Here is a 288,358-nt window from a genome sequence, read left to right on the forward strand (position 1 = left end):
CTGACTGCAACCAATCATAGGCGCCGGTGGGCGGGGAAAGCACAGAATAACTAATTGACTAATGAAGCGGAAGCCATTTTCTAAAGAGGAAAAGACACCGCAGATTTGTGACAGACGTGGAGCAAGACGCCCGTGATCGGTGAGTAGGAAAGAGAGAGGGATTGTGCTGGGGACGCAGGACGCATGCTGAGAGCTCGAACTGTCGAGCTTTTAGCAAAAAGCTTGAGTTTGAGTTCGATCTCGAGCACCCCCCAAAATCACTCGAACATGAAATTGGCGAACCTCAAACCTCGAACATCGCTCAACTCTAATGGTAAGGTCTAAAAAATTAATTTTATCTTTATCATAAAGTGGTAAATTTCAATCCTCATTCATTATTTTCTATGAATTCAAGTAAGATATCGACATTATTATCTCTGTTATCGAATATAAGGAAGAGGTCATCAATCTACTTTTTATAGATAACAATATTTTTGAAGAAAATTGAGCTGTATATATATATATATATATATATATATATATTAACTCAAAAATCCCCATAAATAAATTAGCATAACTTGGTGCGACCTTAGACCCCATGGCTGTCCCAAGCTGCTGGTGGTACATTTTGTTCAAGAACATAAAGAAATGATTATTAAGAATAAAAGTAATACCTTCAATGATGAAGTTTTTTTGTTCAGGGGGAAGTCTTGTGTCATAATTCACAAACTCTGATTGTGAGCCTACTCCATACACCCATCTTTGACTTGCATCATACATGTATGGTGCAGGTGATGTGGTGAAGGGGTTATAGGTCTAAGAGAGTGAACTAGGGTTAGTGTGAAGCAGGGCTGCCAACTTGACTTTTTATTTTTTTCCGGACAGCTCATAAAATGTCATGGACAGACAATATTTTTACAGACACAATGGAAAACCATAATAAATTATTAGGAATATAAGTAATAGATATCTACAGCCCATAATTCTAATATAAAGACTTTAGCTGCATTCACTGCTATAATGCCGGCATCCATGAAGGGACATTGAGATACTCACCACTGTGGCCGGATTGTGCCATTCCCTACATTTTGCACAGCCATCTATGAGCTCTCCTGTTGCCTCAGGTGTCCCCCCCGTAAGCACGCTTAGGGCATAAGTTCGCATTATTACTCGGAAGTGCCTCTCAGCCTATGGCTCAGAAGCACAAGGTGCTTATGGCATCCTCCCTCTAGGGGAGGTGCCTGAGCAATGTGGTTAGTTAATTTGGTTCTTGTATGCTTGCTAGCTAGTTGTCAGGTCCCATGTATCCTGTGACCATTACCTATTCCCACTACCCGCTCCTGTTTCCCAGCACCTGCCGTACCCTTCTTATCTGCCTGTCCAAAGTCCAGTCTGCAAAGTCAGGCCACTGCCCTGGGAGTGGCACCTGGCATCTACTGGCAGACAAGCACATCCTCAGAATCATAAGCTTCAGCAAATACCCAGTAGGTGCTTAATTAAGCCCCTCGCACATCAGGGTAAACCCAGGTCCCCCTGTGGTCCAGTGGGTCCACTTCTGCTCACCACAACCTTGGCAAATGTTATAACTATTAACCGAAAATTGATAATTACAGTCAAAATAATCTGTTTGAGTTTCTTCAGTTTAAAAAAAATCACGGACTCCTTAAATTTTGTTTTACTGAGTAAAAAAGTCACCTATTTTTATGGACTATCCAAGATTTTCTGTACGATTGGCAACCCAGATGTGAAGCACTTACTATTTTCAGAGGAACATCCCTTTAATCCCTTTTAGAGTAAAATAATTGCTCCTTTGTGGGGCAAACCACAGTCAGTGGTACAAGCCCTGCCTCTGGAATTGTTGGACACTGTCCATGACTTTTGACTCTTATTTTGTTGAACAGGGCTGTTTATTAAATGTATCACCCTTCTATGGTTGATTGTTTTATTTTCTTTTATTGGATGACAATACTTTTTAGTGAAGTTAATTAAAAGTGATCTTTCAAGATTACTGACACCTATTCACATCCTTTACATAGTTCCTCTAATTTTTTTTCTGTGCATTCTTTGCTTAAAGCTTTTCAAATTTTCATTATATTGTACTTTTTGGATTTCTGCCATGTTGTTAATCTATAGCGGTCCCTTTCCTTTTTCCACCCTATCCCACCCATAATGTTTCTTGCACCAGATGGTCTTTTGTAAAAGTTACTGCCAGGGAAACATAAGAAGAAAACACAAAAATGTGTTTGCTGAGAAATATTTCTAAATAATACTTTTTCCTTAAGTTTTCTTAATTTAAATTAACTAGACATAAGTATGTCACTGCTTTATTAATCTGATATGGAAAGGAGGGTTGTTTCTTCATCTTAAGATACATTGTGCATCATAGAGCACCGCAAGTAGAAATGAGTAGATCGATTTCGGGAGGATCGAGTTTGGATCAATGGGTATGGAGTCCCTCACAGCCCCCCACTATGTATGATTGCCCCCACAGCATCCCACCCAATATTCTGACCTTCACTGCAGCCAACCCAGTATTATCGCCTTATAGCCCCACTCTCAGGATGATTGCTTCCATAGTCCTCCAGTCAGTATGGGGCCCATCCACCAACCCCCACTCGGTACTGACATTTCTGCACAGCATTCTATTCAACGGTATATGAAGTTACAACTGAAATTGTAATGATGAATTGGGAAGGTCCTGGTGCAATGCGGCATTTGTCCCCCAACCCGAGGCCCCAGTGAAGCCGCAGGGTTTCCACCATGGGCAGTATGCACCTGCTTAGAAGGAGCGGGTGCTGTTTGACTTTTGGAAACCTGAAAAAGTTTGCAGGGGTAATTTGCTGGACTATAGGGTCCCAGAACAGCAGAAAATAACTGACCATATTATCCAAATTACACCTCTTGATTTTATTTATGGGTGCAGGTTCCATAAGTGTTTTCTGGAAAACTGCATGTAGGGGATGTTGCAGAGTAAAGATTGCAAACATGTGACCTAAGTGCCCATTATATTGTGCCCAACTTATGCTCCTGGAGACATGCACCCCATAAATTGTTTAGTGGATTTCTTCCTACTGCGCAATGTGCGCTCAAAAGGCAGGGGGGTCATTTGGATTTGGGAGCACAGATTACACTGCACTTTTATTGGGGGGATACTAATTGCTTTAAACTAATTGTAAAATGAAACCCCTATTTTTCCATTAATAGATGATGGACCTGAATGAGCGTTTTATTATTAACCTTTTGGTGTATATAATATTTTTGGTCACTTTTAATGCTAGTTTCACATTTATGCTGTGCTTTACTGGGAGCACTTATGTCATTGTTTCCATTTAAATCCCCCAAAAATGTGATTAAGACCCGATAGAACCATTCTCTATAATAAGACAGATGGAGTGACTATGGACTCTGGCATCCGTTCTGGTGGTACCCATCTTTTTAGGTACATGCATAAAATTGTAGATGACAACACTTTTGTACATTAAAGTCTAAAAAGATAGATGAACTTATTTTTCTGATTTTTCGGATGCAGAATAAGCAAAAAAATATCAGTTCATGAACCTTTTTAATTCATTTTATATTGCTCACCATGCAGAAAAAAGTAATGACAACCTTTTGCTCTTTGGGTCTATATCAGGGGTCTCAAACTCAGCTGGGTGTATGGGCCACAAATAGAAAAAAAGGAATTTGCACTTTCTTGGTTTAAAAAAAAAAAAAATATATATATATATATATATATATATATATATATATATATATATATATATATATAGTAACTGACAGAAGTTCTGTTAATCCATGTTATGGAAATAAAAGCTTATATCCTGACTTTAAATTTATCCATTGGTTTCATAAATTACTCTTTGTGAAAGCTGAAACCCTCCAAAATTTTGTTTAAGCTATGAAAATAAAGTTGCTGCAAAGCTGAAATATTGATCATTTAATGAACACAGAAAGGGCAGATTTTGCCGAGACAAAAGTTTTGTCGCCTTGTCATATAATGCACCCGATCCTAGTTTACATCCTCACCTGTGCTCACTAAATGAACGGTTAATTAGTGGGTGTGTATAAAAAGAAACCCAACACCCCAGATCTTCACTTGAACTGCAACTTGACCTCTGATAACATGCCAAAAATCCACCCTGCGACCAAAGCCTTGATTATCAAGGGGCTGAAGACCAGATCCACTGCAGAGGTGGCTGGCACCTTTAATGTGTCTCAGTGTCAAGTACAAAGAAATAAAAAAAAGATTTGAAGAGACTGGAGATGTTTTTGACAAGCCCAGGTCCAGCAAAACCCGCAAGACAACTGCTCAAGAGGAACATTTGTTGGTTAGAAAATCCAAAGCCAGTCCCTTTTCCACTGCAGCAGAGCTCCAAAAGGCCTGGTCACCTCAAGTCCCTGTGTCAACTAGAACAGTTTGTAGGATTCCATCTCGAAACGGCCTCCATGATTGAATCAGTGCCCAGAAGCCAGCACTAAACATAAGGCAAAAAAACCATGTGGCATTTGCCAAGTCCCACAGCCTGCTAAACAGATGGATGCTGGAAAATTGGCAGAAGGTAGATTTCGCTGATGAATCTTCAGTTGAATTACACCACAGCCACCGCAAATATTGAAGGAGACCTACTGGAGCACGTATGGACCCAGAAAACAGTTACGTTTGGTGGTGGAAAGATCATGGTCTGGGGTTACATTCAGTATGGGGGTGTGCGAAACATTTGCAAGGGGGAAGGCAATATCAATAGCCTAAAATATCAAGAAGAATTAGTTACCTCTTACATTCCCAATCATAAAAGGGGTCAAGTTCTGCAGCAGGATGGTGCTCCATCTCATACATCCATCTCTACAACAAAGTTCCCCCTGGCAAAGAAGATCAAGGTAATCAAGGACTGGCCAGCCCAGTCACCAGACATGAACATCATTGAGCATGTTTGGGGTAGAATGAAAGAGAAAGCTTGGAAGACAAAGCCAAAGAATCTAGATGAAATCTGGAAGGCATGTAAGACTACATTCTTTACTATTCCTGATGATTTCATCAATAAATTGTATGAATCATTTTTGAATTACATGGATGCAGTCCTTCAAGCTCATGGAAGTCACACAAAATATTAAATATGGCTCTAATAACACCACAACTTCATTCACCAATGTTATGCAACATATCTTTGTATTAGAAGGTAATTATTTGTTTGAATTTCACATTACTTTCTGTGGATGACAAAACTTTTGTCTTGCCAAAATCTGACCTTTCTGTGTTCATTAAATGATCAATATTTCAGCTTTGCAGCAACTTTATTTTCATAACCTAAACCAAATTTGAGAGGGTTTCAGCTTTCAAAAGAGTAAAGCAGGCTTTACACGCTACGATATATCTAACGAGATGTCGGCGGGGTCACGTCGTAATTGACGCACATCCAACATAGTTAGTGATATCGTAGTGTGTGACAGCTATGAATGAGCAGAAATACTTACCTTCTCGTTCATCGTTGATACGTCGCTCATTTTCAAAAAATCTAACGTCCTGTTGTTCATTGTTCCCGAGGCAGCACACATCACTCCGTGTGACACCCCGGGAACGATGAACACAGCTTACCTGCGTCCCGCCGGCAATGCTGAAGAAAGGAGGTGGGCGGGATATTTACGTCCCGCTCATCTCCGCCCCTCCGCTTCTATTGGCCGGCCGCGGTGTGACGTCGCTGTGACGCCGAACGTCCCTCCCCCTTCAGGAAGTGGATGTTCGCCGCCCACAGCAAGGTCGTTTGGAAGGTAACTACGTGTGACGGGGGGTTACAACATTGTGCGACACGGGCAAGAAATTGCCCGTGCCGCACAAACGATGGGGGCGGGTGCGATCGCAAATGCGGTCGCACGAGAAATCAACACATGTGAATGACCCTTAAATTGTGAAACCAATGGATGAATTAAAAGTCAGGTCATAAGCTTTTATTTACATAACATGGATAAGCGACAGAACTTCTGTTAGGGACTATATATATATACTGTATATAAATACACACATATATATATATATATATATATATATATAAAGGATATTTGGTGGTAAAAAAAATGTCATACTCTATTTATTTACTTATTTAATTATTTATTTTACATTTTTTATCTTTCTTGTAAGGCCTCCGACACACATCCGTTAAAAATGTGCGTGTTTTGTCCGTTTCCGTATATACCGGAGACACGGACAAACGTGCACCAATGTTAATCTATGTTTGTGGTCAAACTTGCGTTTTTCATCATGTCCGTGTGTCCGTGTCCGTGATCCGTATGTGTTTCCGTTTTTCACGGCAGCATGTCTGTTTCCTGCACGGAACACGCACACACGGACACCATGAAAGGCAATGGTTTGGTGCGCACAAGTACGTGACATGGATGCATCTCTGTATGCTCTGTGTACGTTTTGTGCTTTTTTGTAGTGATGTTGGCTATTCTTTCTTTTTCTGTCTATGTCGGTCAATCTCCCTCAGTTCGTCGGTCTGTCTCTCTATGTCAGTCGGTCTCTCTCTCTCTGTCTTGTCTGTCCCTCTCTCTGTCTGTCGGTCAGTCTCCTCCCTCTCTCATACTTACCGATCCCGGATCACTGGCGCGGCGCTGCACAGCGTTCATACTTCTCCGGCGACTTTTACTATTTTGAAAAAGCCGGCCGCTCATTAATCAATCTCGTATTCCCTGCTTTCCCCGCCCACCGGCGCCTATGATTGGTTGCAGTGAGAAACGCCCCCACTCTGAGTGACAGCTGTCTCGCTGCAACCAATCACAGCCGCCGGTGGGCGGGTCTATACTGTGCAGTAAAATAAATAAATAATTTAAAAAAACGACGTGCGCCCCCCCCTCCCCATTTTGATACCAGCCAGGGTAAAGTCACATGGCTGAAGGCTGGTATTCTCAGGATGGGGAGCTCCACATTATGGGGAGCCCCCCAGCCTAACAATATCAGCCAGCAGCTGCCCAGAAATGCCGCATCCATTAGATGAGACGGTTCTGGGATTCTACCCGGCTCTTCCCGAATTGCCCTGGTGCGTTGGCAATCGGGGTAATAAGGAGTTAATGGCAGCCCATAGCTGCCAATAAGTACTAGATTAATCATGGCAGGCATCTCCCCGAGATACCTTCCATGATTAATCTGTAAGTTACAGTAAATAAACACACACACAACGAAAATTCCTTTATTTGAAATAATAAACGCTAAAAAAAACCCTCGTTCACCAATATATCATGCCCCAAATACTCATCCATGTCAGGCGTAATCCACGGAGGTTCTGCGTCGCTTCCAGCTCTGCTACATGAAGGTGACATGAGCGGCAGAAGAACACCGCCGCTCCTGACAGCTCCACGCAGCAACTGAGGTGAGCCACACGATCAGCTGTGCTGTCACTCAGGTTACTCGCGACCACCGCTGGGTCCTCCAACTGTGACAGCAAGTCGCCCGAGTGACAGCGATGAAGTCACAGGTGAGTTGCAGTCACGGGTGGAGGATCCAGCTAGCCGTGGGTAACCTGAGTGACGGCAGCGCTAATCGCGCTGCTCACTTCTGTCACTCAGGGGATTAGCGGTCACCGTTGAGTCCTTCACGGGTGACCGCTAATCAGGACGCGACACAGACAGAGCCGTGGGATGACAATGAAGTCGGGTGAAGTTCCCCCTAGTTCATTCTCAGCGCGCAACTCTGTCTGCTGTCTACGGGTAATCAAACACAACATTTTACATTAAACACGGAACATTTCACACGGAAAAAACATTCACACGTCAGTTACAAATCACACGGGCATTACACACGCACACACGGCTAGCATATGCCAGTCATACAAAGGCCACACGGACCATAAAAACGGACAAAAAAAGGATCACGGACCTGAAAAATGACCCGTATTACACGTGCATGGTTTTAACGGATGTGTGTCGGAGGCCTCAGTAATAGTTTTACAATTAGTTGCACCATATAGTAATTTTGGCCAACATCTTTTAGTAATGTCCCCCATTCTGTTCCCCTTCTTGAAGTAATGTAATCATCCTGGTGTTTTGCCAAGTATTTAAAGGGGTCAGATATGGCTTTAAAGAAGGCGATTTATTTTATTATAATGATTTATTATAAACGATCACAGAAAATAGAAAATAGTGTGATATTGCATACACTTTTGCACAATATAAATCACAAAGGTAAAGTACTTACATTGCACACTACATAGAAAAATCTTCACCAGGAGTAACACATCATCTGTCCGGGAACATCAGCTGTGGGAAACAAAACAGTGAAGACAGATAAACTCCTGGGAAACACACTGTGGTATCACGGGCATCCCCTCCACAGGTAAACAGGCTTCTGACTTCACTGTAATCTTCACCAGTTTACAATTAGGTCCAGAAATATTTGGACAGTGACACAATTTTCGCGAGTTGGGCTCTGCATGCCACCACATTGGATTTGAAATGAAACCTCTACAACAGAATTCAAGTGCAGATTGTAACGTTTAATTTGAAGGTTTGAACAAAAATATCTGATAGAAATTGTAGGAATTGTACACATTTCTTTACAAACACTCCACATTTTAGGAGGTCAAAAGTAATTGGACAAATAAACCAAACCCAAACAAAATATTTTTATTTTCAATATTTTGTTGCGAATCCTTTGGAGGCTGCCATCACTGCCTTAAGTCTGGAACCCATGGACATCACCAAACGCTGGGTTTCCTCCTTCTTAATGCTTTGCCAGGCCTTTACAGCCGCAGCCTTCAGGTCTTGCTTGTTTGTGGGTCTTTCCGTCTTAAGTCTGGATTTGAGCAAGTGAAATGCATGCTCAATTGGGTTAAGATCTGGTGATTGACTTGGCCATTGCAGAATGTTCCACTTTTTAGCACTCATGAACTCCTGGGTAGCTTTGGCTGTATGCTTGGGGTCATTGTCCATCTGTACTATGAAGCGCCGTCCGATCAACTTTGCGGCATTTGGCTGAATCTGGGCTGAAAGTATATCCCGGTACACTTCAGAATTCATCCGGCTACTCTTGTCTGCTGTTATGTCATCAATAAACACAAGTGACCCAGTGCCATTGAAAGCCATGTATGCCCATGCCATCACGTTGCCTCCACCATGTTTTACAGAGGATGTGGTGTGCCTTGGATCATGTGCCGTTCCCTTTCTTCTCCAAACTTTTTTCTTCCCATCATTCTGGTACAGGTTGATCTTGGTCTCATCTGTCCATAGAATACTTTTCCAGAACTGAGCTGGCTTCATGAGGTGTTTTTCAGCAAATTTAACTCTGGCCTGTCTATTTTTGGAATTGATGAATGGTTTGCATCTAGATGTGAACCCTATGTATTTACTTTCATGGAGTCTTCTCTTTACTGTTGACTTAGAGACAGATACACCTACTTCACTGAGAGTGTTCTGGACTTCAGTTGATGTTGTGAATGGGTTCTTCTTCACCAAAGAAAGTATGCGGCGATCATCCACCACTGTTGTCATCCGTGGACGCCCAGGCCTTTTTGAGTTCCCAAGCTCACCAGTCAATTCCTTTTTTCTCAGAATGTACCCGACTATTGATTTTGCTACTTCAAGCATGTCTGCTATCTCTCTGATGGATTTTTTCTTTTTTTTCAGCCTCAGGATGTTCTGCTTCACCTCAATTGAGAGTTCCTTAGACCGCATGTTGTCTGGTCACAGCAACAGCTTCCAAATGCAGAACCACACACCTGTAATCAACCCCAGACCTTTTAACTACTTCATTGATTACAGGTTAATGAGGGAGACGCCTTCAGAGTTAATTACAGCCCTTAGAGTCCCTTGTCCAATTACTTTTGGTCCCTTGAAAAAGAGGAGGCTATGCATTACAGAGCTATGATTCCTAAACCCTTTCTCCGATTTGGATGTGAAAACTCTCATATTGCAGCTGGGAGTGTGCACTTTCAGCCCATATTATATATATAATTGTATTTCTGAACATGTTTTTGTAAACAGCTAAAATAACAAAACTTGTGTCACTGTCCAAATATTTCTGGCCCTGACTGTATATCTCACTTGAAAACAAATGCTTGCATAACCAGTTGTTACACAAACTCTAACAGATTCAATTTCTCCAATAAAGTATCCCTCTTCTGAGTGGCCAACTCTTCAGACAGCAATCTACACTTGACAAATATGTCACCGGATGAGACATGCCAAAGGCTCCTGGTTTCAGATGTTTTACCATACTACAGTATAAACACGTAGATTCTCACTAAACATTGATAAGAGAACTATGTGGTACTAGGTGATACTATAAAAATGTACTTTGCCACTAAACATTGATACTAGAACTATAACTCCAGGTGTCTGGGAAAATTACAGAAAAACAAGCTAATATAAACTAAACTGCTACAGTCTGATATCTTAAAGGGTTTCTTAAAGACAGACTACCATTATGGATTCCTGATGGCCACTAACATCTTAGCACTACACCTGGTCCCCATTCTGTAGTAATGTACCTACCCTTGTCCCCATCCTGTAGTAATGTGTTCATGCTGTAGTTATTCTTGTCCCCTTTTACAAATGTGCCCCATCCTTGTCCCCATCCTATAGTAACGGGACCCAGCTTTGTCCCCTTTAATTAATGTGCCCCATCCTTGTCCCATCCCGTAGTAATGTGCCCATCCTGAAGTAATGTGCCCCAGCCTTGTCTCTTTACCTAATTTGCTCAATCCTTGTGCCAATCCAGCAGTAATGTGCCTATCCTATAGTAATTTCCCCCCTCCTTGAGCCCATCCTCCAGTAATGTGCCCCATCCTGTGGTAATGTGCCTATCATTATCCCCATTTAGAAATGTGCCCCATCCTTGTCCCCATCCTGTAGTAATATGCCCCAGCCTTGTCCCCTTTAACTACTAAGCCCCATCTTTGTCCCCATCCTGTAGTAATGTGCCCATCTTGTAGTAATGTGCCTCCTCCTGTAGTAATGTGCCCAACCTTGTCCCCTTTTACTAATGTGCTCTATCTTTGTCCCTATTTTGTAGTAATGTGCCCCAGCCTTGTCCCCTTTCACTAATGTGCCCTTATCCTTGTCCCCATCCTGTAGTAAGGTGCACATCCTGTAGTAATTTGCCCCCTCCTTGACCCCAACCTTGCCCCTTTACTAATGTGCCCATGCAGGTCCTCTTTTTGTAGTAATGTCCCCTTTACCTATCCTCTTTTTCTAGCAATGTGTCATCCTGGTCCCCTGTTGTGGCATTCCACACACACACACACACACACACACACACACACACACACACACACTGGCAATCTGCCATCCTGGTCACCTGTTGTGCCATTCTTCACACACACAAGAACACATCTATGGAACTAAAAGAATGTACCGCACATCTATGGAACTAAAAGAGAATATACCACACATCTATGGAACTAAAAGAGAATGCATACACACACAAACACACAAGCAATGTCCCATCCTGGTCCTCTATTGTGCCATTCTACACACACAGACACACACACACATATATTCTTCTCACCTGTCATCCGTTCCCTCAGCGTCCTCTTCCCTGCTTCCTGCGGCCCGCAGACATGTGCCCCCTTGATGATCGCACCCGCTGTCATTGCTTCATCTAAAAGTCAGATCCACGTTTTGCTGCCACGCAGAGTCAAGCTCTCTCTGCACTATTCCAATGGCAGCCGCTGACCAATCATATGCAAACAGGTGACGTCATACATATCAGCTGCTTGCCTCTGATTAGCCAGCAGCTGCCAATGGAATGGTGCAGAGGAAGCTTGACTCTGCGAAGTGCCGGTAAAATGTTCAACTGAAATAAAGCAGTGACAGCTGTGGCCCCTGCACCGACCATGATAGTCAAGGGGGGCATGTGCCTACGGGCCGCATGAAGCAGCCTGAAGGGCCGCATGTGGCCCACGGGCCACGTGTTTGAAATTCTGCCTTAGACGATAATTCACAAGACTTTAGTTTAAGCTAGTGTATAATGGGTGTATCCATAAGCAAGGATGATTGACCTTAGGGAGATCAACATCCAGCACCACGGAGACACCATCACGTGTTTCTCAACGAAGTGATTCTAGAACAAGGCCCCCTGGGAAAATATGCAAAACCTGTTCTAGAATCACTGCGTTGAGAAACACGTGATGGTGTCTCCATGGTGCTGGATGTTGATCTCCCTAAGGTCATTGCTCCCACTAGCCAGTTTCCTACTCCACACTGATGAGGGGCAAATACCCCGAAACAGCTGTCTGTGGATGGATACCATGTTTTGGCATAGGCGGTTTCCTTGACTGGAGACTGCCCTTCCCGTGGTTGTTCCTTCCCAGTGAAAGACCTGGCTAGTTTCCTGCCAGCGTTGAGACATGTGATGGTGTTTCCGCGGCAGTCCTGTTTTGCTTTTTTTTTATAATGGGTGTATAATGAAAGGCACACTGACCATATAAAAGTGACAATTCAAATTAGTAATTTGTTACACATTTTATGTGTCCGTTTTGGGCAAGGTGCTGCATTTGTTATTGGAGTTCAAAAATGGTATGAATAGATTTTTACAGAATGATACATAGGATAGGAGATCACACCGTTTGTAGTATCTAATCAGCATGTACCTTGGGAAGGACTGATTATGGATTTGCAATGTGCTCGAGCAGTAAAGAGCCCCAAGGATCTTAGTAGGTTAACAGGGCCAAAAGTGGATATACAGTCAGGGCCAGAAATATTTGGACAGTGACACAAGTTTTGTTATTTTAGCTGTTTACAAAAACATGTTCAGAAATACAATTATATATATAATATGGGCTGAAAGTGCACACTCCCAGCTGCAATATGAGAGTTTTCACATCCAAATCGGAGAAAGGGTTTAGGAATCATAGCTCTGTAATGCATAGCCTCCTCTTTTTCAAGGGACCAAAAGTATTTGGACAAGGGACTCTAAGGGCTGCAATTAACTCTGAAGGCGTCTCCCTCGTTAACCTGTAATCAATGAAGTAGTTAAAAGGTCTGCGGTTGATTACAGGTGTGTGGTTTTGCATTTGGAAGCTGTTGCTGTGACCAGACAACATGCGGTCTAAGAAACTCTCAATTGAGGTGAAGCAGAACATCCTGAGGCTGAAAAAAAAGAAAAAATCCATCAGAGAGATAGCAGACATGCTTGGAGTAGCAAAATCAACAGTCGGGTACATTCTGAGAAAAAAGGAATTGACTGGTGAGCTTGGGAACTCAAAAAGGCCTGGGCGTCCATGGATGACAACAGTGGTGGATGATCGCCGCATACTTTCTTTGGTGAAGAAGAACCCGTTCACAACATCAACTGAAGTCCAGAACACTCTCAGTGAAGTAGGTGTATCTGTCTCTAAGTCAACAGTAAAGAGAAGACTCCATGAAAGTAAATACAAAGGGTTCACATCTAGATGCAAACCATTCATCAATTCCAAAAATAGACAGGCCAGAGTTAAATTTGCTGAAAAACACCTCATGAAGCCAGCTCAGTTCTGGAAAAGTATTCTATGGACAGTTGAGCCCAAGATCAACCTGTACCAGAATGATGGGAAGAAAAAAGTTTGGAGAAGAAAGGGAACGGCACATGATCCAAGGCACACCACATCCTCTGTAAAACATGGTGGAGGCAACATGATGGCATGGGCATGCATGGCTTTCAATGGCACTGGGTCACTTGTGTTTATTGATGACATAACAGCAGACAAGAGTAGCCGGATGAATTCTGAAGTGTACCGGGATATACTTTCAGCCCAGATTCAGCCAAATGCCGCAAAGTTGATCGGACGGCACTTCATAGTACAGATGGACTATGACCCCAAGCATACAGCCAAAGCTACCCAGGAGTTCATGAGTGCAAAAAAGTGGAACATTCTGCAATGGCCAAGTCAATCACCAGATCTTAACCCAATCGAGCATGCATTTCACTTGCTCAAATCCAGACTTAAGATGGAAAGACCCACAAACAAGCAAGACCTGAAGGCTGCGGCTGTAAAGGCCTGGCAAAGCATTAAGAAGGAGGAAACCCAGCGTTTGGTGATGTCCATGGGTTCCAGACTTAAGGCAGTGATTGCCTCCAAAGGATTCTTAACAAAATATTGAAAATAAAAATATTTTGTTTGGGTTTGGTTTATTTGTCCAATTACTTTTGACCTCCTAAAATGTGGAGTGTTTGTAAAGAAATGTGTACAATTCCTACAATTTCTATCAGATATTTTTGTTCAAACCTTCAAATTAAACGTTACAATTTGCACTTGATTTCTGTTGTAGAGGTTTCATTTCAAATCCAATGTGGTGGCATGCAGAGCCCAACTCGCGAAAATTGTGTCACTGTCCAAATATTTCTGGACCTAACTGTAGCTTGAGTGTTCCCTCAACTGATGTATTGAGTAGAAAATAGGAAGATAAGCGGGGAAAAAACATTTCTGGTGTCACCATTATCTATTTACTCTCGATTAATATTTTAAAGCTCCCTGGATCCCAAGGAGCCTCAGATCACATTTGAGACATGTTTTATTTCTAGGAAATTAATTTTTCTAAATGTGAATTAAATATGAAAAAATATGCATTTGTTATCATCCTGTTAAACATGGAACATCTACAACTTAAAATGGAAAGTATGAGAAACAATATTTCACAACTAGAGACACAGCTCATAACAATGCTTCCAGTTCAAGATTGGAATAATTATGAGGAAACAATAGAGAAAATAGTTTGGCAAAACTGAACAAACAAAATGTGCCAAATGGTTTAGAGAATTACAGAATTTTAGCAAGGTACACGTTTTTACTGGCAATTTTAAGTCTACTCTTCACAGGATCATGCAAAGCAATGAATACAATTTACACATGCTCCACAAAGAACCAAATGATCCAAGTTTGGTTTTGCTTCAATTAATGCAGACTACAGATGATTTGATATCAGACCAGTATGGTTGGACTTTTCTAGAAAAAGGCCCTACAGCAAAAAGAGAAGAGGAAGCCACAAATATCAGCACACTTGAAGCATGCCAGACACATATGCCTCGCCAGCAGGAAATTACAGTTGGGACTTGTGAAACTATAGATGATAAGAATCTGGTGGTATATAACTTGTCTATTTCCCTTACAGATATTCAGCTTAAATTACTGTCGAGACATCTCTAATTTTGTCATATTGAGTGGTTCCACCTTGAATTGGATCTCCATAATTTTTTTCGAGGATTAAGGTTGAAATTATTTTTTTCAGAACAAATGATGTGTAATTCTTATTTGAGTACTTTGGAATGTGAGATGTCTGAGGTCACTGGGGTGGCAAAAAAAATGATTTCTAAATTCTTTAGAGTATTCATTTTGTTCAGCTTGAATAATTGGAGTTAGATTATATTAGTATAATTAGATAGATCAAAAACTAGAAATAATATATCAACTGAGAAAAAAATGCATTAACTATTGGGCTTACAAAGGCTGAGACTTGGTAGTGATAAATACAGGTAAATATATGAGTGAATTTATACTCAGTTGTTAAATCATGTGCTTTAGCAATTGAGAAATGACAACTAAAAGTGACGATTAAAGAAGCAAAGACCAAGGGCATTATTTATGTGAAATTCTCCGATTTTCTCCTTTTTACCTCTTCAATTATTCCAATTCTGAATATTTTTTGGAGTTGATGTCAGGTGAGTAATGTCAGCTGGCATCAAACCCAGGGGTTAGTAATGGGGAGGCATCTATCAGAGACATCCATTACTAACCCAATAATCCAAATAAAAGCAAAGACACACATAAAAAAAGTTTATTTGAATAAAGACTCCCCACACTATCCTTCTTTCACCAATTTATTTTCAAAAATGTTCCCACAAAGTTCCATTGTTGTTCACATTCCCTTAATGCAGCCCCCTTCGATTGTGAATAGCAGTAAAGTAGTACAACTATTCACAAGCACCAGGTAGTGATGAGAACCAGAGTCTGATGGGACCCAGTGCAAAGTTTGAGCCTGGACCCCCACTACCACCACCCAGGTTGCACCAACATCAAAGGAAATGATGTTTCTTAACATAAAGTTAAGAGTCCAGGTGAATTTTTAGCACATGCAGTTTAGCTCCACATGGACTGAATGAAGAACCCCTCTTTATGGCCTTTTAAAAGCAATAATAGCTCATTGAGCTCACACACATCATCTTTTATAATTTTTCATGAGGATTAATCCCTCCACCCTGACTCTCGTTCAAATGATTTTTATTAGGTTTTGCAGTTAACAAATCTTGAAATCATGTGTTAGAAAATTTAAGGACATATAGATAGTAATAACAAGGTTAAGAAAATTCACTTATTTTGATCCCCCAGTTTGTTAGTGTTGATACATCAAGAAGTATATTTTGTTGGTCAAATCAAATGCTTATGAATTAACTTTTTGCACAACATAACTAAACAACAAATAAAATTAACAACTTCCTGACATGGATTCCGTAGACAGTCCAGCAAATTTGCGAGATCAAAAACATATAATTCTAGTGAGTTTTAGATCAGGGAGATATCAAAGACAAGAGCTTCAAGCCTGGAATTATTAGTGAACTTGTATTTCTCGAATATAGTTAGTGTTTCCTTAACGTCAGTTGGGCTATATAGTTTGTCGGTGATTGGGCTCTATCCATGGGTCCCATTTGGTGAGGTACTTGGTTTGAGTATTATTTTTTATGGCATAATAGTACTCTAAAGTTTTATGTAAAGTTAGTTTCTCCTTAGCTTCTTGAATATTAGGAGTAGAGATGAGCGAACCTCTAGAGGCTCGAGTTCGACTCGGTTCGTCGAATGGAGGCCGCGTTCGAGTTCGGTTCGGTGAGCCGTTCGACGAACCTCTCGAACCCCATTGAAACCAATGGGAGGCAAACACAAACACACACACACAAAAACTCATTATAAATGTACACATACAGTTAATAAACCTTGCCATAACACTTACCTGTCCCCGCGATGCGTCCTGCACTCTGTCTCCCGCCACTTTTCCTTCTGATAATCGCTGCGTCCTTATGGTAACCAGCACCAGCATAGGACCTATCGTGACGTCAAAATAGCCATGTGACCAGTCAGGTGTCTATTATCTCATTGGCTACAGACTGGTCACATGGCTTTGACGTCATGCTAGGACCTGTCAGTGCATCTCTCCAGTACGCGGTGATCGTTTGTGTATCTCCGTGTATCAGCGACATGCTCTGGCACACGGTCGATTTCCTGTTCTGCTTCCCCATTCCGTTATTCACCGGCTGCCACAGCCGGTCAATAACAGAGATCACCGTTGCTATAGCAACGCGCCTGTCAGCGGTGATGTCACCGCTCACATGCAGCAGCTTCTGGTCACTCACGGAGTGAAAAGACTGCACGGGAACAGCAGCGTCTTCCTCCTATGCAGCGCTGCTGATGTAGCAGAGCTGCATGGGTTGAAGGAGAAAGAAGACAGAAGAGCAGGATCGTGGAGGGCTGACAGGGAGTAATAAACATGGAGTCTCTAAGTGTGTCTGTGTATTTATTTCTATTAAAGTATTTTTTCTCTCTGTGGTGTCTTTTTTTTAACCTTTTATTGGAGATTCTTAATGGCTGGGTCAAACTTGCCTGACATTAAGAACCTCTGACTTAATGCTAGCTAGTAAAACAAAGCTAATATTAACTCATAATTACCCAGCAAGCCACCCGGCTCCAGGGCTGTTGGAAGAGTTGAATACAGAGCCAGATGATGGCGCTTCTATGAAAGCGACATTTTCTGGGGCGGCTGCGGACTGCAAATCGCAGCAGAGGGACCCAGAAAGCTCGGGCTAACCTGTTCTACAGATTCCAATCCCTAGCTGCCTAGTTGTACCTGGCTGGACACAAAAATGGGGCGAAGCCCATGTCGTTTTTTTTTTTTTAATTATTTCATGAAATTCATGAAATAATTAAAAAAAAAACAGGCTTCCCTATATTTTTTGTTCCCAGCCAGGTACAAATAGGCAGCTGGGGATTGGGGGCAGCCATATCTGCCTGCTGTACCTGGCTCAAATACAAAAATATGGCGAAGCTCATGTCATTTTTCTGGTGGGCAAAAAACTGCATACAGTCCTGAATGGAGTATACTGAGCCTTGAAGTTCTGCAGCTGCTGTCTGCTCTCCTGCATACACTAATGAATGGAGCATGCTGAGCCTTGTCGTTCTACAGCTGCTGTCTGTTCTCCTCCATACAGACAGACAGCAGCTGCAGAACTACAAGGCTCAGAATACTCCATCCAGAACTGTATGCAGGAGTTTTTTGCCCCCCAAAAAAATGATGTGGGCTTCGCCATGTTTAGGTATGCTAGCCAGGTACAGCAGGCAGCTACGGGCTGCCCCTAACACCCAGCTGCCTATTTGTACCCGAGTGGGAACCAAAAATATAGGGATGCCCTTTTTTTATTAATTATTTCATGAATTTCATGAAATAATAAAAAAACAAATAACGTGGGCTTCGCCATATTTTGGTATTCTAGCCAGGTACAGCAGGCACATACGGGCTGCCCCCAACCCCCAGCTGCCTATTTGTACCCGGCTGGGAACCAAAAATATAGGGAAGCCCGTTTTTTTTAATTATTTCACTTATTACATGAAATAATTAAAAAACAAATGACGTGGGCTTCGCCATATTTTTGTATGCTAGCCAGGTACAGCAGGCACCTACGGGCTGCCCCCAAACCCCACCTGCCTATTTGAACCCGGCTGGGAACCAAAAATATAGGGAAGCCCGTTTTTTTTTAATTATTTCACTTATTACATGAAATAATTAAAAAACAAATGACGTGGGCTTCACCATATTTTTGTGTCCAGCCAGGTACAACTAGGCAGCTGGGGATTGGAATCCACAGCACAGGTAGGCCTCAGCTTTCTGGGCCCCTCTGCTGCGAATTGCAGTCCGCAGCCGCCCCAGAAAAGGCCGCTTTCATAGAAGCGCCATCTTCTGACGCTGTATCCAACTCCTCCAGCTGCCCTGGTGACGGGTGGCTCGCTGGGTAATAATGGGGTTGGGGCTAGCTGTGTAGTATCAACTGGCCCTAAGCCCGAAATTCATGGTGTCACGCCAATATTGGACATGGCCACCATGAATTTCTAGTACCGATAAAAAAAAACACAACACACAGAAAAATATTTTTATTATAAATAAAACATAACACAGTTAGTGACTCCATCTTTATTGAAATAAAGAACCCCCCTCCGCAGTAATCCTGGGTCAAGGGTTCCGCGCCGTCCAATCCGGATCCAATATCATCTGATCGGTTTGCTGGGAGGCAAAGCAATCAGATGATGTGTCAGGTTCAAGGGCCTGAATCACATGACACAGCAGCTGATTGTATAAACGGTTTTCATACAATCAGCTGATCCATTAGTGCAAAAAAAAAAAAACTACACACTTCAGTGCAGACTCCTGTCCGACGGCATCAGCTAATAGTTTAGCCAGCCGGGCGGTAAAAGGCCGGCCTCACTGCTCGACTAATAGTGTCAGCTGATTCCGTCAGGTGACCGCATCAGCTGATCATTGCCAGGTCTGAGAAAGAGAGTGAGAAAGAAGAGAGAGAGAAAGAGAGAAAGAAGAGAGAGAGAGAAAGAGAGAAAGAAAAGAGAGAGAAAGAGAGAAAGAAGAGAGAGAGAAAGAGAGAAAGAAGAGAGAGAGAGAGAAAGAGAGAAAGAGAGAGAGAGAAAGAAGAGAGAGGGAAAGAAGAGAGAGAAAGGAGAGAAAGAAAGTAGAGAGAGAAAGGAGAGAAATAAAGGAGAGAGAGAAAGGAGAGAAAGAAAGAAGAGAGAGAGAAAGAGGGAGAGAGAGAAAGAAGAGAGAGAAAGAGAGAGAGAAAGAAAGGAGAGAGAGAAATGAGAGAGAGAAAGGAGAGAGAAAGGAGAGAAAGAAAAGAGAGATAGAAAGGGGAGAGAGAGAAAGGAGAGAAAGAAAGGAGAGATAGAGAAAGGAGAGAAAGAAAGGAGAGAAAGAAAGGAGAGAGAGAAAGGAGATAAAGGAGAGAGAGAGAAAGGAGAGAGAGAAAGGAGAGAGCGAGAGAAAGGAGAGAGAGAAAGAAAGGAGAGAGAGAAAGGAGAGAGAGGGAGAATGAAAGAGAGAAAGAGAGAGAGAAAGAAAGGAGAGAGAGAAAGGAGGGAGAGCAAGGAGGGAGAGAGAGAGAGAGAGAAAGAAATGAGAGAGAGAGAAAGGAGAGAAAGAAAGGAGAGAGAGAAAGGAGAGAGAGAAAGGCGAGAGAGAAAGGAGAGAGAAAGGAGAGACACAGAGAAAGGAGAGAGAGAGAGCTCACAGCTGATGTCCAGCTCCTCCCCTCAGTGGATAATTAAATTATAATTATAAATATATTATAAATATAATTTAGAAATGTTTTAAAAAAAAAATCTTTACCGGGACTAGAACTCGTGACCTAATGCTTTTTATGCGAGCGCTCTATCCACTCAGCCACTGCTTCTAATGATAAAGATAGGCAGATTTGGTAATCTTGACTTCTGCATTGCTGAAGTTTCTGCTGAACACGCGATTCACTTGATTGCTACGTGGAGCTGATCAGAGCACTCGTGTTCTGTAGCAGAGCTGACAGTGTCATGTGGATTACGTCAGACCTGGAGGGGTATTTGAGGATTATAAAGGGGTGAAACAGGGTTTTTTTTGTCTTTTATTCCAAATAAAGGATTTTTCGCGGTGTGTTTTTCTTCACTTTCACTTTCATCATGAAAGGTGTCTCGGGGAGACGCCTGGCATGATTAAACTCATTATTACCCCAATTGCCACCGCACCAGGGCAATTCGGGATGAGCTGGGTAGAGTTCCGGGACTGTCGCATCTAATGGATGCGGCTATTCTGGGCGGCTGCTGGGTGATATTGTTAGGGTGGTGGGCTCCCCATACCGTGGCGCTCCCCATCCTGACAATACCAGCCTCCAGCCGTGCGGCTTTATCCTGGCTGATATCAAATATGGGGGGAACCACATTTTATTTTATTTTTTATTTATTTATTTTACTGCACAACATAGGCCCCCCGCTGGTGGCTGTGATTGGTTGCAGTGAGACAGCTGTCACTCAGCTTGGGACATATCTGATTGCAACCAATCATAGACGCCGGTGGGCGGGGAAAGCACGGAATAACTAATTGACTAATGAAGCAGCAGACATTTTCTAAAGAGGAAAAGACACCGCAGATTTGTGACAGATGTTGAGCGAGACGCCCGTGATCGGTGAGTAGGAAAGGGAGAGTGATTGTGTTCTGGACGCAGGACGCATGCAGACAGCAACACGTGCACATAGCCTTACTGTGAAAAGCCACGTTTATGGTGATCAAACCGTTCTCGAACGTAACTCGAACTGTCGAGCTTTTAGCAAAAAGCTTGAGTTCGAGTACGATCTCGAGCACCCCCCAAAATCACTCGAACATGAAATTGGCGAACCTTGAACCTCGCTCATCTCTAATTAGGAGCTTTCTCACTTTTCTATTTGGATGCAATGAAATTAGTGGACCCTAGTAGAATTTGTATTACTATGGGCCTAAAGTGTTTAGGTATCGTTTCAATGTTTAAGAGAAGAAGAACTAATTCTGGAGTTAGAGTTTCAGCTAGCTGTGTAATGGACCTTATAAGTGATTGAATGTCTTTCCAGAATTGCTTAATTTTTGGACACGACCAAAACATGTGAGTTATGTTGCCTGAATTTCCACAGTTTCTCCAGCATTTGTTTGAGGTATCTGGGTTAATTAAATGCAATTTATGGGGTGTGTAATACCAGCGGGTTATTATCGTATACAGTAATTGGTTTCTATAACAGCAATGCAAGGTATATTTTTGTAGACTGTAGCCAATGACTTTTGAAATCTTTCTTCAAATTGATTTTCTGGGATTTTTAACTCAATTTTCCATTTTTCCAAGCGTTTTAAGATATGGAGATTTCTGTCTTCATTATAAATTTGGTAGATATATTTGGTTTTCCAAGTGTTTTGATTATTTGGATTCTTTAAGAGAGCTGTGATGTTACTTGGAAGGTGGATGGTGGTGCTAGGTTTCATGAATATTTTTTCTATTATCTTCCAAGTTTTCTTATTTGACTTTTAGTTTGAATTCTTTTCCTAAATCTTGGTAGGGTTTCAGCTTATCGTTATCGAGTATGTCTGAGATTAACCATATTCCCTTGGATTTCCAGTGGTTGAGCTTTAATCTTGGTGAGAATGCAGAAAGCGTTTCGATCTTCATCCAACCTATTGATTCGGTGCCGTGAATTTTTCCAGATTGGGCTCCGAATTTCCTCCATGTTATTATTGAGTTCCTGGTGATGACCAGGTTCCACCCTGACTCTCCTCCCCCACCTTTTCCACTTTTTTGTCATTGTATTAATTCATATTTTTTTATTCATTTTTTTCACAGGGTAGAGATTGGAATCTGCACAGTTATCTTTACCTTCAACATGGGATAGCACTAGGGGTTCTCTTTTTAATTTTTTTCATTACGGTTTTTATGTCATACTGCTGGCACAAACCACTTATTCTGCATTGTCATAGGCAGACTGTATTGCTTGGTATAAAACAGTATACTGTAGGTTTAATTTTATAATACCATCACGTCTTTCTTGGATTTGAATTGGCACTTTTCACATGGATGCCAGGTTTCTCACAACAGCATCATTATCTGTTATTGTTCATGTGATCAATATCCTCATTACGCAAAAGGGGTTGTACACTACTTGGACAAACTCTTCTCATCCCCATGTGCAACCCCATAAAAATAAAAATAGCCTATACTCACCTCCGGTTCTGGCATGGTTCCAGCAATGTCGAAGCTCGTGTTCCAGGGGTCCACATGACATTTTTATTACATGCGTGCCACAAAACCAATCACAACTGATTTCCTTCTCTCCGCATTGATATGATTAAGTAATTAACAGGAAGTGAGTGGCAGCCACAGAGCTTAAATGTCTGAAGGCGGGGAGAAGGAAACTGGCACTGATTGGTCTAGGGACTTACATGTCATAACAATCTCACATGGGCAATGGTAATGCACATTCCAATGTCACTGAAACCATGCCGACAACGGAGGTGAGTATAAACTTTGTTATTTTTATGGGGGTGCACACGGAGAATGAAAAGGGACAACTCCTTTAAATTATATGAAATATTTGTATTTAATGCTTGCCCCCATATTAATATATTATCTAACTGTGCTACATCACATACACAGTTGTGTTTATTTCTCCATTTTATTCTTGCATGTTTCAGCAGATAAACACTATCTACATTTAAATTTTCATGCATCTTTAGGTAGGTGTATATTTTAATTATAAATATAACATCTTTTGTCTTTATTTCAGGCTCATATCGGTTTTAGAGCAGCATATATACAGTATTTGTTTTTCTTATGCCATTTCACATTAAACAGCAAAGATATGGATGGGGATCATGGTTGTGTGTGCTGACATAAACGTTTAAATTGTGCTGATGCGGACGTGCACCTTTTGTGTATAAAATGCATATTGGGTGTTTGCCCTGAGATTGTAAATGAGTGACTATAATGAAGGGTTAATTTCTTCAATCATATTGGTGCATGCAAGGAAAAATCCTTATTATAACAGTGTTACAGACATGCTCATCAGGTGTCCATCTTGGGATTGAAGCTCACATACACCTTACTTAAGATTAAAGCGGGCTTTACACGCTACAACAAATCTAATGATGTGTCGGCAGGGTCACGTCGTAAGTGATGCACATCCGGTATCGTTAGTGTTGTTGTAGCGTGTGACAGCTAAGTGCGATTGCGATTGAACGTAAAACCGTTCATCGCATACACGTCGTTCATTTCCTTAAAATTGCACGTCGGGTTGTGCAATGTATATGACGTACCACACGTCGCAGTGTGTGACACCCCGGGAACGATGAACAGATCTTACCTGCGTCCCTCGGCTCCCGCCGGCAATGCGGAAGGAAGCAGGTGGACGGGATGTTTACGTCCCGCTCATCTCCGCCCCTCCGCTTCTATTGGCTGGCTGCCACGTGATGTTGCTGTGACGCCGAACGTCCCTCCCACTCCAGGAAGTGGATGTTCGCCGCCCACATCGAGGTCATATGGAAGGGTAAGTACGTGTGACAGCAATTAATCATTTGTGTGACACGGTCAACAAATTGAACGTGTTGCACATACGATGGGGGCGTGTCACATCGCATACGATATCGTATGCAGAATTGAAAGGTGTAAAGCAGGCTTTACATACAATCTTTGCAAGATGCCACCTTAAGGCCACTTTACACACAGCTACATCGCTAGCGATGTCGCTGGTGAAAGCAGCCGCCCCCGTCGGTTGTGTGTCACGGACAAATTGCTGCCCGTGGTGCACAACATCGTTAACACCCGTCACACATACTTACCTTCCTAGTGACGTCGCTGTGGCCGGCGAACCGCCTCCTTTCTAAGGGGGCGGTTCGTGCAGCATCACAGCGGCATCACTAAGCGACCGCCCAATAGAAGCGGAGGGGCGGAGATGAGCGGGCGTAACATTACGCCCACCTTCTTCCTTCCTCATTGACGGCAGCCGCAGGTATGATGTTGTTCCTCGTTCCTGTGGTGTCACACATAGCAATGTGTGCTGTTGTAGGAACGATGAACAACCTGCGTCCAAAAGCAGAAACGATATTTGAGATTAGAACGACGTGTCAACAATCAACGATATGGTGAGTATTGTTAATCGTTAACGGTCGTTCCTGCGTTTCACACGCAACGACGTCGCTAATGAGGCCGGATGTGCGTCACGAATTCCATGACCCCAACGACATCTCGTTAGCGATGTCGATGTGTATAAAGTGGCCTTTAGAATGTTTGATTTAACCTCTTCTTTTGTCTGTGGTACACATGTGCGCACTATTTTTTTTCATTCAAGTTTCTTGTCCCTTGAGTCTTGACACCTTAGACATGTATGAGCACGCCGACTGCCGTGATTCAGCCTCCCACAGTTGGTAACAATTGATCTATTTTATATGTATATAAATATTGCATTACATGAGCCACTTGCACTGCATTTCTGCCCCTGATGAAGCCACATTTCTAGTAGCGATACATGTGGGGTATCGCTTTTTCTTCCTCTATCGATGCACTCTTTACGATCTAAGTTGCCTTAGCAGGTCTCGTTTCATGAACAGACTCATGTAGACCATTTAATTAGTTTTGCTGGATGTATGTGTATTTTTTTTACTTATGATGTATATTTATATTGTTTTTTCATATGCACTATTAGGATATTATTGGTTTGGTTAGTATGCCATTTGGGGTTAACTGATTTTTGTCATATATTCCCTTCATATAATATTTATTATTAATTTGCATATTTTCCTTTATGTCTATCAGGGTTAGGTGATTTTTATTCACACTCACCTTATGGGACACATATTGTCCATCCATACATTGTATTAATTTACTGTATGTACTTACTTATTGAATAATTGTAATTGGTATTTTCATATTATCAATGCACATAGTTTGTCTTTATTGCTATTGTTTGCATATCCAGCACCAACCACTTTATTTAAAGGGAACCTGTCCCCTATAAGCTGAGGCCACCACCAGTAGGCGCTTATATACAGCATTCTAGAATGCTATATACGAGAAGAGCCAAGACCGATCTGTATAACATACACATCTTTTATTATACGCACTTGTTTGGCAGGCGGGTCCAATGGCCATTGCTGGTCTCAGTCCGGCTCCTCCTATCTTCAGTCCATCGCTGTCCTTCTTAGCTCCATGTGGATAACGCGTCCTATGTCATCCACACTGAGGTCTCCATTGTGCTCCTTGTGCATGTACACTTTGCTCTACCATGCTGTGGGCAGATCAAAGTATTGCAGTGCACGTGCACAGGTGTTCTCTGACCTTTCCCCATGCCTGAGCATTACAGTACTTTGCTCCGCTCTCAGTAGGGCTGAAAGAAGTGCACGTGTGCAGGAGGGGGCAATGGTGGACTCTGTGTGAATGACATAGGTCACGTCATCAATGCGGAACTGGGAAGGAGGACGGAGATGGAAGGTTCAAAGGAGGTGCCAGATCGAGACCAGCAATGCCCATCAGACCCGATTGCCACCGCAGTTGAGTATAATAAAAGCTGTTTTTGTACGTTATATACAGCAGCCTGGGCACTTATATACAGTATTCTAGAACGCTATATATAAGGATTCACTGGTGGTGGCCACAGTTTATAATGTGTAAATCTGTGACAGGTTCTCTTTAAGCATTTTTACCAATTATTTTTTATTGGTTAACCGAGTGATTGCTTGATAGGACAGAATTAAATGCCATTATAGTTCTTTTATTATCAATAGCCATTTGGCTTTTTAAGTGTTTGTAATACTGTCTTTGTTTCCATGTACAATAAACATTTTTAGCTGATCCTTTTTGCATACTTTTTTTTCTTTATTTTCATGAAGTTTCTTTGGTATGTTGCTGGATGACCCCTTTTGTATAGGGTGGTGCTTGAGCACTTATATTCAGTATTCTAGAATGCTTTATTTAAGAGCTTACTGGTGGCAGCTCATAGGGGATAAATCTAGTGACAGGTTCCATTTAAAGCACGACTTCAGCTTATTTTTTTTACACCGCTGGAGTGGTGCTTTAAATCTAAGTCCCCTGCTCTTGCCCTTATACTTACCTATGATGTTTTCACCTTTTTTCAGTGTGGCTCCAGTCCCACAGCACCCTCTTGTGATCATAACTTGTGACTGGCCGTAAGTTAGAAGTTATGTCACAAGAGCTCAATGCAACTCTATGAAAGCAGAACAAGACCAGAATGAGACTCTCATAGACTTGTATTGTGTTGTGACCACTGGTCTGCTCCATCAAACACTGGAGCAGCCAGCAGGTCACAAACTGACAGAGATCGATAGGAATGACTGATGAAGACACCAAAGGGTGAGTATATAAGCAGGGGCAAGAGACTTAGATTTAGGGTTCACTCACACATGAGTATAAATTGGTCCAATTTTAATCCAGAAAAGTTGGTTGAGTGAAATCCGTTTGATAGTCCATTTCTTGCACTATGTGACTGCGTGATTTTTTTTTTTCTCGCCTAGCATCCATATGACATCTGTATGCCATCTGTATGAATTGCGTTGTTTTTCTCAAGTGCTATTATTCTACAGTCATTTATAGGACCGTTTACAGTATTCTATGCTACAATATAGTAATTTACCATAAAAATCAGATGCCATACGGATGGTCCATGTGGCGTATGATTTTTTTCTTGAACCCATTGACTTGCTTTGGTGAGTCTCGGCTGTTTTACACGACCATACACAGTATGCTGCGATTTTTTTTCCTCAGGCCGAATGCAGATGATTTTTTACCGCATTACAGTCGTATTTATATGCAGATGTGAGAGAGCCCTTAAAGCACCACTCCAGCGTTGAAGTTACTGGAGTGGTTCTTTAAACCAGGACTTTATTAAAAGGGTGGTTCACTACTTAGATTTTCTAGCCACATCGATATAACATTCAGAAACAAGGCTTCTCTCAAATACCTTGTGTTGGCAATAGTGCCTCTGAGCGGCGCTATTGTTGTCCGCTAATCTCCATCACGTGACCCCTGGGCTCCATGACCTCTGATGTCCGATGATGTCAGGTCAACTTCCAGTTGACCTGACATCACCGAGGTCGGCCCCAGTCTCCGTGAGTGACTGGGCTTTGGGTGGAGTTTCACCGCTTGTCACACTCCAGCATCTCGTGCGCTCCCTCCTTCACTGCAGAGCGCCACAAGCAGGAGTGATGCTAAGCTGTTATGTGCGGGGAAATGCACCGCCCAGTCACGGAGACTGGGGCCGACCTTAGTGATGTCAAGTCAACTGAGAGTTGGTGTGACATCACCGGATCTCAAAGGTCACGGAGCCCAGGGTTACACGATGAGGATGAGTGGACCGCAATAGTGCCGCTCAGAGGCACTATTGCCAACAAAACGTATTTGAGAGAAGCCTTGTTTCTGAATGCTATATTGATGTGGCTAGTAAAGCTAAGTAGTGAACCACCTTTTTAAGACATTTAGCGGAGATGAACATTTGCAATAAAAGCCACTCATGTAGTTGACAATTATTACTACCTTACATTTTTTATAAATAAATTACACTAAAGAAATATTCATATTTATGTATTTATTGCAAAACATGACAATTTTCAGTTTAGAACAAGCTATACATCACATCATCTAAATGATGGAAAGCTTCACACAGTAATTGTATTTCATACAGTGAAAGGAAGACGTGGTACAGTGGAAGGCACTTTCTTTCCATAACCTTTCCGGATAACCACACGCCACTTTTTTTTCACAAGAAATGAATATGTCGAAGCTTATCGAAACAAACATGAAATGACACATTCAAATAAATCAATAAATAAATATGTACATAGGAGGCCACGTTAGCCACAGTATATTGCGGCCAACATAGAGCAGTATAGTAATAACTGACAAAGGAATAATTATACTGTACAGAGAGAAATGAATACACTTCAGTGTGAGAGCTAAAAACAACTGACTACTGCTAATCGTGACACTAGTAACAATAACAGGCATTAATAGATTAATATTCTACTACATGGTAGTAAAAAGGAAACAAAAAAATTTACAAAAAAAACAAAATATACAAGTATGGTTGACCTTTAACTGTGATTTCACATATCTACTCCCTTTTCAAATTAAAAATCTCCATATTCTCAAGAATTATGACTATTAGGCACAAATATTTGGTTGGTGACAGAATGGATGTGGTCAGCAGTTAGATATTTCACATTATTTGTTTAGAGAAATTTTAGAAACTTTTTTGAAGAGGCATCAAAGTATTTATGCCAGTTTTATAGCGTACAATACTTTGAAAAGTCAGAAACTTTTTGCACAATGCGAAATTTTCACACCATTACTAGTCAGCTCTAAGTGGATGTAGTAGGGATGGAACGGGCATAGTAGAGTGGTGCCACCCCGGCTAACTCATGAAAAGTTACACTACTTTAGTGGCGTAATTCACACCAGTAATGTTACTCCAGTCCCCAACTGGAGTACCATTGCAGGCGAGGTGTATGGCGGCACACACCACTGAGAAGATAGGCTGATTTTTTTAAGTGGCATTGCTTCTTAATGAATTTGGTGCATCCTACTTCAAAAAACTGCTTTATTAAGGCACCACTGGAGAATTTTTTATTTTCACCACTAGTGAAAGCGGAGTGGAGCTTTAAATATTAGTCACCTGCCCCCTTTCATGTTCTCACCCTTCTGGTGTCTTCGCCGTTCCCTGATGCCTCTCAGGTCCCGTGGTGCCATCTTGTGACAGTATTGTCTGACTGTCCAGAAGTCTGAAGTGACATCACATGCTCTCAATATAACTGTATGAAAGCCAAAAAAAGTAAAAACGAGGCTCTCAGACTTGTATTGATTTGTGACCTCTGACGCGCTCCATGAGGTCACAAATCTCCAGAGCCCAATGGAGTGGTGACAAATACAGGTGAAGGCATCAGAAGGTGACTATCAGACAGGGGGCAGGGGGCTTGCAAGAAAAAGAAAAGCTGGAGTGGTGCTTTAAGAAAGGTGTGTACAACACCAGTCTTAAAGAATGGGGTTCTATGCGTTTTCCAGATTTTGTTATTAAATGTAGACTTTCAGGTAGAAATGACGTTAACATATGATTTCCTCTCCCCATCTCACATATATTGAGTCTTATTTGGTTGAGGTTTCATCAATCTTGGCTTTGTAAAATTTAGGCACACAAAAGAAACTACTTCGAAAGGAGGAGAGGTCAGCTCACCTGTCTTAGTGCACGGCCGGAAGGCTCCAAAAAGTCTAGAAAAGTATAAACATTATGACCAGCCAAAGTCATCCATAGGAAATGTTAAAATCCATTTATTAGACCCATTTTAGAATATCAAAAATATCTTCAGAACAAAGGTGTTGTCTAAGGACCATTCTTAGGTCAGAAACGTGTTGCCGCTATGTTTGTTTTTATCTACGTTATGCTCTATACCTTTGTGCTGAAGATATTTCACTTGTGCTGTTTCTACTTTTTTAAAAGAAACTAATTAGTGATCAGCCTTAGTAATTTCCAGCCAGCCAATCTGAGTAACATTTCACAAAGCGATACTCAGCTTTCAGAACCTTTTTGAGCAAAACAATAAAACAGACATCAAGGGCAAAACCTCTTTTTACAAATATGTCACCACCATTTAATATTAGAAGTTGTACAAATGCCCACTGATTTGTTTTCCCCAATCACTCCTTTAGTTGTGAAATCTTCAAGATAAGATATTAATAAACACTTAAAAGCGGACTGTGTGTCATAAAAATAAATCACTACGTAAAATACACTTTAAAAAAGTTACATTACAAACTTGGATTCGCTTTATGGAGGATCCATCATTCTAGTTTTTATTTCATAAATCAATAGTACACATTAAAATAAGCAATATACAGTTAGGTCCAGAAATATTTGGACAGTGACACAAGTTTTGTTATTTTAGCTGTTTACAAAAACATGTTCAGAAATACAATTATATATATAATATGGGCTGAAAGTGCACACTCCCAGCTGCAATATGAGAGTTTTCACATCCAAATCGGAGAAAGGGTTTAGGAATCATAGCTCTGTAATGCATAGCCTCCTCTTTTTAAAGGGACCAAAAGTAATTGGACAAGGGACTCTAAGGGCTGCAATTAACTCTGAAGGTGTCTCCCTCGTTAACCTGTAATCAATGAAGTAGTTAAAAGGTCTGGGGTTGATTCCAGGTGTGTGGTTTTGCATTTGGAAGCTGCTGCTGTGAACAGACAACATGGGGTCTAAGGAACTCTCAATTGAGGTGAAGCAGAACATCCTGAGGCTGAAAAAAAAGAAAAAATCCATCAGAGAGATAGCAGACATGCTTGGAGTAGCAAAATCAACAGTCGGGTACATTCTGAGAAAAAAGGAATTGACTGGTGAGCTTGGGAACTCAAAAAGGCCTGGGCGTCCACGGATGACAACAGTGGTGGATGATCGCCGCATACTTTCTTTGGTGAAGAAGAACCCCTTCACAACATCAACTGAAGTCCAGAACACTCTCAGTGAAGTAGGTGTATCTGTCTCTAAGTCAACAGTAAAGAGAAGACTCCATGAAAGTAAATACAAAGGGTTCACATCTAGATGCAAACCATTCATCAATTCCAAAAATAGACAGGCCAGAGTTAAATTTGCTGAAAAAAACCTCATGAAGCCAGCTCAGTTCTGGAAAAGTATTCTATGGACAGATGAGACAAAGATCAACCTGTACCAGAATGATGGGAAGAAAAAAGTTTGGAGAAGAAAGGGAACGGCACATGATCCAAGGCAGATCACATCCTCTGTAAAACATCGTGGAGGCAACGTGATGGCATGGGCATGCATGGTTTTCAATGGCACTGGGTCACTTGTGTTTATTGATGACATAACAGCAGACAAGAGTAGCCGGATGAATTCTGAAGTGTACCGGGATATACTTTCAGCCCAGATTCAGCCAAATGCCGCAAAGTTGATCGGACGGCGCTTCATAGTACAGATGGACAATGACCCCAAGCATACAGCCAAAGCTACCCAGGAGTTCATGAGTGCAAAAAAGTGGAACATTCTGCAATGGCCAAGTCAATCACCAGATCTTAACCCAATTGAGCATGCATTTCACTTGCTCAAATCCAGACTTAAGACGGAAAGACCCACAAACAAGCAAGACCTGAAGGCTGCGGCTGTAATGGCCTGGCAAAGCATTAAGAAGGAGGAAACCCAGCGTTTGGTGATGTCCATGGGTTCCAGACTTAAGGCAGTGATTGCCTCCAAAGGATTCGCAACAAAATATTGAAAATAAAAATATTTTGTTTGGGTTTGGTTTATTTGTCCAATTACTTTTGACCTCCTAAAATGTGGAGTGTTTGTAAAGAAATGTGTACAATTCCTACAATTTCTATCACATATTTTTGTTCAAACCTTCAAATTAAACGTTACAATCTGCACTTGAATTCTGTTGTAGAGGTTTCATTTCAAATCTAATGTGGTGGCATGCAGAGCCCAACTCGCGAAAATTGTGTCACTGTCCAAATATTTCTGGACCTAACTGTATCTTATCAGACAAAACTTGCATCTTTCTCCTTTCAGATGAATCTAAAATTACACTCTCATTTCATGGGTAAAATCTGAATCCAGTGTAAACAAATGATCCCGTCACTGAGATAGGAGATGTCAGATGGTGCTTCTAAAATTCTATGAAAAGAGGAGGGGGAAGGGAGATGTAAAGGCGGGGGGGGGGGGGGGGCGCTCGTCTCCTCTGCAGGAGAATGCAGGAGACCGCAGCTGTCAGTACCCACGATCAGGGTTCAGTGCGCTGCGGTCTCTCGCTTGTGTTCTCCCTACAGAGGACAGAGGCAATTCCACAGCAAACAATTGACATGCTGTGGCCTGGAAAGCCGCTCCGCAGGTCAGTGTTTGCTGTGGAAAAAACAAGCACAGTGAGCACGGGATTTCTAGAAATACCATCCACTGTGCTTGTACTGTACACCGCAGTGGTTTGGACGCAGCTGAAGTATGCTGCGTCCAAACCGCTGCAAATACTGATCAAGGGCACGCACCCTTACTGTTTTCCATAGAACTTTATGAGCACCAATTGTCATTTGCTATCTTGGTCTTAGGAAAATATAAAATTTGTCTTCACTAAAAACAGATATTTTACCTGGGGATTGAGAATTTTGAGAATGAATGATTAGGCCAAAAGAAGAAAGAAGCAGATTTCTCTGATAAGATGTATTACAAAGTTTCTTATTTTATTTTTGATTTACGGGAAAAAAAATAAAATGATGCTTAAAGGGAACCTGTCGCCAGGTTTTTTCCCTTATGAGCTGCGGCCCCCACCAGTGAACCCTTATATACAGTATTCTGGAATAATGTATATAAGAGCCCAGGCCACTCTGCATAACGTAAAAAATACTTTCATTATACTCACCTAAGGGGTGGTCCGATCTGATGGGTGTCGCTGGTTGTTCGTATTCCTCCATCTTTCCAGGCCAGTGTGGATGATGCATCCTATGTCATCCACATAGGCCAGTATCGCGGTTCTGCACGGGCACACTTTAATCTGTAGAGCATATGTGAGGACAGTCTTTGACCTTTCCTCGCATTTGCGCATTACAGTACTTTGCTCTGCCCTCTGCGCAGGACCGCAATACTGGCCTGTATGGATGGCGTAGGATGCAATATCCACACTGGGCTGGGAAGAAGGCCGGTCATTGCAACAGAGAGGAGGCGCCGGACCCACCACGAGCAGCGACAACCAATGTACCGGACTGCCCCTTAGGTGAGTATAATAAAGGTGTTTTTTTACTTTATACAGAGCGGACTGGGCTGTTAAATACATTATTCTATTCTGGAATATTGTGGAATATTGTATATTAGGGCTTACTGGTGGTGGCCGCAGCTCATAAGGAAAAACATGGTAACAGGTTCCCTTTAAGAATGCAGTAACATCAAAAATCTTCCTTTAAAGGATTACCCAGATTGTCACTTATCCCGCTTCAGAATCTGTGGCTTGTCTTACAGTTCTCCTGCTGTATCCATTACAGGGGAAAAGCAGAATAATATACTGGCATTAAAAGGAATGACCAAGCATGTAATAGATGGACAGGTCCGATCCACAGGAAGCTGTTCTTAGTTACTAATGTTCTAATCTGGCGAATATAGTAGGGGGGCAAACATGTCATCATTTGTTGGATATTTGCTGTGTCTTAATAAAGTATATTAGATTGGAATCTCTTCATGTGCAAGAAAATGCATGCTTATTTAGTTATCTTATAACTGTATTTATGAACACCATACAACACAACATAATCTTAATTTCAAATAAAATTAGTGCCACAGTGATCTGAATGTCCTGAAGTCAATGTTTATGCCATTACTTAAAAGCTTCACAAAATTTGTAATAGAAATTGTATAATTAAAGGTTTAAAATTGTATTTAAATGTATAATCTCACATTCTAAAAGAAAAAAACAATGGGATTACCAAAGAAATCTGCCCTATTTTTTTCAAAATTACAGCTCCAGCTTTAAATATGATAGCTAAAGGGTTATTCCTATCTCGAAGATCCTAACACAATATGTAGTAGGTGTAATAATATTAATAATAATAATAATAATAATATCAGCAAATACCTCCAATTAGAAATGTAGAATAGTTCTCCTGATATAGCCATGTCTCTTACCTCATGTTCAGGGCATTTCAGGACCTTAGGTATCCATGGTTATGTCCACTCATATAGTGACAGTTAGTTAATTACAGTCATAACAATGGATACCTAAGCTGCAATGCCCTGTACATGAGGTAAGAGACATAGCTATATCAAGAGAACTATACTACATTTCTAATTAGAGGTATTTGTTTATATTATTACACTTACTACATACTGGGATAGGGTCTTGGAGATGGGAATAACCCTTTAAAACTGGATACAAAGAGAGAAAACATACTACATGTTTTCTTTGGCATCATGTATCTACCAAAGTGCATAAGAAACATAAAAACTGCATAACCACCTAGCTCTTCACAGTTAGATAACAAAGAAATATATAAATAAATAAAAAGAGAAGAAAATACTTGAGAATTTCTTGAGAAATTCCTGCCGATGAAGAGCATATGATCTGCATAAAGGTGAAACAAGTCAAACACATAGGATGCACTTTTCAATAATAGTATGAAAGCTACTTCATATATATGTCATTTCATTAGTGTTCAAAAGCATCGTTTGTAATAGTAGAATCTGACTTTAACTGTTATTGTTCTTTTATTCCACTATTTGGATACAGTTATGCTGTGCTCCAATTCTATAGTCTTGTGACATGTCAAAAACAAATGAACAATTTCCATTCCGTGCTAAAGGAAAAAAAAAAAGCAAATTATTACTGTTTCCAAAAAAATATTTTTTTTCTTTGCTAAATATTAAAATTTGAAAAGTGGACATATAGGTATGAAGTGTTTCCGAACAGACAATAGTGAGAGCTGGCTGCTTTGGCAGGAGGTTGATTGAACCACAATGAGGCAGGTTGACTGGTAAAAAACAATGGGATAGATACTTATACTCATCAATACTCTGCTGAAAAATCCCGTTACGCCTTGAAGACGACACATTTTGGCTCAGGATCTTTTTGTTAAGGACTAAGGTGTGAATATTTAAGATAATCATCACCTGTGTCCTTTGCATGTCCAGTTTCTTCACATCAGCTGAACCAACATGAACTGTTGTATTTTATCCCTTAGGATCAGAATTTGGTGCTTTGACTGATCAAGTCTGACAAGGCGATGTTCTGTAGAAGTTCTGAGCAGGGCAATAGCCCTTGACTTTGTCAATAACATGAAGAATTGGGATAATTGAAGTCTGTTCACCATTCACTTGTCTGAATTGTCCCAAGACCTGTCTATGTTTTTTGTGCTTTCTTCATTTTTGGACTAGAAGGATGATTGCAAAATACAAAAAGTTACAGGTTCTTGAAACCAGTGTAGAGTAAATAAAAAAATGGAGAAAATTCGCAATATTCATTTCATGTTTTCATAGGTGTGAATTTTGTTAAGGTGTACATCACATAAATTCCCTTTGAGTGTTCAGTTTTTTGTTACAGCAGATGGACCAAAGAGAACTGCTGTATTTTATCTCGAGGATCAGAACTTGGTGCTGTGGCTGAACGAGTCTGACATGATGATGTTTTTGTAGAAGTTGTCTGAGTGAGGATGACAATAGCCTTTGACTTTGTCAATAACATGATGAATTGATGTCTGCTCACCGTCCACTGGTGTAAACTTGACTGATGGTCTCTCCCCAAAAATGTAACCTGCAAAGCAAACAATAGTCATCAGTAACAGAGATTTAAAGTATTTGTCCACTACTATGACAACCCCTTGTGATTCCACACGTTTCCCCCAGGTAAAATAATAATGACTATACTCACTTCCTATACTGGTACCCTTCCAGAAGTGTCCGGGTTCACAGTGCCAGGGCTCACATTGGGTTGTGACGTCACTCGAGCCCTGCATCTAATCAGCACCGGCTTCCGGCTTCCTTCTCCACACCTTTGGACCAAACGAGTTAATCAATAGGAAGTCAGAATAGCAGATGCACTCACTTCCTGTTGTTTGTTTGGTCTGAAGGTGGAGAGAAAGATGCTGGCGCTGATTGGATGTGGGGCTTGCTTGATGTCACAACTCCATTGAGCCCTGGCACTGCAATCCAGGCCACCTCTAGATGGGCCCCAGTACTGGAGGTGAGTATAATATTTATTATTTACCCTGGGGGAAACATCTGGAATCAAAAGGGGTTGTCCTAATGGTGGACAACCCCTTTAAGATTAAGAAGTTTTTTTTTCAGAAATGACTGAAAAAAAGAAATACATGAGATTTTTATCTCATATTCAGAGTTGTAGGCCTACAGAACATAATGTTAATTTCCATGGTGCATAATATTGGCTACATTAACGGTGGAAATTTTAATTCTCATGGCTGGCTGCTAAAAACTATATATTTTGCTTAAAAATGGTTACATGAATAGTTACTGCTGTGTTTGGTAAACTACGTACATCTATACTGTACTCATTTTGTACATTCTATTAAATAATCAATGTGAGCATAGACAATTCTTTAGAAAAAGAGTTTATAACTGTCGCCCAGGATATCATGAACCTCCTAACTAGTTTAATATGAGGGTAACATATTATAAGTTCAGGTCCAGATATTTGCTTGAGCATAAAACTGAAAGAATATATAGTGTTATTTGTCTGATAACAACAATGGAAATATGCCATACTTCAGGTTATGAATGTAACGTAAATGTCGGGGAAAGAAGAGGTACTTTGTATTGGAGGCTCTCATAAAAACCAATGATAAGCATCAGCATGAAGCTTTTTTAATAAAGGTATGATTGAAAAACTGCAGAATATGTTTTATGACATGTAACCTAGTAATCCTACAGATACGCTGTATATATGGAAGTCACAATAATATATTTGCAGTATATAAAAGGTAATATGTGTGTTTGTCATCAATGCAGATAAAAATGAGTATAAACATAGCTAACATAAGACAATCAATAAGCAGAAGGTTGATCAATCAATATGCAAATGTTTACATAATCATGTCATAAGCAATTATTATAGAATACATCTTTTATTCATCGATATTGCATTAGGTTAGACGTTCAAGCAGGTGACCATGCTGCTGTAATTGAAAGGAGAGAGAAGTATCCAGAAAATATTCCCAAGAGCCATCGCAGACCCCAACCACAGTTTGTAGGAAAAAGCAGATTCCACAAGCCTCTTTAATTCAAAAGTGGAGAAAATGAAGAGATATTGTTCCAGAAGAAAGTAACTTCCCTGCACCCTTCTACCCTTGAAGATTTGTGCTCCCCGTATTCACAGTAGCACTATGAATGGCTGTATGGAAGGGCTGGAGACGTCATAGTACATCCGTGAAAATGATTTGTAATAATCTTGTGTGCCAGCATTAAAAGATTGAGTTTTGGACCACATTAGCTATTGGGGCGAGATGATGCGTTTCGAGGTATTCAATTCAGATGCTCTTATCTGTTCATTTGCAGGTCACTGCGAAGCTTGATTTCTCAGCGATGTCACACCGGATTACTAACAACCACCATATAATGTACTATGGATATACTGGTATAGGGAAAAGAGGAATAATCAATCAATGATCTCTCCTCTTTTCTCCATTGTTAGCGTTAATAGCAACTACTGTTGTCTTTGGTAGATGGCTAGGTCAGGGTTCGAAGTGATATCTTCTTAAATATCTGCATGTATTAGGACTTCAAATATCAAGTCTATGTAATAAATGCTTGATACTACATTTTTACATTTATGGATCCAATATATTATTTGACAAATGATTTCTCAAAAATAGAAAATATGCTAATTCTTTTGGGTCTAAAATCTTAGTTTTGTGTATTTTGTGTATTTTTAAGAACATGGTTTGGATTGATTGAGCCTTTACCATTTTTTATACTTTTACATAATTATTTTTACTACCTTTTAAAAAATGTTTTTGTGCTTTTATTTTATGAGGCAGGCTGATTATTTCACTAATCTTTGTTATCGTTTAGGCAAATTAACTAAATTCACTCGTATAGTATAAAAGAACTAGAGGTGTGATTACTGAACATATGAGAGTCAAGGGTCAGCTCAGTATGGGTATTCAGGGGCGGATACAGACATCAGGGCTCCTGTGCAAAAACAGTTATGGATTTTTTGCGTATCATACTGCCTTTTATGTGTCTGTGATAGAGGTAACTTGCTGCTTTGGCAGTGAAAGTGGCCACCCCTACGTCCTGGGCACCAATAGTATGACCTCTCCTGGGTATTTTTATATTTGCCACATCTGAGAGACAACAGTGTTTTATGCATAAAGTAGGTATTCTGATATCTCAGACAGACCTCATTATGTGTGATATGATCTCAGAAACAATTCAGTATAGAGCAGATATGTCAAACGCTGGCCTGTGGGCTTGTTTTATTTGGCCTGCGATGCTAGGCACTTATTATTCTGTATGGAGGCCTATGTGGGCAACATTGTTCTGTATGAAGGACTATATAGTGACCAATATTCCATATGGAGGACTATGTGGCACTCATTATTCTGTATGGAGGACTATGTGGGCAACATTATTCTGTATGAAGGACTATAGACTATATAGTGACCAATATTCCATATGGAGGACTATGTGGCACCCATTATTCTGTATGGTGGACAATGTAGGGAACATTATTCTGTATGAAGGACTATACAGTGACCAATATTCTATATGGAGGATTATGTGAAGCCCCTTATTCTGTTTGGAGGGCAATGTGGGGCCTATTATTCTGTATGGAGAACTATGTAGTGACCGATATTATATATCAAGGACTATGTGGGTCCCATTATTCTGAAAATAACTACATGGGGCCACTTATTCTGTATGGAGGACTATGTAGTGACCAATATTCTATATGCAGGACTATGTGGGGCCCATTATTCTGTATGGAGGACTATGTGGGGCCCATTATTCTGTATGCAGGACTATGTAGTGACCGATATTCTGTAGTGAGGATTATTTGTGCCCATTAGTCTGAAAAGAGGACTATGTGGGGCCACTTATTCTGTATGGAGGACTATGTAGTGACCAATAGTCTATATGGAGGACTATGTGGGGCCCATTATTCTGAATGGAGGACTATGTGTGGAACATTATTTTGCATGAAGGGCTATGTGGGGAACATTATTCTGTATGGAGGACTATGTGGGGCCACTTATTCTGTATAGAGAGCTATGTAGTGCTCAATATTCTATATGGAAGACTATGTGGGGCCCATTATTCTGTATGGAGTACTATATTTTGCCCATGACTAAGTTGGCCCATGACTTTGTCCAAGTTTGTAGCTTTGGCCCTTTGTGTATTTGAGTTTGACATTCCTGTTATAGAGTATGCTTGCTGATACTTCTGAGACACCCTGTAAGAACATGCTGATTTATACTGAGATTTTAGAAAACATGGACAAGCTGTTTGTATGGGCTTTACGGTACTTAGCTCATTCACTGAGAATATTCATGCAGAATATTCACTGTGATTTTAGCTCAGAGAGCAACATGAGATCTTTATTAAGTCCAAGCCAATTCTTTCACGGCCTTTTCAACACGATTTAAAAATTGCTAGTTTACGGTAAATTGTTTTATTGCAAATTGGAATGGAGATAAGTATAATTCTCTGTGCATAAGTTTTCCTGAGTTTGTTTATGAACTAAGGCAGTGATAATTAAAATCATATTTTAAAAAGAAAAGCTGTTACAATGTAAAATGCATCAGCAACTTTCATGGCTGCAGTTGATACATGCACTTAATAAGAATGCTTTAATAGCAAAAGAGAAAATTTGAATATTATTTTTACCGATAATTAAGCCATAAAGTAAAGAAAAAGCCACAATAAAATTTAGGAAGTTCAGAGATGAGCATCAATGTCCTAAGATGAAGCAATGGAATGATGAGCAATTCTGATTAGAGAATGGTCCTTTCCATTGTATGACTACATGCAAGAGAACCCAACCAAGCTCTTGATAGATCATGCACCCAACCAACCTTACAGGAGCATTTACCTGGATGATTCCACCTCTGGTAAAGGGATGCTCTTAGAAGCCATTATCTATGCCATAAACATGGAATGTACCGGTCAATTTAGTAAGTAACAGACACGTTAGTGAAAACCACAAGTTGTAACACAAAACATAAAATGTACAAAGTGAAAACCCTACTGAAGTCCTGTACACGTAGCAATTTTATGTGATACGAATAGCTGTAGTTTTGACAAATTTAATAATGTAAAGCTTTATCAAGTATTATAATCTATTACTTAAAATTAAAGGGAACCAGTCAGGTCCAATATGCACCCAGAACCATGGGCAGTGCTGGGTGCATATTGCTAATCCCTGCCTAACTGTTCCAGCCCCTAGTAACAAACATAAAGAGATCTTTAGAAAAAGTATTTCTAAGGATCCTTTATGATATGCTAATCAGGCCAGCGACTAGTCACAAGACTGTTAGTTCCTGCGCTCATTACGCCCTCTTAGCATATTATCATGCCCACAGGGGTGTGCTAACATGCTATTCAATGCCCATAGCCCAGCGTCATCATTGGCAGTGATGCACATACCTCTGTCTGTTGCACTGCCTCAGATGCTGAGCACTTCCGGTCATGTGCACTAAATGTCTCTAAAGCCGGGATGCGTACAATTGGCTTCACAGTGCACATGACTGGAAGTGCGGGGCATTCTGATCCATGTGTACTGACCCTAAGCTCAGCATGTGAGAAGGTGCAACGGACACAGGTACGCCCCTGTGGGCATGATAATATGCTAAGAGGGCAGAATGAGCGCAGGAACTAACATTATTGTGACTAGTCCCTGCGCTCATTAGCATATCATCAAGGATATTTAGAAATACTTTTTCTAAAGATCTCATTATCTATGCTAGTGTATACAGGGATGGTTAGGCAGGAATTAGCAATATGCACTCAGAACTGCTCGTGGTTCTGGGTACATATTGCACCTGACAGGTTCACTTTAAACTTACAAAATTAAGGTTGTTTTTCTCTAGATTACGGCTACATGCGCCCGCTGCATTTTTTGTCATGTTTTTGTCGCAGTTTTTGGGGCAGTTTTGTTGGCAGAACTTTCTTACATTTGACTTCCCAGCAAAGTCAGAAGTCAGATTTGCAATGTGCACCTTGCAGTTTATTTGTCAACGTTTTTTTTGTCAACAGTTTGTGACAAAAAAGATACAGCATGTTCATTCTTCTAGCGTTTTTGTCAACATTTGTCACAAAAACGCACCAAAAATGCACCAAAAACGCACCAACATTACAAGCATTTTTTTTACATTTCCAGGCTCTCTCTGGCAAGGTGCAGTTTTGGTTGCAGCTTGTGTGCAGAAAAAACTGCAGCGTGCACATGTAGCCTAAGGTTAACAGGGATATTCTTAATAAAGTAATTAAAAAAAATGGGCCAACAGGAGAAATGACAAAAAATAGTAAAAAAGGCAGAACTTTCCTGTTAAATTCCCTATTCCAGTTTTCCATATTGTTTCAGCAGTCATGACATCCCTGACTTCAGCAATCACATCACTGAGGAAAGGGATTGGCTGCAGTGGTCACATGTTAATGGTATTTCCAAGCTATAGCTGAGCAACCAAAAAAAGCTGCTGGAGAGTACTGGAATGATGACACTGGTAAATCATGTTCTTTTTTTCATATTATTTTATTCTACCACATTGTCAATTTATTCCCAACAATTCCTTTAATTGAATGGGACTGTAAACCAGACTCATCCTGTTAATGCAGGTTTATATTTTGTAGTGCTATACGGTATTTCTAATCTTTGTCAAGCTTGTTCATGGAAGACTATAAATCAAACCTTAAGGATTATTGGCATTATGTTATGCAGGTTATATGATAATACTGTTATACCTCTATAGGGTCTTAAGGGTACTTTACACGCTGCGACATCACTAGCGATCTCATTAGCGATGTCAAATTCTAGAGCGCAAGTGCGATCTTTCAAGATCGCACATAGGTCATTTTACGCATGTGCGATCTCGAACGATCGCACTTGCGATCTAGAATTTCATATCGCTAATAAGATCGCTAGCGATGTCGCAGCGTGTAAAGTACCCTTTAGTTTTCAAAGTTATAGATTTAGCTGAATAAAGTGCTATCTGCTCTACCCAAATGTCCTATATCTAAAGGTAAATTGGTGGTAACAGCAGTTGGATGCTCAGATGGGCATGACTTGAGCATCAGAGTATAATGGAAGTCAATGGGGGGTGCAAGCATTTTTCTGGAAGATTTCCATTGACTTCCATTATACTCGAATGGCACCCATCTGAGCATCCAACTGCTCCATACGAGTACCAAGCACTCAAGCATGGTAGTGCCCGCTCATGACCAGTACTGGATCATTAACATTAAAAGTAGAGGTTGTTTTTTTTGGAATTGCATGCATAATTAAAGACATTAATATTTGTCATTTACATATTTAACACAGATGTATGTTAACTATATCATATAATCATCATTAGTTAATCAGAAGATAGGAATAAAAAACATTCATTACGTGCTCATATCACATATAGTAACACAGAGGTCGATATGGCATTTATATATTGTCTGTAGCATTATTATGCAATAACACCCTATGTAGATAAAGGTTGTAATCCCTTACTGCCCGATGGTGTGCTTTTATGTCATAGTCTGGAGGCTATACAGGCTTCATGAGAGGGTAATGTATCACAGAAATCACCAGTGGGTGTCAGCTGTATGTAACAGTCATCCTCTCACTGTAATGTAAATTGTTTAACCCAGTAGATGCCGCATCCAATAGCAGCGATGGCATCCAAGTGGTTACCAAGAGAAAAGGGCTCCCTCTGTCACTCCTTCTGTGACTGATATCACCATTCATCAATCCGTGCCACCTTGGGGCCTAGCAAAGGTGTCTATGTGAGTCATCTGTATTTGACTATTAGTCTGCTCTTAAAACAGGACATAATGAACAGTTTCTTGCTAATGGATTACTGATAGCCAATAATACACTGCAATACAGGTATTTTACAGTATATTATCTAAGCAATCATAAAAATAAAAATTAAATAGTTATGTTTTTCCTGTTTTTTAATAACTAAAGTACTGTAAAACTTTTTTTTTCCAGTAAAAATCTTAATGATATCGAAAAAAATACATAGATATTCTGTAGTGCTACATTAATAATAATGTGTAGAATAAACTTCAAATATTATTTATATCATGGTGAAAACGCCAAATTACCTAGCTAAAAAAAAGCTAGACAACCTAGACAATGAGATATGTGTACTTCTAAATACAAAAAAATAAATAACTTTTCTTGTAAAAAAAAAATAAAGCCTTAGTAAAGCTACGTTGATGGAAAGGTGAAAAAGAATATGGTTCCCAGAATGTGCCAGTGTAAAAAAAAATAAAAATATGATAATAAACTATAATTGTGCAAAGTAGTGAAATATTAAAATCAGTAAAATATGTTACTGATACCTTAATATAAATAGAAATAAAAATAATGCCGTTTTTCCTAAGGTTAAAGTAACATACCCAATGGATTTAGGCTTCATAGACCTATCTCACACTGGTGCCATGTTTGACTTGTGGTCTTTTCAGCAGACTGGGATTTTTTTTAAGCATTCATTACCTTGCTTCATATAAATGTGAATGAAACAGCAAAAAAAAAAAAAATGAAACCCACCTGTGCTACTGTTCCTTTTATTAAAGAATGTATTCGAACTAGACTTTGATTTCGATGTCCAATATGTAGAATTTGAGCCAATAGAACTAGAAGAAAGAGACTTCCCCAGATTATCAGAGCTGACCTTCTTTGTGTTATTTGTGGCTGTTTTACTCCAATCTGAAAAGTAAAATGGAGTCTTACTGTTACTCTGCAACATTAACTATTGGGTGGATAATAACAGTGGCCACATTCTGTCTAATATGTATAATGCTTATGCTTAAAGGGAATCTGTCAGCTGGTTTTTGCCATGTAATCTGAAGACAGCATGCTGTAAGGGTTAACACGGAGATTTCAGCAACGCCTCTCTTATCAAGGTCTGTTGTATTGTTTAGTTGCAATGATTGTTTTAGCACCAGGACCTTTTCATTGATGGACTACATTGCCTCATGCCCTCCTCTGATTAGCAACTCGCTGTCTATGTACAATTTCTATAGAGAGCCTAGTGTGGGCGGGGGCAGCTTACTCAGCTCTGTTGCATTGCTGAATCTAAAAACTCTGTGACAGAACAGCTGCACCCAGCAAACTAAAGGGCGCTTTACATGCAGCACCTGCCCCCGTCGGTTGTCACTGCCCGTGGCGCACAACATCGTTAGTCCCCATCACATGTACTTACCTTCCTAGCGACGTTGCTGTGGCCGGCGAACTGCCGGGAGGCAGGGGGAGGTTTGTTCGGCATCACAGCGGCGTCACTAACTGGCCACCCAATAGAAGTGGAGGGGTGGAGATGAGCAGCCGGAATATCCCGCCCATCTCCTTCCTTCCTCATTGCCGGCGGCCGCAGGTATGATGTTGTTCCTCGTTCCTGCAGTGTCACACATAGCGATGTGTGCTGCCGCAGGAACGACGAACAACCTGCATCCTGCAACAGCAACGATATTTGGGATTAGAACGGTTAACGGTCGTTCCTGTGTTTCACACGCAACGACGTTGCTAACGAGGCCGAATGTGTGTCACGAATTCCGTGACCCCAACGGCATCTCGTTAGCGATGTCGTTGCGTGTAAAGCCCCCTTAAGTGATACATTGTTGGATTCAGGGTCTCTTTGTCTACATTATGCTGCTCTTAGATGCGGAATTAAAAACCTGCTGAAAGATTCCCTTTAAACACCCATCATAGTTTTAACATCAACCAGTCTGATTTTACCTGAATTATCTGGCAGGCGAAGTTTCCCACAGCACAGATGCCGCCTCCATTGTTTTTGTACATTTTCTTTTAACGCACAGTGGAAGACAAAAATGAATAAACCTATGGAGAACAAATAGATTTTTGAGAAGGAATTTACCAGCATAGTAACTCTAAAAACAGACAAATTGTTTAGTTCAGATTTATTACCTTGCAGTTTTGAGTCAGATGAATGCAAACTAAAGTTTAGAGCAGTGTTTCTCAACTCCAGTCCTCAAGACCCACCAACAGATCATGTTTTCAGGTTTTCCTCAATGTTAGACAGGGAATAATTCCATCACCTGTGCAACATTAAGGAAATCCTGAAAACCTGATTGAAGAAAACCAGAAAACATGATCTGTTGGTGGGTCTTGAGGACTGGAGTTGAGAAACACTGGTTTAGAGGGAAGGGTTTTTTTTTTATTGCAGGAAAAAAAATATTTTTTGTACTTTAGATTTTACTAAACATTTGGCATTTAGATACAATTTTTGGATGAATGACCTATTTCCTAATTCTAATACACATAAGAATTAATGTTCATAGATAAAAACGAAATCCAAAGAGAATACAAAGCATACAAACACACATGACAACGCGCGGCCATTTCGTATACTTTACCTTGCAAAGAGTTGAATATGGTGAAGAGGTACATGAATGCTAGGGTGACATTTCCCCAAGCAAAAAAAGCAAAACCCCATGTCATCCCCAGAAGGAAGGTCAGGCTGACAACACTGCGCATGTTCCGTAAAACCTCTTCTTTAATGCTGCGATTAGTCCTTTTCCCATTTCTTCCACAGATCTGTACCATCACCACGATAAACATGGCTATATTCATCAGAAACATGACGCCAAAATAGGCAGCGCAGGTCACATAAAACACCGTGTTGCTTTTTATCCAACAGCTGAAAGAAAACAATTTGAAAGTTGATATTTACTTGTGATCCATCACACAGAACCATGTTATCTACCTGACGATTAAGGGCGCTCTCACACATCCGGCTTTTCAACGGTTTGCCGGTTCCGGTGCACGCCAGTACAGTGTACACAGTACAGTGGCAGCGCGAGAAGCTACGGTCACATGCTGTCATATGACCGGAGCATGTGACCCGGAAGTTACAGCGCTGCCACTGTACTGTATATATTGTACTGGCGTGCACCGGAACCGGCAAACCGTCGAAAAGCCGGATGTGTGAGAGCGCCCTAATCCATGTGTGGTCAAGAGTGACAACAATACCAACATAAAACGACCATGGCACTTACAATATGAATGGAGAAGATAAATCAGTGAATTTATCTACAAAAAATAGTGTTATTGTAATATACTTACAATGCATCACCATTTCCATCAGTATCTTGTCCATATATACTTTTCCCATAGGCACTGTCTTTATATGTACTTGCTAGAACAATTGCAACTACTACGGCAGGAATACCTATAATATAATGTATGAAATTGACGCTTAGAAATAGGGAAACTGAATCCTAGCTGATCAAATAGGAAAGGGTTCTTTAATGTTAGAAGAGTCAAAGTATGGAATCCAACACACACCCTCATCAAGACCATCATCATCATTGCCGGTCTTGATGAATTGGAGACTAAATTAAAGGAGATCGACTTATAAACAGAAAAAGGTATGTTGAAGGGGTTGTCCGGGCTAAAGTGATTCTATGTGACTGCAGACTTATAAATCCTTCCAGCACATACATTGTGCACTGCGAGGATTTGCTGGTTTCTGACCCGGGAATAGCGGTCATGTGACAAATTGTGTGCTATGCATGATCCCAGCCAAAACCCGATTAGCGGGTGCGGCCTCACTCCATATAAATATATGGAGAAACACCACGTCCACTGAACGGCCACGCCCCAAAGTCAGACACACACACACACACCATACACTTTTATTGAGTGTGGCTGCGCCCACTAATTGGGTTCTGGCTGGGAACATCAATATCCCACAATTGCCGTCACTTGACTGCCGTTACTGGCTCAGAAACCGTCACATAGAGTAATTTCAGACTTATTTTAGGCTGGCCAACTCCTTTATTGCAAAGAATCTTCATACCTATGGCAATAATATGACTATTTTCTACTAAGGGAAGTATAATCTTATTGAGAAATTCACAGAATAGAAAATGGACATTTTCATTTGCATTCATTGTTATAAAAATTGAAAATTAATTTGAAGATTTTAAATTTTATTTTTCAGATAATAAGCTATGTTTTAATGCAAATGTTAGACTTTTTTTCATAGAAAAAATAGAAATTTCATTTTAATAAATGAGAAAATTTCAGATGTTTGATAAAGAGGAAAGTCTTTTCAAATAAACTAATAACAGGTATCACTGCCGGACACACAGTGCCTGTAATATGAAATTATGAGGCCTAGTGTGTTATCATTTATCTGCCACTACCAGGTAGATATCCCAATGTCCCATATACATGTCAAAAAAAATTTCCATTCGTTGAATTCTAAAATTTCAGTTATAACATTTGACACTTAATTACGGTGTCAATATCAATATACTGATACAATGTGTACTAGATTGACTTACCCCAACCAATAATGCAGAATTTTAATATGTATCTTCGGATGTAGGTATTGAACACTTTTACAAGTGCTATGTACATGTGCACTGCCTCCAATCCCATCCAAGTGAATGAAGCTAAAAGGAAAAAATGAAGCAATGCCGCCACAGCTATGCACAGCTCATTAATATCAAAGGAAGCCAACCAGCCATCCAGGAGGAAGAAAAGGTTCAGGAACAGCAGGGCAGTGCTCAAGTTCATCAAGATTTTCGAGGGGTAGTCACGTCTGATTTTTCTGGTAAAAGAAAAAAATAAAAATTGTTATATTTTACAAAGATGGGTATGGGATTTAGACATGGGGCTGTGAGCAAAAGAAATCAATGCAAAGTATAAAGGGCAGTGGCTGGTAAAGGGCCAAAACTAGACTACGCCAGTCAGAGAGGCTAGGACTCCACTTTCGGTCATTCATGAGTCACATTAAAATTGCATCAAATTTGTGCTACAAAAGATGGCTGATCATTGCTGCAATTTGACAGTAACATTCCTCGTAGGTCATCAATGAGGTAGAACGTGTGATGCCACAAAAATATTACCATGATAACCAGCATCAGAATGTGGTTCTAGGGGACCACCATTAACACTAATTCTTGGAGTCCACTCTACAACTACATGCAAATGGTACCGGACCCTGTTTTTAAAATTTCTAACCAATACATTCTCCATACATTTGAAGGGAAATGTGGCTGCGTTTGTGATAAGCAGCATCTCCACTAAAGTATGATCTATGGAGGCTGCGGTGGTCGTGGGCTGGAGGATCCCAGACACTTTTTTTTTTCCTGGGAGCCCACTCAGTAGCCAGATTACAGGCTATTGTCTAAGACTAGGTGTCCTTGTAGTATTATGGGCCGGTAATACATGTTCACTCTGTGGTCTACCTGTATATAGTGCACCAAGTGTATTATGCCAAGCACCACTCATGAGGGGGTGTAGGGTTAAGGTCCTACTCTGAAAAGGGCTACCCATGGATTCCCCCTGTGGGCCAATCCAAGCCTGCAACCAAATGTTGCCATGAATGAATATCTAGCCTAAAACAGTGTATAAATATTTGTATAACTAACTAATGAGAAACACATTGTATAAAATGTTAGTGTTGTTTCACACATACAGTACATTATTGCAATTTCAGCATACAGAACTACACCCTCACCATTGTTTCTTCTACTTACCTTATCTTACTTAGTACAAGTACAAGACACCCCCATACTTTGCACTGACGAGGGGCAAGCACCCCGAAACACCGTGTCTGCAAATTGGGATTCTGATCTGGCTTATATATCCTGAGTCATATTGCAAAGGATTGTCGAAAATCCACTTGTGACTTTTAGGATCGCTACTTCCAATAGGTGGCGCTGTGCTAGAGTTTGTCTCCTTTACTGGAGAGACAATTTGAATATTTCCCAGAGGGGCATTGCAGCTATAAGTCCCCTTACCTGGCAGCCAGACTGGCTTGCAAAGTCTCCTTAAGGAGAATAGTGTTCCCCCGTGGAATTTTAGGGGCATTGCAGCTATAAGTCCCCTTACCTGGCAGCCAGACTGGCTTGCAAAGTCTCCTTAAGGAGAATAGTGTTCCCCCGTGGTCCCCACATAGCTTTCTCATGAGCCAGATCAGACACCCCCATACTTTGCACTGACGAGGGGCAAGCACCCCGAAACACCGTGTCTGCAAATTGGGATTCTGATCTGGCTTATATATCCTGAGTCATATTGCAAAGGATTGTCGAAAATCCACTTGTGACTTTTAGGATCGCTACTTCCAATAGGTGGCGCTGTGCTAGAGTTTGTCTCCTTTACTGGAGAGACAATTTTAGTACAAGTAATCACATATGAATTCACAGTGACATAAATACATTGTTTCCAAATGAGACAGCAAATACTGTACATTAAAATCTAAATTCCTGCACAGGGATGTGGTGGAGAATTTTTGTGACGTTGCACCTTTTGACAACTTTACACATCCTGCCCTTTTAGATTCAATAACGCACATATACATTAACTAAGGGTATTCTTCAGCCTTGGTTATTTTGATTGTGTCTGAAAGATTGGTGTTCGCTAATTTTACCGATGACTATTTTACCAGTGTATCTAAATCATAAACTTTTCCTTTTCCATTGGATTAATTAATTTTCAAAATAATAATAATAATAATAGTGATAATAATTTTTCACAATGTTGTGTAGATATATGCGTAAATACACTTACTCAAACGCAATGTACGTTAGAAGTGTGGCAGCTGTACATATGGCAGATATCCCACAGCCAATATATGTAATAAATGTAAGTATTTTTGTATTCTGAGGGTCTATATATTGTTGCGTTCTCTGAAGGTCCTGCAAAATATAAATATAAACTTTTATTGAAAAAAAATAAAAATAGTAATGTAAAATCATACATACATGCACATACATATGGAAAAACATACATACACATCTCTACACACACACACATATCTATATATATATATATATATATATATATATAAAACATCCCCACATACTGTACATACATACACATACATAACCACACACATATTGTACATACATACACAAAAAAACTACATATATGTATACTCACACATACAGTACATACATACACACACATAGATACATGCACATCTATCCACAACCATCTATGCATCCATACCCACACATACATACTAACTGTGGAGCAAAATATCAAAATAAATCTGTCATATTTGTGTATATTTGAGACAATTTTTTCTCCTTCATTTAAAACTTTTGTTAAATTGAAAAAGTTTCAAAGGAAAATACCCATAAATGTCTATGGGTACTGTAAAGAATCTCAAAGTAAAAATATATATTCAAAACTAAAATACAGTACATACAATTTTTTTTACATTGTAATTATATGAATAATTAATTTTCATGGTTAAATTATAAAAAAGGCTCAGTGACGCACTTACCATCAAGATACCAAAATGTGTGAGATGATTGCACAGACAGACTGTCTCATTCGCATTGGACTCATTTATCAGTACCCTGCAGCCAGATTGGCTCCAGCCACCATTGCCAGCTGTTGAAAAGTAAGAATGAATAATCAGTCGTTAAGGATTTGTTACAACTGAGAAAACAAGATTGTGAAAGTTGCATAAAGAAACAGGGATCATATCTTATGTTATTGTTACAGATTTTATTATATTTATCTTAAGAACAGCATTCTTTTTACTGAGTAGTAAAGAATAAACTGTCCATTTCCCTGGCGGATAGGCAGAGTTTCGTTGATTTAATCACTTCCTTACACCTCAGACAAGGGGTTATACATCGGAGAGTGAAATTTTAATAAAATGAATGATAGGCTACATGCTAATGGGACATGTAAGGACCCAATGAGTAAAATAAGACAAACACAGGTTGAAATAAAAAAAAAATATCATGGAATTATGTTTGTTTTTAAGACTTCTGTATTGTAATTTTACTGATTAAAGCATATACATTTTTATGCAATCATTATCAATAGCAATTAGCTATTGAATTATCATATAAAACAAAAATAGTTTATAAAATATAAAATGCTTCAGTGCTCAATGCACGAATCAAACAGGTCAGACGCTTGGACGGACTCAACTCGAGTAACGAGTATAATGAAAGTCAATGGGGAACTCAAGCGTTTTTCCAGAAGACCCCACCCCCCAGGAGGCAAGAAAATCACTGAAATGGATAGAAACAGCGCTGAAATGTAATAGCATGGGGAAGATGCCTGGACACATCTCTAATTCCCTGTTCACTGATCACTGTTGGGAAAAATGTTGTCAGAGTACTAAGCTTTTATAGACTGACCATAAAACATACGAAACCAAAGTGAAATTGAATTTTACAGCAAAAGATATTAAGAAACATTCTTTCCAGTATAATGACTTCTATATAAGACAAAATAAAAAAAGGAAAAAACACCTACTCCACTACTTAGGCTGTGTTCACATGTAGCATTTTTGCACTTTCACATTGCTTTCATGTTAAAAAAAAAAAAAGCTGGAAAAACGCTGAAAGATGTGACATACTATTTTTATCAAAAATGCAGCAGCTTTCCATTTCAGTCTCGAAAAAAAATTGTATGCATAACATTTATGACATCTCCTAGCTTTTTTGCTGATACTGTTAAAATGAGCTTTTAATTTGCATAAAACACATGAAAAAATGCATGAAATAATGCACCAAAAATGCAACATGTGAACATAGCCTTAATAGACAGGCCCTGCCTCACTGTATTTCCCCATCGGCTATGACTACAGTAGATTACATAGTAGAATTCGAAATAAAAGTACACCCGCCAGTAGTCGGCGATAAATGTCATTTTAACATTTTACTATTTTATATGGGCATGAGGTATGTGTAACGTGGTCAGACACATTCTGTTTAATTTATGAAGGAGGGACTCTGAACCTTACAATGCCTATGTAGACAATGCAAGAACTGCCAAAAATTAGACGGTAGAGAAACTCTAATACACCCTGTGCTAGACATGAAAGAGGGCCTCATACACATTCTGTTAAAATTCATAGATAGCGGAACTCCTAAAGTCTATGCACCATGTGCAAGGGCTGCCAAAAATTATAAGGAGGGACTGCAATACACAATGGAAGACACTTAGAGAAGGGCCTCCAAACAGAATTTTGTTCCCATTATTGAGGGGTGAGACTCCTAGACTAGTAAAACATATGCACTACATTCAAGGACTGACATAAATTAGAAAAAGGGACTGCAATACACCCTGGAACACACAAGGGCCTCAGAATATTTTTTTTCCCATTATTAAGATTTGGACTATATGCAAAGCAGTGGTATCACCCATAGACACTGATTGTGGACCCAGGCATTCAGCCCATCTAGTTGGGTGTTTCGATGACATATGTCTGAGCATGTCGGTGGTGGTCAGGCAGGTAGTGATCAGGCCCCTGCTGATCTTGGCATGGCACAGGTTGCAAATGAACATTTTTTTTTATCATCCACACTTTTTTGAAAAAAGTGTCAGACTGGGTAATACTTAACTCTTGGCTTGGGAACTTGCATTGTGTGGGTGCTTTGGGGAACAGTTGCCGCCTTGTTCCTCTGGCCAGCCCACTACCTCTTCCTGCCTGTTGCAGTGCTTTGGATCCCTCACCCCTCTGCGCTGCTGTCCTCGATCTACATGGCACCTTGCCAGGTTGGGTCAGTGGCTTCACCGTCCACCACCTCGTCTTCCACTTCCGCACTCTAATCCTCACCCTGAGTTGTTGACTTAACATCAATTGTTGACCACTATGTTTCATAATCATCTACCTTATGAGACACTAATTGCCGTTCCCCACCGTAATCTTCTAACCATGACTGCTGAAATATTTGGGCATCAATACACACAATGTCCTCATATCCCTTTTGAAACGTGCAGGGCGAGAGCCCTGAATCAATAAAATGGAAATCCTAGGGGTGTCCGAGTATGGGATCACTAGTCTTCTGGTACTCGCCATTGTTAGAGGAAGGAGGATCAGACTGAGGATTATGTGATCCAAACTCTCGTCTAGTGAGACTGGGCAATGTGGAAATCAGGGTGGTGCTGGTAAATATACTGTAAGCATTATCTGCCATCTAACCGACCACCTGTTCGCACTCTTCTGGTTTCAAGAGTGGTGTTATGCATGCCCCCCACTAAGTGGGACAGAAAGATAGGTTTTGTGGATGAATGTGTTTCTTGTGCTCCCACAGAAGATGCAGTTTCACTTGGCGCAAGGCCTCAGTCTTTGCGTGCACCATCGGAAGCACATTCATCCACTTTTGGTTTTAGGGTGCAGAGGCAAGGTCTGTAAGGCTATAATCCTGCTTATATGACTGAAATTCAAACCTATCCTTCATCCAGCAGCCAGTCCTACACTGAATGCAGGTAACAGCTGTATTAATAGGGAATGGAATGTAGGTAGCCCTGACAAGGTACTTTTGGTTTCAGGGTTCAGTAGCAAGGACTGTAAGGCTCTTATACCTGTTTATATGCCCCTAATCATATCTCTCCTGCAGCAGCTATCCCTACATAGTTTTGGGGTAGAGTGAGCTGGGTGTCACTTCACCGGGTTTTTAATTGACCCGATGATGCATTGTGGGTGGCCAATCACAGACATGCCAGTAGCCAACATGGCTTAAACATGGATTTAAAAGATTTATGCTACCCAAATAATTTTTACTATTTATGTGGTTGTGTTTTAAACATTAGTTTAGTTACAATGTAGCATACTATTACAATAGGCCTGAGGAAATTTTTGGCTCTTTAAGGAAATGAAAAACAGGTACAAATCACATTATTATACGGCTTACCGTTTTTGTTTATATCCCAAAACACACAGGTTGGATCTCCATGTTCCTGAAAAAAGAAGAGAGACATTTAAAGAGGTTTAAATGTGCCATGCTTTCTACCATTAAGCCCTGTCATAGTCTTTCTTCTAACAAGCAGCACATAACAGAATGTCACGGGTGTGTCACGGGTGATAGACAGTCATGTGGTTTTGGGCCATAGAAGGTCACAGCGTTTGGTTGCGCAATATGCTCCCTGACTTTCCATTGTTTTGGAAATAAAATTATGTACTTAATTGTAAAACACTGGGTAAAACTGTCTTAGAAAATGACTTGGGTGTATGGGTGGACGGCAAACTCAACTTTATTGACCAGTATCGAGCAGCTGCTGCCAAGGCTAATAAAATAATTATATGCATTAAAAGAGGCATAGCTGCCCATTAGAAGAACTTAGTTATGCCTCTATACAAGTCATTAGTGCTACCTCACTTGAGAACAACGTGAACAATTTTGGTCTTTGGTGTACAAGAAGGACATGGCTCGACTAGAACGGATGGATAGAAGAGCAACCAAGGTTATTAAAGGAATAGGTGGACTGCAATTCCAAGATAGATTAGACTTGGAGTTATTCAACTTGGAAAAATTTAGGCTTAGGGGCAATCTTATCACAATGTACAAATATATGAGGGGACAGTACAGAACTCTCTCTAATGAGCTTTATACACCTAGTCCTGCTACTGGGAAATGGGGGTATCCACTACAGTTAGAGGAAAGAAGTTTTAATCATAATCACAGACTCAGACTCTTTACTGTAAGAGCAGTGAGGCTATGGAACTCTCTACCACAGAAAATGTAGTGGTTAATTCACTAACAAAATTCAAGAAAGGCCTGGATGACTTTCTTAAAAAAAATATAATATTACCGGTTATGTGCACTAGATTCTGTAATTGGGCTTTGATCCAGGGAACATTGTCAAATGTGGAGTCAGAAAGGAATTTGTCCCGTAATATGGAGCTTAGTGTCTGCCCCATGGGGTTTTTGCATTCCTCTGTATCAACATGTTAGGCTATAGGTTGAACTTGATGGACTTAAATCTACCTTCAACTGTAATACTATGACACTAAGAAAATAAGCAAGTTTGCAATTGATTTGCTTTTTCTATCTTCTTTGATTCTTCTGCAATGAGACCTTTTATCTCACACAGTGTGCACCTTATTTCCATAGAGCTCAGCTACTAGAGCCTGCGCAATTCCTGGCTGAGAGTGCGCAATAGTAACATTCCAGGAGAGGAGCTAACTCCTAACATAGCAATCACATCTCTCCAAACCATTGACTTCAATATAGTTAGCGGTTCATCTCTCCCCCTCCCTTGCCCATTCAACTCCTAACAAGCTGTTTTGAATCTTGCAAAATCACCCCATCAGCTGCTAACAGAGCAGGTCTCCTAATCACAGCTCACTTACTAGAGTTGTGTACCTGTTCAAATATCCTTTTATCTCTATATGTAAATACACTGTAAACTGAATGTGTCACAGCAGAACTTGTGCTGAGATTTAGGAGTACTTCTTACATAGCGAGATCGCTAGCGAGATCGTTGCTGAGTCACGTTTTTTGTGATGCACCAGTGACCTCATTAGCGATCTCGCTGTGTGTGACACTGAGCAGCGATCTGGCCCCTGCTGTGAAATCGCTGCTGGTTACACACTGCTCTGGTTCATTTTTTGGACGTTGCTCTCCCTCTGTGAAGCACACATCGCTGTGTTTGACAGAGAGAGAGCAACGATCGGAATGTGCAGGGAGCAGGGAGTCGGCGTCTGGCAGCCTGCGGTAAGCTGTAACCAAGGTAAATATCGGGTAACCAAGCGAAGTGCTTTGCTTGGTTACCCAATATTTACCTTGGCTACTAGCATCCGCGGCTCTCAGGCTGCCAGTGCCGGGTCCCTGCTCCCTGCACACGTAGCCAGAGTACATATCGGGTAAATAAGCGAAACGGTTTGCTTATTAACCCGATGTGTACCCTGGCTAGGAGTGCAGGGAGCCAGCGCTAAGCGGTGTGCGCTGGTAACCAAGGTAAATATCGAGTAACCAAGCGCTTGGTTACCCGATATTTACCTTAGTTACCAAGCGCAGCATCGCTTCCACGCGTCGCTGGTGGCTGGGGGCTGGTCACTGGTCGCTGGTGAGATCTGCCTGATTGACAGCTCACCAGTGACCATGTAGCGACGCACCAGCGATCCTGACAGGTCAGATCGCTGGTGGGATCGCTGGAGTGTCGCTAAAGTGTGACAATACCCTAACAGCTATACTAACCAAAACTGACCCACAGAGAGGAGTGCCTGCCCTGCCAGGATTCAGGAAATTAAATAGACTGGAAAGCTGTGTGCTCCTCAAGAGAAAAGCCCCTTTCTACTCCTGCTGAAGGTGGACTCAATACCTCTGCAATGTGGTAATTTTTATTTGGCATATATATTTATATTTTGCAGTAAATGATTATTTCTTAGCAATCCTGTCTATGATGACTCTGCTTGTATCATGTGATAAGCTTTAGTGGGCATAGGGGTGAGTAAAAACTGCCCCACCCTAGGGTAAGACTCATTGACATTTGTCCATTATTCACTATTTAGCCATGTTCAACATGATTCAAAAAAATTCCATTGCAATGGCTGTATTGATCGGACTCTAAAGCCCGCTTTACATGCTACAATATATCTTACAATGTGTCGGCAGGGTCACGTCATAAGTGACGCACATCCGGCATCGTAAGGTACATTGTAGTGTGTGACAGGTACGTGCGATTGCGATTGAACGAAAATCCGTTCATCGCATGCATGTCGTTCATTTATCATAAATTGAACGTGCGGTTGTGCAAAGTTCCCGATGCAGCACACATCGCAGTGTGTGACACCCCGGGAACATTGAACGACAGCTTACCTCCATCCGCCGCTCCCGCTGACAATGCGGAAGGAAGGAGGTGGGCGGGATGTTTACGTCCCACTCATCTCCGCCCCTCCGCTTCTATTGGCCGGCTGCCACGTGACGTCGATGTGAAGCCGAACGTCCCTCCCACTCCAGGAAGTGGACGTTCACTGCCCACATCGAGGTCGTATGGACGGGTAAGTACGTGTGATGGGGGTTAATCGTTTGTGCGGCACATTCAACAAATTGAACGTGCCGCACATACGATGGGGGCGGTTATGATCGCATACGATATCGTATGCGAAATCGTAACATGTAAAGCAGGCTTTAATCTCCCCTATTGTCTCCGCTAAAACTACAGTGACTAATAGACTTTATGTTCCACTATATTTGTAGGTGGCTTCAGTAAAGTTAAACTGTTTTAATTTTTCGGGTCGCTAATTGTGTTTTTCTTCTTTAAGGGGAACCACTTGAGTGCCCCACACTATAGTCTGATCCTGTGGTGATGAATGCTGCATTAGATCTGCCTCCTGATTTTGGATAATAGTTGAAGCTTGGATGCAGGGGTCTTTGTTGCTTGCTTTTAAAGCTAAATTATATATCAAATACATTTTTTAAGAAGACACAAAAATTCTACTAATCTATATTGAGTTTTGTTTGTTTTTTTTCCAACAAATTCTAATTGAAAATCTCAGCAAAGGTGAACTTATTACTTACCTGAGCGGTCCTATGTTTAACTGTTATCTTGACTGGATCGGTAAGGTCACGAATAGAAATGTTTCCAATGCTACAGGCAACAACATAACTGTTCAGCTTCTGTTTCTTTTCAGCGTTCAATTTAGAATCCTGTTAATACATACAATGGGAAATGTTCTGCATTACCTTCTATTGTAATGCGTAATAGATTTGCTCTTTGCTACCTTTATATCGAAATACTATATATCAGAATATAACTGGTATTAGCGAACTGTAATGTGAGTGTGTAATAAATCTTTATTGCCAATAAAACATGGTCACAAGTATTGCTTAACCTCTTTCTGACGTAGAACTTAGTACAGTAGTATTTAAATTTAAATTCCTTGTTCTCACCCACAGAGAGGGAGGTTCAGATTAGTGTGGATGTTAGTCGGAGGTCGTTTGTGGCACCCCCTACCTCTTTGTCTATCACCCTACCCATTCTCTACGCTGCACAAACGACCTTCGGTTAACATCCACACTAATCCATCCTCCCACTCCCGACTCCAAGACTTCTCCTGAGCTGCACCAATCCTCTGGAATGCTCTACCACAAGAAACTAGGATGACCTACAACTTACACTGCTCAGACGCTGACTAAAAAGACATCTTTTTAGGGTGGCCTATCATCCTCCTTACTCAATGTCAATTCATATATATCACCTCGACTATTTCTCAGAACATAATTCTCCCCCAAACTCCACCGCACCCAAAAACATGACAAAGATTGGCTGGTAATTGACTCATGCAGCCTTTATCTATACCGTATTTCTTTGAGATGGCTGGACCGTCATGTTAACTAAGTCACCCCCACCTCATTCTATTGTAGATGGTACGCTCTTACGAGGAGGGTTCTCTTTTTTTTTTTGCTTTAATTATTATATCTTCTATAACTGTTACTTAAGATTGTTTGTATATGAACCTCTGAATTGTAAAGCACTGCGGAATATGTTGGCACTATAGAAATAAAGATAACTATTATTTTTAGTAGTGGTAGTATGTCTTACGTTGGATCCACATGTATAGTGCAGGATCAGGAACTGGGCCTGCACCATACCCTGCAAATGATGGAAGTGTTTCATAGGATCTGCCTGTAACAGCAGGGACCAGAGCATGCTCCGATCACTGCTGTCTAACCATTTAATTCAATCAGTGACATATGAATGACGTGATTTTCACTGTGCTCGTCCCACCTCCCATCTTATTGCAATCTGACCACTGTAAAAAAATAAAACAAAAATGGCAGGATTTCGGGGGAGAATTTACAGTTTCACTGGACTTTTTTTTTTTTACTGTTTTCAGTAAATTTACTCAACTCGTCCCTCCAAAAAACAAGCCCTCATACAGTTTTGTACTAAAAAAAAAATAAAAAAGTTATTTGCAAGCGCAAATGGTAACAAAAAATAAAAAATAAAAATCTTTATTTTTATATAGCGCTAACATATTCCACAGCGCTTTACACACATAAGGAACACTCTCCCCATTGGGGCTCACAATCTAAATTCCCTATCTGTATGTTTTTTGGAGTGAGGGAGGAAACCGGAGAAAACCCACGCAAACACGGGGAGAAGATACTAACTCCTTGCAGATGTTGTCCTTGGTGGGATTTGAACCCAGGACCCCAGCGCTGCAGGGCTGCACTGCTAACCACTGAGCCACCGTGCTGCCCGTGGCAGAAGGTGATAAAGGAATCACAATCGACTGCAAGAGTGAATTCATTTTTTTGCATTTGGGAAGTTCTACAAATTAAGCCAACACCAAAAGTAAAAATATCAAAACCATATAACATATGATCAGAAACATTTCCAAAGCATGGTGACCCTGAAAGGGGAATTATCAAGCCAAATGGGCACTGTATATCCTCTAAATAAAATCATTTCCAACAATAGTTACCCGAAAAGTGTCATCCCTGTGCCATGTAAATAGAAGCGCCCACACTGCACCACCCTGGATAATAAAAAACATAACGTACCCCTCAATTAAAACTAAAACACATGGAGAGCCAGCTGCGTCCCAATCCTCTGCTTCGTCTCCATTGATATTTGCCTTTATTATTGATCATAAGTGATGCAGTAAGCAGCCATGACACTTTATTATTTAAGGCTGTAATATTTCTACTCCATGTGCTGTTAACCCTTCATATAAATGAAGAACAGGTTCAGTTAAAGGGTAAAACTCTTCCCATAATGACCTGAATTTGGGTAGGGGAAGTGCAGCTATGTTCTATTTACAAATACGCACCGCGCTCCATTATTTTTCTTCAAATGGAAAACACTTGTTCTTTTATGACCTTGTGTCCTGTTTACACTATGAAAAGAATTTGTTTTTTTTTCGGAAACTTTGTTTGGAATTCCTCATTAATTAAGAGGGCACATTACAAGTGGATGTGAAATGGGTAAAACCTCGCTGCTTCCTTGACTTAATGATAATGATATCCCAAGCTGTACCTAAGCTGTTTACAATGCTCGCCGACAGCATATTATAACACTGTTAGATCATTTCCTACATGGAATTGCTCGGTCCTCTTATCTTATTGGCAATGGAATAGCGCTGAGTTGTTACACGAGGGAAACAAATATTTGTACTGCCATAATTGATGCTTGAAAGCTGATGGCTTACTGTACTTTTGTCACAACTTTGTTTTCATTGTACATTACGTACTCTATATTAGAAAACTATCACAATCTGTAATTAGAAACTACTTTCCACAAATCAATTGCAGAAGGAGTGACCAGAAACTATGCAATAATGTAGAAACAGAGACCCTGATTCCAGCAATGTGTCACTTACTAGGCTGCTTGTTGAGGCTTTGATAAAATCCCTATTTTATTAGCAGATTATCTCTAGAGGACTAGTAAACCTGCACCATGCAGTCCTCCATATTCATGAGCTCTGTATAACCCCACCCCCATCACTGCAACGTTTTGCCTATGCACATAGAAGGCTGCCAATCCGTGGTGTAGGTGGAGTTATACAGAGCTCTGCATTCAGAGAACTGGTAGATCTACATCAGATAGAACAGAGATTTTACCAAAACTGCAGCAAGCAGTCCAGTCCGTGACAGATCAGTGGAATCAGGGACTCTGTCTCCACATCATGCTGCTCTTAGGGTACCAGAAATCTAGTGACAAATTCCATTTTTTGTATATCCAATATTTTGACAATACTCGTATATTTGATGTATGCACATGCATACATCTAAAAAAACAAGCACTTTTAAGGCTGCGTGCACAAAGTGCATTTTGTTATGTGTTTTTGATGCGTTTTTTGGTAGAGTTTTGTCACAAAATTGAATGTGTATCCTTATACCAGCAAAGCGAATAAAGATTCTGAAGTATTGTGCACACGTTGCTTATTTTTTCTTCCAGATTTGCTGCAGAAAATAATCTGCAGCATGTCAATTCTTGATGAGCTTTGCCTGCAAAATGATGAGCAAAAATGCCTGCAAAAAATGCTGCAAGAACACGGCACAAATCCACAGCGTTTTTGGTTCGTTTTTCTGCCAGAAGATGCAGACTTGGTGCAGAAAATGTCTGCACAAAATGCTCAATGTGTTCACATAGTCTTAATGAGTTATCTTCATGCACTCTAGAATGCCAGAAACAAACATAGATGATGTACTTTACTTTTGCTATTGGGAGTATAAAGGCGTTTATCACAATCTCCATAGCATATGTTCACCCAACCTGATGAAAGTGACACCAAAACGCGCGTTGGGTTGGGCCTCACATACACAATTGCTTTTTGTCATGCATACAGTTTAAGGCTATTTTACTACACACTGCTATGTATAACTATGAGCAAACAACTTGTTGCTCCTAGAATGTTAACGCTTGGGATACATTCATTGGATTGTCCTTCACTTTTTCAAAGCCTGCCATCATATAGCACAACTCTCTTAGGGATATACCGTATTCTCCGGCGTATAAGACGACTGAGCATATAAGACAACCCCCAACCTTTCCAGTTAAAATATAGAGTTTGGGATGTATTGTACATACTCGAGTGTAAAAGGTACCGTCACACATAACGAGATAGCTAGCGAGATCGCAGCTGAGTCACGGTTTTCGTGACGCAGTAGCGATCCCGTTAGCGATCTTGTTATGTGTGACACCTACCAGCGATCAGGCCCCTGCTGTGAGATCTCTAGTCGCTGCAGAATGATCCAGGCCATTTTCTTCAAAGGTGATGTCCTGCTGGGCAGGACACATCGCTGTGTTTGACACTGTGTGACAGGGTCACAGTGACTGCTGAGATCGTTATACGGGTCGCTACTGCAACCTGTATTGTTCCTGCATCACTGGTAAGATCTGACTGTGTGACATCTCACCTGCGACCTCCCAGCGACTTACCAGCGATCTCTATCAGGTCGCATTGTTTTCGGGATCGCTGGTAAGTCGTTGTGTGTGACTGGTCCTTAAGCCGACCCAAGTAGTATCCCTATTGTTTAGTGATGTCCCCTGCTGTAATGTCCCCATTGTTTACTGATGTCCCCTGCAGTAATGTGCACATTGTTTAATAATGTCCCCTGCTTTATTGTCCCCGTTGTTTTGTAATGTCCCATGCAGTATTGTGCCCATTGTTTAATAATCTCCTCCAGCTGGTTCCCTTCTGTACCCTATCATGCAGTTGTTGACTCATAATAAAAGATATTCTCACCTGTCCTCCATTCCTGCAGTGTCTTTAGCTGCTTCTTGCAATACGCACACAGACCCCTCTGTGATAGCATGTATGGAGCGGCCGATGCAGGATGTCGTCATGGCTTTACTACAGTTGAATGCTTTACGGCGCTACAAAGCATTCAACTGCAGTAAAGCACGTCCAATACACAGGGCCGCCGCTACTATCAGTGCTTTACTGCAGTTGAATGCTTTGTAGCGCCGTAAAGCATTCAACTGTAGTAAAGCCATGACGACATCCTGCAGCGGCCACTCCGTTCACGCTATCACGGAGGAGTCTGTGTGTCTGCAGTCTGCAAGAAGCAGCTTGAGGCACTGCGGGCATGGAGGAGAGATGAAAATATCTTTTAGGCCTAAGCCACATGGCGAGAAAATCGGTGCGAGTGGAGTGCGATAAAACATCGCATTCCCCTCGGACCAGTTATAGCCTGTGTGTCAGCGCACATGAGCAATTATTTTCTCAGCCCTAATTGGACCGAGAAAACAATCGCAGCATGCTGCAACTGTAATGCGAGACTCTTTTCTCTCGCACCCATTCAAGTGAATGGGGTGAGAGAAAAATCGCACTGCACTCGCGGTACACCGCTGTACTGCCAGTGCAGTGTGAGAATGGCAATAGCCGACTATGGAGGAGAGAGGGAGAGAAATCCCTCCTTCCCCTCCTGAGTGCCGGCCCGCCCCTCCTCAGCACTGGCCCGCCCCTCCTCAGCGCCGGCCCACCCTCCGCAGCTGAGGTCTGCTCACATGATCGGATCTCAGATGCAGGCACACTCGTATGACACTCGGCTCCTGCTGTGCTGCCAGCGTGAGCCGAGTCTCATGTGAGCATCGCAGTAGTGCCCAGTGTGGCCCCAGCCTTACTGTGTGTAAATGATGGCACCGTGCACCACCGTATAAGACGACACCCAGAGTATAAGACGACCCCCGACTTTTGAGAAGATTTTCAGGGGTTAAAAAGTAGTCTTATACGCTGGAAAATACGGTAAATCTTATACTATAATCTTCAGTTGTCCTGCTGTGAAAATATGTCTGGTCATATGTTTATATTCACACATTGTATTATTTAAATACACTTGTATCTAATATTGATTAAGCACTATTTATTACATAGGCTGGTGCTCTTGCTGTTATCAATCATTTATCTGGCAATAACCTTCCTTTTGTGTATATTAGACCACATGTACTTTTTAGTGGAACATTATGTGTGTGTGTGTGTGTGTATATATATGTGTGTGTGTATATATAGCTATACATATGGTGTGTGTATATATGTGTGTGTGTATATGTGTGTGTTTGTGTATATATGTGTGTATATAGCTCTGTGTGTGTGTGTGTGTGTGTGTGTGTGTGTGTGTGTGTGTGTGTGCATACGCTTCTTTTAATCAATAAAGTCAATCTTTTGCATTAACCTCGTTGTCGATCTTTGCTCTTTTCAGTTACCTATGTTGACACATTGGCATTATTCCTTTTCTATACTGATGCCAAATCTGCATTTTTATTTTTTGCTGCATAAGAAGATGGCGGGTCCATTTACCAGCATTCAACACAGATTGCAGAACAGAATCCATAGTGAAATCTTTGTATTAAAAAGTATGAGCCCCCATTGTGCGGGTTTCAGGTTATGTAAGAAATAGGATGTGGAATATTATGTTAAACTTTTACAATTCATTGGATAAGCAAAGAAATGTGTAACTGTACTATTAACAAAAGCCCACCTTTAACCAGATGGAATAGGTCAAAGTGGGAAACGACTACCTGAAAAAAATAAAGTCTTATTTGTTAAGATTAACAAGTACTCACCTGAAAAAGTCCAGCTTTGCTGAAGAAGGTGAACTGGGCTCTTGAAACAGTATAGAAATCGTCTTGACTTAAGTTTGACAATAGGCTGGATGGAAGGACAACAGATGCCAATGGATTATCCTGATTTTTCTTCATGTGAACCTGATGGAGAATTACATTGACATAAACAATTTATATTGAAAATCTCCTTATATCACAATATTCTTAACAGTTTGTCTTGTGTATACAGCATTCGTAATATTATTGATACAACAGTCGCATTTTGCTATACCTCAAAATCAGACCCGTTGCTCTGAGGTCCAACGCTGAAGGACGACCCATCGTATGAGGTAGCATTTACTTTGGAAACCCCTAAACACAAGTTTCGTGACACAATGCTGACAGATGGTCCAGGGAACTGAATCTTTAAAGCCAAAGCGTCTATTGTTTTTAGCGCTCTGAAATAAACACAATAACAGAAGAAGTAAGCTCTAGGAAAATATTACATAATTACCATGCACTAACATCCCTTGATAATTCACTTCTTCTGGTAACATTACGTACTATATTAAATATTTAGAATTAAGTCTCTCCATTGTGCACATTTTATTTGGATTATCTGCTTTAAAAAAAAAAAAAGCTTGGTTAGATCGGTTACAGATTTCCGCTTTCAGCAGAATCATCAGTCCAATAGCTCATTGACAAATAAATTAAATATTAAACAGTATGGTACTTACTGAGAGGAGGACGTTGCTAGTACATTATCGGAACTGCTTAATATATTGGAAAATACAGTCACAACAGTTGAGCCCAGTTCAGCGTTAATGTCGGGAGCATCATTCACGATTTTCTTTAGTTGTTTGACAACATCATTAACTTTCTCTTGCGTTAGCTCCTGGCCGCTTGTAAGGTTTAACAATTGATTGGCCAATTCTTCAGCATTATCTGTGAAATGATACATTGCTTAGTCCACATGATTTAGGACATTAAGGGTATGTGCACATTAGGTATTTGGTTCAGGAATTTCTGCATCTCTTGCAAGTAAAAGCGCAGCAGCAAAAACATGCGTTTTTGGTGCAAATTTTCCCATTCATTAGTACGGGCGAAATCTGCAACAAAACACTGAAAGAATTGACGAACTGTAGATTTAAATGAGCACCAAATCTGGAAGGGAAAAAACTTAATGTGTGAATGAGACTTCAGGATTCTTATTCATTTTGCTGGAATCAGGAAACCCTTCAGGTTTTGTGACAAATCTGCAGTGAAAAAATGCAACAGAAATGCAAAAAAAAATGTGCACACAGCCTAAATCGACCTAAATCTTGCACATATTAACATAGTGTCACAGGTGTCATGGGTGACAGAGCCAGTCATGTGGTTTCTGGCAATAGAAGGTCCCAGGGTTTGGCTACACAAATTGCTCCCTGACTTTCTATTGTCCCTGCTGTTAGTATTCATTGTATTAGGTAGCTTTCCTGCTGGGGTTTCATCTCTTTCACTTTGGGACCCAGTGGAGCCCTCCTTCCACCCAACTGCTGATTATCAGTACTTCCCTTGTGCTTAAACACTCCCATCTTCCCTGCACTTGTGCTGGTGATATTATTCAGTTTATTCAAGCTCTGGTTGCAAGCAGGTGGCTTGCTCTCATCTGTAGTATCGTTGCTGAAACTTTTAATGAAATTCTACCTGTGTTATCTGTAGATAAGTAGTTCATGCATTTTCCCCTGTGTGTCCTCCTTGCATCTTCTTTAGTCTTTAGTGTGGTTGACAAAGAGCTCATCCCACCCGTTCCCTATTTAGGGTCCAGCACTACGGATACCTAGGGTCAGGTACCAGCTCGGCGTATAAGTGCGGATCCTATTCAGGGTGGTGAGGGACACGTTTCATCTTAGATATACTCTCAGTCATAGCTTTTATGACTTCAATAAACATGTGGTACAGGCGTATTGTTGTTCTGATGTCTTGCTGTTAGTTATAGTCTGTATGACTGAGAGTCTGTCTTGAAACGCGACAGCAACAGTAAGCCAGTACCACAAGTCAAAAAAGATGTAACTAACAGTCTGACTAGTGTGAACATGTCAGGGACAGCGGTATGCCTATACTATACTTTAATAACATTACAATAAAGGTTTATTGGATTTTTTTTTTAGCTGTTCGATGCATCAGAGAGGTGACTAACTGCAGACTGTATGCTATCAGGTGGTGATAGGAACCGAATCAGGATTAGATGTATCTTGTATGTTTTTTCTTAAAAAGAGTCTGTCAACCCATATCTCATATTAATTTTTTATGCACTACTTATACTGCCCAATTGGGACTTAGCCCCTATAAAAATCATACTTGGAGTACTGTCAATCATACTAAGGGGAGGTACAGCATGATGATTAAGGGGCAGAATGATGCACTAAAGTGGCAGGTATGATTTTTATAGACAAAAATTATGTACAAGACGAGTCTCAATAAAAAAACATACCTTTATTGATTCAGATTAAATGTCCATAGTAGCAATTATGCTCATCTCAGATGAGATGATTTTTATAGGGGCTACATTTTCTATAGACAATAAGTATTTTAAATTGAGTTTTCGAGGTAACAGGTTCCTTTTAAATCATTTTCTCTTGCATACCTCATTGTAGACCAATGAAAAAACAGCTCCAATCTTGAACAGAGGAAATGTCAGCCCCATATTACGATATTATAATCATCATAAAGTTAAAATTCCTACTGAAGTGGTTAACCTCTTGTACTCTGGATTAATTGATAAGACGCATTGATTTTTAGTAAATACATATATGACCTAGATGGTGTGTATCCAATGTAGACAATGTGCTACAGAAATACATTGGAAACCGCCATAAAGAATCACTTACAAATGTATGTAAATAATCATTTCCTCATTTATTGTTGTTACCAGAAACATTTTCTGTAGCATAATTAGGCCTCATACTTCATTATTTCATGAGAACTTTTCAGAAATAATGGAAGCATTTAGCTTCTTTTTTTTAATCAAGTCCTGATCTTAACCTAAAAAATTCCAAAAAACATACTGATCGGAAGTAAATGAGGCCTTAACACCACAATCAGTACGGTAGCTTCAGAGTTGGAATTTGCAATTCTTTCCAGATGTCGCGGAAACCAATGACTACAAATCAGCAACCTACAAAAGACCATAGGCAGCAGTGATATACCGCTAATATTGACAGACTATGTGTCTGCTTTGGGGCCCATGAGTAGGGAGGGCCCAAAACCAGAGCCCCTTCTGACATCGCACTTTCGACTGTATCGGCAATGCTGAAAGCAATGATGGAAGAAATTGGATGGAGTGAAAATGGATGAAAAATTACTTTTCATGATCTGCCAAGTTGTGAAATGTGCCCTTCTGTGACCCTGCCAAATATTCCTTATTTGTTTTTTGGGGTGGGGGTTAACTAGAACTTCTGATATGGCGTCCCCTAATTTCTATATAAGCCCCTGATTGGCAGCTGCAAAAAAAACTAAAATAATCTCAATCTCAAAGTGTATAGAGTTTAATATATACATTTCATAGTATGGTGGTAGGAGCAGGAAACAGAAGGTTTTTAACATCTAGGCAGGAAAAATGGAAGCAACATCTTAAGGCCCTGTCACACACAGAGATAAATCTGCGGCAGATCTGTGGTTGCAGTGAAATTGTGGACAATCAGTGCCAGGTTTGTGGCTGTGTACAAATGGAACAATATATCCATGATTTCACTGCAACCACAGATCTGCCAAAGATTTATCTCTGTGTGTGACGGGGCCTTTAATCCTGCTTTTAGTTTTCATTCTTATTAAAAATGCTGGGTTTCTTACCTGTGCAGTTGCTCAGATCCGGCGAACCCCAATACGAAGTATAGTTATGTTGACCCAAATAGCTATAAAGAAAAAAAAAACTTACTACAGGGTAAGAAAGTGATATAGTCCAATAGAACATTTTTAATCTGATTGTAAGGGCAGGGACACACGACCGTATTCTCCACATCCGAGAAAAACGATCCAATTGTTCTGATCAGTTTGATCAGAGGGGCATCAGTTTTTTTGGACAGGGAGAGACAAAAAAAAGAGTTCTCCATTGAAGGCCACGTTCACATGTTCAGAATTTTGTCATTATTTTACATCAGCATTAGTAAGCCAAAATCAGGAGTGGAACAGTCAGAGGAAAAGTATAATAGAAACACGGGCATCACTGCTGTATTTGATACCCACTCCTGGTTTTGGCTAACACCTACTGAGGTAAAATTCTGACCAAATACTGAATGTGTGGACAAGTCCAAATTCATTCTTTCGGTCTGTAAAGATTGGACCTAAGTGTGGTCTAATTTTTATTACGGACCCATAGACTTGAATGAGCGACTGACATCCGATTCTCAGAGGAAAATCGTACATGGAGGCAACTTACAACAAACTGATAATGTTGCTGCAGTTTTTTTTTCAGCAGTGTCTCCCTACAGCGATATATGGAAAGGGGATTCTACATGAAACAATCCACGATAAACCATAAGAATATTCTCCTTGTTTTACTTTGTACATTCAATTCCATAGAATTAAATAAAGGTGTTTCTCTAATATAATGTAATTACCAGAAATAATCAGATTTAGAATCAAATAACATCTAAACAATAATTTTCAAGCCATTCCCATACAGGGTTTTATCTAAGGAGCGTGTCTCTACTTACTGCAAGCTACCGTGTTTCCCCGAAAAAAAGCCCTATCCTGAAAATAAGCCCTAGCATAATTATACAGGATTTTTGGAATATGCTTGAAATATAAGCTCTCCAAAAATAAGCCCTAGTTAAAGTCAGGGTTTGCGTTAGGAGGAGTCAATCTTCGCAATTTCTCAGTGCCCTACTATCTTAGGGACCCCAGCAGTTGTATTTCGAAGTTTGTTTAAAGGGCTCCGTGACCTCGGGGAGACGGTGACGTCCGTCAAGTTCCTGACACCGAGGCCAGCTGGATTGTCCGTGAGTGATTGGCTGTGGGCGGAGTTTCACCGCTTGTCACAGCCCATCTGCTCCCTCCTCCCTCCTCTCTCGCTTCAAGCAGGAGACACACTGGGCTGTGACAAGCGGTGAAACACCGCCCACAGCTCAGTGAGTCAGGAAGACTGGGGCCGTCCTCAGGGATGTGACATTTCCGGAACTTGACGTGACGTCACCAGGTCCCTAAGGTCATTGAGCCCAGGGGTCACGGAGCGGGGAACAGCTGTCCGCAATAGCGCCTCTCACAGGCACTATTGCCAATATAAGGTATTTGAGAGAAACATTGTTTCTCAATATAATATCGATCTAGACAATAAAAAATATGGGTGAACCATCCTTTTAAGGACCTTTGATGACTTCACAGTCATGTGACATAATGCAATCAAAGGTCTCTTAATTGCAAGAGTCTAAAAGAACTGAACAGGAGACAGGCTAGTATGCAGGACTGGCATTAGGGGGAAGGGAGAGCAAACTGGACAGTTTCAAAGGGCCCCCATTCTGCTAAGAGCTCTAGAGTTTATATTCTGATGATAATACTAATTGTCACCAAAAGGGCTCTTAATTGCAGAAGTCTAAAACTGAAGAGGAGACAGGCTGGTATGTATGTGCAGTGTGTCTGTAGATAGATAGCTAGATAGATAGATAGATAGATAGATAGATGGATAGATGGATAGATAGAGAGACATGAGTTACACACAGGGTTTGGAGAGTTATGTTGATGTTCTCGAATGTAATACGACTATATATGAATTAATTTTAATTTTTGTTTCTTCAAGAATAAATGTGGATTGTTGTAAAAATAATAAGACATCCCCTGAAAATAAGCCCTAGCCCACCTGTTGGAGCAAATAAATAAATAAAATATATAACATAGAGAGAAGAAAAGGAAGTACAATAATATTCATATTGGCCCATATGCAGTGAGATTATATATATATATATGTATATATACCGTATATATATAATCTCACTGCACATTGGCCAATATGAATATAATTGTACTTCCTCTTCTTCTCTCTATATGCTGAGCATTAATCCAAATAATGATAGTCTTACTATAGAGATTAGATGTGAAATCAGATGAAATCTTTATGTAGAGTTATTTATTGCAACCTGATTTTCAATAAGTGAAGTACGACTTACTAGTAGCAGTTGGCACAACCTTACAGTAATGGCCCTCCTAATGAGAATGATTATACATAATCTACCTTTTAAATTGAATCTGTCAGCAGGTTTTTGCTACCCCATCAATGAGCAGCATAATGTAGGAAAAAAAGATCCTGAATCCAATAAATGTGTGGCATATAAGGCTGATTGCTGCAATTTTGATAAAATCACTATTTTATCTGCTTCAGATGTACCAGTACTCTGTACACTGAGCTCTGTGTAACCATGCCCACACCACTGATTGGCAGATTTTCATGTAGACTGTGCATAGGCAGAAAGCTGCCAATCTGTGTTAAATATGCTTGACTACCTGGCAGCAGGCCAAGTAGTCCTCTAGTGATAATCTCTTGCTGGTGAAACAGTGAATTTATCAAAACTAGAGCAAACAGCTCAGTAAGTGACACATCACTGGAATCAGGATCTCTGTCTCTACATTATGCTGCTCTCAGATTAGGTGGAAAAAAAAACCTGGTGACAGATTCCCTTTAAGATCTTTATAGCAAAATACACATTGGCCTTGTTAGAAGAGTTCACATGTCTCACCATGTCCTTGAAGCTGTGTATGCAGGATTTTTTGGACATGATAAAATTGCAGTTGTTGTTGGATTTGTACGAGGCCACAAGTATGAATTTGGCTTTTCTTGTTGTTCACAAAGATCTGACAAAAAAATAAAAAATGAGAGAGGTTTGTCAGTGGTAATGTAGAAATATTTATTTTATAAGTTGGTGAATACTATATAAAATGCGCAGTATAATTTTTACATGGGAGTCTATGGGAGCTATATCTCACTGTATGCTGTATACACTTACCAACTGCATAAACTTCAAGTGCTTTAACAGTCAGACCAGGGTGTGAGCTTTGATTAATCTTTTTTAATATATCATTTTTATCCAATACAATGTTATTACTGTTGTTATACACCAGAAGGGCCCAGAAATAGTAACTGCAAAACACAAAGGCAATTATGGACAGATTAGTAACATTGAGGATTCAAGGAATTCCTATTAATACAGAATTAACATTTGTGGTCCAAACATATTTTATTGACTGTCACTTTCACAGAATATGATTTTTCTTGAATTTTGCAGAACAAACAAAACTGAACAATTTTGAAATGTTGTCCAATCTTCCTTCACAGAGACCCTAATAAAGTGTTACACTGAACTCTACTCACTCAGTTTCCCTCTTCTTATTAGGTATCAGTTTTTATTGACCCACTCCTAGGGATTAATTTCTCTTCCCCAGACCCTTGGATGAGCATCTTTAAAGAGAATCTGTCATGTGAAATTACTCAATCAACCTGCAGATATGGGGTTAATCGTGTTCTGAAGCTGCTCGGCACCCGCAATTTGAGCATTCAGCTCCCATTCATCAGAGTGGCTTCAGTCATTGCACAGTGCATAGTGAGCGGCAGCTGTAACCACGCCTCCCGCCCTGACTGACAGTCGTCTCTATTCCTTATCTCCCTATGTCTGTGTCTTAGGCTGCTTTCACACCTCAGTTTTTTCCCATCAGGCACAATCCAGCAAAAACTTGAAAAAATGGATCCGGCGTCTGTTGCCGCCGGATCCGTTTTTTCCCCCATAGACTTCCATTAGCGCCGGATTGTGCCGGATGGCCTTGCGTTCCATCCGGCAAAATTTGCTTGTCCGGCGGCCGGATGGAACGCTGAGGAGAACATTTTTTGTCTCCGGCAAAAAACTGCATCACGCTGTACGCCGGCGTGTTTTATAATGGAAGCCTATGGATGCCGGATCCGGCGTAATGCAGCAAAAAAACTGATATGGCCGCCGGATCTGTTTTTTTGAACTGAGCATGCTCACAGATCCATCAAAAAACTGAAAGAACTGATGCAAAAAACTGATGCAACTGATACGTTTTTTCACCAGATCCGTCGCATCACTTTTTTCACTGGATCATGCCTGATGCCAAAAAACTGATGTGTGAAAGCAACCTTACAGGATCTGCTGTTTTGGCTCGGTTTCCTGTCCTGGTCAAGTTTTTTAAGACCATTGTCTACTGAACATTCACACCCAGTCCAACAGGCATTCTCCCCACAGGATGCCCAGACTACAATACAAGTCCTCTCTACTCACACTCACGACGCTAGGCAGCTTTCCACTTTCCATCCATGTTTAGCTCAAATGCTCTAGCTAGGTCACCTCTCTCACTGTCAACTACACACAGTTATGCATAGTCCAAGACCGTACTTTCAGGCCATGTCAGTGTGGCGCCCCTGAGGCTTCCGTCGCCACAGGTCATTGCACCCCATCTGCGGTGTGATGCCCTATTCTGGGAGAGGAAGAGAGTGAACTCCGGTCTCCTGGTAAATTCACACTACACCCATTGTTAGGGACACACAGGACCAGGGAAAGTGGCAGGCAACCCTCCCATGCTGCATGCTGAGAGGGGCTGTAAGACCCATCCCTGTTCCCATAGGGTGGTAGCCTAGCAACTGGGGGGGTGGGAGGAGCCATCTGAGAGTAGATAGAGAAGGGAAGGTCAAGTTTAGTCAGTTCGCTCAGGGAGTGGGAGAGTGAGGAGTGAGCATGTAGGACGAGAAGGAAGGAAAGGGTCGCAGGGCCGCGGGTAGTCCTGTAAGGTACCACGAGCAGTCCTTGTTGGGTACCGCTGCCGAGGGCCCAGAGGCGCTACGGGTAGCTGCAGGCTGCGGTGGCCCGTTCCACGGTGACATCGGTGGAGTGATTAGCTGCGACAGGGGACGGTCCCTAGAAACTGGAGGAGTGAAAAGACAGTCTCCAGACAGTAAAAACCGAGGCCCAGGGAATTGCAAGCTCCCAGGGCCAGAACCCAGAGCAGACCTTCAGAAAAGGGGTAATCAGCCGACAGGTGACCCCCCAGCCTGGAGACTGTAATGGAGGCCAAGCCAAGTCCATCTACCTAAGGCAAGGCTAGTGAAGACAGCAGAAAAAGAGACACCAAAGAGAGGGAACCGGATTTCACGCTCTGAATCATCCAGAACTGACGGAGGTCCCTGACAGTGGTCCCAGCAGTCTGAGGGTCCCTGCAACTGTGACGGAAACTGTGAGTAAAAGAACTTGAACTGCACCTCTGAAGTCGCCTCAGTTATTTCCTCTGCATAGACATTCACAAGCACCAACTGTGCCCCGGGAATTGCTCCACCTGTGGGGAGCAGTACCACCATAGCTGCCATCACATCATCCCGGTGGCCTCACACAGCAGCGGCGGCTTAGTAGCCGCATACCACAGGTGGCGTCACGAACACAAACTTTAATTCAAGCCACATATTTTACTGACACCCACCAGGGCCACGGAGCCGGGCCCAGCCACCACTGACTACCACCGGACTAGTCCGGCCCGGCACCGGGTGTCCCATAGCCCTGGGGTGGGCGAGTCAACTTTTGGCGTCACGAACAGGATTTCGTGCCCGGTCTAACCGGGTACTGTGCGCCTGAAGAACCGTGTGACAGACTGTGTACTTTACTGAGAAACCGCCGCCATTAGCGCTGCTGAGAGCGGGAAGAAGGGGGGCGTGAAAGAAGAAAGGGCGCGAAGAGAAGCCCCGCCCCCTTGTCCAAGAAAAGCGCGCGAAGCGGTGCCCGCCATAGAAAGCGGAAGAAAAAGAAATGGCGACTAGATAAGCTGGCAGGCTGGCAGAGAGAGTCTAAATGCCAGACCAGCAGATAAAGAAAATGTACCTTATCGCAGCGAAGGTGATGCAGCAGATCCGGCAAGCGACGCGCGGAGCAGCGACCGCCAGAACACCGGAGATGCTACTGAGGGGTGAGTCATTTAATGCCCCTGCCGGCGCGGGTGCCCCAACCCCCGCTGCCGTGCCCGCGGTCCCTGAAGAGACGCCCGGCACGGCGACGCCGATCCAGGCCGCAGCCACGCCAGGTGCGGCCCGCCAAGATTTTGCCGCCGGAGCGGCGCCCATCCACACCGCAGCAGCGACTCCAATACAGGCCGCCGCCATGCCAGGCGCGGCCCGCCAAGACCAGCAGACGCAGACTGTGCTGACCGCTGTCTACCTGCTGCCAGGTGGGGAGCCAGAGAAGAATCCCTACATGTAAAGAAGTAAGGAGTTGCTGAACTGTATATAGCCCCTGTCTGCCCCTTATTCTTTTCGAAGATGACACCCTTTCCTGCTGTACTGCCCCTGATGCTTTTTGAAGACGTCACCCCCATGTTATGTGCTACCGGGCCACTGAACTGGAATGTGGGCTCCGGTGGAAGTGTATGTGTTATGTCCTACCAGGCCTCTGGACTTAGTGGCTGGTATGTTGTGTATGTGTCTTATGTAACCAGGCCATTGGACTTAATGGCTGGTCGATTGTCCCATTATTGTTTGATTGAAAGAAACGAACTGCCGGGCTACTAGACTTGTAGTAGCCAAAGATGTAATTAGTTGCACCCGTTGTGCCCCCTACCAGAATTATGGGGGATTTGCCTGAACCGTGCAATGGACTGGAAGTGCACACATAGTTTCTTTATAGGAAGTTTGCAACGTTCATGATATGTGCCTCCCATAAAGGGAAGAAATGTTTTACAGTTTATGTTATTGCATACCAAAAATGTTTTGCAGTTCTCCATATGTTTTTGTTGTTTTTCAGCCCGAGGACGTGCTGGGATTTGCTGTGGGGGAGTGTGGCGCCCCTGAGGCTTCCGTCGCCACAGGTCATTGCACCCCATCTGCGGTGTGATGCCCTATTCTGGGAGAGGAAGAGAGTGAACTCCGGTCTCCTGGTAAATTCACACTACACCCATTGTTAGGGACACACAGGACCAGGGAAAGTGGCAGGCAACCCTCCCATGCTGCATGCTGAGAGGGGCTGTAAGACCCATCCCTGTTCCCATAGGGTGGTAGCCTAGCAACTGGGGGGGTGGGAGGAGCCATCTGAGAGTAGATAGAGAAGGGAAGGTCAAGTTTAGTCAGTTCGCTCAGGGAGTGGGAGAGTGAGGAGTGAGCATGTAGGACGAGAAGGAAGGAAAGGGTCGCAGGGCCGCGGGTAGTCCTGTAAGGTACCACGAGCAGTCCTTGTTGGGTACCGCTGCCGAGGGCCCAGAGGCGCTACGGGTAGCTGCAGGCTGCGGTGGCCCGTTCCACGGTGACATCGGTGGAGTGATTAGCTGCGACAGGGGACGGTCCCTAGAAACTGGAGGAGTGAAAAGACAGTCTCCAGACAGTAAAAACCGAGGCCCAGGGAATTGCAAGCTCCCAGGGCCAGAACCCAGAGCAGACCTTCAGAAAAGGGGTAATCAGCCGACAGGTGACCCCCCAGCCTGGAGGCTGTAATGGAGGCCAAGCCAAGTCCATCTACCTAAGGCAAGGCTAGTGAAGACAGCAGAAAAAGAGACACCAAAGAGAGGGAACCGGATTTCACGCTCTGAATCATCCAGAACTGACGGAGGTCCCTGACAGTGGTCCCAGCAGTCTGAGGGTCCCTGCAACTGTGACGGAAACTGTGAGTAAAAGAACTTGAACTGCACCTCTGAAGTCGCCTCAGTTATTTCCTCTGCATAGACATTCACAAGCACCAACTGTGCCCCGGGAATTGCTCCACCTGTGGGGAGCAGTACCACCATAGCTGCCATCACATCATCCCGGTGGCCTCACACAGCAGCGGCGGCTTAGTAGCCGCATACCACAGGTGGCGTCACGAACACAAACTTTAATTCAAGCCACATATTTTACTGACACCCACCAGGGCCACGGAGCCGGGCCCAGCCACCACTGACTACCACCGGACTAGTCCGGCCCGGCACCGGGTGTCCCATAGCCCTGGGGTGGGCGAGTCATCAGGTCTACCAATCATGAAATTTCCACTGCAGTCTCTAGCGGCTATAGAGATTTTTCTAACATAACCACTGGACCTAATTAGAGTCTCCAGGGGTTTAAAATGAAACAAATATATATTTCCATAATGCTAACATATTCCGCAGCATTTTATAATTGATTTGGGACATGTACAGACAATAAAGACATTATGGAGTAACACATAGTTCAACAGTTACTTGCAAGATTACAATCTATAAGGATATAAGGGGGACACAATGCGCAAAAAGTGCTCAGCCATCATTGTAATAAACAGGAGATTCCATACAAAGCCGCATGATCAGGTCATCAGCCAGTAGCTGTCTAAGTACAGTTACCAAGTGCTATTGGGTGCATGGAAGATGTGACGATAGATGCATAAGAGGGACCAGATTCTGAGGGAAAATTATAAAGGAGAAACAGGGAAATAGTTAAGTTAACCCCTTCACCCCTGGGCGATTTTTGTTCTTTTGTTTCTATTTTTATTTTTTCCTCCCTTTCTTCTAAGAGCCATAACTTTTTTATTTTTCCGTCAATATAGCCATATAGGGGCTTGTTTTTTGAAAGACAAGTTGTACTTTGAATAACACCATTCATTCTGCCCCATATACTACAGGAAAATGGGAAACATTGCTGTAAAATTGCAAAAAAGTGCAATTGTTTTGTGGGTTTTTTATTTACCGTGTTCATTATTTTGAAAATCTGACCTGGCATTATGATATCTCAGGTCAGTACGAGTTCATAGATACCAAACATGAATAGTTTTACTATACATTTTTCTAGGTGGTGAAAACAATTTCAGAAGTTCGTAAAATAAAAGAATTGTACTTTTGTTGCCATTTTCCAAGTCCCGTAGTGTTCTCATTTTTTGGGATCTGTGGCTCAGTGAGGGCTTATTTTTAGCATTTTGAGCTGGCGTTTTTAATCATTCCATTTTTGGATAGATGCGACGTTTTGATTGCCTGTTATTGTATTTTAATGAAATGTTGCGATGAAAAAAAAATGTAATTTTGGCATTTGGAATTTTTTTCTCGCTACGCCATGTACCGATCAGATTACTTGATTTTAAATGTTGACAGATCGGGCATTTCTGAACAGCAATATCAAGTATGTGTATTTAAAAAAAAATTAAAAAATGTATTGTTTTATTTTTAATGGGGCAAATGGGGGTGATTTGAACATTTAGTTTTTTTATTTCTTAATATTTTTTTATTGATTTCACTAGTCCCCCTAGGGGGACTTTATGGTTACACAATCCGATCACTTCTGCTGCAGCATTGCTCTCATCAGCAGATAGCTGACTTCCTGTGAGTGTCGATACTCTGCCAGCAGTCACAGAAAGTGAGTCATGGCAGCGACAGGAGTCTGATCCCGCACCGCTATGACAACCTAGTGGCACCCTGTGATCACTTCACTGGGTTGCTGATGGCAACGGTGAACGGCGTTATCCCACCAGAGCGTATTATGTTGCGCTGTCAAAGTTTGACAGTGTGATCTAAGGGGTTAAAAGGCAAAAGTGAATCTGTTAGCCTCACATGTCTGCTGATCAGATCAGCAGACATGTGTGGGGATTACCACGGCCTTGCCCGGAGAGCCTGCAGCAATGGGACAAACACGGCCAAGGATGTACCAGTACGTCCTTGGTCATGAAGGGGTTAAATAGATGATCTGACAAATGTGAAATGTGTTTTTAAAGCACACTTAAAAATGTGAAGGCTAGGTATTCGTCAGATCGTCTAGGGAAGAGCATTCCAGAAAACTGGCACAGCATGAGAGAAGTATTGACAATGGAGGGGATTTTGGATTATGGAGGATGTTAGTGTTAGATCAATTACAGAATGGAGAGCACGGGTTGAGTAGTAGACAGAGAGAGATCGGGTTTGAATTTCCATCTTCCAATTTCACTCTTATACCATGGCAGTGCCTAGGCTGTTGTCATTTCACAGTCTAAAAATGTGTGAACTACACTTTCAGCCTCAGAATAAAGCTTAATTTTAAATGGATACATTAAAATATTTACATAACTGACATTATCCTAATCTGACCTGACGACAACATGATGATTTCACTTAATATTAAAAAACCATAATATTACTAAAACAGGCAATTTTAAAAAGAATTTCACTATAACTACATATACAGTAGTTAGACATGAAAATACACCTTTCCTGCTGGTAAATTTACCTTTGAGTGTTGTTGCTTTCAGGTAAATCTCTGGGAAATCTTGCAAGATTCTTCATAGAACTAAAACAAAATAAAGAATTAGCTAAGCATATTAAAGGTTTGTCAGACATTTGTGTGTGTGAAGCTGAACTCACTCCATACCAGGCGGATGCCCACTATGTTTCACAGCCTGCATCTGCCTCTAAAAGCAGCGAACAGAGCTTAGATCACTACTGTTTAACCATGTAAGTGACGTAATCAGTAGCTAAAAGCGGCATTTAAATGGTCTGCGTGCCACTGCTCTCACACACAGCACAGTGGCTCCCATGGCCCTTCATTCCAGTGATGCAGTTGCAAGGAGCTGAAAGGTCCCCGTGGCAGGTGGGAGACTGCTGAAGGCCCACATGACTATCATTTTAGTCCTCCTGTGAAATGTTGTTGGGTTAAATGCCAAAAGTAATTAAATGACAAAATTGCTGGTTTTCGGTCGCTGCAGTTCCCTTCCCCTGAAAACATGCTATAAAAAGCAACCTAAGTGTCACTATCCCAAAATGGTATCACTAAGAACCACAGATCAGGACAAAAAAAAATCTCTCACATGGCTCCATCAATGGTAAAGTATTACTTATAGGTTTCACAATATATATATATACTAGCTGTACTACCGGGCTTTCCCCGGGTTAATAACTGTTGTGAACAAAATAGAATGTATTAACAAAAATGTATTCTGCACACAAAAACCACAAAACAAATAGATAGAAATGTAATTATTAAAAGGCAAAAACTAAGCTAATAGAAGCATTTCACAACATATATTTCAACACCACAGATATTCCACACAGATTTAACTAAATTGGCCAAGTAATGTGCTCCGTCTTTCTCCTTCCAGGTCTGTCTCTTTCCAGGTCTGTCTCTTTCCCTGTCTGCCTGTCTCTGTCTGTCTCTTTCCTTGTCTGTCTCTATTTCTCTGTCTCTTTCCCCGTCTGTCTCTTTCCCGGTCTGTTTCTTTCCAGGTCTGTCTCTTTCCAGGTCTGTCTCTGTCTGTCTCTTTCCTCGTCTGTCTCTGTCTGTCTCTTTCCCCATCTGTCTCTGTCTCTTTCCCCGTCTGTCTCTGTCTCTTTCCCCGTCTGTCTCTGTCTGTCTCTTTCCCTGTCTGTCTCTGTCTCTTTCCCTATCTGTCTCTGTCTCTCTGTCTGTCTCTCTGTCTGTCTCTCTGTCTGTCTCTCTGTCTGTCTCTCTGTCTGTCTCTCTGTCTGTCTCCCCACCGACATCTTATTACCTCACATATAAGCTTCTTATACTTTGAATGTCTTTTGTTCCTATAGCAACCAATCACAGCTCCTACTAATAACCTGTAGTTCCAGGCTCCATTTACTTTAATGGAGGCATGTTTTTTGGAGAGTAACTGAAAAGCGCGGGGTTACATTTTCCTGTCAAAACATAGTCTACGATGTTCCCTGGGTCACATGAGGTGTCTGTGCAAAATTTCGTGATTGTAAATGTGACGGTGCGAATACACTTTTCGTTTCACTGTTTCCCTATTATGTAGATAGGGGCAAAATTGATTGGTAAATTGGAACCCGCGGGGTTAAAATTCGCCTCAGAACATAGCCTATGACGCTCTTGTGGTCCAGATGTGTGAGTGTGCAAAATTTTGTAGCTGTAGCTGCGACGGTGCAGATGCCAATCCCGGACATACATACACACATTCAGCTTTATCTCGTATATTAGATATATATGTGTGTGTGTGTGTATAAGTGGTGTGTGTGAATGTATGTGTGCATGTGGAAATCTTTTTGTATGTGAACATATATGTGTATATGGGTGTGGTATGCATGTGTATGTACATGTATATATGTTTCTTCTATGTGTGTATATGTATGTCTACGTGTGTGTACATGTATGTACGCATATATGTTTCTGTGTGTTTATGTATGTGTACGTGTGTGTACATGTATACATTTGTATGTGTGTGTATATGTATGTGTAAGTGTGTGTATGTATGTATATGTTTGTATTTGTGTATATGTATGTGTGTATGCACGTGTACGTATGTGTATGTGTGTGTATGCATGAGTGTGTGCATGTATGTGTGTATATGTATGTGTGCACGCATGTATGTGTGGGTGTTGGTCTTAGTTCTTTGAGTATTCCTGGCTCTGATCTGATATTGACAAAACAATACATAGGGATCAGTATAAGTTATCTTTTTTTTAATGTAAAATTATCAAAAATCAAACTAAAAATGTGCATGCATGTCAGATGAAAAAAAGAATCAAAAATAGATCATTGATATATTAACCTATGTATAATTCTCAAAACAGAAGTAATTTTTTTTTGGGGGGGGAATGAAAGGTGAATTGAGTTGACAAAAATAAGATTAATTTTTTTTTGTATAACAATTGAAATATAAATGTAGCCACGTTATCCTCAGTGAAAATTACTATGGTTTATATGTATACACAATTTATAAAGATAAATGATTACTCTATTTATGGGAATACATTTCATGGTATATTTAACAGCAACGCATTATACAATACAGCTGTTACCATTATAGCCCAAACAAATGTTGCAATTGCCCAGAGCTGATTACAAGCTGGTCTAAGTGCTCTCATATGATTCTTATTTGTATAACAAATCCTCCATTGTAACTACAATCAAAGATGTATATTATAGTGAGCACCATCAAGTATATGTTCCTTTGTTTTGACAGCTAGAGATTGTTTGTGGTCAGAGACCCACATCATTTATAAATGTAATATATAGCACTTTCCCACAAAAACTACCTTCCTACAACCCGTTATGATATTTTAATTACCTGGAAATTCTATTACATAAGCAACATGTATTTAGTGTTCCCACCTTTAATTAAACACAGATGAAGGTAAATACTTTTACCTTTAGACACCATTTAATGTCTAAATTAAATGGACCTTAGTATTATTCCAAAAATGATCTTAAAGAGGTTTTTTACCTTAAGAAAAGTGAACTCCGAATGCTTTTAAATACAGTGAGTAAAATAAGTATTGAACACAAGGATATAGAAATGACAATACCGCGGCCCCTAAGGAACTCCTAAACTGGAAAACGTGTGTCGATAACCTAAAATGCCTTTAGGGTGAGAAACAGATTGTACTAAGTGCCAGATAAAAAAAAAATATATAAACCAATTGGAATTAAGGATATAGTATTTTCAATAATGTTTTTAAAAATGTTTTTAAAATGGGGGCAGTGTTAAAACAATGTAGTTAGCAGTGTGTTACCTTCATAGATTGAAACGTATAGGAAGTCCTTAAAGCAATAACTAGCAGTGACCTTTAATCTAAGGTCAACAAGCACCCAATCCCTTTATCTCGTTCAGTCTAGCCCAGTGGAGCAGACTCCACCCAACATCAATAGTGTTTAAACTAGCTACGGACCTGGATACAGACATTCCCTGAGGAAGAAGGATTGTCCCTTTGTAACGCGTAGGACATTTGAGTCTGTCAGGCCACCGTAGCATCTCCATGACGTCACACGCCGAGGTTACCTGGAATTACCCACGCTAGTTTGAGGCAACGCTGCCGACTGGAGTGTCCTCATTCCCTGCAGCACGCACCGAGCAGATCAGATGCAGGATCCCTGATCTGCCCCGGATCCCCTATTCTAGACTTCTCTCCAGACAGCCGGGGGTTAAGCATTAAAGACTTTACATTGGCATTGTAAGTGCTCCCATAGCGGAGCCTCTGAAACACCTTCTATTTTCCCCAGCTGTGCAAAAGGTCCAGTCACACTAAGCAACTTACCAGCGATCCCAACAACGATAGGGATCGCTGGTAAGTTGCTAGGAGGTTGCTGGTGAGATGTCACACTGCGACGCTCCAGCGATCCCACCAGCAACCTGACCTGGCAGGGATCGCTGGAGCGTCGCTACACAAGTTGCTGGTGAGCTCACCAGCAACCAGTGACCAGCCCCCAGCGCCGCGTGGAAGATGCTGCGCTTGGTAACTAAGGTAAATATCGGGTAACCAACCCGATATTTACCTTGGTTACCACCGCACGGAGCTACACGTGCAGAGAGCAGGGAGCAGCGCACACTGAGCGCTGGCTCCCTGCTCTCCTAGTTACAGCACACATCGGGTTAATTACCTGATGTGTGCTGCAGCTAAATGTGCACAGAGCAGGGAGCAGCGCACAATGCTTAGCGCTGGCTCCTTGCTCTCCTAGTTACAGCACACATCGGGTTAATTAACCCGATGTGTGCTGCAGCTAAATGTGCACAGAGCAGGGAGCAGCGCACAATGCTTAGCGCTGGCTCCTTGCTCTCCTAGTTACAGCACACATCGGGTTAATTACCCGATGTGTGCTGCAGCTACATGTGCACAGAGCAGGAGCCGGCACTGACAGTGAGAGTGGAGGAGGCTGGTAACAAAGGTAAATATCGGGTAACCAAGGACAGGGCTTCTTGGTTACCCGATGTTTACATTGGTTACCAGCCTCCGCAGAAGCCGGCTCCTGCTGCCTGCACATTTAGTTGTTGCTGTCTCGCTGTCACACACAGCGATCTGTGCTTCACAGCGGGACAGCAACAACTAAAAAATGGCCCAGGACATTCAGCAACAACCAACGACCTCACAGCAGGGGCCAGGTTGTTGCTGGATGTCACACACAGCAACATCGCTAGCAACGTCACAAAAGTTGTTCGTTAGCAGCGATGTTGCTAGCGATGTTGCTTAGTGTGACGGGGCCTAAAGTTTAACTCCTTTAACCTGGTAGTGCAGGTCACTGCTAGTCATAGCTTTAAGGACTTCCTATACGTTTCAATCTATGAAGGTAACACACTGCTAACTACATTGTTTTTACAGTTCCCCATTTTATAAACATTTTTAAAAACATTATTAAAAATAGTATACCCTTAACTCCAATTGGTTTATATAATTTTTTTTTTCCTTTTAATCTGGCACTATATACAAACTGTGTCTCACCCTACAGGCATTTTGGGTTATCGGCACACGTTCTCCACTTTATGTGTTCCTTAGCACTAGAAGTCCCGAAGAGGGGTCATTTAACATTTCTACCATTGGAAGCCTATGGACCTCGAAATTCCTGGGACTTCTAGTGTTAAGGGGCACAGTATTATCCTTTCTATATCCTATTATTTCTTATCGATTGGCTGTGATACAGGGCCAATTCTTACCTGCAGCCCCTGCAGAAGTTTGAAAGGGTACTAGTGTTTGTCCCTGCCTCCACTTCTGGTTGTGACTAGCTCCAGTTTTTTGTATATATTAAGAATTGAACACAACTTTAATTTTTAAGTAAATATATTATTTCTAAATGTGTTGTTCACATAACTTTGTCACCAGATGTTGGCAACAACCCATCAAATCAACACAAGCAAACAAATCAAACCAATATATGTACATACATATAGTGATGTGTAATAATGAGAATTGACACAGGCAAAAAGTACTAAAAAATATGAAGAAAAAGATGTACAAAATGCCATGGAAAGTCATAACACCAGCTTAAATCTATCAGTAATTAGAAAGTAATCTTGCCACTTAGTGAAAAATAATATCAGCTGGTTTAACTGATAGCCTATGAAAAGATGTCTCTTTACCAAGGTGGCACACAAGAAACATCTCATGATGGGTAAAACAAGTGAGCTGTCCCAAGACCTTTGCAACCTTATTGTTGCAAAACATACTGATGGCATTGTTTACAGAAGAATTTCTAAACTACTGAAGGTTCAAGTGATGGGGCCATAATCCAGGAGTGGAAAGAACATTATTTCAACATAAACTTGCCGTGACAAGGTGCTCCCTACAAGATTTCAGCTAGAGGAGTGAAAAGAATTATCAGAAGTGTTGTTCAAGGGCCAAGGATTACCTGTGGAGAACTATAGAAATACATGGGATCAGCAGGTAATTCTGTCCTGCCTGTTTAATGCTTGTTCCGTGATGTTCAACCGTTTTTGGTGCCTTTTATACTTCAAGATAAATAAAGCATTTATTTTAAGATGTGAGTGCCAGCTACCATTTAGGCCCGTTTCACACGTCAGTGAAAAACACAGATGTTTTTCACTGGCGTGTAAAACACGCACATGTCCCTGCGTGTGCCGTGAATCACGGCACACGTGGGTTGTCTAAGTGCAATCCGGGCTCCATTCTCCGTGGCCCGTGATTGCACTTAGAAATCAACTCACCTGCGCCCGCTCCCGCTCTCCATGGTGCTGATCGCTCCCGCGGTGCAGCATCCGGCCGGCGCTGACCCCTGCAGCAGCTGCTTCTGGGTCGGCTGTGTTGTGCATCATTAATATGCGCGACAGTAATCAGCCGGCTTAGAAGCAGCAGGGAGGACGGGCTGCAGAGAGCGCGGCTGAAGCCGGGTGAGTAAAAATGTTTATTATTTTAAATGCACGATTTTTTCTGGCACGTGTTTCACGGACCACACCACTGCGTGGTCCGTGGGACATCAGTGATGCCAGAAAAAAATGGACATGTCTCCGTGCGGCAATCACGCACACGCAGGTACGCCGCACGGAGACACGTGCAGTGAAAAATCACTGATGTGTGAGCAGGCCCATTCATTATAATGGGTCTGCGTATGTCAGTGATTCTGGTACGTTTAAAAAAAAGCACAAACGTCCCAGAATCACTGACGTGTGAAAGGGGCCTTAGGCGGGCTTTGCACACTACGACATCGCAGGCCGATGCTGCGATGCCGAGTGCGATAGTGCCCGCCCCCGTCGCAGCAGCGATATGTGGTGATAGCTGGCGTAGCGAAAGTTATCGCTACGCCAGCTTCACACACACACTCACCTGCCGTGCGACGTCCCTGTGGCCGGCGACCCGCCTCCTTGTTAAGGGGGCGGGTCGTGCGGCGTCACTGCGACGTCACACGGCAGGCGGCCAATCAGAGCGGAGGGGCGGAGATGAGCAGGATGTAAACATCCTGCCCACCTCCTTCCTTCCGCATATCCTACGGAAGCCGCAGTGAGGCCGGTAGGAGACGTTCCTCGCTCCTGCGACTTCACACACAGCGATGTGTGCAGCCGCAGGAGCGAGGAACAACATCGGACCGTCGCGTCAGCGTAATCATGGATTACGCCGACGCTGCACCGATGATACGATTACGACGCTTTTGCGCTCGTTAATCGTATCATCCAGCCTTTACACACTGCGATGTCGCATGCGATGCCGGAAGTGCGTCATTTTCAATTTGACCCCACCGACATCGCACCTGCGATGTCGCAGTGTGCAAAGTGCCCCTTAGACTGTTGCCTAATTTATAGACATCTATGGATTGATTTCTGTGTCTGTGCAGATTGGATGGCTTGTTACTGTCATATGATGAGAAATTCATGCCAATAGTACCTTTAGAAATATATTTACTTATATTTTCCTTCATTTTAAAGTATTCAGGTGTCATACAGAAATAGGCAAATACTTTTTTGGAAATATTAATTTTACTGTATCTCTGCAAAATATACATAAATATACATAAATAGCTCTAATAGTATGTATTAATTGATTAATTGTGAAAACAATGACAGTTTAACAACCCACCACGAAACATCCCAGTTGAGTGAGTTACCTGTTATCGAGGACTCTCTGCAAATCTCTAGTTTGACGTCCACTAACATTTTCATGTGTAATACTGAAAGAAGAAAGAAAATGTCAACTGGAATTTTGGATTTCTGAATTATGCAGAAATCTTTAAACAATCACTAAATTAAAACAAATTAAGTTATAGTCAAGCGACCTAAAATCTTCACTCAGTTGTTTAAAAAATATTTATATTCCGGCTTTGCGAATATTTTCCGAATATCTCGCCGCTATTCGACTATTCGCGAATATTCGATGTGCAATTTAAGTCTATGGGAAACCCGAATAACAACTATTCAGAACTATTCGGGCTTCCCATAGACTTACATTGCGCATCAAATAGTCGAATAGCGGCGAGGTATTCAGAAAATATTTGCGAAGCTGAATAATCGAAGTATTCAATCATCCCTAATCTCAACCATTCACCACCTCTTCTTAAAAAATGACTACAAAAAAACAAAATTTGATATGTAGTTTGCCCAATAATGCACTACTGACTAATATGCAATATCTGGTCACATAAAAAAATATAAAAAAAATATTAAAATGACATGAATGGCACGTCAGATAAGGATAATCCTATAGAGACACATAAGGTTACAGAATGGCTTCTAGAAAATTAAATAGCTTTCTCAGGGGCCACCTCTGGCCATTCCTCCACTTTTGGCCTTATTATCTTGTTTTACTGTACACTTATATTTACCCAGATTCCCTTTACTGTATACTTCTATTTTTCCAAGGCTGTTACCAATTAGAAGATTCTCCCTCTGGTTTATATTTCTACGTGTTTAAAAGCAGAACTTGTTTTTATTGCATCCGTTTAGATTCTTCAGTGATTTTAGGATATATGCCATTTTGCACATATTAATGGATATATTCAGTCTGACATTCCAATATTTTCATGAATACAGTGATTTTCATTTACTGGCATTTGGTTTCTTATTTCTTTTTTGGCCTATTATTGTTTCTGATAGGATAGGGCAGATTTTTGTGATATTGGAATTCCCATCTGCAAGATTCTGTCCCAATATGTAAACGGTGTAATAATATTAATATTAGCAAATACTTTCAATTAGAAATGTAGTACTGTTCTCCTGGGATAAACATATCTTTTATCTCATGTGCAGGACATTGCAGCTTAGGTATCCATGGTTACGACCATTCAAATGGTGACAGTTAGTTAGTTGCTCTGGTCGTAACCATGAATACCTAAGCTGCTATGCCCTGCACATGAGGTAAGAGTCATAGCTAATCATGAGAACTATACTATATATAGGTATTTGCCAATATTAATCTTATTATGCCTACTGTATATTGGGTTAGCATCTAGGAGATGGGAATAACCCTTTAAGTCTTATCATAACCATAAAAAGGTCTGTTGGTATATTTACCTAAGAGTACTTGTTAAAGGCGTTTTCCAGTTTCGAAGACCATCTTTCCCCTAGCCCAGATAGATTTAGTAAAACAAACTGTGCTTTTCTCATCCTTCTCAGGTCCAGCACCGAGTCTCCCCTCCAGTGTCTGTTATTACCTGCACCATTGACATCATGTCCACAATGCTGCAGCCAACCAGCGAGCTCAGCGAGTTGCTGACGTAAGCTGCTCACTGCTGAGGAGTTTACTGATTGGTTACAGTGCTGTCCTTATGACATCAATAGATACAGGGAGCAGCGGCAGAGACTCAGTGCAGGACCTTTGGAAGCTGAGTGAAACTAGATCTCTTTTTGGAAATCCCCTTTAAGTGTTTTTAATTTTACAAGTAATCTCTACTTTAACAATGTTTAACAAAGTCATATAATTACAAAAAAAATTCTTCTTATTATAAAGTAGTAAAAGCATACTATACATGCAAAATAAATGTTATGTAGTGAGTGCTGCACTATGTTTCTAATGGTAATTCTTCCATTGAAGAACATAACGCTTACCTGATATTTACTACAAACACTGTGTAGTTCCAACCCTGGAACGTTTGATTCAGCTGAAAGATAATGCAAAGGTTAAGCTTCACATTTACTTTTCAGATTATCTTTCTACGTATAACCAGATCTGACATTAGTACTGTAATCCGAGTTATGGGTTGTTCTGCAGACACACTGGATATATTCTGCTTCAATCATATCATTTGAAAATGTAAACAGCTCTTGTGTTATAATTCTTGCGTTCTTGGTTTATCTAGCATTGATGTAATATCCCAACTCTCTAATCTTGTTATATTCACTGTTGACTTAAGCATACTCTGCAGTTTTCCTAATAAAGATGACTATGTCCACTAATACTATAGGCTTTCAGAAGTTTTCGCTAGTGTTCTGGTACTTTATCCATACAATTCAGAGTCCTCAGGGTACTAAGGAGAGGTCTTAGTATTGGTTAGGGGCCACAATAAGGATTCAAATAAACTCTCCTAGAGGCTAGAGCCTCCTGGTAAGCATGATGGCCCCAAGAATGACCTTCTTCAGTAGGCCCAAAGTACTCCAGCCTGACACTGATAATACTTATTGACATGGGGTTAGAGAATTTGGTCCCAATGTTCAGATCAAAGGGACCAAGTCTATGTATGATTAATTAGGAATTTAAATATATACTTTAATAGAAAATATATATGTCTAATTAACATAAGAATTTGAGATAGCATCACATGTAGTGCATCAATGTTACACGTATTTGTTTGTTTTTCTGCTAATGAGAACCTGTCATCATGGTGATGCATATTAACCTAAAGGTATGGCCATAATGGTGCTGGTATACTGATCTCATACATACATTCAGTGAAGAAATCTGCATCTTGTGTCTTTATCTCCATCCTTATGAAAATTTTGCGTCGGCGCCATCCTAGCCATGGGTGACACTTGTGCAAATTCATCTCCTGGCAGCCTTCAGGAAAAAGGCACAGGTAACAGCACAGGTGCAGATTGAGAGCTTGGCTCTATGACATTATTAGACCCATTTTACTGAAGGCACCTGCGAGATCAAACTGCACAAGCACTGCCCATGGCTAGGCATAGCAAAAAGACAAGGAAATAAAACAGGAAGGACAAAATCCCAAACATTGCTGCTATATATTTTAAAGTCCCTGCATGTATATTAGGGAGTAAAGGACAGGCTTTTAAAGAGTAATAATCATTTTTATTTCATAAATCAACAGTAGACATGAAAATAAGCAAACAGACAAATTTGCTTCTTTTTCCTCCTGAATAATATCAATTCATAGTTAAAATCTGTATGTAGTGAAGACATACTTTCCTATCACTCAGATATATGACAGTTGGAGTTTTTAAAAGTCTATGGATTAGGGGGGCGAGCTAGAAGCAAAAACTAACATTCCAATGTAGGTTTTCCAGAAGCAACAGTTGCAGTTCTCCATAGAACTTTCTTTTCATTAATTTATTTATTTATTTTACTCGCCTATATAGTGCCATTAATTCCATAGCACTGTACGGACATATGAGCGCCAACTGACATCTCAGTCATGGGAAATTTTATACTCAATGAAGACATATTTTACCCATCAATTGGGAATTTTGAGAATGAAAGATTAGTTGAAAAAGGGAAAGAAGCAGATCTCTCTGATGATGATAATAATAATAATAATAATAATAACAACAACATATTACAAAGCTTCTTACTTTCATGTATATTATTCATTTATGAAAAAAAATAAATTATATCAACCTTTATTCTTTATATTACAGAGTATAAATTGTAAGTATTAGAAATTCTATTAGAAAGGCCAGGTAATAAATTCTAGTAAGGGACACATATACTTACCCAACTTGACACCAAGCTTTGGAGTTTTAACTCTTCGTTAGCAACATCACTGACCACAGTAATAGAAATCCTATAAAATGTTCCACCTGTGCAAAAACATAGTAGTCAAGTTAAGACCTTATATATATATATATTATGTAGCTGTTGTGCTGTTCTAATATTTAGTGATGAGTAAACACTATCATGCTCGGGTGTTCGGTACTCGTAACGAGCAGTTGATGTTTGAACTGGCACGGCTCGACAACCCGACTATAATGGAGGTCAATGGGGGGACTCAAGTATTATTCTTGGAAATATTCCAGAAAGACTCTCAAGTTCCACAATGACTTCCATCATACTTGGGTACTCATGTTGCACCCATTCGAGCAATAAATACTCATTACGGATACCGAGCATCCGAGCATGGCAGTGCTTGTTCATCCCTACTGATATTAGTAAATAGCTGATCATAAAATTACGATTGGTTAATCTACTGCTATTTCCTTTGCAGAGTTAGGACTTCTAATATATCAACGTTAGTAAGAAAAAAATGGAAACTATATAGCACTTTTCTATAGGTACAAAATGGGTTAAATAGGCAACATCACCAAGACACCTTGCTGTTATAGGACTGATTTACTAGGTCTTAATGTTCTGTTGAAAAATTAACACACGTCAAATAAAATAGTATTTCTTGGTCTCAAATATATTTAATTCATCAGTGTAAATGGAGGATACTCAACAAATAACCTTTATTGTATTAATATTATATCTAAATATATAACTTCCACCCTTTAACACTAGAAGTCCCAGAAATTTCGAGCTCCCCCTGAAGTCCCGAAAGAGGGTGAAAGGACCCTTAGTCCAAACTGATCTAACTAACTAGAAACTAAATGGCTAAAGTCAATGGAAAACAACAACCTCCTGTGGTGCGACAGTAATGGCCTTAATTACAGAACAAAAGACGGTGATTATAGGATGTTAGCTAAAATCCTTCAGGTCATTCGACCCGTCTCTGGGTTCCAAAGGTAGAAATGTTAAATGACCCCTCTCACTGACTTCTAGTGTTAAGACAGCCAGGACAGTCTGTTCTGGAGAATATGAGTATGAGTATGGTTGTGTCACTAGTAGCACATTACTTAAATAGTTTCATGGCCTATTGGGAATTTTCATTTTGACACTGAAAGAACAATGAGGATGGAATCCAATACATTTGTGTAATATTAACAAATGTTAGTACATAGGGTTTGTATAAATTATTTTAATTCTCCTTATCACTGACTGTATGACCATGGGGTAGTTTAGATGCAGGGGACCATCTTGGTTTGTTCCATCACTTTGCTACTTGCTAGTTTGTAAAATCTGTACAGTGCACCTCATCCCAGAGGAACTACATTATTAGCAAATAACAGGTAAGGATTCATAAAAAGGATGAAATGTCATGTCCTTCATTCTTTTCAAGAATGTAGACAGTGAAAGGGTTTGTGTTGTCCAACATGATAAGTCTGCAGTCACTCTATGTGACTGCAGACTTATGAATTCCCCAGCGCACACACTGTGCACTAAGAGGATTCACCGTTTTCTGAGCAGGGAAGGTGTAGAATCAGACTAGTGGACATGGCCTCTCTATACAAATGTATGGAGTAAGTGCATCTGACTAGTAGGCGTGGATATCCAGTGGGTGCAGCCTTGTTCAATATATTTGTGTTAAGAGAGGCCATGCCCATTAGTCGGGTTCTGCTGGGGAAAATGGATAAAGAACAATTGTGGTCACGTGACAGTCGTTCCTGGTTCAGAAACTGGTGAATCCTCACAGGGCACAGTGTGTGCCCCGGGAGGATTCATTTCATGAGTCGCAGTCTCATAGAGTGACTGCATACTTATCACTTTAAACCTGACAACCTCTTGAAGGGTGACCATTTTGTCATGTTTTCATATCACCATTCTCTAATATATAGAGACAATTTGGTGAGAAACCAAACACTCATTATGGTATGCTTATTTAATAGGAATATTGTGTTTTTCAGGACCCAAATCATGTTGATCCAGTTTCCTAAAGATTATTATGACCTAATTGTGTATATGATAGTAGTATGTTAACTGCTATACTTGCACAGAAGATACTGCAAAAAAGCCTATATTACATTGACTTGTGACCTACATCAATTTCACAATTGTTTAACAGCCATATTATGCTTGGAGTAAGGCCAAAGGCCAAAGACCAAGGTTCCGATTTATTATTTGAGATTCCTTGAAGTCAATTTTCTTTTAATTGTCTTCTGGTTTATCTCTTAAGTATTTGCACCAAATGTTTCAAAAAGGTGCCTAACGTTCATGCAAATGGAGCAAATCCGAAAAGTTTTTGTGACTTGGCACTAAAAGATGAAAAACCTTTATAAAGTTGCACATTTCTTTAAATATGAACTAAATTGAAGACTCCTGCAGAAACTTTATTACCGGGGAGGGGTAGTGGAGAAAGGGGCAACTCTGGAGTGAGATCCGACAAAAAAAATGACAGTTTTGGTGAAAGATGCATTTCATGAACCTTTCTAAAACATTTAATAAGCAAAGTTGTCCAGGAAAAATAAAAAGAGACAAAGAAGAAAGACAACTTTAAAAGTAGCGCAAAATATATAGCAAATAAGGCACAAATTCTAAAGGCAATACAGGAGGAAATTACACCAGAAAAGTGGAAGGACAGCCATGATGGATCAGAACCAAGTACTTATATTTCCTTTTATTGCATTAAAATGCCCTGCATCTGAATATTATATTCTGTGCTCCTATTTTTTTTTTACACTAGATTGCATTAATCAAATCATTAGGTATTAGTACATTGTAATAAAGCTAGATTTAAAGAGAATCCCTCACTTGCTCAAAAAAATTGTGTTAAATATCTTGTAAAAATCCCTGACCTTCCCTGATTCTGATGCTCTTTTCCGTGTTGGGCTGTGTTGCTCCATTGCAAAAATATTCACACTTGTTTCTTCTGGAGCAAAGGTATATGAAATTTCTGCCTGCAGTGTAACTGGGCATTTCTGTAGCGTCTTCTCTGGGCTTTCAGCCTTCCTAGACTCTGCCAATCATAGCTCAGCAGTGTTTGAGACTGCTAGTGCTATGATTTTGTAATGACTGGGAGGGAGGGAGGAAAGTGCACACCTCTAGAGAAGACTCTGAAGAAACGCCCAGTTGAACTGAAAGCAGAAATTTCACATATTGAGCTCTTAAAGCATCATATGTGAATATCTTTGCAATGGAATCACAAAGCACAAAATGGAAGAAAATGGCATAATCAGGCAAGCTGAGGGATTCTTGCAAGGTATTTAACTCACATTTTTTAAGCAAGTGACAGGTCCTCCTTAGAGGAGACTGCAAAGAATGTGCCAACATGTTACAATCTAACAAGAATAAAATTATTACTGATTTCATGTCCCTTAGTAAGATGGTATATACAAATAATTATATAAACATCTTTTATTTCTTCTCTTTTCTCCTTTTTAATTTTAATTGATATATCAAGGACCTGGGCTGGCAAATGTTTTTTCTCTTTTATGTTACTTGTGAATCTGTGACATGTCAGTAACAGTTTGCAATAAGTATGACACTAAAAGTAAATGTGACATTGGATGACAGTAAAGAAATTCGACTGCCAGATGGGAAGAAGGATCAAAGCAGTCGTTCAAATTTAGCACAAATGTTACCAGTCAGTTTTATTGAAGTGGAACTCATGAAACAAAAAGAAATACAACTTAAATAAATGGCTAACATTGTACAAAGAAAGTTGTAACATTTGATCTATATTCCAGAAACAGAGCTATCACTGTCATGAACGCTGGACTGGAGTCCCGCTAACCGATTTGCTCATTTCTAGTAGAGATGAAAAGATTGATTTGCAGAGAAATTAGTCCAAGTCAAATTTCCGGAAATTTGAGGTTCCACACCAATCCAAATTCTTTTTCATTTGATTCACAAAATCAAAATGCCTGGTGACCAGAGAAGAGGACACCTATGGAAGTTCGGTAGGTTCAGACGAATTTTAAAATATCAGTTTCGGACCTGAAGTTGACCTGAACCCCAATGGAAGTCACTGATTGGACAGTTCATGTCTCTGCCCACATGCAGCCAGACATAAAGAGATCTCTTCCAGGGGCGAGTGGGTGGGGTTTTTCCATTTTTGTAGGTGCGAGTTGTTCAAACACTGCAAGCGGCTCACACTGAGCTGAACTCCGAGAGTACCCCAGCACAGCGATGCTCGTCTGAGTGGTGTTCATACGTAAAGCACCCGAACTCTGAATTTAAAAACTGTTTTTTGTGTAAAGTCTGTGTTTGGTACAAACACCAAACACCGACCCATGGGTTTGCTCATCTCTATTATTGACTAGAGAAGAGCTGCTCCGTTGAAGTTTGGGTTCAGCCGGACTTTAGATATAGACATGGCAGCCCCCATGCAGCGGTGGATACCACGCCTCACGCCATCCTATGCCTCCAGTCCACTCCACTAATGTGCAACTGAGGAAGGTCCGTAGTGGACCGAAACTGTTTTTTCATGAACATTAAATAAACTTGCATCACTTTCAAGTTCGGGAGTGCCTTGTTTTATTACATTGTACAACTTTGGAACCTGAAGAGCACCCCTATTTCTCTTGATATCCCTACAAGGAAGTGCCATTTCTTCTTTCTCTATTTAGATAAAGTTCTGTTTGGGACCTGGACTTGACCTGAATCTCATTGAAACTCACTGATTGGGCAGTTTGGGTCTCTGCCAACATACAGCCAGCCATAAACAGAACACTTTTGAGGGAAGGAAGGTGGATTTTTTTCTTTTTTTTGGGGGTAACATTCTACATCTGATAATGCTGCTTTTACCTCCAGTGTGAGCCAATCAAACACTGAAAGCAGCTTGCACTGGACCGAGCAGCGAGCATACATTAGCATAGGGATGCTTGCTCAAGTGGTTTCCATACATAAAGCACCCAAACTCTGAACTAGAACACTGATATTATATTTTGTAGTCCAGTAAGAACACCGAACTTTACTGTTCGCCCATCTATACCGCTGACCATTTTGGTAAACCATTTAGGGTTGACAAATATTTAAAAATTTAAAATAATACCTCATCAGTCATCTCTCTGAATGCGCTATTGCTCACTTCCAACCGTTAAGTACTCTGCTTTATCATCATGGGTCGCATCTTCACTATCGGCCAGACTTCTGGATGCGTTCAGGCCTTGGGCTATCTGTGCTTTGTAAGATGGCAATGTTGTGATGTCACAACGTATGCCGCAATCTTGCAATGCACAGTGACCAAACTGGAAGTCCTGGCTTATGGCGAAAAGGATATGGATGCAGCTTGCAAGGACAGAAATGAGAAAACCGGATGGCTAGCAGAGACATGACAGATGAGTACTGAGGTATTACTTTGTTGTCAATATTATCTATGGGATCTAAAGAACACTGAATTTTTGTAAATTGGATTTTTGGGGAAAATTCAGCCAGGGCAATGAATTTATATCAAAAGAACATCTCATCACTATTAATTTAGCTTTTTTTTCTAAAGTGGACTGCAGCTGTCAGGCTATGCTGGGAGTTAATAGTTTCACAACAGCTTTAGAGTCACAAGATAATGACTATTATTCAGCAGAAACTCATTATCTTAAACCCTGACGTTCTGTACACATCTTTTCTCTTCTGCTTTTTTACTACGTGGAAGGATTTCTTTTTCTCGTGCAGAAATGTTCGTGATTTAACAGTAATTATGATGAATTAAGTCCTTAAGTCAGAATATTAACTCAAAGATTTAAATGACATTTACTCACGCACAGTCAGATGTAAAGAGGAGACATCTATAAAATTGACTCCAGTAGTGTATGTGAATGCATCAATCCTTTCTTTTACTATGTGCTCAGCTTTGGGCTGTAAGAGCACACCTAACCACTGTTTTATAACATAAATACGTGGAAGGCACTTGTAAATAGAAATCTCACATCTTTCTTTATATCGCTGGCTGCATTTCGTTGGTACATTGGTAAATGGTAGAAATATTTACTAAAGGCTATAAATCAAGTTCTGAAGGTGTGTTTATTTGTGTTACATTACTTCTTTATGCTTACTTTACGTTTCTGCCACAAGATAGGTGATGCAATTGAGGTCGCATGAAAAGCAGAGTCATTAGTAAGAATTCAGAGAGTGTTACGGTATACACCAGATCCTGGCACAAGATATAGGATTTTTAATAAAAAAAAATAATTTCATCATCACAACCCTCCATTCATATAGATTTCAGTTAATATTGAAAAAAAACCCAAATAATTACATTTGATATAAAAGTGAATAATTAAAGCATATCATTGCATCCACAGTAAAATACTTCTTATTTCAAAATTTGGACAGAAATAATTATGTGAACTGATATTCAGTGAGGGTATAATGTAAATGAATCTTTCATTTTCAGCACAATAACATATTTTATTAAAGGGAACCTGTCACCAGGTTTTTCCCTTATAAGCTGCGGCCACCACCAGTGAGTCTTTATATAAAGCATTCTAGAATACTGTATATAAGAGCCCAAGCCGGTCTGTATAGTGTAAAAAACATCTTTATAAAACACACACCTAGGGGGCAGTCTGGTCTGATAAATCTCGCTGGTCTCCGTCCAGCGCCTCCTTCGTCTTGTGCAGTTACTGTCCTCCTGTCCAGTCCTGTGTGCATGCAACATCCTGCGTCATTCACACAGAGGCCTCCATTGCGCTCCTGTGCATGCACACTTTGATTGGCTGAGCGCAGATCAATGTATTGTAGTGCGCATGCATGAGTGGTCTTTAACCTTTTTTCGCACCTGCACATTACAGTACTTTACTCTTCTCTTAGCCAGGCAGAGCAAAGTGCACAAGGGCAGGAGCACAATTGAGGCCTCTGTGTGAATGACGCAGGACATGTCATGCACATGGGGCTGGACAGGAGGATGGCGATGGCACTAGGTCGAGGAGGCGTCGGACCGAAACCAGTGACACCCATCAGACTAGACCACCCCTAGGTGAGTATTGTAAATGTATTTTTTATGTTCTACATAGCGTCCTGGGCTCTTTTATACAGTATTCTGGAATGCTGTATATAAGGGCTCACTGGTGGTGGCTGCAGCTTATAAGGGAAAAACCTGGCCAAAGAGTCCCTATAATTGCATATTATATTTGTATCTTATTAGTAATTCTTGCAGCAAATAATTTATAAGCAGAAGATCCAGTGGAACTATTGCCTGCAAGTGAATAACAGTTCACATAACAGTGAGCCAATAATGATAAAATTAATAAAAACAAAACCTAAATAGACACATTTCTTAAAAAAAGTAAAAGCAACAATTATACCTAATTTAAAGTCAAAGCACTTGTTTTTTTCTATGGATTAGTGTGTGTTTTGAAAGCTATTTTGAGGACAATAACACCAAATAAAAATAATATTTGACAATTAATAGTTAAAGAAATAATTCTGTCTATCCCAAAATATTCGCAACAATTCTGAGTTTTACTGTATATGCAATGATATCATTTTAATATTTGTTATATATTCATTTGATAGGCTGTTCATTAAGTAAAATTTCTATGAACTGACAGTAGTGTGATACAATCTATCTGCTCAATAAATCATCTACATATACACTAGGTTAACTGTATACATGTTGGATTTATTGTATATTGATGTACCATGAATCTGAGCATCCATTCAGACTGTAAGGCTATTGACATCATGTATTCCGATAATCGCTAATTCATGATAACTTTGCAGTCTGAACAGGCTGCTGATCACCAAACGAACAACCAAAACGCTCATTTGTCAGGAGAAATGTTATTTTAGTGCTGCACAAAAGATCATCCTCTCTCGGCAGCACATAGTGCTGTGTAAACAGGACTTGTGCTGCTGAGCACAACGGCAGCTCATATGCACAGAGCAGATCATTTAGTTTGCATCTGAAGGTCTGCCTGTGTAAACTGGCTACTAAATAGCTGCTGATCAGTAGACCGCTGATTGGCGTTCATCTAAGGCGGGCCATGTAAAACGCTGTTAGTCATATAGATTTAATGATGCGTTCTATGAGAACTCTCTTTCATTAAACATAAACATAGTATAGAATAAAATATATCTGACAATGCTCATCTGCATATCTCTAAAGGTTAGCATAATTCTAAAGATGATGCTCCCATACATAACAGCTCTTAGGCATACCTCATTGTTAGCCTGATCCAAAAATTGCTGTAACTATCAAATTTATATCAAATGATTAACAAGTAGTTCAATTTGTTATAGGATTTTAATTGAAAAACGTTAAAGACTAAAAATTAGGAACTGCAGCAACTAATGTGTATAGAGAAACAGAAATCATGTACAGCAGATCAGGTATGTTAAGCCTGTTTTACATGTTATGATTTCGCATACGATATCGTATGCGATCGTATCCGCCCCCATGGTATGTGCGGCACGTTAAATTTTGTTGAATGTACCGCACAAACGATTAACCCCTGTCACACGTACTTACCCGTCCATACGACCTCGATGTGGGTGGCAAACGTCCACTTCCTGGAGTGGGAGGGACGTTTGGCGTCACATCGACGTCACGCAGTAGCCGGCCAATAGAAGCGGAAGGGCGGAGATGAGAGGACGTAAACATCCCGCCCACCTACTTCCTTCTGCAGTGCTGGCCTGGAGCAGCAGGATGCAGGTAAGATCTGTTCATCGTTCCCGGGGTGTCACACACTGCGATGTGTGCTACCCCGGGTACGATGAACAACCTGACGTTCAATTTATGAGGAATGAACGACGTGTGTGCGATGAACGTTTTACCGTTCATTCGCAATTGCACGCAGCTGTTACACACTACAATGTACCTTACGATGCCAGATGTGCGTCACTTACGACGTGACCCCGCCGACACATCGTAAGATATATTGTAGTGTGTAAAGCGGGCATTAATCTTAAACAGGTTTTCCACTACTAATGTGACCTCCTTTCAATTGTCCTAACTATTTCTAACCAACACTTTCCTTTAAACTTCTGCTACCTATCCTGTTGCTGTAAGCTGATCTCACTGCGAAGCATATATACCTTTATTGATGTTCTAGCTTGGATTCTTTCACTTTAGAGACTGGAATCAGACAAACTGAGCAGGGCACATCCTGATAGGGGTGAGGAAGCCTCTCTATGAGTTCAGTATGAGTCAGCAGGGTAGGTAGCAGACGTATTTTGGGAAAGTGTTAGTTAGGAAAAGTTAGGACAATTGAAAGGAAGTCACATTAGTAGTGGAAAACATCTTTAATCTAAGGTCTTCCATTTACTTAAAACAAACTATTTTATGTATATACTGTAATGTGGCATAAAATGACATAACATAACACTCAACTCAAAAAAAATTGACATGGTGCCCAGACTTTGCAATCTCCTTAAAGTATATAAATGAATTTAAGAGTTAAAAATATATTACTTTGTGGGGAATTTATCACATGATCACATAAACACATAACTACTACTGACTAGTTAATACTTATATTTAAATTTTAAATATTTAGCTTTATTACCAAGATTTAGTCACTGATAAATGCCCCTTTAAAAAACAATTTCAGTAATTTGATTACTTATTTTCAGCAGAATATTGTATATTAATGCTATTTTTCTACTGCAAGCACATTTAGTACTTCTAAAGTTTTCTTCAAGCAATCATCTATTGAAAAACATAATGACTATCATTAAGAGGGGTGTCTAGTCTAGGAAGATACATCTACATACTGCTGTTAACCTCCAGTCCACAGAAACAGGTAACATCAGACAGATGACTGCACGAACACAGCAGGTCTGGAGGAGCCGTTGTAATTGCTTCAAATGATCCATTACTAACAAGCTTTTGACTGGAGTTATTAAAGTAATCTTGATGCATAGGCTGATGTGAAAATCCAGTTCCGGGAACAAGAGACTCCTCCTTTATAAGATCTGTTAGTTTTGAGTCTGAAAATCCTAACGTGGTAAAACTTTCAGAATGATAGTTGTCATCCAAGCTTGTTAACATGTCTGTTTGTGTTTTTCCCATAACGCTGATTGACTTTCCTGGATTACCAGGCACAGTTGTAATTATCCATTGACTCCACACATTATTTATGATTGAACTTGTAGTCAGATGAGAAGTCTGGGCAGCATTTCCATCACTCTGGGTGTCTGCGTTTGAAGATGGCAGCCTGGTTGTTGTTAATATTTGTTGACCATTCAAATGGCTTTCAGACGTGGGTGATAGGTTATTTGCCAATGGAGGTGTTGCCATATAGGTGTTATATCTTATTTCTGATGACTCTTCCTTACTGAGAAAATTACTTTGCTTTAAGGAGTCATCATTAGTGCCACTATTTGCTGTCAAGATACTGATTTCACTAGCTTGGAATGTGATATCTATAGGATGCAGTGTACCCTGAGGTTTGATGAATTCTGGATGAGCATTTTCTTGTTGATGTTGTTGCTCAGGATTAGCCAAAACCTGGATAGTGCATGGCACAAGTTTCATTTTGTTGGGCTCCTCAGAAGACTTTTGACTACCAAAAGACTGTTGTAAGAAGTGTTCACCTACAGAACTGTGTATGTCAATTTCACCTACAGGTCTTCCAATCTCTAACTGGGTCATGTTTTCTATATAGTTACTTGTTGTTGAATTGGATTTCAATCTATCATTACCGACTGCCAGGCTATCAAATGTTGATTGCAAATAATTTGATAATGTGTTCGTTGGGGCCAGGTTAAATGATGGGTTCATATGTGAAAGTCCTTCAACCATATGACTCCTAGATACTAAATACAACTTTTCAGCTTCCAAAAAATCATCCTGACCAGAAAATTCTACTGCCTCAAAATTGTTTTGAAACTCATTGATCTCAACAGTTGGATGTGGGTTTACTACTTCAGTAGATGAAGTATCAAATTGAAGTTCAGTGGTTGGACCAGCCATGTACAATTTTAAGTTCTCACTGGGTTTTTCATTGATTAGTATAAAGTTCTTCCACTGATTGTCTGACACATCATAACTTGAGGTCATTAAATGGTATTGCTCATCCCCCCTTGAATTCAGAATACCAGTCTTTTTTGTTTCAGGGAAATTCATAGTTTGCCTATCTATGGGCACACTATCTGTATTTAAGACTGTACTATGTAATCCTTCAGGATCACTTGTTCTTGTTGGTACCAGCTCTTCTACCAGTGTTGGATATAAAGGATCCTTTATTTCATTGTTACTAGCATGGTTCATATTTGCTCTGTGAGCCAATAAACTTCCAAGAGACAGTTTTGACTGGGTAGGTAATATGTTGTCTTCTAAGATACAACTAGAGGAAGTATCACAAGACACACTGTCTGTAAATAAAATGTTTTGTGCATATACGGAGTCCATTACTTGATTCCTTAATAAAGAAGGAGCTAAATTATTTGTCTGAGTGCTTTGTGCATCAGTTATAGATTCTGTAGGTATACTAACATTATCCTCCTGAACATATATTGTTTCTTTTGTGTTTTTCACATTATTTGTCCAATTACTACTTGGAGTTTGAAGACCAACAAACCTCTCAAGTCCTTTATTTTTCGATTTTTCTGAATTGGATTTGTCTGTTGTTGTCACTAGCGCGGTGGAAATAAAGGAGTCATTTATTAAAAATGGTGGTTTACTTGTTGTGTTGTTACTTTTTTCAGATGACATGTAAATAAGTTCAGTATTATTGTCATGATTTCCACTTGCGTGATCATGAAATAAATAGTCTGATGTCTTTTTGCTGTACTCATTACTATATTTTACTACACTTTTAGCATTCAACGGTGGAGTAAAATTGTCAAAGTTGTGTATAAGCCATTGTGGCCACCATGTTTGATTCTTATTTTTAGTATTGCTAAGCTGTGTTCTACTAAAAGCCATATTATCTTGTTCCATCACAGAAACATTATGCCCTTCTTCTTCACCAGATCCTGCCGTCTCCATTTTTGAGACTTCATTTTCTCCAAACAATAGAGATGAGTTGCTTGAAACATTCTGTATAATAGCTAGACTATTACTAGATAATACTGTGGATTTGTTTTCTTCACTTGCTTCACCCTCTGTACTGACCATTGTTGTTAACCTATGAGATGTAGATGATGTCCAAATTGATGGTGTTGTCATTAACCAGAAGTTGATTGGTATTTTGCTTGTTCCTTTTTCTGAAGATGCTGGTCTCTGTTTCACTGGCCACACAATAGGGGTAGAAATAATCCCTATGCTTCGTACGCCTTTTATTTTTGAGTCTTGCATTTGCTGCTGCCATCCTTCCCAAGGATGTGTAACTAGGTTTCTCTTCATTCTGATGGGAAATGTAGCAGGAACTTTGAGTTCCTGCAGATCTGTATATATTATGCCATACAATAAATGGATTGAAAAACAGCAGTTACTTGCAACAAAAATACATTTGTGTCAACTTGGTACACATAATTTTACTTGAAATATACGTGATTATAACATTACATTAATCATTTACAGTAGCTTACTTCAGACATTCAACAAATACAATTTTCCTTTGAGCTTAGGGGCTCCTAAATCGGACCTACAGTAATATCATAGACATTTTGTATATGCAGCAATTCCTTTATATACTGTAGCATTAATGAGGATTTTCACTGTTAATGTGACCCACTTTCATTTGTCCTAACTATTCCTAACACTTTCCTAATATACTTCTGTTACCTACCCTGCTCCTGTCTGCTGATCTGTCTGCGGTGTGTATATTCCTATGTTCATGTTTTACCTGGGATCCTTATGGTCTGGAGACCAGAATTGAACCAACTGAACCAACTGAGCAGGGCAGGTCACTGGTGGGGATCGGGATGCCTCTCCGTGAGTGACTGGGCATACATGCTCAGATCACACTTCATTCTCCTCTCAGCCTGCTTTACAGTTCGGTGTTTTCATGTGACAAGCCAAGCGTTTTGATGTGCAGATCATTAAATAGTATATCACATTGCATGATCTACATATTGCAGTGCTTTTCACATCAAAGTACCACACTGTCAAGCAGGCACATCAAAGTACCACACTGTCAAGCAGGCTGAGAGGATAGTGAACTGTGATCTGGGCATGCCTGCCCAGACTGCTTTCGTTCACAGAAAGGCAGTCACACCCCCTGTGATGTGCCCTGCTCAGTTAGTCCAATTCTGGTCTCCAGATCATAAGGATCAAAGCAAAAACATCAACATAGATGAATATGCACATTGCAGAGATATCAGCTTACAGGAGCAGGGCAGGTAGCAGAAGTATAAAGGAAAGTGTTAGTTAGGAAGAGTTAGGATAAATGAAAATTAGTAATGGAAAATCCCTTTAATGAAAGAATGTCTCATATCTGGATTTCCATCTCAGTCTGTATCAAGTTACATGTAGCAATAGAAAAAATTGTTCCATGAATATATAGGTGTAGGCTTAACTTTAGGTTAACAAACATCAACCTCACATTACTGCTTTCCAGACATATAGACAACTTTAGTAAAAGATCTTGAAGACTTAGGGGTACTTTACACGCTGCGACATTGCTAGCAATTGCTAGCGATGTCACGAGTGATAGCACCCGCCCCCGTCATTGTAACGATATGTGGTGATCGTTGCCATAGCGAACATTATCGCTACGGCAGCGTCACACGCACATACCTGTTCAGCGACGTTGCTGTGAACACCGAACAATCCCTCCCTCAAGGGTCAGTCGTTTTGTATACCTAGCTGGGATCAGTTAGGACAGTTTTAAGTCCTGTTCTTAGGATTGAACGGTGCATGCATCTCCCCTGATGAGCCAAAAGTGGTGAAACGCGTTGGGAGGCACCAGGACTGAATGGGGGTCTTCACAGTTTAGGGCTAGCTGTGGACTGCCCTTGTTAGGGCGGGAGCTATTTGGTTTAGGGCTAGCACATTAATAGGATGCTAGACCCTTCTCCTGACCCATTTCTTTCTGACTGGAGTGGAAGATATACTGATTGGATGGACACGGCTGGACTTGGTGAGATCAATACTTCCCTGCTACATTCACTTTAACCTTGTGAGGTACTCTCATTAGCTAGGTGAATTTATTACACTCTGGATGCTCTTTATTTCACTGTAGGATCCAGCAGCAGGACAACCTATAAACAGCTTATTGGTAGGGGACCCTTCTAATAAAATGGCATTGTTCCAAGTGGAGAATTCTTTTGAATATAAATTTGTCACTGCAAATGTGTTTTGTTTGTAACTTACTTGTAGGAAAATAAGGGGATTAATTGTAGCTTTGCATTTGATACAAATGTTGTATTGCTGGAAACAAACATGAAACACAATATTTGCAATGCATGAAACCTTCCAAAGACAAGCACACAAAGTCTATATTATATACGGATAATATCCATATTCCATGTGCAAAGTATTTTATTCTATTCTCATAATAGATATATAATTCAGTATGAATATATACAAGTATAACATAAAAAACAAGTTTAACTTAAAAATATGTTCATAATTCATATCGAAATTTATCTCAACAGAGTATGTCAGCATTGATAAGTTGGACACTTGATCCTCTATATAGAAGCCCCTCTATTTACATTGTGTAACCCAAATATGCTGTAAACTGGATATATATACATCATATATCTCTGATTTAGAGCCCCTTCACTATATATAAAAATAATACATCCAGAGATTCTTATATAATCATATTATTAGGAAGACCAATAAATTTGACCTATGGAATTAGGAGAATACTGGTGCACATTACAGCAATTCATATTTCTTGCTAACTGCACTCAACCGGCTTTCAAGTTGCTCCAAACAGAATTTTTGTATTTTTTAATATCTATTCAAATATAGACCATAAAATACATTTACAGATATTATAATGTGGTTTTCTTACCAGGCTCTGTGTTATTGACGGTGGTATTAGTCATGTTAGTAGTTATCATAGCGGGTGGTGAGGCAGTTACGGTAGCTGAGAAAAATACAATAAAATGTGAGCTCAAGTCATAACACTGTGAACCATTAATTAGGTAAAGCATTAAATGTGACAATAAATTCAGTAATCTAGGCAGGTAAGCTTCTTGTGCAATAAAGCAATAGATGCAATTCAATAGACTGCATATTGTACATATGCAGAAGGATGTTAACCACTGTATATAGCAAAGCAATGGTCATTAGGTAGTGTTCACTCCTGGTAGCTTAGTTCCACCACTTATGCCACTGTTCAAGACATCTGAATGGAGCTCCCAAAAATCCATGCACATGCTGCAGAATCTCTCACTTCAGACACATGAAAGTGGTTTTTCAGTTTCAGAAATTCTGTTTGTGAACGCACCCTTATCCTAGTAGGCATTGCATATTGTGGCTCACCATTAAGTAATGAATTGCTTTCATTCATTACAGTATATCACAAAAGTGAGTACACCCTCACATTTGTGTAAATATTATATCTTTTCATGGGACAACAGTGAAGACATGGCACTTTCATACATTGTAAAGTAGTCACTGTACAGCTTGTATAACAGTGTATAATAGCTCAACACACAAACATTAATGTCTAAACCACTGAAAACAAAAGTGAATACACCCCTAAGGGAAAATGACCAAATTGTGCCCAGTTATCCATTTTTCCTCCCTGGTGTGATGTGATTCTTTAGTATTACAGGGTCTTAAGTATGAATGGGGAGCAGGTGTGTTAAACTTGGTGTTATCACTCACACTTTCTCATATTGGTCAATGGAAGTTCAACATGGCACCTCATGGCAAAGTATTACAGTCATATGAAAAAGTTTGGGCACCCCTATTAATGTTAACCTTTTTTCTTTATAACAATTTGGGTTTTTGCAACAGCTATTTCAGTTTCATATATCTAATAACTGATGGACTGAGTAATATTTCTATATTGAAATGAGGTTTCTTGTACTAAACAGAATATGTGCAATCCGCATTTAAACAAAATGTGACCGTTGCAAGTATGGGCACCCTTATCAATTTCTTGATTTGAACACTCCTAACTACTTTTTACAGACTTACTAAAGCACTAAATTGGTTTTGTAACCTCATTGAGCTTTGAACTTCATAGGCAGGTGTATCCAATCATGAGAAAAGATATTTAAGGTGACCACTTGCAAGTTGTTCTCCTATTTGAATCTCCTATGAAGAGTGGCATCATGGGCTCTTCACAACAACTCTCAAATGATCTGAAAACAAAGATTATTCAACATAGTTGTTCAGGGGAAGGATACAAAAAATTGTCTCAGAGATTTAAAGTTTCCACTGTGAGGAACATAGTAAGGAAATGGAAGACCACAGGTACAGTTCTTGTTAAGCCCAGAAGTGGCAGGCCAAGAAAAATATCAGAAAGGCAGAGAAGAAGAATGGTGAGAGCAGTCAAGGACAATCCACAGACCACCTCCAAAGACCTGCAGCATCATCGTGCTGCAGATGGTGTCAATGTGCATCGGTCAACAATACAGCGCACGTTGCACAAGGAGAAGCTGTATGGGAAAGTGATGCGAAAGAAGCCGTTTCTGCAAGCATGCCACAAACAGAGTCGCCTGAGGTATGCAAAAGCACATTTGGACAAGCCAGTTACATTTTGGAAGAAGGTCCTGTGGACTGATGAAAAAAAGATTGAGTTGTTTGGTCATACAAAAAGGCGTTATGCATGGAGGCAAAAAAACACGGCATTCCAAGAAAAGCACTTGCTACCCACAGTAAAATTTGGTGGAGGATCCATCATGCTTTGGGGCTGTGTGGCCAATGCCGGCACCAGGAATCTTGTTAAAGTTGAGGGTCGCATGGATTCAACTCAGTATCAGCAGATTCTTGCCAATAATGTGCAAGAATCAGTGACAAAGTTGAAGTTACGCAGGGGATGGATATTTCAGCAAGACAATGATCCAAAGCACCGCTCAAAATCTACTCAGGCATTCATGCAGAGGAACAATTACAATGTTCTGGAATGGCCATCCCAGTTCCCAGACCTGAATATCATTGAAAGTCTGTGGGATGATTTGAAGCGTGCTGTCCATGCTCGGCGACCATCAAACTTAACTGAACTGGAATTGTTTTGTAAACAGGAATGGTCAAATATACCTTCATCCAGGATCCAGGAACTCATTAAAAGCTACAGGAAGCGACTAGAGGCTGTTATTTTTGCAAAAGGAGGATCTACAAAATATTAATGTCACTTTTATGTTGAGGTGCCCACACTTTTGCACCCGTCAAATGTTGGTTATATGCGGATTGCACATTTTCTGTTAGTACAATAAACCTCATTTCAATCCAGAAATATTACTCAGTCCATCAGTTATTAGATAAATGAAACTGAAATAGCTGTTGCAAAAACCCAAATTATTATAAAGAAAAATGTTAACATTAATAGGGGTGCCCAAACTTTTTCATATGACTGTATCTGAGGATCTGAAAAAAGAATTGTTGCTCTACATAAAGATGGCCTAGGCTATAGGAAGATTGCCAACACACTAAAACTGAGCTGCAGCACAGTGGTCAATATTAAACAGCGGTTTAACAAGACAGGTTCCACACAATATAGTCCTCGCCATGGTCGTCCAAAGAAGTTGAGTGCATGTGCTCAGCATCAAAGATGATGCACAAGAAAGCCAACAGTTTGCTCAAGACAATGAGACTAAAGGGTATGGATTACTGGAACCATGTCCTGTGATCTGATGAGACCAAGACAAACTTATTTAGTTCAGATGGTGTCAAGCGTGTGTGGTGGCAACCAGGTGAGGAGTACAAAAATAGGAGTGATTCACTTATAGTCAAGCATCGTGGGAGTGTCATGGTTTCTGGGCTGCATGAGTTCCCGCCGGCTGTGGGGAGCTACAGTTCATTGAGGGAATCATGAATGCCATCATGTACTATGACATACTGAAGCAAAGCATGGTCCCCTCCCTTGAGAAAATGGGCAGCAGGGAAATTCAAACATGATAATAATTCCAAACACGCCTTCTAGATGACCAGTGCCTTGCTAAAGAAACTGAGGATAAACGTGCTGGACTGTCCAAGCATGTCTTCAGACATAAACTCTATTGAATATCTGTGGAGCATCCTCAAATGGAAGGTGGAGGAGCTCAAGGTCTCTAACATTTATCAGCTCCGTGATGTTGTCATGGATGAATGGAAGAGGATTTCAGTGTGATGCCTGAGTGACCTCCACACCCAAGAGAGTTAAGGCAGTGGTTGAAAATAATGTTGGCCATACAAAATATTGACACTTTGAGTACAATTTGGCCATGTTCACTTAGGGGTGTACTCACTTCTGATGCCAGCGGTGTTGAAATTAATGGCTGTGTGTTGACCTAATTTTACATTGTTATTCAAACTGCACACTGACTACTTTTCATTGTATTAAAGTGTCATATCTTCAGTGTTATCCCATGAAAATATATAATAAAATATTTACAAAAATGTGAAGGGTGTACTTACTTTTGAGATATACTGTACTTCACAAACCAGGGTTATATAAATAAACCACATTGAAAAATTACAAACATTTGGAATTTGGAATTTTCTTTTTATCTCTACTGGCTAACACAGTACAAAGATATATTTTACTTGTATCAAACATTTGGAAGAAAGGGAGGAAGGCATATAGGAATTAAGCATACTCAGCAAATTGCTTGATACTGGCTTTCTTAAATATGGATAATAGTGTAATACTTTCTCCTCCAAAATACCTTGTATGTGCAGGTTACATTTACATTGATGTAATTTCTATAAAGATTGATCCTACTCGTGCATCTTGAGGATTAGTAAAGATTCAAAATAATTCTTCTACTTTGACTTTTTTTTGGACCAAACACCATAATGGGGATATCCATTACTGGCCAAACCATTATTTAACATCAGGAGTAGCCTACTACTGGATAATTATATCATACTATACATATGTGGTCTTCATTTATGTTCTTAAAGGGGTTGTACATTTTTAAAAAGATTGGTCCCCAAATGATTGGATACTTGTATGAGAACAATTACTGACAGTACTCACTGTACCCCAGACCTACGCCGGACCCCACCTCTACAGCACACATGACCACTGCAGTCAAAAAGCAGAAATGGTTGGGAACTGGTACTGGACCTGGGAAAGGTGGCAAGAATCTGTTTGTTTAATAAGTATCCAATCCTTTGGGGACCACTTTTTTGAATGTGGAAACACCTTTTTAATGCATTTGTGTATTTTATTGAAAATATTAATAAAGATTTAGCTATTTTAATCACGTGGTGATGATTGCTAGTGCTATTTGGGGACAAACTTATTTTGGCCATTTATTGATTGGCGTGTTTTTTATTTCAAGTACATATTGACGTATTGTTCTGATTGGTCTGTAAAAACATCTGAATAAATTGCAGGACAGATCAGTCTATTGAATCATTATCATTAAGGATCAAAAGTACTCAAAGTATTAAGTCTAAAGAAAACCAAATAATTAAGATGAAACTGGAAAATAATCTTCAATACAAAAATCTAAATAGTTGGAAAATACTTTTGGTATGCAGCAAAGATTAATCAAATACGGAACTTAATTTGAAATAACATGTTTAACTAGATGTTATTATAACCTTATGGGTCATTTTAAAAAGTCTATAGCCATAATGTTTATGATTGCCTGATATAATAGGTTATAAAACACAAATTAAGGAATTGATTGCTGGAGCCATCATTAATCTCATGTAGTATTTATATCTCCCATTTATTGCCAATGGAAATAGCGACGTATTTATACCGTAAGTGGTCAGCCCTCCTCATTCAATGCTTTATAAGTTATCTGTTGACATCTAGCTGTCAGCATAAATTGTGCATAAAGTAATATTTTTGGTTCATTTTGAAAAGAAAAAAAATACCAAGTAATCCTACTTGCCTTAAAAGAAATGACTAATTTGCAGATTAATCCTCTTCAATTTCTATACAATTAAATAATTCATTATATAAATTCTTACCAGATACTGGGCTATACGTGGTTATGTTAGTAGTGATCAAAGCAGATGACAAAGTGGGAGTTACAGTGGCTGGCAAAAAATATAAACATGAAGGCATGAATGAAAAGATGGATAAAAAAGTAATATAATGTAATAATGCATGATGTAAATATGAACATTTATCATACTAGAGAATAGTAAGTAGTGTGTTGACAATAGTTAAAATAATTACATATTATTTCTAGTGTTATAGAACCTGTACAACACCTACAAAACTGATTTCCTCGTAACAATCTCCGGAAGAGGATCCCAACTTTATTTTATTTATATACCTAGTAAAAGTTAAGTTAAACCTGATCTCACATTTTTCCTGGTCTCTGATTGATTTAGTGAGCTTGAGTGGACCTTGGCGGAGAAGGGTTAAATTTTACCCTCCCGTTTATTTGATTATTTGAAATAAAACCTGTACAACACCTACAAAATTGATTTACTCGTTACATTCTCCGGCAGAGGATCTCAACTTTGGTAAGGCAGAGACCAACTATGTACTGTATATATATATTATATATACGTATATGTATATATATATTATTATCTGTATTATTTCATATACAGATATATAGTATTAATGTTACGGTTGCTGCGAGCACTGGAGACTATGTCCAGATTTCTTGCTACTGCACATGTGCGAGCGCTGGAGACTAAGTCCAGATTTCTTGCTACTGCACATGTGCGAGCGCTGGAGACTAAGTCCAGATTTCTTGCTACTGCACATGTGCGAGCGCTGGAGACTAAGTCCAGATTTCTTGCTACTGCACATGTGCGAGCGCCGGAGACTAAGTCCAATCTTGGAGCCATTGCACATGTGCGGGTGACATCATCGCTGACACGAGGTCACATGTCTCTGACACCTTCTATGCCGATTGGTCGCTGGTCATGTGCTTGTGACGTCTTGCTCGGTGATAGGCCAGCATGACGTCATTCCTGTCGTTCTGGCAGCGGATTGGCTCTGGTGTCCTCCATCTTGGATGAGGCACAGAGTCTATATAAGACCCTGACACACGCCGCATGGTGCTCAGTCCTCTTGGTTCATGCATATGAGTAGACGCTCTGTGCGCGTTCCTCTAGGCATTCCTCTGTCTATGCTAGGTGAGCGCTACCGGCAGGGTAGCGTTCTTATACCTTACAGCTTCGACTGCTGTCCGTATCCTTACCTCTTAGGGGAGCGGACATAGGCAGGTGCCTGAGGCACATGGTCTGGCTGGGCCTTGTGATTCTACTCGTAGGTGGACGTTGCCGCTAGGGTAACGTTCCTTATACTGCGTCTGGCAGTTGTTCGTATCCTCGCACACTAGGGGAGCGAACAGAGGTAGGAGCTTTGTGCGGCTTACGCTGCTGTTCATCTCTTTTGCACCACTAGAAGAGCGGACCTAGACAGGTGCCATATCTAGTGGTTTGTGTCCTCGCACACTAGTGGAGCGAACGCAGGTAGGAGCTTTGTGCGGCTTACGCTGCTGTTTGTCTCTTTTGCACCACTAGAAGAGCGGACCTAGGTAGGTGCCATTTCGCACACATTGCTTTTGTCTCTGTGATTATTAACAGAGATCATTCCACACACCCTCCAAGTAAGGGAGGAATTGCTTTACTTACTTATTATATCCTTCTGTGAGTTAACAGAGGTATTGCACTCTGCCATAGTCTGCAGCAAAGTCTTTGCACGGTGGACCCTGACTGTCTGATACTCCTTTCAGTTATTATCAGACAGCCCCCCGTAACAATTAATTTGTTGGTCCTAAACTAGCAGTAACCAGGCAAACATTGAGAAGAGCTGAAATACACACATAAATATAATAATCTGCCAGTAATCTATTGCAACATACTGACTTTTCCTGATCATGTCTATCCATTTGGGGGAAATATCAAAACAGGTGCCAATGAAAACGGAAGTAGTCATACTGTATGTCTATGGCACTTTATGTAATTATAAAATGGAACCAGTAATTTGATCACTACCAGGAACAACTAATCAACTTTTCTTTCGGATCAGTATTGATATACTTTCCCCATGGACTTGGGTTCTTCAAACATTTCCTTTGATGCATGTTATAAACCTGATATTGGGGATCTATAGCTCCTTCCTGAAAGGGGAGAAAGTCCACACGCTTGAACTCCACTCCATTTATTTTCCATGAGATTGTTGGATGAAGTAGAGCATGGTACAATGAATGGAGAACAGATTGAGCATACACACCTCTGCCCCATCCAAAAAAGAGCTGCAAAGCCCAGTTCTTAAGATTTTACAGCCAAGATCTCAGAATCAGTGAGAATCCTAGTGGTCAGACCCACAGTAGGAAGCAAGTTTTCCCCTATCGTATGAATGTTAGGGGATAACTTGTGTTTTTGGGGATAATCTGTGATTGTGGGAATAACCCTTTAATAATATAGTCCCTGAAAAATCCCTTAAAACAGAAATGTATTATCGAAAAAACAACATGCTTACAATTTTACATGCAAATTAAGCTGTAAGTAATATATGCATTTGTAATGCATAATAAGCAAATGATGATGGATATACAAAATATTCAGATGGTTATTTCTAAGTGCTACCTATACAACTGATGGTTGTTGATGAAAGGCATAACATTAGAGAACTGTTGACCGAATGACAGTTTCATGGGGTGCAATTCCTCCCGACTTCCTCATATAGACGAAAGTTCAGTTTGGCTAAGTGCTCCTGTGTTCTCTCCCTCTGGCAGTGGCTTTTCTCACAGGGTATATAAGAATGAACTGTTAGAAATCTAACATCCTAGATCCTTTGCTCCTGATCCTGCTTTGCTTTGATCCTGTCATCATCTAAATGGAGGAGGAAATCAGGGAGCCCCCATACATAGTAAATTGATGGCTGATCCTGCTGGTATCGGTGGGTTCAGCCAATTTAACTCTATTGCGTATAAGAAAGGTCTTGACATTTATCTGATAAATGGTACTAAGGATTATAATTGACCTAGCAATGAAAGATGAATCAAAGTTTGAACTGCTTGGTCCTGTGTCTTTATAACAACTACAGAACAAAAATATAGTTTAGACCCTCATGTGGAACTGTTTTTTATTCCTAATATAACCCCTACATCATTCATTGAATATCTAAGACCCATAATATTGACCAACTGCAGAAGTCTATCAGGTTATTTTTTTTCTGCCATGAAGTACAGGAATAAGTTCTCTGCTATTGCCTATTAGAAAGTTGGTAATTTTGAGTGTCTACATCATGTTTACTCACTATTTTCCGACTAACTATTAAATGACACAACAAGCAAACCATCTATTTTTTCCTTTAACCATCTTTATATTTTGGAGTATAGATATAGAATGCATCTAATGTTTTTATCACTTTAGCAGTGAAAAAACTCACATGATATGGAAGATGTGAAGTCTTACCATATATGGTACTGGAAGCATTAAAACCAGGAGTATTAGTGGTGACAGTGGCTGGTGGGGTGGTAGTTGTATCAGGTGAAGAAGCTACAGCAGATGGTGAGGTTACAGCGGGTGATGGAGATGAAGTTACTACAGCTGATGATGTCATTATAGCAGATGTCATTATAATGGATGCTACTGTAGATGCTAATTAACACAAGAAAGAAGTAAACTAGGATGAAAGCAATGGAAGCATTCTTACCAAGATAAGAAACATATCTGTGCACTAAATCTCTGGAAACATTAAAGAGGTTATCCACTACTTTTACACTGATTGCTTATCCTTAGGATAGGTCATCAATGTCTGATTGGCCTGGGATCGACACCCAGCCCCCCTGCTGCCGATTAGCTGTTGTCAGTGGCGGAGGAGCCAGCAGGCAGACGGAAATACTCAATTCCAGAGCTGCTCCATCAATTGATAGTGGCCACAGTCAGGTACTGCGCATCGGCATCCTATTAATTTGAATGGGAGGCGGATATGCAGTACCCAGCCGCTATCAGCTGATGGTGCAGCTCTGGAACTTTTCCTGCCTGCTGCCGTGGGGGTGCGGGGTGTCAGCACCAAGCTGATCTGACATTGATGACCTATAATAAAAATAGGCCATCAATGTAAAAGTAGAGGACAACCTCTTTAAGGTTAACTAAGACACAACTCCAAAATTATCTGAAATACTATGGAAGACATGAATAATTTTTTCATAGCAAAATTAATATTGTGGTACCTTAAATTAAAATGTTACTGTAAATTCTAAAAAAACATGTCTTCGATTCTGAGGCTTTGTACATTTAGTCAAAAATAGTGACTTTCTTGACTATTTTGTAATAGCTGATTTTCAAATAATAAAACTAATAATTACTTACCTACATCAGTTCATAGGAAACCATATTACATTATTAGGATACAAATATGAAAAAAACAATATCCAAACTGTTACATAAAATTGTCATGACACAAAGGTCTCACGAGTAATGTGGTTCTGTAATAGTCTAGGCATCTAAGGTTGTCTTCCCTGTTCCACAGAGTAAGCAAAAAAATGTTGTCTTACTGTCAAAATACAGGTCTCTCTGTACCTCGTTCACAACAATTACAATTCCCTGAAAAAGGAAACATTCCACTCCAGCAAACATTAGCAGGCAGCAGCAGTGTATGTGCGCTACGGCAGCTGTAATAATAAAGTATAACCCCAGTGACACTAAATAATGGGCGAGGATGGAAAAGGTCTTAAAGCAAAGCTGCATGAAAGGTCAAAAACCCATTGTCCTACATCGCTGCTGCAATAGTCTAGTGTATTTCTTGTACCGATCAAAGCATTTTTTAACTTCTACTTTGCTTGTACTTCGCAGTTTTGCAATCTGGAAAACCAAACATTTTTGCTTAACTATTTTAAAGCCCTGACTGAAAGTGTAAAAACTGAGGCTGATCTCAAGAGCTTACTTACAAAAATGATTGTGAACATAAACAATGCAACAGTTTTCTAAATGTTCCTGTACTTTTACTTTGTGAAACACAAGTCACTTTTCACAGTTAAAGGGAACCTGTCACGTGAAAAAAAAAAATGCTATTAACCTGCAGATATGGGGTTAATCTGCTGGTTAATAGCATTCTGAACCTGCCCACACTTAGGAGGAAATTAACTTTCGGCAGTGTTCAGCTTCCATTAGAGCTGGCTGTCAGTCAGTGGCAGGGGAGGCGGGAAGTGGTTACAGCCGCCACTCTCTGTATACTCAACTCCACCCCGATGATTGAAAGCTAAACACTATTAAGGGGAATAAAGTTAGTTTTCTACCAGCAATGGAGCTCTTAAGTGCAAGCGTCAAGCAGGTTCAGAATGCTAATAACCTGCACATATGGGGTTAATCTGCTGGTTAATAGCATTCTGAACCTGCCCACACTAAGGGGCACTTTGCACACTTCGACATCGCAAGCCGATGCTTGCGATGCCGAGCGCAATAGTCCCCGCCCCCGTCACAGCTGCGATATCATGGTGATAGCTGGCGTAGCGAACATTATCGCTACGCCAGCTTCACATGCACTTACTTGCCCTGCGACGTCACTCTGGCCGCCGACCCGCCTCCTTATTAAGGGGGCGGGTCGTGCGGCGTCATAGCGATGTCACATGGCAGGCGGCCAATAGAAGCAGAGGGGCGGAGATGAGCGGGACGTAAACATCCCGCCCACCTCCTTCCTTCCGCATAGCTGGCGTGAGCCACAGGACGCAGGTAGGAGATGTTCCTCGCTCCTGCGGCTTCACACAGAGTGATGTGTGATGTCGCTGGAACGAGGAACAACATCGTAACATCAGTCCTTTCCTAATTATGGAAATGATCGACGCTACACCGATGATACGATTAAGAAGATTTTGCGCTCGTTAATCGTTTCAAAAAGGCTTTACACACTACGATATCGCCTGTGACACCGGATGTGCGCTACTTTCAATCTGACCCCACCGACATCGCACCTGCGATGTCGTAGTGTGCAAAGTGCCCCTTAGAGCCCCGCTGATGGGAGAAAATTAACTTTACCGCCCAGCAGCGTTTAGCTTCCATTAGAACTGGCTGTCAGTCAGTGCCGGGGGAGGCGGGGGGTGGTTACAGCCGCTGCTCACATTACACTGAGCCCCACCCCGATGACTGAAAACTGAACACTGCCAGGAGGAATAAAGTTAGTTTCCTGCCGGCAATGAAGCTCTTAAAGTGAAGGCGCCAGGCAGGTTCAGAACGCTAATAACCTACAGGCTAACCCCATATCTGCAGGTTGAAATAGCATTTTTTCACATGACGAGTTCTTTTTAATGCCGGTGTTTGTAAATGTACAACCATTGTCTCACAATATCTAATATTCAAATTATGGTATAACAATCAATTTAACAGTAAAAATCTATAGCAAATCTTAAGAATGTTTTATATAGCCAGACAGAGAGATATTGTGGTGGCTTAGTAGTTAGTGGCCCGGGGTTCAAATCCTATCAAGAACAACATTTGCATGGGGACTGTATATTCTTCCTGCTATGCAGGTTTCCTCTCAGAAGGGATAGGGAATTAATGTTTTAGGAACAATTGTCCCAATTCATCATTTGCATTGTTTTGTGACTTTTCCTTTCTGTATCCAGTGGGTTACAGTGACAATTATTGTGCAACATTCATCAAAATGGTGCATACCGTTTCATCAAGTCAAAAATAGTCTTTTTATGTCTTTAACCATTTTTACCACTTTTGGAGCAAATATTTGAATATTTTTCAAAATGTCAAACACCTTGCTTAAATATTTTTGCCATGCCTAAAGTCACTCCATGAGGAATTGGAGTACACAGCTCTGTCAAAAATTAAGAGACCACTGTAAAATTTTCAGTTTTTCAGATTTTTCTCTTTATAGGTATATTTTTTGAGTAAAATGTAAATTGTTCTTTTATTCTATAAACTACTGACAATATGTCTCCAAATTTCCAAGCAATACATTTTGTATTTATTTTCTGAAAATGAGAAATAGTCAAAATAACAAAAAAATGCATTACTTTCAGACCACAAATTTTGCAAAGAAAACAAGTTCATAATTATTTAGAAAGAACAATACGAATGTTTTAACTCAAGAAGAGTTCAGAAATCAATAGTTTGTGGAATAACCATGATTTTTAATTACAGCTTTCATGCGTTTTGGCATGCTTATCACTAGTCTTTCACACTGCTTTTGGGTGATCTTATGCCACTCCTGATGCAAAGATTTAAGCAGTTCTTCTTTGTGTGATGGCTTGTGACTTTCCATCTTCCTCTTGATTACATTCCAGAGGTTTTCAATGGGGTTCAGGTCTGGAGATTGGGCTGCCCATGACAGTGACCTACAAAAGGAATGTCAAATGGCAGCTGGGGTGAAGTGCACGGCAAGAACAGTTCGTAACCGGCTTCTAGAGGCAGGGCTCAAGTCATGTAAAGCTAGAATAAAGCCTTTCATTTATGAGAACCAAAAGGAGAGCCAGGCTGAACTTTGCCAAAGATCATAAGGATTGGACTGTAGAGGACTGGAGTAAGGTAATCTTTTCTGATGAGTTTAATATTCAGCTTTGCCCAACACCTGGTCATCTAATGGTTAGATCGAGACCTAGAAAGGCGTACAAGCCACAGTGTCTTGCACCCAATTTGAAATTTGGCGGAGGATAGGTGATGATCTGGGGATGCTTCAGCAAGGCTGGAATTGTGCAGAGTAAACTTTGAGAAGGACATATGAATCAAGCCGCATACAATGTTTTCCAGGAAAAATAGCTGCTTTCTTCTGCTCAGGCAATGTTCCCCAACTCTGAGGACTGGTTTTTCCAGCAGAACAATGTGCCATGCCACACAGCTAGGTCAATCAATGTGTGGATGAAGGACCACCACATCAAAATCCTGTCATGGCCAGCCCTATCTCCAGACGCATTGAACCTGAAGCGCATTGAAAAACTCTGGAATGTAATCAAGAGGAAGATGGATAAGCAATGTCATAAGCAATCAAACAATGAAGAACTGCTTAAATGTTTGCACCAGGAGTGGCATAAGGTCACCCAAAAGCAGTGTGAAAGAGAAAAACTGGTGGAAAGAATGCCAAGACACATAAAAGCTGTGATTAAAAATCATGGTTATTCCACAAAATATTGATTTCTGAACTCTTCCTGAGTTAAACCATTAGTATTGTTGTTTCTAAATGATTATGAACTTGTTTTCTTTGCATTATTTGAGATCTGAAAGTAATGCATTGTTTTGTTATTTTGACCATTTCTCATTTTCAGAAAATAAATACAAAATTTACTGCTTGGAAATCCGGAGACATGTCAGCAGTTTATAGAATAAAAGAACAATTTACATTGTTCTTTTATTCTATTCAGAAAAAATCAGAAAAACTGACAATTTTGCAGTGGTCGCTTAATTTTTGCCAGAGCTGTATATGAAACAAATGTAATGACTTTTTTAAAGTTGCAAATGATGAACCAGGCAAAAGCATATGGAGACCCTAAACCATGAGCACAATGGTGAACTAAATAAACAAAAAGCAAAACAGACAAGAACATACAATGGTCTTCAGAAATGGAGCAAATGGAAAGATGAATTTAGTGCAAAGAAAAAAGTGGAAAAACACCAAAAACTCAACAACAAAAAAACAGGTAAAAATGTCATAATGAACTGGGCCCATAATCTGTAAATTACAAAGTATAATAGATATCATAGGTCAATTTCCATATCTATATGAAAGTCTTAGAAAATAACATAAAAACGGATACTTTCATACTTGACTATCATAGTATATTTGTACCTTGACAGACACCTGCCAGCTTTTCACACGTAGTTGGTTCTGTTGAAGCAGTTGTTGGTAAAGATGTACCTAAAGATCCAAAAATAAAATATTAATTATTAGAATTGATTCTGTAGTAAAATAATGTAATAATGTTATCAGCAGTGTACACTTTATATATATCTACACCAGCTGTATATGTATTGCGTATCTAAATAAAGATAGATAGATAGATAAATGGATGGATAGATGGAGGGATAATGGACAGATAGATAGATAATGGATAGAGGGATAGATAGATATGCAGCCCTTTCTCTGTTCCCCTTTTAGTGACAGGTTTGATCTGATTTATAACCAACACCCACTACGTTTTGAAATGATAAAAGCAACATTTTTCCAGCTTTTGCCTCAGTACGTCATGACAGATTTTTCATCTTTCAGTTTATATATCATTACCCTTTACATATACAGTGCCTTGAAAAAAACATTCATATCACGATTTCTCAAGGTTATTTCATATTACACCCAAGGCCTAATTGGATTTTGTTGGTATTTTATGTGATTTACCAACACCAAGTAGCAAGTATTTGTGAAGTGTAAAGGACATGGTACATGGTTTTCTAAATATTTTAAAAATATAAATCTGAAAATTGTGACATGCATTTCTATTCAGCCCTCTGTAGTTTGATATGCCTAGATGAAACGCTGAGTGTCCAATTGCCCCCAAAAGCCATCCAATTAGTAAACTTGTTTTTTTATTGTGTTTTTATTACTGTTATTATACATTGTATATGTTATGGTATATGTTGTGATATGATATATGCTGTGATATATCTTCTTAGCACCTATAACACTGTTATACTGTATAGGGTCATGAAAAGTGATGAAAGGTTGCCATGAGCAAAGATAAAAATGGTATACCCAGAAGTTCAGTCATATGACTCACACAAAATAAAAAATATCATAGAAAATACCTTTATCCTACAGTATTTAATAGCACAATGCACTCATTGCACCCAGAAAAAAAACAATTTAAGCTGTCGGCAAGCGGGCAATACTTAAAAAGCTCGAGTAAAAATTTATCATACTCCGGTATGAGACAACCCAATTGGCTACAATTAGATTTATTGCTACATTTATGTTATTGTAAATCTTTTAATCTACCTTTGTTAGGAACATATATCTTTTGGCGTACCTGCAGCATGGTATCGGAGATTGTGTAAAACTTTTAAGTGATATGCCCAAACCGCTCCATCAATCACACACAGAGCCAGGCTCAGATTGGCCTACAGGGAGTGGATAAATGCCTTAGTGATCCTCTGCACAGGAATGGGCTCTCAGTCCTTTTAATCTCTTCATGAGCAGTGCCAAATACTTTTGATATACCGTATTTTTCGAACTATAAGACACACTTTTTTTCCCCCAAATGTTGGGGGAAAGTTGGGGGTGCGTCTTATGGTCTGAATATAGGGCTCCGGCTGGGAATGAGGGTGCTGCGGTGGAGCGGGCCATCGGGGGCACGAGCAGGCTGTAGCCGCGCCTGCCGTGAACACGTGGGCCCGCTCATTACATATGCTCGCCCGTCCTCCCACCCATCATCCCTCAGCACTGAAGTGGGGTGCTGACAGGTGGGCTGGATGATGGGCGGTGGGTGCGCACATAATTAACAGCCGGCCGTGATCACCCCTGGCAACTACAGCCTGAAGTGATCATGTGCGGTTGTATTCACTGCCCCCCGCGCATCATTATCAGCGCAGGGGGCAGTGAATAAGTGCGGTACACTCACCGGCCACTTCCGTGCAGCACTGCTATCTCCTCCAGTCTGCCGGTCAGCTGATCTGTGTAGAGAGCGGTGAGCACAGCAATGACGTCATCGCTGTTTCCGCCGCTAGTCTCCACGCAAGTCAGCTGACCGGCAGACAGGAGGACATCGCGATGCTGCAGGGAAGTGACCGGTGATGGCTCCAGACAGGTCAGCGGCGCTGCTGCTGCCACAGACAGGGGGAGGAGCGATGCTGCAGGGAGTGAGAAAAGGTGAGTATAAACATTTATTGTTTATTGTGTGATACACGCCATATAGCAGGTTGAGGGTATATAGCAGCATGGGGCCATATAGCAGGATGGGGCCATATAGCAGGATGAGGGTATATAGCAGAATGGGGGTATATAGCAAGATGGGGCCATATAGCAGGATGAGGGTATATAGCAGGATGGGGGTATATAGCAGGATGAGGGCATATTCTAGGATGGTAGTATATAGCAGGATGGGGGTATATAGCAGGATAAGGGCATATTCCAGGATGGCAGTATATAGCAGCATGGGGGTATATAGCAGGATAAGGGCATATTCCAGGATGGGGTACCTTAGCATAGAATTTGGGGACATTACCCCCATAACAGTATCAGCAGCAGATCCTCGCCCCATAACAGTGTGTCATGACCACATTTATTGCTTAAAATTTTATTTTCCTATTTTCCTCCTCTAAAACCAGGGTGCATCTTATGGTCCGGTGCGTCTTATAGTCCGAAATATACGGTAATACATACAGTGGTAGTGTCGAGCATTTCATTATTTACTTATTAAACTACTAATTTTGTTAAAATATTGAGACATATATTTGGCTGGCAGACCACTTTATACTCTCCCTCTTAGGCCCCACTTGCTTAATATTGGTACAGTGGTCGCTTCCTACAGCCTACAACAACATTAAAGGAGCTGCTGGAATTTCTGGCAAGTACTTATCGTGTACTTTATGTAACAACATCCTCCTGTATTTTTCATGTTTGGCCTACTGGATAAGGTGGCAAGTCAGAAACATTAGAAAATAAAAGTATCCAAGTCTGGCAATATTTTGCCAATGTTTAGGTATCTCTGGCACACCATAGAATAAAAATAAAAAGAGTTCCTGTATTCTTGCTTAGTTATGCCTTTATTTTGCGACCCATGTATATTTAGAGAATTCAACACCAGCGTTTCGGCTATAGTTAGCCTATATCAAGGTATCTCTAAAGACAAAGGTCATAAGGTCATGCAATCAAATTAAGGAATTCCATATGGAGTGATTATAACTCAGTTGAATAAGGACTGTATAATACTTGATTTTGATGTTATTGCAGGTGCATGCTGATATGGCCATGCTGGACCAGAGATGCCTAAACACTGGTCTACAATTATTTTTTGAGCAACCATACTCCCATAGGCAGTTGAGAAAATGTATTCTCATTTTGGAATATTGTTTCAAAACCTACAATAAATTTGCCAAAAAACATGTGGGAAAATCTATTATGGTTCAACTTTTTAGCCATAATTCCAAAAAGGTATGTTTGGCGTAAAGTCAAGCCTGTGCTTTACCAAAATAACACCATGCATGGTGGAAGCATCATTATGCTTTGGGGTTGTTTTTCAGCAGTCCCAAATCTTAGTCAATTTTGCAACAAAACCTTCATGTTGAAAAGCTAAAGATGAAGAGGAATTTCACCTCTTCAGCATGAAATTGATCCTAAGCATACCTCCAAATAAACAAAAGAATAGCTTCCCTAGAAGAAGTTCAAAGTTTTGGAATTGCCCAGACAAATCCGAGGCCCAAATCTAATTGAAAAACTATGGGTTGACCTAAAGAGGACTGTACACAAAAAATACCCTTACAATCTGATAAATTTGGAGCGCTAACGCAAGCAAGAGTAGGTAAGGATTGGCAATTCTATTGGTGCTATGCTGATAGACTTCTACACAAAAAACTGAATGCTGTCATAATTCAAAGGGTACATTAAAAATTATTGGTTTAAACATTTCCGGGCTGCCCATAGACTTTAACTGTCCAGGTGGTCCGGCTCCTACTCTGCAGTAATGTAGCAGTGCAGTTACATGTGATTGTGTAGCTTTTGGAGCAAGCATTATGCAGTCATAAATAGCCAGAGTCCTCATATAGAAGGCACAGATGATTTATTACCACCAAGCACCCTAGGCACTTGACCTCCGATGTTTAGTAGCAAATGCAGCTCAGTCAATTGGTACTCCATGTGCCATTGGGTAGTGGTACCACCATGAGGCACTATATTTCTACTAAAAGCTTTGTGATATAACATGCATTAGAGCATGGCACAATTAGGAATTCCATAACTCTATGTTCATCAATGTCAAATCAAAGTCATGTATTAGTAGCCATTAATATAGGTAGGTATCAGCATGCTGAATTCAAAGTCGATAAAAAATGTATTTAAAGGAATTATCTCTTTACACACAATCTCTTTTTTCTGAACGCAGTCTTGGAGGTCTAGCTTTCCTTTTTTTGTAGAGGAAGCTTAAAGGTAAATGTAGCATTAAATTATGGTCATTCTGGCTCTAAGAACAGAGTCCTGAGGTGGATGTTTATGAGCCGTAATGGGGCATGTGGACAGATGCTATTCTATTGGTACATACTTTTAAAACCCAGAAACCATGCATAGGAAAAATGTATTAAATTAGAAAATAACTCCTAAAATTTATAAAAAGTCATATACTTAGAAACAGGTAATAAATCTACAATCACTAGACTTTGCAATATAAATATTACGTATGTAAATGTATGGAAATAGCTTTGTTTCAAGTAAATGTATACTTCATGTTTCACAAGGACTAGATTTACCTATAATTGAAGTGAATAGGAATACATATGGGGTTTTCATTTTTGGACAATTTATTTAAAACTCAGTTTTAGACTTTGTACAGTATTCTCTGAAGGGAAAGGGGTCTGTCCTTTTAATCTCTATATACGACTTATTTCTATCAGATGCATTATTTTTAATTCACTTTCTGTAGTTTGTAGAGTTCGGAAATGTTTTCTATGGATTATATACAACTACAAATGCCCAATTAATTGATCTATTATACCCTATAGACCAAGAGTCAAAATTTAGACAGTGTTCTCAAAAAACTTGACTTTATTAAAAAATGTGCCAAATCGGGAGTCTGTAAAAATATGTTCTCTAATGCCTTCAATGTGCCAGCCACTATGGTTCTCCCTTGTGTCTAAGCTGGTGTTTACCGCCTGTTCTTAAGTGTAATCTGTCAAGCAGCAGAGACACCAAAACAGATTACAGAAAGTAGGGGTGGGACATTGTCTGCTTTTTCTTTCCTGTCTGACAAACTACATACAGGCGTTATAGAGATAGTGCATTTTAGTTTGGGCCTTTCAAGCTACTAGACAATATTTTGTATACCTTCTGTTTTCCTTATTTCTTTATCCCTGCCTGGACTAATAAATGGACTTAAGAAATAAAGTTGTTAAACTATGTGTTTCTGTAGAATGTAAGTGTTATATGCTGTGCAATATAGGAAATGACTTTGTAAACTCATTAAACATCTGAAGGAGAATACCCACAGAACCTAACAAGTACCCATATTCCTGCATGGTATCACTCCAGTTTAATGGAACAGAGAAATTGTCGAATAAAAAAAACCCAAGAATAATCTTACACACTAATAGATTCCTTGTCTCTCGTTGCAATTTTAACATTCCAACATATGTTGTCAATAAGAAACACATGAGTTATATGTTCTTACAGATGAACAATAGTCTAAATGATACCAGAGGGAGAAAAATTACAGAAGAACATTTGTGAAACCATACTCACCACAACTAAGGTTGCTTTCTGCTTTCCTTGCCCATGATGGGATGTTCCATAAGTCATTTTCCCAATTTATAACATTGCCCTTTACTTCACAGCTGAGGTTTGCGAGAACACGTGAATCCATTGCATAGTTCCAAAGACGGAAGTTGTAAATATCGCCTTCAAGTGGCTCCGTTCCAGAACTGTAGGAGCCCAGTGTTAAATTCCCATTACCTGGAATGGAAAGGTCTTTCGCGTCGGGACAGGAAACAGCTTTGTAGCTATTTTTTGTGCTCACAAATAAGTGATCTGAACTGCTATTCCAGATAATACACAGCTGTTGAAATGATTCGGTAAAAAAGTCTTGACTGTCATCTAAAAGCAGGGCAGGATCAAGAATGCATGGAACGTCTAAGATAGTCAACGCGTGTCCATAAGCTTCTTTTCCAAAGCTTAGAAGGTCTTTGTTCGAGGTTTTATAAGAAAAAGCCTTCCAGTTCTCTTTGCTGTTGTTGGTTTTGGTAGCTTCAAAGCAAACAGTTAGTTGTTGTAAAGGAGGAACAGATACTTTGGACGACAAAGAGACAAGACCTGAACTTTGGTTTTGTGGAATAGTGACTTTTTGGTTTTGCAATGACACAGCAACTATAAAAAAAAGAAAATAGGAATCAATCCCAAAAACGAGAAGCAAGTGAATGTCATATATTTTTAGGAATAATGTATTAATAATAATAAGTGTGGAGACACAATATAAAAAATACTTATATTAATTAACAGACCACAAATGTTCCGCATAAAATATTATTTTAATTTATATATTTATGGGGACGGTAATGTTAAATCTTTAATGGGGATGCCCAATCACAGTTCATATGCCCCATAGTTCATTTGGACATCATAGTAATAGTCCTTTGCTCAGGATCCCCATCTATAAATTAAAGTGAGGAGCTGGTGCAAAGAGCATTATGGAATAAAACATTTCTCCAGTAGTGAACGATGTAGGAAAAATGTGCTGCTGATAGCAGCATCACCCAGAGATATAGGTTGATTGTAAGTGATTTCAGATCCTGGATCTTTAAGGTGCAAGTGAATTTTACTCTTAAAGCAAATCTGTGAGCAGTTTTTTGCTATGTAATAAGAAGACTGCATGCTACAAGGGTTAACACAGAGAATTCACAGATGCCTATCTTGTCAAAGTCTAATCTGTTTATTTTCTATGTTTGTTTAAGCAGCAGGACACTTATCATTGCTGGTACTACACTGTCACGTGCATGACAGTCAGGCACTCCCCCTTCTCTGATTGACAACTCACTGTCAATGCGCAATCTCTATATAGAGCCTGGTGTTGGCAGAGAAAGCTCTCGCAGCTCTGCAACATGACTAAATGTAAAAATTCTGATTGTGTCAGAACGGCTGAACCCAGTAATCTAAGTGAAGTGATACGTCATTGGATTCTGGATCTCTTTGCCTACATCATGCTGGTCTCAGATGGGGGAGAAAAAACCTGTTGACAGATTCCTTTTAAGAACTACACATAATTGTCTTCTATATCCAGACTGTTACAAATAAAATTGTGTGTAGATAAAAAGCTAATGCAAAATTTATTATTTTAGTGCAATGAAATCTGGATAATATTACAATGTGATAAGATTATTACTTGGAGCTCTGGGCGCATCTTAAAGAGGTTGTCTCATGCTCCTGAATGGTTAAAATGGCAAAAAATGGCAATTGCAAAAACAAACAACTTTGCAATCTAAGGCCAGCGTCTCACGCTACGATATATCAGGCGATATGTTGTCGGGGTCACGGATTCCGTGACGCACATCCGGCATCGTTAGAGATGTCATAGCATGTGATAGCTACGAACGACTGTGAACGAGCAAAAATACTCACCTTATCGTTGCTCGTTGACATGTCGTTCATTTTCATAAAGTCGTTCCTCCTTCTGCGTGTCAGTTGTTCGTCATTCCCAAGGCAGCACAAATCGCTCCGTGTGACACCCCGGGAATGACGAACACAGCTTACCTGCGTCCTGCCGGCAATGCGGAAGGAAGGAGATGGGATTTCTAGAAATCCCATGCCCACTGTGCGTGTACTGCCCGCAGCGTAAAACTGACCTGCAGTGTGGCTTCCAAGCCGAAAGCTTGTCAATTCTTTGCTGCGGAGACACAAGTGTCCTCCACAGGGAGAAGAGAAGAGAGAGACCGCAACTGCCCGAGCCTGAATTGTGGGCACAAGCAGCTGTGGTCTCCTGCAGAGGAGACACGCGGCCCCACAGGTTAGGGCCCATCACATCCAGGACACAGCAGGTCTTGATTGTCTGCACATACCCTAACTCGTATTAAAAACCCTTTCTAAACTCAAGAATGCAGGGATTTTAATTTTATAGATTGCAACTCATTGGTATCCAGCCACCCTGCAGTTTTAGAGTGGCCAGTTACCTAATCAAGAAGAACAGTCCACTTATACGTTCTATGCATACTAGCGCTGTTCTGAAGCTGGATAGAATGACCGTGAGACATCGCTCAGTTTGGACCAGTGGTTCAGCCATGTTTCTGGTCCAAACTGTCACTCTATAGGGACTCACTGCTCTCTTCAACCAAAAAGACAGGAGTTTGGGTAGTACTGCACTTCTGTACAAGAAAATTATAACATTTTTTAAAAGGAGTTGTACAGGCAAAAGAGTACTTTGCTTATGGAGTTGGATAGGTAAAACGTAACCAACTCACCCATACTTACAAACCAGCACCATCATTGGCGTCATTCAAAATTAAAACGTGTTCCACAAAAAATAAGCTCCCTTATGTCTACATAATTTCTTCAGTAATCTCAGGTAAGGTAAAGTAAATCCACATTCCTACTTACCGATATTATACGTAATTGAGAAACCTTTCTTCTGGATGCTAAAGTCACTTACAAAAGTAATTATCATCACATCTCCAGTTGAATTAAAGGAGAGACCTTTAGCTGTAATTCCACAAAATTTGGAAACGGTTTCACCATTGTTTATTGAGAGAGAATCGTACATGCAGTTCTGAGCTTCTTCAACTTCAAAGTCCACAAAGGTGACATGTATTATAAATCCGATTGGTGCACGTATTACCCATCTGCAATCTTGACTGCTGGGGTACGGTTGGGGGTAGCATGGTGAGTTGAAGGATCCGGAGGGGGTAGTAAGTTCTAACTTACAATTGGCACAGCCTAATACTGTTGGATAAAAAAAAAAGAATATAAAAATAAGTTAGATATGTCAACGTATGAAATACAGGTATAAAATAAACAGCAAATGTTCTAAAAAATGGAGGCGTTACATGTATACAACTAAAGCTTCATGCACATGTATGTATTACAGAGTTGGGTTGTATTAAGAGCTCATGAGCCCCAATATAAAAATATCTAACATCTTTAATAGCATTAGCCTTTTCATATAGGCCAAAGGGACTTTAGGGCCCCCTTGGTTCTAGCGCCCAGGTAGAACTGCAACCCCTGCACCTATTCTAGTTAATGCCTCTGGGTGTATCTATATGTGTGCCTCACATTTTATAGAGATGTACAGAGAACTTTTTTTTCTTAAGAATTATGTGAGACTATGTGAGACTGCCAGAAAAAAATATTGGCACGCATCATCACATGCTGTTACACTTAGATTTTCTCCCCTAGAAGATATGCCTACGGAAAGATATGATGCGCTGTGGAGGCACAATACAGGGGCCATCATGCTCTGTTCATTAGCACTCAGTCTGCAATTTTGCTATGTAAGAAGGAGAATACAATGTAAAAATACAAAGAAACAACAAAGAGCCAGCACCAATGTGCACCAAGGCATCAAATATTCCAAACTGCATTATAAAAATTTTTTTGAGATTTTTGGCAAAAAATTGCAATTTCTTGAGCTGCTTCGCCACGTCACGGCAAATCTCATTTGAAGCAGTCCTACACTAAAATATTTTTATAAAATGTGCCATGCGGCCTCACATATAAATAGCAGAACTGCTCTCAGCAGCACTCACCTGGTCTATTGCAGTCCCGTACCCATGACTGAGTCATGGCTGTGGGCGGGACAGGTCCAAGCAAATGCTGCATGAAGTATATATATAGCCTGTGGACAAAGCCTGATGACCCAATGTGAACAGTCACCAAACGCCAAAATCTATACAGATGGAATACATCCCAAATTGGGGTGCATAGCAAGGTGGAGGTCAACCACCGACCAATTCAACAAAGAAACAACAAAGAGCCAGCACCAATGTGCACCAAGGCATCAAATATTCCAAACTGCATTATAAAACTTTTTTTGAGATTTTTGGCAAAAAATTGCAATTTCTTGAGCTGCTTCGCCACGTCACGGCAAATCTCATTTGAAGCAGTCCTACACTAAAATATTTTTATAAAATGTGCCATGCGGCCTCACATATAAATAGCAGAACTGCTCTCAGCAGCACTCACCTGGTCTATTGCAGTCCCGTACCCATGACTGAGTCATGGCTGTGGGCGGGACAGGTCCAAGCAAATGCTGCATGAAGTATATATATAGCCTGTGGACAAAGCCTAATGTAAAAATACAGGAGTTTAGTAAAACAAAGGGTCTCCAGTTACAAGGTACTTATGTAATGAAGCACCCAACTACCTACGCCAGGATCCAGATGTTAAAGGTACAATATGGACTACCAAACATCCAGAAATTACAGGACAGTCAGTAAAAATAGGGCACTGTTTGCACCGTCGTGAAAAAGAACAATTAAGGCGTCAATGATTTTTTTGTTTGATGTTGAAAAACCTTAAACAGATTATTTTGACAGTAATTTTACAGTTTACAGTGAATTCAGCTGAAGTCTTCATATCAGATTTATGGGCTGTAGGCATGAATCAAATATAATCATAATGTTGCATTGTGATTTTACAATGTGTCCATAAATAACATGCTCTGTCTATGATTTTATGATAAACTACCAAGACAAAAAGTCAAGTAGGCAACACGGTACGACTAATCCTCAGAAAATACCAGATTTCCCTCCAATATATGTACTTTAGAACTTCTTGCCTGTTTATAATGCTTTATATGTTTTGCCCCTTTCACAACCCTTTCAGTATGGCAACAACGACATTTTTTTTACTGCTTCTATAGTCAGTTGGTACTGTACAGTATATGGAAGATTTGCCATTTTTGACATTTTTTACATCAACAGTATCTTTACATCACTGATTCTATAAAAAAAAATCTAAAGTATGTTTCTGACTACATACAGCATACCTAGGTTTATTGTATTCCATGTTGAAAACTGGCTAAACCCGTTTGACAGTAGTGTTCAGAAAAAGGACAAAAATAGAGGAAGGCAATTTGACATTAAGTGAAGTCACTAGAGGGCATATTCATGTTCATAAACTGCGTTAGCTAAAGATACACGGTATGTTACTTCTAACCCCGATTTGTCATCAAAGAGAGGCCTGAGGGTCTCAAGAATGCACATTCTGGCACCTAGAAGTCCTCCAACATTTTCCCTACTCATACAAGTCACAAAAACGTATTTATTACTTCTGAATATTACAAAATATTAAATATAATAATATGGTAAAAATATAAAAATAACGTAGAGTGCAGAATGTTTCATTAATTATTCTACCTTCAGTCAAGGATAGTATGAACAATACATAAACAGGTAGTAAACATTTTCGGTTAGAAGACTTCCATTGGATCATCCATTTTTTAAACTGTTGTTTTCTTACTGGTCCTATTTGTAGTGCTTCTCCCTACCCTTTTACTGAGGCACAAGCACACTATAACTAATGCCAGCGAGACTCTAGTTCATGGTGTGTCATCCTGCATATTCCATGGTCTGATGAAGGTCCTATGACCAAAAATGTTTCCTACCTGAGTCTGCATTGTTTAATGCCCTGTTAAAGGAGTTGTCCGTCATTAGCTTACCAAACATTTTTGAGTTTGTGTGCTGTATTGTCATATAAAACACCCCTACATTGTTATTTTTTGTTTTCTAACTTTTGTTTCCTCTTGAATTATCCCTTTATTCTCTGCAGCTCCTTGTTCACATTCAGCTCAAGCAAACATGATAACTTCCTGTGCTAAACCTCCCAGTCAGAGCTGGCACCGCTCGGCCTCACTGTCCAGGCTCGCCCCCTGCCCGCCCTCAGTGTCCACGCTCGCCCCCTGCCCGCCCTCAGTGTCCAGCCTCGCCCCTTGCCCGCCCCCTGCACACACCTGTTATCACTCTAGCATTGGAAATAACAGCCCCACATCGGGCTCTGCGCCCCCCACACACATCTGGCTCTGCGCCCCCCACACACATCTGGCTCTTCAACCACCACACACATCTGGCTCTGCGCCCCCCACAGACATCATGCTCTTCAACCCCCCACACACACACACAAACGGCGCAATGTGCCGACCCGCCCCCATCATTCTGTACCGACCCCTACCCCCATAGGGAACACATGTAGGCTACATTCACATGACCGTTCCGTTTTTGCGGTCCACAAAAAAGGTCCATTTTTTTAACGGATGCATTCGTGTCATCCATGCGCCTTTCGTTTGTTTGCGGACCGCAAAAAACGGAAGCAGCAAGAAAGATAACTAGATGAGTAGATAAAGAGATAGATAGATATAGAGACAGAGAGATAGACGGATGAATGAATGGGATAGATAGATAAATAGATAGATGAGAAAGACCTATATTATGTCCCACCTCCCTGCATATTCTAAGCTGGCACCCTTTTGTGACTTTCATCTGGCACTAAAGGGTGCTTAGCCTTGTATTTAGCCAAAAAATAAATAATTAAAAAAAAACGATGTCAGGTCCCCCATACTTTTGTAGCCAGCTAGGGCAAAGCAGATGGCTGCAGCCTGCAGACCACAGCTGGCAGCTTCACCTTGGCTGGTAATCCAAAACAGAGGGCACTTCACGCTGTTATTTTACATTATATAAATAATTTACAACAAAAAACGTGGGGTCCCCCCCAAATTGGATCACCAGCCAAGGTAAAGCGGACAGCTGTGGTCTGGTATTCTCAGACTAGGGAGGTCCACTGTTATTGGACACTCCCCAGCCTAAAAATAGCAGGCTACAGCTGCCCCAGAAGTGGTGCATCCATTAGATGCGCCAATCCTGGCGCTTCGCCCCAACTCATCCCATTGCCCTGGTGTGGTGGCAAATGGGGTAATATACGGGGTTGATGCCAGATGTGTAATGTCACCTGTCATCAAGCCCAGTAGTTGGTGATGTCACGCATCTATCAGATACCTGACATCACCAACCCAGTCAGTAATAAAAAAAAAAAAAAAATAGACAACAAAAAAAGTTTTATTTGAAAAAACACTCCCAAAACATTCCCTCTTTCACCAATTTATTGAAAAGAACAATAAAATCAGGGTCCGGCGTAATCCAATAAGGGGGTCCCACGACAGCCATACCATAGTCAATGTCCCAGTCAATGAAGAACAGAATGTTCCCCATTGGCTGGGAGACCAGTGCAGTGACCTGAGCTAACATCAATAGGTCAGCCCAGGTCACTGCAGGGCATGACGAGCGCTGACTTCAGAAGGTTACATGAGATCATTACCTGCTCTGACGATCTCCTGCTCTCCTGACGTCAGCGCTGTCACTGACTTCTATGCCCGCCGCGTTCTCAGCAGTATCGCCAGAGCCCATGACATCACCGCTAGTGACAGTCTCGGGCCGCCCGCGAGATGAGACTAGAGAACGCGGCAGGCATAGAAGTCAGTGACAGCGGTGACGTCGTCAGAGGAGGAGATCGTCACAGGAGGTAATGATCTCATCTAACCTCCTGCCAGCAGCGCTCATCATCCCCGCAGCTGCACGCACTGTGAGAAGCTACTGATACACTGCAGTGCGAGCAGCCACAGGTCTGGCAGGGAGCGGGACACAGACTGCATGGGCACTCCTGCTATCCTAAGCACTGTAAGCAGGGGGCCCCGTGCTGGCGGTGACACTGTGGGCAGGGAGAGTACGATGTGCAGGGGAATGTGTGGGAGGGTGCAGGGAAGGGGGGCGGGGACTCCACGCACTGTAGCCACCTAGCAGGGCGGCAACATGCTGTTCCCAGATTTGCATGTCAACATGGTCCTGCCCATGTTGACATGAAATGACCAGAAGCAGCAAAATCGTGGCAGGAGCAGTCACATGACCACTGTGAGCCGGGGGAGAGGGGCTGACAGCAGGGCAGGTAAGTGTTCACTATCTACTTACCTGCCCCCAATGTAGCCCAATAGGGTAATAATAAAAAAAAGTCAAAAATAAGCCGGATAACCCCTTTAACAGTCTTCATTTATATTTGGGAGTGGAGACTTTCTACTTATGTTGATTTGTATTAGTTACCTACTTCAAGCAGCCTGAGTTTATAGAAAGCCACAACTTCTTTGCTTCTAAAAATTAAGTGTGTGAGTTGAATGGTCAGTAATACATGGTTTTTAATATTTCAACTTTTTGTCTAATTTAATCACACTAGAGATAAGCAAATATATTCAAATGGAAAAAAATTCTACTCACAAATTTAAAAAAATCTGCATTATGACAAGATTTAGATTTTTTGTAATTCACTTCTACGCAAACTCAGCAAAATGGTGGCCAGCTGCCTGCCATTTTGCTGATCTGTAAGGGACCATCTAAAGGTTAAAAAAAAAATTATACTCCCTTACTACTCACCTCTTCAGCCACACCGCTCTTCACTGTAACTCGTTCTCTTAATGGCATGTCTTCTTTTCACCGCCGCCAAGTGCTGAATCCCCAGGCCTCTCGTGCTAGGCTGGAACGTCCAACTCTGATGGAGTCTGGAATATTAATGTGCATAGAAGTGCAAGGTCATGACGCACATGATGACATCATGACATTGGGATCTTAGCTAAGCTTACCTAGAGACGTCCCAGGCTCCATCACAGCCACAAGTCCGGTCCTGGCCTGGGGATTCAGCACTCAGGGGCAGTGATAAGATGTGCCAAAGACCGGAAGGGGGATGGTGAAGGGCAGAGTTGCCAGGTAGGTGAGAAGTGAGATATGTATAAAAATTCTGTTTCTTTTTTACTTTTACATTTACTATGCTCTGGGAGAAAGTGAGACTCCTAGGCCTAATAATGGGCATTCATATCACACAGAAAAGCTTAGCTGAAAATTCAATTTCCTTTGAAAATCAACGCAATTTGAAAGGTTTGAATTTGGTCACATCTGCTCTTTACTACACATGGGTGTGTATGAAGTTAAGTATAAAAAACACTTTAAAAAGTGTTTGCACCCTTAGAATTTGTTGATTTACTTTAGATTTGTCACAGCAAATAGTTTATGATTGGGTTATAACTAGAGATGAGCAGTGTTCAAATTGAACTGTTTGCCAATCTCAAATTCGACCTGTTTTAGGCGATGTTCGAGTCGTTCGATGAACACGAACAATTAGCTTCAAGTTCAACAGTTCGAGGTTATGTTCGATAACGGTTCGATCACCAAAAGCATAACTGGCTTTTCACAGTAATACTGTCATTCAATGTTAATACAGTGGAACCTTGGTTAGCGAGAACAATCCGTTCAGGGAGTGTGCTTGTTAACCAAGTTACTCGTTCAGCAAAGCAAGATTTCCCATAGGAAATCATTGTAATGCAGACAATTCGTTCCACAACTTGTTAAATGTCCCATCCTGGTCCCCTAGAAGTTCCTCCCTCATTGCGCTAGTTACCCGATACACGTAGTTGCCGCTACAGGATGTGTATCGGGTAACCATCGCGACAAGGGAGGAACTTACTCTGTCAGACGCTACTCAAAGGCAGCGCGCTGGCCAATCAGAGGCAAGCGGCTTCTGCCTTTGACGTCAGCACTCTGGCAGCGGAAGCTCCGGGGCATCGGTTGCATGGTTACCCAATAGACATCTTGTACCGGAGAACTGCAAGTCCCAGGAGGCCGGCGATGGAACGGAAGGTAAGGTGAGCATAATATGCGTGTGTGCATGTTTGTATGTGTTTGTGTTTGCCTGCCATTGTTTTCAATGGTGTTCGAAGGTGTTCGACGAACGTTCGCCGAACGTTCGATTAACACACCCGCCGTTCACCGAACCGAACTCGAACACTAGGGTTGTGACTCATCTCTAGTTATAACCCTCCTCTTTCACATGTTCGTGCAATTCAGACCAATGTCATATCAGAATACATCAACTGGCCATGCATCTGCTGGCCCAAGCGTGATAGCTTCACAGAAATATATGCAGCTGTCACGTTCATTTCGGGAGAGCCTCAGCCGGTCCGTGCATTGCGAATGCATTCTAAGCTTCATAATTCAGGGAGGAAAGTAAAATCCAATGTACTTTTTTTCACAAGACACCACCATTATCATGTGATGCCCTGGACTAGCCAGGTAGTCACAGATAGACCCCCGTACTACACCTGTCCCCCAAAAAGGTGTCATCAGCCAACCATTAAAACCTAGTCACCTCCCTCAGTGCTTGATGAACACACCAGGGGGTGGAGTCAGGCGGTTGGCCACGCCCACCGAGGAGTTCAGAGGGCCTGAGGCAGGAAACACAGTCAGATCAGTTTTAGTGTTGAGGAGTGGAGGAGGTCAGGCCTGTAGGACAATGAAAAATGCTACTTGCTAATTTGAACATGTGAATAATGAATTGCATACCTGCCATGAATATTAGGAAAAAGGAGATATTTAGCAATCGCATTGATCAATGTAACTGAGCCCCAAGGCCTCGTCAAGGCATATCTCTATATTGGGGTCCCTAGCTCTGTGACCCTAACTGTGTGTCATCTCATTGCAATTAAAAACTGCTATGGGTGGAGAGGGGTAACTAAGGACTTTCTTATATAGGAGATGGAAAAAACATGGCCGAAAGGGGCGGAGCTGTGTTCACATTCAGAAAAAAACTACATATAACTGAATAGGATAACTGAAGTGAGCACTAATATATATATTATGAGTGCAAGCCAAAAATTACATACTATATACGGATAAGGCTGCACATCAAACTTAGATAATGGTATAATGCCTCAAGCATATGGACAAATATTGGAATATACAATGAAAAATGCTACTTGCTAATTTGAACATGTGAATAATGAATTGCATACCTGCCATGAATATTAGGAAAAAGGAGATATTTAGCAATCGCATTGATCAATGTAACTGAGCCCCAAGGCCTCGTCAAGGCATATCTCTATATTGGGGTCCCTAGCTCTGTGACCCTAACTGTGTGTCATCTCATTGCAATTAAAAACTGCTATGGGTGGAGAGGGGTAACTAAGGACTTTCTTATATAGGAGATGGAAAAAACATGGCCGAAAGGGGCGGAGCTGTGTTCACATTCAGAAAAAAACTACATATAACTGAATAGGATAACTGAAGTGAGCACTAATATATATATTATGAGTGCAAGCCAAAAATTACATACTATATACGGATAAGGCTGCACATCAAACTTAGATAATGGTATAATGCCTCAAGCATATGGACAAATATTGGAATATACAATGAAAAATGCTACTTGCTAATTTGAACATGTGAATAATGAATTGCATACCTGCCATGAATATTAGGAAAAAGGAGATATTTAGCAATCGCATTGATCAATGTAACTGAGCCCCAAGGCCTCGTCAAGGCATATCTCTATATTGGGGTCCCTAGCTCTGTGACCCTAACTGTGTGTCATCTCATTGCAATTAAAAACTGCTATGGGTGGAGAGGGGTAACTAAGGACTTTCTTATATAGGAGATGGAAAAAACATGGCCGAAAGGGGCGGAGCTGTGTTCACATTCAGAAAAAAACTACATATAACTGAATAGGATAACTGAAGTGAGCACTAATATATATATTATGAGTGCAAGCCAAAAATTACATACTATATACGGATAAGGCTGCACATCAAACTTAGATAATGGTATAATGCCTCAAGCATATGGACAAATATTGGAATATACAATGAAAAATGCTACTTGCTAATTTGAACATGTGAATAATGAATTGCATACCTGCCATGAATATTAGGAAAAAGGAGATATTTAGCAATCGCATTGATCAATGTAACTGAGCCCCAAGGCCTCGTCAAGGCATATCTCTATATTGGGGTCCCTAGCTCTGTGACCCTAACTGTGTGTCATCTCATTGCAATTAAAAACTGCTATGGGTGGAGAGGGGTAACTAAGGACTTTCTTATATAGGAGATGGAAAAAACATGGCCGAAAGGGGCGGAGCTGTGTTCACATTCAGAAAAAAACTACATATAACTGAATAGGATAACTGAAGTGAGCACTAATATATATATTATGAGTGCAAGCCAAAAATTACATACTATATACGGATAAGGCTGCACATCAAACTTAGATAATGGTATAATGCCTCAAGCATATGGACAAATATTGGAATATACAATGAAAAATGCTACTTGCTAATTTGAACATGTGAATAATGAATTGCATACCTGCCATGAATATTAGGAAAAAGGAGATATTTAGCAATCGCATTGATCAATGTAACTGAGCCCCAAGGCCTCGTCAAGGCATATCTCTATATTGGGGTCCCTAGCTCTGTGACCCTAACTGTGTGTCATCTCATTGCAATTAAAAACTGCTATGGGTGGAGAGGGGTAACTAAGGACTTTCTTATATAGGAGATGGAAAAAACATGGCCGAAAGGGGCGGAGCTGTGTTCACATTCAGAAAAAAACTACATATAACTGAATAGGATAACTGAAGTGAGCACTAATATATATATTATGAGTGCAAGCCAAAAATTACATACTATATACGGATAAGGCTGCACATCAAACTTAGATAATGGTATAATGCCTCAAGCATATGGACAAATATTGGAATATACAATGAAAAATGCTACTTGCTAATTTGAACATGTGAATAATGAATTGCATACCTGCCATGAATATTAGGAAAAAGGAGATATTTAGCAATCGCATTGATCAATGTAACTGAGCCCCAAGGCCTCGTCAAGGCATATCTCTATATTGGGGTCCCTAGCTCTGTGACCCTAACTGTGTGTCATCTCATTGCAATTAAAAACTGCTATGGGTGGAGAGGGGTAACTAAGGACTTTCTTATATAGGAGATGGAAAAAACATGGCTGAAAGGGGCGGAGCTGTGTTCACATTCAGAAAAAAACTACATATAACTGAATAGGATAACTGAAGTGAGCACTAATATATATATTATGAGTGCAAGCCAAAAATTACTCATAATATATATATTAGTGCTCACTTCAGTTATCCTATTCAGTTATATGTAGTTTTTTTCTGAATGTGAACACAGCTCCGCCCCTTTCGGCCATGTTTTTTCCATCTCCTATATAAGAAAGTCCTTAGTTACCCCTCTCCACCCATAGCAGTTTTTAATTGCAATGAGATGACACACAGTTAGGGTCACAGAGCTAGGGACCCCAATATAGAGATATGCCTTGACGAGGCCTTGGGGCTCAGTTACATTGATCAATGCGATTGCTAAATATCTCCTTTTTCCTAATATTCATGGCAGGTATGCAATTCATTATTCACATGTTCAAATTAGCAAGTAGCATTTTTCATTGTATATTCCAATATTTGTCCATATGCTTGAGGCATTATACCATTATCTAAGTTTGATGTGCAGCCTTATCCGTATATAGTATGTAATTTTTGGCTTGCACTCATAATATATATATTAGTGCTCACTTCAGTTATCCTATTCAGTTATATGTAGTTTTTTTCTGAATGTGAACACAGCTCCGCCCCTTTCGGCCATGTTTTTTCCATCTCCTATATAAGAAAGTCCTTAGTTACCCCTCTCCACCCATAGCAGTTTTTAATTGCAATGAGATGACACACAGTTAGGGTCACAGAGCTAGGGACCCCAATATAGAGATATGCCTTGACGAGGCCTTGGGGCTCAGTTACATTGATCAATGCGATTGCTAAATATCTCCTTTTTCCTAATATTCATGGCAGGTATGCAATTCATTATTCACATGTTCAAATTAGCAAGTAGCATTTTTCATTGTATATTCCAATATTTGTCCATATGCTTGAGGCATTATACCATTATCTAAGTTTGATGTGCAGCCTTATCCGTATATAGTATGTAATTTTTGGCTTGCACTCATAATATATATATTAGTGCTCACTTCAGTTATCCTATTCAGTTATATGTAGTTTTTTTCTGAATGTGAACACAGCTCCGCCCCTTTCGGCCATGTTTTTTCCATCTCCTATATAAGAAAGTCCTTAGTTACCCCTCTCCACCCATAGCAGTTTTTAATTGCAATGAGATGACACACAGTTAGGGTCACAGAGCTAGGGACCCCAATATAGAGATATGCCTTGACGAGGCCTTGGGGCTCAGTTACATTGATCAATGCGATTGCTAAATATCTCCTTTTTCCTAATATTCATGGCAGGTATGCAATTCATTATTCACATGTTCAAATTAGCAAGTAGCATTTTTCATTGTATATTCCAATATTTGTCCATATGCTTGAGGCATTATACCATTATCTAAGTTTGATGTGCAGCCTTATCCGTATATAGTATGTAATTTTTGGCTTGCACTCATAATATATATATTAGTGCTCACTTCAGTTATCCTATTCAGTTATATGTAGTTTTTTTCTGAATGTGAACACAGCTCCGCCCCTTTCGGCCATGTTTTTTCCATCTCCTATATAAGAAAGTCCTTAGTTACCCCTCTCCACCCATAGCAGTTTTTAATTGCAATGAGATGACACACAGTTAGGGTCACAGAGCTAGGGACCCCAATATAGAGATATGCCTTGACGAGGCCTTGGGGCTCAGTTACATTGATCAATGCGATTGCTAAATATCTCCTTTTTCCTAATATTCATGGCAGGTATGCAATTCATTATTCACATGTTCAAATTAGCAAGTAGCATTTTTCATTGTATATTCCAATATTTGTCCATATGCTTGAGGCATTATACCATTATCTAAGTTTGATGTGCAGCCTTATCCGTATATAGTATGTAATTTTTGGCTTGCACTCATAATATATATATTAGTGCTCACTTCAGTTATCCTATTCAGTTATATGTAGTTTTTTTCTGAATGTGAACACAGCTCCGCCCCTTTCGGCCATGTTTTTTCCATCTCCTATATAAGAAAGTCCTTAGTTACCCCTCTCCACCCATAGCAGTTTTTAATTGCAATGAGATGACACACAGTTAGGGTCACAGAGCTAGGGACCCCAATATAGAGATATGCCTTGACGAGGCCTTGGGGCTCAGTTACATTGATCAATGCGATTGCTAAATATCTCCTTTTTCCTAATATTCATGGCAGGTATGCAATTCATTATTCACATGTTCAAATTAGCAAGTAGCATTTTTCATTGTATATTCCAATATTTGTCCATATGCTTGAGGCATTATACCATTATCTAAGTTTGATGTGCAGCCTTATCCGTATATAGTATGTAATTTTTGGCTTGCACTCATAATATATATATTAGTGCTCACTTCAGTTATCCTATTCAGTTATATGTAGTTTTTTTCTGAATGTGAACACAGCTCCGCCCCTTTCGGCCATGTTTTTTCCATCTCCTATATAAGAAAGTCCTTAGTTACCCCTCTCCACCCATAGCAGTTTTTAATTGCAATGAGATGACACACAGTTAGGGTCACAGAGCTAGGGACCCCAATATAGAGATATGCCTTGACGAGGCCTTGGGGCTCAGTTACATTGATCAATGCGATTGCTAAATATCTCCTTTATCCTAATATTCATGGCAGGTATGCAATTCATTATTCACATGTTCAAATTAGCAAGTAGCATTTTTCATTGTATATTCCAATATTTGTCCATATGCTTGAGGCATTATACCATTATCTAAGTTTGATGTGCAGCCTTATCCGTATATAGTATGTAATTTTTGGCTTGCACTCATAATATATATATTAGTGCTCACTTCAGTTATCCTATTCAGGCCTGTAGGACAGGCCTGTGACAGACTGACAGGTGCCGGATTCTGAGCCCGGGCACCTTTGGCTAGGAGGCAAACGGTGGCCTTAGCCTGCAGGAGCCGGGAAGACGGCTCGGTGGAACCGTGGTGGACCGGGACAGGGTAGTGGCCCACCGGTACCGACCCGGGGAACCAACTCGGAAACCGAAGCACACAGGGGGGTACTCAGACCCTGGAATGAGGTCCAGAATCCACTGGACTGAGTTAATTAACTGATTGCAGTCTGGACTATAGGTCCTTTCCCACCCAAGTCCCGACTGAAGACAACAGCCCACCGAGGGGGATAGAAAGCCACCGCACAGGCAGAGAGATCCCACGGGCCAGCGTCTGCGGGCAAATGGGCTCTCCCGACATTCACAAAGCCGGGCAACGGACTCCCGTCGCTGAAGCGCAGGCAGGCCAAATACACAACACGATGCAGGAGAAAGGCCAAGACCACTGAATCGGGTGGGGGACCAGACGCAGCCGGGCACCGACCACCATCAACTTGGTTTAATAGAAACTTGTGTGTGTCAATAACAGTGAGTACATCAGTGCCATCCGGCCGCGCACCACCCAGCTACCCCCAACGGGTCCCAGGGCCACCATCCCTGCCCACAAAGGGGTTAACAACTTGCTGCATAAACATCACCCCCGGGTGCCCCGTAACTGCAGCGATGGTGTCTACCTTCACCACATCCCGTGGGCGGCGTCACGAACTCAAGCGCGGCTCTGGCCGTGCACCTACCTAACCCCCACCAAAAGCGCTAGCATCCCCTTTTCAGAGCGCAGTGACCCCGGGTCCGGAGGCACTCGAGTCACCCACCAACGAGCCCGGATCCGATCAGCTCGGCTGCAGCCGAGCGCGGGGCGGTACAATGATACTTGTGTTTTGAACTCAAACTAGTAGTTTATTATGATTTTATTGCATTGTATTAGCAATATTACCGTACAGCATCTGTCAAGTTATTAAAAGCTCAGTACTAACTAATAGCAGTCCTATTGCATTTATACAGAATGTTCTGATTATGTGACAACATGATTCCTTTCCAAATAGGATCAAAAGTGTTCACAAACATAACAGCATGTTCATATGGTTCATGAAAAAAGGCACATTAAAAAAATGTGAGCCAGAAGTAGTGGAAAAAAAAAATAACGAGACTGAGGCCTTCTCTAAAACTACGCTCTGTGCAGACCTGGCACTGTTTTTTCTAAAATTAAATTACCTAGAATATGAAGGTTTTGAAAATGTCTGCCATGGAAAGTAATGAATCTTGGCTCAGCTGGAAGAAATGCTTTTAATAAAATTGTTAGAGACGTCTTCAGGGTATATGAATGGATAAACAATAAATGGCATTTTCCTCTGGTATGTAGGTTAGTAATGACATTTTGATATTTGCATTGTATAAACACTGTCATTAATTTCAATAGACCTTTCCTCATAGGTGCAATCTCCAGTGACAAAAATATCTGCTCAGTGCCAATAGAATGGAGTGCCTTGTATTGCCCATTAATTGTAAAAATTTAAGAAAACCTATCAGGTCCAATATGCACCCAAAACCTTTATCTGTAGCTGAGGCTGGCTCAAATACGCTATTTCCAGAATTATTAGGAGTAATGGAAATAACATAACACAGTGAGCAACACTGTTTCTGGAAATGCCAAGAAAGGTGAAAATGGAAAAAACCCATTAAGGTGAAATCCATTTAAAATTATTATCTCGTGTCACAAACATGAGAAAAGACTGAAAGTAATTAGGAATATTGTTAAAGGGAACCTGTCAGGTTCAATATGCACCCAGAATCCCGAGCAGTTCTGGGTGCTTATTGCTAATCCCTTCTTAACTGTCCCTGTATACACTAGCATAGATAAAGAAAGCTTTAGAAAAAGGATTTCTAAAAATCCTTTATGATATGCTAATGAGCGCAGGGACTAGTCACAAAGGCGTTATTTCCCTCGACTATTCCGCCCTCCTAGAATATTAGCACGCCCACAGGGGCTATTCAATGCCCATTGCCCAGCGCCATCAGTGGTGATGTGTGTACCTGTGTCCGTTATCACCGCCTCAGACGCCGAACTTAGAGCTACTGTGCAAGATCAGAATGCCCGACATTTCTGGTTTTGCGCACTATGAAACTGAGTGTACATGTCCTGGTTTCAGAGGGATCGAATACTCATGCATACTACGACATCGCAGGTGCGATGTCGGTGGGGTCAAATCGAAAGTGACGCACATCCGGCGTCGCTGTCGATATTGGAGTGTGTAAATCATTTTTGATACGATTAACGAACGCAAAAGCATCGAAATCGAATCATCGGTGTAGCGTCGGTCATTTCCATAATTCCGGAAGCACCGATGTTACAATGTTGTTCCTCGTTCCTGCGGCAGCACACATCGCTGTGTGTGAAGCCGCAGGAGCGAGGAACATCTCCTACCTGCGTCCTGCGGCTCACGCCGGCTATGTGGAAGGAAGGAGGTGAGCGGGATGTTTACGTCCCGCTCATCTCCGCCCCTCCGCTTCTATTGGCCGCCTGCCGTGTGACGTCTCTGTGACGCTGTATGAACCGCCCCCCTTAGGAAGGGTCAGAGCGATGTCACAGGGCAGGAACGTCCATGTGAAGCTGCCGTAGCGATAATGTTTGCTACGGCAGCTATCACAAGAGATTGCAGCTGCGATGGGGGCAGCGACTATCGCGCTCGGCATCGCAAGCATCGGCTTGCGATGTCGTACTGTGCAAAGTACTCCTAAGTCCAGCGTCTGAGACGATGACAAAGGACACAGGTACACACATCACCACTGATGACGCTGGGCAATGGGCATTGAATAGCATGTTAGCACATCCCTGTGGGTATGCTAACATGCTAGTAAGGCGGCTAGTCAGGGGAAATAATGCCCTTGCGACTAGTCCCTGCGCTCATTAGCATATCATAAAGGATCTTTAAAAATACTTTTTCTAAAGATCTCTTTAGCTATGCTACTATAGCCTGGGACTGTTAAGCAGGGATTAGTAATATGCACCCAGAACTGCTCGTGATTCTGGGTGCATATGTGACGCCCTGGGCAAGCCAGGGGTCACAGGTCATGACACCACCACACACCCCACATTCCCTGCAGGAACACCAAGGTCAGAACACAAAATCCTTGTTGCCTTCCTCCAGGGGCTGATGTCCACACCAGGGGGTGGGCCAGGCGGTTGGCTCCGCCCACCAAGGAGTTCACAGTCCTGGAGGCGGGAAAACCAGGCAGATGAAGTTTAGAGTTTGAAGTGAGAGGGAGGTGGTAGAGGAGCAAGTGAGAGGAGTTGAAGTGAAGGAGAAGGTGACAGTAACAGAGCCTGAAGTTGGTCCGGGTGTGTGCCCCGGACTGAGACAGCGAGGTTGGCAGACGGCGGCGACCGTCTGCAGGAGTGGCCTATTGGAGTCTACCGTAAGGACCGTGGACGGGTGGTGGCACGGCGGTACCGGACCGGTACACAAAGAGAAGCCAGCACCATTGGCAGGGGCCTTTCGGATCCCGGCAAGGCTTGGAGTCGCCGTGAATTTGCCAAATCCGTCAGTGAAGGGGACCTCCTGGGTCTCCAAACAGCCAAAGTCCCGATTGAAGGCAACCGTCCAACCATATTGGAGAGACACCGCCACCGCCAAGGCACCAGTTTCTCAGGGCCAGCGCCTGCGGACAAAAGAGGGGCTCTTCCGGCTCATATCCAAGCTGGGGAGCGGGTTACCGGTGGGAATCCATCGCTACCAACAACTGTATTTAGGTGCAGGAAAGAGACAGTCACCGCTAACTTGCAGGGAACATCAACACCGCAGCCGTCCGAGGGAGCCGTCCAACCAGCCGCTTGTTTACCATGAACTGTGTCATCATCCTTGGGCTTAGTGAGTATCTCCGTGCCGTGCGGCACAGCGCTGCCCCTGCGTCCCTGCACCTCAACAGGCCCCATAACCCGCCTGTCAACCATCCTAACTCCCCATCATCGGGCCCCGGGACCACCAACCCCCCTACCCACGGAGGGGAGGGCCAACATCTAGCTGCTCCATACCATCACTCCCGGGATCCCCATACAGAGCAGCGGTGGTGTCCACACAATCACCACAACCGTGGGTGGCGTCACGGACAATAAATCCCCTAAAGCAAACCCCTTTTCACTCACGGGCGAGGAGCGTCGCTCGAGTCCCCGGGATCCGGCACATCGCTCGAGCCACCGAGCAGCAGAGGCCGCAGCAGCAGCGGCAGCCGGACCCGAGCAGAGGGAGAGCGCAGTGTCCCCTCCTCCGCCCACGACACATATAGCACCTGACAGCTTCCCTTTAACGATGTTCCTAATTACTTTCGGTCTTTTCTCGTGTTTGTGACACGAGATAAGAATTTTAAAAGGATTTCACCTTAAAGGGTTTTTTCCATCTTCACCATTTTTGGTAATTCCAGAAACAGTATTGCTCGCTGTGTTATGTTATTTCCATTACTCCTAATAATTCCAGAAATAGAGTATTTGAGCCAGTCTCAGCTACTTCCAAAGATCCACCTCCAGTAGTCGGAGCCTGGATGGAGTTAATTCTGTCTTATTGATGAAGGGCTGAGATGGAAATAACACTTTAAGGAAGCTTTAATGTGTACATCTAATCTATCAGATTTTATCTACGCAATAATAAATTTGACTTCTTTAAAGAATTTGTAGATTTTTCACATATCTTTTACACAGCCCATGATCACCTAATTTTTGCAGACTCTACAAGATGGTTGTGACTAAACTAGGTCACTCTTGAATGTCAGTAAATATTAGAAATAAACCAATACATCGTTTTCCCTATTTTCTTTGTAAACTATGTATTCTGCAATGGAGCATTTGGGGATTTACAGTTTTCTTCTACTTCTTCCTGGGTAGGGTAATGAAACTTGAAGATTAACCTTAGAACGCGCAACCATAGAAATCAACCATAGAAAACAAGTAACCTAGCAAGCTTGCGAGGCTCCAGGTGTGCATTCTAGGGTCAAAGCTGCCTCAATAAAAAAAAAAAAAATACCTAAACACAATAAAAAGTTTAATAAAATAAAAAATGTTTCAGTCTCTTACATAAGGGGAACCTGTAAGGAGAAAAAAAGGGATTTATCTTGCAGTCATAGTGGTAATCTGCAAGCACATACCATTGTAATTATGCTAAGCAATATATTTATAGGTGCGGCTGCAAGGAAAAAATGAGGTTATATTAATTATGTAAGCTCTTGCTCCAGGTATTGGGGCTGTGCAGGGGGCTATGACCAGTCTGCACTTAGTACACAATTCCCATTGCTTATGACTGACAGCCTGCTCTGCAGTGTGTGTGCAGATCGGGAGAATAAGTGAAGGGATGGAATGAGTAGTGGATTCTCCCCATATAATGATGAGTGGTGACCCAATGCTGCACTGTTGATGTAAAGTGAGCAGCTACAGGGAGAATATAACTTCATTTTCTTCCTGCAGACACACTTTCAATGACATCACTACATATGTTTATAAATAGAATTTACCTGTAGATAATCACTCTTTCAGACAGCCATAATCTTCAGTCCAACCTCCGATTACAATGCACAAACTGACTGCATCTCTTAAACTGAGCTGGACAGCCTCATATAACTACATGAAGCTGTGACACTTAGGTTGGAAGATGCGTGGTCAGTCCATGCATTGTGACCTGAGATTGGACCAATGATCATGGATGTGTGGCGCCCCTGACCTGGTCAGGCACCACTGAGTACTGCACCCATGCTGGGGACAGTACAATACAGGTAATCCAGAAGGCTGACCGAGGTGTGACTACACAGGCGCATAGTGATCAGGTCTCACACATGTACCTATGAGAGGACCCCTGGGGATCCCAGGAGGGGGAAAAGCCTTCACCTTCACTGGAATAGTGGAGGGGGCCAAAAGCCTCCATCTCCTCTCAAGGGGTGTGGTAAGAGAATCTGGTTGCTAGGTGGCGTAGGCAGGCACAAAAGGGAAAAGAGAGGGAGGAGAAAACAGTCTGCAGCAGAGTGTGGAGGAGTGAGGAGCAGGAAAGTGAAGCTTTGACAGGAGCAGGAGTGAAGGTCCCAGATGTGAGCCGATTCAGAGCAGAGTCCAGGGAGCTCCGAGGAGAGCTGACCCCTTCCCCTGGGCTGCTGTAGTCTGACAGCGTCCGCGCAGTGGCTACCGACGGGGGAGAACGGTCACCTAGGAGTGCTACCCGAAACCCATCTCCAGCTAGAGAGAGAGCACAGAGTGGGAAGTAAGGAGACTGCTAGGGAGAACCAGGCCCAAACGGGCGGCAGATCCCGGAGTGGGGATAGATCCACCTTTCCCTGCTAAACTTGCCGGTGTGGGGCCCTCAAAGCCCACACCACAACACCACAAAAGCCGCAGCCACGTAGCCACAGTTAGGGCCCATAGCTCACAGGAGGCAAGCAGCTGGAGTGAGCTGGTCCAGGCCACAAGCAAACGGCAAACGAAGGGGAGTGAGGCTTCAGCAACTTCCCTGGGTGACCCCCATAGGGACTAAAAGTCGGGGTCACCCCAAACCACCAAGGGCTAAGGAAGGCGAGTTGGTAGTCACCATCAGAAGTCAGCCTGAAGGATACCTGGTTCCCGCCTGGTTCATCCCAGCTACGCCCGGGTTACTCACCCTGCCACCTGAAGTGAGTAAAAACCCTGAAAGACATTCTGCCTGTGTGGAGTTATTCTGCGCCTTGTGGTTCTACGCACCTACACAGGGCCCTGGGGCTTGCCTCACTCTCAGGAGGCTATTCCAACTAACTGCACTCACCATCAGCCCCAGGCGTCCCTCAACCTGCAGTGGCGGTCCCCACTGACCGCAATACTGAGAGTGGCGTCACGACAAGAAGAAGATCTCCTACCTGTGACAAGATCCAGCTGAGTGGAGTCCCTGAAGGTAATGCACCGACACTGCACTTGTGGGGCTTCACATCTGGCGTCACGAACAGGATAAGGACTAGACCTGTTCAGACAGGTGACCATGTGCCTGGGCGGTCCGCTTGAAAAATTGGAAGCGCCGCCATATTGCCACCATGAAAAGCGCGCTGAAAAACAACAGCAGCCCGCGCTGGAAGAAGTTACCGCCCACGAAGAGGTGTGGCTACCCAGAGATCCCCTGCAGAGTTCTGACCTCGCTTGTGAAGAGAGCGGAAGCGTCCAGAGACGGCGGAACGGAAAAGAAGCCAGCAGCTTGTTGCTAGAGAAAATGACGTCTGAATGCAGAGACCCAGAGCCAGGCTCCGCTGCCTGGTGGTGTCGGGAGCTCGCCGAGTTCTGCGATCAACTGGAGGCCAGGGTCGGAAGGCTGATCAGAGAGGGACGTGCGGAGTTCCTGGGAATGACCGCGGCGGTTCAGGCCTATGAAGAGAGAGCCGCGCGCCGAGTGCCAGACCGGGAGGTGACGACTCAGACCCCGATGCTGCCACCGATGGGTGAGTCCAGTGATGCCCCTGCCAGCGCGAGTGCCCCGACCCCTGCTGCCACGTCCGCGGTCCCTGAAGAGGCGTCCGGCGCGGCGACGCTGAAGCAGGCCGCAGCCACGCCAGGTGCAGCCCGCCAAGCTCAGGCCGCCGCAGCGATGCCCTGCTCGGCCCACCAAGACCCGGTCCCTGCAGCGACGCCCAGTCCGGCCCGCAGAGAACCGGCTGCCACCGCGACCCTCATCCGCGCCGCAGGTGTGACGCTGACCCAGGCCGCCGCCATGCTAGGCCCGGCCCGCCGAGACCCTACCGCAGCCGCAACGCTCGTCCGCGCCGCAAGTGAGGTGCTGAACCAGGCCGCAGCCCCGTCAGGTGCGGCCCGCCAAGCTCCGATCGAGGCAGCGACGCCCAGCCCAGCCTGCAAAGACCCCATCGCAGCTGCGACGTCGATCCAAGCTGCGCCAGAAACGCCCATCCAGGCCGCCGCCATGCCAGGCGCGGCCCGCCGAGACAAGATTGCATCACCATTTTCCCCGGCCTGCAAGGCCAGAGCAGACACCGCTCCCCAGTCCAAAGAGGTCCCTGCTGGAAAGCCCACGCTGGGGGAGGACCCCGCATACTGGCAGCTGAAGGCTGACATGGAGGCCAAGTTTCCACAATGGTTGGTGGACCAGTACATACTCCCTCCGCATACCCCCAAGACGACTCCTGCAGCAATCATGCCAAAAAGATCCCTGCCTGGGCCTGCTGAAGAAAGTCCATCCCCAGCACTGCCACCAAAGGAGTGCTCAGAAGAACTAAGGGGGAGGGGAGGCCAGGAAGCTGAGGAGCTGACCCAGGAGCCATCAGCAGTGGATCCATGCCCAGAGCCGGAGATGTTGCCATATTCTCGCTGGGATGAAGAGGAAGATTTATCCAGCAACCTCACCTGGGAGCCTGCCAGCAGTGAAGCAGCCACCCAGCAGAATCAAGCCCGCAAGACACGGCGCCGTAGCCGAAACCAGTTGTCACCTGCTCCGCCATCCCCAGAGCAAAGAGATGACATAACGGCCAAAGACCTAGAAGAAAAACGGTTCCTGAGAAGAGCCAAAGCACAGGTCAGAGGACCCCTTTGTAGAGGAGTTGTGGAAGACTTTAACTTGAAGAGCGGATATGGCTTTATAGTGGCACCAGGTATGAAAGAAGGCATTTTTGTCAATAGAAGAGACGTCAGAGCCCACTTGCCCAGAGGACATCCTGGAAGAAACCTGAGAATGGGAGACACAGTGCAGTTTACCATGCATCAAGGCGAAAGAGGCTGGTATGCGCTAGATGTAGCACCATGTCCTAAAGAAGAAGAAAGGAAAGACAGCGATAAAGAAAGAAAAGACAAAGGACCTACTGATGAGACTACCACAGATGAAGAAAGAGGTCAAGGAAGCAACAGGTGCCGCAGCCCTACAGGCCCAAGCCCTGGTGAAGAGGAGTCTGCATAAGTCCATGTAACGTAAAGCAAGTTACCAGTTTGAAAAGTTTGTTTTTGCAACGTTTTACAAGTTTAAGAATGTGCCCACATAAACTGATGTGAGAAATGAACCTTAAGGCTATGAACTGGCTATAGCCACAAACTCTCGCAGTGTAAATAGTTACACCAGAGGGCACCACCACCACCAGAGTCAGCCTGTTTAGGGGCTTGGCTCGTCTGCAACCAGGGAGCCCGTCCGTATATAGGGCCTTGGCTTACCTGCGACCAGAGAGCATGCCTGTTTATGGGGCCTGGCTCTCCACCACAAAGAGGGTACCTGGTCAGCACCAACTGTGGAGGCCGCCTCTGCATCCTGCCAGAAGAGGCTGAAGGCGCGGATCCACCAGGCCAGGTATACCCTGAAACCACCAGCCCATGAAAGCCGCCTCTACATCCTGCCAGAAGTGGCTGAAGGCGCGGCCAACGTGAGAGGGTTTTGGGTGGGTTAACGGACTTGTGGGTGGAGGGTGGTGATGTATGGTACCTGGTGCTTTTAAAAATGTTTTTACATGTTTTAATGTTTTATGCATTTTAAAATGTTGTCTTGCAGCCCGAGGACGTGCTGGTGATAACTAAGGGGGAATGTGGCGCCCCTGACCTGGTCAGGCACCACTGAGTACTGCACCCATGCTGGGGACAGTACAATACAGGTAATCCAGAAGGCTGACCGAGGTGTGACTACACAGGCGCATAGTGATCAGGTCTCACACATGTACCTATGAGAGGACCCCTGGGGATCCCAGGAGGGGGAAAAGCCTTCACCTTCACTGGAATAGTGGAGGGGGCCAAAAGCCTCCATCTCCTCTCAAGGGGTGTGGTAAGAGAATCTGGTTGCTAGGTGGCGTAGGCAGGCACAAAAGGGAAAAGAGAGGGAGGAGAAAACAGTCTGCAGCAGAGTGTGGAGGAGTGAGGAGCAGGAAAGTGAAGCTTTGACAGGAGCAGGAGTAAAGGTCCCAGATGTGAGCCGGTTCAGAGCAGAGTCCAGGGAGCTCCGAGGAGAGCTGACCCCTTCCCCTGGGCTGCTGTAGTCTGACAGCGTCCGCGCAGTGGCTACCGACGGGGGAGAACGGTCACCTAGGAGTGCTACCCGAAACCCATCTCCAGCTAGAGAGAGAGCACAGAGTGGGAAGTAAGGAGACTGCTAGGGAGAACCAGGCCCAAACGGGCGGCAGATCCCGGAGTGGGGATAGATCCACCTTTCCCTGCTAAACCTGCCGGTGTGGGGCCCTCAAAGCCCACACCACAACACCACAAAAGCCGCAGCCACGTAGCCACAGTTAGGGCCCATAGCTCACAGGAGGCAAGCAGCTGGAGTGAGCTGGTCCAGGCCACAAGCAAACGGCAAACGAAGGGGAGTGAGGCTTCAGCAACTTCCCTGGGTGACCCCCATAGGGACTAAAAGTCGGGGTCACCCCAAACCACCAAGGGCTAAGGAAGGCGAGTTGGTAGTCACCATCAGAAGTCAGCCTGAAGGATACCTGGTTCCCGCCTGGTTCATCCCAGCTACGCCCGGGTTACTCACCCTGCCACCTGAAGTGAGTAAAAACCCTGAAAGACATTCTGCCTGTGTGGAGTTATTCTGCGCCTTGTGGTTCTACGCACCTACACAGGGCCCTGGGGCTTGCCTCACTCTCAGGAGGCTATTCCAACTAACTGCACTCACCATCAGCCCCAGGCGTCCCTCAACCTGCAGTGGCGGTCCCCACTGACCGCAATACTGAGAGTGGCGTCACGACAAGAAGAAGATCTCCTACCTGTGACAAGATCCAGCTGAGTGGAGTCCCTGAAGGTAATGCACCGACACTGCACTTGTGGGGCTTCACAGATGTCTCACCTTTAGACTGGAGGTAAATACCATTTTCTTGCTCACATGCATGTAGTATAGCATATATAGTATATATGGTGGCCAGTTTTCACCCAACAAAATATTTACACGGAAAGTAGCTCCTTCAAAACCAAGTCCAGCAATACCTTTACATGACCAGTCAGTCCCTCTATTTCTGATAAACAAGAGTTTATGAAAATAAGGATGAAGGACTTTGTGACCCCAGCTCTATTCCCCACCCAGTTCTTGCTCCTCCTGCTTGACTGACAAGTTCAACCTTTACGCTGTGTGACTTCAGGCAAAGGACTAGGTGGGCAGGGTAGAGCTGGAGTGACAGAACCTTCAAATCGTCAGCCTCACTTGCATATCAATTCAAATACTGATTTTTAAGCAAAGAAGGAACAGAAAGACCATGTAAAGCTATTTCTTTAATCAATAAAAATATAATTTTTGAATACAAAATGTTTATGGAATATTTTGTGGGTAATATAGGTTAAAGTTAGCCTGGAATCCAGGCTGTTAGGAAAACACCAGATTACGTAGAGATTATGCACTTCTCCCAAGCTGCATCAATTCTCTGGAATACTATACCCCAAGAAGCTAGAACGAATCACAATTTACTCAGCTTCAGATGCTTCCTAAAAAAACATCTTTTTAGGGTGACCTATCACAATCCCTTAGCTGAATTAATCCACATACAGTAGTCCCTCCACAACTTTTCAGAACATAACTCCACGTCGAACTCCACCGCACAAAAATGCAACTCAAGGTTTTAGCTGACTGGTAAAGGTAGCTTTTATCTATCCCCCATTTCTTTGAGATAGTTGGATTGTCATTGTAAATAAGCACTTGTATCCTATCCCCCCCATCACCTCATTATAGATGTGAGCTCTCATGATCAGGGTTGTCTTTTTTGCTATAATTATTGTATTTTCTACAACTGTTACTTGTTTGTATATAAACCTACTGAATTGTAAAGCGCTGCGGAATATGTTGCTGCTATAGAAATAAAGATTTTTTTTATTATTATTATTATTATTATTATTATTATGCACGTACAGTATTTCCAGCTACCCAGTTTCTTTTAGTTTCTTTGTGCTGAGTTGTGTTTCTGGAGGCATTAGTTTTGCTACTAAATTCTCCCTTGGGCAGGACAGAGAAACTTTGCTTGGAATGTGGTTCTGTCCAGCTATGTATGGCACTAGACCTGTTCTCTCTGTGTGATCCACCCAGTATGATCATCATCTGTTACCAGTGCGTCCCACCTGACTACTGCTCTACACATTCAAAGTAGGGCAATGTCTTTGCATAAACCCATGGTACAAATATGTCTACCACTGTGTCTGTTAGACAGATACAACATGCCTATCCTGAGACATCAATCATTTAAAGAAAAGATCTACTATTAGTAACCTTCATGTGGCTGCTACTACTTTTTATCATGGTTGAATCAATATCAGATAATCTGAATCTAACAGCAAAGTTTCTTATCCAGTGAAACCGTTATCCCTTGTCATGTCACTTAGCATATATCTTCTGAAGATATCTACACACAAAAATCTTTCTGGTTAAGCATATCATAAATCCCTACTAAAAGTAAAAATGAATCTTCATGCAAAAACCTTTTTTGCAATTTTATTCTATTAGGTAATATTATTATGGTAATACCAAATGTAATATATAAAGCTGAGTGTGTGTGTGTGTGTGTGTGTGTGTGTGTGTGTGTGTGTGTGTGTGTGTGAGACGCCCTGGTGTCCCAGGTAGTCACACATAGAATAGGCCCCCGCTTAACACCATCCCTCACAGGGTTACACCAAAGCCAACAAAACCCTAGTCACCCCCCCTGGGTAGGACAGGCACACCAGTGGGTGGGACCAGGCCGAAAGGAAACGCCCATCTAGGGGTCTAGAGAACCCGGGGGCAGGAAAACGAGTGGTGTCTGTTTGAAGTTGAGCTGAGTGGTGTTGGAGTAGAGAAGAGAAAGTCAAGTTAAAGTGAAGCCAGAGAGCAAAGGCGTCAGGGTTGGAGCCCCGGCGTATTGGCTAGGTGGCAAACGGTGGTCAGTGTCTGACAGGAGACAGGAAGACGGCTGCCGGAGATCCGAGGTGGACCGGGACAGGGTAGGAGCCTGCCGATACCGACACCGGAGAACCGACCCGTAAACCATGCACAGAAGGGGTACCTGTAACCTGAAGCAGAGTACGGAACCACCGACTTTGTTAATTAACCAGTTGAGGACAGGATTACAGGTCCTGTCCCACCAAAACTCCCACAAGCAGAGCTGCAGCCCACCGAGAGGGATAGGGCATCTGCCAGGGCCCCTTTAGATCCCACGGGTCAGAGTCTTCTTTGGGCAAGGCTCCCACCTGAAGTTCTAGGAGCGGTCTCCCAAGTTCCATACTGAGAAGTCCAAAAGAGAACTAAAATAGTGCAGAGGAAAGTGACACAGACCATAACCCCGGGTGAGGGACCAGAATACACCCAGCCGCGGAGCTCTTGCCACTGGCACCTTGGTTTACCACGGACTTGTGTGATTTCTTTAATAGTGAGTACACCAACATCCCCCAGTCCGTCCGGGCGTGCCGGCCCCTGCAATCACTATCCTCAGCACAGAGACACTGGGTCCCGGGACATCCATCCCTACCCACGGAGGGTTAACAACAGCTAGCTGCCATTCCAACGCCCCGGGTGTTCCCTAATAGCAGCGGTGGTACTCCATTTTACCACACACCGTGGGTGGCATCACGGCGGTGTATTCTGCAGCTCCTGTCACCTGAATGCAGCAGAGCTGAACGCGACGCTGGAGGTCTGTGGATTACGCCGGACATGGAGGGCTTTGTCGGGGTTAATAAATTGGTGATGAGGGACTTTGTTATTGTTTTTTATTTCTAATAAAGGATTTTTCGTGTGTGTGTGTTTTTTAACTGTAATTTACAAATTAATCATGGAAGGTATCTCGGGGAGACGCCTGACATGATTAATCTAGGATTTAGTGGCAGCTATGGGCTGCCATTAACTCCTTATTACCCCGATTTGCCAACGCACTAGGGTAAATCGGGAAGAGCCGGGTACAGTCCCAGAACTGTCGCATCTAATGTATGCGGCAATTCTGGGCGGCTGCTGACTGATATTGTTAGGCTGGGGGTTCCCCATAACGTGGGGCTCCCCATCCTGAGAATACCAGCCTTCAGCTGTATGGCTTTATCTGGCTGGTATTAAAATTGGGGGGACCGCACGCCGTTTTTTTTAATTATTTATTTATTTATTTTACTGCACAGTATAGACACGCCCACCGGCTGCTGTGATTGGGTGCAGTGAGACACCTGTCACTCAGCGTGGGGGCGTGTCTCACTGCAACCAATCATAGGCGCCTGTGCGCGGGGAAAGCAGGGAATATGAGATGGCTGTGTGCAGAGCACAGCGTGCCCGCCGGTATAAAGGCTCGGTCACGCTGTGCGGGCCGGCCAATCACTGCAATTCCACAACTAACAGGGCTGTGGCATTGCAGTAGTCTGCCAGCCAATCCCTGCATGAGGGCTGGCTCTCAAAAGAGCGCCAACATGCAGGGATGAAGACCACGAGTACAGCACGAGTATCGCGAAATTACTCGGTACCCGCCGAGTAGCCCGAGTACAGTGATACTCGTGCGAGTACCGAGTAGTAACAAGCATACTCGCTCATCACTATTAATCATGAAACTAATATTTGTTTGTATAACCATTATTTCTGATAACTGATTTATGTCTGTCTGGCATGGAATCAACTAAGGCCTGATATCTGTGAACAGATATTCCAGCCCAAGCTGACTGGACAATATTCCATATTTCTTTTACATTCTTAGGTTTTGCATCAAAAACAGCATTTTTTATGTCACTTCATAAATTGTCAATTGGATTAAGGTTTGGGCATTAGGCAGGTCACTTCATACATAACAGCAATCTTGTTTGTCTGGAACAAGGATGTTGCCCACTTGCAAAAGTGTTTGGGGTCGTTGTAATGTTGAAACGCTCATTTTAAGGGATAGTTTTTCTTTGGCATAAGCAACATGACCTTTTCTGATATTTTGATATGTTCATATTAGTCCATGACGCCTAGCATACGACAAATCGGCCCAACTCCAAAGAATGAGAAACATCCCCAAAGCATTCTGTTTGTATGCTTTAGAGTCTTCACTGTGGCTTGAATTTAGTGTTTATAGGTTGCTTCACAAACTGTCTGTGGCCTATGGACCCAATGAGCACAATCTCTCATGTGTCCATAAAATGTTATACCACTTCTTTGAAGGCCAGTCAATCTGTTATTTGGCAATTAGCAACCTTTCTACATGTCTACTTTTCAGCAATGGTACTTTATGAGGCTTTCTTGGGCTGAGTGCCGGATATAACTTCTGCTTCCTTGGTTCCTGTGGTTATCCTGTTTTATGGGGATCTACAAGTTGCGGTTCTGTGTGATGGGTTCGCTAGTTGTGCATTTATTTCCTACCCCTTTTGCGTTACTCCCCAGCTCACATACTATTACCCCTTTGTGTTTGAGTGCAGTGTCCACGTGTTTTTGTTTACCCTTGTCTGTGCCTATTTGTAGAATTTTGGTTTCTGGGTTTCCAGCTTGCTCCCTGGGTGGGGGGGGAGTAGTTTCAGGGCTCAGACAGGAGACAGGGCCACACTGGGGGCTCACACCTGGCTACCATTGAGCATACCTTTGAGATAAGGGACAGCACAGAAGCCCCAGTCTTAGGGTCATCCTAGGTACCCCTATACTATCTGTACATACCCAGTTACATGACCTCACTAATTGAACATCGCACTGTAATTAGAACTCCCCCTTTCATTAAATGAGACAATTACACCCAATAAGCAGCGTACATATCATAACTATTAATTCTACTTGTTGACCATTACTCGCCAACATCTAATCATTAATTATTTCCCATGTTGTATGATACTTTCTGCCAAAAACAGTAATTAATTAACCACATTAGTGATAATAGACTGCTATTATTTTGCACATAACTGTACATAGGGTCTTTTGATGGGGCGCTTTTTTTTACTACATTTTCCTAATTGAATGCAACTTTATTTTGTCCTCTTAAGGAATTAGAAGCAGCAATCATTAGATCACTTTCTACTTTGGAATGTATTCTACTTTGGCATGATGCAATAGACTGATGCCTCTAGCAGACTTGGTACCATAGACAGGCTTTGGGGTGTCATATTTGAACATCAGCACCCAGTGATGATGTTACAGGGCAGCAATAGGCTGACAGAAGGAATACACTCCTTCTGGCAAACTTATTATCTTCTTAGAAAATGCAGGAACAGTCCTCCACTTTGTAAACTCTCTGCACTTTAGCCAACGGACAAGTATTCTGCACAAAGCACATCCTCTTGTTACTATAACAAATGAGTTTCCTAACCTGGACATCAACTTTATATGGCTTCACCACCTTCATTCACGGATATAAACTACTATTACTATGCCATAAAACACAATATGCATTAACACATGAAGATAGAGTTACACTTAAGCAAATATTTTATTTGGCACCACAACAGTGTCTCCTGCTAGAAACATGCAGTACTCTAGTTTTGTAAAGACATAAAAAAAACCCAGTATACTTTATGGGATCATATTGAGTTGTAGCCATATGCTTATGAAGTGTTACTTTTCTTGTTTACAGAAATCAATAATTATATGATACTGATGCTTTAACATAAACATAATAACTACTTTCAATATCGATTAGAAAGTGTCCAATCTGACGTTTTCCTCAGAATACAAGATATCTTTTCTGGCAGTCTATAGTCTGAGCTTAGAATGCACAATATAGACTGTCATACAACAGTCTCTTCTACAAAACTCCATATTTTGCTTTAGAAGCGTAAATATTTTTTGTAACTTTGTATAAAATTGGAGACAGATTATGGGCATTGTAGAGATACATCTTACTCGGTGGTGTTTGAGTTAGTCACGGGAGGCGAATTTAAACAAAACATCCAGGTTGCTTTATTAAATCTCCATAAAGCAAGCCACAAACAAGCAAAATAAACAATCTTTCTTTGCAGGACAACAGAATACACAGTCGTAAAAAAACGCACTACAATGTCAGCGCAGCACACAAGTCCAAACATGGAGACTTCACATAGGAGGACTTTCTACCTCCACACACAGACAGCTAACAAATCCACCGAGATTTCCTTACGTCAAACCATACCACACCCCAGGGTGGGAATATGTGAGCAGCCAGTCCCACTCATCACTCTGACTGCTCGTAAACCCGGCCCTTGCCACTCCCTATTTCCACTCTCAGTACTATACGTACTTGAAATAACTTCCAGGCGTACATCACTGAGGATAACTACCTCTGTGATATATATCTCCCCTCTATGACGTGTCCGGTGGCTATCTTGAAGCATGTAGCAGGTTGTTTACCTCATTTCAGGTTTGTCTGTGAGTCTGATTCTTTATTTGTTTAACTTGTAGACAATTTGCATTCAAATGACTTACAATTTACATGCAAACCTGTAGATGAAAAAATGTCATTTTATGTGGACTCGTCTAGAGAGTTGACTGATTTAATCTAATCAATTATTTTTAAAACCCCAAAAATGCACTCAAACCATACAAAAGCATTTACATTATGCTTGTGATTGAAACCTGTAAGCAATGTGGATGTAAAAAACTTAAAGCATTAAGAGAAACATCATTCTTTGCTTTTCTTACCTAGCCATTTAATCTTGTGGAAAAAATAGCTGCGAGCAATATTACACATAATATTAAATTTTATTCTGGCTGAAAACAAGACACTTAAAAGTTAAAACAATATCACCCGGAAGGTGAATGTGCTGGCACCATTATTTATTGCAGTAATGTTCTAATTGAAGATGTCAAACCTCTGTTGTGCCTAATAAAATATACAGTATATCCCGGTCTCCAGTATCATCATATCGAATCGCCAAGAGAAAAATACGATTTTAACCACTTTGGAACCAGCCATATTTTTCATTTTTGCGGTTAGTTTTTTTCGCCCTTTCTTTTAACAGCCATTACTTTTTTTATGTTTCTTGATGTTTTTTGTGGAATGATTTAGGCACATGTTTCTATTAGGCGTTTAGGAAATCGGCATTTCTCAAGCTAGTTTTAATGAGGGGTTGCGCTGAAGTCACAAGTGCCTGATTCACAAAGAGGTGCACGTCTCTTAATGCACCAATCTAGAATTGTTGTTTTCTTCAGTGCTGGAGTGGTGTTTTAAATCTAAGTCCCCCTGCCCCCTTTCTTATACTCACTCTCTGGAATTTTCATCCTTTTTCCAGTGTCACTCCGGTCCTGCGACACCATTTCATGCCCGAAACTTTTGACTGGCTGGAAGTCAGAAGTTACGTTGCAAGCACTAAATACAAGTCTGTCAGAGCCAGCTCCATGAAACACTGGAGCTGCCGTCAAGACACAAAGTTCCGGAGACCGACTGAAACAATGCTGAATACAGGTGAATATGTCGGAAGGTGAGTATAATAGTAGGGGCAGTGGTAACTTAGTGAATCAGGCATGTCTGAAAAGAGGTGTACACTTTGCCACAAATCTTACTGTTATATACTGTAGTAAGATTTCTGGTGTAAGATACTCCATAGCGCATGATGAATTAGATGAGCTACGGTATCACGTCCCCTTTCCGTCCCTAACCTAACTTGGCTCTCCTAATTTTGGTGGAGCTGTAAGAAACTGTAAAAATCCCGAAAGTTGCTAAATATTTTGCGAAACTCTGTACTGTGCAAACATTTTGCAATATTTTATAGCGAATTATGCCATAATTCTGGCATAATTGGTTTTGTGATTTGGGGTCATAGTATATATTATATTATATTAAATCTAAAACTAAAAAGATAATTATAAAGCTAAAAAATAAGATAGCAATTAATTTGTCAGGGTAACTTTATATAAATATGGTAATCTTCTATTCTGCTGAATAAATGCATCAAATAATGAAAAAAAACATATTACCCGAAAGTCGTTGTAGCTGACTTGATTTACCCTAGACTGTCCATACACTCCTATTAATTAAAAGGGATTTACTATGAGTAAATACACATGTAGACAACACCAGTTTCTTGCTTAGTAGTAATAACAAAAGGCTACAAATGGAAGCAGGCTTGTCAGGTTTTACAGTGCAACAATCAGACCATTTTGTTGCACGCCACCCTCTAATTGGCAAATAAATGAATGACATCATATGTAAATGCTCATTTTTAACAACTGACAGATGGTGGAAAACCTATAAATGTTGCAATTCCATTTTTAAAACCAACCATTTTATTTGAATGCAAGTGATTTACTGTATCAGGTTATGTCATGTATGCTATAGAAGAAGGACATAAACGAGGTGCGGGTCATAAAGGTAATAAAAAGCTTTCATGCAAAATAAATGGTGTTTTGGAAGAATTTATGATCTTTGAAAGAAACTTAGGCTTTCTAGGAATGACACATATATAGAGGGGTTAGTCATTTCCAGCTGGAAATAGTACTATGCATCAATACAATTCCACATGTGCCGATATACCTCTAATTTGTAGATTGGTGGAATAATATTCATTCTACTAAAGAGAAACAGAATCAATGTTACTTTAGAGATTCTCAGAGGCAATGTTGTAGGGAAACACAGAGTAAGCTCTAGAAAACAAAATATGTCCTGATTTCTACATTTAAGTGACAGCTTTGCAGTATATGCTTGGACAGAGTCAGCAGAGTTTGAGGAATCTATTTACAGTGCTATGTACACTGAATGTTCTCATCAGGCCCAGAGTTAATCCTTTACTTCTTGGAGAGGCAGCATTCTACTGTTCCATCATTTTCTTGAAACTGCAATATATGGCATTTATCTGTCAATAACCTAGCAGGGTTGCTCTTTTTCAATTAGGTTTATGTCCCAGCTGCAGTGTATCTATATATATAATTGCCTTATTCTGTCTGTCTGTCTGTCTGTCTGTCATGCTCCAAAATTGTGTCCTTACGGTGACACAAAGCTGATTGGCCGCAGGGCTCGCCATGGCCCCGCCCCCCCCCACGGATTGGCCTCTCGCCCCGCCTCTCTGCAGGCCCCGCCCCCCTCACGCAATGCACGCTCGCTCTGGCCCAACTGACACGGAGCTCCGACTCCCAGGTGAGTACACACACACACATCAGATCACACTCACTCTCACACACACCTCACACATCACATCCACACACTCACAACATCCTGGGATATCGCAGACATAACCTTGCGATGCTGGGATCTTGACGGAGCCTGTGAACGCTGGTAACCATTATACACATCGGGTAACTAAGGTCCCTTGGTTACCCGATGTGTATCATAGTTACCAGTGTACACCGGCTCACACTCACTCTCACACACACCTCACACACACATCACATCGCATCCACATACTCACAGCATCCGGCGATATCGCTTGCTTCTCGGCCTCGATACTGTGCTGTTGTGACCTTCCAGGACCTGCCGGAGGATCACATGGCCAGAAGCATGTGGTATCTCCGGATGTTGTGAGTGTGAGCGTGGATGTGCGATATCGTCAGTGTGTGTGTGTGAGTGTATGCGATCGGGTGTGTGTGAGTGTATGCGATCGGATCTGTGAGTGTCGGCAGAGGAGCACGGCGTGCTGGAGGAGGCTGGGAGGAGAGAGGCTGATCTTGGGGAAGGCTGGGAGGGGGAGGCTGATGCTGGGGGAGACTGGGAGGGGAAGGCTGATGCTGAGGGAGGCTGGGAGGGGGAGGCTGATGCTGGAGGAGGCTGGAAGGAGAGAGGCTGATGCTGGGGAAGGCTGGGAGGGGGAGGCTGATGCTGGGGGAGGCTGGAAGGAGAGAGGCTGATGCTGGGGGAGGCTGGGAGGAGAGAGGCTGATGCTGGGGAAGGCTGATGCTGAGGGAGGCTGGGAGGGGAAGGCTGATGCTGAGGGAGGCTGGGAGGGGGAGGCTGGGAGGAGGGAGGCTGGGAGGAGAGAGGCTGGGAGGAGAGAGGCTGATCCTGGGGAAGGCTGGGAGGGGGAGGCTGATGCTGGGAGTGGCTGGAAGGAGAGAGGCTGATGCTGGGGGAGGCTGGGAGGAGAGAGGCTGCTGCTGGGGGAGGCTGATGCTGGGGGAGGTTGGGAGCGGGAGGCTGATCCTGGGGGAGGCTGGGAGGAGAGAGGCTGATGCTGGGGGAGGCTGATGCTGGGGGAGGCTGGAAGGAGAGAGGCTGATGCTGGGGGAGGCTGGGAGGAGGGAGGCTGGGAGGAGAGAGGCTGATGCTGGGGGAGGCTGGGAGGAGAGAGGCTGATGCTGGGGGAGGCTGATGCTGGGGGAGGCTGATGCTGGGGGAGGCTGGAAGGAGAGAGGCTGAGGCTGGGGGAGGCTGATGCTGGGGGAGGCTGGGAGGAAGGAGGCTGGGAGGAGAGAGGCTGATGCTGGGGGAGGCTGATGCTGGGGGAGGCTGGGAGGAGAGAGGCTGATGCTGGGGGAGGTTGATGCTGGGGGAGGCTGGGAGGGGGAGGCTGATGCTGGGGGAGGCTGGGAGCACGATGGGGGGTGTGCAGCATGGGGGATGGAGCACATTTGGGAGTGCGCAGCATGGCGGATGGAGCACGTTTGGGACTGCGCAGCATGGCGGACGGACCACGTTTGGGAGTGCGCAGCATGGCGGACGGAGCATGTTTGGGAGTGCGCAGCATGGCGGATGGAGCACGTTTGGGAGTGCGCAGCATGGCGGATGGAGCACGTTTGGGAGTGCGCAGCATGGCGGATGGAGCACGTTTGGGAGTGCGCAGCATGGCGGATGGAGCACGTTTGGGACTGCGCAGCATGGCGGATGGACCACGTTTGGGAGTGCGCAGCATGGCGGATGGACCATGTTTGGGAGTGCGCAGCATGGCGGATGGAGCACGTTTGGGAGTGCGCAGCATGGCGGATGGAGCACGTTTGGGAGTGCGCAGCATGGCGGATGGAGCATGTTTGGGAGTGCGCAGCATGGCGGATGGAGCACGTTTGGGAGTGCGCAGCATGGCGGATGGAGCATGTTTGGGAGTGCGCAGCATGGCAGATGGACCACGTTTGGGAGTGCGCAGCATGGCGGATGGAGCACGTTTGGGAGTGCGCAGCATGGCGGATGGAGCATGATGGAGGGTGCGCAGCATGGGGGATGGAGCACGATGGGAGGTGCACACCTCCCCCCAACACACACACACAACACACCACACACACACTGGGAACCACAAACACCGCCGTACACAGACACCCACACACACAGACAATGCTGCACACACACAACACCCAACACACAAACACCGTGGCATACATAAATATACGCACATACCACGCAACACACACACATTGCACAAAACATACCTCCCCCAAAACACACCACACCCACACAAACCGCGCAACACACACACACACACAACGCTACAGACACACAGCGCTCCACAAACAACGCAACACACGCAACACACATACAACACCGCTCTCACCCCTCGCCACACCCAGACAACACCCAGAACATGTACAGCGCCCTACACAAACACTTGGTAACTACACACAACAACATCTATATATATATATATATATATATATATATATAACAAAAATCATATATTAACTACACAATACGTAAATTCTAGAATACCCGATGCGTAGAATCGGGCCACCTTCTAGTTATTAAATAAAGACAACCACACTGCACTGCACTCATCTTCCCTAGCTTCACCGCCACTGCTCCCGATGTCTGGCATTAGCTGAAGCGCTGATGTCATGCCGACAGTGCGGCAGTCAATTAGTGAGCTCAGTGACTCTGCCAGTGTAAACAGAATACCCCTTCAGAGCCATCAAACTCATTGATGGGCTTCTTTGCTGTCGACATGACATTATAACCAATCACAGACACAGTGGTGGAGGCTTGACAGTGGACCAGTGGAAGATGAGTACAGCATGGCTTGTTTTTCTAACAAACTGCAGTCACAGGACAAAATTAATTGAAATGGAAAAAAACATTTTAAGTCTTCTTTACCGCTAATCCACTGTACCTAAAAAATATTTTGCGTAAAAATAGAAATGGTAAAAAGAAGTCTATTTTGAGTGTCACAGGGGCTTTCCACTTTAAACTCTACATATTAGTGAATTGAGGAAGCTAAAGTTCTATATAAGCATATTTGTTTAGAAGTTGACCTTTAAGAGGCTAACATATAGTATTGAATGGTGGAAACTGAGGATTTTCTTGATAAGGGCATTCATCTCCTCCCTCTCCACCAATCTCCAAACTCACCACCACACCAAGACATTGCTCTTCTTCTGTTCTAGAAAGACAATTGCTCTACATGAATACTTTCTTGTGAAATAAGGAGCAAGAGGGTACTACGAAAATGTAAGTGGGACCAATTCAAAATGCACACCCATAAGATATAGACAACAGGAAAAGACAAAAGTTGTATGTAACAAATGGGATCACCGACAAAATATTATAAATAACCAATATATACTATTTTATTAATAGAAAAGACACCGAAGACATATTAAAAACATGTAATAATAATTTTATTCATTTATATAGCGCTATTAATTCCACAGCACTTTACATACATTTGCAATACTGTCCCCATTGGGGCTCACAATCTAAAGTCCCTATCTGTATGTCTTTGGAGTGTGGGAGGAAACCGGAGTACCCGGAGGAAACCCACGCAAACACGGGGAGAACATACAAACTCCTTGCAGATGGTGTCCTTGGTGGGATTTGAACCCAGGACCCCAGCGCTGCAAGACTGCAGTGCTAACCACTGAGCCACCGTGCCACCCAAAAAACATTCACGAGTTCCCTGTTATGAATACTTTCTATAACAACATGGTTTGTCAATTTCCCATATGAGGAAAAGTGGGAAAAGTTTAGCATGCAATCACAAAAGGTCATTTGAATGTGTCTGTTTTTTAAAGAGCACCAACCACCAGGATTTTCCTATATAAACTAAAGCCAGTGCAATACTGGCACTACCATGCTGATTCTATACACTGTGTGCAGAATTATTAGGCAAATGAGTATTTTGATCACATCATACTTTTTATACATGTTGTCCTACTCCAGGCTGTATAGGCTTGAAAAGAAACTACCAATTAAGTAAATCAGGTGATGTGCATCTCTGTAATGAGGAGGGGTGTGGTGTAATGACATCAACACCCTATATAAGGTGTGTTTAATTATTATGCAACTTTCTTTCCTTTGGCAAAATGGGTCAGAAGAGATATTTGACGGGCTCTGAAAAGTCCAAAATTTTGAGATGTCTTGCAGAGGGATGCAGCAGTCTTGAAATTGCCAAACCTGTGAGGTGTGATCACCAAACAATGAAGTGTTTCATGGAAAATAGCCAACAGGGTTGCAAGAAGCGTGTTGGGCAAAAAAGGCACAAAATAACTGCCCATGAATTGATTAAAATCAAGCGTGAAGCTGCCAAGATGCCATTTGCCACCAGTTTGGCCATATTTCAGAGCTGCAATGTTACTGGAGTATCAAAAAGCACAAGGTGTGCCATACTCAGGGACATGGCCAAGGTAAGGAAGGCTGAAAAATGACCACCTTTGAACAAGAAATATAAGATAAAACATTAAGACTGTGCCAAGAAATATCTTAAGACTGATTTTTTAAAGGTTTTATGGACTGATGAAATGAGAGTGACTCTTGATGGGCCAGATGGATGGGCTAGAGGCTGGACTACTAAAGGGCAGAGAGCTCCACTCCAACTCAGACACCAGTAAGGTAAAGGTGGGGTACTGGTAAGGGCTGGTATCATCAAAGATGAACTTGTGGGACCTTTTTGGGTTGAGGATGGAGTGAAGCTCAACTTCCAAACCTACTGCCAGTTTCTGGAAGGCAACTTCTTCAAGCAGTGGTACAGGAAGAAGTCGGTATTGTTCAAGAAAAACATGATTTTCATGCAGGACAATGCTCCATCACATGCATCCAACTACACCACAGCGTGGCTGGCCAGTAAAGGTCTAAAAGATGAAAAAATAATGACATGGCCCCCTTGGTCACCTGATCTGAACCCCATAGAGAACCTGTGGTCCCTCATAAAATGTGAGATCTACAGGGAGAGAAAACAGTACACCTCTTGGAACAGTGTCTGGGAGGCTGTGGTGGCTGCTGCACGCAATGCTGATCGTAAACAGATCAAGCAACTGACAGAATCTATGGATGGTAGGCTGTTGTGTCATCATAAAGAAAGGTGGCTATATTGGTCCCTAAGTTTTTTGGGTTTTGTTTTTGCATGTCAGAAATGTTTATTTCTAAATTTTGTGCCGTTATATTGGTTTACCTGGTGAAAATAAACAACTGAGATGGGAATATATTTGTTTTTTATTAAGTTGCCTACTAATTCTGCACAGTAATAGTTACCCGCAAAAACAGATATCCTCTTAAGACAGCCAAATAAAAAAAAAACACTCCAACTTCCAAAAATATTAAGCTTTGATATTTGAGTCTTTTGGGTTGATTGAGAACATAGTTGGTGATCAAAAAAAAAAAAAATCCTCTAAAATACAACTTGCCCAATAATTCTGCACATGGTGTACATACATTTAGTTATGAAATCGGATGTATACTTTCTGAAATATAGGCAAGTAAAGTTTGTGAAATGCACTGTTAGGACAGACAGGCACATGAGGCGGGAATAACTAGCGAAACCCGACCCACCTATTAGATATTCTGTTGCACCTATCAATCAAATAACAGTGCATTTCACGAACTTTATTTTCGAAATTATACATCCAATCTCACAACTAAAGGTATGTTTAGAATCAGCATGATAGCGCCAACTTTAGTTTATATATGAAAATCCTGGTGGCTGGTCGTTTTTAAATGAATCAGTACCAGATTAGGATCACTGTTTTGGTTTGTTTATACAAAGCTGAAAAGGATCTTTACCAAAATGTGCCACACAAAAAATTAAGTCTTGTTTCTTCCTTGTCACGAAGAAGACCTAATATTAAAATATAACCTTTAATAGATAAGTTAAAAGCTGCAGGGATGATCCCAAAGCAACACAGTTCCAGGGCCTTGTTTCTTTTCCCTAGATTAGGACACTAAAAGACATGTGGCAGAAAAAGCTTAAAACTGTGGATCGAATAAGCCCACAGGGGATAGAGATGAAATCTGTAAACCCAAGAGTCTGGGTAATGCATTCCTGTTAGGTCCGCAAGACTACACACTTCCCTCCATGTGGGGGCAATGTGCCCATATCTGATCTAGGGGGCTTTCCCATGAATCAGAAATGGCATATACCACCCACAGGAAGGAACATAGGTGCTGCAAAATTAGGACAATGAACAATGCCTATTAAGGAGCTAAATTATGCTTGATTTATAGGTCTTGTTTTCTCACCACCAAACCACTACCTAAAAATATTGGTAAAAATGGGTACCAATTGGCTTGGTAAAAATATGGCTATTTCGATTGTCTGGAGGGGTTGTCTGCACGTGCTGCATAATAGTGAATGGAGGAAGGTAAATTTCTATATAAGCATGACCCTGTAGACTTGGGAGTCTTTAGAACTTGACATATAGTAGTAAATGACGGAAACCAAGTAGTTTCTTGGCTAGACCATTTTGTCTCCCATCATATTGCTCTTTTCATGTTCCCATTAGGCAATTGCTGTTCTTCTTAACCTTCAATTCCAAAGTAGCTTGTCAATTCCGCACGTGGGGAAAAATTGGAAGGGTGTCCAGGCTCGAATAAGTTTGAATGTGTCTGAATCAGTTCCAGAACAGTACCATAGGAAATGGGTTAATACGGCTACACTCTATTTATTTTGCATTACTTTTAATATCCAAAGTATTAATGAGTTATTTTGTTTTTGTTAATGCATTGATCCTTTCAAAAAGAAATATTACGAAAATGTCAAAATTGTAGTTTACCTTTACATATCATATTAGCTTTAGTAAATAGAAAGATTGAAAGATTTAAAAGACAAAGAACTGTATGCATGATGTAAAGAACAGTTCATCCTCATGATGAAATGAAAAGTAAAAAATAAACTTGACATTCCTTTTACAAATTCCTTATGATGCGTATGCGAGTGATACAACCTGTTATTCAACTATTACGTATAGTAAATCGTAAGTAACTTTTTCACATATATGGAAGTCAAGTAATGCTTTGAAATATCTTAGGTGATTTAAAGGGTCCAAAGGGAATATTAATAATCATAAAAATGATACTAATTGTGTAAAACTGTATCTTTTATAAACAAGTCTTCAATACAGATGATCTAACCGGAACAGTAAAGTTCAATGTTCGTACCGAACATTGACTTTACAAAAAATCATTGTTCGAGTTTGGAGTTCGGGTGGTTTACGTATGCTGACCATTGATATGATCAGGTTCACTCGGTGCTCAGCTCAGTGCGAGCCTCTTGCAATGTTTGAATGGCTCATACCTGGGGTAAAAACAGCGTTATCAGATGTAGTGTACAGAAAAAAAATATGAAAAAACCCAGACCTCCTTCTCCTGTAAGTGCTTTGTTTATGGCTGATTGTATGTGGGCAGAGAACCGAACTTCCCAATCAGTGACTTCCAATGAGGTTCAGGTCAAGTCCGGCATGTGAACTGAACGTTATCTAATGTTCAGCTGAACCCGCCGAACCCAAACTTCAATGGGTCCATCTCATCTTTGGTCTTCCATTTTTAGCTTTTGGAGTTGAAAACGTTTCATTACATAAAATAGATTACGATTACCACATAATGGCTATAACTTTCAGAATCTGCTCTGAACTTTAAAGGTCCAGTCACACATAACGAGATCGTTAATGAGATCGTTACTACGTCACAGTTTCCGGATCGTTGTTAAGTCATTGGTGAGATCGCTGGTGAGATCTCACACAGTAATTTTCCCAACGACTTTAGTAATGATGCAGCAACCTATATAACGATTTTGTTGGTCATTGGGAGCCTGTCACACAGCAGCCATGTAACGATTCCAACCTCGAATAGGGGCATAGTGTTTGACGCTGTAAGCCACGTAGGCGTGCATATGCGTCACCCTTTCCACACCCCTCCACTGCGATTGGTGGCCAATACTGTGTTCTGATTAGGCGGCCAGCCTAGAAGGCAACTTTGTATCGCTTCATCCTTTGTCCCTTTTTGAGCCTTGCTTTGAGGATAGAACCTGCGACTCCACCCAGATTCATTCGCACTTCGATCCAAAAAGCAAGCAAGCAACCGGGAACAAAGCTGCATCTCCACCCGAATTTATCCCTCCTTTGTTCTATCCTCAAAGCAAGGCTCAAAAAGGAACAAAGCATGAAGCGATACCCAATCAGAACGCAGTACTGTTCTCAGCACCAACCAATCGGTGCAGAGGGGGCACGGAAAAGGTGATGCAACTACATGCCTATGTGTCACACTTTAAGTTCTCATCTAGGTTGTTAACGAGATCGTTGGTAGGTGTCAAACATACAGATCTATCCTGCCCAGCAGGACCCCAATGAGCCAAAAATGGCCCAGGACATTCAGCAATGACCAACGATCTCACAGCAGGAGGCGGATCGTTGGTACCTGTCAAACATAACGAGATGGCTGGTGAAGTCGTTGTTTTGTCACAGAAATTGTGAAGTAGCATCGATGTTGTTAGCGATCTCGTTATGTGTGAAGTGGCCTTAACTATAGGAAACCACCTAAAATGACTAAAATCAGGCATGTCTTGACAGTACATGAAAATGAACAAAAGCTGCCAAATCAAATTTTATTTTAGTGTGTTCCCATCACATCATCAGCACTATATGATTCCATCTGCCTTTTAGCGTCTCAAAAAAAATAGCAAAATATTGAATGGATCCATTGTATCTTTGTGCAAATGAATCAAGTGGTCATAGTTTCTGAATGTAGGGAACAATGAGAGCCCTATTATGAAGCCCGGTTGAATAATTTGCCCACACCAAATTGTCATTCTTTGAACTCTCATCATTTCTTTCTTTTTTGGAGTCACAGATCTGTCTGACCAAGTAAGAAATATGGAGATGTCATCATTTTATTTGTAGTATTTTCTCCTGCCTCGCTGTTAAGGAAATTTCACAATCTGACTTGTTTTTTGTTTTCGAGCAGTCAACATGTTTGCTTATCTCTTTTATTAGGAGTCCACATGCTGGAAAATAGTAATTAAAAATATATGTGGAAGAGAAGAACCTTAATAGAATGTCAAGTCAATATTCAATAGGATTATAATAAAATTAGAGACCTCTTAATAGCTTCTTGTAAAGTTGTTTTTCACTGTTGAGTGTGTGAACTCCATGGGTTACATTCTAGAATCCAATCAAATTCTAATATAGAATTTAATAATTTTGCCCAAAACTTTAAAAACACAAATCATAGAAAAACAGGAAATATCCTGCTGGTAAATTACTAACTGACTTATTTTGCAGTAAAGCTTACGTCTATGTCTTGTTAATGTTGCAAAAAATTTGAACGAGTTACAAAAATTACGCATTATAAATTTAATATCTCAAAACCTGGCAATCCTTTATAAATCCTTAAAAAAACATAGGAGGCATTTCCAAACTTATAAGAATTGAGGCACAGTCATGAATTGAAGCTTTTTTTTTTAACACTTTTTATATTATACCAGGCTTGTTTTTGGAAGGAAAAGTCTTAAGGAATTTCTCCCATGAAGTTTATTATTAATTAAATCTGTGTATATGTGCATGTGTGTATGTAGTGTAGTGTATATTTGTTAAAATGCTAACCTATCTCTGCCTTCTTTGATATCTACCTCCTCTGCTCTCATTTCCGCTCTTCAGACTCTCTGGATCACATTGCGCTCGACATGACCCAGAAGAGGCTCCTACACTGTAAGTCTATGAAGTGTCAGAATGAGGCTCCATAGACTTACATTGTAATAGAGACTTCTAGAGCAGGCATGGAGTGAGCTGAAGAGAGGTGATGCCACTGAGAAGAGGAGCAGAGTACCTGAATACCGGAGAAGGCCCTGGCCCTGGATACCAGAGAAGGAGGCAGTAGTTGCGTATATTAACAAAAACAAATACTACACTAGATACGCATATATACAGGTTTAATAAATCCAAAACTTCATGGGAGGGCTTCTTTAAGAAGGACCAAACTGTGGTTACCATTAACTACTGCAATTGCAGCTACTTAACAAGCATTATTGCATATTTTAATGTAGACTCTTCAGTCATATGCTAATCATAAGGATAAGTAATACCAAAAACGATGTTAAAAAGACACATTTTTTTATGCCTCCTTAAAAAACATATATAACCAGCTTAACTCTCTGGGAACATTGTGTGTAAAAACAAAAGATTTACTTTAGAGAAAAATAGATGTAAAATGTAACATAATTTACATAAGCATGGACACTAGAGATTGAGATAGTCTTAAAGCTTTCCAATTAATATACCAAAAAAACAGTTAAAGGGGTTGACTGGGACATAACAACTGATGGCTTATAATTAGCATAAATCATCAGTATGACACCATCCAGGGCACTTGAATGGGAGATAAAGAGCAATAATCGATGTTGCTCATCCCCATGCATTGATTATACCAGCCTCTACAAGAGCAGATTTTGGCTACTTAGTGAGGATGATAGGTGTTAAACATCTGCTGATGTTATATTGATGACCTACCCTACACATATGTAATCAGTCACTTGTTAATTCCTGGACAATACTATTAAGAAAGCAATTTACAGTCCAGAGTCTCTTCTAAAATTTGGACCATATAGTATAATTTTCTGGTCTCATTTCCTTGCCAATGGGGAACAGTAGCACTTATATCACTACTGACAATGTTGTATTGCTCTGTAAACACCGCTTTAAAGTGCTAACCTAGGAGTTCTAAAAATTACCTTGCAAAGTATAACAGAAATATCTGAAAGCAGGTAGAATGTATGCAGTTTATTAGCATTTTTATTTTCTTTTTAAAAGGTCTATAATAAGGTTACACCACTGATAAATTTGGTTATAATAATAATTATATATATATATATATATATATATATATATATATATATATATATATACATATATATATATACATATATACTCAAAAATTTTTATGATCTTTTGGAGAAGTATACAGTAGATAATTTGGACTATGGAGCACAAAAAAAATATTCCTAGAGCCAAGTTAGCATCCATTCTTTTTCTAATTATTTGGTCAACTGCCAGTAAAAATGATTATGGAAACAAACACATCAACTGGATAAACCTTTACTGACCCATTGAACAACTTAGCACAATGTGCACTGCCAGTAGATAAAATTATGGATTTCCGCATAGTGAAAGGGCAAGGTGAAAATCCTGTGTTCCACCCAGTTTGACTAGAAATTATTTTTATTGGCATTTGTGGGTTAAGTTAAAAATAAGAAAAACATGATAAAATGTTCTTTTGTGTAAGTAAAAAAACCTTGTCAATACAACAAATGTACATTTTAAATTATGTACGATAAACTCAGACATTTCAAAAATGACATTGATGACATTGATTTTCTCCTAGACCACAGACTGTAGGAGTTTGAGAACATTAAGGGTTATGCTCAGCTTTACAGACGAGTGCTGCTGAATTAGTGCTTCTAAACATAAGCAATTTTGCAATTTATTAAAAATTGCAGTGTTCCTGTAGAAATTAACTTTGTTTTTTCTTTTGTTTACAGTTTGTTGCCTAAGGAACTAATCATCGTCATTGTCATGCTTGCAAAAACCTGCACTGAAGCTATTATTTTTTTAGTTAAACTGCAAAACAAAGTGCAATTCCACAATTGTTCAGCATAGAGCATAGGATAAATGTGATCCAAAATATCATGGAAAATATTCCCAAAAAAGCTTCAACTCATTCAATAAAAAAGTAAGCTTTCATTCAGGTCCATCAGCTCTCAATGGAAATATAGGGGGTTACCATATTACTGGCAACACAAAGGCTCTTTGGAAAGCATAAAGTTGCAGTAAAACAATAATTTTAAAGCATAAAGACTAAAATCACAGAACAACCTCGGTGATTAAAGTGCATTGTGACAACAAAAGGTTTTTTTTTTCCAAATTGGCAACTTTTCTTCTCCATACCTTATATTAATGGAGTAGAGTAAAAAGTACTGCTAGCACTGACAGTGTCCATCAGTAACAATTTTAAAATAAAAGGATGGCACAGTGACAACTAGAGATGAGCAGATCTTTTGAAATTGGAATTCACAAACCACCAAATTTTCCCCAAAAAATGTATTTAATACTGGATATCTAGTAATTCCTCAGTAAATACATACCGTAAATACATCCCGACTATAAGAGCTTACATTCTATAAGAGAAAGAGGACCCAGTGGACTAGGAGAGCTTATATTATATAGAACAGAGAGAGTGGACACTACTGACCATGAGAGCTTACAATCTGTAAGGGGGAGAGAGTATTCCGCTGACTATAACAGCTTACAATCTACAAAAGAGAGAGAGAGAGAGAGAGAGAGAGAGGACTCTGTTGATCCTATTGATCTTAAGAGCTTGCACTCTAGAGGAGAGAGGACCCCTGTGATCATTTTACTTAGCCAAAGCGGCTTCAGTAAATAAACAGTAGCCTTTTTCCTGAAGCAGCTTTTTTGGTGGCTTCGCTATTGTTTTGTGGCAACTACACAGTATTACTATCAAGTGGCTTACCGTCAGAAGCCAGCCAATGAATGAACATGCTATTTCTAACCATTCATGCATGGTTTCCGTACCCTGTAGTGGTTAAAAGATGTAACGAAACTTTGAATGTACAGCAATGTCATTTTTACATTGCTGTGCACTATGTTCTTTTTTACGGTAGATCTGTCTACAGCACCTTTTTCAGATAGTTTCCAAGCAGAATCTGCCAGAAAAAGTTATGTTCACAAACCTTTACAATGATCCAAACATCAACATATTACCTTTTAAAGTAGCATAATAAGAATGATAATGATACTTAATGACCCAATAACATCAGTTATGTTATAAATATCCAACACTGAGTTTCTCCCGGTATCCGAGATTGGTGGCTGCGCTGACTTCATATCGACAGTGTGAAAGCCAATCAGTGAACTAATCGGATCTACCCATGTAAACGGAATGCCTCATTACAGCAGCTGATTGGCTGCCACATTGTCCACATCACATAAGTGTTGCAAACAATGCCGAATACTGGGAGAGGCGCCACAGATTTAGTGCTGGACTTGGGGATTTGAGTAAAGAATAGTTTGTTTTTACATTATGAAATGAATCATAGGAGGTTTAACATTTTAGCATGCCTGGCTACAATTACCACAGGTCAGGAAATTATGAAATAGATGTTGGTTTGCAATTTTAAGTCAGTTACACAGTTAAGTAACAAAATGATACAGCACTTCACAGTTAAAGCAACCATACACTAAAAATAGTTTGGAAACTATATGTTCATAAACTGAACCTTTCTTTACAAGTTCCAAGGTACATTTTGATTTATCAGCTTGTTATGCTTTATAAGATTGTAAATATCTTGATGGAGCATTCCCACAATTTCAAGTAATTCTACTATCCACAATACAAAGGATACCTTACGGTGGGTTTGACACTAAGGAATCCCAGCTATACTGAGAATATATCTCCACAGAGCCCTGTCTTGAATGGTGCAGGGGCTATTTCCAGCAGTCTTATACACAATTAAGGCATGGATGTTGAACATTTGCCTTTCTACAGCACCCTGTTTTGAATGAATGAATGAATGAATGAATGAATGAATGAATGAATGAATCGAGCTGAAGTTCGTGTGCTTCTTTGAGATTGGATTACCAGTGATCAGAACGTTATACCCTATAATAAGGAGAGGGTATAAATTTTAATTGTGAGAAAACCTCTTGAAGAAGTAGGGCACTACAAGAAGAGAAGTAGTGGTAAGAATTCTTCTGTAGCAAGCTGCCTGCCAACTGGAGACCAAAAAGATTTCATATAAGAAGTTCTTTTGGAGTTGTTGGGTCTATTAGTCAGTGTATCTGTAAGCTGTGTATAGTAACAATGGTTGTGTCCATTACTTGACAACCTCTTATTAATGGGTATAAAATGAAATGTGAACACTGCACCTGATCACTGTCTGCTGATTGGCTGTGGTGCTCATGTGATTTCCTCTCCGCATGTTGATCCCAGGAGACCGGTAGGGGTAGGAAATGCAATGCTGAGTGTAGAAGAGGAGGGCTGATCCAAGAGGAGAACAGTATTTTTTTTCAACTCATTAAAAAGGGGGTTATCAAATAGTGGATGGATGCTTTGAAGTTATCATTATTGTAGGGTCCCCTCCTCCAATGACCAAAAGTATGACCAAGTAATCAATAAGTAAACAGGCTTGAGGCCTTATCAAAGTCAAATGCACAGCATTATTAGAGATAACAATTATAAACAGCAGAGATAGTAACAGATCCACATATTATTAATAACGATAATAATACCCACATCCATAGCACTATGTGATTAGATTTACTTAAAGCTAAATAATTTTGTTTACGGATAATAATTTACATTTAATTGCAAATATGTAATCCTCACAAGTCTTAATAACATAGTTAACACATGGGTTCTTATATACAGTGTACAAACACTCATTATTGTTGGTAAAAATGTTTAATCATTTTAAACGTCGAGATTAGAAAAAAAATTGCAACACCTACAATCAGTTAAATGCATTCCCAAAAGAAGATATTGCTATATAGACACATTCTTCACCGCTATTAAAACACCCACTAAGTATGTAACGACATTACAATTAGCAATTCTGATTTATGGATCATTTCCTATTGGACTGGTTATTCAAGAAAATGCAATACCAAGCGTAGACTCATAAAAATAGGAAATAGGCAAGAAATACCAAAGGGAAAAAAACAAGATGTTTCAATGTCTAGCTTGAGTCTTGAACAAGACGTTCTTCCTTAAAGTGGCTGGGACATTATGTCTTAAGTGCAGTGAGCACAAAGGCTATGAAACTTTGTGAAATAACAACATCCTATCGATACATATTTTCTTTGTGCCCTTTTTAATTAAACCACCTGACAAAACGGATGTGCGCTCCTAATTGGTGCAGGGCTTATGGGGGTTTACCTATCTACACCATTAGAATATGTGCACTTGACATTTCTAAGACAACGGTACGCCCACTAGGTTTTCTTATACGAAGGAGCATTATGAAAAAGCTAACGGTCTATTTCCTGACAGGTTTGATATCACTTTTGCAGCAACGCTGTGATTGGCATCTTATTTCTGTAACATGTAGTATAACTAGCCACTTCTTTTAATCGCTTCATGGTTTACGAACTGTCAAAAGGTAAAAACAAGGAACTAAAGACTGAACATGTGCACAGCAATGTCCTTTATACGCTGTTGTGCACTATGTTAAGTTTTTATGATGGGTTTACAGACTTTTTTTTCAAGCGGGCTCCAGGCAGAATCCACCTGAAAAAGTCATTGCGTGCTCATATCTTTACAATGATTCCATCGTCAAGCTATTACCTGTTCTATAAGCAAAATAGGGTTTCCTGACTCAATAACATCAGTATACCATACATTCTCGGATTATAGGACGCACTTTTCCTCCCAAAAATTTGGGAGGAAACTGAGGGGTGCATCTTATAAGCTGAATGTAGCTTACCAGAGGGTGCTGGAGAGGTGTCACAAGAGGCAAGGGAAAAGCTACGGGCGGTGCGCTGTACTGCAGGCTGTGTTGCGCTGCAGGCGGTGCTGCAGGCTGTGTATGTATGTATGTATGCTCTGCTATATACACATAGCCCAACGAAATCATGTGCCTGCGCAGTAGCATCACCAGCTCATGCAGGTACACTTTACTGTGCCCTACTGCTTGCAGATCATAAAAGCACAACTCCGCAAATGCTGAGATGCGTCATTTCAGCTCTTATGTACTATAACATGTAGGGCAGCACAAAGTCCGCTGGGCAAGTCAGTAATGCCAATACACAGGCATGTGATTTCATTGGGCTACGTGGATGATGCAGGAAGCATCATCCACATCAATCAAACCAGGAGGGCGGCCATTAGAAGCCGAGAGGAGGCATAGAAATCGCAGCAATGATGCCCATTGGACAAGGCTATCCAATTTACTTACAGTGCAGTAGAAATTCAAAAGGTATTTGTGGGGGTATACAGGGGGAGTCAGGTGACAATAGACTCTTTCTGTAATGCAGTAAGGGAGCGGTAAAAGGTTGTGGCATTTGTTCACACACTGAAAAACTGGTAACAGATTCCCTTTAAAGCTTATCCTTCTCTGAAATGCAGCAGCATTTTAAAATCAAAGCTGCCTGGCTGATATCATACAGCCAGAGTCTGATACATGCAACGGGAGGGTCAGGCAGCATTTATCAGCTGTCAGGTTCTCTTTAAGTTCACTGCAGTTATAAATAGTGCCTATATTCCTCTGTGTGTAGCAAATTGATCTTTGAGTGACCATCTCAGGGACCACACCATTTGAATATTATTTTACATATGTATGCCATTACAAATATTACCTCTTAAAAACTCGTAATAAGAATAATAATGATATTTATAGAGGTGGACTGAAGTTCTTAATTTTATATACTTTAAATAAAAATTTCTTTTCTAACTGCTTTTTTTTCACTTTCTGTTTGATGACTCTTTGTTTGAGAATCCCAGTGCATGCTGGGACTCGCAAACAAAGCACCATAAAGGGCAGATGCTGCAGTCACTGCCGCAGCCTTTGTGCCCTCCCTGAAAGGATGCATTATCAGTGATACTTGTTTCTGGGGCTGGGCTAGTCCCAGTGCGATGTGCACAATGACAGCACACTCTCTGTTGCCAGCTCAGATAAGCATGAGAGCACGTTGTCAGAATACCCAATGTGCATAGACCAGTGACGTCACTTGCGGGGGCGGTGCAGGTCTCTGCACTCCAGGAAATCAGTAATAATCTATTCTTGGCTATTGACTGAGAATGAAAGCATAACTCTGCACACTATTGTTTTATATTTTATACATAACTCATTGCACTGTATTTCCTCCGACTTCTGTTTAATCAATGTATCTGACACCCATACACTATTACCTTTATGGAAGTAGCATTAATATTTTTAAACACACAAAAGGCATAAATGTCAGTACATAATAAATATACTGATGTATTAGATGGTTCATGTCTGCCTGGAACTTCCCCAGATGAGGGTGGTTTTACAGCTGATGCTGCTGATCACATGTGGTATCGTGATCTGCAAATTTTGGCATTTTCACTTCTCAAAACATAAAAAGGCAGAAGTCATACTGTGAGGAGCAGATGCTCGACACTGAACATATTACACTCATTAGCATTTTTGTCATCTTCCCCATATCGAAAGATGCAGGAGTTAGCTGTCTAATAAACTCAACTGTAAGTGTTCATGTATGAAATGGGAGATTAGCCCATCAGTCACCTAAGGCAACTTCGAGAGAGGGATACTTTATATGGTAAGATATTCTCCTCATACAGTGTACTGATCAGTAATAAGGCATTTACACTTCCGTCTAGATGAAGAATCATTGCGTGCAAGCTGCATGGATTAGCGCTGTACTATGACTGTTCATCCCCATACAGTTTGCATACTCTTACCAGTGCATTCCCTATTTATACAAGTTGATGTTCAACTCTGGTAAATAATCAAATGCTAATTGTTTCCATATTTACATAGGTCAATGATCGGGAAATAATGTGCCTATAAACAATCATTCACCGACCAATGGCCCCTGTAAAAGGATCTTAAATAAATCTTTGTACAAAACTGCAGAATATATTGGTGCTAGATAGATACAGCTAAGTGCTTGTCTACACTTAGCACCTTCCTACTGTGCATTTAAATGGTGGTTGTAGCTTGGACTTAATGCCCTACACTGCAGATTTATAACATCAAAATCACACATTCACTTTAGCTGTCAGTAAATACATCTGAGATGTATATTGACACCCACCAGCCCATGCCAAATGGCCGGGATTGGAGAAAAAAACAATTTTGGCTATTAACACCCTTGAGATCATAGTAATTTTTGTCACCAAACTATCAGCCCCGCCATTGCAAACACTAGGGTGACAATTTATAGGCCCTCAGATTCGTCCAGAGATAATGCCTGTTAACAAGTAAAAGTCCACTAACCATAAACTTTTAAATACAGTTAAAAAAAATTTCACTCAAAGGGAATCTGTCTGCAGGTTTTTGCTCCCTCATCTGAGAGCAGCATGATGTAGGCAAAGAGATCCTGAATCCAATGATGTATCACTCAGATTACTGGGTGCAGCCATTGTGAGACAATCAGAATATTTAGCTTTAGTCATGTAGCTCAGCCCAGGGAGCTATCCCCACCCATGCCAGGCTCTGAATAGAGACTGTACATTCACAATGAGGTATCAATCACAGCAGGGGCCATGTTGGACTGCCATCATGCACAGGACTTTGTAGTTCAACAAACATAGCAAATAAACAACAGATTGAACTGTGACAAGTCAGGCATCCCTGAACTTTCTGTGTTAACCCTTGCAGAATGCTGGCTTCAGCTAACAGCAAAAACAAAGGTTTTTCTATGAAAAAATAGTAATCAAAACTAAAAATCTATATTGATGTGTTCTGTAACTACATATTTGTTACAACCCATATCTTAATAAAAGGCAACATATTAAAAAAAATGGTGTATTTTTTTTATTTTGCATTCTTCCCCCCAATAAAAATATGAGAAACAGAGAAATTCAACAAAAATAAAAATGAAAAAAAATAAATCTATTGCTGTACATTGAATAAGCTATCCGGTTTGCCTATATCAGGTTTAAACATAAAAGTGCAAATATTGTTTTTCCATCCTCTGTATCCTAATATAGGAGTATCACTATTGTTTCCATTCATTCACATTAACTAGCTTATCTGCATTAGTTTCCACGTTAAAGTTTCTGACATCAGCAGATATGTGGACTTTGGCTTCCGAGACTGTTGGCTCTGACAATCGCACAACATCCATCCACAGACTAATTGATGACAATTTTTCATCCTAAGAAAGTTGAAAACAATTTGCCTCAAGAGTATATTGGTACCAATAGCAGCTTCTGATTAAGATTTTCATTAAGATACTGTACTTCGAACAGCACCCAATGAAACAGGAAAGCTAAAATGACTGTATAAATAATAAATAGGGAACTCATGGCAAACACACAATGAACCTGCCAACAGATACAACAGTATACAAACAGATACAGACAACAAATGCTAAAAAAAAACCTATCTGCTAGGGAAATTATCATGCAATCTCTTAAAGAGGCTGTAAACTCCATTTTTATTTTTAAAGAATTAGCATGCACATATATATATATACACACACACACACACATTTTATATATATATATATATATACAAACCCCGAAAGACTTTCAGGAGTAATAGCAGAGAAAGGTGGTCCTACAAAGTATTCACTCAATGGGCTGAATACAAATGCAATTCATAATGTTAAGATTTATACTTTTAAAATACTGTGTTTAGAAAACCATGTATCAATTCCTTTACACTTCACAAATACTTGCTACTTAAGGCCACGCAGAGATAAATCTTTGGCAGATCTGTGGTTGCAGTGAAATCATGGACATATTGTTCCATTTGTTCACAGCCACAAACCTGGCACTGATTGTCCACAATTTCACTGCAACCACAGATCTGCCGCAGATTTATCTCTGTGTGTGACAGGGCCTTTAGTGTTGGTACATCACATAAAATAAATTTAGGTTTGTGGGAGTAACGGAAAAAAGAATTGGAAATGTTAAGGGGCATGAATACTTTTTCAAGTCATAATATATACATGCACACACATATACTGTATACATATATATATACATACACCATATGTATACAGTATATGTGTGTGCGTGTATATATTATGACTTGAAAAAGTATTCATGCCCCTTAACATTTCCAATTCTTTTTTCCGTTACTCCCACAAACCTAAATTTATTTTATGTGATGTACCAACACTAAAGGCCCTGTCACACACAGAGATAAATCTGCGGCAGATCTGTGGTTGCAGTGAAATTGTGGACAATCAGTGCCAGGTTTGTGGCTGTGAACAAATGGAACAATATGTCCATGATTTCACTGCAACCACAGATCTGCCAAAGATTTATCTCTGCGTGGCCTTAAGTAGCAAGTATTTGTGAAGTGTAAAGGAATTGATACATGGTTTTCTAAACACAGTATTTTAAAAGTATAAATCTTAACATTATGAATTGCATTTGTATTCAGCCCATTGAGTGAATACTTTGTAGGACCACCTTTCTCTGCTATTACTCCTGAAAGTCTTTCGGGGTTTGTCTCTATCATCTTTGCACATCTAGAGGCTGAGGGTTTTGCACATTCTTCTTTGTAAAATAGCTTTCAGTGATCGAATGGAGGCATCTGTGAATAGCAGTTTTCAATTCTTGTCACATTCTCAATGGGATTTAGTTCTGGACTGTGACTGGACCATTCACTCATATGAATTTTCTTTGATCTAATCCATTCCATTGTAGCTATGGCAGTATATTTAGGGGCACTTCACACACAGCGAGATCGCTACTGAGATCGCTGCTGAGTCACGATTTTTGTGACCTCATTAGCGATCTCGCTGTGTGTGACACTAAGCAGCGATTTGGCCCCTGCTCTGAGATCGCTGCTCGTTACACACAGCCCTGGTTTGTTTTTTTATTGTTGCTCTCCCGCTGATAAGCACACATCGCTGTGTGTGACAGCGAGAGCAACAATCCTGAATGTGCAGGGAGCAGGAGCCAGCGTCTGATAGCCTGCGGTAAGCTGTAACCAAGGTAAACATCGGGTAGCCAAGGTGGTTACCCGATATTTACCTTCGTTACCAGCCTCCGCAGCTCTCACGCTGCCAGTGCCGGCTCCTGCTCCCTGCACACGCTAAGCTAAGCTGTGTGCGCTGGTAACTAAGGTAAACATCGGGTAACCATACCTGATGTTTACCTTAGTTACCAGTGTCCGCAGCTTCCAGACGCCGGCTCCGTGCAAGAGCAGCGTCGCTTGCACGTCGCTGCTGGCTGGGGGCTGGTCACTGGTCGCTGGTGAGATCTGCCTGTTTGACAGCTCACCAGCGACCATGTAGCGACGCAGCAGCGATCCTGACCAGGTCAGATCTCTGTGGGATCGCTGCTGCGTCGCTAAAGTGTGACGGTACCCTTAGAGTCATTGTCTTGTTGAAAGGTAAACTTACACCTCAGTCTCAAGTCTTTTGCTGCCTTTAACAGGTTTTCCTCCAGGATTACCCTGTATTTAGCTCCATCCATCTTTCAATCAACTCTGACCAGCTTCCCTATTCCTGCTGAAGAAAAGCATTCCCACAGCATGATGCAACCACCATTATGTATGATGGTGGGGATGATGGGTGTGATGTACATAGTTAGTTTTCTGCCACACAAAGCATTTTGCATTTAGCTCAAAAAGTTCTACTTTGGTCGCATCTGACCTTGGCACCTTCTTTCACATGGTAGCTGTGCCCCTACAAGGCGTTTTGTAAACTGCATATGGGACTTCTTATGGTTTGATTTAAAAAAAAAGGACTATTTGTGGAATATATGACTAATGGTTGTCCTGTGGACAGAGTCTTCTACCTGAGCTGTGGATCTCTGGAGCTCCTCCATAGTGACCATGGCTTATTGACTGCTTCTTTAATTAGTGTTCTCCTTGCTTGGGATGTCAGTTGAGCTGGACGACCATATTTTCTTGGTAAGTTTGCAATTGTAGCATGTTCCTTTCATTTTTGGATGAGGGATTGAACAGTGCTCTGTGAGATGTCCAGAGCTTAGGCTATTTTCTTATAACTCAACCCTGCTTTTGTTCTCCACAACTTTATCCATGTACAATATAAGGACATTATGTTCCTTAGTTTTCATGATGCGGTTTGATCAATAATGTTCAACAAACAAACCTCTGAGGCCTTCACATAACAGCAGTAGTTATACTGAGAATAAATTCCATACAGGTAGACTTAATTTACTAATTAGGTGACTTCTGGAGGCAATTGGTCACTCAGGGATTTATTTAGGGGTATCATTACAGGGGATAAACTACAAATACATGTCAAAATTTTCAGATTTATATTTAGAAAATGCTTGGAAAACCATGTATCATTTCCCTTACACTTCACAAATACTTGCTACTTAGTGTTGGTATGTCACATAACATCCCAATAAAATACATTTCAGTTTGTAGAAAAAAAGTGGAAAATCCATGTGGTATGGGGTATGAATACATTTTCAAGGCACTCTATAAAAATATACAGTGCATCAGCAGAAACCATGATCTCGTATGAATGCCGGCTTGCAGTCAGCTTTCACAGGAAGAGCGTCATGACAGACACAGGGGTCATCAGCTGACCCCCAACTGTCATGACAACCCATCAACACCACGCTACGATGTCACTAAGCCACCAATAGGAGCAGGTATGGCGCTCTAGTCACTGGCGCGTGATAAATCCTGCTGTCAGAGATTAACAGTGGGATATAACTAGTTAACTAGCATGTGAGCCCGCTCATGTGAGCCCGATCTTTGACGTACCAGTATGTCATAGATCATGGAGGGGTTAATATATTAGTAACATTTTAACAAATCAATTGAAAAAGTCAGTATCTTTTTATTTTTATATCTGCTTTGATAGCTAAATAATAAAATTGCATGTTTTTAGATTAAAGAAATACCAGTTGCCAAGACTACATCTAAATGTAGAGTACATCTATATTTATAAATGTTAGACATCTGCATGAACAGAATGATTTAATGCTATATATCACAGCCCCCAAGACATTGTCTTGTCTGAAACTGGTAAAACAATCATAATTGAAATGGAACCTGTCATCTGATTCATGATGCCCAAATCGCAGATAGTAATTCTCCAGCATTTCAGAGATAGGTGGGACATCCGGCAATAGCCGGAGATCAGACTAGGCTGACACTGTACCTCAATGGCTTTTTCCAGTGCGGCTGCAGGCAATTGAGAAATTTCTCCCGAAGTACACACAAGGGAGAGACCTATCCATCCATCACCTCTAGCAGTGCTGAGAAGAGTTGGCTGGAGGTGGCACTGAAAAGGTCTGGTCTTTGGCTATGGTCCCCATCCAGATCTAACAATAATTTCTATGAAATGGTCCTGCAATCATGCAACCAGGCTCTGATGCAGGCTGCCGGTCATTTGGGCATTATGAATCAAATGACAGCTTATATTTAAAGGGGTTGTCCACTACTTTTACATTTATGGCCTATCAGTTCCTATTGATCTGAATAAGAGGCGGTTGGGCAGTACCCAGCCGCAGCCACTATCAGAAGATGGAGCAGCTCCAGAATTGAGCATTTTTTCCTGCCTGCTGCTGCCACGGGACCTAGAACAGGTGCCAGGTGTTGGACCCAGGACGATCAGATATTGATGATCTATCCTAAGGATAGGCCATTAATGTAAAAGTAGTGGACATCCTCTTTATGTCAAGGTATGAACAGAGTTCAGAAGTAAATTAGAAATTAAAGTATCACTTTGTTTTTGTTTTAGTTTCACCATCAAATAAGTATCAGTAATTTATGCTTCCTGCATGTATTAAAATACTTACCGGTGGCTGTATTCTACTGCTTCCAGCACTCTCTGCCATCTTGTGACTGCAGCTCTGACTGCCCAGAAATCCCCGCTAATTATTACTATCTTTCTTAATTTGAAGGGAATCTGTCACTAGATTTTTGCTCCCTAATCTGAGAGCAGCATAATTTAGGAAAAGAGAGCCTGATTCTAACGATGTATCCCTTAGTTTACTGGGTGCAGCAGTTGTGACACAAACAGAGTTCTTAGATGCAGCATGTAGCAGAGCGCAGAAAACTAACCGCTCTCACACCACAGCTTTCTGTGTACACTGTTTATTGACAGTGAGCTGCTTATCAGAGTAGGAAGCATGGTCAGTCTAGCAGGTGCATACACTGTAGTATGGGCAGTGATAATCCACTGGTTATAAAACACTCATTGTATATAAACAAGCACACTACCTAATAAGTTATACACTGCTGAATTCAGTGCTTTAGCCACTATCACCTGCTGTCTTCAGAATACATAGCAAAAACCTGCTGACAGATTCCCTTTAAGTCTACTTCATAGACCTATATTGAGAAGTGAAAACACTGGAGCAATCCAGGGAGTCAAATCTCCAGTCACATGGTTCAGAAAAGGATTGGAGAGGTGCTGGAAACAGGAGAAGATGACAACTGGTAAGTATTTTACTACACACAGGGAACATACAATACTGATACCTATCCAGTGATGAAATAAAAAAAAAACTATAGTGGTGCTTTAGTAAGAAGTGAAGATTAATAAGTAAACATTTCAAGAATAAGTACAATGCTGCATTATATTTTAATTATATTGTTGTCCATTTAGGAAAACCAGCACCATTAATAATCAATTAAAAAAAAGTGAAATATTAAAGGCCGTTTAAGGCAACCAACCGCATTAAATGACTGCTGAGTGCTGATCAATAAACCGTTACTGCTTGGCAGTTGTGTAAATCCCGCTTTAGACAGGCAGACTGCACTAAACGATACCCACTGAGCGATCTGTAATACATCGCTCAGTGGGAATAGACTGCCATGGTTCTTGGCAATACAAGTCCTTTTTACACATTGGTTTGCTCATTCATGGGGGGGTCTACAGCCTGTTTACACTGAAAAATGATCTTAAGAATACTCATTCACGATAATCTTTCAGAGTAAAAGCAGCTTAAGGCCCTTTGCCCACGCTGCATATTTTGGCGCGGATTTTGACGCAGATTTTCAGAAATCTGCAGAAAAATCTGCATGTCCATTGTGAAGCCAGCAAAGTCTATGAGAATTTAGAAGTGGTGTGCCCACATTGAGTATTTTTCCCTTGCGTATTTGGTGCAGATTTAGTTTTTTCTGCACCAAATCTGCACCAAATATGCAAGGGAAAAATTAGCAATGTGGGCACAGCACTTCTAAATTTTTATAGAGTTTGCTGGCTTCACAATGGACATGCAGATTTTACTGCAAATTTCTGAAAATATGTGTCAAAACTACACAGCATGGCCACTGGGCCTAAGGGCGTTTTTGCACGTTGCAACATCACAAGTGCGATGTCGGTGGGGTCAAATCGAAAGTGACGCACATCCGGCGTCACTTTCGATATCGTTGTGTGTAAATTCTAGATGGTACAATTAACGAGCGCAAAAGCGCCGTTATCGTATCATCGTTGCAAGCTCCGACTTTTCCATAATTATGCTGTCACGACAGGTACGGTGCTGTTCCTCATTCCTGCGACAGCACACATCGCTGTGTGTTACGCCGCAGGAGCGAGGAACTTTACCTTAACTGCCGCCGACGGCTCTACAGAAGGACGGAGGTGGGTGGGATTTTTACATCCTGCTCATCTCCGCCCCTCCGCCGCTATTGGCCGCCTGCCGTGTGACGTCGCTATGACGCCGCACGACCCGCCCCCTTAGGAAGGAGGCGGGTCGCCGGCCAGAGCGACGGTCGCAGGGCAGGTGAGTGCATGTGAAGCTGGCGTAGCGATTATTTTCGCTACGCCAGCTATCACAAGATATCGTAAATGCGACGGGGGCGGGGACTATCGCGTGCGACATCGCAGCATCGGCATGCGATGTCGCAACTTGCAAAGTCCGCCTAAGTCTTCCCTCTATGTCTGCCAACTGACCTCATCATTTAAGGACAGTCAATATCTCTCATTACATAGAAACTCATTCCTTTCTGACCAGTATTATGTAATTTATAGGTTGAATTAGAGCATATCTGGAGAACGGTCCATTTCAGACCAGGAATGTTTATCTTTGAGGTAATATCATAAAGGCCAAGGGTGGCTGAATCATATCGGTATCCCTATTCATACTGCATGTGATTGTTTGCTTTGTGTGCTGTACTATGATATTACGGTAAATTTAAAACATAATTATGACTAGCATACAACATACACATAAACATGTAAAGAAAAAAGATGTATGCCCTCCAAGTGCAGGTAATATCCTTCTGTAGTTTTGTATTAGATGGAACCCACTTCTTCACCGCAGAACCAGCGGCAATACAACAAGGAAGAAAAAAGGAAGAAGTCCGGGTCCTCCATAAATAAAAATTTCTGCTTTATTTTATTTAATCCATAAAATATGGGTATTTCGCTCGATACGTGTATGAATAGTTATATTCCACCCTACCCATATTTTATGGAATAAATAAAATAAAGCAGAAATTTTTATTCATGGAGGACCCGGATTTCTTCCTTTTTTCTTCCTTGTTATACACATAAACATGACTAACATACAACATACACATAAACATGACTAACCTACAACATACACATAAACATGACTAACCATCAACATACACATAAATATGACTAACATACAACATACACATAAACATGACTAACGTACAACATACACATAAACATGACTAACCTACAACATAGACATAAACATGACTAACCATCAACATACACATAAACATGACTAACATACAACATACACATAAACATGACTAACGTACAACATACACATAAACATGACTAACCTACAACATACACATAAAAATGACTAACGTACAACATACACATAAACATGACTAACATGCAACATACACATAACCATGACTAACATACAACATACATATAAACATGACTAACGTACAACATACACATAAACATGACTAACGTACAACATACACATAAACATGACTAACCTACAACATACACATAAACATGACTAACCTACAACATACACATACAAATGACTAACGTACAACATACACATAAACATGACTAATGTACAACATACACATAAACATGACTAACCTACAACATACACATAAACATGACTAACGTACAACATGCACACAAACATGACTAACGTACAACATACACATCAACGTAACTAACATATAATATGGTGTGACACGTGTTGATATATAGTATGTAGAATTACATAAATACACTAATAGTCAAAATACATGATGCAAGATGATGAAAATTATTCACGTACACTTTGCGTTCTTAATAAACTGTTTAGCCAATGATCAACAAAATGGTAGCTTGATTTAGTGGCTGTTCTGCCTTTAAATCCACTTACACTGACCGACTGGTAGCACTAAAGTGATCAGTAAATATTCGCCCATCAGTGGTCTTTTAATAGCTTGTTTAATCAGCAGACCCAAGTAAATTATGTACTTTGAATGATCTGTAATAGATCGGGACAGCTAAGCTGCCGTAATACTCAGCAGCACGATTTTTGTTTACACCGGACAATGTGCTGCCAAGAATGTAGATCTTTTGTGTGGCACACAAGATAATTTCACCCAACAAAGAAGCATTTTCCTATTTCCTCAACTGATCATTTCCTGTTAACCATGAAAGAATATCAAGAACCGTTATTCACACAAACCTTTCAGTGTAAATTTGCCTTAAGTAGCATCGTGATTTGCCACAGATATGCTCAGGGTGGACTGACCCATCCCGGTCCTGACACAATAACGAATGGCAAAGGCGAGCTGAAAACAACTTTGGAGCTAATCGTTGGCCAATATGCTTTTGCTCTATAATTTCTTTCACATGTTGGGATTCAACCCAATTTAGTTACAACCTATTCACTATAGTAAATTCTATTAAAATTATATCAAGGTATGAATTCGGCACTGATGCTAGGGCAGAAAAAGTGGAAGTCGGCTTGGGAAATAACTCCAATGTAAAAGAAAAGTAGGTGGAGATGTCAAGAACCTTGTTACATTCCTGGCTGATTACATGTGGCAGTGAGATCTGCTCCTTCCTAGACTGCCTTATGACTGCATTTCCTTAGGTTGATTAAACTGTTGCACATCTACTTCCTAAAGTTGTAATCAGCATCTAAAATAAAGCAATGTTTGTGCCACCACATATTTTTTCAGTCTGTCACCGACAGTGTTCTCTTATCCAAGTGATCTAATGAACTCATTCATGACACTTTGTCCTCGTTCATCAGACACTAATCTCCACAATCATTTCCCTGTATTGAAATCAGCTTTCTCCAGCCTGCTCCATAAATCACACGTATATAAAGCAACAGATTTAAGCAATTATTTGGCAAGGTTTCACTTTTTTCCTCTCTTGTTCCTTCCAGATAAATGGGCTAAGAAATACTCATGAACTGTATGAAGAGTTCAGTGTATCTCAAAGCTTTTTTTGTAAATACTGAATGAGTCAGAAACAGTAGCATATTATCACAGATTTCCTGTCCTGTGGGAATATGTCTTTTTAATGTTGTATTCCTGTGGGAACATGTTCTATCTGCCATTTGGGTTATAATTGTAGCTTAAAGAGGTTGCCCACTACTTAAACACTGATGGCCTATCCTTAGGATAGCTCATTAATGTCTGATTGGCCGGGGTCTGAAATCCAGCATCCCCGCCAATTAGCTGCTCTCAGTAGCGGTGGCGGCAGCAGGTGGCCGGAAATGCTCAGTTCTGGAGCTGTTTCATCTTCTGGTAGTGGCCATGACAAGGTACTGCACATCCACATCCTATTGAATTGAACAGGAGACTGAGGAGCTCTGAAACTGAGCGTTTCCGGCCACCTACTGCCGCTGCCGACACCAACAGCAGCTGATTTCCGGGGGTGCTGGATGTCGGCCCTGGACGATCAGACAATAATGACCTATCCTAAGGATAGGCTATCAATGTAAACTTAGTGAACAACCACTTTAATTTAATAGATGTCACTCAAAGCTACTTATTATATATAAAACTCATCTTCTGCAAAAGAAATCAGATAATTTACAAAAAAAAAAAAATACATATATTGCAATCAGCAATATTTCTTTTTCTCACACTGATAGGTACTTCAGGACATGGTGGGCCCAGAAGTATTTAAAGGAGTTGTTCTTTTTCAATCATAATTCATCCTTCTATGCATTCTGTCTTCACTGGAATACCCCTCTAGGAGGCTCTGAGGTCATTGATTGGCTGCCACACTGTAAAGATCATGTCAGCACCACAACCAATGCTACATACCGGGAGTAGCAGTGGAGACTCTCCTGTGGAACAAGCAAAGGTAAGCTTGAAAATGAACAACCCCTTTAACTTCGACACATGGATCCAGTTATCATGCATAAAACATTTGCTACACAAAACTATCAACATGCTCAGCTCAAAATGGCATTGTTCAGCTTTTTATGCCGGAAATATGAAGTATGGCCTTTAAGGAGGAGTTGTGAGTTGTTTTATACATAATCAAAACTAAAGACTAAAAGGTGTTGTCTTTAAAACAATCCTACTAGGGCGTAAGGAGGTCAGAGACAAGTGATCCAATTTTGGGACCTTATTCTATAATTCGATTAAAAAGCCGACAGCAAGAAGCAAGTATCACAGTGGTAGTAGGTCTATGAATGCTCTTTTGGCCAACAACTATGTAACCCAACCATATAATAAAAGTACATGCTTTTCAGTAGGGAACCTAAGTAAGATACAACTAGACCACAATGGCAGCAGCTAATCTCTTGAGGGGAACAATGGATCCCAAAGGATGAAAAAATGTAAAATGTCTACTGTCCTTGTGCTTATGAGAGGCCTCCACACACATTAGTTTTAGCCCAGACATTCCCTTTAATAGGTAAGCAAAATAGAAGGGACATGACAGGACTAGAGTATTGAATATACCATAGATCATGTAATAAATATATATTTAGGTATGGGTCTATTTTTCCAACATACAAAGGTTTGCAACTTAACCCTTTCATGACCGATAGCATACATGTATGTCATCAGCCGTGTCCCTGCCTTTGATGCGGGCCCACATGCTGAGCCCACATCTTTCCTGGCACTTGACAGCTTATTTACTTTATGTCGCTGTCAATCTCTGACACACAATGACAGGAAGCGCGTCACTGATCCTGCCAATCAACACCCTCACCCCATGATTGCGGGGCACCGATGGGTTTTCATCAGCTGGGGGTCAGGTGATGACCACTATAATTGTCATTAAAATCCTCCAGTACACACTGGCAGTGAGTCTGCATTCATAGGAGATCACGATTTTTGTTAGACAGAGCAACTTCAAGTCTCATCTCATAAGGGGACTAATAAATACTGTAACAAGTAAAAAAAGTTTTAAAAAAATTAAAAAACCCGACAAAAGTTCAAATCCCCCCTTTTTGCCCCATTAAAAGTAAAATAATTAACAATAAATTTTAAAAAAAATACACATATGTGGTATGGCTGCATTCAGAAATGCTCAATCTATCAAAGATAAAATATGTTAATCTCATCAGTAAATGGTGTAGCGAGAAAGAAGGTCAAAATGTCAGAATTATATATTTTTTGGTCGCTGCAACATTGTAATAAAATGTAATAAAAGGCGATCAAAACATCATATCTGCCCCAAAATGGTTTCAGTAAAAATGTCAGCTGAGGCCACATAAAATAAGCCATCTCACAGCCTCGGATCTTGAAAAATGAAAACGTTATGGGTCTCCTTAAATAACAAAAGCGCAATTCTTTTTTTTTTTTAACATATTTCTGATTTTTTTCACCATTTAAATAAAACAAAAACTATACATGTCTGGTATCTACGAACTCGTAATGTCCTGGGGAATGATACTGTCAGGTTAGTTTTACCGTAGAGTGAACATTGCTAATAGAACCCCCCAAAACTATGAAATTAATTTGTTTTGCAATTTCACTGTACTTGGAATTTATTTTCCAGTACAATAGGGGGAAGAATGAAGGGTGTCATTCAACAGTACAACTCATCTCACAAAAAAACAAGCCCTTATATGGCTAAATTGACAGAAAAATAAAAATGTTGTGACCCTGGGAAGGAGAGGAAAAAACAGAAAACATAAAATTGCTGGGGTTGAAGGGGTTAAGCAATCTAGTAACAGAAGGGTGTGTTTATCACTTAAATTTACATAATTTGTTCCTTATATGTAAGTTACTAGTTACGTTGTTCACAGACCCCCTTTAAATGCTACAAGTTTACCAACAGAGTACAGGGAGAATTCATGTTTCAGCTCCCAAGTGAATAAATTACACAAGTCATAAATATATTACAGCATTTCTTCATAAGCAGAAACTTTGATCAGCTGGCAGCCTGCAAAGTGGCCCCAGCAACAAAAACCCTCTAACAACAAGCCAAAAAAGTGTCAACACTGCTTAACCCAGACTTCCGAGCAATATGCCTCTAAGTGTGACAAAACATCCTCACTCACGCAATAAGCAGGCGGCACTTATACCGAGGCTCTAACTCAGCTTCATCACTGCAGATGGACATTGTCAAAAGTTGTATTTCATCATTGTGCTGTACCAAATAACTGCAAAATTAATATAACAAAGGATCTGTTCAATTCTCATGTTAACATATCCCATGGGTATAATGTATTTCTTCATCTAACAAGTCTGCATTACCCACATATTATTATTATATATAATATATATACTATATATTATTAATATTATTTATATACATTATTATTTTTATCATTTTTTTAAATTTAAACCACATTTTTTATAAATATTTACATTTAAATGTACAACATGACATATCTGAACAATTAGAAGAGCAATACTGGATAACATCCTCCCATTCTTATGGAGTCCTACATTGATCTGACGGGCTGCACTACATATCGATTCACATTCCAAAAGATTTCTCCATTATTTAACTTATAGAGACAAATATAAATAAAATCAATAAAGCTGAGCTTTTCTAGATAGCCCCTATACATGGTTGAAGCATTGCTGACGCCTATTGCTTTAGGATATGGTCACACTTTGCCGTGGTGGTGTAAGACTAAAAGCCGCTTTACACACTACGATTTACCTGATGATCTCATTAGCGATGTGACACGCCCAGATCGTAGTTACGATTTGCCGGGATCGCTTATTGGTTGTTTATTAGCGGTCACACGTAACAATTGCACAAGCGACGCAAAATCGTTCAGCGACATATTGTTTGACCAAGGCGGCCGTGTGGATGTTGTTCGTCGTTTGCAGGGTGTCAAACGTACCAATATGTCTGCTGCATTCCAAACGATGAACAATATTTTGAAAGTGAACGACGTGTCAACAATCAACGATTTTCAACCTATTTGCGCTCGTTCGGAGTCGCGCATAGGTGTCACATGCAACTACGTCGCTAACGATGCCGGATGTGCGTCACGGAAACCGTGACCCCCGACCACATATCGTCAGATAAATCGTAGTGTGTAACGCCGTCTTAAGACATGACACGAAACACCTTAAGCTTTACTGTATATTCAAAAGAGAAAAACCCACTTCCCTTAAGACAATGCATTGCACTGTTATAGCAAGAATAGATCATGTGATGGGTTTTCTGAAAAATCATACTTAAGGCTATGTGCGCACTAGAAAGTGCCTTTTTCTTAAGAAAAAAATGCACCTTCTGAAAGAATCCCGCACCCACGGTAAAAACTGCTGTAAAACTGCACCCACGTTGTGCTGCGGATTTACCGTGGATTTACAACAGATTTTCCGCAACTTGGTCCCCGCGGTTTTTACCATTATCTATGGCAAAAACCGCAGGTACCTGCGGAAAAGAAGTGACATGCTCATTAATTCCGCAGCGGAAAATCTGCGGGTAAATCCGCGGGTATAAAAAAAACGCAGTGTGCGCACAGCATTTTTTCAAACCCACAGGATTTGCTGGGGAATGACTGCAGCAATGTTAGACACATTTTCTGCCGCAATTCCGCGGCAAATCCGCGACAAAATCTGCAGGAAATCCGCAGCGTCCGCACAGGGCCTAAAGGCTTATTTCCGAAATATTAAAGAGATTGTCCAAAACCTAACAATTTATTACTAATGTCTAACAATTCAATTTTAAAGCTAACAGCTTTTCTGTAATTTAATACAAAAAAATTCCTTCTGCTCTCTCTACTGTAACTTACTATCTGGGTTTTTTTCTCTCACTTCCAATGACATTTTGTTTGTGTGTCTCACAGCAAGGTGATTCTCAAATGGGATGAGATCACTGCTGCCACCACCATGAAATGTAGTAACAAAAAGGAGACAGCTGATCTCTGAAGTGCCAAGATATATGGAACAATGAATACGGGAATATAGACATGCAGTACTGGTATGAAAAAACTTGTAACAATTGAGATACTTAGTATGCAATATTAGCCAGGTTTATGTTAGCCCAACAGCCAGCGGCAAGGCAACCTCATTTTTGTTGGGTCCCTATCCACCTTGAAATGTGACATCCTCATGGACGTCATATTTAGGGACTCGGCTAGTCTCTGCTATACTGAGCATGTGCCACTAGTCTATTTCAACACATTCTCAGTATGTGCTTCCTGCTCACCGCTCTCTGTTACTTTCAATGTGCATTGACCATACATAAAGAAAAGTGACAGTGGCAACCCCATTAAGTTATAACCTATCGATACTCAGAGTGCTGATCCTGGGATCTCGGGGAATTTCAGTGATTGTATCTCCATAGATCATAAGTTATCTCATATGCTGTAACTAGTATAACTGACTTGAGCCAGCATTTTTTTTAGGTTGTGATAAAAAGTAAAAATAAAAAACTAACAGAAGACAAGCCTATGTCTATCTAGTTTAACCTACACATAAAATGTCTGCTAAAAATCACGGTGTGCAGGCACCATATACAAACAGTGCAATCCATACAAGCTAATGGGCAGGTAGATGAATACTCACACAGGCTCAGAGCACCTTCCCGAGACTGAGAAAGGAGCAGTCTGACCTGTAAAAGGGGCATCAAACCTGATTATTAAATAAGACAGAGGATAGACGTCAGGATAGAGTGTAGCTCACTCTTGTCTCCCCACTGCAGCAATCACGTCTTCTTACCAGGATTTTATAGAAAAATGTGCTTAAACATTTGCCGGGTCATAAACTAGACCAATACTTATCATACATCCACCCAACTGTAATAACCTGACTAATTAATTAAAAAAAAAAAATGGAATTGCTCTATAATAACCAACAAAGAGACTTGCCAGAAATCCCTTTTATTCGATTATTGTAGAAACAAAAACATAAAAACCACAGTAATTGCCCTGTTTTTCCAAACTTTGTAGAAAAAAATGCAAAAATTCTCCAAGAAAACAGAAAGTATCATGCAGGTAAATTACTGAAAAAATTAAAAATAATGTAAATAAAAGTAAGACTGGTAAACTGCAGATCTGAGGATAAACAAATTACATTTTCATTAAAGGGGTATTCACAAGTTTGAAATTATCCCTTAATAAGGAACCGAACTTTGCGATCACTGGAGACTGACCGTTTGGAACCTCACTGGTCTCAAAAAAAGAGGTTTTTTTTCATGTGAAGGGAGCAATGGAGACCACCAGAGATATCTGAAGATTCGGGATAACTTCAAAACTTGTAAATCCCCTTTTAGGATCAAACAGGCCTGATCATTACGGAGTTAACTAAATTTAATGTAGAGGAGCAACTCTATATTTCAGCTTCTGCTAAGCTACAGTTAATCACCGGTTGCTTAGACATATGTGCATACACATAGTGCAGTTTTATTTCTGTGTAAGAGAAAAAAAGTATTTGAGCTTCAGGTATGATTGAAATTGTAGTTTGAAATGGAAAAAACAGCTATTTTTCATATTTCCATAAATATCTAAATCTGATACTTAAAGGGTTATCCAGTCTAAAGTGATAAGTCTGCAGTCATTATGTGTCATTCTATGTGACTGTAGACTTATGAATCTTCCCAGAGTACACACTGAGCGCTGCAAGGATTCGCCAGTTTATGAGCTGGGAATGGCGGTCATGTGACAGCAACAATGCGCTATGCATGTTCCTGGCCGCAACCTGTCTAGAGGGCAAAGCCTCACTCAATACAAGGGTATGGAGTGACTGTATCCAACTAGTGGGCACAGCTGTCCAATGGCCACAGCCTTGCTCTATACATTTGTATGGACTGAGACTGCACCCACTAGTCATATTCTGACCGGGAACATGCATAGCGCACAATTACGGTCACGTGACCGCCATTCTCGGCTCGAAACCGGTGAATCCTCACAGTACAGTGTGTCCTGGGAGGATTCATAAGTCTGCAGTCACATAGAGTAACTGTAGACTTATCATTTTACACCAGACAATTCCTTTAAGGTTAATTTAACAAGTGCCGGTTGACCATATTCAAACTGGTCTGCACTCATTTATTGACCTGTTTAGAGAGACAGATGTTATGGCAACACATCCCGTTATTGGCAGCATGTGACCTGTTTAGATTGGGTGAAGTGTCAATAACGAGGATTTTTATGCCGGTATAAACAATCCAATTCTTGAGGAACAAATGCTTTGCTCGTTTGTGGGGGAATTACCGGCATGTTTATATCGGCTGAATCGGGAACATGTGTTCATTGTTAGCTCATCTAAATACACCTTTGCTTAGATTTGATTGTACTAGAAGGCGATGTAATAAAATTTATCTATAATCTTTTTATGAGCAGGATGCGTGACTGTGGCAGTTTATGTTGTTTTTTAAAAAACTTGCTTGTATCTCATCCTACGCCACATAGGAACTAACAATACTCTACATACCACTGGCCTGCGCAGAATTAATTAAAAGACCACTGTACTGACATGGTTCTAGAGGATAAAGTAACTTCTGTCAAGACCAAAGAAGTAGTAGGAGCTTTATTCATGGAGAAATATCATAACTGCTGAGTTTATTACTCAACCGAACAAAAGCATATTGTATCCCATTCATGTGGCGGCTCAATGTATTTAGCCAGTGAAGGGGAATGACTGGGTCAACTTCAATTATTAATAAACATATTACATTTATTCAGTAACAGAATAATCACCAAAAGCCATGTGTAGTATGTTATATCGAAGGAGTGAATCAAATATTCCATCATTTCTGTGGTTTCACAGTTGCTCAATTTTGCTAGTTTCATTTAGACATTTGCTCTTATTATTAAGGACAAGCTTAATAATGATAACTGTATGGAATTAGTAATTTGGTTATCATTATTAAGGTTATCCTAAGAGCAAGCTTATCTTAAGAGCAAAATATTTTTTTGTATTATATTATAGCAAACTTCATTTTTTTCTTGAACTTCAGAGGTCGAATGTTAATAAAAAATAGTCCCAAAAGTCAATGTGATGCAAAGCTATTATATGTCCTCCTGTATTTTGGGAAATAGTTACATAAGGAATTAATTGGTTGAAGGTCTTCTGAGAGGTAGAAATGAGGCCGTGGTTAGACAAGCGCTTTAAAAATTGTCCGATTTTAATCCGGAAAACTTGGTAGAGTTTCATTTGTACTGATACCTGTGTGTCCATATTTATGTCCATGTAACATCCGTTTTTGTATATCAACTTTTTCAAATGTACATGATCAAAAATAGTTTCTGAGGTTAATAATGACTATGTATCCATAACGATCAGATGCAAATTGCATGTTCTATACAAGATCATATTTATTTATTTTTTTAATGGATGCATAGAGTTCAATGGTTGAGTCTCATTCGATATACATAAGAACAGGGACCCCTAATCTGTTGCTTGGGAGCCACATGTAGCTCGCTGGCCTGTTATGTGTGGCTCGCAGCTGTCTTCAAGTTTGGTGCAAAAGCACCAGATCTAGCAAACAGCTTTCAAGAGCAGGGCTCCACATGGTGACTTGTGAGTAGCCCCACACAAAACAGCAGATCTGAATGGGGATGACCCCTGGACTTTATTATACTGCCTTAGTGTGATTTCTGTGGAAGCTTTGGCTGTCATTATATCAGTTATGAGTGTCACTACTGTGAGAGAGTGGCAGCTGGATATGGCTTGTGACCCTGTCTCAGAGCTGAATGTGGCTTGAGATCCTCTTTCAGAGCTGAAAGTGGCTCTCATGGTCAGAAAGGTTGGGGACCTCTGCATAAGAGAATAGTACATTCTGCGTTTTTTTAATGTGGTAACATGGTCTGTCTGATATAGCTGTCATCTGAACAGTCCTTCTCAATTACATTGGTCAGTGTGCTGATCTGGTTTTTATTCAGACTGCACATGTCCATATAATACGCTCTTGTCAACGATCCCTAAAGCTAATTTGTGAGACAATTACTTTCATGTAGGTTAAGGCCGACTTCAGACATGTATGTATCACAGTCTGAGTAGGGATAGCGATGCATGTATTGGCTGCCGTCTCCTGACACGAACTTGATAGCATCGTAAGCATAAAAGAGGCTGTTAAGTTCACATCAGATCAGTGACCAGCCCATGCATCCCAGTCTGTACTAGTATCGTGATACACGGGCTTCTGAATTTGTACAAGTACTCCAAGTACTAGTTAATCTAGAAATCACTTTATTAGCATATGAACCATGAAGACAGAGGACAAAAATCTACATCAACTTATAACACATAGATACATATTTAAAAATTAGATTACTATGGGCTTAAAAAGGTTATTTGGGACGTTGCTTATTTTTTCCTAAGGGGTTAAGAACTAACAGGCAGGTAGTTCATAACTACCTGTCTGTCCTGCCTGGTGAAGATGTCTGAGAGCGGTCACAGACCACTCCTGCCGGCAAGTCTCCTGCTTCCAATGACGTCTCATCGACAGAGCAGCACCTTCTCTTCTGCTTTTCTTTATTGATGGGGCACCACTGCCAAAGTCATGCTGATTAAGATCTGACTCCCCTGTGTCTAACCGCAGGGAGCTGGCTGACAATCAGCATGACGTTGGCAGTGACACCCTTTCCACAGAGTAGCCCAAAAGAAAAAGATGCTGCTCCATTGATGTGGCTTCAAAGAAAGTAGAAGAGTTATCACCTGAGCTGTCAGAGAGTGTCGCTGGGCAGAACAGGCAGGTAGTTCGTAATTGAAAGAAATACAAAAAATTCAACAATAAAAAATATATAAATCTCTTTTTATATATATATATATATATATATATATACACACACATACACAAAAATAATTTTTAATATTAAAATTCCACATAAAAAAGAAAAAAATTTTTTTTTTCTTTCTATCATCCGAAATGTACATGTGAACATTATCTACCAAGATTTAATTTAAATTTAATAATGAAACTTGACATCTCGTCTCAGATCAAGACCATTGGGTATTCTAGTTCCCAAATGAAATATCCAAAAAGCCTCACGTGTGAGAACCTGATGTTGGATATCACCACCACGAGGAGAAATTTTAACTTTTTCTAAACCAAAAATACGCAGGGAATTAGTATTGCAATTGTGATGTGAAATGAAATGTCTGGATGCCGATGAGAGATTTCTGGCTGGAATAACAGTACCCTTAGAATTATAAATATCCTGGATATGTTCATTAAAACGCACCTTGAGTTTTCTCACTGTGCAACCAATATAAAGTAAATTACAGCTGGTGCACTTAATGCAATAAACCACATTAGTGGTATTACAATTAATGTACCTCAAAATGGAATATGTGGCAGTCTCACCAGCATTTGAAAATGAGCTACAGGGTAAAGCAAATTCACATGAGCGGCAACGTGAGGTGCATTATTTTTTATTGTTGAATTTTTTGTATTGTTGTTTTGTATGTTATCTACCCGATGTTGGCACATGTGTTTTCTGATTAAACACACTCCTCCCATTGGTAGGAGTGAGTTTAAATACTTGTGAGCAAGATCTATTCACTTAGGCTTGACAAAGAACGCAGGCAGCGTTCGAAACGCGTAGCCTTATGCCACATATGGGCTCCCTATTTTTGTCATTGTGTCAATTTTCACGTCCTTAAGTAAAATTGCAGCAGTTTTACTATTATTCCGGAAGCTGGACATTTTTTCTTTTCTTTCATTGGATCCTTGCACTGTCAGAGTGTATCCGTGCATGCCGGACTTTGCCCCAGTAGAGCTGGATCACCTGGTTTCCTCCTCAGGTAGTTCGTAATTACCTGCCGGTAAGTTCTTAGTCCTATATGAAAAAAAATCGCCTAAGTCCCAGATAACCCACTTAAAAGGCTCCATCCAGTTTCAGTTGGGTTTCCTTTTATTTTAAGGAATATATTACATTGTTCTAGCTGTCAAAAGGCAATGGAGACCCAATATGACAGACCTCAACAATTATGTTAGCAGACCCTTATAGCTGTTTTTCCTTATCATGAAACACTTATAGTTATGATATAAAAGCAGCTTATTGTAATACAGGCCTTGAATTTACTTTTTTTCTGAGGATGGTCCTTACTGTGCCTTATGTATTTCTGCAAATTCATAGTGCATATATGGCATTAACATTTATCATTCTTAGTTAACAGCTTGGGGATTGTTCAGTCATGATAATCCATATACGACAACATTTCAATTTAACTTTGGACTTGTATTAGAAATAATCTTCTGTGACGGCATTTGTTGTTGAGTTTCTACATGTTGAGTGGATTTGGAAACGCTTTCCCTATTTATATAGCTGGAATGGAATTTTAACAAGGAAAATTTTCCAGGAGAGAATTAGGAATTTGAAAATGGAATGTGTAACCAAATGTTATTCTTCTAAATACCCATTGTCATGCTGGTAGTTGGGCACAGCTGTGAAAGGCTGGCAGGAAAACTATGAATAATACAGGGAATTCTTATAACACGTAGACTCACTCCAGTGTACTAGTTTTATTCCTTCAGGTAGTGCTGTCTTTATTCATGGTAAGTAAGCATTACCGTAGTGTTTCTCAAGAAGTTTACCGCAAAGGAAAATATCAGCCACTGGAAATCAATTCTCCTACACCAAAAACTCAGTGTAGGATTGAGTAAAGAATTCCAATATTCTGCTTCTTTTGGGGATTTGGCAGCTTTGCTCCTTCCCACACCAAGCATGTTTCAGTAGTCTAGGATTGGAGTAACACCCATATCTCCATTTTTCATCTGTGAAACTCTTGATTCAGGTCCATGGAAATTAGGAACAGGAATGCCCAGAACTTCTTTAAAGGGAAGCCCAAGAGAGAACTAGACCCCTAAATTGCCACCAACACATAATCTAAGACTGTAATAGGTTCCTTAATGTTCAATACTATGGCAGATTTGTTATAAAGCAGAGATACAATGTAGTCTTCAAGTGTCTGTAAGAAGTGTTGTGGTAGAGGAGAGGTAGCAGCTGCAAAAACATCATGAGAGTGATTTTACCCTAGCAGGAATTTGGATACAGCATTTAGGTTTTTTCTGTTCTAAGTTGCCAAAATATAGAACTTCACTGTCAACAGACCACTGGATGTTCCTGAATAACTGGTGGGTGCCAGTTTGTGACCCAAAATTCTTATAATAGATTCATTTGAAAATTCTGCAAAGATTTGGGGTTTTTTTGTGCCAGAATCATAGACCTTGACAGGTCCTACCAGGATACCATTATTGCTCCACCATACTCCCCTCTATTAGAGAGAATGGAGAACTGCTACAGCTTACCTAGGTCTTAAAATCCTATACATGGGGCTTTCAGGACAAAATAAAAGGGTTGGGCTGATGGGACAACTTCATATTTTTTTCAACCCCTTAACGACCCATGACGTACTGGGTACGTCATGGATCGTGTACGTTTAATCCCCGCCCCCTGCTGTGGGCAGGCCGCGTCGATCGTTTTCAACAGCTGAAATCTGTGCCTGCTAGTCGTGGGTGGAATCGCTTCCACCCGTGACTATTAACCCCCTTACATCTCGCTGCCAAAATCTGTCAGCGAGATGTATATGCGCGCCGCCATTATGCTGACTTACCCCGCCCCCATCAGAAGTAATGTGACATGATCACGTGACTTCCGGTGGTTGCCATGGTAGCACAGGGTCATGTGATGACGCCTGTAGCTAACATGAGTCATTTACTCTCAATGCCGGAATACTGCCGGCATTGAAAGTAAAGCAGCATATCTGCAGATCTTAGCTCTGTAGCTGTGATCTGGAGATATGGCAGAGCGATCAGATTGCTGAACCATATAGCCCCCTAGGGGGACTAGTAAAATAAAAAAAAAAGTTAAAAAAAAAGTTTTAAAAAATTAAAAACCTAAAACTTCAAATCACCCCCCTTTCACCCCATTGAAAATTAAAGGGTTAAAAAAATAAAAAATATACATGTATTTGGTATCGCCGCATTCAGAAATGCCCGATCTATCAAAATATGAAATCAATGAATCTGATTGGTAAATGGCATAGCAGCAAAAAAAATCTAAATGCTCAAATTACATTTTTTGGTCACCACAAATTTTGCGCAAAATGCAATAACAGGCAATCAAAACGTAGCATTAGGGCTGAGCGGGCCCGGGCTATAAAAGTCTGGATCCGCGCAGTTTCAGCACTATTCCCGGGATTCCGGCTGCATGATCCGGAATTGGCAATTAATAAAAATGTTAAAAATCAATAAAAAAAAAAATAGCGTTTCATACTTACCAGACTCTGTTATGGCAGCACACTTGCTTCTGGGTCGCGCTTTCACTTCCTGTGCTGTGCACGCAATCACACAGCTTTCCGTGTTTTCCTCGCCCACCGGCCGTCCTCTCAGCTGTGATTGGTTCGTGGCTGACGCGCCCCCAGCCTGTGACAGTCTCTGCCGCGGTCATCGCTTATCGTGGCTCAGTAATAGACTGCACTCAGTGCGGGTGGTCGTGCTCTATGGTTGCTCGCTCTGAGATGCAGCAGTGCTGGATGTGTCGCCGCGGGACTTCCCCTGTGGATTACGTCGGAGCTGCAGGGTGTTTGGGGTTAATAAAGTGGTGAAGGAGGAGTGTTTCGTATTTTATTTCAAATAAAGGATTTTTCTGTGTGTCTGTGTTTATTTACTGTCACTAACAGGTTTGTGTGATTCAGGTATCTGACAGACGCATGTACCATCACAAACCTAGGGTTTAGTAGCAGCTATGTGCCGCTATTAACCCCTGCTATTACCCAGACTGGCACCGCATCACGCCAGCGGGAAGAGCTGGTATCGCACCGGTATGTCGCATCTAACAGATGCGACATACCGGACGGCTGCGGGCTGATATACCAGGATATGCAGAATATAACAGCCCCCAGCCGGCGTTATCATGGCTGGATGTGAAGATTAGGGGGGACCGCACGTCGTTTTTTTTTTATATATATATATTTTTAAAAAAAGCAAGCGTTTTTTTCTACGTCGCAGTCACACTTGTGAGCAACCCCCGCGAGTCTGACATCGCAGAACAGCTGCACACTTCTGACAGGAGCGTGCATGTGTTTCCAGGTACATGCACGCTCATGTTCAGTCAGCAGCAGGCTGTGCCAGGTGATGTCAGACCCGAACGAGTCTGACAGCGCATCACCGGTACTGCTGCACGCTTCTCACAAGAGCGTGCATGTGTTTCTAGGTACATGCACGCTCATGTTCAGACAGCAGAATATGGTGTAAAAATCCCAGCATCAAATTTGCATCCCCTGGCCCCCAAAAATTAAAAAAATTTAAACAAATCTGCCACAGGTGGAAATTTGGTGCTGAAAGCTGCTGCAGGCGATTTCAGCACCAAATGTGCACCTCCTGGCAAAAAAACGCGGCAAAAATCGCGGAAAAATAACCGCGGCAAAAACCGTGGCATAAAAATTGCATCAAAACACCGCGATTTTTTGCCAGGAGGTGTAGATTGGATGCAGGAATATGGTGTAAAAATCCCAGCATCAAATTTGCATCCCTTGGCCCCCAAAAGTAAAAAAAAATTTAAAAAAATCTGCCACAGGTGGAAATTTGGTGCTGAAAGCTGCTGCAGGCGATTTCAGCACCAAATGTGCACCTCCCGGCAAAAAAACGCGGCAAAAATCGTGGAAAAATAACCGCAGCAAAAACCGCGGCAAAAACTGTGGAATAAAAATTGCATCAAAACACTGCGATTTTTTTGCCAGGAGGTCTAGATTGGATGCAGGAATATGGTATAAAAATTTCAGCACAAAATCTGCATTTCTTAGCCAAAAAAAAATGCGTTTTTTCTGCTAGGAGATGCAGGTTTGTGAACTCAGTGACCTCCACCTGAGGTCAGGTTACCTGCGATTGCAGATGAAGGGCCGTGGGAACCTCCAGCTGTGACCGCAAATAACCTGAGTGACGTCACCGCTCAATGCTCAGCTCATTCATTCTCTGGAGCTCACAGAGAGCGGTCGCTCGTGCCGCTCTCTGTGATATTCAGATGTAGCAGAGCTGAAGCAGCGTGGGACATCGTATGGATTACGTCGGAGCTGCAGGGTGTTTTGTGGTAATAAAGAGATGAAGGAGGAGTGTTTGTATTTTATTCCAAATAAAGGATTTTTCTGTGTGTCTGTGTTTATTTACTGTCACTTACAGGTTTGTGTGATGCAGGTATCTGACAGATGCCTGTACCATCACAAACCTAGGGTTTAGCAGCAGCCGTGCGCCGCTATTAACCCCTGCTATTACCCCGACTGGCACCGCATCACGCCAGCGGGAAGAGCCGGTATCGCACACCGGTATGTCGCATCTAACAGATGCGACATACCGGACGGCTGCGGGCTGAGGATATACCAGCCCCCAGCCGGCGTTATGGGTTATGGCTGGATGTGAAGATTAGGGGGACGGCAAGTCGTTTTTTTGTTTTTTTTTTTACTTTCACCGGAATCACACGTGCGAGGGGCTCTGGCAGCACCCAGCAGCCTCGCACGTGTGACTCCGGGCACTGAATAAACATCACAGATACTGCGCGACGGCTGGGGCTGCAGCCAAGCGCTATAACGGTGCTGCCGAGTGTGTTTACCACCGTGACCGACAGTGCACTGCTTTCCCCGCCCACCGGCCGTCCTGGCGCCTGTGATTGGTTGCAGTTAGCTGACACACTGCCGCTCAGGATGGGGGCGTGTCTAGCTGCAACCAACACACGCCGGTGGGCGGGGAAAACCATGAATATTGAATTGTCGGCTTCGGAAGGTAACAATGTGACCCGGAAGGAGTGTACAGCCATGACAGTGCCTGGGTGAGTATGCCGCATTCGCTGCTAGCCCCCTAGCCCCTCCACAAACGTTTTAACCCTCCGGATTCCAGTCCCCATTGACTTATATGGGCACCGGATTCCGGAGCAGATCGGACTTATTTTTAAGTCTGTTAACAACCCGCCAGCCCCGGCTTATTGCCATCCCGCTCAACTCTACGTAGCATGAGCGCAAAAATGGTACAGGTAAAAACGTCAGCTCAAGACACAAAAAATAAGCCATCACTGACCCATAGATCAAAAAAAATGAGAACGCTATGGGTTTCGGAAAATGGCGCAAAACGTACGCCACTTTTTTTGGACAAGCTTGTGAATTTTTTTTAACCCCTTAGATACAAGTAAACCTATTCATGTTTGGTGTCTACAAACTCACACCGACCTCAGGCATCACAAGAATACATCAGTTGTACTGTATAGTGAACACGGTGAATAAAATATCCTAAAAACTATTGTGCGATCTCACTTTTTTTTGCAATTTTTCTGCACTTGGAATTTTTCTGCTGTTTTCCAATACACTATATGGTAAAACTTATGGTTCCATTTAACACTACAACTCGTCCCACAAAAAACAAGCCCTTATATGGCAAGATTGATGGAACAATAAAAAAGTTACGTGTCTCGGATGAAAGAGAGGGAAAAAAAACCCCAGAAAAATGCAAAATGCCCGGGGGCTGAAGGGGTTAATTCAAAATGCCGTAGTCAAAGTGTTAATTATTATTTCCACATCTTCAACAGTAGAGGTGTTACACCACACCACACAGTTGTCGCCTGACACATTGCCCACAGCCTCTTGTATAGCGGTTCTAATTCTGGCTGAAAATGAAGCTGGTAAGTGCCGCATTTTCCATCTACTTTGTATATATTTTGAGTAACTTCCCCTATTAAGCTGAGCACCATGTCTGTAGCTTTATTCTGCTCACTGCTGGTTCTTCCACAGGAGCAGAAGTTCTACTCTTGTGTCTTCCAGATCGTCCCTCTACATTGCACAGTAACCATGCTGAAAATGAAACATGGGAATTGTAAACAGTCACAAAAATAAAGTTACAGTGTAACTAACTAATCAATACTTTATTTTATTTATAATGATGTGACATTTGCTTTGACAAGTGAGTCACAACAGCAAAATGCAGCCTTTTGTACAAGCACTATTGTCCTCACTAACAATATAAGCAGAAAGGTGCACCGGCTTGAAAATAGATGTAATGTTATAACATGTATCGCATATTCACGGCCATCAAACCTGAAGAGGATAATGTTTCAACTTTTCGCTGAGGTTAATATACGATTACATCAAATTGAAACTGATTAACACCAAGTAAACAAATGATAAAAGCCACATTGATTTGCCAAATGGAAGAAATGTTACTTTTTGTTACATTATGTGCTATTCCGGAGAATGCCAGATAATACTGTGTAACTAAAATACTGTGAAAAATATTTACCTATGAGTGGAATTTTAGGGAAGTTTAGAAGACAGACTGTAAAAGTGAATTCATGTTACGAATGACTAAAAACACTGATATTTTAGCAAAGACTAAACAATCATTAACAAATACAGTAAAAGCATCTACGGTAATGTCTTTTATAGTGAGGCTGTGCTGTAATGCTGACACATTCTAATGACTCCCTATTATGTTGTTGTGCAGCATTGTCCTATACACCATATTTGTAGCCGGCCATGCTTTACCTACCGGCAGTCATTCACCAAACAGGTCCAGTTCTCTGGCTGATATACATGTACCTTCATAAGCCACTGCCAGACACCTCTCTCAGCAGTTTATTACCCTCGGACAGATGCTGGGAAGCAAGGCTAAGTACAGAGGAGTGATACCAGTCCAAAGCGAGTAGTAATATTTCTTTTTTACCTCCCTGGTTCCATTAATAACAGGTTGTTCTGTAGTTTACATCCCCTTTAAAGGGAACCTGTCACCAGGTTTGTCTCCTATAAGCTGTGGCCACCACTAGTAAGTGTTTATATACAGCATTCTAGAAAACCGTATATAAGAACCCAGGCTGCTCTGTACATAAAAAAGACCTTTAATACACTCCCCTATGGAGCGGTCTGGTGGGCATCACCGATCTTGACTCGGCACCTCCTCTCTGCCTGTAATTACCGTACTCTTTCCCTGATCTATGTGGAAGACGCACCTATGTCATCCACATAAAGGTCTCCATTCCACTCCTGCGCATGCGCACTGCTCTCTGCCTTGCTGACGGCAGAGTGAAGTATTGCAATGTGCATGTAAGGGTGTGACCTTTCTCCGCACCTGCACATTAAAGTATTTTGCTCTGCCCTCAGCAGGAAATAGAGAAGTGTGCGTGTGCAATGGAGGACTCTATGTGGATGACATAGGACGCGTCATCCACATGAAGCAGGGAAAGACTACAGCGATCACAGGCAGAGAAGAGACACCGGATCAAGACCAGCGACACCTATCGGAATGGACCACCACATAGGTGAGTATAATAAAAGCTCTTTTTTACATTATACAGTGCGGCCTGGGCACTTATATACAGTATTCTGGAATGCTGTATATAAGGGATCACTGGTGGTGGACGCAGCTTACACGGGATAAATCTGGTGACCGGTTCCCTTTAAAGAGGATCTGTCAGAACTCCTGACATATCTGCTGTTATTTTACCTGTAGATGCATAAATAGAATGGAAATCAGGTACTACTGTGTCAGACTCTACAAAATCTAATGATAAATGACATTATGAATAAAAATTGACTTTTTTTACAGAGACAGACAGAAGCAGACGTGTCAAGGAAGATGACAAATCCTCTTTAAACCAAAAATAAGGAACCAGGAACAAGTTAGTGACATGTCATAACAAAGACAGGTGAATCCAGTAAGACGTTCTACTAGTTTCCTGCAGACTGTACTGAGAATCTTCTATTGTTTGCTTGGAAGGCTTGATGTCAGTTCAGTTCAAATTGTGAATACTCAGAGCTATTAAGTATTGAATGACTTCTGAAACAGGTGTGGCAAAACATCAGCGCAAACTTTATTTCTGGCATTCACATGGACTGTTAAACCAACAGCCACCAGCCAGTAACGTGTATGTACTTGTGCGGCTACGGATAGAAATTTGGACATGTACTATATCAATGCAACATCAAATTGCAAAAGACATAGAGGTTATTCTTACAGTTAATGGTTTGTGAAGCAACCAAACCGGATGGGTATTACAGTAAACTGCAGAAAAGTCCGGTATTTCCATAAAGTATTAACACATTCTAATTAATATATGTATATATATATATATATATATATATATATATACATATATATATATATATATATATATATATATATACCCAACTAAGAATACTCCCCCCTTCATGAGATTTGGCACTCCGAATGTAGGCTCTATAAGAAATAAACGAGTAAACGGGTGTCTATATGTTGAATACAAAACCACAGTTTTTCCCCAGAGGGTCTTAAAGAATTAAAGCAATGGCGCCCGGAGTCGCTGTTAAAGGGGCAGCAACCATACAGTCATAAGGTGGGGCAACCTGATAACTCGCTCTAAAGTCTGTAACTATAGCTACAGCTGTCAACAACCAGTGCACAAGTAAACGGGGTCTCATGCCTCATAGTAAGATCAGTCTGGTTGCCTACAGCCACTGCAGAAATAACTGGGGCCTCATTTATGATTATTACCTCACAGTACTTATGATAGTTAAAATAAAAGGGTATAAAACCGCGCTGCCACCAGATGAATTAATGTTGAGTTTATATGTTACAGGTCGACTTGTTTCTGGGAGCTACGTCCCCTTTATCAGGACCAAAAAATAGAACATATATGAAACACGTCGATCTGTAACAAATAAACTCAACATTAATTCATCTGGTGGCAGCGCGGTTTCATACCTTTTTATTTTAACTATCATAAGAATTTCCATGTGGGTACTGCGGCAGCCGCCATTATCTCTTCAGTCTTACAGAGGGGTTGTGCCTTTCCCAACCCTGCCAGGGGAGTGCTTTTTCAGTCTGTACCTCACCTTTTAACCAGATAAGACCCTATTTGCACTCTCCATTATTTTAGTTATTACCTCACAGTAAAAATATTCTGGTTGCCTATAGCAATTAGCATGCAACTTTCAGCATTGAAGCTACTGACACAGTTTCTGCCCAAAGGGTCTTAAAGAATTAAAGCCACGGTGCCAAAACAGTCACTCTTAAAGGGGCAGCAACCATATAGACACTAAGTTGGGGCAACTTAATAAGTCGCTCTAAAGTCTGTGATTATAGCCATGGCTGTCAACAACCAGTGCAGAAATAACTAGGCCCCCATTTATCAGAATTAAGCACAATAAGATCGTTCTGGTTGCCTATTGCCACTGCAGAAGCAACTGGAACTTCATTTATAAAAATTGCCGCACAGGAAGTTCCTCCTGGTTGCCTATAGCAACCAGAGTGCAGTTTTCAGGATGAAGCTGCTGAGGTAAAGTGAAAGCTGAGCTCTGATTGGTTGGTATGGACAACTATAACCGTCTGACTGTGAGGCAGTTTTCATAATTTAGATCCTTCAGGACACACATTTCCCGCTCTCATATATATAGATTAACCTATTAGATCCCTGATCAGTGTGAGGTGACAACGGTCATAAAACCAAGGACTGTTTTTTGTTTGCCTCTGTATTGCAACATATCTGTAAAAATAAACAACTGTTAAAGACAAACTAACAAAAAGAGTTGAAAAAACTTTTAATGCTGAAGATGTCAACTTCAGGGTGAAACTCAAATTCTAACCTTAGCAAGAATAATCAACAATTTAACTTATTTTCCGCAAGCGAAGCCGCGGGTATTTTCCCAGTATAATATATACCATATTAGTTTATCCGTATCTTCTTAAGATTTCTTTCACACTACGTTTTGTTTTACAAAAAAATGGTTAAAAAGAGATAAATGTCAAAAAAGCCTAAAATAATATAATACTTGTAGTGCCTTCTAGCAAACATATGGTTGCAGTGGATTTTGCTGAAAAAACTGCCAAGGAGAAGTGTTAGGCCGCAATCAGACTACTGTATAAGGCTATATGCACACTGAGTGTTTTTCGCGGTGTTTTGCGCGTTTTTCGGGTGCGTTTTAGTGTTCAAAACTGCAGGACTTTGCTTCCCCAGCAAAGTCTATTACTTTTCCCCCATGTAATGCATTGGAAATCGCAGCAAACTGCAGTGATCAAAAAACGCAGCAAAACGCTGCCAAAAACGTACCGAAACGCGGTAAAAATGCATGCATTTTTTACTGGTGCGTTTTTGCCGCGGATGCGTTTTTTCCGGCCAAAACAGCACAAAAACACAGCGTCAAAAAAACGCAGTGTGCGCACATAGCCTTACTTGGACGACGATCACATCGCAATGTCTGGACAGGTCGGCGGATCTCCTGACCCGAGTGTGACAGTCTCAAATATTTCTATGTATCTCAAGTCAGAAGAGCCGCCGGCCAGACCAGCATTGCGATGTGATCGTCATCTATGTTATTGGCCTGATAGTGCCCTTAGACTAATACTTCTACACTCCAGGTATTGATGTAATGAGATATTTTCTAATGCTGGTAGATCACTTTACACTCCTATGACACTTGATGTGCTGCTTTTCTATGTGCCTTGGGTGTGGGCATGGTAGTCTGTGTTTGTGTTCTGAATACCACTCCTATCTCTGGCTTCTTTTGTACCATTTAAATTCCTGTAGAGCAAGTTGCTAATGGCTTCAAAAGATGAGCGAATCAATTCAAGGCAAATTAAAACCTTAATGATTAAGATCATTATTATTAAGATATATTAATTATTAATTTAATTAATTCCTTATTAATTAATCATATCAAGAGAGCGTCCAGCAATCATGTATAGCTGGATTTTAAAAGGCTGAGTTCTAAAAAAAATAAATAAATAAATAAAACCCTTTAAAAGTGAATACTTACCTCTCCCGCACTCTCATCTTGTTGCAGAGCTCCCCGCATTGTTGACCATTTTTCATTCAATGGCTTCCAGTCTTTTTCATGCAATGAGTCCTGCCTGGTCTTTAGCACCTCAGGTACTACTAGGCCTCTAGGCAGCCTAGGTGTCACACAAGATCATGACATGTATCAGGTCTAGTGGGTGTCACCAAAGCCAAAGACCAGGTAGCCTTTGAATGAAAACTGCACCAGAAGACGTGAGCAAGGAGCTGTCTGAACAAAGTGAGAGTTGGTGAGAGGTGAGTATTTTTTATCACTCTATTTTTATCATGCTCTTGGGTCTGGAGAGACCCCAAAGCATAATGAGACACAATTGGATGGAAATGAGTGAATTTGATGCAAATTAAATTTCCTTGACAAACTAAATTTGTCAGATTAGCTCATCTCTTCAAGCTTCCTTTCCAGAAATAGAAGGTGGAAAAATTTCTTTGGCAAATTGCATCATTGAATTATTAAATTATCCTATATCAAAAGGTATCTGTTACTATTGTCTGTAAAGAAACCAACTTATAAACTATTTCTTAACTTTCTTGTGTAGCGTTATGATCGTTATGGGTATGAATCTTGTTCACATGATGACCAAGAGAATCAGAGATACAAAACACAATGAAAAAATGCAAGTGACTGAATTAACTTCATCCCTCCCTGCAGTGTTATGGTTTCAGTCACGGGGACGGCGCCACTGCGGGTTCAGTCGCTGATTTGAGTATAGAGAGCAGCGGCTGTAACTGTGCCCTCCACACAGACTGACAACCTCCTCCAATGCAGAGCGGCTGTCAGCCAGTGCAGGGGGTGTGAGTTGTGACCACAGCCACCATTTTCCATACACAAAACGGTGACTGAACCCGCGCCGGCGCTGCCTCCATGACTGAAACCCAAATGCTGCTAAGAGGATTAAAGTTAATTTACTCCCGACAGTACATGCACCAAGTAGGTTTCAAACACTATACACCTGCAGATTAACCCAATATCTGCAGGTTAATTGGGCTTTTACATGTGACAGGTTCCCTTCAATATTTGCACTCCACCCTTGCACACAATAAAAGTGAATCTGTCAGGTTTTTCTCCTGATATTAAAAATGAGCATTTTATGATTACAACTTCATCAGATCTAAAAGATTCATTTACCTTTTACGTATACAATTTGTATGGTGAAGTTCACAGATCTGCTTTAAACCGAACTTTGTCTAACTAACCAGCTAAAGGACTTTTGGGGCTTAACTTAAAGGGAACCTGTCACATACTTTTTCAATATTAAACTGCCCCCAATGTCTTGTTAGTGATGCAATATGCATCACTCAAACATTCTCTGTATATATTTTAAAAAATACTTTTTATTTTCAGATTAATGCATTAGATACCTTTTGTTTCAGTCATAGGGGTGGCGCTTGCCTTCAGTTTAGTCACAGTCAGTTTGGAAAAAGAGAAGATATTCAGCTCACCCCTCTTCACTCCAGGATACCACCACCAATGCACAGAGACGCCCTGGCCTGGGCGGGAGGAACATTCATCAGCAAGAGAAAAAATCCAGCATCAAGACGGAGATATAAATATAAAACTTAGAAATTTATTGGGATCCGTTAAAAACGTGAGTACAGTGGGGAACACAGTGACACAGGGGAACAGGTGCTATCCTGGATGGAAGTGCAGTGTGTATGCCCGGGCAGCTGAGAGGCAGTGCGCAAGCGCGGGATTCACTAGGAGATTGCCGTGACGTCGGGCCAGTCATAGGAATTATCGCAATGCAGGGAAGATGCATAATTTGAAGATGAAGCCGGACTCACCATAACTGAACCGGAGGAAAGGGCCACCCCTGTGACTGAAACAAAAGCTATCTAATGCATTCTCCTGATCATACAAAGTGGGGTTGTTTAAGCTAAATACGGGGAACATTTGACAAGACCAGGTTAGTGATGCACATTACATCCATTACTAACAAGACATTGGAGGCAGTTTAATATCGAAAAAGGAAGTGACAGGTTCCCTTTAAAAATCAGCAGTATTCTATGTTCTTCATTGGTTTATTTATTTTCATATATAGATTTATTCTTCATATCCCACAGGTAGGATTTCAATAGGGTATTCATGATGATTAGAACTAAGATCCCTGACAAATCTTTTCAACCTGCCTGTAAAAATAACATAGCTATTGTGAATAGATATTACTTATGTGCACCTGACAACTGATAATATATATTGTATAATAGGTGTATATTAGCTTTTGGGTGATGCATTATTGTTTAAAAATAAATTGGGCTCAGGGTACAAAAGATACTTTTTGTTGTGTAGGAAAAAAGCTTAGAAATAAACAATTACAAAGCGATGAAGTAACTATTTACTTTTTGACCAGACATTCCAGATATTTAGAATTGGCTGAATTTGCTCACTAGTGACTAGTAGGTCGGGAGCAGCTTGGTCTACTCCTATCTCCGACATTCCAACAACCTTCTCTTCATATTTGGTTTGGTCACTGGAATGTTCCCCTTCCTATTGTCACACCCCGCTATTTAAAAGCTGATGTCCAGTTCTCAGTCAATGCCAGAATCTCTGGTAATGTGTCAATCATATCCGTTAACAAACAATTCAAAGTTATAGCCGATATGTAACTGACTTGAGATATACTTTATCTAAGGTGAAAGTAACCAGGGATCTGGAAGTCCTTTTAATTCCTGAATGTAAGCTATCAAAGACAGGATTTCCTCCTCCCTGGGGTCTACTTTTATGTCATATATTCTGTTGTGGTGTGTTTCCATGAGAATTCGAAAACTTTCTTTTGTCTCCAGTCACACATTGTAAAGTAGCTGTCGGAAGCTTCGGAATATCTCATAATTCTCTAAACCTTTATTATTTGTTTTATAGTCATCTAGACTTAATGTATGTATAAGCGTTCAGTAAAGCATTAAGATTATTCTACGGCAATGGTTCTTCAATTTGAGGAGTGTGGAGCAAAAAGTAATTATTTAAAAAGAGAACTGATCTTTTATTATCTAGCAATAATATATATATATATTGAGAACTACAGTCCTAGCACCTTCTGTAAAATCCTGCCAAACAGTGGCTGAGAGGGAACCTGGATTGTTTACTTTGCTGCATCCTTCTATGTCACAATTACATCAAACTACGTGCGTTAGAACATATATGCAAATATAGTATTAATTCTATCACGCTGTGTAAAGAAGCCATTTATAGATATAGCTCACTGCCTCCAATTACATTTCCCTGTCTAGGGGCTCATTCAGACAACTGTATAAATCAGACGAGTGCTGTCAGATTTTTTTATTGGATAGGACTTGGACCAATGTTACTCAATGAGGCAGTGCTGATGCCCGATTTTTTTCACTGACATAATCTGCAGTTTGACTCGGAAATTGGATGCGACTCACCCATTCAAGTTTATGGGTGCAAGAAAAGAAATTGGATGTATAGCATCTGATTTGTAGTGATACTCTGCAATTTTGTAACATCGCAAACTATGTAAATGATTGATAAATGTTGATGTCAAGAAACGGATTGGACACGGATGACAAGGGAGAAAAATTGCCCCACTTTTCTGGATTAAAATCGAACCGATTTTTTTATACTGTGGTTTTAGCCTAGCTTTGGACAAACTTAGAAAAAGCTTTTATCTTTCAGCAAGGCTTGAGAAAATAGAAGAAACCAGAATAGAGAGTACTGGACCTGTGGAAGTTCGGGTTCACTGGGTTCAGCCAGACTTTAGTTAAAAGTTCAATTCAGGACCGGGACTTGACCTTATCCTGGAGCCTGAACCCCATATAAGCCGATGTTTGGGCAGTCCGCCTCTTCACCCACATAATAGCCATAATCAGAAGTGATAGATGGTGGGGTTCATTTTTTATGTAGTCTCAGCATCTGAAAATGTTGTTTTTACCCTTAGTGAGAGGGTTTCAGAGACTGCAAGTGTCCCTCACTGGGCTTCGCACCGAGCGTACCCGAGCACCAAGTGTACTCGAGCACAGTGAAGCTCGATCGAACAGCACCTAAAGTCAGACACTGACTTTTTTTTAAAGTTTGTGTTTAAATTTGAGATCAGGACAACTGCTGTCAGGATGAAACCTGATATTTACAGTTCGGCTTTGCTCCTTTAACCCCTTCAGCCCCCGGGCACTTTCCGTTTTTGCGTTTTTGTTTTTTGCTCCTTTTCTTCCAAGAGCCGTAACTTTTTTATTATTCCGTCAATCTTGCCATATGAGGGCTTGTTTTTTGCGGGACGAGTTGTACTTTTAAATGAAATCATAAGTTTTACCATATAGTGTACTGGAAAACGGCAAAAAAATTCCAAGTGCGGAAAAATTGCAAAAAAAGTGGGATCGTACAATAGTTTTTGGGATATTTTATTCACGGTGTTCACTATATGGTAAAACTGATGTCTGGGTGTGATGCCTCAGGTCGGTGCGAGTTTGTAGACACCAAACATGTATAGGTTTACTTGTATCTAAGGGGTTAAAAAAAATTCACAAGTTTGTCCAATAAAAGTGGCGCACGTTTTGCGCCATTTTCCGAAACACGTAGAGTTCTTATTTTTTGGGATCTATGGCTCAGTGATGGCTTATTTTTTGCGTCTCGAGCTGACGTTTATAATGGTACCATTTTTGCGCAGATGCTACGTTTTGATCGCCTGTTATTGCATTTTGCGCAAAACTTGCGGCGACCAAAAAACGTAATTTTGGCGTTTGGAATTTTTTTGCCACTACGCCGTTTACCAATCAGAATAATTGATTTTATATTTTGATAGATCGGGCATTTCTGAACGCGGCGATACCAAATATGTGTATATTTATTTATTTTTTAACCCTTTAATTTTCAATGGGGGGAAAGGGGGGTGATTTGAACTTTTAGGTTTTTTTTTTTTTTTTTTTTATTTTTTAAAACTTTTTTTTTACTTTTTTTTTTTATTTTACTAGTCCCCCTAGGGGGCTATAGCAATCAGCAATCCGATCGCTGATCGCTATCTGCTGATCACAGCAATACCGCTGTAATCAGCAGATTCACTTACTTTGGTTTTCCCTCTGCTCTCGGCCGAGGGAAAATGAAAGTGAAAGATCATAGCAGCAGGCGTCATCACATGACCCTGTGCTACGATGGCAACCACCGATAGTCACGTGATAACACACGTGACTTCCGGTGGGGGCGGCGGTAAGTAACAAACATGGCCGCGCGCATTTAAATCTTGCTGCCAGACTTTGGCAGCAAGATTTAAGGGGTTAATGGCCGCGGGTGGAAGCGATTCCACCCGCGGCTAGCAGGCACACATGTCAGCTGTTGAAAATGTGTGCCGATCCACGCCGCCTGCCCGCGGCAGGGGGCGGGGCTTAACGGGACACGATCTATGACGGATAGATCCGTCCAAGGTCGTGAAGGGGTTAAACCAGAATCCACCAATGCAAAATCCGCAAATGTTCTTGTGGTTGGATTAAAATATAGGAACCTTGTATTGCAAAATGTTAAGCACATACTTTATATGTTGGTCATTCTTAAAATGGTTCTACAAACCAGGAAAAGAGATAATCATTTCCCAGAAATTGGCTTATTATCAGGAAATGCAGTGACTGTAAATAATTATGTAAATGTAAATGTAACATGTATGTAAACATGATGTATCATGTAACCAATCCCTAGTTCACTCTCACTGGCAGTCTGTGAGATCAGCTTTTGGGGACTGAATTTTAACCGTATTTCTACTATACAAAACGTGAGAAAATAATTCACATGATTGAGGCTACATTGCAATTTCATGCAAAGCAGTAAGTCACGAATGGAGAAACAACGCTATAGTCGATCATTTAATTTTATTATTTTCAGCAATGCCAAGAAAATCTGTGTATGGATTAAAACCATTCACAACAATTTGTGCTCTCACTGGAGTACACATACATTGCAGTCAATTTAATAGGAATCCAGTTAAAGGAGATGTCTGGGAATAAGATACTGATGTCTTTTGGATAGGATAGATCATCAGTAAGAGATTGGTCAAGGCCTCATGATGAGCTAACCTTTGAACCTATAGTGACCAGATGTAAAGAATATATGGAGCAGAACATTGCAGCTCTGTACCTTGTTTAGTGGCTACTGTCAAGTACTTCAGTCTATCTTCCATTCTCTTGATATGGATAGCTAATCAATATGTTAGTGCCAGTCAATCACTTGTCTGGGACTAACGTAAACATTAGCCCCCATACACAGGAGATGGTCGCTGACAGCTATATTTTCTGACTCTTCCATACACCAGAACGCTATGTGTGGCTGAACACTCCAGTGTTGAGCCTCTGCCATACTCTTCTGGAAGGGTTGTGGCTAAATTCCAGTGGACAGAAGGACCTGTGGATGTGACTGGCTTGGTTAGTGGGCAAGACGGCTTATTCAGTGGGCATGCTGATGTTTCCTCCCGTCCACCATACTGATGCAAGGGGGGCTTCGCCCCCTGCACCGCCCCCATCTGGGGGTCTTACCCCCAGACCCCCGCTTCTATTATAATCAACTACATGCCAACATGTGCTTTAAAGAATGGGTCTCATGGGTAAGACAGCATCAGAGGTCCCTCTGGCCACTGGGATTTAGCCGTTACCTTTCTGGAAGTAATTTATCTTTGAGTGAATAAAGGATCAATTATTGAAATTCAACAGGCCAGATCCCTCTGTTACTCATAGTTATCTGTCGGGCAAGAGTCGGGGGGCCATCACTGACATTAGATCGTTAGCTGAACACATCATAATCTGTAATAGTGCTCTGTCAATTGATGGCTAACAGCACTTAAAAGGGCTTCACCCAAAATGTTTTGCACTAACCACGGGAAACCTGACCTTCACCCTTTAGCAGAGATCTGGACTTAGTATAGGCTTCTCAGTTGAATACATGGAGTGGCTGCTGACTGTGGCAGAGTTGGCAGAGGATGGTCAGAAAACCAGGTATGTGCCAAGAGGTCAAGTTGGCAATAAAGTTGTCAGGCCACAGAGTAATTAAAACATGAAAAATTATATGAACTCATAACAATGATTATGGTATAAGATAAGTAATTATGAGATTGTGGATCCCTCTTCCACTGCTGTCCAGCAGTACTGCGTTAGCAAAAAAACATTAGAAATTTGAAGATCAGGATACTCCGCTTTTATAAAATCCAATGGTTTCGTTATTGAATATCCATTAAAACACACGCACAGGCATCAGCTCTGACGCGTTTCCAGCGAACATGTCGCCCTTAGTCACAGAGATCTCAGAGCTGATGTGTTCATGCCTGTGTGCATGTTTTAGCAGGGCAGATCAAAGTGCAACTGCGCAGGACTGCAATGCCAGACTGTGTGGATGATGTAGGATGCATCATCCACACTAGGCTGGGTAGAAGGAGGATGGCGATCGCCGCAGAGAGGATGCGACAAACCAAAGAGCAGCAACACCCATCGGATCAGACCGCCCTGCAGGTGAGTATAATAAAAGCTGTTTTTACATTATACAGATTGGCCTGGGCTCTTATATGCAGTATTCTAGAATGCTGTATATAATAGTTCACTGGTGGTGGCTGTAGCTTATAGGGGACAAATCTGGTGACAGTTTCCCTTTAAGTATGTTTTTAGCATGTGGGCAATAATCTTTATTCTAGGAGCTGGAGATCCTACTGGTTATATTCCAATCTGTGAGATTTCGATCACCCTTACTATTAATATAATAGTCATATCAATGGCTCTAGTAGGAAACCTCCTTTACTCATTAAGATAAACAAATCTCTAAAGCAGTTGTATCTGTATACAAATAGAAGATGTCATGTGTTTGCTGTGTACTCAATAGTACACAATATTACATGTGCATAACAAACCCAGCTCTGCTTCTTTCATAAACTCAGCCTTAAAGGGAACCAATCACCAGGATTTTTGCATATAACCTAAAGCCAGTGCTATACTGTCACTATCAGGCTCATTCTATACATACCTGTAGTGGTCAGCTCGGATGTATAGGTTTTGAAATCAAAGAAAGTGAAGTTTGTAAAATCAGCAGCTTCTTGAGTGACAGCTGCACTGGACCAGATCATATATTCAGAGTTATCCCCTCCCCCTGTTAGAATTAACATAAGTATAATACAAATGACCCACTTTGTCTAGCAGGACCTGTGGTGAGGTCATAGCCATGTGACCTGATATCCAGCTTTGGTGGCTGAGGCCCCGCCCCTTCTGGTCACATGGGTATGAATTCACCACAGGTCCTGCTAGACAAAGTGAGTTGTTTGTATAATGATTATGCTAATTCTACCAGGGGGAGGGGATAACTATGAATATATGATCTGCTCCAGTGCAACTGTCACTCAAGCAGCTGCTCATTTTACAAACTTCCCTTTCTTGGATTTAAAAACCTAAACATCTGAGCTGACCATTAAAGGGAACCTGTCAGGTGCAATATGTACCCAGAACCATGAGTAGTACCTGTGTTCGTGGTGAACGCTGAGTTGAATGCCCTGCTCTTCTGGTCATGCACAGTATGAAACCGGGTGTACACGTCCCAGCTTCAGAGAGGTCTAGTGCGCATGACTAGATGTGAAGGGCATTCAGATAAGCGTTCACATCGGACACAGGTACACCTGTCTCCAGCATTGAATAACATGCTAGCATGCCCCTGTGGGGGTACTACCATTCTAAGAGGACGGACTAGTCGGGGGAAGTAACACCCTCATGACTAGATGCTGGCCTCATTAACATATTATAAAGAATCTTTGGAAATACTTTTTCTAAAGATCTCATTATCTATGCTAGTGTATACAGGGACGGTTAGGCAGGGATTAGTAATATGCATCCAGAACTGCTCGTGGTTCTGGGGTGCATATTTCACTTGACAGGTTCACTTAAACTACCATAGATAAAAAAAATACCCCACTTGCTGACGTCCAAGTATTTTTTTTTATTTATGAATACTATTTGGATGTATTTGTGGGGTGGATTCCATAAATAACATGCTGTCAAACAAAAGAAGACCTGAGGCCATCTTTGTCCTAGACAAAAGAAAGTTTTGCAGTCATCTTGTCCATTCAGTTTATTAGCAATGCTGTGTACTGAATGCTCTGATTAAAAACTTCAACTAGCGTGCACTCTGCAAAAATGCAAAAAAGCTAAATTACTGAGAAATAAAATAGTCTCTGTACATATCTTATTGATACAAGTTATTGTTCTCCATAACGATAGTAATCCGGGGCTGGTGTATAAACTCAGTGATAGTCAGCATATACAGTATATAAACCCAACTCAGACATAAAATAAGCAACAAAACTTACCAGTGCGCTGGACACATGTAATATACACAGCAATAAAATAGAGCATGTGCTGCATCTTCCTTTTCCAGTGATTACTCCACATTCCATTTAAGGGGGGTGTCCTGAGAAACAAGAAAGGGACCATTTATAAAACTTTTCTCTCCCCAGATTCGGACGTCTCTTCTTTAGTTAATGAAGTGTTTATGAAGTATTAACATTCTGACAGCTACCGCTCACTCACATCTGTAATACCATTCATGATGCTGAAAGTGATATTTGTATTGCATACATTGCTTACGAAGGCTACGCGACGCGCAACAGTTACACTCTGGAGCAAAATAATCTAATAAAACCAGAAAAAGATCTGTTGTATTTACAAATAATGAATATGTCTGTGTATATGTTATGCTATGCACTTACTGCGTCATGGATCAGTGATATACACAAATAGTCTCGTTTACATACATACATTTTTTTTTACAAATAACATGGATAAACCCGACACAGACATAGCAGTATTATTACTGGAATAAAAATAATTGCAATTTTGTAGCGAATTTTTTAAATTATTTTTCCAATGAATAAAAAAGAAAAATGAAGCAATTTTTGAAATATTTTACCATTTTGTATAAACAGCTTCAATGAAGAGTTCTGTGCGCACGCTGCGGATTTACCGCGGATTTTGTTGTGGATTTGCCGCAGATTTGCTGCAGAAGATGTATCTAACATTGCTGCAGTCATTCCCCAGCACATCCTAAGGGTTTTAAAAAATGCTGTGCGCACACTGCGCTTGGATGTTCCGCTGTGGAATTAATGAGCAGGACACTTCTTTTCCGCAGGTACCTGCAGTTTTTGCCATAGATAATGGTAAAAATCCGCAGGGACCAACTTGCGGAAAATCCACGGTAAATTCGCGGCAAATCAGCCGTAAATCCGTGGCAAACAGCGGTAAAACCGCATGCGGATTTCTCTGCGGTTTTGGTGCGTTTTTTTACCACAGGTGCGGAATTCTTTAAGAGGGTCCGGATTTTCCTTAAGAAAAAAATACTTTCTAGTGCGCATATGGCCTAAACCTTCAGTCATGTGTAACTTTTCTTTCTATGCCTCCTCTTATTCCTAACCTTGTTTTGTAGGGGGTTGCATACACAAAACAGGAAGATAGGTTTACCAAGGCTGTTTTCAAAATTCTTTTCTTTTTATTCTTCTGTTTTTGTGCATTGTAGAAGTAAAATATGCAAATAGTTTTCAGTTATTCTAGAAAGAAACACTGAAAAGTGAAGTTGGACTTTGCAGACTTCTCCATTTCATACTCTGCCTGTAATGTATAAGATCCTGCAGTTCAATTAAAGTTGAGTAAGGCTGGACAAGACTGATGCCATACACATGCCCTGTAGGTTTGTACTGTAGGTCAGCCCATAAGAGTACACATACAGTATATCACAAAAATGAGTACACCCCTCACATTTTTGTACATATTTCATTATATCTTTTCATGGAACAACACTGAAGATATGACACTGATAAAATGTAAAATAGTAAATTTGATGTGCCCTCTAAATAACTCAACACACAGCCATTAATGTCTAAACCACTGGCAACAAAAGTCAGTACACCCTTAAGTGAAAATGGCCAAATTGTGTCCAAAATGTCAATATTTTGTGTGGCCTCCATTATTTTCAAACACTGTCTTAATTCTCTTGGACATGGAGTTCACTAGAGCTACATAGGAGTTACTGGATCCTCTTCCACTCCTCCATGATAACATCACAGAGCCGGTGAATTTTAGAGGCCCTATGCTCCTGCACCTTCCATTTCAAGATACCACACAGATTCTCAATAGGGTTAGGTCTGCAGACATGCTTGGACAGTCTAGCACCTTTACCCTCAGGGTTTTTTTCAGCAAGGCAGCCGTCGTCTTAGAGGTGTGTTTGGGATTGTTATCATGTTGCAATACTGCTCTGTGGCCCAGTTCTCTAGAGAGGGGCTCATGCTCTGCTTCAGTATGTCACAGTACCTGTTGGCATTCATGTATCCCTGAATGAACTGTAGCTTCCAATAGCTGGCAGCACTCACGCAGCCCAAAGTCATAACACGCCCAGTACCATGTTTGACTGTCGGCAAGACACACTTGTGTTTGTATTGCTCACCTGGTTGCCGACACACACGTTCGACATCATCTAAACCAAATAACTATCTTGGTTTCATCAAACCACAGGATATGGTTCTAGCAATCCAAGTCCTTAGTTTGCTTGCCTTCAGCAAACTGCGGGCTTTCTTGTGCATCATCTTTAGAAGAGCTTCCTTCTGGAACAACAACCTTGCAGATCAATTTGATGTAGTGAGGTGTACGGTCTGAGCACTGAAAGGCTTACCAACACCTCTTTAACCTCTGCAGCAATAGTATCAGCACTCAAACATCTATTTTGAAAAGACAACCTCTGCATATGACACTGAGCACGTGCACTCAGCTTCTTTGGTCAATCATGGTGATCCCTGTTTTGAGTGGAACCTGTCTTGTTAAACTGCTGTATGGTCTTGGCCACTGTGCTGCAGCCAAGTTTCAGGGTGTTAGTGATCTTCTTATATCCTTAGCCATCTTTATGTAGAGCAACAGTTCTTTTTTCAGATACTCAGAGGATTCTTTGCTATAAGGAGCCATATTGAACTGACAGTCATAAGTATGAGAGTGTGTGAGCGATAACACCAAATTTAACACACCTGCCTAATTGTGCCCAATTAGATATTTTCCCTCACCAGTGTCATGTGACTCATTATGAATGGGTGTTCACACCAGAGACGTTGTAACACTAATTAATCACATGACACCAGAAAGGGAAAATATCTAATTGGGCACAATGTGGCAATTTTCACTTAGGGGTGTACTCACTTTTGCTGCCAGCGGTTTTGACATTAATGGCTGTGTGTTGAGTTATTTAGAGGGCACACCAAATTTACACTGTTATACAAGCTGTACTCTGACCACTTTACATCAAAGTGTCACATCTTCAGTGTTTTCCCATGATAAGGTATAATAAATATTTGCAAAAATGCGAAAGGTGTACTCACTTTCCTAATGTACTGTACAATGGGAAAGGAGTGGAATGGTTTTAGAAACCACATTGGGCCTTCACAATCGCTAATGCAGGGACACAGTTCTTGTAAACAGAGGACGCGGTAATGAATTTGAAGGAGAATAATGGGATTTGGGAGATATAATTATGGTAGTAGTCTGTCTTTAAATAAAAAGTAAAATGATTTAGGACAACCTTATGACATAACATGATTTGAAGAAATTTCACACCTGACCTTATAAAGTCTCTAATAGTATTTTTTTCACATGACACAAAATTGTCCACAAATGCTTGAGGTTACTGCTTTGCTTTAAAATATTTAGGTCACAATTTTATGAACGTGTCTTTCTTTAGGCTATGGAACTACAAACGGCAACCATGATGGAAAGCATTTTTGTCACATTAAAGTCATATGTCAGAAGTACCATCTGTGAGGGTCTGTCCATCCTAATTATTCCCAAACTGAATATATAACAAGACCTAGGATTTCCACAATCACAAATTCATCCATTACGTGACTCTCTGTATTTTCATCAAATTCTGCATAATACAACAGTACAAGCAACGTTAGGAACATTTGTAATGTGCACCATATGGACAAAAGTTTTAAGACACACCTTTTAATCAATGAATTTCCATTTTTCATTCAGTCCCATTGCCTTAGATATATAAATCAAGCACCTAGCCATGCAGTCTGCTTTTACTAACATTTGTGAAGGATTTGCTATAAAAACCTCATTGACTTACAGAATGGTATTTTAATAGGATTCCACCAATGTAACAAGTCGATTAGGGAAATTTCTCATAATCAACTGTGAATGGTATTATTGAAAAGTGTTATTAAAAACATTTAAGAACTAAGAGAAATTAACTCAGACTTAGTGGTAGACCACTTACAGTTGCAAAGTGGGGATGCCGAGAGGTGAAGCACAAAGTGTGTTAATAAGTGCTGCATTCCAAACCTCCTCTGGAATTAACATCAGCACAAAAAATTAAAGAGAATCTGTCAGCAGGTTTTTGTTTCCTCATTTGAGAGCAGCATGATGTAGGCAAAGAGATCCTGAATCCAATGATATATCACTTAGATTAGTGAGTGCAGCCTTTCCAACACAATCAGGGCTCTTAGATTAAGTCATGAAGAAGAGCTGAGAGAGCCTTCTCTGCCCACAGCAGGCTCTTAATAAAGATTGTACATTGACAGTGAGTGACAATCTGAGGATGTGTATTTAATCCTATGGACTATATGTCCTATTGGGGGCCTCTATGTTGGAGAAACAGGACAAAGACTGAGAGCAAGGATGAGATCTCACCCCCACACAATTACAGACAAAAAAAACTCATTTACCGGTGGCCAAACATTTCTGTGCTTCAGGACACAACATAAACCATATGAAAGTTGTCATATTAAAAGGCAACTTCAGATCACAGAGCCATCGCAGGGTCTGGGAATACAAGTTCATTAAAATGTTGAACTCTGAACACAGGACTCAACTTGTCAGAAGGACTTATGACACACTACAACATCTGAGAGGTCTGCTCCAGAGACTGTGAGGGCAGCAGACCTCTGATCCTACATGGATATTGGGACAATAAAACTTTCACACCGCCAATCAAAGCTAATTAAGGATTCACTCTCTAAGCTCAGTGTTTGTTTAATTAAATGTCTTTTATTATGCCATCCCTCTGCTCTGTTTGTATATATATTTGTGTTTCCTGAGATGTCTCGAAAGCTTGCTTTGTAACATAATTTTATTTTATTTTAGTTAGCCATTAAAAGGTATCACAACAAGATTATAATTTATGTTTCTCTCACTTAAAACAATCAATCATCACTCAGAGGAGGCATGCTTTGACTGCAGTAGTCTAGTAATGATAAGAGTCCTGCTGCTTAAAGAAACATAGCAAATATACAACAGATCGGACCTTGACAAGACAGGCATCCCTGAATCCTGTGTTAACCCTAGCAGTATGGCTTCAGCTTACATTGCAAAAACCTTCTGACAGATTCCCTTTAATTGAGTGGGTTTCCATAGCTGAGCAGCTGTATATTATCCATAGCTCACCAAGCTCAATGTTGTATAGAATGGTGTAAGGCCCACCCCACTGAACTCTGGAGAAGGTGAAATTTGTTCTGTAGAATGATTATTGCCAATAACATTTTTCTGTCTGGCATTCTGATGAATGAGTCTATATTTAGTGAATGCCAAGAGAACGTTACCTTCCTAACTGCATTGTGCCAAATGTAAAGGTTGGTGGAGAAGGTATAAGCTTATGGGTTTGTTTTTCAGAGGTTGTCTGAAGCCTCTTAGTTCCAGTGAAAGGAAATCTTAATGCTTGTGCATATCAAGACATTTTGGACAACTCTGGCTTTCAACTGTAGTAAGAGTTGGGGAATGTCCCATTTTGTTCCAGCATTACAGTGCGCCAGTATGCAAAGAAGGAGCAATAAAGGCATGGTTGTATGAGCCTTGTGTGAAAGAATATGATGGACCCATACAGAACCCTGATCATACCACATCGAACACCTTTAGGATACTCTAGAACCTAAATTGCAAGTGAGACCCTCCCATTCAATATTAGTGTCTAAGCTCACAAATGCTCTTCTAAGACAAGGACAAAAAAATCCCACAAACTCCAAAGTGTTGTTATAAGCCTTGACAAAAGAGAGGAAACTGGAATAGCTGCAAAAATAGGATCAGCTCCATATCAATGCGTATAAATTTAGAATAGGTTGCCAAAAAATATCCTGTAGGTGTAATGTATAGGTTTCCTAATACTTTTGCCAACTGTGTATCTTATCAGAGAAATATGCTACTTTTCCATGAACTCATCACTCACTCAAGACAGTCTGCCAGTTCACTGAGAAATTAGATTACAGCTGCTTATTAAAGTCTCTGTTGAAAAAAATGGAGACGAGAAGAGAGGATGGGAGAGATACACAGTGAAAAAGATATACACAGAGACTGACACAGAGCTGTTGCCGCTTTCTATAGTACATATTTATTTCACATTAGTCCTGAATTCACAGCTACACTGCTCACTAATGCTATATAATGTCCTCCATGCTGCTATTTCTTCTAAACATGTCCTACATAGAGACAGTGTCATGACAGGGTGGAGAGATGCCCAGCATATGGCTCAAATGAAGGGAAGAAACAAAGGAAAAAGATAAAAAGTGAGCTCTGACGATGGGAAGAGGGGGAAGGAGTGACCCTTAAACACTCATCTGAGACTTAACCCTGCACTCCATTCCTTTCCCCTGTGCACAATCACGTGCCTAGGCCCTGGCTGACCCTGGCTAGTGAAAAATACTGCAAGACACAAGTCTTATTAATACAATAAGACAACATTTGAGGACAGACAAACAAGATATAATAAAACAACAAATTTCCACAGCTTCCACAAGGACAACTTCTCCGAGAGGTCAGCATAGAAGAACTATAACTGGCACATGGGACAGTGAGGAGTAAGTATAAATAATGAAAGGAAGTTGCAGCAAGGTGGAGCAGCTGAGATTGGAGCTATATGGAATCTCACCAGGATCAGAAAGGAACTCTTAACCCGTTCAACACCAAATAAAAATAAATCAGCTCTACTCATCTTAAAGATGACTTATTATCTGCCAATCACCGTGACCTTCTAATCCCAGATACCACAAAGGTTTAAGTCAGACACGACACACTCAGGGTACCAGGTATGCCTCATTTCTCTGTTTACTGTGTATGGAAGACATTGTTTCAACTATCAGTTAACAGGCAACTAACATTTACAGAAAGAGACTGCAGCAGGGAATACTAATGAAAAAATGGATGCTTCAGTCATGTAATTGTTACAAATAGTATAATTCTTCTAATACACACAGTACACCTCATTCTTATAAGTAATCTGACATTACAGCTGCATTTTAAATATTCCTCGTTACACAATAAGTATTATCATTACATAACCAAAACGTACGGTAAAGGTGGCTTTACACACTGCAACATCGCAAACGACATCGCTGTAACGTCACCGGTTTTGTGACGTTATAGCGACCTCCCCAGCGACATTGCAGTGTGTGAAACACATCAGCGACCTGGCCCCTGCTGTGAAGTTGTGATCGCTACAAATCGTTCAGGACCATTCTTTGGTCCTTTGTTTCCCGCTGTGCAGCAAAGTTTTAGTGTGTAAAGGGGACTTTACAGCGACTTCGTTAGCGACTTCCCTTTGAAAAAGCTGCTTTACAACGTCCCCAATGACTAGCTAGGTCGTTCTGCAGGTCCGGATCGCTGTTGCGTCGTTGGCCAGGTTTGCCTGTTTGACAGCTCACCAGAGACTTTGTAGCGATCCCGGCCTGGTTGGGATCGCTGGTGGGATCGCTAGAAAGTTTCAGTGTGTAAAGGGGCCTTTAGACACTCATAACAGAGCAAAATCTAAATCACCACTAATCTGGTCCACAAAAAGATAGACTGTTTACCTACAACTTGTTCTAAATGGCAATTTACCTCTGTACCACTGCTCATAATGTGTGGAATGTCTTAAAAAAGTCAAGTGTGACATCTTAGGCTGAGGCCACACAGGGATTGTGCGTTTCTCGCATGACACTCGGCTCACACTCGCAGCACAGCGGGAGCTGAGTGTTATACAAGTATCATGCGACTGTGGTCCGATCCTGCGATCAGACCACAGCTGTGGAGGGGAGGGCCAGCGCTGAGAAAAGGAGGGCCGGTGCTGTGGAGGAGAGGAAGGGATTTATCTCACTATCTCCTCCGTTGTCGGCTGATGCGATTCCCACACTGCACTCACATTACACCGGTGTAATGCGAGTGCAATGCAATGTTTCTCTCGCCCCCATAGACTTAAATGGTGTGCAAGTGAAACAGGATCGAATTCCTCTCGCAGCATGCTGTGATTGTTTTCTCAGTCCGATTAGGGCTGAGAAAAAAAAAATAGTTAATGGGAGCGGGCACATAGAGTAATATTAGTCCGAGTGGAATGTGATTTTTTATCGCATTTCACTCACTCCGTATTACTCGCCGTGTGTGCTGACCCTTACTGTTAAAGAAATGGTTCAGTTTCATGCAGGTATGCCTAATGATTGTTAAATGAGAAGTTGAGAAACTTTCTGCTATACTTTTGTAGTTCAATTCCTCACCATCTACAAGACATTGCTTGTTCTCAGTGAAGGGCAATACTGAGACAGTTAAACCTGTACAGACTTATATCCTCTCGTAGTGGGTATTTCACTACAATTCTATCCAGTCTGGGCAAATCTCTTTGTTCTATAAACTCAGCATTCTGTGCCTAAACCCTGCGAGAATCTGCAAGAAATCTGCCAGAAACCATTGTGAAAAGAACATTTTATGCTCATTTTATACCCTCTCAGGGAAAAATACACATGAAATGATTAGCTTTTAAAATTCACAAAATGTTCATTGTTTCCATGGATTTCATGCATAAAACCAGCCAATTAACCCCTTCAAATTTTGATGCTAGAGATCGACATATAGACCCTTATGTCTTAAAAAGTGTCAGCTGTGATTTTTTCCCCTCTGATAATCTACAGAATTCACGGTAGATTTGTGAAGCACACATTTAAGCCTCTGTCAATGGTCATTTTTAGGAAGTTCGAGTCAAAAACGATGGCTCCTTCTTTATGTAAAAAGTGATAAGTATTTGTTTATTTGTTTGTTTTGCTTTCATGTATAACAATAAAGTATACAAACAGAGTAACAAACATATTGTGGTCATGCTTACTAGCCCAGTACACTTCGGCTATTCACCCGGGGTGAATAGAAAACTTCTTTTCTTTGCTAGTATGACAGTACTGCCAAGTGCCCAAGCAGATTAGACAGCTAATGCATCTTTCTATCATACGGTTGGCACTCGCTCTCGTGACGCAAGATATAATAGATTCTGAATCGGCAAACAGTACTTGCTATTCACTTGTATGGCAAAGCCTGAACTGTGAAACTCCAATGAAAGGAGTTATACATCCTTAGGCTTTAGCAGTGCCAACCAAGCTGACAGTTGTGCATGCTGTGTTAATCCTAAACCATTTGAAGACCATTTATTTTTAGAAAGCAAAATTTCAGGTTTTCGTACAACTTTCTTAAAGTCAACAGGCAAAGAAGCAAGTTTATCGCACTTCAGAACAGCACTTTACTAGTGATTAGTGATGAATGAGCACTACCATGCTCCAGTGCTCGGTACTAGTGATGAGCAAGCACTACCATGCTCCAGTGCTGGGTACTAGTGATGAGCAAGCACTACCATGCTCCAGTGCTGGGTACTAGTGATGAGCAAGCACTACCATGCTCCAGTGCTCGGTACTAGTGATGAGCGAGCACTACCATGCTCTTATACTCGGTACTAGTGATGAACGAGCACTACCATGCTCCGGTGCTCGGTACTAGTGATGAGCAAGCTCTACACCATGCTCCAGTGCTCGGTTCTAGTGATGAGCGAGCACTACCATGCTCCAGTGCTTGGTACTAGTGATGAGCGAGCACTACCATGCTCAGGTGCTTGGTACTAGTGATGAGCAAGCACTACCATGCTCCGGTGCTTGGTACAGTGATGAGCAAGCACTTCCATGCTCAGGTACGCAGTACTAGTGATGAGCGAGTATTACCATGCTAGAGTGCTCGGTACTAGTGATGAGTGAGCATTACCATGCTCTGGTGCTCGGAGCTAGTGCTGAGGGAGTGCTCGGTACTAGTGATGAGTGAGTACTACCATGCTTGGTACTAGTGATGAGCACGCACTACCATGCTCGGGTGCTTGGTACTAGTGATGAATGAGCACTACCATGCTCAGGTGCTCGGAGCTAGTAATGAGCAAGCACTACCATGCTCAGGTGCTCAGTACTAGTGATGAGCAAGCACTACCATGCTTGGGTTCTCGGTACTAGTGAGGAATGAGCACTACCATGCTCAAGTGCTTGGTACTAGTGATGAACGAGCACTACCATGCTCAGGTGCTCGATACTAATGATGAGCGTACACTACCATGCTCGGGTGCTCAGTACTCCTAACAAACAGTTGGACGCTGGGACCGTCTCTACTTGTTTACCAAGTGTAATGGAAGTCAATGGGGATCTTGAGCATTCTGGAAGAATTTCTATGTAAGGGAGTCAAGCTTTCTGTTACATTTAATGAGCACCAGAGCATGGTAGTGCTCGCTCATCACTAATGGTAATCCATGCTAGACCCTCATACTCTAGATTCCTACAGGGACCAAGATGTGGAACACATGCTGAAGACATTGCTATAATGAGGGTGATTTCCCAGGGCAAGTAACAGGTCAGGTAACAGAAAATCAATGAAACTGGTTACATCTGTAATATCATTCATCTACACATTTTCTTATTTATACCTATAGGGCTGCATGTAGCTGATAAAGTGGGAATTGGTACAATTAGTGCCTTTTCTGACAGGCCCACTTTTCGTTTTATTTTTCATTCACATTTTTTCCTCCCCTTTTTCAAAGAGTAATTTTTTTTTGTTTTTTTTCCATTAACATAGCCACACAAGGATTAACGTTTGCTGTACAAGTTGTAGCTTTGAATGACACCATTGATTTTACCATGTAATGTGCTGAAAAAAATACCGTAATACCCTGAAATGTTGAAAAAAAATGTACAATCCTCCCATTGTTTTTTGGTAACATGATTCTTCAGGTCCATATGATTGCAGCAATTACAAACGTGTCTGCCTCTTTTATAATTCAGTGGTTTAAAAAGTCAGAACTTTGTAAAAAAAACAAACAAATAATTTAGTTTGTATAGAAAATTTCTGAGACCTGTGACTATTTTATTTTTCTATCGTAGGGCCTGTTTTCTGCTCAGCAAGCTGTCGATTTAATTGGTAACATATTGGGATACATATGATTCCTTTTTTTTTATTGCATTTTTAGAGACGATGCAAGGATTGAAAAACAGTCACAATAGCATCTTTATATTTTTGTTTTGTTTTCAGTGTTTATTATGACATTGAATAATTGTATAATTTGATGGAATGGACTTTATTTTTCTTACTTTTTTTCACTTTATTTTTGTGTTGGAAAAAGGGGAGGGGGTGATTTATATATTTGTTTGTATTATTATTAGTAGTAGTATTTTAAATTACTAGCATAGCAACTTATTAGCACCCCATATTTCCATCAAGGTGGTGAAGGTGGCTATGGATACGTGAATTGATGCCCCACCCCACTTGATTGCTTAACTTAAAGAGGTGGTTCGCTAGTTATTTTTCCAAGGCACATCGATATTATGTTGATAAACAAAGTTTCTCTCAAATACCTTGTGCTGCCAATAGTGCCTGTGAGAAGCGTTATTGCGGTCCACTCATCCTCTTCTCGTGACCCCCGGCCTCCGCGACTTCCGATGTCCGGTGATGTCACGTCAACTTCCAGTTGACTTGACATCACCGTGGCCGGCCCCAGTCTTCCTGAGTGACTGGGCTGTGGGTGGCGTTTCACCGCTCATCACAGCCCAGCATCTCCCTGCTCCCTCCTTTACTGAAGAGCACGCAAGCAGGAGTGGAGCTGGGCTGTAACGACTGGGGAAACTCCACCAACAGCCCAGTCACTCATGGAAGCCTGGGGCTGGGGTTGGTGATGTTAGGTCAACTGGAGATTGCTATGACATCACCGGATATCAGAGGTCACGGAACCCAGGGGTCACGAGAAGGGGATGAGCAAACCAACCAAATATTGATATGCCTTGGAAAAATAATTATTGAACCACCTCTTTAAATCCAGCTTTCAGAGGTTGATAGAGGCAATTTAGTGGTTAAACAGCAGTGACCAGATTTAGCTCTGTTCACTGCAGTTAGCTGTATAATGCACCCAGCACTTGCAGTCTATGGTGCGAGCTCAGCTCTGGAGACTGCTCCATACACCTGCACATACATGGAAAAAAATTAATAAAATGTAAATAGGATTTACTGTTTGCACTCCCTTTTTGCCCAAAACCTTGCAGGTTGGTTTTACCTTAAGTCTATAGTGATATATAAAATGAGCAATATACAGTGCATATTGGTTTATGGAAATTTTGTGACAATTCTTTTTTTTTCCACAATAAAGCATGTCCTGTATACGGCGCTTTTATTTCTATTTGACATAAAGGCTTTTACTGGAAAAAAATATTTCCAACTTTGTAATACTTTAAATCTTTGGCTTTATTATACAAATGGGTAAACATTCTGAAACAAGGGGTGTGTAAGAATCCTAGGGGTCTAAAACATTGATTATTTTTAAGGGATGAGGAAATCTCTCTTTATATGTCCTATTAAGACTTATGAACATTACAATGGGTCCCCCACTTTTATTCTATTCCAGGAGGTGACTAAATCAAAGTAATTTGATGCAGCCCGCACTTAACTAATGTTCTTTTTAAGCTACATAAGGGTCTTAATAATCTGGTCCATGTAAGAGCAGCATGTTATAGCCGCAAATCTGTCCGCACGTCAAGGAATAAGAGACTGGTGTATTTATTATGAGAGCATCCCCCCTACTGCTCTACATTATACAAGTATACACAGTGCTGCCTATCAGTCAGAACTCTTAAAGAAGTTTCAGTGGGAGAACACATAAATTAGCCATTCATTGTCAGTCTTTTTCATGTTAAATCCACACAGAATATGAACATGTTGTGGATTTTATCCGGTAAATCCCTAATGTGTACAACGCCACTTCCCCATTGCTCTCTGACAATGGCAGCTTATTTCCCTACAGTCATGTACCATCAACTAAAGTAAGCAAGGGGCTGGAAAAGGCAAAAAAAGAGCAATAAGGTGTTAACTGTGTACAAATGGGAGAATGAGTGAGGGAGATGACCTCACCTGATGGAGTTGTGAGAGGCACGACTCCTGAGGAAGCATCAACTAAGCTGCTCTACAGTATACAGAGACCAAAAGATAGGAGACAATGGATGCAGTCTGCGCTGTCAGCGATTCAGTGGAGTTCAGACCAGGGAGGGAAGAACAAGCGGTTTATTGAAGTCCATCACTGATTGTCCTGATGAAGAAATCAGTGGGTTTCGAAACGCGTAGACTTTAATAAACCGCATATTCTTCCCTCCCTGGCCTGAAATCCATTGAATCACCGGCAGCGTGGACCACATCCATTGTCTCCTCTCCTTTTATCCACTAAAGTGACAATATGGGCTAATCACTGGTCTCAGCAGTGATGCCAATATAGGCGTCATGAGACTGCTGGGGCCAGTGATTCCAGTGATTCAGTGCAGTGGTCATGTAGGTTGACGGCATATGACCGCTGCAGGTAAGTAAACAGAGATTGGAGGGGAGAATGGTACAACGGGTTCGGAAGTGATGGGATTTCTCAAGTAAGAAGTATGTAAATTAGTTTGTTAGATGTAGTAGTCAAACTGGGGGGGTCTATGTTTCAGACCATGTGACATTATTACAAAGTAGTATCGGTAGAAAATGTAATCTACCACTGAGAAAATTAAATAAAAAGAGAAAACCGTAGCACTCAAGTACAATGTTAATAAATATTCATTAGAAGCAATATTGGGCGCCCATTTCTATTGCGGCATGTGCCACTTTTCCATAGCGCCTATGCATGACTTTTGTCTCTTGGCCTGTGCAATCCGTGCTACTGATGAAGGTCTGCTTTAGGACCGAAATGTCTATATATATATATATATTATTTTGGATTGCTTGCACAAATAAATATTCATTAACATCGTACACAAGTGCCAAATTTTATCCTTATGTTATAAGGGATAGGAACCTACTTGAGCACCAACTACAGAAGCACCATGCTTCATTTGTATATGGGAAAATGAATGTATAAAATCTTAGATAGCAGATGAATTGTGTCAAATGGCAATATTAGCCTATTGTATCTGGATAAAAAGTTAATAGTTGTCTCATGTCTGCTTTTATTTGTGTGTGTTAGGTTATTTATATTCATGTTGTTGTTTTCAACTTGGACAAGATCAAAAAGACAGTAATGGGACATAAGATCATTGAGTGCCAGTGCCTGTACTGCAGACGATGATAGAAACATCTTTTATGCTTCACACACAGCGAGATCGCTACTGAGATCGCTGCTGAGTCACGGTTTTTGTGACGCAGCAGTGACCTCATTAGCGATCTCGCTGTGTGTGACACTGAGCAGCGATCTGGCCCCTGCTGTGAGATCGCTACTCGTTACACACAGCCCTGGTTCGTTTTCTTCAAAGGCGCTCTCCCGCTGTGACACACAGATCGCTGTGTGTGACAGCGAGAGAGCGACGAAATGAAGCGAGCAGGGAGCAGGAGCCGGCATCTGGCAGCTGCGGTAAGCTGTAACCAGGGTAAACATCGGGTAACCAAGGTGGTTACCCGATATTTACCTTAGTTACCAGCCTCCGCAGCTCTCACGCTGCCTGTGCTGCCGGCTCCTGCTCCCTGCACACGCTAAGCGGTGTGCGCTGGAAACTAATGTAAACATCGGGTAACCATACCCGATGTTTACCTTAGTTACCAGTGTCCGCAGCTTCCAGGCGCCGGCTCCGTGCAAGCGCAGCGTCGCTTGCACGTCGCTGCTGGCTGGGGGCTGGTCACTGGTCGCTGGTGAGATCTGCCTGTTTGACAGCTCACCAGCGACCATGTAGCGATGCAGCAGCGATCCTGACCAGGTCAGATCGCTGGTCGGATCGCTGTGAAGGTACTTATACGTCCATATCAGCTATGTCAATACAGGTTTATTATTATGTTATCAAGGCCAATTCATGTGTATCAGTGGAGATTCACAGATTCTTCCCCCAGACTTCTCTACTGGGCATGAAGCAATTCTATACACTGCCCACAATAAAGGGATATGAGCACTGACTACCAGCATGACAATTTTCTTAGTTCCTCACTAAAGTCTAAATCTATTCTTAAGAGAGGAAGTCTGTAAATAAGACTTTAGTATTAAGTATTCTGCTGTTCTACACCACAAGACAAATAACTGCACGCACCAGCCATCCCAATAGATAGATATCAATACCACTAATAGGACACCTGGCTAATTTGGAATAAACTGATACACAATGAAATATTAGCACCTGTATGATAGTGAACAAGTCAGACTATCCAGTGGAGTGATCCCGAAGATAAGAAGGTAGAAATAAGGGGATTCTGTTACAAGTTGACTACCTGCCATGCTATGTGCGCCACTGCAGCAGAAAATCCGTTTTGTGGTTGGGTACTTGGAGTAGAATCAGGAAACAAAAAGCTATTAAGTCCTGTTAACTATTCATTTTTACTAATGATATAAACAGTATATATACATAGTGCAGCATCCAACTATAGACAGAAAAGCATACAATTAAAGTTTTGCTGAGTGACAAAACTTGAAAAGAACATTTTATCTATTCTGGGATTCCCAGAATGGTTACTAACCTATCAACAGATATTCACAATTCTGGAGCTGTATATTTAGTAACATTATGTCTGGATATTGGATGTGAAATAATTTTAGACCAATCTAATAAAGAGTTTTTTATATATATATATATATATATATATATATATATATATATATATATATATATATATATACATACATATACATATATATATATACATATACATACACACACACATATATATATATATATATATATATATATATAATATATATATGTATAACATATATATATATATCTGACAACTCATTTTGTGAAAGTTTGGAGCACCTTTATTCTGCTGATAACATTAAACCTAAATGTATGACAAATTCTCATTGGACGTATATCTTGGATAGATTTCCATTAGTCCGAAATAATTATATAGGATAAAAGTATTAATACTCCAGTTTTGAAATCATGATTGGATCTGCAAAATTATCATCAAGTCTATGGCCACATTTAGTGGTTTGTAAAAGACGATGATCCCTCCTTAATGCCAAGAACATCATATTGTAAAAATTCTGAACACGATGACACACTATACAACTGATACTACCTGTAATTAATGTGGTGATGTCCTCGGTACTCACAACATTGTCATCACTATGCATCACTACTAGCTGAGCTGTAATATCGAGGATGTCCATTGCAACATTCTAGATATTTTTCTAGAAGAATTAGGAATGTCCTCATTTATTAATGCTGTCTCAGAGTTAAAACCCTATTCAAACCAGATGTTATTATCATCTGTCTAAAAATATAGATATATCATGTTCCGATTAATTTGATTGGTTTTAAAGTTATTATAAAGTCAACTATTAATTTCAAAATAATCTTTTTTTTAGTCTTTAAAATGTCTTAGAAAACATACCACATACTAATTGATACATTAAAAATTAAGTTAAAAGAACCCTGTATACACAGGTAATTACTCAACAAGGCATAAAAGAACTTTCTGTAGTCATGAACTTTAATAAGTTTTGTCCTAATATTAGCATTTCCTAAGAAATAAGCTGAAACAAGATTCCACATTTCCACAAACATTTGTTGAATTCCATACAACTTATTACTCTCTGCTCCATCTAGAAAGGTCTCACCAGGCTGAAGCATCCAAGAATAAGTCCTTCCTGACAGCTGAAAAATATGTCAATATTTGATCTGGATTGTATTCACAGCCAGAAAATAAGGAGTATTTTAATAAAGTTTAATTTACTGCCTAGTACAAAAAAGCTTCCTGTTAGTATCCAACCTAATATTCAGAAACAGCAGGCACAAGCCTTTACATGCACAGAAAAGCTATGAAGAGTTGTGAGATTCTACCACTATTACTTATACCCTCAGGGACATCAAGTCGGAACATTCTTAATAAATCTAACATAATATCTACAAAAGGAAAAAAAAGACCTATGTGACTGAGTGTATTAGATATATAAAAGATAGCTAGATAAATAGGTAGATAGATAGATAGATAGATAGATAGCTAGATAGATAGATAGAATTTGTGTTTTCTGAGATGCCACCAGGATCTGATCTGGAACTTCACCATATCTGGTGTCAGACACCTCAACTTTGTATGTATTCTTCTAGATCTAAGAACAATCAAAACTTACATTATGGTGTAGATTTCCAAGTAGTCCTTACTCCACTAAGTGCAGCATGTTCCTTCTATAGAAGTTTCCTTGAAACCTGCCGGGTTTAGGCTAGCTACTCCTCAGCCTTCTTGTCAATCATGTGAAGTGGACCAAGAGAGGGAGCTTATGCCTTGTGGTGTGTGACCAGGGTAGTCCCAGTGGAGATGTCTGCGGTGACCAGCTGTGGACGGTGGTGGTGTGTCTTCTCCTCAGCTTGCAGTGGGCAGCAGTCCTCCGCTCTGCTCTCTGACTCTCGGTGCTGCAGGCTCTCAGAACAAGTGTAGCTCAGTTTCACATTACAGCACTTGGATTGCAAAAGTAAAACCTGCTTCTGTCTTGGGCTGAGTCAGTTACAGAGACAGGAATGAATGAAGAGAAGAGGTGAATTCCAGGTTTCTTATCTATGAAAAGGTTCCCAAAACTTAGATCTACCAAGCAGAGAAGGGTGGGATGTTCTTATGAACTGTTCTCAGATGGTTGCCAACTCTGTTCTTCGGTCCAGAGTGAGTTTTTGTTTTCTCTTTGGGACTCTGACACTCCTCTGTTCCCTTATCTCTTCCTCCTGACCTCTTTCTTTGGCATTGTTTATAATGACAATCTTTCAGTAGGCTGATTAGGTTTCTTCTACAGTATCTGCTTTTTTTCACAGTCTTTGGCTGTCCACACTTTCCAATTTCATCCTATTTCAGCTTCTCTCTTACCTCTTCTCACAGAGCTTTCCTTCAAGTTTTCCGAGCACTGCTTGTGTCAGTCCTCCAGGTGCTGGAGCTTTAGGCTGCTCAGAACCTGTTGCTCAGGCTGCCTCCCATGTTTTTACTGTCTTTTTACTGTGTATGGTGGACAGGGCTGCTGCTGAGACTTCTCCTCAGAGACTCTATTCAGTACAGCCCTACCCTAACTTGTAACCCCTGCCACAGCATTCATCCCAGAACTACACCATGAACCTCTGAATCAGCGTGTAGCGATTCTATTTACGTCTGTCCTTAGTATTACCATCATTTTAAATAAATAAATATGTAAAAATAAATGTTTTCTGTGAATTCTTCCACATTTTTGGCATTATAGTTACACTAACTTTATATGATTCTTTTACAATCTATGTCTGACTTTGAAAACTTTTATCATTGAAGAAGTATTATATATTTGGAATATGAAATAAATATTAGGGTACTTTTGTATTTCTCCTAGCCTTAGTCTACTTTCACACATTCGTTTTTTGCCGTCAGGCACAATCCGGTTTTTGCCTGATGCAATGGATCCACACAGATTGTGTAAAAACTGATGTGACGGATCCACCAAAAATGGATACGGTTTTTGTTTTTTTTTTCACGAGAGAGAGAGAGACCCCATCATCACCGCACACACACTGGCACTACCGCCCCCATCATCACCGCACACACACCGGCACTACCGCCCCCATCATCACCGCACACACGCAGGCACTACCGCCCCCATCATCACCACACACACCCTGGCAGAGAAAGAGACCGACCGACATAGAAAGAAACCGACCGACAGAGAGAGAGAGACTCTGAACATGCACAGAAACAAAAAACGGATCCGTCGTTGGATTCCGTCATATGCCGGATGACGACGGATCTGGCACTCATAGGCTTCCATTATTCAACATGCCGGATGGCACCGAATCCGGCGTGGTCCGATTTTTTGCCGACAAAAAATGTTGCATGTTGCGTCTTTTCCGGCAGCCGGACAAAGAAATTTCTCCAGATCCAGTGGACGCCGCATGCAACGCAAGGCCATGCGGCACAATACGGCATTAATACAAGTCAATCTAATATATAAAACTGAGTGTATGTGTGTATGTATGTGTGTATGTCCGCTAAAGGAATCCGCACCGTCGCATTTACAATCACAAAATTTTGCACAGACGCCTCATGTGACCCAGGGAACGTCGTAGACTACAGCGGGCTTTACACGCAAGCGATCCTACCCGCCCCCCGTCAGTTGCGCGACACGGGCAAATCGCTGCCCGTCGCGCACAACCTCGCTTACCCCCGTCACACGCACATACCTGTCCTGCGACGTCGCTCTGGCATGCGATCCGCCTCCTTTCTAAGAGGGCGGGTCGTGCGGCATCACAGCGACGTCACACGGCAGGTGTCCAATAGAAGCGGAGGGGCGGAGATGAGCGGGACGTAAACATCCCGCCCACTTCCTTCCTTCCGCATAGCCGGTGAAGGCAGGTAAGGAGATGTTCCTCGCTCCAGTGGTGTCACACACAGCGATGTGTGCTGCTGCAGGAACGAGGAACAACATCGCTAATGAGAGGTAAACGATTTTTTGTTTTAGGACGACCTCTCCACGGCAAACGATTTTTGCTGATTTTTCGATCGTTTTAGGTCGCACATAACTGTTACACGCTACGATATCGTTAATGATGCCGGATGTGCGTCACAAACACCGTGACCCCGACGATAATTAATTAATGATATCGTAGCTTGTAAAGCCCGCTTAAGTTTTGACAGAAAAATTTAACCCCGTGCTTTATGGTTAGGCCGACTTCTCACTTGCGATTTTCTCGCAGTAGTGCAATGCGAGAAATTCTCGCATTGCACTCGGAAACATGTTAATCAATGAGGCAGCTCCCATCTGCTATTTTTTTCTCAGTCCAAATCGGACTGAGAAAAAAATCGCAGCATGCTGCGTTTTGGACAGTTTCTCGCGCGAGTCTCTCCAATGCAACTCTATGGGAGCGGGTAAATAAACGGATGTCACATGGACCGGCACTCACACCATCCTAGTGACATTCGTTTTTCTAAATACATTTATCGCATGTTTCACAAAACACTGGAAATGAGTGAGGTCTCACAATGTCGGTCAATCTCTATCTCTGTCAGTCGGTCTCTCCCTCTCGGTCTCTATTCTCTCTCTGTCGGTTGGTCTGTCGGTCGGTCTCTCTCTCTGTCGGTCTCTCTCTCTCTCTGTCCATGTCGGTCTATTCCTTCCCCCCCCTCTCTCATACTCACCGATCCCCGATCACCAGCGCGGCGCTGCACGGCGTTCACACTGGCGTTCACACTGCTCCGGCGGCTTCTCCTCTTTTGAAAAAGCCGGCCGCTCATTATTCAATCTCGTATTCCCTGCTTTACCTATAATTGGTTGCAGTCAGACATGCCCCCACGATGAGTGACAGCTGTCTCACCACAACCAATCACAGCTGTTGGTGGGCGGGTCTATATCATGCAGTAAAATAACTAAATAGATAATTAAAAAAAACCGGCATGCGGTTCCCCCAATTTTAAGACCAGCCAGGGTAAAGCCACACGGCTGAAGGCTAGTATTGTCAGGATGGGGAGCCCCACGTTATGGGGAGCCAACCACTCTAACAATATCAGCCAGCAGCCACCCGGAATAGCCACATCCATTAGATGCCACAGTCCCGGGACTGTACCCGGCCATCCCGAATTGCCCTGGTGCGGTGGCAATCGAGGTAATAAGGAGTTAATGGCAGCAGCCCATAGCTGCCACTAAATCCTAGATTAATCATGGCAGGCGTCTCCCCGAGATACCTTCCATGATTAACCTGTAAGATTAAGAAAATGAAGACGTACACCAAAAAATCCTTATTTGAAATAAATAACAAAAAAAAACAACCCTCTTTCACCACTTTATTCAAGTCCACAAATACCCCTCCAGGTCCAACGTAATCCACAGAGGTCCCTCGAAGCTGTCAGCTCTGCTACATTGGAAGCTGACAGAAAGCAGTCACAGACCACGACCGCTCTCTGTGAGCTCACTGCAGCGACTGAACTGAGTCGCGCTATCAGCGATGACGTCACTTAGGTTACCCGCGGTCACAGATCTCAGCAGGAGGACTTCAGCTGTGGCCGCGGGTAACCTCAGTGACGGCACCGCTGAACGCGTGGCTCACTGCGGTCACTCAGGGGATTTGCGGTCACCGGTGAGACCTTCACCGGTGACCGAAAATCAGGGGCCATGCCACACAGACAGAGCTGCAGGATGACAATGAAGTCAGGTGAAGTTCATCCGAATTCATTCTGATCGTGTGGCTCTGTCTGTGTCTGCTGTCAGCGGCCATTCAGCTCTGCTACATGGCTCTGTCTGTGTCTGCTGTCAGCGGCCATGTAGTAGAGCTGAATGGCAGATGACATAGTAAAAACGGATCCCATACGTATCAAACACGCATTGCACACGCATTGCAATCATGAGAAAAATCCCAGGATCACAGTGCAGTTGCATTGCACATTAATGATTAAGTGAACTGAAATCGTCCGACTTTTTATCATGCAACTCGGACTGATTTTACACGCATAAGTGTGTTTCCAGCCTAAGTCTCTAAAATCCTGCCGCCATTAAACTGAATGGAGGTGGGAGCTATAGGTTATTAATAGCAACTGTCAGTGGTTGCTATAGGAACAAAATAAACTGTTAGTTGAAGCTTATGTGTGAGGTTATATGATGTTGGTGGAAAGATGGATAGAGAGACAGAGAGAGACAGAGACAGATGGAGAAAGAGACAGCCCTGGAAAGAGACAGCCCTGGAAAGAGACAGACGGGGAAAGAGACAGATGGGGAAAGAGACAGACGGGCAAAGATACAGACCTGAAAAGAGACAGACCTGGAAAGAGACAGTCCTGGAAAGAGACAGCTGGGGAAAGAGACAGCCCTGGAAAGAGACAGACGAGGAAAGAGACAGATGGGGAAAGAGACAGACGGGGAAAGAGACAGACCTGGAAAGAGACAGACCTGGAAAGAGACATACAGGGAAAGAGACAGACGGGGAAAGAGACAGCCCTGGAAAGAGACAGACGGGAAAAGAGACAGCCCTGGAAAGAGACAGACAGGGAAAGAGACAGCCCTGGAAAGAGACAGCCCTGGAAAGAGACAGACGGGGAAAGAGACAGATGGGGAAAGAGACAGATGGGGAAAGAGACAGACCTGGAAAGAGACAGACTTGGAAAGAGACAGCCCTGGAAAGAGACAGACGGGGAAATAGACAGATGGGAAAAGAGACAGATGGGGAAAGAGACAGACGGGGAAAGAGACAGACGGGGAAGGAGACAGACAGTGAAAGATACAGACCTGGAAAGAGACAGACCTGGAAAGAGACAGACAGACACACACATAGAGACAGACACAGAGATGGAGACAGATAGACTGATACAAATACAAACAGATAGAAATAGACAGACAGAGACATAGACACAGACAGGCAAGGAAAGAGACAGACAGAGAGACAGACAGCAACACACAGACAGAGACTGGGAGAGAGGTAGAGAGACAGTTACTATCCCGGGCAATGCCCAGGTACTACAGCTAGTGCGGAATAAAATGGATCCGGTGTCGGATCCGTTTTATTCGCATTTCGTCGGTTTGTGCCTGATGGCAAAAAAATGGATGTGTGAAAGTAGCCTTACAATATGTGTTGTCTGACTCATAAATCCTTTTTGAAAATACCTTATAACTACTGACAGACACAAACAGAAAAGGTATGCACACCAGTGACTATGTAAGGGGAATACATGGAATAGCAGAAACTGCTGTGTGAATACTGACATGAAAAATTCAATAGCTGTATGTACGAATGAAATGTGAAAAATGGAATCTGCATTACTGCCATGAATATATGAATAAAGAGAAATTTAGCTACTGAATTGATCAATGCAATAGAGCCCCAACACTACGCCAAAGTATTTCTCTACGTTGGGGTCCCTAGCTTGTGTGTGTCCTCTCATGCAGTTAAAAAACTTACCGTGTATGGGAAGCTGAGACCCAGGCTATATATACGATGTGGATTGGCAATAGGTGTGTGGGGAGGGTTCCCAAACGAAAAACAACTAACAAATAAGAAATAACGTTTGGAACTCCATTCTATGTCTGAACTGGGTGCAAAAACCTAAAAAACATCACTATGGGGAGATAAGGTATGCACACCAGTGACTATGTAAGGGGAATACATGGAATAGCAGAAACTGCTGTGTGAATACTGACATGAAAAATTCAATAGCTGTATGTACGAATGAAATGTGAAAAATGGAATCTGCATTACTGCCATGAATATATGAATAAAGAGAAATTTAGCTACTGAATTGATCAATGCAATAGAGCCCCAACACTACGCCAAAGTATTTCTCTACGTTGGGGTCCCTAGCTTGTGTGTGTCCTCTCATGCAGTTAAAAAACTTACCGTGTATGGGAAGCTGAGACCCAGGCTATATATACGATGTGGATTGGCAATAGGTGTGTGGGGAGGGTTCCCAAACGAAAAACAACTAACAAATAAGAAATAACGTTTGGAACTCCATTCTATGTCTGAACTTGGTGCAAAAACCTAAAAAACATCACTATGGGGAGATAAGGTATGCACACCAGTGACTATGTAAGGGGAATACATGGAATAGCAGAAACTGCTGTGTGAATACTGACATGAAAAATTCAATAGCTGTATGTACGAATGAAATGTGAAAAATGGAATCTGCATTACTGCCATGAATATATGAATAAAGAGAAATTTAGCTACTGAATTGATCAATGCAATAGAGCCCCAACACTACGCCAAAGTATTTCTCTACGTTGGGGTCCCTAGCTTGTGTGTGTCCTCTCATGCAGTTAAAAAACTTACCGTGTATGGGAAGCTGAGACCCAGGCTATATATACGATGTGGATTGGCAATAGGTGTGTGGGGAGGGTTCCCAAACGAAAAACAACTAACAAATAAGAAATAACGTTTGGAACTCCATTCTATGTCTGAACTGGGTGCAAAAACCTAAAAAACATCACTATGGGGAGATAAGGTATGCACACCAGTGACTATGTAAGGGGAATACATGGAATAGCAGAAACTGCTGTGTGAATACTGACATGAAAAATTCAATAGCTGTATGTACGAATGATTCGTACATACAGCTATTGAATTTTTCATGTCAGTATTCACACAGCAGTTTCTGCTATTCCATGTATTCTTCTTACATAGTCACTGGTGTGCATACCTTATCTCCCCATAGTGATGTTTTTTAGGTTTTTGCACCCAGTTCAGACATAGAATGGAGTTCCAAACGTTATTTCTTATTTGTTAGTTGTTTTTCGTTTGGGAACCCTCCCCACACACCTATTGCCAATCCACATCGTATATATAGCCTGGGTCTCAGCTTCCCATACACGGTAAGTTTTTTAACTGCATGAGAGGACACACACAAGCTAGGGACCCCAACGTAGAGAAATACTTTGGCGTAGTGTTGGGGCTCTATTGCATTGATCAATTCAGTAGCTAAATTTCTCTTTATTCATATATTCATGGCAGTAATGCAGATTCCATTTTTCACATTTCATTCGTACATACAGCTATTGAATTTTTCATGTCAGTATTCACACAGCAGTTTCTGCTATTCCATGTATTCCCCTTACATAGTCACTGGTGTGCATACCTTATCTCCCCATAGTGATGTTTTTTAGGTTTTTGCACCCAGTTCAGACATAGAATGGAGTTCCAAACGTTATTTCTTATTTAACAAACAGAAAAGGGACCCAGTACAAAAACAATATATATAGGACCTTTGTGGTCAAATAACGCATCATAATGCACAATTCCACCTGTTTTGGAGGTAAAAATAGGACGCCTCACCTCTTGAGCCCCTATGCGGCTGCATAAGTTGCACTAAAGATATGTCCGCCCCTGCTTATTATTATACAGGAACACAAAACAGATGATAATTAAATTTGCTTCACTTATTGTATGATAGTTTTCATGGCTTTGCCTCATTGTGCACAGGCACATTTGGGAGAATATTTAAAGAACCATTCCCACAATTGCTCATTTTGCCCTTCCACCCAGCTAATTTTTCTTTTTTCCATTAGGTCTATAGCAGCACATGGTTAAAAAAAAACTAGTTGAATCCTTCTAAGCTGTATGTAGAAACAGGAAGTCTCTTTTACCTGCACAAGTCATCATTAGAACTACAAAGTGTTTTCAGTTACCTAGATTTGTATTTCTAATGATGACTCATGCAGTGTAATGCGACTTCCTGTTTCTACATGGAGCAGATTCAATGAATAAACCACAGGACAGGAGTTAGATGTGCAAATAATATACAAACTTTATTGGACACAAAATATCAAAGCGGTGAACAAAATAAAACCACCATTAAAAACAAGCATGAATGAGCGATAGAATACCAGGTTAGAAATAAACCTAATTATATGCTCAAAGGACTGTGTGATCCTAAATGACCCTACCCTAACCCTATCCCGGTGAGTGGGCAACTGGCTTATGTGTGGTGGTGGATGTTGTGAACCGGCATCAACCTCCTCCTTACCCGGGATGTGTTCTGCACCTCTGGTGAGATGCAGTACCATGTGGCGACTGAAGCCTCAGGGGCATCACACATACCTTAAATAACCCCCCAAAGTAAGTGGCTGATGTGTCACAGCACAGGTATGTATTGGGGCAAAAATGGGGACTTAATTATTATAGTGTATTGGTAACTATAGGTGTGTACAATTTTATATGGGGGACAAATGAGTATATATCATGTCACACTGCTCCAGCGACCACTCATTCTTCTTTCAGGGCCATTCATTAAGCTCATACATATTCATTGCTTCCCCTCCCCACCAGCGTCTGTGATTGGTGGTCCCGCTAGTCTCACTCTAGACTAAAGACACAGAGAAGAGAAGACAGACAAGGGTAAATTAAACAGCAATCATACAAAGCACTCCAATCGACAAGAGGTAGTAATGAGGAATGGGCCAGAGAGACAAAATCAAAAAAGGACTAAGAAAGGGAAAACCTCAACACAGTTTTCAGATGGCAAATGATCTCTGAATAGCATCTTGGTCCACAGCTCACAGGTTCCCCCTATAGGCAGGCTAAGCAAAAACTATCACAAGCGATAACCTGGGGTGGGATAGAAGTCTTTATAGCAGAGGTGATTAGTAAAACAGAACAGCTGGCATAGCTTTCATTCAGCGTTTAGGAGACCAGAGGAACTACTTAACCCTAGCAGTGCTGGATAAAGGAGAATCTGCACAGCCAGCAGTATTAACCTGAGCAAGTGTGTATGAAGCCCTGCACTGTGATCTCCGGACACCAGAAATAGAAGGGACCACTCCCCGTCGTGGTGCCCTCATGACAAGTAGAGATATATCCAGTGGTTCATAGGTGGTGTTCTATCTAATATGGTTGTTCTACTTCCCATTTCTTTCGCATTTGGCCCTGATCGCCATGTCAATTTCTTTATCCATGACTTGATCATTAGAATGTAAAACATAGACATCTTTGGCTCATTGCTTTTCTAGAACACTGCACAATTTATCCCACCTCTACACAAACCACATAGTGCTATAACCACACATAGTACCCTAGAAAGTTATAATCCCCTTCTGTGCCCTTCACAACAACAAGACTTCCCCTTTAGGCTATATATAGTAATAGTGCTCCCTGTATGCCTAAATATAGTTGTATTGCTGCCACTATTCTCTCACATAGTATTAATGCCCACCTCTGTAGCTCGCAATAGTAATAGGGCCTTGTATCTTCTCCCCCTCCATTAGTGCCCTGCACTACCTCTCATCTCATCCTCCTTTCCCTTCCCTGTTCTTTCATTGTGTGCAGGAGCTCCTGAATAGAACTCTGGGGAGTGGAGCCTGGATCCACTGTGGAGGCCACTGAGATCAAAATTGCATTTCTTCATCTGGGAGATATACCTGTTGCTCTGCAGCATCTTGCAAAGCATCTCATCACTCCCCTGCTGGATTGTAAAAGGAAAAGAGGCACCTGCCCTTCAAACTCCTCCTCTGTTGAAATATAGTACTGGATACACCTTGGGCTCTGCCCTGCACGCATTGGCCCCTACACAGTACCTTGCACCCTCTGCCGGTTAAAGGGACCAAGAGCCTGTGCCACTCTTAAAGGGACACCATCGCATTTGATTTTCAGTCACTCCTAAACCCCATTATGTGTCCTGCAAAAAACGCCAGCACAGCTTACAAACTGAAAGAGTTTGCCAGGGGGGAATCCCCAGATATATCATGGGCCTTGAGGGGCAATTGTTGCACCGCAGCCAAGGGTGTGGATAGTCGCAAATCTCACTCCTCGGGGGCAAGGAGCAGAAACAGGGAGACCTGACCCATAGGTCTCTGAACAATTATATCAGGCCATATCTCTATGCAAATCATTGCTATCAGGGAGGATAGAGGAGGTACATTCTGAGGTGGGACTGCTCTGGCAAGACATACAGACCCTGAGAGGCCGAATCACGGAGGTTGAAACCAGGATATCCCACCTTGAGAACACAGTAAATCCTATGTCCACTAAACTAACCAAGGTGGTGGGGTCCATGAACGCCTGGCCACAGAAAGCGGGCAACCTTGAAAACAGGATGCACCGGAACAACATCCATGTTATAGGTATCCCGGGTCAGCAACTCTAGCAGTTTCTGAAGGAATGGCTCAAAACCAATCTGGGGAATGACGTATCTGCAACCTTCGCAGTGGAGAGGGCCCACAGAGTCCCCATGAGGCCTCTTCCCTTTGGAGCGCCCCCCAGACCCTTCTTGGCACGGCTTCTTAATTGCAAGGACAGGGATATGGCCCTGCGCCTGGCCAGCCAGAGAGGTCCGCTTAAGTATGATAATGCTACGATCTCCATCTCCTTTTCCCGATTTCTCAGTGGATCTTCAGAAGCAAAGTTCGGTTTCTGGATATTAAAAAGCTACTTAAAGAGCGCAACATCCTATACTTAATGGTTTACCCTGCACAACTCAGGATTATAAAATCTTTGTTTTTTTCCACCCCGGGGAGGCAATTGAGTGGCTCCAGTTGCACCCAGGAGGTGGGGGGAAGGGATTGTATTTTTTTCCCGTTAACTTCTCCACCTTGACCAACTTTCTTTGGATGCCAGGGTCGAGGAGGCAGAGTGAATATCTTTCTTGTAGCCCTCTCCTGTCTACTGTGCTGTCGAACTGCCTCGACAAGGTGCAGCTATTATCCCCTTGATGGTTTGAATTGGAGGGCACTGGACTTTGCTCTTGTTTGTTTGTTACTATGTTCCAATGTTTCATGCAGTGCTGGTGTACTCTGCTGGTTTTTTGTTGCTCTTCTGCCAGTGACCGTGGCGCTAACCTCTTTTGTTTAAAGGACGTGGTTTGGAGTTGGATTCGCTGGGGAGTCACTCACCATGGAGTTACAGCTCTGTGGGTGGGGGATGGGGGCCAGGGCAGAGGACCTGATACAGGTCACTTATATCCCACATGAGTTCTTATGGGTTCTGATATTAAGTGCTTGGTATGAATGTGAGGAGCCTCAAATCTCTGTGCAAACAAGCTAAAGTCTTCTCACAGCTGATACAGTACAAGCCCCATATAGTGGCACTAGTAGAAATGCATTTTTTTCGCCATTCTTTTTCCGAGAGACGTAACTTTTTTTATTTTTCAGTCAATATGGTCATGTGAGGGCTCATTTTTTTGCGGAACGAGCTGTACTTTTATATGAAATCAAGAGTTTTAGCATATAATGTACAGCAAAAAAGGCACAAATAATTCCAAATGTGGAAAATTTGCAAAAAAAATGCAAATGCACTATTGTTTTGAAATATTTTATTCACAGTGTTCCCTGTATGGTAAAACTGATGTGTTGGTGTGATGCCTCAGGTTGGTGCAAGTTCGTAGACGCCAAACATGAATAGGTTTACTTTTATGTAAGGGATTAAAAAAAAATCAGAAGTTTGTCCAAAAAAAGTGGCGCATGTGTTTCACCTTTTTCCACGACCCGAAGCATTCTCATTTTTTGGGATCTACGGCTCAGTGACGGCTTATTTTTTTTATATTCCACATGAGTCATGATGAGTTCTGATATTAAGTGCTTGGTATGAATATGTGGAGCCTCAAATCTCTGTACAAGTGAGCTAAAGTCTTCTCACAGCTTAGGCAGTACAAGCCCCATATAGTGGCACTAGTAGAAATGTATTTAACTAGGGACACCGCTAAATATGTACATTAACCCCTTAACACAGCTTCTACAATACATTTTTATTACATTTTTTTATTGGTTTTATTAAAGAAAAATAATAAATTGTGCCATTATTTTACGCCATTTACCGATCCCCATAAATAATCTGATCGTTGTGTTGTTCGGGTCATTACAACTACAGGGACACCAAATATGTCCGTGTTATTTGCTGATTTGGGATGTTTATTATTTTATAAAAAATAGTGTAATAAAATGACTTTTTTTTTATTTATTATTTATGGTAATTTTATTAGTAGAAAAAAAAATATTTTCCTCTCCCTGTAGAACACAGGAAATAGTGACTCTGCTCTGTACAATGGAGCTCTATGTCCTGTGTAATCTGCTGTGTAATCAGAGGCTGCCTTGTAGGTTCATCCATATAAAATCCTCCCTCTGACATCATGATTCTTAGTGGCTCAACGGCTTGAACAGCTAGAAAAGCTAGGAGGGCTGTTGGACACATGTTTGAAAGTTGTTGGTTTGAATCCAAGGTGGTTAAAATAAAGAAACATTTTTTATATATATTTGTATTTTTTTTCCCTCATTTCTTTATAGTAGTTTTATGGGAACAAATGAATCTGACTCTGTCCTTCACATCTATCCCTCTATCCCTCATGTATCTATCTATCCCTCTTTCATGTATCTATCCATTCATCTATCTATCTATCTATTCATGTATCTATCTATCTATTTATCTATCTATCTCTCTATCCATGTACCTATCTATCTATCTATCTATCTATCTATCCATGTATCTATCTATCCATGTATCTATCTATCTATCTCTCTATCCATGTACCTATCCATCTCTCTATCCATGTACCTATCTATCTATCTATCTATTTATCCATGTATCTATCTATCTATCCATGTATCTATCTATCCATCTATCCATGTATCTATCTATCTATCATCTATCTATTTATTTATCTATCCATGTATCTTACTATCCATCTATCTACCTATCTATCTATCATGTACCTATCTATCTATCTATGTATCCATCTATCTATCTATCCATCTATCTGTCTATCTATCATGTATCTATTATATATCTATCCCTCTGTCTATTAGGTATCTATCTTATCTATCTATCTACCATGTATCTATCTACCTATCTATTTATGATGTATCATCTATCTATCTATCTATCCATGAATCCATCCATCCATTCATCTATCTCTGTAGCTGAATAATCTGCTTCTGGTTTCTCTACTACAATGCAGAGGTCAAGATTACCAAATCATCCTATTTTTCCCAATAGAGGCAGTGGCTCAGTGGTAGAGCTGCTGCCCATAGACAATGAGTTCATGAGTTTGAGTCCTGGCGGTCCTGGTAACCCAGAGCTGATAAGAATTGAATTTAATTTATTCACTGCACTGAGGGGAAGCAGCTGTAGGCCACAGGACTGCGGGACAGAGCCCTCAAATTGGGACAGTCCCACAGAATCTGTGACGGTTGGGAGGTATGCATATAGGTGTAATCACCTGCAGCTGCTGCGGGAAGGCGGTGGTGATTGCTGCACATATTTGCTAATTTAAACAGCTCACATTTGTGCCTCGCAGGCACAAGTGGATCCGTGATTCACCCGCCCCTGTTAACCTCTTAAATTGCACTGTCAAAATGTGACAGCACGATTTAAATGCCCATCGCAGTAAGTGTTCACTCACCTGACTCTATTGGCAGCGCCGGGACATGATCACTGTGAGTCGATAGTTGCAATGGTAGCACAGGGTCATGTGATGCCTCCTGTAGAGCGCATGGCTCATTTCCTGTAATACTTGGCAGAGCAGCCGCTGTTACAGAAGACGAGCATTTTTGCTGATCTGAGCTGTGCAGCTATGATCAGGAGAAATGAACAAGCGATCAGACTGCTGATCCTTATAGAGGAGCTGGGATTGCGGAAATTGCTTCCCCTTCATAGACTGGCACAGCAGGTGTGGAGACAGATGAAAAGCGTTGTGCATTTTTTCTGATATTATAGCCAAAATGCCCCTATGGCAAAGTGTATATTTTTCTGTGCTGTTGTATCACCCATCTTCCACATTCTGGAATACACATGGTGAATTCTCTCTCATTGAAATTTATGAACAAAATGTTTTGTTATCGTTTGATCAGTTCCAAGCCCAGTTTAATGTAGTTAGGTGTCACTTCTTTAGATATCTGTAGCTCAGAACGGCGCTTCAGCATCACATGAGATGTACCCGTGAAACCATTCTAATATCCTCCTTTCCTCTAATAGGAATATTACGGCCTCAGGGCCTGAAAGGGCTGATTTCCTGTTTGTATACATACTTGCTGTCCGTGGGGAACGAGTCCCAACCTTTGGCAGTTAAAATGATCCAAATTTACATATCACACCAAGCGTATCTTTTCCCACTGAGGTTAATCAAGATGCGACATTGGGAGATGTCAGAGCACATGCAGTGTTATGGGGAAGACGCGGACTTTGTCCACATGATATGGGGGTGAGGTGGTTGTTTGGAGCCCTGGATGAGGAAACTAGGTCTCATCACCACAAACTTTTTCTGCGAGAGTCCCTCTTTATAGCCAGTAAGCTTATTGCTCTGCGGTGGATGAGCAGCTCCTCGCGACCGTACGCGGATGGATAGAGCGTATAAATACAATGCTCCCTATAAATGGACAGTGACAAAAGGTGAAAAAGAATTAATATAGAAGTACATAAGATAAATCATTAACAAAAAACTCCTAAAACTTAGAATTTATTATTTAGTTTAAAAGGGAAAAACCCCACATCCAATATATTACTGAAAATGATTTTTATATAAAAAACACACACAAGGGGGCTGACCCTAGTAGGCCCTACTCCTGCCTCTATCTTGCAGAGGAAGTCGGCCCCTCAGTACCTGCGCTGTTGGTGCCCCTGCTCACCGTTGACTTTTTCCTGTTGGCCCTATTAATCCCTAAAGGGAGAACAGTGAAAATTCATAACCTAGTGTCAAAAAAATTAGATAATATAAAATGGAGAATAAATGTGTGAAGTATATCCAACAACGGTGTTCAGATGCGTATCCAACAATGGTGTTTAATCAGGAACTAAAGGTGATTTTGAAGGGGGCACTTGACCAGGGCCTGATTTCCAAAAAAGAGATGGACTTTATGTATCTAAGGTTCCTGGTGGTACCAGTTTTCTACTCCCTACCGAAGGTGCATAAGGGCGTTGACACACTGCGTGGACGGCCCATAGTTTCTGGTGTTGATTCATTCACACAGAATAGCAGCATCTATGTGGACAAGGTGCTAAGGGGTTTTGTCGCAGCACTACCATCATACCTAAGAGACACCTCGTACTTACTTTTCAAAGATGGAGGATGTGACGATAGAGGACGAGGTTTGTTTTGCCTCTGTCGATGTCGAAACACTGTATAGCTGTATTGCACACCAGTTGGGCATAAAAGCAGTGGGTCATTTCCTCAGTTCTAGGGGAACACAGTTCACAGCACATAATGAATTCATCATCACCCTCCTGGATTTCATCCTCAGGCATAACATTTTTTAGTTTGACGTGAGATTCTTCCACCAGCTCAGGGGTACAGCGATGGGGAGCCCTTGTGCTCCCACGTATGCTAATCTGTACCTCGGCTGGTGGGAGGATACTGTGGTCTTTGGGGATGAGATGCTATGGTGGGGCCCCCAGATTATATTCTGGGGGCGCTATATTGATGATGTGCTGGTCCTTTGGTCAGGTGGAGAGGAGGATTTTGGAAGATCTATTGGGGAGCTCAATAACAATAAGTTGGGCCTTAGGTTTACCTCGGATTTTAAGAGGGATAAAATTGATTTCCTCGACATTACAATTGCAAGGGGTGTAGGGGGAAACCTACAGATCAAGACTTTTAGGAAACCCACATCGACCAATAGTTTTCTCCACTGGCAGAGTCATCATCCCCCTAGCCTGAGAAGAGGCATACCAAGAGGCCAATATCTCCGTATGAGAAGGAATTATTCTTTAGATGCGGATTTTTACCATCAGGCCGGAGAACTGAGGGATAGGTTTCAACAGAGAGGCTATCCTCAACAGGTTCTAAGTGCAGCTTTTAGGAATGCAGCTTCAACACCGAGAAGTGCTACACTACAAACGAAAGCAAAAAATACTACCCAGGTGTTGAGAATTATTGGGGATTTTGATAACGAATCGGAAGAGGTAAGGAGGATCATAAAGGATCATAAAGGATCAAAAAGAGGCACTGAAACATACTTAGGGCTGATCCGCTTATTTCTGATGTTATACCCGCTAGTCCAACCATCACCTTTAGGAGGGGTAGAACTATATGGAATAAACTGGTTCCCAGCAATTATTGTTCCCCTCGTAAGTCAACTTGGTTGAACAGCAGAGAAGTTGACACATTCAGGTGTGGGAGGTATACTTTTTGTAAGTTTATGAAACGGGGAGACCGGTTCGTTAGTGAGGTGACGGAAAAACATATTTCAATAGACAATTTGCAAATTGCACCACGGACGGGGTTATATATCTCGTCAAATGTGATTTTAAAAAGGAATATGTAAGCAAGACGAAGCTGGAGTTCAAAAGACGCATTGGTGATCATATAGGGGACATCCGAAATGCCAAAAATATCCCCATTTCAAGACATATCAGGATGGAACATGGGGGTGACCTCGAGTGTTTTTGCTCTTCAGTGCTATTGACGTAGTGCCTCCCCCGGATAGAGGGGGGGGGTTGGGATAGAATTATCCTGCAGAAAGAGGTCAGATGGCTTCACAGACTACGTACGGTGAGTCCCTCTGGACTCAATGAACAGCTATATTTTGGTTGCTTCTTGTGAAAACCCTTTACTCTGGTCCCATTATGTTACCCTATTCACAGTACCTAATAACCTGTCAATACCCATTGTTCTGTGAAGGATAATAATAATAAGTTTTATTTGTATAGCGCCAACATATTCCGCAGCACTTTACAATTCAGAGGGGACATGTACAGACAATATGAGACAATACAAAATAACAAAATTAAGATACCAGGAGGAGTGAGGGCCCTGCTCGTAAGCTAACAGTCTATGAGGAAAGAGGGGAGGCACAAAAGGTGAATGGGGGGGAGAAAAGCTTGTCATATAAGGTCCAGCCATCGATTTAATAGGGGATTCAAAACCAGCTGTATGAACTTGTCGTCGGCCAGAATTTATACAGGTACAGGGGACAAGAATTGGAAGTAAATTTTTTGGGAAGGGCAGAAAGGGACTAAATTAGATCAAGGCAGTGAGGTTATAGGCTAGTCTAAAGAAATGCGTTTTTATTTAGGGCCTGCTTAGAGGTGTGGATGTTGGGAATTAATCGGATTGCTCTTGGTAGTGTGTTCCAGAGCATTGGTGCAACTCGTGAGAAATCTTGAAGACGGGAGTGAGAGGTTTGAATTGTTGAGGATTTTAGTCTTAGATCATTAGCAGAGCGGAGAGCAGGGGTGGGGTGATAGACAGAGATGAGGGAGGAGATGTAGAGTGGTGCAGAACCAAGGATGTGGTATATAGTAATCCACCTTTATTTGAGGTTTGATATCTTTGATTATTTGATTTATATCAATTTGCATTGGACGTGTCCTATTGATGTATTATTAGTGTTGTCTATCTGCTCAACAGACTTTTTTGAATAAGAATTCTCCCTGATTAGCAGCCCCTATGAGGAATGCATGTATATTCTGTCCGTTAATTGACATTTATATGTTTAAAATCTAATTATTTGTACATACTCATTGCACGGTTAACCTTGGTGCCACAAGGGTTAATTTCAGGTGATTCAGGCTGAGGCGCAGAGTCTGCGTATGCCTGGAATCATTATTATCTTTTTGACTGGTGATCACGTGATCAGCACCCAGGATATGGTGACCTATGGAACCTGACTTCCGGTTGCGTTCCGGGCTGAGACGCAAGATATGCGCATGCCCGGAACCACATTATTGAAATCGCGATCATGTGACCGGGATTGGTCATGTGATATGAAAAGAGCACCGGTGAGATTTAAACAATGTGGTAATATGCAACTAGATGGTGTAGACGGAACTGACTGACATCATTCGATACAGGTGAGACGGACAATTACTGGTACATTTATTTGGGGGAGGAAGGGGCGAGTTCTCCTTTGGATCCTTGTTTGTCATGCTGCCTCATCTGGGCTAGAGGCTCACGATCTCTGGGGACTCGATATATCTGTGGCTGCTGACCCGACAGCATGGGACATCCTTTGTGTAGGGAATCCATTCTACCCTAACTGTCTGTGTTTGTGGGACCAATACAATGAAAAGATAAATGACAAATATCATCTGTCGAGCATAATATACCTGTATGAAATGTGAGTTTGGATGTCCCTTATGAACTATAGTTGGGACGTTTAAGGTATTCCTTATTTGCTAATTCCTTGCCAGGGAGCTTATATAATATAATAATACTAATTTATTCATTTATATAGCGCTATTAATTCCACAGCGCTTTACATACATTGGTCATACTGTCCCCATTGGGGCTCACAATCTAAATTCCCTATCAGTATGTTTTTTGGAGTGTGGGAGGAAACTGGAGAGCCCAGAGGAAACCCACGCAAACACAGGGAGAACATACAAACTCTTTGCAGATGTTGTCCTTGGTGGGAATTGAACCCAGGACCCAGTGCTGACCACTGAGCCACCGTGCCGCCAATATAATATAGATATGTTTTCTCTGGGAATACTGTTTTTCATCTGATGTCCTCCTGTCTGCAACCAAACATAGGGATGTTTTTTGTCCTTTGTGCCCCAACACAGTATGTATATTTTTCCAACATTTGATATATTATGTATGGCTATGTGTGGTATGTAGCTAACAGTTTTGTCTATCCACTCCTGAAGAACCCTAGATGAGTAAGGGGCAACGCATCGGGTGGTTTCCTCTAATTTTTAGTAGGAAAATAAGTATATATAGGGCTAATTGTCGTTGTATCCCTCTGGTGTAATTATATTGGTCGGATACGCCTCTGAACATTGTTGTTGGATATACGTCACACATTTATTCCCCATTTTATATTATCTAGTTTTCTTGACCCTAGGTTATTAATTTTCACTGTTCTCCCTTTAACGATTGATAGGGTCAACAGGAAAAAGTCAACGATGAGCGGGGGCGCCAACAGCGCAGGTACTAGGGCGTTGACCTCCGCTGCAAGGTAGGGGCAGGAGTAGGGCCTACTAGGGTTAGACCCTTTATGTGTGCTTTTTATAGAAAAATAATTTTCAGTAATATATAGGATGTGGGTTTTTTCTCTTTTAAGCTAATTAATAAATTCTGACCTATAAACAGACAGTGTATCAAAATAGAGGATGCCTGGAAAAATATAACAAAGTCTGGGAAACATGGAATTCCTTCCCCTTGACATTACCGACTGCAATGTGATCGCTGTATGAGCTGTTTATTTTCTACTGTTATACAATAAGGACAGGCCCGGACTGACCATAGGGCAATTCTGGCAAATGCCAGATGGGCCGGTCCCTGTAATGGGCCGGTGCCTGTAGTGGGCCGCTCTATCAGCAGGACCAGGAGGCAGCGCGCTGCACTGTGCCAGCCCTGCTGTGTGATAGTGTGCCCAGCATGCACACACTGCTGAGGAGTGCGGCGGTGGCGGTATCGGTGACCGAAGCTTCCTCTTTCCTATTCAAATGTATTTGTGTCTTTCAGACGTAAATACATTTGAACAGTGTAACGCTGGGAAGGGGGCCCCGCCCCAGACGGGAAGCAACGTGATGAGATCAGCACCTTGCTGACGTCATCACAGTGCTGCGGATGCGACACAGGATACATCAGTCAGCGGTAAGGCCCTGTGCACACTTTTGCTGCATTTTTTTTGGTGTTTTCTATCGCGTTTTTGTGCAGAAAACGCTGTGACTTTGCTTTCCCAGCAATGTCTATGGGTTTTCAGAAGTGCTGTCTGCACACAGCGTTTTTTTGTAGCTGCGTTTTTGTGGTGACCACAAAAACGCACCATGTCAATTATTTCTGCGTTTTTCACAGCGTTTTTCACTCATCGAATGCAGTGCACAAAAACGCAGCCAAAAATTCAGCCAAAAACGCGGTAAAAACGCACAAAAAAACGCAGCGTGAAAAAAACCGCCTAGTGCGCACATAGCCTAAGCACTCCATGGAGGAGCTGAAGATGAAAGGTTTAATTAATGGGGATGAGTGGGGAGGGGCTGAGGACACATAATGAGGGAACATTTGTGAAGGAACACAGCTTTGTGACAGGCAGGGATGGTTTCTGTATTCTGAGGGAGTGGGGGAGGCAGGAGTGTGTAGTGATGGGCTAGTGTATTGTGTGTGTGTTTATGTGTGTGTGTAGGGGTGCATTGTATTATGTCTGGGGAGGGGGTAATGTGGGGTGCATTGTTTTGTATGAGTGTGTCTCTAGGGGGTGATGGGGGGTGTTTTTTATTGTGTGTGTGTGTGTGTGTATGGGAGGGGGTGATGGGTGGTGCATTGTATTGTGTGTGGAGGGGGTGATGGGTGGTGCATTTGTACCGCCCCGCTCTCGGCTGCAGCCGAGCAGCTCGGATCCGGGCTCGTTGGTGGGTGGCTCGAGCACCTCCGGACCCAGGGTCACTTCATTCTGAAAGGGGATGCTGGCGCTTTTGGTGGGGGTTAGGTAGGTGCACGGCTGGAGCCGCGTTTGAGTTCATGACGCCACCCACGGGATGTGGTGAAGGTAGACACCACCGCTGCAGTTATGGGGAACCCCGGGGAAGATGTTTATGCAGCAAGTTATTAACCCCTCCGTGGGCAGGGATGGTGGCCCCGGGACCCGTTGGGGGTAGCTAGGCGGTGCAGGGCGGTGCGCGGCCGGATGGCACTGTTGTACTCACTGTTATTGACACACACAAGTCTCTGGTAAACCAAGTTGATGGTGGTCGGTGCCCGCAGCCGGCTGCGTCTGGTCCCCCACTTGGTTCGGTGGTCTTGGCCTTTCTCCTGCACCGTGTTGTGTAACTGTGGACTGCCTGCGCTTCAGTGACAACAGAGAGTTGTAGAGCAGGGTATTTCCAAGCCGCGCCAATGACTACCAGTCAGGAAGATTTGAAGATTAATGTAGCTTTATTTGTGCACTGGTCAACGCGTTTCGGGAGACCCAGCTCCCTTCCTCAGGACAGTCAGGCAAAGAACATTAAATCTTTGCCAGACTGTCCTGAGGAAGGGAGCTGGGTCTCCCGAAACGCGTTGACCAGTGCACAAATAAAGCTACATTAATCTTCAAATCTTCCTGACTGGTAGTCATTGGCGCGGCTTGGAAATACCCTGCTCTACAACTCTCTGTTATCTGCCGATTTGGGGACCGCTGCCGTGACTCGGAGTTACTTACATGCTGTCATAGGAGTTGTGACTTTCACAACTCCTATAGGTGAGTGTGACTACCCCTTTTCATACCCCCCCTTCCTACCGGGGTAAGACCCTATTGCGCTTTTTTTCCACAGTTTTCTGTTCTGCGCTTCAGTGACGGGAGTCTGCTCCCCGGATTTGTGTATGTCAGGAGAGCCCTTTTGCCCACAGACGTTGGCCCGTGGGATCTCTCTGCTTGTGCGGTGGCTTTCTATCCCTCTCAGTGGGCTGTTGTCTTCAGTCGGGACATGGGTGAGAAAAGACCTATAGTCCAGACCGCAATCAGTTAATTAACTCAGTCCAGTGGATTGTGGACCTCGTTTCAGGGTCTGAGTACCCCCCTGTGTGCTCCGGTTTCTGAGTCGGTTCCCCGGGTCTGTACCGGCGGGCCACTACCCTGTCCCGGTCCACCACGGTTCCACCGAGCCGTCTTCCCAGCTCCTGCAGGCTAAGGTCACCGTTTGCCTCCTAGCCAAAGGTGCCCGGGCTCCAACCGCTTTACCTGTCAGACTCCTTCACTCCTCACTCACTAAAACTCATCTCATCTGTTTTCCTGCCTCAGGCTCTCTGAACTCCTCGGTGGGTGTGGCCAACCACCTGGCTCCGCCCCCTGGTGTATTCATCAAGCACTGAGGGAGGTGACTAGGTTTTAATGGTTGGCTAATGTTACCTTATTGGGGGACAGGTGTTGTGCGGGGGTCTATCTGTGACCACCTGGCTAGTCCAGGGCGTCACACATTGTATTGTGTGTGGGGAGGGGTAATGGAGGGTGTATTGTATTGTGTGTGGGAAGGTGTAATGGAGGGTGCATTGAATTGTGTATGGGGAGGGGTAATGGAGGGTGCATTGTATTGTGTGTGGGGAGGGGGTGATGTGTGGTGCTTTATATTGTGTGTGGGGAGGGGTAATGGAGGGTGTATTGTATTGTGTGTGGGGAGGGGTAATGGAGCGTGTATTGAATTGTGTGTGGGGAGGGGGTGTCGCGGGCGGAGGAGGGGACGCCGCGCTCTCCCACTGCTGCTCGGGTCCGGCTGCCGCGGCTGCTGCGGCCTGCTGCTGCTCGGTGGCTCGAGCGGTGGGCCGGATCCCGGGGACTCTAGCGGCTCTCCTCGCCCGTGAGTGAAAGTAGTGTTTTGGGTTTGGGGATTGTTTATTGTCCGTGACGCCACCCACGGTTGTGGTGATTTGTTAGCACCACCGCTGCTCGATATGGGGAACCCGGGAGTGGTGATGTGGAGCAGCCAGTTGTTGTGTTGCCCCTCCGTGGGTAGGGGTTGGTGATCCCGGGGCCCAGTGATGAAGTGGGAGATGCAGGGCCTGGTGGGCGCAGGGACGCGGGGGCAGCGCTGTGCCTTCCGGCACTGTGGTACTCACTCAGCCTGAGACGTTGACACAGTTTTTCGGTAAACCACACGGCTGGAAAGACGGTTCCCACGGACGGCTGCACTTGCTCTCCCAGTAGGTGACGGTGATGTCCCTTTGTCCTGCACCTAATGTTTCTTTGTTGGTAGCGATGGGTTCCCACCGGTAACCCGCTCCCCGGCTTGGATATGGGCCGGAGGAGCCCTACTTTGCCCGCAGGCGCTGGCCCTGAGAGACTGGTGCCCTGGCGGTGGCGGTGTCTCTCCGTTACGGTCGGACTGTTGCCTTCAATCGGGACTTAGTTGTTTGGAGACAGACGTCCCCTTCACTGACGGATTTGGCAAATTATGGCGACTCCTAGCCTTGCCGGGGTCCGAGAGGCCCCTGCCCTGGTGCTGACTGTTCTTCGTATACTGCTCCAGACCTCCGGGCCACTACCCGTCCACGGTCCTTCCAGCAACCTCCGAGCAGCCCCCCTCCAGACTGTCACCGCCGTTGCTGACCTTGCTGACTCTGTCCTGCACACAGCTGTACCAACTTCAGGCTTTTCTACTCTCACTTTTACTCTTTTCTTCTTTGCTCCACTACTACTTCACTTTCACTTAGCTCCTCTACCACTTCCTTCTGCTTTGAACTTCCACTTCTATCTGCCTGGTTCTTCCCGCCTCCAGGGCTGTGAACTCCTCGGTGGGCGGAGCCAACCACCTGGCCCACCCCCTGGTGTGAACATCAGCCTCTGGAGGAAGGCAACAAGGATTTTAGTAGCTTTGGTGTTCCTAACTGGGATGTAGGGTGTGGTGGTGTGATGACCTGTGACCCCTGGCTTGCCCAGGGCGTCACATTCCCCCTTAGGAAAATGCAGACCGTCCGCGGGCTGCCCGTCCAACACCGGTTTTATTTTCTGTAAATGTAAAAAGATAACATGTAAAGCATAACATCATCCCACAACGGGAGGCACATTTCTTAAACGTTACTAAACGGTTTTACGGGTACGGTTTCCGCTCTCTCCCACCCAAGCAACCTGGCCCTGATGCTGCCCCTAAAGCCCAGGCAGCACCCCTTGACCCACAGTCCAGCACAAGTTACCTGAGCGGGATCTGTCCTTCCCCTCCAGAGGGTAGCCACCGGTTCCTTTGGTGGCTGGGCCCCAGCCTGCTCTGCTGAGGGCCCTCCCTCCAACCTGCCTCTCCGGAGGCGGCAACTGCGGAAAACGGTACGGTAAAACAACATATTTACAAGCCACTTAACGTTTGTGGTTGCCCTGCAAGTTCACGGGCCTGTCCATGGATAGTTCCCATGCTAACTTTTTAAACGGTCCCCACGGGGACAACGGTGCCGACTCCGGCCGGTTCAATCACTGTAAATCTGGTGAAGTACACGGTAATCATCATTTTTCTTATAATTCTCAAAACTTTTTCAAACTTTCAAACAAACACAAAGGTGGTCCCAATGGGGACTGGACAATGGTGCTCCGCTGCCCTACTCAGATTCTTCGGCTGCGGCGGACCCATCCTCTTCCGACATGGGCTCGGTGTCAGGCCCGGAATCACCATCGCCGGCCTCTGCACCAGACGGGTGGCTACCAACTGCCGTAGCTTCTAGGCTGGCTGCTCTCTTGGCCACAGTCACGGAGGGGTGTACGCCCGACGGGCCAGGCACAGTACGGTGCACGGGTAAGGAGGGCGGAGGTGGCGTGGGAGCCAGGGGCAGACCGGGTCCCTCAGCCGCAGCGGCCGGTCCCTCGGGGACACAGGGGCGTGGGTCACTCACCAGCTCTTCCATCATGGCCTCCATCCCATACACTCGTGCCACCGCAGCTATATCCTCCACCTCCGCGGTCCACTGCTCCATCAGCCTGCAGATCTGGCTCCGGTAGTGTCGGCAGATCCCTGCCGTTCGGGCCCTCAGCCATGCCGCTGTTCCGGGCACCGACTCAGTAGCCTCCGCGTAGCTGGGCGGGACAGACATCTCTTTGTAAGGCTCGGCAAATCCCAGGGTCCCAGCGGCTTGGATCGTACCGCCGCGCGCTACATACATCCAGCCGCCATCGCGTCCCCCTTCGCTTCTTTCCGGCCACTCTTCTATTGGGGCGGAGTTTTGGCCTTCGCGCCTCTGCTACTCGAGAAGACGCTCGAGCGGGAACTTTTTGCGCCAAAGATGGCGACTTCTGGAAATTTTCAGCCGGATACCTCCGGTGGTCACAAGGCGCACCTCTACCCAACGGCAGAGCGGTAAGATCCTGTTCGTGACGCCAAGTTGTCGCGGGCGGAGGAGGGGACGCCGCGCTCTCCCACTGCTGCTCGGGTCCGGCTGCCGCGGCTGCTGCGGCCTGCTGCTGCTCGGTGGCTCGAGCGGTGGGACGGATCCCGGGGACTCTAGCAGCGCTCCTTGCCCGTGAGTGAAAGGGGTGTTTTGGGTTTGGGGATTGTTTATTGTCCGTGACGCCATCCACGGTTGTGGTGATTTGTTAGCACCACCGCTGCTCGATATGGGGAACCCGGGAGTGGTGATGTGGAGCAGCCAGTTGTTGTGTTGCCCCTCCGTGGGTAGGGGTTGGTGATCCCGGGGCCCAGTGATGAAGTGGGAGATGCAGGGCCTGGTGGGCGCAGGGACGCGGGGGCAGCGCTGTGCCTTCCGGCACTGTGGTACTCACTCAGCCTGAGACGTTGACACAGTTTTTCGGTAAACCACACGGCTGGAAAGACAGTTCCCACGGACGGCTGCACTTGCTCTCCCAGTAGGTGACGGTGATGTCCCTTTGTCCTGCACCTAATGTTTCTTTGTTGGTAGCGATGGGTTCCCACCGGTAACCTGCTCCCCGGCTTGGATATGGGCCGGAGGAGCCCTACTTTGCCTGCAGGCGCTGGCCCTGAGAGACTGGTGCCCTGGCGGTGGCGGTGTCTCTCCGTTATGGTCGGACTGTTGCCTTCAATCGGGACTTAGTTGTTTGGAGACAGACGTCCCCTTCACTAACGGATTTGGCAAATTATGACGACTCCTAGCCTTGCCGGGGTCCGAGAGGCCCCTGCCCTGGTGCTGACTGTTCTTCGTATACTGCTCCAGACCGCCGGGCCACTACCCGTCCACGGTCCTTCCAGCAACCTCCGAGCAGCCCCCCTCCAGACTGTCACCGCCGTTGCTGACCTTGCTGACTCTGTCCTGCACACAGCTGGACCAACTTCAGGCTTTTCTACTCTCACTTTTACTCTTTTCTTCTTTGCTCCACTACTACTTCACTTTCACTTAGCTCCTCTACCACTTCCTTCTGCTTTGAACTTCCACTTCTATCTGCCTGGTTCTTCCCGCCTCCAGGGCTGTGAACTCCTCGGTGAGCGGAGCCAACCGCCTGGCCCACCCCCTGGTGTGAACATCAGCCTCTGGAGGAAGGCAACAAGGATTTTAGTAGCTTTGGTGTTCCTAACTGGGATGTAGGGTGTGGTGGTGTGATGACCTGTGACCCCTGGCTTGCCCAGGGCGTCACAGGGGTAATGGGGGGTGCATTGTATTTGTGTGTGTGGTGAGGGAGTGATGGGGGGAGCATTGTAGTGTGTGTGTTTGTGTGTGTGCGGTGGGATGATGGAGGGTGCGTTGCACTGTGTGTGTGGGGGGAGGGGGTAATGGAGTGTGCATTGTATTTGAGTGTGTGTGTAGGGGGTGATGGGGGGTGCATTGTATTGTGTGTGTATGCGTGTGTGTGTGTGGGGGGGGGGGAGGGATAACAGAGGGTGCATTGTAGTGTGTGTGTGTGTGTGTGTGTGTGTGTGGGGAGGGGTAATGGAGGGTGCATTGTATTTTGTGTGTAATGGAGGGTGCATTGTATTGTGTGTGTGGGGGAAGGGGTAATGGAGGGTGCATTGTATTTTGTGTGTAATCGAAGGTGCATTGTATTGTGTGTGGGGGTGGGTAATGGGGGGTGCGTTGTATTGTGTGTGTGTGTGTGTGTGTGTGTGTGGAGGGGTAATGGGGAGGTGCATTGTATTGTGTGTGTGTGTGTATATGGGAGGGGGTGATGGGTGGTGAATTGTATTGTGTGTGGGGAGGGGGTGATGGGTGGTGCATTGTATTGTGTGTGGAGGGGGTGATGGGTGGTGCATTGTATTGTGTGTGGGGAGGGGTAATGGAGGGTGTATTGTATTGTGTGTGGGAAGGGGTAATGGAGAGTGCATTGAATTGTGTGTGGGGAGGGGTAATGGAGAGTGCATTGTATTGTGTGTGGGGAGGTGGTGATGTGTGGTGCTTAATATTGTATGTGGGGAGGGGTAATGGAGGATTTATTGTATTGTGCGCGGGGAGGGGTAATGGAGCGTGCATTGAATTGTGTGTGGGGAGGGGGGGTAATAGGGGGTGCATTGTATTTGTGTGTGTGTGTAGGGGGTGATGGGGGGAGCATTGTAGTGTGTGTGCGTGTGTGTGTGTGTGGAGCAGTAATAGAGGGTGCATTGTATTGTGTGTGTGGGGGGAGGGGTAATGGGGGATGCATTGTATTGTGTGTGTGTGGGGTGGAGGGGTGATGGGGGTGCATTGTATTGTGTGTGTGTGTGTGTGTGTGTGTTTCTGTGTGCGGAGGGGTAATGTAGGGTGCACTACATTGTGTATGTGGGGAGGGGGTAATGAAGTGTGCATTGTATTTGAGTGTGTGTGTGTGTAGGGGGTGATGGGGGGTGCATTGTATTGTGTGTGTGTGTGTGTGTGTGTGTGTGTGTGTGGGGAGGGGTAATGGAGGGTGCATGGTATTTTGTGTGTAATGGAGGGTGCATTGTATTGTGTGTGTGAGGGGGAGGGGTAATGTGGGGTGCGTTGTAGTGTGTGTGTGTGTGTGTATGTGGGGAGGGGTAATGGGGGGGTGCATTCTATTGTGTGTGGGGGTGTATGGGGTAATATGGAGTGCATTGTATTGTGTGTGTGGGGGAAGGGGTAATGGAGGGTGCATTGTATTTTGTGTGTAATCGAAGGTGCATTGTATTGTGTGTGGGGGTGGGTAATGGGGGGTGCGTTGTATTGTGTGTGTGTGTGTGTGGAGGGGTAATGGGGAGGTGCATTGTATTGTGCGTGTGTGTGTGTATATGGGAGGGGGTGATGGGTGGTGAATTGTATTGTGTGTGGGGAGGGGGTGATGGGTGGTGCATTGTATTGTGTGTGGAGGGGGTGATGGGTGGTGCATTGTATTGTATGTGGGGAGGGGTAATGGAGGGTGTATTGTATTGTGTGTGGGAAGGGGTAATGGAGAGTGCATTGAATTGTGTGTGGGGAGGGGTAATGGAGAGTGCATTGTATTGTGTGTGGGGAGGTGGTGATGTGTGGTGCTTAATATTGTGTGTGGGGAGGGGTAATGGAGGATTTATTGTATTGTGCGCGGGGAGGGGTAATGGAGCGTGCATTGAATTGTGTGTGGGGAGGGGGGGTAATAGGGGGTGCATTGTATTTGTGTGTGTGTGTAGGGGGTGATGGGGGGAGCATTGTAGTGTGTGTGCGTGTGTGTGTGTGGAGCGGTAATAGAGGGTGCATTGTATTGTGTGTGTGGGGGGAGGGGTAATGGGGGATGCATTGTATTGTGTGTGTGTGGGGTGGAGGGGTGATGGGGGTGCATTGTATTGTGTGTGTGTGTGTGTGTTTCTGTGTGCGGAGGGGTAATGTAGGGTGCATTACATTGTGTATGTGGGGAGGGGGTAATGAAGTGTGCATTGTATTTGAGTGTGTGTGTGTGTAGGGGGTGATGGGGGGTTCATTGTATTGTGTGTGGGGGTGGGTAATGGGGGGTGCGTTGTATTGTGTGTGCGTGTGTATGGAGGGGTAATGGGGAGGTGCATTGTATTGTGTGTGTGTGTGTGTGTGTATATGGGAGGGGGTGATGGGTGGTGAATTGTATTGTGTGTGGGGAGGGGGTGATGGGTGGTGCATTGTATTGTGTGTGGAGGGGGTGATGGATGGTGCATTGTATTGTGTGTGGGGAGGGGTAATGGAGGGTGTATTGTATTGTGTGTGGGGAGGGGTAATGGAGAGTGCATTGTATTGTGTGTGGGGAGGTGGTGATGTGTGGTGCTTAATATTGTGTGTTGGGAGGGGTAATGGAGGATTTATTGTATTGTGCGCGGGGAGGGGTAATGGAGCATGCATTGAATTGTGTGTGGGGAGGGGGGGTAATAGGGGGTGCATTGTATTTGTGTGTGTGTGTAGGGGGTGATGGGGGGAGCATTGTAGTGTGTGTGTGTGTGTGTGTGTGGAGCGGTAATAGAGGGTGCATTGTATTGTGTGTGTGGGGGAGGGGTAATGGGGGATGCATTGTATTGTGTGTGTGTGGGGTGGAGGGGTGATGGGGGTGCATTGTATTGTGTGTGCGTGTGTGTGTGTGTGTGTTTCTGTGTGCGGAGGGGTAATGTAGGGTGCATTACATTGTGTATGTGGGGAGGGGGTAATGAAGTGTGCATTGTATTTGAGTGTGTGTGTGTGTATATGGGAGGGGGTGATGGGTGGTGCATTGTATTGTGTGTGGGGAGGGGGTGATGGATGGTGCATTGAATTGTGTGTGGGGAGGGGTAATGGAGAGTGCATTGTATTGTGTGTGGGGAGGTGGTGATGTGTGGTGCTTAATATTGTGTGTTGGGAGGGGTAATGGAGGATTTATTGTATTGTGCGCGGGGAGGGGTAATGGAGCATGCATTGAATTGTGTGTGGGGAGGGGGGGTAATAGGGGGTGCATTGTATTTGTGTGTGTGTGTGTAGGGGGTGATGGGGGGAGCATTGTAGTGTGTGTGTGTGTGTGTGTGTGTAGCGGTAATAGAGGGTGCATTGTATTGTGTGTGTGGGGGAGGGGTAATGGGGGATGCATTGTATTGTGTGTGTGTGGGGTGGAGGGGTGATGGGGGTGCATTGTATTGTGTGTGCGTGTGTGTGTGTGTGTGTGTGTTTCTGTGTGCGGAGGGGTAATGTAGGGTGCATTACATTGTGTATGTGGGGAGGGGGTAATGAAGTGTGCATTGTATTTGAGTGTGTGTGTGTGTAGGGGGTGATGGGGGGTGCATTGTATTGTGTGTGTGTGTGTGTGTGGGGAGGGGTAATGGAGGGTGCATGGTATTTTGTGTGTAATGGAGGGTGCATTGTATTGTGTGTGTGTGGGGAGGGGTAATGGGGGGGTGCATTCTATTGTGTGTGGGGGTGTATGGGGTAATATGGAGTGCATTGTATTGTGTGTGTGGGGGGGGAGGGGTAATGGGGGATGCATTGTATTGTGTGTGTGGGGGGTGGAGGGGTGATGGGGTGCATTGTATTTGTGTGTGTGGGGAGGGGGTAATGGGGGGAGCATTGTAGTGTGTGTGCGCGTGTGTGTGTGTGTGGAGGGGTAATGGAGGGTGCATTGCATTGTGTGTGTGTGGGGAGGGGTGATGGGAGGTGCATTGTATTGTGTGTGTGTGTGTGTGTTTGTGTGTGTGCGGAGGGATAATGGAGGGTGCGTTGCATTGTGTGTATGGAGAGGGGGTAATGGAGTGTGCATTCTATTTGAGTGTGTGTGTAGGGGGTGATGGGGGGTGCATTGTGTGTGTGTGTGTGTGTGTGGAGGGATAACAGAGGGTGCATTGTAGTGTGTGTGTGTGTGTGTGTGTATGTGTGTGTGTGTGTGTGTGTTTGGGAGGGGTAATGGAGGGTGCATTGTAATTTGTGTAATGGAGGGTGCATTGCATTGTATGTGGGGGGAGGGGTAATGGAGGGTGCATTGTATTTTGTGTGTAATCGAAGGTGCATTGTATTGTGTGTGGGGGGGTAATGGGGGGTGCGTTGTATTGTGTGTGTGTGTGTGTGTGTGTGTGTGTGTGTGGAGGGGTAATGGGGAGGTGCATTGTATTGTGTGTGTGTATGGGAGGGGGTGATGGGTGGTGAATTGTATTGTGTGTGTGGAGGAGGTGATGGGTGGTGCATTTTATTGTGTGTGGAGGGGGTGATGGGTGGTGCATTGTATTGTGTGTGGGGAGGGTGTATTGTATTGTGTGTGGGAAGGGGTAATGAAAGGTGCATTGAATTGTATGTGGGGAGGGGTAATGGAGGGTGCATTGTATTGTGTGTGGGGAGGTGGTGATGTGTGGTGCTTTATATTGTGTGTGGGGAGGGGTAATGGAGCATGCATTGAACTGTGTGTGGGGAGGGGGGGTAATAGGGGGTGCAGTGTATTTGTGTGTGTGTGTGTGTAGGGGGTGATGGGGGGAGCATTGTAGTGTGCGTGTGTGTGCGTGTGTGTGCATGTGTGTGGCGCGGTAATAGAGGGTGCATTGTATTGTGTGTGTGGGGGGAGGGGTAATGGGGGGTGCATTGTATTGTGTGTGTGTCTGTGTGTGTGTTTGTGTGTGCGGGGGGGTAATGTAGGGTGCGTTACATTGTGTTTGTGGGGAGGGGGTAATGGAGTGTGCATTGTATTTGAGGGTGTGTGTGTGTGTGTGTAGGGGGTGATGGGGGGTGCATTGTATTGTGTGTGTGTGTGGGGGGGGGGTAATGGGGGTGTGCATTCTATTGTGTGTGGGGGTGTATGAGGTAATGTGGAGTGCATTGTATTGTGTGTGTGTGGGGGGGGAGGGGTAATGGGGGATGCATTGTATTGTGTGTGTGTGTGGAGGGGTGATGGGGGTGCATTGTATTGTGTGTGTGTTTGTGTGTGCGGAGGGGTAATGTAGGGTGCGTTACATTGTGTGTGTGGGGAGGGGGTAATGGAGTGTGCATTGTATTTGAGTGTCTGTGTGTGTAGGGGGTAATGGGGGGTGCATTGTATTGTGTGCGTGTGTGTGTGGGGAGGGGTAATGGACGGTGCATGGTATTTTGTGTGTAATGGAGGGTGCATTGTATTGTGTGTGTGAGGGGGAGGGGTAATGTGGGGTGCGTTGTAATGTGTGTGTGTATGTGTGTGTGTGTGTGTGTGTGTGTAGGGGTAATGGGGGTGTGCATTCTATTGTTTGTGGGGGTATATGGGGTAATATGGAGTGCATTGTATTGTGTGTGTGTGTGGGGGGGAGGGGTAATGGGGGGTTTATTGTATTGTGTGTGGGGGGGATTACAAAAGAGCAGTTTGGGGGGAATATATAAATAAATATTATTAATAATAATAATAATAATAATAAAAGGGGCAATATGGGGGGATATTATGGAGAGAGGCAGTGTGGGGGTATATTATAAAGAGAGCAGTGTGGAGGGGACATTATGGGGAGAAGCTGTGTATGGGGACATTATGGAAAGAGGCAGCATGGGGGTATATTAAGGAGAGAGGCAGTGTGGGAGGAAATTTGGATAAGGGCAGTGTGGGGGGGATATTTTGTGAAGAAAGTGTGGCGCCCCTGAGGCTTCCGTCGCCACAGGTCATTGCACCGCAGCCAGCGGTGTGATGCTCCATTCTGAGAGAGGAAAAGAGTGAACTCCGGTCCCCTGGTAAATCCACACTACAAAACACCACTATTAGATCTACTCTTATAAAATCGTTTATTATAATCAGTTAAAACAGAACAAATATATTGTTCTTGTCATAAATATTTCATAGGCATAGAAACATATAAAACATACAGATCAGGTGCAGGTGCAGGTGTCAGACAAACAGTGCCCTCGCCTAGGGACAGCCCCAGACGATGTTGCTGAATAAGTGAGGTAGGGGTATAGATTCGTCACTGTCAGAGTGATACTGCTTAGTATATGCTGTGACTCTCCCTCATAGGTTAGCTTACTTCACTTTGATTGAGCCTATGTTGGCGTAGTAGATGTATGTCAGACTCACCGTCCTTGCTCATCTCTAGCGGGGGTTACCACCACCAAATTATCGTGATTAACGTGTAGTACAAATATACAGAACCATAGACAACAGAGACAATAGGCGTTAGGTGTCCAGGGTTCTACTGTTACATAGGTTTCCCTAGTTTGACAATACTGGAAGGTTAGATAAGAGTCTAGGATGCCACTTAACTTGTGGATCTCCTAGCTCTCCCGACGCGTTTCACCCCCCTAACGCAGTATAGGGGATCATCAGGGGATATATAGAGGAATCACTCCTTGGAAAGAATGACACCTGCAAATAAATGATGCATAAATAAGTAAATGGGTATTAATATGAATATTCTTTAGACTGCAATCTTTATGAGGCCATAGCCCTCAAGATAACTTACAAGGTAGTAGATCCCTGTGATAAAGTACTTGTGTTCTTAAAAGATGCCAGGGAGACTATCTCCAAACCAAATAGTGGTTACAACTTCCCATCGGATAATGCCTGTATGTCAAAGAAGGCAATGAATATCCATTGTGTGATGCATAATGTATCATAACTCATACTCATGATAGAGTTGGAAAGGGTCTTATCGGCATGAGGCTATCTATCTTTTACCTTGACTCTCCGGGGTTGAAAGTACAGGTATAACGGGTTTGTCTATTGTAGCCAGGGAGTTAGATCCATTCCTGATGTTCAGGTTATCACTAAGTGTCTGGATCAAATATAGGTTCTGTGAACAAATATAAGGTATGTTTGAGCCTATATCCCATCTATCAGATTTTACATGAACTGGGTAGCAAATACCTTTTGTCGGCCAGACAAACAAAATGATCTATAGGATTTGGAGAATACAGCTCCTCCAGATGTGGCTGGTCACTGGTTTTTGCCTATAGGAAAGGTATACTACATTAATGGATGTCCTCATAATCCTCACCCACACATCTCAGTGAGAAGCCAAACTTGGCAGGGCATTTTACCTGTAGGGAGCAGTTCATATATAGGTGTGGACACACGGGTGCAAAGGTCCCTAGTCGCCTGCGTTCAGACCGTGTGTAGGGTTTATTCTTTTCTCCTGTAACCAATTATTACATCATACAGTTAGGCTCGCTGAATAATGCTCAATACATGCATAGATTAAGATACACAGTGGTACATGTAATTGGTCTACCTGTAAGGAGGCAAAGAGGGGAGGTCTGTCATGGGACTATGGCTACCTGTAGACTCCTGTAACAGAAAAAATAATAGCCTGTATTCATGTACCGTATTCTTAGATTCCAGAGATACAGATACAGGGGGCACAGTGCATACTCCAGTACATATTTTGTATGTCATATAGATAAGTTCACGTCATAGTGCTCAGTACATGCAATAATGACAGTAAAGGGCCTTATATAATGATACATATGGAGTAATTCTTGTAAGGAGGCAGCTGAAGGAAGCCCATGAAGGAACTGTGATAGCTTATAGATTCCAGGTATGTATTCCCTGTAGACACAACGGAGGTCCCGTATTCATGTGAGGTATTTACTTCACACATCCCATAGACATTGCCAGGCAGGGAGCATGAGAAATGAATTGCATAGAAGGCCTAAAAACTAGGTTTAAAGCTATATTGCAGTTATATAGGGTCCTGTCCCATACAAACTGGGGACAGGATTGGTATCTATGCTCAAGAGATCCCTGAAAATTTGCATGAAACTCAGCAAATGATACTTGAATCTTAGGCAGGCAGATCACTTACCATACTATGGGCTCAACCAGCAAGGACTGTTAGTCCCGAGTGGAAAACACTCTATGTACGCTGGGAGCCCACGGTCCAAGGATGCCAAGGGAAGATGCCAGGGGAGGATGTCAGGGAGACAGTAGGTGCATCTACCGCATCTAAAGGTTCCTATGGGTTTCCTGTCTAACCATGTCCCTGTACCTTTCGGCGGTGTGAAATGACTGTGAGTGAGAAAGTCCCTAATGGATTTCCCTCTCCTATAAGTGACGTTGGCATTGACAGAGATTGAGTCGCATATATCTGGGTCGGCCTTCAAGATAGGCCAATGTCTTTTAAGGATTTCCATTGTCCTCATGTTCTGATCGTCGTAAGTTGCGATAAGCCTAATGATGTCGTTCTTATTCTCGTTCTTTTTGGATACCAGTAGGTCTTTCCTATTCCTCTCTTTGGCATGCCGATATGATTGTTCCACAATAGGGTCCGGATAGCCCCTACTGTGGAACCTAACAGGAGCAGAAGCAGGGGCAGGAGAAACTTTAGAAATAGAAACAACTGGAGTAGACCAAACTATAGACAGCCGAGACAATGGGATCAGGAACAACAGCAACCCAACTTATCCTTACCTTATGGATCATTGGCACATGGTTCTGGGCAGAGAGCCACATTAAATCCTCCAACTGCCCCTATTCCCTCCTTACCTTTACCATTGACACAATCACTACCCCTTCCAGCAACATCATCCTCTTTTTTAGGGGCAAGAGACCCATACAATTTACGGAACCATATATCAAGAAACCCCAGGAGAAGATAGTCCCTCAGGATTCGATGGGATACCAGGTAATCAATCTCTCTAGTCATACTCTGACAGATACTGAAAAACGAGTTCTCAGTTATGGCCTATCATTTGTTCCAACAACAAGGTTTGACCCCTTCAACTGGGTGAAGGATGTGGAACTGTTTCTTAGAAAACTGAGATGGAGAAAATTCTTTAAACACAATGATAGGGCCGAATGTGCTAGGCTGGGAATAGCAATGGAGATGCTGGATGATGTCAGACTGCTGGCAGATCTATCCAATGATAATGGGAATCATACAGGAAAGGGTCCTTTCACCGATTTAAAAACCAAAAGCACTAGAATGCCCCTGGCTACTGATTGTAGCAGTTTGGACATTTTTTCCAAATTAGTCTCCCAAGATTTATGTGCTATCCAACCGAGAATACGATCCACTCAACCTAATTTAACAATGGAAGAGTGGGGAGCATTAAGGGATTTGGAAAAAAATACGAATCTGACTATCAAACCGTCAGACAAAGGCGGAAATATTGTAGTGATGGATACAACAAACTACCCTATTATGTGCAGAAAGATCCTATCGGACGTTACTACCTACGAAATTTTAACAAAAGATCCCACAGATGAATATACAGGCCTGCTGAAAGATATTCTTGATAAAGCCTCAGACCTTAAACTTATTTCTGATAAGGAATTGGATTTCCTCCTCCCTAAACACCCAGTAATAGCTACGTTCTACGCTACCCCAAAAATTCATAAGGGCCTATCTCCACTTAAGGGGCGCCCAATTGTGTCTGGGATAGATGCTCTTAGTCAGAACTCTAGTATGTACTTGGATAAAATCCTTTGCCCATTCGTCATCAGTTTACCATCTTATGTCAGAGACACGAACGATTTAATATCTAAACTAGATGGTATCGTTTTGGACTCTGGAACCATTTTAGTTTCAATAGACGTGGAACAGCTGTACAGCAGCATCCCACATGAAAAAGGGCTGGAAGCGGTACGATATTATCTATCAACAAGAGGGAATCAATATAGTGCACATAACGAGTTTGTGATGGAGATGTTAACATTCGTATTGACACACAATTATTTCCTATTTGGGGGGAAATTCTACCACCAGCTGAGGGGCATGGCAATGGGGAGCCCGTGTGCCCCCACTTACGCCAACATGTTCCTTGGCTGGTGGGAAGACACATGTGTATTTAGAGAAGAAGATACTGTGTTCTGTCCCCACATTCATATGTGGGGTCGCTATATCGACGACATCCTCGTTCTGTGGACGGGGGGGACTTCTCTGTTCCTCCAGTTCATGGAGAAATTGAACATAAACAATCTAGGGCTGAAATTCACCCATGAAATAGGAGGTGAATCTCTAGCCTTTTTGGATGTCAAAATATTCAAGAACATGGATGGAACGTTATCCACCTCTATTTTTAGGAAACCCACAGCCACCAACAGTCTTCTCAGATGGGAGAGTCATCATCCCACACCCTTGAAAAAAGGCATCCTGAAAGGGCAATTCCTGCGCCTTAGGCGTAATTGCTCATCCCTGAGAGAATTCGAACTACAGGCGGTTGATATGAAGGGTAGGTTCCACAGTAGGGGCTATCCGGACCCTATTGTGGAACAATCATATCGGCATGCCAAAGAGAGGAATAGGAAAGACCTACTGGTATCCAAAAAGAACGAGAATAAGAACGACATCATTAGGCTTATCGCAACTTACGACGATCAGAACATGAGGACAATGGAAATCCTTAAAAGACATTGGCCTATCTTGAAGGCTGACCCAGATATATGCGACTCAATCTCTGTCAATGCCAACGTCACTTATAGGAGAGGGAAATCCATTAGGGACTTTCTCACTCACAGTCATTTCACACCGCCGAAAGGTACAGGGACATGGTTAGACAGGAAACCCATAGGAACCTTTAGATGCGGTAGATGCACCTACTGTCCCCACATCAGTCAAAGTAAGACCTTTTATAATCAAAAAACCAAGAGAGCATTTAAAATCAGGGACTTTGGGAACTGTAGAACGGAAGGTGTGGTATACCTGTGCACCTGCTCCTGCTCACGTGGATACGTGGGTAAAACCAAGAGACAGTTACGGATAAGAATTGGGGAACACATAGGTGACATCATACACAAAAGAGATACAGCTATAGCCAGGCATGTTAACCTCGTTCATGGGGGAGACCTGAGGAGTATATCCTTTCAGGTCATTGAGGTTATCCCCAAACCCTCACGCAAGGGAGATTGGGACAGAAAAATCCTGCAGCGAGAAGCTAGATGGACTTTTCTGCTGGACACAGTCTCCCCAAATGGCCTCAACGAAATGATCAGCTTTCATAGCTTCATATAGTGATTCTGGCCACAACCGCCTCTAACTGACAGGATAGGATCTGTTTTTACGTTCTATACCCCGCGTATGGTCATTGCATACCATATACTAGTAACATTAATATTAGACTGCAACAACTATGGGACAATTCCCTTATATGATTTATGAAAGATGTTATCCCGGACCCAGAGAAAGCAAGAGCAATTATCTTTTGTTCATTATTGTCTATCCAATACTGAATGCTCCAATACTCAATGGTCCTGTTTGCACCCCATCATGTACGATACTTAAGTGCCAATCAGGTGCGCCCTCTCTATGAAGTAACGCTATGCATATGTCGCGGGCGGGGAGGAGGGTGTCAGCACACCGCGCTCACCCCTTCTGCTCGGGTCCGGCAGTTGCTCCTGGTGGCTCGAGCTGTGGGCCGGATCCCGGGGTGTCTCGAGCGACACTCCTCGCCCGTGAGTGAAAAGGGGGTGTTTGTTGGGATTATAGTTCGTGACGCCACCCACGGTTGTGGTGATGGCACCACCGCTGCTCAGTGTGGGGGTCCCGGGGATGGTGATGGGAGCAGCCAGGTGTTGTGTTGCCCCTCCGTGGGTAGGGGTTGGTGATCCCGGGGCCCGGTGAAGAGATGCAAGGTGTAGGGCCTGGAGGGCGCAGGGACGCGGGGGCAGCGCTGTGCCTTGCGGCACTATGGTACTCACTCAGCCTGACACGGACACAGTTTGTACGGTAAACCAACGGCTGGTAGGACGGTCCCACAGACGGCTGCACCTGCACTCCCGGTAGGTGGCGGTGACTTCTCTCTTCCTTGCACCTGTGTGGTCTGGTGGTATCGGTGGATTCCCTCCGGTTACCCGCTCCCCGAATGCAATCTGGGCCGGAGGAGCTCTACACTTTGCCCGCAGGCGCTGGCCCTGGGGAAACTGGTGCCTTGGCGGTGGCGGTGTCTCCCCGTTAATGGTCGGGCTGTTGCCGTCAATCGGGACTTTGTTATTGGGGGATCTGCGTCCCCGTCACTGACGGATTCGGCAAATTGGGCGACTCCTAGCCTTGCCGGGGTCCGAGAGGCCCCTGCCCTGGTGCTGACTGTCCTTCGGAACACTGCTCCAGACCACCGGGCACACAGCCAACGGGGTCCTTCCAGGAACTTCCGAACTGTCCCACTCCGGACAGTCACCGCCGTCGCTGACCTTGCTGTTCTAGCCCTACACACAGCTGGGCTCTCAGGCTTTTCACCCTCTCTGCGCTGTCTCCACTTCTTGCTTTCCTCCTTTTTCACTTTCCTTTCCTTTGCTTTCACTTCTTGTTGTTTACTCTAGCCCTTCACTGGACTTCACTCTTCCCCTGCCCGGGGCTAACTGCCTGGTTTACTTCCTGCCTCCAGAGTCCTGAGCTCCTTGGTGGGCGGAGCCAACCGCCTGGCCCACCCCCTGGTGTGCATCACAGACTCCTGGAGGGAGGCAACAAGGATTTCTGGTTAGCAGGTGTGCCTACCTGGAGTGTGGGGGTGTAATGGTGTTGTTATCTGTGTCCCCTGGCTTGCCCAGGGCGACACAGATATATTCCGTGACACTATTGTTTATGGAACTGTATGGAACGCAATTTTGTGCTCCATAATTATTATCTCCGCCCCTATGTGACATTACCCCGCCCAGACGTGGAACGCTATGCGCTCCACTGTGGGACCCAGAACATCCTCTAGTACCGCCCCTGGCAAGTCACCTGACTTATATAGTATGTGACGCATAGCGATATATGTATCGCTATGCGTACCGCGTGTACACCATATCACTTCCCCCAGTAAAGCCACTGGCAGGTCACCTAACCTACGAATGTGTGTGACACATAGCGATGGATTTATCGCGATGCATTAAAACTACACGATCCATTACATCCCTCAGCACCGCCCCCGGCAGGTCACCTGACCTGAGATGCATGTGACATACAGGGATACATCACTTCCGGCCGACGGTGCAGTGACACATAGCGGTACGTCACATCCGGCCAACGGGGCACTTCCGGTTTACGGGCGGGACCTTCAATCCTGCCCGTAAACTGCCATCCTGCCATCTTCCCTTGGCATCCTTGGACCGTGGGCTCCCAGCGTACATAGAGTGTTTTCCACTCGGGACTAACAGTCCTTGCTGGTTGAGCCCATAGTATGGTAAGTGATCTGCCTGCCTAAGATTCAAGTATCATTTGCTGAGTCTCATGCAAATTTTCAGGGATCTCTTGAGCATAGATACCAATCCTGTCCCCAGTTTGTATGGGACAGGACCCTATATAACTGCAATATAGCTTTAAACCTAGTTTTTAGGCCTTCTATGCAATTCATTTCTCATGCTCCCTGCCTGGCAATGTCTATGGGATGTGTGAGGTAAATACCTCACATGAATACGGGACCTCCGTTGTGTCTACAGGGAATACTTACCTGGAATCTATAAGCTATCACAGTTCCTTCATGGGCTTCCTTCAGCTGCCTCCTTACAAGAATTACTCCATATGTATCATTATATAAGGCCCTTTACTGTCATTATTGCATGTACTGAGCACTATGACGTGAACTTATCTATATGACATACAAAATATGTACTGGAGTATGCACTGTGCCCCCTGTATCTGTATCTCTGGAATCTAAGAATACGGTACATGAATACAGGCTATTATTTTTTCTGTTAAAGGGAATATATACTCGGAGTCTACAGGTAGCCATAGTCCCATGACAGACCTCCCCTCTTTGCCTCCTTACAGGTAGACCAATTACATGTACCACTGTGTATCTTAATCTATGCATGTATTGAGCATTATTCAGCGAGCCTAACTGTATGATGTAATAATTGGTTACAGGAGAAAAGAATAAACCCTACACACGGTCTGCCAAGTTTGGCTTCTCACTGAGATGTGTGGGTGAGGATTATGAGGACATCCATTAATGTAGTATACCTTTCCTATAGGCAAAAACCAGTGACCAGCCACATCTGGAGGAGCTGTATTCTCCAAATCCTATAGATCATTTTGTTTGTCTGGCCGACAAAAGGTATTTGCTACCCAGTTCATGTAAAATCTGATAGATGGGATATAGGCTCAAACATACCTTATATTTGTTCACAGAACCTATATTTGATCCAGACACTTAGTGATAACCTGAACATCAGGAATGGATCTAACTCCCTGGCTACAATAGACAAACCCGTTATACCTGTACTTTCAACCCCTGATGCCAGGGGAGGATGTCAGGGAGACAGTAGGTGCATCTACCGCATCTAAAGGTTCCTATGGGTTTCCTGTCTAACCATGTCCCTGTACCTTTCGGCGGTGTGAAATGACTGTGAGTGAGAAAGTCCCTAATGGATTTCCCTCTCCTATAAGTGACGTTGGCATTGACAGAGATTGAGTCGCATATATCTGGGTCGGCCTGGAGCCTAACTGTATGATGTAATAATTGGTTACAGGAGAAAAGAATAAACCCTACACACGGTCTGAACGCAGGCGACTAGGGACCTTTGCACCCGTGTGTCCACACCTATATATGAACTGCTCCCTACAGGTAAAATGCCCTGCCAAGTTTGGCTTCTCACTGAGATGTGTGGGTGAGGATTATGAGGACATCCATTAATGTAGTATACCTTTCCTATAGGCAAAAACCAGTGACCAGCCACATCTGGAGGAGCTGTATTCTCCAAATCCTATAGATCATTTTGTTTGTCTGGCCGACAAAAGGTATTTGCTACCCAGTTCATGTAAAATCTGATAGATGGGATATAGGCTCAAACATACCTTATATTTGTTCACAGAACCTATATTTGATCCAGACACTTAGTGATAACCTGAACATCAGGAATGGATCTAACTCCCTGGCTACAATAGACAAACCCGTTATACCTGTACTTTCAACCCCGGAGAGTCAAGGTAAAAGATAGATAGCCTCATGCCGATAAGACCCTTTCCAACTCTATCATGAGTATGAGTTATGATACATTATGCATCACACAATGGATATTCATTGCCTTCTTTGACATACAGGCATTATCCGATGGGAAGTTGTAACCACTATTTGGTTTGGAGATAGTCTCCCTGGCATCTTTTAAGAACACAAGTACTTTATCACAGGGATCTACTACCTTGTAAGTTATCTTGAGGGCTATGGCCTCATAAAGATTGCAGTCTAAAGAATATTCATATTAATACCCATTTACTTATTTATGCATCATTTATTTGCAGGTGTCATTCTTTCCAAGGAGTGATTCCTCTATATATCCCCTGATGATCCCCTATACTGCGTTAGGGGGGTGAAACGCGTCGGGAGAGCTAGGAGATCCACAAGTTAAGTGGCATCCTAGACTCTTATCTAACCTTCCAGTATTGTCAAACTAGGGAAACCTATGTAACAGTAGAACCCTGGACACCTAACGCCTATTGTCTCTGTTGTCTATGGTTCTGTATATTTGTACTACACGTTAATCACGATAATTTGGTGGTGGTAACCCCCGCTAGAGATGAGCAAGGACGGTGAGTCTGACATACATCTACTACGCCAACATAGGCTCAATCAAAGTGAAGTAAGCTAACCTATGAGGGAGAGTCACAGCATATACTAAGCAGTATCACTCTGACAGTGACGAATCTATACCCCTACCTCACTTATTCAGCAACATCGTCTGGGGCTGTCCCTAGGCGAGGGCACTGTTTGTCTGACACCTGCACCTGCACCTGATCTGTATGTTTTATATGTTTCTATGCCTATGAAATATTTATGACAAGAACAATATATTTGTTCTGTTTTAACTGATTATAATAAACGATTTTATAAGAGTAGATCTAATAGTGGTGTTTTGGATAACTACTACTCTATACAACATTTGTCAGTGGTTCAGAAATCCACACTACACCCATTGCTAGGAACACACTGGGACCAGGGAAAGTGGCAGACAACCCTCCCATGCTGCATACTGGGAGGGGTCATAAGACGCATCCCTGCTCCTATAGGGTAGAACAGGGCAATTGGGGAGGTGGGAGGAGCCATCAGAGAGCAGACACAGAGAGGAAGGTCAAGTTTAGTGGGTCTACCTCAGGGAGTGAGAGAGTGAGGAGCCAGCATGTAGTTGGAGAAGAAGAACGAGAGAAAGGAGGGAGGAGGAGGCCTGCTGGAGGCAGGCAAGGAGGAGAAAAGAAAGACAAGAAAGAAAGAAAGAAAGAAAGAAAAGGGAAAGAAAGCTCCAAGTCAGACAGGAGCAGAGAAACAGAAGGAGACGCTTCCTGGTGAAGATCCTGGGACCCAGAGGTCCAGGTGACACCACGTAGAAGACAGAAGGAGTCGCAGGGCCACGGGTAGTCTGTATAGCTGTCGGGGCAGTTTAGAGCTACGGTGGCCTGTTCCACAAGAACATCGGTGGAGGGATCAAGCTGCGACAGGGGACGGTCCCTAGAGACTGGAGGAGTGCAAAGATCATCTCCAAACAGTAAAAACCGAGGCCCAGGGAATGTTGTAGACTCCCCGGGCCAGAACCCATAGCAGAACTTCCAGAAAAGGGGTAATCAGCCGACAGGTGACCCCCAGCCTGGAGGCTGTAGTGGAGGCCAAGCCAGGTTTATCCTATCAAAGGCAAGGCTAAGGAAGACAGCAGAAGAAAGAGACACTAAGAGAAGGGTACCGGCTTTCACTCTCAGAATCACCCAGAAACGGCGGAGGTCCCTGACAGTGGTCCCAGCAGTCCAAGGGTCCCTACAGCGCTGTGACAAGAAGTGTGAGTAAAGAACTTGAACTGCACCCTTGAAGTGGTCTCTGTTATTTCAGCTGCATAGACATTCACAAGCACCAACTGTGCCCCAGGCATTGCTCCACCTGTGGGGAGCAGTACCACCATTGCTGCCATAACATCATCCCGGAGGCCTCATACAGCAGCGGCGGCTTATTAGCCGCATACCACAGGTGGCGTCACGAACACAAACGTTAATTCAAGCCACATATTTTACTGACACCCACCAGGGCCACGGAGCCGGGCCCAGCCACCACTGACTATCACCGGACTAGTCCGGCCCGGCACCGGGTGTCCCACAGCCCTGGGGTGGGCGAGTCAGAAGCACAGCAATTATTTATTCAGGGGCACAGCATGGGAGATATTTATATTTATGGGGCAGTATAATGATACTTTTATTTTTAAAGGCACTGTGTGGGGAAGTGCTGCTGAAGAATAAAGAGGGAGGTCTTCAGAGACGAACAGTGGGCATAAAACCTCATCATGGCGTCTGTACTGCGTGGAGACAAAAAGGATGGGAACGACTCAGGCGATGTCATCTATAAGGTACCTGAATGTAAATTATTATTTGTGATACTGCCTGCGTCTTATCAGTATTGTGGTTCCTGTATGGTCCGCAGTCTGATAACAACAACTCCCAGCATCTCCTTATCATTGATAAGGACAAGCTGGGAGTTGTAGATTCCGGCATCTTCCGAGCCTTCCCATTGTAAAATACAGAATATTTTCCGAGTGGTAAACACTAGAAGAATGGAGCGGTCACTTCTTTTAATCATGTGGTGATTTTAGAAACCTTAAGTTGGTAAAAGATGCTCAAAAGCCTGAACCTGTGCACAGCAAGTAGATGAATATGGTCATTCCAGGATTTTTCATAGTGGTTTCCATGGTGGGATCTGCCCCCAAAAAATGTTATTGCACATTCCCTAAGTGGTATGTGTCCAAAATTATCACCAGTAAAAACTACAGCTTCCCAGATCACCTATCTGTAGAATAGTTCATCAATATTAGTTCAGGGGGATCTGATTTTGTATCCCTGCCCATCAGCTATATGACCGCAGCATTATATGAAGAGCAGCATCCTCTTCATTATCTGCAAGACCCAGCTCTGTAGGGAAAATAGCAACTTCACCAGGTCCTGCTACTAAGAGCAATAAATAGGCCTGAGCTGTAATACTGGACGCAGCCATGACTACATGTTATATGGTCACAATCTACAAGTGCACAAAGATATTACACATTCAACATGTGAAAAGTGGCCTGTGCACCCCCAAATGCCAGGGCTGAATTTTAGTCCCAGTCCGGCCCTGCATAAGGATTTTAGGGACTGGTACTTAATTCTGTTAAATGCTTGTAAGTTAGAGCCTAAGGTGGAAACGGTCACTCTGGCACTTATATTACATTAGTTATTTCTATTTTGTTTAGGTGTTTCTACACCTCAGGTGTGAGGATCATGTGCTTCAACAACATTAAGGGTATGTGCGCACGTTGCTTTTTACCTGCTTTTTACCTGCTTTTTTGCTGCTTTTTCTTCTGCGCTGTTTAATGCCAAAATGGATGTGTTCTTCTATTCAAGCAAAGTCTATGGGAATTTGGGTTTCTTGTTCACACTATGTTGTTCAAAATGCTGCCTTTTTGTGGCAGAACTTTGGTCAAAAACTCAGCTTTTCAAAGAAGCAACATGTCAATTGTTTTTGCCATTTGGGTTTTGCACTGCAAAGCTGAGTTTTTGACCAAAGTTCTGCCACAAAAAGGCAGCATTTTGAACAACATAGTGTGAACAAGAAACCCAAATTCCCATAGACTTTGCTTGAATAGAAGAACACATCCATTTTGGCATTAAACAGCGCAGAAGAAAAAGCAGCAAAAAAGCAGGTAAAAAGCAACGTGCGCACATACCCTAAATCCTATTACAACTCTGCAACTGTGCATTATAAATGTCTTTACTATGTATACTATATCCTCTTTGTGCTACCATATAGTAATTATGTCTCCATTGTGCCTTCATATAGTAAAATTGCCCCCATTGTGCTCTCACATAGTAATAGTGCTCCCAAACAGTAATAATGCCCCTCGGTGACTCCATATAGAAAAAATGCCCCGTTTGTGCTTCCATATATTATGATCTATCACCTGTCCTATAGGATTCACATGTAAAAAAAAAAAGCTTACTGGTCCCCACCAGTCGTACTCTAATAGTTCTCACTGTTCCGGACCTGAGAACAGTGATTGGCTGCAGTGGTAATATGAATAATTAAGAGGGATATAAAGATGTCATCAAATTATGAGAGATTCATATGGTATATAACAGATATCTATTTTGATTATAATGTTGCCTAAAATGGAACATTTTTGAAAAATTCTGGAAAACCTTTTTAATTACAATAGACTCACTCAAGTGACAGAATTTTTTAATTACACTCTGTAATGTTTGATATTGTTTATACGTGCTCCCTCTGTAATGTAATGTGCTCCAGTTAATGTTGGCGCTATATTAATGAAATTAGTATTATTAATATAAACGGACAGCCTTCAAAAAACATTACAGTGAATATATCTATATACAGAGCCTTTTTCTTGTCCATACCAGATTAGCACAATCTCTTTATGATTGTACATCTGGAAAGTACTGTGTTCTAGGTATTCGGACCTGCTGGGTACCAGCTACCAGAAAAATGGTCATAAAATAAAATTGCAATTTCTTGTAAAACGATGGGTCATCTGCAGTATTTTTAAGGGTAACTTGAAAAGTCTCTCTTGTGTATTTTGTAAATGGGCTTTTCATTCCTCTGTGATTTTAAGGCCCCGTCACACTAAGCAACATCGCTAGCAACATCGCTGCTAACGAACAACTTTTGTGACGTTGCTAGCGATGTTGCTGTGTGTGACATCCAGCAACAACCTGGCCCCTGCTGTGAGGTCGTTGGTTGTTGCTGAATGTCCTGGGCCATTTTTTAGTTGTTGCTGTCCCGCTGTGAAGCACAGATCGCTGTGTGTGACAGCGAGACAGCAACAACTAAATGTGCAGGCAGCAGGAGCCGGCTTCTGCGGAGACTGGTAACCAATGTAAACATCGGGTAACCAAGAAGCCCTGTCCTTGGTTACCCAATATTTACCTTCGATACCAGCCTCTCCCGCTCTCACTGCCTGTGCTGCCGGCTCCTGCTCTGTGCACATGTAGCTAGCTGCAGGACACATCGGGTTAATTAACCTGATGTGTGCTGTAAGTAGGAGAGCAGGGAGCCAGTGCTAAGCATTGTGCGCTGCTCCCTGCTCTGTGCACATGTAGTTGCAGCACACATCAGGTAATTAACCCCATGTGTGCTGTAAGTAGGAGAGCAGGGAGCCAGCGCTCAGTGTGCGCTGCTCCCTGCTCTCTGCACATTTAGCTGCAGCATACATCGGGTAATTAACCCGATGTGTGCTGTAGCTAGGAGAGCAAGGAGCCAGCGCTCAGTGTGCGCTGCTCCCTGCTCTCTGCACGTGTAGCTCCGTGCGGTGGTAACCAAGGTAAATATCGGGTTGGTTACCGATATTTACCTTAGTTACCAAGCGCAGCATCTTCCACGCGGCGCTGGGGGCTGGTCACTGGTTGCTGGTGAGCTCACCAGCAACTCGTGTAGCCACGCTCCAGCGATCCCTGCCAGGTCAGGTTGCTGGTGGGATCGCTGGAGCGTCGCAGTGTGACAGCTCACCAGCAACCTCCTAGCAACTTACCAGCGATCCCTATCGTTGTTGGGATCGCTGGTAAGTTGCTTAGTGTGACTGGACCTTTAGTCTGTGCTAGTAAAACTATTAAGCTCATTTTAAAAGACTAGATGATACAAAAACATTATTTTTTTTACAAATTACCTTTACATTTCCACTTTGAAGCTAATTTAATACTTAACTATCTAAATCTGGGGATCAGAATGTGATACCTTGCCATTTTTAGGCTCGTTTCATACTTGCTTCTTGTTTTCTTTTACTTTGTAAAAAAGGAATTTTGCTTTTTTTACAGGATCTTTTACATATTATTTTTGTGACTTGAAGCTAACATTTAGCTGCAACTCTTATGTCACAAAAAACACACCCCCCCCCCCCCAAAAAAAAAAGCCAGGAAAAACAGTGGCAAAAACATAGTTGCTCTATGAAATTCAACACACAGAAAACACCCTTACAGGATAATTTTGCAATCTAGAATGCAATCCTTTTTTTTTTTTACAGAATTTCACCCTTATAGCCTTTAAAGGGAAAACAAGAGAAATCATCCAGAAGTTGCAATGCAAGGAGCGTATTCCCACTGTGGCCATTTAATAGACAAAATCTAAGATAGAAACAAAATGAGCATATACTCTGCAGCATGTAAATAATAGTAGATAATATAAATAATATACAGCACTTAGTAAACACTTTTTTTTATCACAAAAGTGAAAAATACATTCAACCATGACAAGGTGTACTTCAATTGAGACAGTCCTATCCAGTGGTGTAACTAGAATCCGATGGGCCCTGTGCAAATTTTTTACCTGGTCCCCTCCGAGACGTATGGGCCCCTGCAGTATTCTAAATCCTATAACGAAGTATAAGTTGCCCTCTTCCTGAATTAAGCCTACAATTTTTGGGCGGGCAGGGACCCAGCATAAGAGATTGTCAAGCTGCCACCAGGGGGAGCCGGAGCTCTGCAGCAGAAGACACTACACAGAGCAACAAGAACCAGGAAGTAGATACACAGTGTGTGCTTTTACACTGCCTCACTGCACAACTGAGGAGCAGAGCTCGGGGCGTGCGAGGAATGGTCAGGCAGGCTTGGTCAAACACAGTACGGGCAAAAGGAGGAACGGAGGAAAGAGCAGAAGCGGAGTCGAGGTCAGGCCAAAGTCAGTACCAGAGGAAGCAACCGAGTGGGGAGGTAGGAGAGGGGACAGAGGAATGGGGGAATGACTAGGGGACAGAACACAGACAGAGCATGGGGGCCCAGGCAAAGACGGATCAGGATAACACTTACAGGACTAGCAATCACAGGCAAAGCAGCGCTAAGCTTATAGCCGGCCCTGGTTCACTGGAGATGTCAGTTTTTAAAGCATTCAAGCTCCGGAAGTGAGGGTTGAGAGAAGGCTCCACCCCCTAGCCATGTGGACGAGGAGGTGGAACCGTGACAGAGATACACCTTGATGCTGACTGCAGGGCTCACATAAAATTGGCCTTTTTTCATTTTTTTTATGTATTTCCTTAGCAGTAATGCATGCAATGCAAATTCCTGTATTCAACATATGATTAGTTATGCAGATTCCGGTCAGGTCACTGCAAAGTAACTCTTTTGCTTTTTCTTTTATTATTTTTATAGTATTTGCAATCCCCCATGGCTTTCAACACTGCCTGAGTCCTTATGTGCATGCTCTCAATCAGATTCAAGCATGTTTCAACTGAAATCTAATCTCTTTTCTGCACATTCTACACATTCCCACTGTTGGTGCATACTGGTTGACTCACTTGCAGTAATGAGCTGACTCGCAGATAACCAGGACAGGTGGGTCCTTGTTATCTGGTTTTTAAAATCCAGTTCTAGTCTGAATGCTGGTCCCCATATAAGTCTATGGAGACCATAATCCGGTAGAAGGGATAGGGGGATGGGAGAAAGCACGCTGTATTACCGAGGCTCCGTTGCGGCAGTACACTGTTTCCAGGCTGTCCATTCACTTCCGGGGCCATACATTATTATTCATGCATATGCACTGCTTTCCCTACCACTGGTGTCTGTGATTGGTTGTAGTAAGACGCGCCCCCACCCTGACTGACAGCATGTCAGACGTTTCCAATCACAGAACCGATCTGAAGGTCTATCGTACAGTAAAAATAAGTAAATAAAAAAATTGTCGTAGGGTTCCCCCATATTATGATACCCAGAACAGATAAAGCCCATAGCTATAAGCTACAGCCCCCAGCCGTGCGCTTATCTTGGCTGTGTATCAAAATAAGAGGAACCACATGTGGCTTTTGTTCAAAGTATTTAAATAAATAATTTTAAAAAACGACATGCGGTCCCCCCAATTTTGATACCCAGCCAATATAAAGCCTGACAGCTGGGGGCTGTTATTCTTATGCTGGGGACACTAATGCTTGTTGGGCCATACAACTAGCTTAGAAATAGCAGCCCACAGCTACTCAGAATTGTTGCATCTGTTAGATGCGACAATCCCAGCACTTTACCCGGCTCTTACCGATTGCCCTGGTTCGGTGACATCGGGGTAGTAAGGGGTTAATATCAGCCCACAGCGGTCAGTAAGCCCTAGATTAGTAATGGGGAGGGTCTATGAGACTAATACTAATAATAATTACTAATAATAATTACAAATCTGTAAGTCAAAGTAAATTAACACAAACACCGAAAAAATCCTTCATTTGAAATAAAATGCAAAAAACACATTCTATCACCACTTTATGTTGACTGCCCACTGTGAGCTCCAGGCAGAGAATAAATGAGCCACAGTGATCAGTGGTGACACACATCACTCAGGTTAGTTACGGTCACAGCTGAAGTCCTCCACCTGTGACCGCAGGTTACATGACTTCAGAGGACCTCATTAAACTCAGTAAAGTCATCTGCATCTCCTGGCAAACTGCGTTTTTTTGCCAAGAAATGAAGATTTGGTGCTGAGGTTTTTACACCATATTTCTGCACCCATTCTATGCCTCCTGGAAAATATCGCATCACTACTGCATCACATCGCATGCGGTTTTGATGCATTTTTTTTGCAAGGAGGAATAGATTGGGTGCATGAATATGGTGTAAAAATTTAATTACCAAATTTTCAACTCTTGGCTCAAAAATGCAAAAAAAATGTTTTTTTTCTGCCAGAAAGTGCAAATTTGTTACTGAAATCTGGTGCAGATATTTCAGCACTATATTTGCACCTAAAGGCATAAAACTGCACTGAAATGGCACCACAACCTTGTTTTGCAGTAATTTTTTGGCCAAGAAATGTAGACTCGGCAATTAAATTTTACACCATATTCATGCACCCAATCTACACCTCCTGGCAAAAAAATGCATCAAAACCGCATGTGGTAGGATGTGGTAGTGATGCAGGTTTTTTGCCAGGGGGTGAAGCTTGGGTAAAAATTTCAGCATCAAATCTACATCTCTTGGAACAAAAAAATGTGGTATTCTGCCAAGAGATGCAGGTCTCACCTGAGGTTAGGTCACTGACGTTACTGAGGTCAGCTGAGGTCAGGTTACCTGCAGTCAGAGGTAAAGGACCATGGCCACCTCCAGCGGTGATCCCAAATCACCTAAGTGACAACATTGCTGATAGCGCAGCTCAGTCTCTGCCTTACAGCGTATGCTCATGTTACATGATCGCGCTCTGTGTCTTTGGATACAGTGGGGAATAATGTATTTAGTCAGCCACCAATTGTGCAAGTTCTCCCACTTAAAAAGATGAGAGAGGCCTATAATTGACATCATAGGTAGACCACAACTATGAGAGACAAAATGAGAAAACAAATCCAGAAAATAACCTGGTCTGATTTGGCAAGATCATTTTTACCTATTATGGTGGAAAATAAGTATTTAGTCAATAACAAAAGTTTGTTATATATCCTTTATTAGCAATGACAAAGTATTGAGTACATTTGCGTACAGACTTTTCATTAGGCACTAGAGATGAGCGATGTTCGAGATTCGCCAATTTCATGTTCGAGGGATTTTGGGGGGTGTTAAGGCCCTATCATACATAGAGATAAATCTGTGGCAGATCTGTGGTTGCAGTGAAATTGTGGACAATCAGTGCCAGGTTTGTGGCTGTGTACAAATGAAACAATATGTCCATGATTTCACTGCAACCACAGATCTGCCAAAGATTTATCTGTGTGTGTGACAGCGCCTTTAGAGTCGTTCAACGAACTCGAACGATTTCCTAAAAGTTCGGCAGTTCGAGTTACGTTCGAAAACGGTTCGATCACCAAAAGCGTGGCTTTTTAGAGCTACGTGTACAGGGAGCCATCGCTGGCAGTCTGCAGTAAGCTGGTAACCAGGGTAAATATCGGGTATCCAAGCAAAGCGCTTTGCTTAGTAACCAGATGTTTACCCTGGCTACGTGTGCAAAAATCCCCGAAAGCCACACAGAAGCGCTTCCGTGTGACTTCCGTCGGATGCCGCTGCAGTCTGTGTCCCGCTCCAGCTCCAGCCCCGCGGCTGCCCGCTCAGCAGTGTCCACAGCTGCCCACCCTGTACGGTGTCCGCAGCTGCCCACACTACAGTGATAGCAGCCGCAGGGATGACAAGCGCTTCCGTCAGGACGTTAGTGAAGTTCCTTACCTGCGGTGATGAAGTCCTGCCCTCCCGACGTCATTGCTGTCACTGTCCTCCATGGCCGCTGCTTGTCACATCTCCTCTCGCTGCCGACCCGAGACTGTCACTAGCGGTGACGTCACAGGCACCCGCGATACTTGGTTGTGAAGGTGGCGGTCATTGAACTCAGAGACAGCTCTGCTATCAGGAATGCAGCGATCACAGCAGGTAATGTACCTCGCTATCCTCCTGACAGCACCACTTGTCATGCCCTGCAAGTGACCTGGGCTGACCTATTGATGTTAGCTCAGGTAACTGCATTGCTCTCCCAGCCAATATGGATCATTCTGTTCTTCATTGACTGGGACATTGACTATGGTATGGATCGTCATGGGAACCTCTTGGATTAAACCAGACCTGGATTTGTTTTTCTTTCTAATAAATTGGTGAAAGAGGGAATGTTTTCGGGAGTGTTTTTTCAAATAAAAATGTGTTTGTCGTTTATTTTTTTTTTATTACTGACTGAGTTGGTGATGTTGGGTATCTGATAGACGCCTGACCTCACCAACCCCAGGGCTTGATGCCAGGTGACATTACACATCTGGTATTAACCCCATATATTACCCCGTTTGCCACCGCACCAGGGCAACGGGATGAGCTGGAGCGAAGCACCAGGATAGGCGCATCTAATGGATGCGCCACTTCTGGGGTGGCTGCGGCCTGCTATTTTTAGGCTGGGGAGAGTCCAATAACCATGGACCTCCCTAGTCTGAGAATATCAGACCCCAGCTGTCTGCTTTACCTTGGCTGGTGATCCAACTTTGGGGGGACCCCCACGTGTTTTTTTTTAAATTATTTATTTAATTTAAAATAACAGCGTGGGGTGCCCTCAGTTTTGAATTACCAGCCAAGGTGAAGCTGCCAACTGTGGTCTGCAGGCTGCAGTCGTTTGCTTTACCCTAGCTGGCTATCAAAAATAGGGGGAACCCCACGTCATTTTTTTTAAAATTATTTTTTTTTTGGCTAAATACAAGGCTAAGCACCCCTTAGTGCCACATGAAAGGCACCAAAGGGTGCAAAATTACAAAATGCAGGAGAGTGGGACATTATGTATCTTTCTGCCATTATAATGACAGAAAACACTGATATGAAGTGTACAAGCACAGGAAAATCACCAAAGCGCTTTACGCTGTAAAAAGCAGTAGAAAATGGCACTGGAGTGAACATGTGACCGCCTCATGTAGGTTGAAGCTATCGATTCTGGGTAAATTTATGTATTTTCCCTCCTTCAGTTTTTTTGCAGTACGTAAAAAAAACAGAAGGCACACGGATGACAAACGGATGACATACAGACCGTATACGGAACGGAAACGGATACCACACGGATGCATCTGTGATAAAAACGGACTGTTTTTTTGCGGACCGCAAAAACGGATCGGTCGTGTGAATGTAGCCTT

General features: G+C 42.1%; 1 protein-coding gene across 4 annotated transcripts; it reads right to left on the bottom strand.

The window, feature by feature from the left end:
- Positions 1-34,293: 34,293 nt before the first annotated feature.
- Positions 34,294-236,396, bottom strand: ADGRG6 (adhesion G protein-coupled receptor G6). Of its 4 annotated transcripts, XM_075339577.1 has the most exons (28): positions 235,547-236,396; positions 218,502-218,602; positions 126,513-126,854; positions 123,672-124,292; positions 118,080-118,148; positions 109,346-109,414; positions 104,274-104,348; positions 89,386-89,471; positions 87,546-87,598; positions 85,610-85,672; positions 78,053-78,112; positions 70,881-71,014; positions 70,614-70,728; positions 67,738-67,799; positions 64,644-64,851; positions 64,199-64,364; positions 63,928-64,068; positions 57,432-57,560; positions 53,823-53,868; positions 50,447-50,556; positions 49,726-49,853; positions 47,493-47,761; positions 46,267-46,372; positions 45,558-45,841; positions 44,920-45,021; positions 43,735-43,893; positions 40,069-40,115; positions 35,688-35,772 (listed from the first exon to the last, which is right to left on the bottom strand). In XM_075339577.1, coding segments are annotated over exons 1-27 (3,714 nt in total). In that variant the 5' UTR covers positions 235,549-236,396; the 3' UTR covers positions 35,688-35,772; positions 40,069-40,101. The 4 variants fall into 4 exon arrangements, with proteins under 4 accessions (XP_075195689.1, XP_075195690.1, XP_075195691.1 ...); XM_075339574.1 differs by lacking the exon at positions 40,069-40,115 and having other exon boundaries at positions 34,294-35,772; XM_075339575.1 differs by lacking the exons at positions 40,069-40,115; positions 109,346-109,414 and having other exon boundaries at positions 34,294-35,772.
- Positions 236,397-288,358: the final 51,962 nt, after the last annotated feature.

Source organism: Anomaloglossus baeobatrachus, chromosome 3 (assembly GCF_048569485.1).
Source record: "Anomaloglossus baeobatrachus isolate aAnoBae1 chromosome 3, aAnoBae1.hap1, whole genome shotgun sequence".
Taxonomy (NCBI): Eukaryota; Metazoa; Chordata; class Amphibia; order Anura; family Aromobatidae; genus Anomaloglossus; species Anomaloglossus baeobatrachus.

Bases quoted from the DNA above. Each gene is read 5' to 3' on its own strand.
- ADGRG6 (XM_075339574.1), bottom strand. The intron at 47,762-49,725 runs GTAAGTGTATTT...TTCTTTTACCAG, and splicing joins CTAACGTACATTGCGTTTGA to AAAAATCAGACGTGACTACC. The intron at 43,894-44,919 runs GTAAAATCAGAC...TTTACTTTTCAG, and splicing joins TCGCCTGCCAGATAATTCAG to ATTGGAGTAAAACAGCCACA.